This window comes from Girardinichthys multiradiatus, chromosome 9 (genome assembly GCF_021462225.1).
Source record: "Girardinichthys multiradiatus isolate DD_20200921_A chromosome 9, DD_fGirMul_XY1, whole genome shotgun sequence".
Classification (NCBI taxonomy): Eukaryota; Metazoa; Chordata; class Actinopteri; order Cyprinodontiformes; family Goodeidae; genus Girardinichthys; species Girardinichthys multiradiatus.
In genome coordinates this window covers 38,927,220-39,183,854 of record NC_061802.1, presented here as the reverse complement: position 1 = coordinate 39,183,854, position 256,635 = coordinate 38,927,220, and the positions used below count along the sequence as shown (strand labels likewise).

General features: G+C 39.9%; 8 protein-coding genes and 1 long non-coding RNA gene across 27 annotated transcripts; 4 read left to right on the top strand and 5 right to left on the bottom strand.

Annotated features, from left to right (window-relative positions):
- The first annotated feature begins 10,591 nt into the window (after positions 1–10,591).
- LOC124874239 (putative claudin-24) lies at positions 10,592–12,611 on the top strand. Its single transcript, XM_047375519.1, has one exon. It carries the CDS (start codon positions 11,573–11,575, stop codon positions 12,272–12,274), a length of 702 nt encoding a protein of 233 aa, XP_047231475.1. The 5' UTR covers positions 10,592–11,572; the 3' UTR covers positions 12,275–12,611.
- An 11,548-nt stretch (positions 12,612–24,159) lies between these two features.
- cldn34a (claudin 34a) lies at positions 24,160–29,465 on the bottom strand. 3 transcript variants are annotated; one of them, XM_047374483.1, is made up of 2 exons: positions 29,326–29,465; positions 24,160–25,204 (listed from the first exon to the last, which is right to left on the bottom strand). In XM_047374483.1, exon 2 carries the CDS (start codon positions 25,139–25,141, stop codon positions 24,401–24,403), a length of 741 nt encoding a protein of 246 aa, XP_047230439.1. In that variant the 5' UTR covers positions 25,142–25,204; positions 29,326–29,465; the 3' UTR covers positions 24,160–24,400. The 3 variants fall into 3 exon arrangements, with proteins under 3 accessions (XP_047230439.1, XP_047230440.1, XP_047230441.1); XM_047374484.1 differs by having other exon boundaries at positions 24,160–28,195; positions 29,326–29,458; XM_047374485.1 differs by having other exon boundaries at positions 24,160–25,201; positions 29,326–29,454.
- Positions 29,466–29,580: 115 nt separating this feature from the next.
- Positions 29,581–81,042, bottom strand: shroom2a (shroom family member 2a). Of its 4 annotated transcripts, none has more exons than XM_047374480.1 (13): positions 80,714–81,042; positions 79,106–79,310; positions 63,418–63,566; positions 44,597–44,698; positions 44,253–44,270; positions 43,622–43,744; positions 39,995–42,392; positions 38,801–38,886; positions 34,212–34,775; positions 33,139–33,693; positions 31,387–31,555; positions 31,016–31,288; positions 29,581–30,943 (listed from the first exon to the last, which is right to left on the bottom strand). In XM_047374480.1, the coding sequence occupies exons 2-13, from the start codon at positions 79,301–79,303 to the stop codon at positions 30,671–30,673; spliced, it is 4,908 nt and encodes a 1,635-aa protein (XP_047230436.1). In that variant the 5' UTR covers positions 79,304–79,310; positions 80,714–81,042; the 3' UTR covers positions 29,581–30,670. The 4 variants fall into 4 exon arrangements, with proteins under 4 accessions (XP_047230436.1, XP_047230435.1, XP_047230437.1 ...); XM_047374479.1 differs by having other exon boundaries at positions 79,106–79,307; positions 80,714–81,041; XM_047374481.1 differs by lacking the exon at positions 44,253–44,270 and having other exon boundaries at positions 79,106–79,307; positions 80,714–81,041.
- Positions 81,043–86,144: 5,102 nt separating this feature from the next.
- LOC124873908 lies at positions 86,145–93,019 on the top strand. The gene is made up of 5 exons (XR_007039663.1): positions 86,145–86,252; positions 90,331–90,402; positions 90,520–90,689; positions 91,454–91,601; positions 91,689–93,019. It is a non-coding gene; the product is annotated as an uncharacterized LOC124873908 (long non-coding RNA).
- Positions 88,294–121,724, bottom strand: LOC124873907 (AP-1 complex subunit sigma-2). 10 transcript variants are annotated; one of them, XM_047374951.1, is made up of 6 exons: positions 121,546–121,724; positions 119,209–119,317; positions 118,958–119,095; positions 117,343–117,373; positions 102,944–102,952; positions 88,294–88,352 (listed from the first exon to the last, which is right to left on the bottom strand). In XM_047374951.1, the coding sequence occupies exons 1-6, from the start codon at positions 121,722–121,724 to the stop codon at positions 88,309–88,311; spliced, it is 510 nt and encodes a 169-aa protein (XP_047230907.1). In that variant the 3' UTR covers positions 88,294–88,308. The 10 variants fall into 10 exon arrangements, with proteins under 10 accessions (XP_047230907.1, XP_047230903.1, XP_047230902.1 ...); XM_047374947.1 differs by lacking the exon at positions 88,294–88,352 and adding an exon at positions 97,250–100,432; XM_047374950.1 differs by lacking the exons at positions 88,294–88,352; positions 102,944–102,952 and adding exons at positions 104,619–105,963; positions 109,709–109,771.
- A 13,715-nt stretch (positions 121,725–135,439) lies between these two features.
- LOC124874210 (retinoschisin-like) lies at positions 135,440–140,084 on the top strand. Of its 2 annotated transcripts, none has more exons than XM_047375483.1 (6): positions 135,440–135,535; positions 135,897–135,922; positions 136,005–136,209; positions 138,457–138,598; positions 138,692–138,752; positions 139,705–140,084. In XM_047375483.1, the coding sequence occupies exons 1-6, from the start codon at positions 135,481–135,483 to the stop codon at positions 139,855–139,857; spliced, it is 642 nt and encodes a 213-aa protein (XP_047231439.1). In that variant the 5' UTR covers positions 135,440–135,480; the 3' UTR covers positions 139,858–140,084. The 2 variants fall into 2 exon arrangements, with proteins under 2 accessions (XP_047231439.1, XP_047231438.1); XM_047375482.1 differs by having other exon boundaries at positions 138,692–138,887.
- Positions 140,085–140,157: 73 nt separating this feature from the next.
- On the bottom strand, positions 140,158–209,690 carry LOC124874209 (cyclin-dependent kinase-like 5). Of its 3 annotated transcripts, none has more exons than XR_007039721.1 (18): positions 209,539–209,690; positions 203,061–203,282; positions 200,285–200,319; positions 168,618–168,663; positions 168,312–168,448; positions 168,100–168,220; positions 167,509–167,568; positions 165,403–165,493; positions 165,095–165,284; positions 158,552–158,632; positions 157,504–157,670; positions 154,755–155,799; positions 153,791–153,896; positions 151,505–151,628; positions 151,185–151,290; positions 147,728–147,889; positions 143,355–143,786; positions 140,158–140,889 (listed from the first exon to the last, which is right to left on the bottom strand). XR_007039721.1 is itself a non-coding variant. In XM_047375480.1 (18 exons), the coding sequence occupies exons 2-18, from the start codon at positions 203,152–203,154 to the stop codon at positions 143,427–143,429; spliced, it is 3,027 nt and encodes a 1,008-aa protein (XP_047231436.1). In that variant the 5' UTR covers positions 203,155–203,282; positions 209,539–209,690; the 3' UTR covers positions 140,158–143,426. The 3 variants fall into 3 exon arrangements, 2 of the variants coding, with proteins under 2 accessions (XP_047231436.1, XP_047231435.1); XM_047375480.1 differs by adding an exon at positions 154,242–154,343 and having other exon boundaries at positions 140,158–143,786; XM_047375479.1 differs by having other exon boundaries at positions 140,158–143,786.
- Positions 209,691–213,244: 3,554 nt separating this feature from the next.
- Positions 213,245–228,977, top strand: LOC124874447 (sex comb on midleg-like protein 2). Its single transcript, XM_047375799.1, has 15 exons — positions 213,245–213,378; positions 216,643–216,747; positions 218,841–218,915; positions 219,455–219,525; positions 221,201–221,435; positions 221,518–221,606; positions 221,693–221,936; positions 223,243–223,508; positions 223,621–223,714; positions 223,834–224,037; positions 224,127–224,288; positions 224,404–224,532; positions 225,853–226,074; positions 226,184–226,347; positions 226,430–228,977. The coding sequence occupies exons 2-15, from the start codon at positions 216,726–216,728 to the stop codon at positions 226,553–226,555; spliced, it is 2,103 nt and encodes a 700-aa protein (XP_047231755.1). The 5' UTR covers positions 213,245–213,378; positions 216,643–216,725; the 3' UTR covers positions 226,556–228,977.
- Positions 228,978–231,443: 2,466 nt separating this feature from the next.
- Positions 231,444–252,877, bottom strand: zmp:0000001174 (retinoic acid-induced protein 2). Of its 2 annotated transcripts, none has more exons than XM_047374321.1 (2): positions 252,779–252,877; positions 231,444–235,677 (listed from the first exon to the last, which is right to left on the bottom strand). In XM_047374321.1, the coding sequence occupies exon 2, from the start codon at positions 235,667–235,669 to the stop codon at positions 234,047–234,049; it is 1,623 nt and encodes a 540-aa protein (XP_047230277.1). In that variant the 5' UTR covers positions 235,670–235,677; positions 252,779–252,877; the 3' UTR covers positions 231,444–234,046. The 2 variants fall into 2 exon arrangements, with proteins under 2 accessions (XP_047230277.1, XP_047230275.1); XM_047374319.1 differs by lacking the exon at positions 252,779–252,877 and adding an exon at positions 247,759–247,923.
- Positions 252,878–256,635: the final 3,758 nt, after the last annotated feature.

Sequence of the window (256,635 nt, the reverse complement as noted above, 5' to 3'; positions counted from 1 at the left end):
CGCTACCTCCGCCTTTGTGCAAGGAGGAACAGGAGGAGCACTGTCAGAACCCTGCAAAATGACCTCCAGCAGGCCACAAATGTGCATGTGTCTGCACAAACCGTTAGAAACCAACTCCATGAGGATGGTATGAGGGCCCGACGTCCACAAATGGGGGTTGTGCTCACAGCCCAACACCGTGCAGGATGCTTGGCATTTGCCAGAGAACACCAGGATTGGCAAATTCACCACTGGCGCCCTGTGCTCTTCACAGAAGAAAGCAGGTTCACACTGAGCACATGTGACAGACGTGACAGAGTCTGGAGACACCGTGGAGAGCGATCTGCTGCCTGCAACATCTTTCAGCATGACCAGTTTGGCAGTGGGTCAGTAATGGTGTGGGGTGGCATTTCTTTGGAGGTCCGCATGGCCCTCCATTTGCTCGCCAGAGGTAGCCTGACTGCCATTAGGTACCGAGATGAGATCCTCAGACCCCTTGTGAGACCATATGCTGGTGCGGTTGGCCCTGGGTTCCTTCTAATGCAGGACAATGCCAGACCTCATGTGGCTGTAGTGTGTCAGCAGTTCCTGCAAAATGAAGACATTGAAGCTATGGACTGGCCCGCCCGTTTCCCAGACCTGAATCCGATTGAGCACATCTGGGACATCATGTCTCGCTCCATCCACCAACGTCACGTTGCACCACAGACTGTCCAGGAGTTGGCGGATGCTTTAGTCCAGGTCTGGGAGGAGATCCCTCAGGAGACCATCCGCCGTCTCATCAGGAGCATGTCCAGGCGTTGTAGGGAGGTCATACAGACACATGGAGGCCACACACAATACTGAGCCTCATTTTGACTTGTTTTAAGGACATTACATCAAAGTTGGATCAGCCTGTAGTGTGTTTTTCCACTTTAATTTTGTGTGTGACTCTAAATCCAGGCCTCCATTGGTTAATAAATTTGATTTTCATTGATGGTTTTTGTGTGATTTTGTTGTCAGCTCATTCAACTTTGTACAGAAAGTATTCAATGAGAATATTTCATTCATTCAGATCTCAGATGTGTTATTTGAGTGTTCCCTTTATTTTTTTGAGCAGTGTATATTTCACCATATAGTGTTTCCACAGAGTTCTTTAGGTTTAGATAAGACTCCTGACTTCCTAAGGTTTAAGTTTGAGTCCTGTGAGGTTAGTGGATAGCAGACTGGTTAGGTCAATATGCTTGTGTGAGGCAAGCACATGCTGGTGACAGAAGGGCAACAGATCGCCTCCTGGCCTGGCTTGGCCTCTGGGTCCCTCTTTCATCCCACTTCCATCTTTCCTCCCTGGTTCCCCTTGCAGTCTGTGTCTTGCACATTTGAGCAATTCAGCAATCCTCCCTTGCCAGTCTGTTTGGCAGCTGAGGCCACCCTAGGGCACTCCAACACCTCAACAGGTGATTGTCCTTAACCAAATTATTCATGGGCAAAAGGTTCACAGTGGATTAAAACAACCTCATGCAAAAAGCATAAAAAAACCCAGGCAATTTAAAATACCTAAGATAATGCCACAAAAATAAAAAATAAGAAATGGACATAAAAATCAAAAAATGAACTGAGGATAAAAACCTTTATAAAAAAACAATACAAATATCCACTCTGTGGTACAAACTGCAGCTGGAGTTAGTGCTTCAAGAGACATCACACAGAGCTTGGGCTACCACTGTCTCTTTCTATTTGTTAAATCACTCATGAACCTGAGACAATATCTGATGTATCTTAACTATACAAAGGAGGAAATGGACTGAAATGTTGCTCAGTGGTCCAATGTCTTTTTCTCTGGTGTTGGTCCACTGTGCTTTTTTAATGTTAGTACAGCCGTCAGCCAGAAATTTTGTAGCACTTCATGCTTCCTTCTCCTGTCAAGCTTTGTGGAAATGCTGATTTAATTTTCCAGCAGGATTAGGAACCTGGTCACACTGGGAAAAGTACCAACACCTGCTCTAATGATCATGGTATCACTGGGCTGGATTGGGCAGCAAACTGGTCTGACCTAAACCCCATAGAGAATCTATAGAGTATTGTCAAGAGGAAGATGACACAAGATCCAACAACGCAGATGACCTGCAGTTTATTATTAAAGGCAACCTGGGCTTCCATTACACCTCAGCAATGCCACAAGCTGATTGCCTCCATGCAACACCACAATGATGCAATAATTCATGCAAAAGAAACCCTGACCAAGTCCTGAGTGCACATTCTGAGCAGTACATAGACACTTTTAGTAGGTTGACATTTCTGTGTTGAACTTTTGTTAATTGGTCTTATTGTCATGAGGCATGTCTTTGGAGTAGGACCCAGGTGCAGAAAACAACGTGCGATGGGCAAAATCAAATGGAGCAGAAGGAAAACAGGACAAGAAACACAGGGAGAATATCAGGCTGAAATGGTAGCAACTGAATGGCAATGGAATAACAGAAAGATTAACGGGCCTGAAAACTGGGAGGATCCAGCGAGAACAAAGAGAACCAGAGAGCTTTTGTGCTAAGAGAGATATGGAGAATGACATTGGATGCCCATGTGTTAACCAGGAGACACTATGGAGCAACAGGCAGAGGGTAAGCAGGGAAGCTGAGAGAGGGAAACTAGTTAACACAAGTGAAGCTGAACTAACACACAAAGAAATGATCAAACCAAGAGGAAAAGTCTAACAGAGGAAAAACAAAATGTAACGAATTGTACGGAGGAACCTGAAATTTCAGCCAGACACAACAGGTAAGATTCAAAAGATTTACTGAAAGCTCTGGGTGGTAATTGTCAGGAAACCACCAGCGGCAGCCTCAGGAACCTCTAAGGGCAGACAGACAGGTTAGTGGCTGAACAGAGAATAATGATAAACTCAGAATTAAAGCCACTAACCTTTTCAGAATCCGGGGAAGGGTAAGGAAATTGAATTTCAGCTCCTTAGTGTGATGATCTGGCGACAGCAGGACAACGTCACACGGGCTCTCGGGATTGTACACCCAGTGAGTGATTAGAGTGCGGTGGTCAGAGGACAGAACTGGGTCAGAGCCGGGGAAACAGAATCAGGAGACAGGATCCGAGGGTGAGGCTTGAATCGTTAGTTTGGGCACAGAAGTGAGGTCATGAACGGGGAGGCAGATTCAGGCAGACGGATCCAGGGGTTAGGCAAAGAGCGGTAGTCGGTAGGCAGAAGCAAGGTCGATGTCCAGAATTCAGAAGCCAGGAGAATATCCGATGTGCGCAAAGCAGAGCAGAGAAGTCCGGGGGGCATAAATGAGATCAGGATCAGGCACGCAGGAAGGAAACGCTAGACATTTACTCACACAAGGCTTTCGATAATCTGGTGCTGTTTATCTGTCAGCGGGCTGTTTATAAAGACAGGTGAACAGGTGAAGCTGGCAAAGCGTAATTAGGAAGCTGGCTGGGATGGAGCAGGTGAAAGCAATCCTCTTAATAGCTACAGCGCAGAGATGATCAGCATGCAGACAGAGATGGTGCAGACAAAGAGTCCAGGATCATAACACAAAAATATTCCAAAATGTACAAAGAACAAAACCAAAGACTAAACTACAAAACTGAACATAAAGAAATGAATAATAATATATAATATAGTATAATATTAAAGCAAGAACTAGAGTAACTGACACTATTGAACACAGAGAAATGTGTTCCATCTGCATCTGATATCCTCAAGGGGGGATACCAGATGCACTTGATGAGTCAATGAAAACAAAACTTAAGTAAAAAAAACAATCCACACCGGGCAGGCGGAGGCAGCCTTGGAAGAAGGGCAAGAACCAAAAAACAAAACCAGAGATCAGGTGGACAACTCAGAGTTCGCCCTGACAAGTCACAGAGTTTAGGCTGGCGACCCAGACGCCAGTGATACAAGAGGAGGCTGGCAGCGCAGGTGGTGTGTAGACTGGCAGTGATGCATTGAGAAGCCACAGAGAACATTGTCAGGAGATCAAACACGAGGCATGGAGAACCCACAGAGAACCTTGTGTGCAGACCTACCAGGGGGCATGGAGAACTCCCAGTGGAGCTCAGGAGACTGGAAACCACTGAGGGGCTCTGGAGACTACAACCCATTGAGGGGCTTTGGAGACAGGAATCCACGGAGGTCCACTAGTGAGTGGAACCCTCTGGGCAGTTCTGGAGAGTGGTCCACAGGAACCTGGAACCCATGGAGAAGTTCTGGAGACTGATCCATAAGATCCTGGAACCTTCAGAGGAGTTTGGAAGACTGGTCCATGGGAACCTGGAACCCACAATGATGCTTAGAAGACAAGTCCACGAGAGGATCCCTGGAGAGCGGCGCTGGGGCCACCGGAACCCTGGAATACTGGAAAATGGTGCTGGGCTATAGGAACTCCAGAGAGGCACTGGAGACCGGAGTTTGGGATCAGGAGATGGAGGTGAGCCCACCTGTACTCCTTTCATTGGAGAATGCGAGAAAAGGAACACGAGACGGGACCTCAGCCTCTTCAGAAGGTGGAAGTGACTCTGGTCTTTCTTGTACAGGACATTGTTATGGGACCAGTCCAGTTTATTGTTGATGTGAACACCCAGGTACTTAAAACTGTCCACTAGCTCAATGTCCTCCTCCTGGATGTTCACTGGTGAGTGAGGTGGTGTCCCTCTCCTGAACTCGATTTCTATCTTCATCCAATTGGTGTTCAAGCACAGGTGGTTGCGCTCACACTAGTCCACAAAATCCATGATGACTGACTGGTACTCTAGCTTGTTCCCCTCAGATAGGCCCACATTGGCTGAGTTGTCAGAGAACTTCTGAAAATGACAGCTGTCCATGTTGTAGGTGATGTCCATGGTGTGAAGGGTGAAAAGAAATGGTGACAGGACAGTATCCTGCGGAACCCCAGTGCTGCAGAATACCACCTCTGACTCACAGCTGTCCAGCTTCACGTACTGTGGCCGGCTGAGACAGAGAGAAAGCAGAGAAGCTGAGGGGAGGAAACTTATTAACATACAGTACAGACCAAACGTTTGGACACACCTTCTCATTCAAAGAATTTTCTTTATTTTCATGACTATGAATATTGTAGCTTCACACTGAAGGCATCAAAACTATGAATTAACACATGTGGAATTATATACTGAACAAAAAAGTGTGAAACAACTGAAAATATGTCTTATATTCTAGGTTCTTCAAAGTAGCCACCTTTTGCTTTGATTACTGCTTCGCGCACTCTTGGCATTCTGTTGATGAGCTTCAAGAGGTAGTCACCTGAAATGGTTTTCCAACAGTCTTGAAGGAGTTCCCAGAGATGCTTAGCACTTGTTGGCCCTTTTACCTTCACTCTGCGGTCCAGCTCACCCCAAACCATCTCGATTGGGAGGCCAGGTCATCTGGTGCAGCACCCCATCACTCTCCTTCTTGGTCAAATAGCCCTTACACAGCCTGGAGGTGACTTTGGGGTCATTGTCCTGTTGAAAAATAAATGATAGTCCAACTAAACGCAAACCGGATGGAATAGCATGCCGCTGAAAGATGCTGTGGTAGCCATGTTGGTTCAGTATGCCTTCAATTTTGAATAAATCCCCAACAGTGTCACCAGCAAAGCAACCCCACACCATCACACCTCCTCCTCCATGCTTCACGGTGGGAACCAGGCATGTAGAGTCCATCCGTTCACCTCTTCTGCGCCGCACAAAGACACGGTGGTTGGAACCAAAGATCTCAAACTTGGACTCATCAGACCAAAGCACAGATTTCCACTGGTCTAATGTCCATTCCTTGTGTTCTTTAGCCCAAACAAGTCTCTTCTGCTTGTTGCCTGTCCTCAGCAGTGGTTTCCTAGCAGCTATTTTACCATGAAGGCCTGATTCACACAGTCTCCTGTTGGGATTATGAATCTGAGAATATTATTTAATATTTAATATTAATATTTTAATATTTTATCAAATAATATTTCGGTCTGTTAAGGGTTGTCCAGTGAATACCAGCCCAGTAAGGTGATGGTATTAGGACAAAATTGAAAGGTGTGAGACGAGCTCTGACATTATTGAACAGCAAAACTCTGCACATATATGGAATGAATTCACACAATTTCTTAAAATACAAGAATTTATTAACAAAACTAAGTCAACTCAAAGTCAAACATATTTCAATCAACAAACTCTTTACTATGCTAAAACAATCCAACTAAACTACCAAGCAGAATTAAAGAATAACGAAGACTAATGGGTTATGTACAATATAAACAAGTTGATCAAAGATGATTGAGAACCATGACCAAAAGATTGATGCAACATTACCATGCAATGTTTATATTTGAGAACCAAGGATTATCTTGAAGAATCTGGAAATGAAGTTAAGTTAGTCTTGGAACCAACTTAGACAATAATCAGTACACCTTTAGACAACCATTCACAATGCAAGATCAGATAAAATATTATTTTAATAAAATAATGTTTTAAATAATGATCTGCTGAATAAAACAAACCTTCTGGATGACCATTTCTCAATGGTGTCTAATTAGCTGCCTTTATTTATTAAAATAATATTTGAAGAAATATTAGTAAGGGAATATTTTGGAAAGAGCCAAATCTTTCTGGAGAAATGGGGCTTAATGGTGTTTACTTAGTTATCAAATTTAGTAAAATGATGTTAGGGACACATTATTTACTGGATTCAAAACTAAACCTTTCTGGGTAAATATTATTTAGCATCAAACACATGTCCTTAGCTGTTAGCAGTTAAGCTAACAAAGACGTTGCTAGCTTAGCACCAGATTCAAACACACACCTTTAAAAATACCGTTAATAAAAGGGTTAAAATGCATAAGCGCTGACGGCGCGCTATGATAAATCTTCTGTTTAAAATTACCCTTTAATAAAGTTTGTCTTAACTTTAAAAATACACAAAGAACACAACCTGAGCACCTGTGCTGCAGATATTCTGCTAGCACCAAGATAGCTGAGTTCAACACAAACAACAGCAAACTTCATAAAATGAAAAACGTTTAGATCATTTCAATCTAAATCACTTCTATGTTTTTCTGCCCAAACACTTAACCTCATGTACTGTGGTGAGGAACGTTGTCCAAGGCGGAGAAGTTTGAAGAGACGTCCACAGTCTTTAAACAGTTAGCTACAGCTAACCTCCTTAGCTGTGGGGAGTAGCGGCTGTTTTGACGGCCGGTCTGTGAACAAACGGTTAGCTTCTAGCTAACCTCCGTAGCTGTGGATGAAAGACGGCCCGTTCTGTCCGCTAATCACACTGCATGTTACCGTAACCACGGTGATGCCGTCTCTGCTGTCTTCCTTCCAGACTGGGAGACTGCTCCGCTCGGCTTCTCTAGGGAACTTCTCTGGGACAGTTTACTTCTGCAGGCCTCAGAGAGAAAGTAAGCAATTCTTACACCTTAATTTCCCCATTCATGAATGAAATACCGGATACACAGACAGTATTTCATTCGTACTTAACTTTGCATATGATCGATGATCGTATGACATCCTTGGATCCAGTTGAAGAGTTTATGTCTGTTTGCCAGCAAAAAGACATCAGTGCGCTGGCTCTCCGATCCTGGTCCCGCAAATTTCTTTTGAAAGTTCCAGAAGAGTCCGTACCGGAGTTGCAATTTCTGAGGCTGGTGACTCGGATGAACTTATCGTCCGCAGCAGAGGTGACTCTTGGTCTTCCTTTCCTGGGGCGGTCCTCATATGAGCCAGTTTCTTTGTGGCGCTTGATGGTTTTTGCGACTGCACTTGGGGACACTTTCAAAGTTTTCCTAATTGCTCGGACTGACCTTAATTTCTTAAAGTAATGATGGCCACTTGTTTTTCTTTACTTAGCTGCTTTTTTCTTGCCAAAATACAAATTCTAACAGTCTATTCAGTAGGACTATCAGCTGTGTACTGTATCCACCTCCTGCACAACACAACTGATGGTCCCAACCCCATTTATACGGCTTGAAATCCCACTTATTAAACCTGACAGGGCACACCTGTGAAGTGAAAACCTTTTCAGGTGACTACCTCTTGAAGCTCATCAACAGAATGCCAAGAGTGTGCGGAGCAGTAATCAAAGCAAAAGGTGGCTACTTTGAAGAACCTAGAATATAAGACATATTTTCAGTTGTTTCACACTTTTTTGTTCAGTATATAATTCCACATGTGTTAATTCATAGTTTTGATGCCTTCAGTGTGAAGCTACAATATTCATAGTCAAGAAAATAAAGAAAAATCTTTGAATGAGAAGGTGTGTCCAAACATTTGGCCTGTACTGTAAGTGGAGAAGAACACAAGAACACAGCTTGTCTCTTGCTCTCGGTGGAAGACCCACGTGTTTTCTCTCCGTCCCTCCCTGCTGATCCCTGCTTCTGCTTTTTGTCTGTATTTTTCTCAGAGCCTCGCTTTGCATGTTCTCCATACTTGTAAATTATGGATTTGGTCAGCTGGACTCTAATTGATCAAATTTTTTTTCGACGGGAAGACAGGGTAAAGGAGACCCTCTTGTCCAGACGGGACGTTCTTCTCTAGATACACAATGGATTCTTGGCAGCAGTGGAAGATTGTGTACCTGACTACAATGTTGGTCGCGGATGTAGAAAATGTGTACATATTTGGACTTTTGATAACAGGATTTCTGCCTTTTGGAGTTGGTGGTTACGTGGCTTATGGAGTGATTCGCAAAACATGAGCGGCTGTTCAAAGCATTCCAAAGCTGCCTGCGATGTTGGATGGAGTTTGTAGAGCAATCAACACTTAACACTCTTAACAGGTTTTCTTCCAGAATTTCTTGTACTTAGCTCTGTCCATCTTCCCATCAACTCTGACCAGCTTCCCTGTCGCTGCTGAAAAATAACTCTGCCAATAAGTCCCCTCCCCATCCAGCCACCGCCGTGTTTTACTATGGGGATGAGTCTGGGGTAATCTGCCGTTTTTCCACCAGACAGAGCTTTTTGTATTAAGGCGTAAAAATACAGTTTTGGTTTTATCTGACCAGAACACCAGATTAGCTGTGTCCTATACTAAACAAAACTTATGGCTTTCTTTTAAGACTGCATTTCTTCATGCAACTCTTTTGTAAAAGCCAAATTTGTGGAGTCCAGCACTAACATTTGTCCTGTCAGCAAATTCTCCCACCTGAGCTGTGGATCCCTGCAGCTCCTCCAGATCTTTTGGCTGCTTCTCTGATTAAAGCTCTCTTTTCATGGCCTCTCTGTTTAGTTGGTAAACTAAGTCCAGATAGGCCATGTTTTTTCCATGTTCAGGTGGTAGATTGAACATCAGATTTGGTTGTACTGAATTTTATTTAGGGGTATCAGAGGATGCCACCCTTTTCAGATTTTTATTTTGAAAACCATGTTGTTTTTCAAGTCCTCCCATTTTACAATTGTGTTCCAGTTTATGTTGGTGTATGTTTGTTTGGTTGTAATGTGACAAAACATGAAAAGGTTCAAGGGCTATAAAAACTTAAAGCAATAACCCTAACCCTACAATTTCCAGATACCTTAAGGTGCCACCTTCATCTGTTCAAACTAATGTATGCAAATGTAAACGGCAAGATAAGGTCCAGCTAACATACTGTTAAGGTAGAGGACAGATTATGTGTCCAGAGACAATGTTTTGGTGTAAATGTGTGTTTCAACTGCTGAACAAAAGCAAAAGACATTGTAAAGATGCTGACTAAAGCTCGTAAGAGAGTCCCATTATCCACAGCAAACAGGTCCTGTACTGACATGGGCTTGAAAGCTACCAAGAGAAGATAAAGCCATTAATCCAGATTTGCATAATTAGCCAGACTTTAATTTTTGGAGACATGTCATGTGGTCTGAAATAAATAAAATAAATGAAAATAAAACTGAAGTGTTTGACCGTAATGACCATTATTTAATTTGGAGGAAAAAAGTGGATACTTGTGGGCCTGAGACGGTGTGCTAACTGTGGAGTACAGTATTGGGGTGGGAAGTATTATGTTGTTTGGGTGTTTTGCTGCAGCAGGGACTGGTGTGCTTCACAAAATGGATGGCAGCATGAGAATAGAACATGATGTGAAAATATCGAAGCAACATCTCAAGACATCAGCCATCACAAAGCCCTGATCTAACTTCAAAATTTGTTGGCAGAGCTGAAAATTTGTGTGTGAGCAAGGCGGCCTACAAACTTGACTCAGTTAAACAGGTTCTGTCAGAAGGAACAGGCCAAAATTTCAGCGAATTATAATGAGAAGCTTGTGGAAGGAAACCCAAAGTGACTCAGGGCGTATGGTTTAAAAGGCAATACTACTAAATACTGAGAAAAGTAAAAAAAAAAAAATCTTATTATTCTGGCATTTAGAAAATATGATGGTAATTGGTAATCATAACTGTCCTAAAACAGGAAAGGTTTAGTGTTAATATAATGTGACAGTAATAAAAAAGGGTTTTGTGTTTATTTTTGTGTATGAAAATATCTGAATTTTATGTGTATTTAGTCTTCACTGAAAAAAGGAAATTTAAAGTTTGCCGGCCTCGTGTGAGCGACTGCAGGAACTGCAACCACACTGATGCCACCCATTTCCTCATAGTTTTCTACTAGTCTCTGCTATGGCAACAAAAAAAAAAAACATTTAATGAGAAGTCCAGGAGGAATTAACAAAGAAGGGGGTTTCTTCTCTTCCTTCTTTAATTCAAACATTGAGGAACGTTTCTTCTGAAGTTGTCCCGCTCACACTGTTAGAATACAAACAGAAGCTTCCTTTTTCTTCCACCAGGAGATTGATTTTGTCATGTTCTGCCCGAGTCTTCGTCAGGACATCAGAACGCTCAGCTGGGGATTTTATTGCCATTTTGTTAGCGGTTTGAACAATGTTCTTAAGAACGGGAAACATTTTCTTACATCTCGGCTTTGATCTGCAGCCTCCTACGATTGTTTCCCACAGGCTCTGCAGTGTTCGTAAGAGACGAGACAATAAGCTGCTCTGTTGTTTCACATTCAGTCACATGCAGCCTGACTGTAAAAGCAGTTAGCCCAAACTAATGTACACGACAAAATTTGCAACCCAGTTGTGTTGCGCTTGCACCGCATTGATGTTTAAACATGCTAAAGCCGGTGTGTGCGTGTTTCTCTCTCATTCCATGTCAGATTGCATTTTATTGAGTCCATTTCAGAGGGTTTTACATCTGCAACCAGTATCTTCTTACGTGTACAGGACAAACTGTTTAGTTTTCTGTCCTCTGGCATTGATATATCTCAGAATACAACACAAAGGATACAAAAACAGATATGAAAGAAGTAATTTTTCTGCTGTAATATAAATATCCTGTCTACATTTAATGACCTCTCTTGTGGTTTGTAATTTGGGGAAGTGTCTGAAAATGGCTTCATCTAAACAAAGCCATCTCTGCCTCTGCTGCCTATTGGCATGGTGGCGGGATCACAAAGGGGGAGGTCCAAACAATCCCCCTCTCCTTTTTGCATCAGAAGATGTGTGCTCCTCTAAGTGGAAAGTGTTTGTGAACAAGCTCTGAGCCCTGAGCCAGAGCAGTCAGCTCCAATTATCAGGTGCTTTGAGCAGCCTCTGTCCCAACCGGACTCCAAGAGGCCTCTCCATCCCAGGCGCAGCCGGTGAAGGGGAACTCTCATGGATCTCTTGAGTGTGGAGACAAGAGAGGCAGGAAGAAGTATGGAGGCGCCCACCTGCATTTTGGAGCTGTTGGGGATGCTGGTCTATGTTGGGGCATGGCTTTGCGCTTTGGCAAGCACTATCCTACCGCAGTGGCTTACTATGTCCACCTCTCTGCTGCCGATAGAGAGCTACGATCTGGGACTGTGGGAGACCTGTGTTGTTCAGGACATTGGAGGCATTGAGTGTAGGTCCTACGACAGCCTGTTGGGCCTTTCTAATGACCTTAAACTGGCCCGCATCTTGATGTGCACTGCCCTCACTGTGGGTTTGCTGGGAATTCTGGTGGCGATACCTGGGCTTCACCTGATTAAGAGCTGCAAAGACTATGACGGCCATCAAACCAAGAGGACTCTGACAATCACAGGAGGGGTGCTGGGGATGATGTCTGGGGTGCTCTGTCTGGTCCCTGTGTCCTACATCGCCCATATGGCGGTGGTGCATTTCTTTGACGAGAAGGTACCTGATGTGGTGCCTCGGTGGGAGTTTGGAGACGCCTTGTTCTGTGGCTGGGCAGCAGGATTCCTCCTCGTGGTGGCCGGGCTGATCATGGTGACCTCCAGCCGATGCTCCCAGGTGGAACGCCACCCTGTGCCACAGAGGAGGAGCCAAGCGAAGAGCACGGACCGTAACCGCAGAAAACACTCAGAGTATGTTTAATAAACAGAACAGCATGATTATCTGTAGAGCTGCACTTCTCACTGCTTTGCATCAATGATGGAAATGATTTATATATATATATATATATATATATATATATATTAAATGCAAGATAATGTATAATGGCTAATTTAGCCAAAAAATGTGCTTTAATTATATTGTTTTAGCTATTTTAAATGACTCACACACACAATCAGACATTGCATTACAAGATGACCTGCTGTGATTAGTATAAGTGAATATTTTTGTAAAGGGAGGTTTTATAAAATGCATTGTATTATGGGATGGTTATCTTTTACCATTACCAAAATGAAAAATAAACTATTAAAAACTGTTATTAGGCTTGCTGTTATTATTCTTTATACTACACCACAAGTCTTTTCTTAAAATCCGATTTTTTTCCGTGTCCAGTTTGCTTGTCTGCTAATTCAGATAAGGTCTAAGGGTCAGCATTCTGTCCTGGTATACATTTATGCAAGAAATATTCTAAACTCACCTTCTTTACATCTTTTCTTGTGTCCTGGACATTTTTTGTGTTCTCTGAAACTGCTTTTTGTATAATTTTTGCTCTGTTGAAACAAATAGCATTCAATTTAATTGTGTATGTTTGGGTGAATTTTAATCGTTTGTTTTGAATGTTTTTTTCTTTAAGTATTTTATATGCCTTTTAAGCTAAATAGAGCAATATGTGACCCTTTAGCATATTTGTGGAACAAACTCCCAATTAAAATGCAATTTTAACAATAATTTCAATTACTATTTTTATTCCCAGATGCTAAAATCCTTAAAAAAAACTGTTGGGGATTGTCATCTTGCATCTTGCATGGATTCCATTTTTGCCCAGCCTCATTCTTATTGCTGAATCATGAACACTAACATTACCTGAGGCAAGTGAGGTCTGCAGAGTTTTAGTTGTTCTGGGTTCTTTCATAACCTTCTGGATGATTAATCAATGCGTTCTTGCACTGGTTATGATAGGTCAGCCACTGCTGAGAAGGTTCACAGCTGTTCCAGGTTTCCTCCATTTGTCCATGACTATGGTTCTCATTTGTCATTGAAAAACTTTAGATCAGGTGATGTGTTCCTTATTTTTGACCTTGTAGCCTACTTCATGTTGTCAGACAGGTAATATTTAAGTGTTGTTCTTAGTTCTATGGATCTGGCAGTAATCTGGCCTGGATGTGGTAGCACAATTGAACAAAAAATGTGGTAATCACAGTTTGATGGTGATTTAACCAGGAAATCAAATAATTTGAAAACTGCATTTTGTGCTTATTCAGGTTATCTTTGTCTGATATTAAAATTAGCTTGATGATCTGAAACATTTACGTGTAATAAAACAAGAAAAAAAACCCTGAACAAATCTTTAAAAGGCCAAATACTTTCCCCGTAATATTTTTATTGTAAGCTTGGCTAAACCACCATCACCCTCAGACGACGGGCCTAGTGGGGGGCCAAAGGGACTAAAAACAGCCATCAGGTGTGTCTGTGGCGGTGGAAACACAGCTTGAGGCTAATTCCATCAGATTTCCTGGTCACTCGCAGAGCTAAGCTGTGTTTAATGAATACTTTAATGGTTGAAGAATGTAGCACACGTTGACATAATTACACATATTTGCCAAGGGTCAGAGTGTGTCACCCCTCACTACAGTCCGAACTGGTCCTCATCACTCAAATGCACACAGGTACAGTGGACAGAATGCATTATAGTCAGGGAGTCGGACAATGCATGAACCTTTCATTATATCAGCAGTACTTTCTGAGGAGTCAGCTCTTACAGAATTAAGTTAATAAGAGATAATGATGTCACAGAAGTACGTCTCCTGAGGGGCCCTAGGCTTTACTTCTAACCCACTAACACTGGTTCTGTTGAGGCTCCCAGAGCCAGAGGTGCTTAGAGCAGATTGAGAGATTCCTTTATAACATCTGATGCCCCATTTATATATGTCTGTATGTATTTTTGGTTGATGTAGCTTTATTCCTTGTGGCCTAAACTCATATTTTTGTTTTATTTTGGACCAAAACAATAATCCCAATTTATATGTCATTTCATTTTCAGTATTATTTGCCATTTATTCTGTATTATTTCTTTCCGCGTGGTGGGGAAAGCACAAACACCAGATTAAAGAAAGAGCCCATTGAGGCGTATTGAGGGAAGAGTGGAGAATGACATTGGAGGCAAGTGAGTAAATAGGGGGATTAGAAACAGCTGTGGAAGAGATCAAACAGGCAGACTGAGGGACGGTGAATATTGAATACAGAGGGAAATAAATTAGACACAAAGGAAACTACAAACCAAGAGGAAAATACTAACACTGATCTAAGGGAACAGAACACAAGAAATAAACTAGGAAACTAAACACAATGGAATGAACTAATATGGAAACACCTTACTAACAACAATGAACACAGAGAAATGAACTTAATATGGTGAGAGTTAAAAAACATACATAAACAACAAGGAAATGACCAAAGAACAAACACATGAAAACCAAAATAAATGTACCTGTAAAACAGTACGTATTGATTTCTCCAGATTTTTGCATTCCACACACCCACCAATAACAATCATATCTCTTACAGAACATAAAGCTGCTCAGCCGGTCTGGAAGCTGCCTTCACAGTGGAGGGTTCCTGTCGGCAAAGGATTTTTGAAAGTCCTGCAGGTTCTTCACTTTCATTTCCTAATTGGGTAATGTTCTTAGAGGACATTAGTGAAGGCTTAAACACTTATCAGACATGTAAAAAACTAAAAAGAAGTCAACCTAGTGTAGTTTATGATGAAAATAAACATTTGGGCAACCACAGTGCATACAGATTTCTGCAGGTATTCTTGATTCTGACTTGGAATCATTTTTAGTTCTGACTCAGTCTAGTTCGACTACTTTAATGGAGATGTTTCTGGATCTGTCTGTTCCTTTTTTAACACAGAATGGTCTCTCCTTCCTTTTACAAGGGACCAATTAGCCAGTGATGAGTGGATTTTGGTGTAACTATGAGTTGACACAAAATATTACAAAGGCAAAAAGCTTGGGCAAACGCCGAGAGTCAGTTTGAAAACCTTGGTAGTTTTGGTCCTCCATATCATACAGTCTGCTGGGAGGACCTGTTGTCTCTTTGTGTTGAGGCTATTAGCTGCAGAAAGGGTCCAAAATCAACTGCGGTTTATCATATGCTTCCAGGTCCTATGAGGTAGGGCAGTGCTGCAACTAATAGGAAATGGCATGTGTTCTTAATGGCAGATTGTATCTAAATACATCCGAATGCAAACAAACAAATTTACTCGGAGGGCTTGATAAGCAAGCTTCTGAAAACGGGCCAAATGAATTACAACTGGGGAAATGACTGGGTGAGACAGCCTAAGTCATTAAGACGTTAAACATTGTCTTTTATGTTTTTAACTAAGACCTCAGGAAAAACGTATTGCATCTCAGTTGTAAGATGCTTTTTCAGATCCGACGGTTAATTTTTCATTTTGTCATTTTGCATTTAGAAATAAAATCTGTTTTACTATGGGTGTACACAGGTAGCAGCAAATAAAGTGTTTACATCATGTGTTAGGTATAAGAATTAAGACAGTGTCACACAAAGAGGAATTTTTATCAGGTTTAACTGAAGCTACACTAAGTTATGTTTCATAAGATATATATTTCTAACCTCTGGCTTGAGTAGAAGATACGTTTTTAGTATTTTAGCTTTTTAATACTAGACAACTAAAATATTGATGACTCATCCCACTCTCAGATGCCTGTAAATATTTGGCATCTAGTTATTTAATATTTTATGCTTTTAATTTTAACTAAGTTTAATATAGAATAGTAGGTGGTTTTAGCCGAGCAGTGAGAGAGGCTTTGGTTTGTCAGTGTAACAGCACGTCCTAGGTTCTGTTTTTTCATGTGGCCTTCACAAACTCATCCACATAATCCCATGTTACGTACAGTGCCTTGTAAAAGGATGCATACCTTTAGAACTTTCTCACATTTTGTGACATTACAAACACAAACATCTATGTATTGTAAGGGGATTTTCTGTGACCAATACAAAGTAGTGCTCATGAAAGGAAAATGATACAATGTTTTGTCTGACAATTAAACAAACGGTCCAGCTTGGTATGCATTGTACTGTACTCAGGCCTCCTGACTAAATACGTTGTAGAACAATCTTTCACTTCAAATGCAAGTTTTTGTTCTATTTCTGTGCCTGTAAATATTCAGAGGTCTCTGCCTAAGTCTTTAACATATTTACTTCAAAGGTTGCCCTGTATATATGATTTGATTGAAAACATGCCTTAATTGACACCTGCATCGATAGCAGTTACAAAAACCAGCTTTATGATACAGACCTCTGCTCACCTAAAGCCTTAAGGCAAAGGCCCTCAACCCTGGTCCTCAGTGCCTACTGTTCTGCAGAAGGTAGTAACTGTCCTTGCTCCACCACACCTAATTTAATTGACCACACTTCCTCCTACGAGTCATCAAGTTCTTCTTCAGAAGAAGAAATTACCGACCCCTTCATGTCAACAGCTGTGAGGCAACAGGGAAACATCTAAACATGCAGGAAGAAGGGCCTTGAGGACCAGGGTTGGGGATAGCTGTTTTAAAGCATAGGTTGCAAATGAATGATAATCCTAAAAATGAATATTGCTTTATTATTAACCATGGAACAGAGTTTTATGTCCCAGCAAGAAAACAGTTTAAACTGAACAAAGTTTTAAAGATGGTTCCAGACAGGCGCGTAGTTAGATCTGGGCTTCCGGGGCGGAAGCCTCGGATGTTTTCTGAATAGCCCCGGACTTCTTGACAGAAGAAATTTAGAAGTATTAAAAAGATGCAGCCACAAAATGGTATTGGACTTCACATTTATATTTAAAAACAATCAGATTTTTTTCAGTTGTGTTCCATATAATCACTTCCTGCTCCACCTAACTTGACAATGAGTTAAAAGGAGAAGACAAAAAATAGCTATTTGTGCACTGGCAGCACCACGAACGCGCAACTACGCGCACAGCCAGAACAACAGTTCACTCCAGGTCGACCTGCCTCCAACATTACCAGAAAAGTTACACTGAGCACCTTGAACAGGGCTCATTTCAGAGCAACCGCGGAACCAACCGGAAAGTGGGAGTCTGGTGGGTTTGTGTTCAGGAACAGGTGGAAGCAGAGCGGTATAACCCAGACGAAGACAGCAGTAAAACCTGAATGCTGACTCAGAATGGGCTAATTGTAAGTTAAAGCTAATCACTGATTCACCCAGCAAGACATGGTGGAGGTCAGGGGCGTTTGTAGGGTCTCAAAACATTGGGGGCTTTAGCCCAAATCCAAAATATTTTAATTTCAATAAGACAGTTTATAAGTAATTTAAAGTTAAAATAATATAGGACCTATTGTACCAGTTCTCCGTCTTAGCTGGTTTTAGACTGAATGTAAATTATTGTGAATCAAACAAAAAAGGTTTGCAATAATTTTACTTTTTATTTTTGTAAGAAGCTGAATGAAGGACAAGGAGAAACATAGTTTAGGCCTGATAAAAAACCATTTTGCTGAAGCAAATAATGACACATTTTGAGGTATTTAGAAAAGAACTTAATCTGAATTTTTGCTGACAAATGTTTTTCTTAAACTCAGAAATGTTTACTATGGACCAGTTAAATGTGCTTCTTTTGTCATCTACATAAATTACCTTTTTTAAAAGTTACATTCTCATCAAAGTGTTCCACTCCTAAGGCTCCATTGTCTTAATTTCTTATATTTCAAAAAAGGAAAGTCGTATAAAGTTGATTTTCCTAAATCTTAGTCATTTATTTTATTATGCCAAGAGCTTTGGAAATATTTTATTAAAATTGTTCCTTCTTTTATAAACCTGTTCTCTTTTACCGCCATCTTTTCAGTCCTTCATTCCACTTCTGAAGAAATTTGTCCTGCCAAAAAAAAACAAATGAAACATTTTTCAACAGTCTTTTGTTCTGAACTGAGCATGTGAGACATTAGTGCAGTTCTTACTATTAAACTCTTTGAGAGGAAAGGGTGTTAAGTTGTGGTGTTTAAAATATAGCATAGAGCCTCATCCTGGACCTTATCAGTACTAATATTACAGTTATTAATAATGGTATGTATGTCTCACCTTCAGTAAAACTGTATTCTTGTTTAAGTAGTTTAGTTTATATAATATTACATGTGTAATTCAGAAAAATAAAATAGTTAGCTAACCAATGGTCCACCTGTGATTAATTGTTATGATTAATCATAACAATTAATCACAGGTGGTCATTAATTGTTATGATTTATTTTGTAATTATACTGCATCTTTAAAGAGATTGAAAAGATATTTGAAATTATTAAACATATCATAATATAAATTATTAAATATATCAACTCTGGTGAAAAGTAATGGATCAAGAACTTAATGGCAGAAAAAGACTTTCTTAGTATCTGAAATTCTTATAAGGGCAGACTAGTGTTTACTGGAGGTTAAAGCTAAAGCCTGAGCAGAGCAGGGCCAGAACCACAGTGAGTGTTTATTCACAGCTACCATTTAACATAGCTGTGAATAAACAAGGAGATGCTTAGAGATATTCTATGTTCAGTTTCCCTCAAAAGTCAGAACTTGCCTTTAAGAAGGATTTCATTCCTGTCTTCAGTGCATTCTCATTGCAAGTTGGAAAACCAGAGCGGATTTGCTTATTCTTGTGGACCTGTGTGGACCCCACACATCCTGTACATGAAACTCATACCTTCAGGTTCTCCTTTTTGCGTTTGGGTAGTCGGAAACAGCAAGATTAAATGTAAACAATGGACAAAACAAGTATGGTAAAAGTTGTGACTGATGCTTCTTTCAATAATTACATGTTTACAGCTTTGTTTAGCGGTACAGGTTACTTACACTCCATAGAGAATAGCTCTACTTACTAAACACATTGACACGTTACCAGAATCATTCTCCTTCAAAAACAAAAACAAAATCTTATAACAACAGTATTATGAACATTAGAGCAGACATCGTTGATGGAAATAACCAGAATTTTTTTAGCTCCTATTGCACAACTTCAGAACTGATGCACATATGCTGACATGTGCACCATTCATATTTACTTCAGTTACACAGACTGCTGAGTGTGCCATCACATCTGCTTTTTTGCATCTGGGTCAATATAGGGCCATAGACTCTTCACACTGAGGTCTGATGGTAATTGCATTAAAATTATAGCCTGAAGAACCTTGTAATGAAAATCAGATCTCAGCAAAAATATCTAAATGAGAATGTTGAACTTTAAGACTTGCAATGTGAAACATGGAGATTTTTCAACAGCAGGTAGGATATTGCCTTCTTGTGACCTCTTAACAGAACCCAACTTAGAAAAAATAAACAAAATGACTACCTCTTGAAAACATCCTTAGACCCAATTGTAACATCACTTCTATACACACGTCTGACTGGCTCTGTGAAGAACACTAAGCTCCTGGTGCAGTCACAAAGATCTGTAACGAAACACGTGGTTTCGAAAGTCAGGGGGAGTTCCTCTAATAGGAGACATTATTACTCTTACACATGTCAACATGTTTTTTTCTGCTTTTTCTGTTGTGACAGATCTGAAAGATTGGAAACATCTGGCAAATCTTTAGTCATGTCATTTTATGGCAACGTTTAAAGGCTCTAAAGCAGCCATAGTTATTTTCCACCACAGCAGTAAATCATACGTGATCTATATCTCTGTGGGTGAGGGCCCTAATTTATGGAAAAACATAAAAGAAAGGTTTGTGGGAGATGAATTGCTCCTCCGCTCTGACCTGTACCTTCAGTTATCTCTCTTTGATCTTATTCACTGCGGAAAAATGCCAACATCTCAGCAAAACTGTCACACAGTTAGCTGGCCTAAGGGAAAATACCAAACACTGTGCGTTGAACCCCCTATTCAATCATCTCAGTTGCTTGTATTGTTCTGGCAATACTTTACTACTGATGGATTTGATGACTAAGCAAGACAGATCAGATAGCCCAGAACAAACTGTGTGTGTTACGTAAATGTTATCTGCAGAGGGGAGTGAACATTACAGGAAGGTAGCCAAAGGCATAGAGGAGGGATTTGATGGTTAACTTTTAAATAGCTTTCCAAAATAATACTAATACATTTTATTAATAATGCACTTTACATGTAAATCTCAAAGTGCTACAAGGTGTCAATAAAAGCATTAACCGACAAATAAACATATAAAATCTAAAGGTAAGATATCAATCATAAAAAACTGTTTTTAGTTCTTTTTTGAAAGACTTTATAGTCAGCGGTATATAAATATATAATCTACAGGAATTTTCTTGAGCAATTATGCTAATAGGTGAACTTTTTTATTCTGTCATAAAGCACCTCAGAGCATTTTGGTGAGGGTCACATCTGTTCTAAGCATGAATCCCCTTTGTGTTTTTAAATAAGCTGTGTTCGTCTGAAGTGAAGTCAAGAGGAGCTTTTGTTTTTCACCCGTCTGCCTCCTCCAGAGAGGTGCAGCAAGCCACTGGACCAGTGTGTGTGCATGCCTTGCAACAATCACCCCCAGTAAGGCTGACCCCTCTCCATACTCACATGCCTGATCTCGTCCCACGCAGGTCACATGAGTTGGGCCCGGAGTCAACCTGACTTACTGATATCATTTCTCACATGGATGCCATCAGCAACCTACACCTTGGCATGTCATGTTGCCTCCCCCAGGCCTGCGCTGCGATAAGACTGATCAGTCATTGTAGCTGACGAGTGAGGCCACTCCATGAAATAAGGTTTATAACCATCTCAGGATAAGAATGTGTCCATGACCTTCAGTCTTGTCCACCTTAATGAGCAACACACGTCACATGTAACTTTTATTTACACATAAAGACAGCTATCCTGGCTTTGTTTTTATAATGAAACATTTCTTTATTACTTTGAGCCACATAATGGCTTGCAGTGATCATCAGATCCTCCTTTATTCTTTTTTGTTTTACTGTTTCCTGTCCGGCAGAGTAGCTCAGAATTGTTGTCTGAGTGCCAAGAAGAAGCTCAACAGATTTACTTTCACAATTGGAGCATTACAGCTAACGCTTTAAAGCTCTGCTTGATAGTCATAAAAAGAAACGTTATTAGAAACTGCTTTGGGATTATTTCAATTGTTACGGACAGGGAGACAGAAATGAAAATGAAAAAATGGAGTAACGAAAGAGAGAAAGGGAGGCAAAAAGGAAAAGGGAGAGAAGGAGAATAGAATGGAGGAAAGAAAGAAGGATGAAAACAATACAAGATAAAACCCTGCTTGCTTCTTCACCTGCAGAAACGTTCATATTACCAGCTATTTTGACGAAAAGTGCACGGTACCTATCAATGCAAGATGTATTTAGTGGTAAATGCGGCTCAATATAGAACATTTGTGTATCTCTTAACACCTGAATCTAAACACCTTTGGGTCTGAGTGTGGGCGCGCTTGTGTATACAAGGTTTCTCCATAAAATATGCAATATTGAGTGTGAGGAGCCACAGACCTGCCCCCCTGGACCAGGGACACATACGGAGGAGATCCGAGCCACAGACATCCAAAGGCCTCCCAGAGCACAGGAACCCCAGGAAAACCACCGCTGGGACTACCGCAACGCCCCCAGAAAAGAGCAGGTGAGAGTCCCAGGGGAACCACCCAGCAGCCACAGTGCAGAAACCCTAGGGACCTGCAGCGATGAGCCCACACGCCCTGCCGGCAGCCGTCTACGCACGAGCGGATCCAGCCATGGACCCAGAGACCCGAGACCCTGGGACACATCACTCCCCAAGCAGAGGCCCGACTGAGCCCAGGGGTCCAGGCCCCGGCAAACAGCCACCAGGAGTGAGCCAGCACACACCAAAGCACCCAGCCCCGGATACCAGGAACCACAAGTACAGCGGAAGTACAGAAATACCAACCACCAGCAGGTAGTGTGGCGGGGAGGGAATAGGCCCCACATTTGATGGGGGTCCTAAACAGATACAGGAGAGGGAGCTGTCCAAGACCCAACCTGACACAAAAAACAGGCACACACAGTCACAATCACATATTCCCACCCTAATGCGTACACATAAAAACACTCACACCCATGCACCCAATGTAAAGACAAACGACAATGGACGTCGCACATTCACTCACATACATCCTCTATACTCCCAGGTCCAGGTGCTGATACCCCATAGGGACAACCGGACCCTGGATGTGGTCCCCTTCCCTCCAGGGGTGGAGACAGGCAGACCGCCCCAGCACCTGAACCTGGTCTGGGCCTCCTTTTTTCCCAAATGTAAATCTGATGTGTTTCATTGGAATTGTAAGTGATAGATCAACAGAAGTAGTTTATAACTGTGAAGTGGAAGAAAAAGAATAGATGGCTTTCAAAATTTGATACAAAGAAAATGTAATATTTGTATTCTAAGTTGTAAATAATTGTATTTACTGACATATTTATGTTTTATTGTTGTGATGAAAGAACTTTTAAATCTGTTGTTTGAACAAAATATACATTTCCATTTATATCTATTCATTTTGAATATATTTTTAGCTATCTATTTTTTCTTACTTGTTTATTCCTATTTTATTATTTGTGATGTTGGTTTTATCACTCTTGTCTAAACTTTAGAATCTAAACTTCTAATACTTTGTATGTCCACATCTAAGGTCTTATTATCACAACCACAACTGTGTTTCCTCAGTCCATCACCTGTTAACTACCCATTTCTATTTATTCATGCTTACCTTGATTAGCTCATTATTTCTTTTTTGTTTGTTTTTCATAACCTCCTCATATTATCTTGTGGAACGCCTGTTGTGTTGCTCTGGGTTTTGTATGAAAAATACTCAGTGAACAATAGATTAATTGACTGCCTAATTGAGTGAGATGCAGGTGTTTTTTCATTAAACTTTACCAGCTTTGCACATCTAGACAATGACAGTTTTGCTCATTCCTGTTTGCAAAATGTCTCAAGCTCAGTTACACTGAATGGAGAGCATCTGTGAACTTCTGATTCCATGTCTTGCCACAAATTCTGAATTAGATTCTGATTCCTAGTCAAAGTCTGAACTTTGACTTGAACATTCTAAAACGTGATTATGCTATGATCTAAATCATTACATTGTAGATCTGGCTTTATGTTTCAGGTTGTGCCAGATGGTAAACCAGCTTTTAACTATGCTGTATTTAGCTCCATCCATCTTCCCATCCAATATGACCTGCTTCAACGGTTCCTGTTGAAAAAACCATCCCCACAGCATGATGCTGCCATGTTTACAGCCATGTGTTGGTAAGTTTACAGTTAAAAAATATTCTTTCCATTTGCAGATAATGGATTAAACAGTGCTCCATGATGTGTTCAAAGCTCAGAATATTGTTTTTTAACCAAATTCTGTTTTAAACTTCTCCACAGCTTTCTCCCTGGCCTGTCTGCTGTGTTCCTTGGTCTTCATGATGCTGTTTGTTGTCTAATAATCTCTAACAAACTGCTGAGGAATTCACACAACATCTGGATTCACACTATCAGGTAAAATGACAAGAAAATACACAAAAAAACGATAAAGGTTCACAGGGTCTGAATACCTTTGCGAGACATTGTATGTGGGATGTACTTTAGAAATTTATCAGATCCATCAAGGCTTGTTTCTTCCAGGGCTTAAAGAATCTATAATCTTACTAACCAGGCTGGTACTGGACACTAAAGCCGATTGTTACAGGTCTTCAGCAGGCAATATCTGAGTAGATCTGGGTCAGGTGAATAGAAGAAGATTGGACATAAATGCCATTTGTGAAATGTCACGATAAGCAGATCACTGGAATCAAGCCATGGTAACCTTGAAGGAGATAACATTTAAAAAGGTTGCCTCCAGCAAAAATCACATAGAATAATCTAGACTGACTAATGTGGAATAACTTTATTTTGATTCCTTTCACAGAGAATATGCAATACAAAGGCTCACATTCATCAGCGTGTGTGCTGCCATTGTCTTTTTGGAGTTTTGTTTTCCAGACTGAGGTTTTGAGACTTGTAACTGCTTTCTAAAGGAATGTTTGGTCCTTAACATTTATGACTAAGAGTCTTTTTTAGAAATGTTCTTATAATGTAAGTTTTTGTTCACGCAGGAAAAAGATGTGGGACCATCATGAGATTTCTTCACTGTGGAACCCCAGATTATCCATCCCATAGCTGTCTCCATTTCGCAGCTCAGACTTCTTCGGCAGTGTTGTTACTGTCCAGGGACCGTTGAGCGGGTCAGTGGTTTGCTCCAGGGACTGCATTGAATACTTGTAGCAGAGGAAGATTGCCCCACTTACAAGCATTAGGGTAGAAGCCAAGATGCCCATTATGATTGCTGCTCCAACACTCTGCCGGACAGGAGCAACAGGGAGGTTGAACTCAGGAGGAAAGTCTATGGTGCTGTTGTTCAGAACAGAAGCCATGTTCCACAGCAGAGGCACCAAGGAGAACACTGCTGTGACCAAACACAGAGCCCCAGCCAGCACAAAGCTCATCCTCATGTACCTGTGGTCCTCCACAGAGAAGTAGGCCATCCTCATGGCCAGAGCTGCGGTAATGTTGCCCAACAGGCCAAAGATCACTGCCAGCATCATCAGGACCTGTGCCATTTGGATCTCTGTTGGGATGAAGCTGTCTGAGATATTGATGGACTGACAGTTCTCAGTCTCTGGAAGGACATGGCTGTAAAAGCACGCCCTCCAGATACCCACCCAGGCTATGCCTGAGGTGATGATGGACACGTCGTCCACATACCAAAGCCGCCACTCATTGATGCCAGTTGTTGTCATGATGAACAGCCATGCCAGGCACCCAGACAGAAGTCCCAGGAACTGCCAGTGTGCTGTGTGAGCTACGTAAATCATTCCTGCCCTGGGTGGCTGCTGATGCTCACACAGACAAGAGGCTGCAGGGTGCCATTACATCTGCTAAACAGAAAACAAAGTATGCAAGGTTTTAAAATCACACATTCATATCAATACTCTTTTGCCTCACTAAAGTCTTTATACTCCTTGAACTGTTCCACATTTTGTCAGGTTAGAAACACCAGCTTCAGAGTGGTTTTGGGGGATTTTTTGGTGATAGACCAACATAAAGCAGTGCTTACTTGTTAAAGGGGAAGGGTAAGGAGTGAAATGTGAGGTGTGCATTTCAGTCCCCCTGACTCAATACTTTGTAGAACCACCTTTTACTGAAATCACAGTAGCAAGTCTTTGAGGTATGTCTTCACCACCTTTCCAGATGTAGTGATATTTTGGCCCATTCTTTGCACAATAGCTCAAGATCAACCTGACTGCTGTATCTGTGAGCACCAACGTTTCAGTCTTGCCACAATTAGATTTAGGTCTGGACTTTGGCCAGCCATTCTGACACGTTAATGAGGTTTGATCTAAACTATTCCATTGTATTTTGAGGCAGCTGTCCTGCTACAAGATAACCCTCCATCCCAGTCTCAAGTCTTTTGCAGCCTCTAACAGGTTATCCTCAGGAATAACCCTCTATTTAGCTCCATTTATCTTTCAGTTAGCTCTGACCAGCTTCCCTGTATTGGCTGAAAAAGGTTGAGGCAATGGCTTTGTGGGTGCTCCCACCATTGGCATGGGGTGGTCAGGGGGATTTGCAGTGGTTGTTTTCCACCACACATAGCATTTTTATATGAAGATCAAAAGGTTTAACTATAGTCTAATTTGACCCGTGCACCTTCTTCATTATGTTTGCTGTGTCAGCTACATGGCTTGTGGTAAATAGGACTTTTTATGGCTTTCCTCTTACTACTATTCCATAAAGACCAGAACTGTGGAATGCACCACTAAGTTGTCCTGTCGACAGAGTTTTCCACCTGAACTGTGGATCTGTGCAGCTCCTCAGTTACATGAGCTGTTAGTTTAGGTGGATGTCCATCTCTCAGTAGGTTTGCAGTTGTGCCACATCCATATGGATGATGAACTGAACCGTCCTATGTGAGATGTTTAAAGATTAGAATATTGTTTTATAACCTAACTCAAATTTAAACTTCTCCACAACCTTCTCCCTGACCTGTCTGCTGTCTTCCTTGGTCTTCGTGATGCTGTTTGTTCAGTAATGTTCTCTAAGAAACCTCTGAGGCCTTCACAGAGCAGCAGGATTTACACAAATCAAATTACAAACAGGTTATTCAGGGGTATCAGAGTAAAATAGGAATATAAATTTATGCCACACTTTAATGTGTGATTATTGTGCGCTGCTTTACTTTGTGTTGGTCTATAACATACAGTTCTTGGAAAACGTATTTGCTCACTCTTTCTTCAGCTTGGGCTGTTTTTTGATTACATTCAAATCACAAAATACATTTTTATATTATTAAAACATGACATTTTCAAATAAATATTTCTTTTCTTAATGTAAAAGGCTATGCAAACTAACCCACCCCTTATTAAATCAGGAATCAATGTCAATTAACCAGCTAACCACTCTCACACCTTACTGCCAAACTGTAACATCAAGAAATCACTGAAATGGAACCTGTCTGAATACATAAAGTAGGCTAAAATATCCCACAAAGAAATTCAGGAACAGATCAGAGACATCATCCAGATGGTCACAAAAGAAACATTCATAAACATTCATGATAAAAAAAAAAAAAAAAGAAACAGACAGGGCAAACGTGGCTTTAGTGGGACAGTTCAATGAGAAAACCACCGCTGAGCAACAAGAACACAAAGGCCTTTCTCACATTTGCCCAAAAACATTTTGATGATCCCCAAGACCTTTAGGAAAATGTACTTCTTGACCAATCAGACAAAAGTGGAAATTTTTGTAAGGTGGATTGCATGAAACTAACAGCAATTCAAAAAAGTTCAAACTCATAGCATGGTGCTGGTAGGTCTTGAAGTGGTTTAGTCCAGATTCAAATCAAACTGAGGTGTTGTAGCATGACTATAAATAGGCAGTTCATGCTTGAAAATGCAAAAATATGGCTATTTAAAATCAATTATGCAAAGAATAATGGGTCAACATGTCTCCATAGCAATGTTAGAGACTCATTACAGGAGTCACTAGCACTTGATGGCAGTTGTTGCTGTTAAGGGTGGTAAATCTAATGATCAGACCGGGTTAGTGTCGACAGCGTTTCACCTCGAATAAACGTAATCATCATTTGAGAACTGTATTTTAAATTTACTCAGGTTACTGTCATTGTCTGATATTAGAATTTGTTTTATAATTGGAAAAAAAAATGACCAAAAGGGAAACATCTGTGAGGGGGGTGCTAATACTTTTTCGCAGGACTGTAAAATCCTAATAAAATACATTGAAAAGTATGATTAGCACATAAGAAAATGTGAAAAAGTTTAGGGGTATGAATACTTTTGCAAGGAACTGTAAAAATGTTAAACTAATTATGGACATTTACTTTTGGGATGTTTTTAAAAGGGATATTAGCATGTGTGGGTAGTAGTTTGTGTTGTCTCAGTACCTCTTTAAAAGGACAAGTTAGCTACTTCTTAGCTTTTTGAATACATATGCGCACATTTCAGTCTACCATAGTTGAAAAGGTCTTAACAGATGATGATACTGCAAATGTAATTTTTATGAACAAGCCATACAAAACTGTTATATTAGAATGGTGTCAGAATGATGTTCTTTATTTGCTTGTTTTAAACTCTTTAAGCTTCTGAACTGAATGCATCTTTTCTTGTAATGCCTGCTGGTAAACTTGAGTTCAACTTCTGCCTCTAGCCACCGTTATGTAATGTTGTGGAGCTGTCTCCCCTGAAATGTAAAGAAGAAAAGTTTCAAAGAACAGTCCATTCTTCCTCAGCCTTGGTGCAATAATGTTCCATGAACACACTTATCTCCTTTATGATTAGTGCCTGTTGACATCACAACTGGGTGATTTCTGCTGAGTCAGATGACAAAGAGAGGACGACGGGCTGACAGAACTAAACATGAAACCAGCACCAAAGAGAGAGAGAGTTCAGTCAAGTTTTTCCAAGGCTGGACCAACTTGGTTAAAATTTTGTTGCAATATTTTCATTAATAGTAAATTTTTGCTGATTTCCAAAGTTAGAACCATGCCAATCTATTGTCTGTGCTAGATGAAAACACCACGGCCTCCCAGTGATGGGCAACTGTTGTACTGTTAACCTTTATGGTGATTTGTTTTTCTTATATGTCATACAAATGGATTTTTTTGATAGATTGTTTTGGGGTGCATAGTTAGTTAAACTATTTATCTACTGTTGGTGCCATGGGAGGAGCAATAAATGATGGCTTAAAAAAACAATTAAAGGCAGCTATTGTGTTGTTTAGTAATAAAATTACACTAGTTAATGCCACTGGTGTCCCAAAACAGAAAGTTGGTAATTGTTATTTTATTTTTAGTTTTTAGGAGCAGTGTTTGTGATTGTGGGACTTTGAATGCAGTTGTGTGATGTAGCCACTATACAGTATTTCCAAAATAGCCAAAAATAAATTGCAACAGATTTTTAAGTACTTTGTATCATTACTTCTATCATTATTGCAAGAAATTGCTTATCCCTGGTGCCTTCCTAGAGACACGACCTTGAGGCTAGGTCAGAAAAATCTTTTCTGAAAATCAACAAATCCTATTTTTACCTTTTATAACTGAGGTCTTAGATCCATAAAAGAAAATGTCTAAATTTTCCACCTCCGTCATCCAAAAGTGATGTCATGTACTAAGGCCAAAGTACAGTTTTTCTATGGCGTATTTGTATTTATACATTACATCTTATTATGAAGAAACTTTTGTATGGTCAGGCAGTCCTACAACTCTTAATTTGACATCTTTCTTACTTTCACATAAACAATGAGTTACCATAAGGAGTTCACCGCGCATTTCATAAATCATAGTAAGCTTTGTTTTTTTTTTAAGGTTATATTTGTTAACTTTCAATTTCTCATCTACAATAAATTTGAGTATTTCTAAAGTAATTCACCTTTAGGTGCATTACTTCACCTGTTTAAGCCATGTCAAAGACTGTCCGTTTGAATCTATGAAGGTTATACAGCAAAATAAGACGATTGCGTCACATTCCTTCCACGTACTCACCTGGACGATTCTGTAGTTCAAACTCGCTTCCAGTACGTGCTGAATGCTGCCACACATGCTGTATTGGCGAGAGCTCCGTCCTGAGCAACGCTCTACATTTTGCTTCAGTTATGAGCAATATCTGACTTAATAACATCCTTTGTCCCGTCAAAGTCTTCACCTTCAAACATATCAGTGGAGAGAGGGGCGTGGTGGAGTTAATGGTTAACTCTGGAGAGTGAACGGATCACAGAGAAGAAACCGTTTACAAGTGTGTGATTTCAGCAGACTCTTTATTTTATATGAGGGAGCACAACTGATGAAGTGTTTAGTGTCAGGATGCAGCAGCGCATGAAGCGTGTGAAACTGCAGCAGACTCGGTACCTGCGAAACAAACGTCTTCCATCAGGCTTTACACCTGGCAGCTTGATTTAACCCACAAAGCCGAACAGTTTTAACATTTGAACAGTCGAATTGCTTAGTAATGTGTCTCATATTTGGCTGCAAGAAGCTGCACCTAAACAACTTTTATAGAACTATTCAAGTAACAATTGTAAATGTGCATTCAGTTTCTACATTGTGTGTAACAAAGCACACTGAAGTCATAAGACAAATTATATAAAACACTTGGTCAATATATAAGTGGTAATAATCAACAAACAGGTTGGTAATGTGAATAAAAAGAACAGCACTGAGTGAAGGTGTTGAAAGTGATGTTTCTACAATCACTGCAAACAGGAAGTTTATTTCAAGTCAGAATCAGATATGCTTCTTCTGTTGGGTGAAGAAAAAAATTCTTCAGTGAGAAAGGCAAGGCCACAAAACCTCTGTTGAAAAGGCTACTAGTGTCTATGTGTAAGGGCGTTGCAATAATGTAACCTGAAATATTAGGATTTTTATAGATCATGTGATAAAACAAACACAGAACATGATAAATACTGTAACACACATCAGGCAGCATGGCTGCTCAGATTAACGGATGACAAAACACCGTCCTCCTCCTTTTTGCAGATTCAAAAGGCTACAATAAATTACTAGGAAAACAAAGACAAAGTAAAAATGGCGCTTAGACTGTTGGATATAGTGGTTGGTGGATGCAACAAGGAGCACTATCTTTGAAGAAAGCGTTGCTCAGAGATGGATTCGGTCCAAACGGTCCGGTCCAAATCAATACAGCAAAAACGTGAAGTGGTGAAGCAAACAGGAAAGAACAATATTCCTTTGTTCCAGACAGGCTTTTCATCTGCAGGTTCTGATCTCTGTCTCCCTCTGCTGGTGACAGGACTGAACTGAAACCTGACGCCACATGACTAAACTTTTACAGCTGGTCAGTTAATGTGTTTTATGACCATCTTTTATTTATTTTTTACAAGGCCAGTCTTTGCTCTATGGACAGGCTGTCTATCAGACATGTAAGCTGTTCCTCACCAAGTTTGATTTTGTCCTCGAGCTTACGCTGCTCGATGATGAGCGCAGACTTCATCTTCACAAAGTGTTCATAATCTGTAAGGCTGTGCTCTGGCAGGTAGTTAGCCAAGATGTCCTGAACTACACGTTCCCTACGGTCCAGGTTTTCCTTCAGCTCCTTTGCATCCTCATGTTGTCGGATCAAAAGCTTCCTCTTCTCAATCAACGTACGCTGAAGAAGAAATTCAGAAATTTGAATTTTATAGAATCCAGTAAAGAATGATTGTAACGATCCAATGCTCACCCTCTCCTCAGGTGTAGCTTCCTCCTCCAGGTTGTTGAGGGCGTTTTCCACCCTGGCCAGGCGGCCTGAGAGGGACAGCAGCAGGCTCACCACCTTGTCCAAGTCCCCGACAAACATCCTGAACTTTTCCAGCTCATTTGGCCGGCACACCTGCTGTACCTGGGCTTCCACCTCGTCTCCCAGAGCGTTGTTGTCCAGGATGTCCTCAAGAAGGCTCTCTTTAGCTTCTCGCAGCACCTGGAGCTTCTTACTGAGGCTGTCGATCAGCTCTTGCTGTGAGGGGAAACGGAGTGCCAAAAACAAAAATGAAGGAAAATCCAAAATCTTCTACATTATTGTAACAAGCAGGAATCACAAACAAGTCTTTTTACCTTCTTGTTGTTCAAACCAATGTCCAGTTCATCCTCGGAGTCTTCCTCCTCATCCTGATCCTGCATGTCCTTCATTTTGATCAGCAGCTCAGCTTTGGGAGCAGAGGTGCTGTAGTATGTTGAACTGGTCACCATGGTGAGGGCCGCTGCCATGTTTTCCTCTTTTTCCCTGAAATGCAAATCACCTGTTAGTATTGAGCTGCTCTAAAACCAGAATTAGCGATAAATACAGTGCAACCATATGTTTGGCACAGCTGATAAAGATGAGTAAAAACCCTTAAAATAGATTCATCTTCTATTGCAGAATGTAAGAAATTCATTTTTTTCAAATTACGATTTTAAATTATAATTCTTGATAAATATTAATTAATCAATAATCATAATTCTTACACTATTAAAAAGTAGTGTAAAATTATTAAGAAATTTAATGAAATTTCCTAGTTTTTTTTTTTACACATCTTTACCAGGGGTTGCAAACATATTTGGCTGCATGTGTTTCTTGCCATCACTTTAATAAAGGCGATAAATGAAAAAAACAAAACTAATAACATGTAGATGTTAACCTTTACAGCTTGCTGATGTCTTACCCAGTTCTACTCAGTTTAGCTAAAACACCACAAACATGCTTTTTCAAAACTTTGCAATCCTTGTTATAGATTATAATGGTGATAAAATGAGACATTAGAAACAATAAATGTCTGCAGGCAGGCTGGCCTCATTAGATGAGGAACGTGCTAGTTATCTGAGGAAGCAACAACAATCTCCTGGGTCTAATCTGCATAAACCAAAACATTGCTCTGCATGTACAGAGCAGCACAGAACTGGCTGATCTTTTGAGAAGAGTGACCCAGTGCTAGGTTATGATTATATACACCACCGGTAGTGAGAATCTACTGTAGGTGACTAAATGAAAGTCAGGTTGTCACAACGGTCCTGTGAAGACTGGAAAAGGCAACTAGTTTCTATGGAAGCCTGGAAGACTGCCAGTCACACTGGTCACCCAGAACGTCTTAGCAAGAAGATCCCAGGAAACCAAATCTAGCCTCCCAGGAGCCATTCATAGATGCAGCAGCCAGGTAGGCTACACGTCACATACGTCACTTTGTTTACATAAAATCTGGACCTGCGCTGAGCACAAGGAGACATTTCCACTTTGTTTACTGCCACCGGCAGTCAGGAAGGAATGAAACAGAACAAGCAGTTTTCCTGAACCGTGAACCCATTATTTTGCCTGGACTCTGGACTTGTGCACACTGACCATTCTCTTTATTCAACTCAGTTCTCAAAGGGAAATTAAATGTTGTAATTAACGTTATACATGTTTCTACAAATAGTTGCGGTAGACGTTATAAGTGACTAATCATTGATCTATTAAAAATGAACCAATCAGCTTTTCCTGGACGAGCTGTTTTTTTAGTTTTAGTTTTTTCTTATTTGACCTACTGACAAATAAGGTCGCAGCTCTGAATGAAACAAACAAAATGAAGAATTTACAAGATTATCCCCTTCTTGCATCAAAACATGTCTCAAACCTGTATCTAATTTTAAAAATGTAAAAAGATTCCACGCTGTTTTGTTCATGGGGTTTGATCTATTTTAATGAATGAGGAATTTAAAAAAATGCAGATTTTTTGGTGTTTCACCTGGAGGTCACTGATCAGAGCCTATCAGACCAAAATGGTCTGGTTCCTGACTGACTGACTGGTGCATCTCTGTCCTTTAGGTCTTGTTTGAAAGCTGTGTGATGCTCACCTCTCTTCGATGGGCCGAACGTTAGTCTGCTTCGTCTGCACCTTCCTGCGCTGGTGGGCTCCGTCTAACAGCTGCTCCCCCTGAGGGAAGATCCCCTCCATCAAGTCCATTGTGGTCATCATCTTACTCTGATCCAGAATATCAGCAAGTGATTTATCCTTCCCCATGATGTCCCTCGCCAGCTCCTCTCTCTTCTGATCCTCCTTTTCACTCAGTCCTGTGGTTTCTCGCCTGCTGCTGGGCTCCTCGCTGTTGAAGCTTGAATGATCTTCCACGGTGGTCATGTACGGCTCTCTCTGAGCAGCTTGCTGCATCTCAGTATCTGGAGTATTTTCAGGCTCCCTCTGTCGAGTAAAGGCACAGAAAACAGAGTCCTGTCCCAGAGCTGGCGGAGTGCTGAACCTGGCCACACTTTGGTCCTCAGCTTCGCTGTGAGGGAGGGGACTTTGCTGGAGAAATGGAGAGTTTTCCTTCTCCTCTATTCCTTCCGAGTGTACAATCCTAATGGGAACTTTTCTCGCTGCGGTTTTCTGGTTTTGTATCAAATGCTCCACCCTGAAACAGAAACAAATCAAACACAAAGATATGTAAAAACATTTTAATCTGGAAGAAGTCTCTTCTTTCAGCCACTGCAGCAATGCTTTGATTTCAAAGTTTGGCTGCAAGTTGGCAACTGGAATTTTTTCCATGCCCAATGTGCTGGAATATCCAGGACAAGTAGACTCCTCCCACCCTTTTGGTTTCAACTAGCTGTAGTTATAATCTTTCTGCAGAGTCTAAAATTCACAACAGATGATACTGATTTGGCTGGATTAAAAATAAAAGGATAAACAGAAAAGTCTCTTTCTTTCACCAGTTAGAAGAATTATTCCAAACTACTGACAGCCTTAATAAAAATGCAGAAAATCCAAGTTATCCAAAGTTTCCACAGCATGATGGCACTCACATGTTGCAACTACAGAAGCAGTGACCCTCACTACGCTCCTTTGTACATGCAGCATAAAGACCCGACAGCAACTCAAACTGTGACTCTTTAGTAACAAACCCCTGTCCTGATGAAGCCTAAAGGTTACCTGTTTGATTCGTCATCATGAAGATAGACTGGAGGTTTGTCGCTGAGTCTCTGTGGAGAAAACTGTGGAGAGGGAGAGCGCTGCCCCTCCATGCTGAAAAGCCCTAAGGGTCCGTAGGAGGAAGACAGGGGAGAGGAAGAAGCCTGAGGATTGGATGTTGATGGATGATGTACTGCCCCTTGTCCTTTGTCCACCAGTCCTTTGCCCTGCTCAGAATCTGTCTTTGCAGAGGAGGTGGGATTAGGTTCAAAGTTCGAAGAGCACTGGGTGAGGACGTCACTCTGGGAATTGGTGAAGGATATCTGGGAGTTGATTTCTGGATGTTCAGAGGAGGAAGGCTTCTTCCCTGGTCCAGATGGGGGCTCTGTGTGGCTGAGTTCCCCTGGCTGAATGGGACTGGAAGAAGGAGACATAGACTTGTGGTTCCTGGTGGCAGCAGAAGTAGATCTCTGTCTGCAGTCCGGATTGGCTCCTGTCATGAGTAGAGGGGGTGGTGCTGAGTAAATCTCAATCTCTGCTGGCTTTTCTCCCACTTTGCAGTCACCTGAACTGTTGTCAGAGAACCTGAGGAATACAACAGAAAGCTTTTAATTACACAGGCTGGAAGCACAGACTATCATCTGCACCTTATTCAAATAATACACTGTGGAGTAGATCTTGTAGCAGCCACTGTGATTATGCCACCATGAGAAGACACACGTCTCTCTATGCTCAGCAACAGCGCAGCTGGCAGCTTGGAGAGGAATGTTTCAGTTCCCACAAAGTCTGCACAGAGGGATACATATTCCTCCAGAGCAGATCACTTTTTCCTGCCTCAATCACACTCACTTTTAACTCTTTAGAGGAAAAGTTACTCACCATAGGTTAATGGCATTGGAAGTGGATTCAGGCCTGCTGGCGAATTGTAAACAGACTTAAACCTTTAAGTGTTTAATAGCTCAGCACAATTTAACCACCCAGCACAGTTAAAAGCAGTCATTAACTCATCCATCCAGCCTGCTTTATGTGCATAAAAGAAAACCAAACAGACTAATATCATGCTTTCATACAAACAGATTACATTTCCACGCTTCTTCTGATACAAATTCTGCTCTGAGCCATTAACTCATAAATCACACAGCTTTGATTAAAGGCTCAATTGATTCTGCAGTCACAAGATCAAATATGGTGACTTGGAAGCAGACTGACGCCATAACTCAAAGTTCCCGATTCAAAGCCTTACAAGTTCCAACAGGTCGCCCAGAAAGAGGTTTGTTGGTAGAGTGTAGACCGAATGTGGGAACGTTTTATTGTGGAAGTATTGTGGAAACCAGTACCCAACCAACACTAAAAGCAGTCAGAGGCATAACAAGGAAGGTTTCCACAACAGGAACTTTTTTTTTAGGAACCAGGGTAGTTTTTTGGGCAATCATTCAGTGCTTTTGGTTCAACCTTGCATCTACCAGGGTAAAATTCATCCTAGAAAAAGATCCTGGTATAGAGGCAGTATGTTTTGATTTACCCAACTTGTGTTTTCTCACTATTATGTTATGATCACCTCAGATTTAACTACTCTACAGTTCATATTTTCTATTAACTTTGACTGTGATAGGTTTAAAATCACGGACCTCTGCTTTCAGCTGCTGGTGGAAACAGAAAGATTTAATTACAGTGAAAGTCAGATTTTTTTTAAAATCAAAATACTTTTTTAAGCTTTTCTCCTTTAACAACAAAAATGCACAAACGCAAAATCCAATTCCGCCCACCCAAGACGAGAGATCTACATTATCTATAAAAAGAAAAAAAAGAAGAGGAAAAAACGAGAAAAATTGCTAAAAAAAAAACCAAACAAACAAACCAACCAACAAAAGAGAGTTAAAGTAATATTTTTGTGTTTAAACTAATATTCAGAAGCAAGAAAAACAGCCACATCCCCCCTGGTTCGTCAACAGATTCTTTAGGTAAAACAAAATGAGACATGCTGGTTATACTGTGACATCTGTGTAGGATAAATACTCTTGTGGAACATGTCCAGATTAATTTATTAAATATCTATTAATGTTGCATCTGTCCTCTGAGTTCGGCCTTGTTAAAGTATAGACTTCAATCCGACTGAGATGCTGTGGCATATCCCACAACCTGGGTTTGGGTATGTTTTTAATCGGAATGGCAGTAAATTGAGCATTACAGCAAGCTTAAATAAGTCAAATATCCTTACGCACATATTAGATATATTAACCATCTCACCTTACAGTGACAGTTTAATTTCCATCCAGCAGAGAATTAAGGGAGCATCCTGCCTGCCTGTCAGCTCTCTATGACTGAAACCGCCTGCTGGTGTCACTTTCCACCTGTATCAATACAGGGTGGAGCAAGAACATGACCTCGGCTACCAGACCTTATCATAACAATAACATCCTCTGTCTGCACTGTCGTAACACAAATGTGAGTGTTGTATGGTGTGGCTCCAACAATGAAGTTGCTCAATATCAGTTACTTTACACTCCTTTAGTTTCAGAAAATTCTTGAAAAACTGGCTGCTAACGTCACACACCATGATACTAAGCTGAAGAATTAGTCTTTGTAATCACAGAAGGCCTTTTAACCATAAAGGGTATTAAGTACTTCAATGAAAATTAAAATAAACCAAAGTTATGAGCCAATTGTTTTACTCTGTAGCCTTTTGACTAAAATGGCTTTTAATTGTGTAACTTTAATTAGACTCTGCCTGCTACACTCCCCTCCTCAAACCCTGCATGTTTATATCTCCTAAAAAACTGTAGGTTTTATAGCAAAATCAGCTTAACCCTGAAGGTGCTCTAGTTATGGCAAGAACTACTCTAAATTATAGGCATGCAATGTGTTTGGGAGATTTGAACAGTGGATATTTAGTTACAACAACGATAAGCCTGATTGGTCCAACAATGGGTATGCTTGACTTCAACCTCCAATGATGAAATCAAGGAAAAATATCCAATAAATAAGATGCATGTTTCACAGCAGCCGTCCTCAGATTAACATTTTACAGTTTTAGAAGCAAAATATTCAGATACTAAGTACTACGTTTTTTAGGTTTAGTTGTATGTATACTAGGTATGGGCAATGTAGACTAAAAGGTTTATTATAATATTTCTTGGTTTTATTGTGAAAACGATAAAAGTGGCGACATTAGCAACACTGTACTGCAGTGACTGCACACAGCTGTAGTCAACGACCCACGGTCACTGTACTGCTCTTAAAAAGAAAAAACTAAAATCAACAAACAACAACAGGCTACTTCACCACTCCAGTGACATTAAGTAGTGAACATTTTCCACTAAACAGCACATAACTGTGTTTAATCATATTTTTAAAGATTTTGATATGAATCTCTGTTCCCATGGAATCAACAGTGGGAATATAGTCAAAGTAACAATCCCCACACTTCTTTTAGTTTTTGGGGTTTACAACTACCATCATGTAGAGTTTATTGCTGTGAAGATAAATTCAATAATAACTGTAAAAGATATGACAATTGTCCATTCCTGATGTATTCTAGGGCTGAAACTATTAATTTGATTAACTGTTATTAGTCGACTATTGAAATAAGTGTCAACTAATTTAGTAATCGAATCGAATTGTTAACTGGAGCAAACCAACTCTGTAACATGCATTTTGCTGAAAGAACAACCCCCTCAGAGCAGTAATTAAGCTAAACTGTAAAATAAATATATATGTTTAGCATTTTAGATGAAAAACCTTCTTTGTAAATATGCTCCATCCGGACGTTCTCCAGTGGCATAGTTTTAGCTTCATCTAAGCGTTGTTCATGTTCTTACTAATGTTTTGTACAACTGCACCTTGCAATATGCCACAAAATGCATTGCAACTTTCTTCTATTTTTTATTTAAGGACTTAATTATAAAAATTCCATGTTAAATTTTAAAAAGTACTGTATTGTTACCTAATGATGGCATGGGCAAATTCTTTTTACTCGGGCTCACGATTTACATTTGTTGAGATACGTTAGACTGAACCCATGCAGAGCCCCAAACAGCGATGCGTTGTAAGGAACTAAATCACTAACACAGACAACACAATTAGAGCTTACTGGTAAAAATGTCATGCCTTTAGGCTGCCTCTGTGAACTTGGGCCCTCTATTAAATTCCCACAGAGTGCTGAAGAAACACTTCCTCACTGTCACAGACATATTCAGATGCCTCGCCCACACCGAGCCTCTAGTAAACGACACAAAGTTCAGATAGAGAGACGGCTTATGTTGTCACAGCTGCGCAGAGGCACTGCCACCATTACGCCTTTGCACATGATAAACACCCCAGTGTTCCTGTACAGCCTTACTGCCCTCTTTCATTGATACAGGAAAAGAGCAACAACAGTGAGATAAAGCAAGATACAGATCACACAATGCGTACTGATACTATGATAAAGGTGACACAACAAGTAGATGGAAAAAAACCCAAAACTCAGAGTATTTAACCAGTGTTCAACTTTTCCCCTGGGACTCTAAACATTATAAAGAGACATTCCCATGTGTGCAAACAAAGGTAAAAAAAAAAGCAGACGTATATTTTGGCAGATGTATAGTGAAGCTCACACAAGATTTACTCACCTTGTGTCTGCGATGAGGGTTTCAGCAGGGTCACTCTTCGTCTGGGAATATTCTGTGTTAGGCTTTGCTCCAGGAACTGGAATCTTCTGTAAATGAGGTTGAACAAACACAGATGGACTTATGCAAAGACATTCAAACATCCCAAAGACCCAAATGAATGTCTTGAAACAAAGTCATGTTAAAGTATCTCAATTTCCCAAAGCTGAACAAAATTAATTCAACAGGTTGATGCCTAGAAGGCAATCTACTAGGATGAGGGTGTGTCTTTACAAACAGATATAGATTAATATTTAACTTGGCCTGTTTCCTTTGTTGCTTTCTATTCAGTCACTAATCAGAAAAAGATCCACTGTAAGGGCTTGATGAATTTGTAACACTTTAATCAAAAATGATTACAACCAGGTTGTAGGTTACAGAGGCAGAAACGCCCAATTCAGTATGGACGCCATTACTGAGAAGACTTATCAGTTTCAGTGAGGTGGAATTAAACGTCAGAGGACTTACAGAAAGTTAAACGATATTTAAAAGGAAACTATTTGCTATGATTTGTTGAGACATCTCTATGTTTCATTTAGACTATGAGAGAGAGCAAGACTTTCAGTAGATAACAGAAAGGCTAAATGGAGTTCAGCTAAGATGCTCTGTTTTATACTTTTAAACTTTGAACCTCTGTCTTATGGTGAACAGGCTGGGTTTCTGCTCTCTTTCACCCTACAGACATGAAAACTGGCTCAGTGCGTAGCTGTTTAGCTGCGTTTCCGCCCTAGATGAAGCCACTAAAGATGCTGCTACTGCCATTAACTCTTTACTTTCTCTCAGACATAGAAAGCACTCCTGGATCAGTGTTTTTGTATTTGTTTGTGTGTATGCTCCATTTTCTCAAACTTGCACCGCATTTAACTGCACTATATAACTAAACTGAACTTAATTTGGAAATGTTGGGAGTGTTTCAGAATTCTCTGGGTTCAGGCAATGGTCTATGACAACAGTTGGTAAAAATCCCTAAAATTAGATAGTAAGCCAGTTTAAAAATGACCGCTCTTCATGCAGTCATGTTCGTATAGCCTTTTACATTACAGCTCCTAAAGAGAAACCATAACTGTCTGAAACAGTTATTGGCAGGTCAGAGGAGAAGGTTCATTAACATACTCAGGAAACACCTGAAACAACAGACATTGTAACTTTGTGTCTTACCTGTTCATACATGTCTGCTGAGGGCGATGATCTGGATCTCCCATGGAAACACGTCCTCTGGGTTCTGTCCTCTGATGCTGGATCTAGGATGTTATCGGCTGAACGATACCGTCCAGAGGCTTTTTTCTCTGGATGTTTGCTCTGTATTTTCCAACTTGCTTCATATTCTGCGAATGTACCGAGTCGTTGCTTATCTTGAGAGGATGGTGTAGAATAAGAAACCTTAGTGCTCTTGATTCCCTCCTTTGTGTCCTCAGTCCCACAGTTAGAAGCCGGATCTTTGCCTTGGTACTTTAAATGGCTTTTAGGGGGCATGTAATCAGGGAATCCTGGCTTCATAGTTTCATTTAAGAGTTGCTGCTCTAGTGAAGAGTTAGCATTTTCAGTAGGAGGTGGACCTTCATTAACTCCAACTTCATAGATTTTATCTGGTTCAGAATAAGACCGGATCTTCTTTTCTGTAGGGAAACGCTTACGGTAACCAATACGAGTAACGTGACCAGTGGAATAATTTGTTCCCGACTCTATGACTGTTGCCAGAGGGTTGCCATCTTTGCGGGCCTGTGCTGAGGACTGGTAGTTGGGCTGAGCCTCAGCTGCAGAGTGCTCCAGCAAGACAGGTTCCAGATCTCTCCTCCTGAAAGAGGTAGCCTTGAGCACCTTTGCTTGTGCTTCCTTTAAATGATCTTTGTAGAAGTTAGAGAAGGACCCATCTGCAGAGGTTGGGGTGGAATTTTTAGTGGATTTCCATGAATCTTGATCTTCTGCTTCACACTCAGCCCCAGGGAGAGCAGCTGCACTCTTACTTTTCTGCAGCTTTGCTCTTCTCATCTGGATTTCATTTCTCAGCGTAGTGGCAAACCGCTCACTGCACTTTACCTGCTTGCTTTCGAGGGACTCCTCAGAGTTTGGGCCACTGGGTTTCTCCTCTTGACCTTCAACATTCATGGATAGGGAGTGAAGCATTGGGGTTGTCTGAGGGCAGATCTTGTTGCTCATCTGGCTTTGAAGCCTAATGTCTTTTTGAGAGTCTTTGAGCTGAGCAGGCAGAGACCTCCTCTGCTCAGACTGCTTTTTAGGAGGGTCACATGTGTATAAAGGATTTGCCATTTGTGCGCTGTGTCCTCTCTGGCTTTCCCCATCATCAGAGAAGTGTTTAAGAACAGATGTTTCAGGAACAGTGGTCACTGGGTGCTTGCTGTAAGCATTGCTGTCTTTGTTGTGAGAGGAGTTTTGATGTAGTTGAGGCAGATGATACTTGACTTTGGTGGCTGTCTGCTCAGGTCCAGTTTGTGATGGATCTACACCAGTACCGGCCCTCCGTTCATTTGGTATATCTGACCAAGATGAGGTGATGGCCTTATTGGATGTAGTGACACAGTAATATCGGTTCGGTCCGGTGGTCTCTGTGGTTTGGTTAGTAGTTGTAGAAGACAGAGAGGTGCTTAAGCTTCGTCTGTGGTTCTGGCTCGAGTGCTGACTAGCACTATTAGTAGAAGGTTCCTGCGAGCTGCAGTGGTACCCACCAAGATTTTGTGGCTTTGGTACAGATATGGACCAGTTCTGAGGATGGAAAGTGCTTTTGTCATTATGTTGTCTTGGGTGGAAGATCTGGCTAACATGGGGAACTTGTTGTTGCCCAACATCACTGTTGTAGAAAGAATACTGCTTGTTAGAGCTGAACTGGGTGTGACTGCATTTATCAGATGCAAAATAAATATTTTCACTGTCGTTCTTTGGAGAAATGTTGTGGCTGCGGCGAATTTCAAAAGACCCCTTACGGGCCAGAGAGGAATCAGATTCTTCAGAGTGAGTTTTAACCATCCCTTTCTCATGTGCCTTGGTTGCAGCAAAGCTATCACTGCGTGCAGGTGGAAGCGGAGGGGGAGGAGAAACACTCTTCTTTTTCTCAGGGACATTCCACACAGGTCCGAAGCTGGTTCTGCTTGAAGTGGAGTGCCGTGACCCTGGTGAATCCTCAGCCTGTAGACCACTGTGGCCAAAGTTAACTCCTGGCATCTGAAAATATGTGACTCTTTCATCCTGTCTGCCCCCATCAGCAGCCAGGTTCTGGCTGTTTCTGCCATTGCTGTGTTTTGGTCCTGCATCCCACTGACCGACCTTATAGGCCACGTTCTCTGACGAGGCAGCATTGCTTCTTGAGAGTGAATAGTCTGGCGTGCTCGAGGTTGTAGAGAGGGAGCTGTAAGCGGAGTCTCGTTTTCCTCCTCCCAGGTGCTCCATACTGTTGTTCGACTTAGCAGGTGACATCCGACCAGCAGGATATGAGTGTGGGACATGTTCTAGACTATCCATGCTGCCAAGAGAGCTGAACTGGTCAGAGACTCTGCGCAAATTTGTCTGCTCCCAGCCAGAGGATAAATCTGTAGCAGATGAGCTACAGCAGCAAGAAAATAAAGTAAGAAAATATGAGTACAGAGGCTTTTCTATAATAGGAGGTGGCACATCAATACCAAAACTATCAATATATGACTGAATTATGGAATCCAGTCTATTTCAAGCTTATTGTAGTTTTTTTTAGTAAGATCAAGACATGAGCCGGTTATTGGCATCAAGGTAAACCAAGGTTTGACAAACCATAGTTTTAAACCCACAAATATTTACCTTCATACTGTTTTATAGCTTTAAAATCCTGTTAATGTCTCCTTTCCAGAGAATGTGCCGGAGTAACGGACGTTACGCTGTAATTGTAGTTCTGTGAATTTCTGGATGACTGCCTGTCACACTGGTCACTCGGAACCTCTCCCCTGTGAGAAGATCCCAGAGACCGAACGTAGCCTTCCACCTGCTACTTATAGACGCACGCCCAGGTGGGCTACGTGTCACGTGCGTGACTTTGTTTACATTTAATCTCGACCTGCGAGGAGCACGAGGAGACATATCCACTTTGTTTACTCCCACTGACAGTCAGGAAGGAATGAAACAGAACCAGAGTTATCTCCGTCTGCAGCATTAATTAATGCAGTTCTTTCCCGCTGTCCGGTTCCTGCAAACTGCTGGTAGAGCTGGTAGAAAGACCGCAACTACACTTTTCCCTTGTTTATAAAAAGGTTATTTAAAGACAATTTTAGCTGTTTGGAAATATTTTTGGTTGTGATAAACACAGCAAGTCATGATGTGGAAACTAAAGGGACACCACCGCCTTATTAGATCATGTGTTTGTTAAGCTAAGCTGAGCTGAGCTAATATCAGCCATTAAAAAGAGTATAATGATATAAGCATTTAAAAAAACTTCATTCCTTTATTCCTAAATCAAAATAATAAATGTTCCAGATAACATTATTATACCTGTAACAATCAACTGGTTAGAATATTTCAGCAACAGTAGGAATAATTGTTGATTTCTGTTTCACACAAAAACTGTTGCCAGAATCTCATACTGGTCCATGCCAAGTTAGAGTAACTCAAAAAGTCCTATAGACATCAGAATACACCAACATGAATAATACCAACTCAAAACAAGTTTGAGGAAAGATTTGTTTATGTAAAACAATGCAATAAAATGAGAATAAATTAACTTAAAGTTCTGACGACTAAACCATTCAACTGTCTAGTGTAAACATGAAACCTCAGACTCAGCAGCAAAACATTTAAAATCTCCGTTACCTTGCATCATATCTGGGGTGCCACACTGCGGTGGGCGGAGACTGTCTTCTGCCAGTTTCTGATTGGCTTTCATTGAACTTGGTGGAGTGCCAGGAGTGAGGCCTGCTTATGGGCTCATTCCGTCTGCAGAGAGGACAAAAACACAGACTGGATTACAAACCTGGAAAAAGTTTGACTCAGTACATGTTGACTTTATCAAGAAGCTTAAAAGAAAAGAACAGGGTTCAAAAACTAGAGACTGGTTGTTTTCTATTGATAACTTTCAGTTTGCCTTTATTTAGGAAGAGCTCCTATTTGAACAAATAAGTATGTATTAAAAATAAATTTGCTTTAAAATTTCACAAGATTTGTGTTGGTATCTTAAAACCTCGGTATACTCCTACAGGTCCTGGGCAAATCTGGAGGCCTGTGGAGATCTGAAAATGGATATTCCATAAAGACAGAGCCTAGAGTTGAGGTTTCAAGTAACGTTTAAAAACCTGCAAACAAAACAAATTACTCTAGGAGTCAGTGATGTATAATATTTTTGAATCACTCCATCAGTCACAGTGGGAAAACATGGGTGAATTTTGAGATTTGTTTTAGCGATCAGAACTTTTGTGCAGATGACAGTAACCCATAAAACACATACCCTTCAAAGCCGTTCTTTCTGAGGTAGCATGTCACAGGGCAAACACAAGAAAACAAAATAAATATTTACATTTCCTCAAAAAAACTGTCAAAAAGTATTCTATGTCTAACTGGATGAAAAGACGACGCATGCTGCACAAATGGAACGAGCTTTATCTAATGATATGAATCAAAGGAAAATGTGCAAAAGCCAGCAGGTGATGATCTGCCAAAGAAAGAGAAAAGAATGACTAAAAATCACTAAGCAAATGATTTCTATGGTAATGTTCACAAGGCAGGCATGATGAAGGGGAGGTGGACAGGAAATATGAGCTACTTCTTTACAGTAAGGTCACAGAATCATACCTCATGGAACTTCGCAAAATCTTCGTAAGAAAGCTTCTTGCCACATGCACGTCATTCTCTGAAGGCATTTTCTGAGCTACAATATCCACCATTTTCAAATTCCTGGGCAGCGGGGGCAGGAAGACACAAAGAGCTCACCAGCAGGACAAGACAAACACCACTTTACATTTTAAAATATTCATACACTTGTTAACAGTAACCCGGTTGGCCACACAATTTCAATTTTAAAATGCTATACTTTTCCAGACTCAAATGTTTAGATTTTCAAGTCAGTTTTAGGCCATTTTTCCTGTTGTTGCCTTAATTACATATATCTTCCAAAAACAAGAGCTTTGAAAAATAGGGAAATTCTTGAAAAAATAAGTAACTCAGAGCACATCTATAAAAGAAAAACAAAACAAACAATTTAGAACAGAAAAGGTCCTAATCACTGAGAGAAGGCTTCTTCAATGAAACACTGTGTTCATTTTGTAAAATCCTGTTCCCATTTAAAACTCTGCAGGTCAGAGTTCATGTTCGACATGGTAAAGTCATTGTTAAGAACTGCAGACCTGTCACTGCTTTGCTTGTTGATAACTATTGACCTCTATGTAAAGAGAACCAGAATCAGCTTTATTGCCACGTTTTTACAAACAAACAAGAAATTTGACTCCAGTACACTATATATATACAGGTCCTTCTCAAAATATTAGCATATTGTGATAAAGTTCATTATTTTCCATAATGTCATGATGAAAATTTAACATTCATATATTTTAGATTCATTGCACACTAACTGAAATATTTCAGGTCTTTTATTGTCTTAATACGGATGATTTTGGCATACAGCTCATGAAAACCCAAAATTCCTATCTCACAAAATTAGCATATCATTAAAAGGGTCTCTAAACGAGCTATGAACCTAATCATCTGAATCAACGAGTTAACTCTAAACACCTGCAAAAGATTCCTGAGGCCTTTAAAACTCCCAGCCTGGTTCATCACTCAAAACCCCAATCATGGGTAAGACTGCCGACCTGACTGCTGTCCAGAAGGCCACTATTGACACCCTCAAGCAAGAGGGTAAGACACAGAAAGACATTTCTGAACGAATAGGCTGTTCCCAGAGTGCTGTATCAAGGCACCTCAGTGGGAAGTCTGTGGGAAGGAAAAAGTGTGGCAGAAAACGCTGCACAACGAGAAGAGGTCACCGGACCCTGAGGAAGATTGTGGAGAAGGGCCGATTCCAGACCTTGGGGGACCTGCGGAAGCAGTGGACTGAGTCTGGAGTAGAAACATCCAGAGCCACCGTGCACAGGCGTGTGCAGGAAATGGGCTACAGGTGCCGCATTCCCCAGGTCAAGCCACTTTTGAACCAGAAACAGCGGCAGAAGCGCCTGACCTGGGCTACAGAGAAGCAGCACTGGACTGTTGCTCAGTGGTCCAAAGTACTTTTTTCGGATGAAAGCAAATTCTGCATGTCATTCGGAAATCAAGGTGCCAGAGTCTGGAGGAAGACTGGGGAGAAGGAAATGCCAAAATGCCAGAAGTCCAGTGTCAAGTACCCACAGTCAGTGATGGTCTGGGGTGCCGTGTCAGCTGCTGGTGTTGGTCCACTGTGTTTTATCAAGGGCAGGGTCAATGCAGCTAGCTATCAGGAGATTTTGGAGCACTTCATGCTTCCATCTGCTGAAAAGCTTTATGGAGATGAAGATTTCATTTTTCAGCACGACCTGGCACCTGCTCACAGTGCCAAAACCACTGGTAAATGGTTTACTGACCATGGTATCACTGTGCTCAATTGGCCTGCCAACTCTCCTGACCTGAACCCCATAGAGAATCTGTGGGATATTGTGAAGAGAACGTTGAGAGACTCAAGACCCAACACTCTGGATGAGCTAAAGGCCGCTATCGAAGCATCCTGGGCCTCCATAAGACCTCAGCAGTGCCACAGGCTGATTGCCTCCATGCCACGCCGCTTTGAAGCAGTCATTTCTGCCAAAGGATTCCCGACCAAGTATTGAGTCCATAACTGTACATGATTATTTGAAGGTTGACGTTTTTTGTATTAAAAACACTTTTCTTTTATTGGTCGGATGAAATATGCTAATTTTGTGAGATAGGAATTTTGGGTTTTCATGAGCTGTATGCCAAAATCATCCGTATTAAGACAATAAAAGACCTGAAATATTTCAGTTAGTGTGCAATGAATCTAAAATATATGAATGTTAAATTTTCATCATGACATTATGGAAAATAATGAACTTTATCACAATATGCTAATATTTTGAGAAGGACCAGTATATATATATATATATATATATATATATATATATATATATAAATAAATAAATAATAGGACAGCAGTTTAAAGGTTCATGAATCTCTTACGATTACAGACATTGACTTCAAAACCATCTCCGTTCAGACTAGCTGAGAACAATGAATCTATTTTGTTTTCTACTTTCCAATTTATTTCATAGTAAGGATGCCAAGATAGTTATTATCTACATGTAAGATAATGGCTGCTCATAACCACTAAACAGAATCCCAAAAAAAAAAACAACAAAACACTGAAGTATCCCTTTAAAATCTTGACCATCAGAGGGTGTTGAAGACATTATGACTGCAGACGCTTCAGAGTTGACTTTATTCATATGTACTAGTTTCCTATTGTAAACAGGACTTTGAAACCTTGTTTTTTTTTTACTTATCTCAACATTATTTTAATTAAAACTGGAAAAAGAATAACTATATTATTAGTTATTCAGCTTTATGTATTCCAGATAAATGCTTCAAATAGTTTTGATCAAACACTCTAAATGTTTTACAATAACTTTTGTCTTAACACATTTCAAAAACTTTGCATCTTTTACATATAGGCAATGTGAACTGCACCCTGCTTCCTTGAACTGCTTTATATTTGTTTTTATTTAAAATTTTTGAGAAAATGGAGCAGAGAAAATAGTATAGAAAGTCAAAGATTTCCCATACTTATCCAGATCTGGAAAACAGTAGGACCAAATGTCATATTTTTCAATACTGCACAGGAAATATGAATGAACTTCTGCAGAAAGATGTTTGCAACAGAACAAAACCAGGCTAAATAAATCTCCAACTTAATTATAAAATATTTTAATTTAAAAAGGACAATATAGTAATAATTATGAATAATAAAGCACTCAAACTCTATCTTATAACTCCCCCTTCTGGTAAAAATACTCACTGACTAAATACCATATATAGTCAATGGAACTGGAGCGTATGAGAAAGTCCAGGTAAGATGTACAGTATAGTTTAAAAGGAAAATGGCAGCAACCATCTCTTATGAGAAATCAGTAAAGCAGTGGTGAGCTATAATCAAACTCTGCCATATGGTCCATGGGGGACACCGGCCCAGCATGAGCCAGGGGGGCTTAACAGAGTAGAGAATCTCCTTCAAAATCAGATCAGCCACTTCACCGCTTTATTCAAGCTGTTGTCTGGATTCCAGACATCTTTTCTGCCCCCACTCAAGTTCAAAACTGATACAGTTTGGCTGCCACAGAGGAGGTGACTATTTGTAGTTGGCAGGTGATTAGCCACTAACCAAAGAAACAAATAGCTGCTTTTAAAATCATTTGAATTCCTTTGTTTTTCATATACGGCAGGATTATTGGCCAACGGGCTCTGATTTCTATAGGCGAGTTAGTAGTGGTATATTCAGCAAATCAATCTGTTGAATCTATATCAAAACATTATAATACAATGGTATAAAAGTAAAGATTTTCTGGCCTAGACATTCACTGGAAATTTGTACAAAATGTCATAAGGTGACACAGGTCCTGTAATCAGCTTTAACTTAGAACATGACTCCTGCTTTTGGATAAAATTAATACATTTTTGACACACTATGATCTGTTTTCAGACCGACAGATTTGGTAAAGCCTCTATAAAGTGGGACAATTCCACAAAATGAATTGAGGATTAGAGTTAAGACCTATTTAGACGACAAAGACAATCCAACATGGAACCCATGTCTTCCTTGTGCCTTCCATCAGCCGGTTTCTGGGGCGCTCGTAGCTAACCACACATGGCGCATGCTATTGGTATGCAAATCAACCTGATTTTATTAGGCCTATCGTCAGGGCTACAGCTGGGCAGGCACAGATATGTCAGGAAAGTGAATCAGATGGCTGCAATGGGGGCAGGGGAAGAGATTGCTTTCTGAGTGACCAGTTTGAAGTCCAACTTCACACCAAGCATACGCATGAATGACCAGTCAAGATTCAAAAAGATACAATTCTCACAAAACACTTAAACAATGTCAAGTAACTCTGATCACTCGTTGTTTCACGTACAATACTTTACAGATTAAGTTGCTTTTTTCTCTTTTAAAATGCAAATTCCTACTGATCATGGCTTAACCTACATGACTGATGACCTCATACTGAGAGGTAAAACAAAGGACTTTTACAACAATAACAAAGTATTAGGGTCAAAAACTAAAGGAGGCCCCATCATCCACAATTATTCACTGATGCACAAAAAGTGAAAAATCTAAGAGTGGCAGCCTTAAAAAAACAAAACAGATTTCAACTATTTAATGATCAAATGTAACAAAAATAAAAAAAACTGAAGCCAGACTCACCAAACACGTGGATGAAGGAATACAGAAATAACAAAAACAAATGTAAATCCTAAAAGCAGCTCACTAATATCAGGGTTGAATTTACTTTGGGTTGTAAAGTGCGACCAGCTGTATCCATGTGCTGGTCAGGCTTACTAGTCCCAATACTTCAAAGGCAGACTAAGATAAAAAGGACAAACAGCCTCTAAGTTCTGAGCACCAGCATTACCTACAAACACACTTCATCTGTCAACGTCAACATACAGTTCAACACGAAATGGCCAACACTAAAACTAAAACCAGGTTTTCCTGGCAGAAGTAGTTACATTTAGGGCAGGTTTTCTTCAGGATTACTGGGGTTTTTCCCTTGAGAGGGGGTAGAAAAGTGTACCAAAGGGGAGGAGGGCCTTTGTCATAGCCAGTCCCCTTTGAGTATTCCCCCTTCCTTGCGTCATCTCATTGGCTCTAAGGGGCTAATATGCTAATAATGAGATGAAATGCCGGATTCTTGTCTTGCCATCACCCCTGTTGTGAGGTACACATGCATTTCAACAATTACTATGGCAACAGCTTTATCTATAGTGTGTGAGAGTGCTCGGTTTCCTGAAAGAGGAGCTACTGATCGCCAGCAGTGTTACCACTACATGGTAAACACAGAGCAATATCAGAAACTATGGACTGGTCATTTCAGATACTATTGCATTACACTTTTTAGTATAACGACATAGTTTCAAATTACAAACCAATCATGGTGCTGTAACCGATATCAAAGGTTAAAGGTTTTAAACCGTTATGGTTTGAAAACTGATAAAACTTTCTGTCATATCATTCCTGCTGTTTATAATCCTGAAAATGAGACACCTGAGAGAGCGACTGGAGTTTTCTCTGCCTGTTTAGAGCACAGAATAATGTAGCACAACCCCTCTCCCACCTGTTGCTGTATTTTCTGATCCGCAGGATGAAAGGAGGCTACTACATATTGTTGGTCATTAAAAACAAAGACAGGTTGTGAAAAAAAAAAGAAATGGCACCACTCACGCTTATCAAGATAATACCATTTAAACTACAGTTGGTAAGCTATAAGCAACTGATTGCAGACTGGCTACCCTAGCAGATAGTCTGACGAATTAATCAGCTATTATCAGTTTGCAAGACTTGTGTTACTCTACGGACAGCAGAAAGGATAAAATAAGGGCTGTTCAGAATCTAGTTTTTCCTTAAGTCTTAATTCAAAATCAATTGACAGTAAAAAGGATTATGGACAACTAACTATAATAATAAATACCCCCTCCATTTTCTATACCTTCTTAATTCATGTTACATTATTTTTAGTAGCAGCAAGAATACTTGTTGCTTTTCAGTCTCAAAGAAAAGCACTTAAATCATAAACATACAGTTTTGTTTCAATTTTTGTGAAAATTAGACTGGCACAATAACAAGAAAACATGGGCCTGCAATGCTACTGGTGAATACTGCGATGACGAAATCTGTTACCAATAACCCCAAATATACAGTATATTTTTTTTCTGTTCCAGCTCACCTGTCTTTGTGAGCTTCAACATCCCAGCTACTGAAAGCATGCTACAAGTGGGGGCAATGAGGCCAGTAAAAGCCCATTCAACAGGCCAATATATGATTAGAAGGCAAAATTTGCATCCATACTTGAAACATAATGCTACAACAAATACTGCGTTCAAACAGTACCTTGTTATTGCAATTTTGTAAACACTAATACGCCAATGGAAACTACGATTCGATAGATTTCGCAGCTCTAAGCACAAACTTTGTTAATTATACGATTCAGTAAATAAATGCCTTTAGAGTCCTAAATGTTTTTGTTCTCTTTGACAATAAGAGAAGTTTAAACAAAACAGCAGCTTACCTTAGAAAACAACAACCTTTCCATGTTTTATTTTTTTTTGCCATTTGAAAAGGGAAAAACATTCCAGTACTCCTCACTGTTGTTTTTTTATTCATAAGAAATTGTTCTGGCACACAGACCTGAAATCTTGTGACAATGTGACGTAAAATCTAACTTCAAATATCTCCTGAAGAGTTATAGAAAGTCAGAGCCTAATGTTTTACACATTTTCACTCCGAAACCAACCTAGCAGTTTCAGCTGAGATAAGGAATGTTTCAGAAAAATGACAAGACAAGTAATTATCAGCCAGGTTGAAAAGCACGGCGATGTCAGAGAAAAATGCCGCAACATGTACAGTAATGGAAAGCCGAAAAATGCTGAGGCTGAAATTGCACAACCTGCACTTTGCAGGTGAGCTGCTGGATCCCATTTGCTCCCTAAGGAGGCTCACAAAGGCCTTTCTTCAACTAACCCTACAATCAAACCATTCATGTTTCGGGTGAGAGAGGTGAACCGTGAGCACCATGCAATAACCGGCACATTCCTGGGCTGAGTGGCATACCAGCTGCCAAGTCACGAGCTGTCTGTGCTGACCCATGGTCCACAAGCACCTGGAAACCTTCAGATTGAGAACAAGGCTTTAAACTGTATCATGATAAGGATTCCACAACATACGTCTTAAGTGCTGTCTTAAATTGTACTGGGACAACTTGCACACTCAAAGTAAAATAAAATATATTTAATAAGTGTGAGCAATCCTCACAAAACTGTCAAAATAGTAAAAAGGTGTGAAATATTTATGGGATGTCAGCCAGGACTTGGCTCTGATTCTGGCTCCTGGAGGGTTATTTCCCACATTAAGACTTTTCATAGGAGTTACCTGATGACAGAATATTCCTAATGTTAGACTTCAAACGTGAGTCAAATCATGAACAGAGATGGCAATGTAAGTTAAAGACAACTTTGCACCAACCCAGACCATGGCCTATATAATTACCCTCTACAGCTAGTCCTATCATTACCGTTTCTAAAATAGCATTTTACACATTCTAAAAACATTATATTCAACATACTTGTATGTGCCTTTGGCAGATTTTTGTCTTTTTAATGCTCATTATTTTTCTATTTTTAGTATGTATTACCTGTGTTTTGTTTGAGGTTTTGAGAGAAAGGCAATTTCAGTTCTCTGCATGTATGTACGTGTGGCTGAACGTTTTGACCTTTTTTGAATTTGAGTGTATCCAGCATACTATAGACACACCTCATAAAATGTTACCCAGGAACTAGCATTTCAACATGATATATATATAAATGTTACAATAGATGTTAGAGGCACACTAATAAATCGGCCAGAGTTGGACCATTTTGACCTTTATTACCACTGCCAGCTCACCCTTACAACAACTCTTCCAGGTCAAAGCTGTAACAGAGGGTACAAGTGTTAAATTAGTTAACTTCATTATTGGGGAGGTGCTTTAAAGACAGGCAGAAGAAGCAGACAGAGAGACAACCCTCTCACACAGTTGTGTGGTGTTGCCTCTGCTACAAACTTAAATAATGAATGTCTGCTAAAAACAGGAGGGCAAGAAAATGTTCTGAATTGTGTTCTTAACTCTTTGTATATTAACTCTTGAAGATAATCCACTAAAATCAGTAATAAAAGGTCAAAGAATTATAAAAATCCGGAGTTTCTGCCAGATAACTTAATAAATCTTTTGGATTTTGTTAAAAATCAAGACAAAAACTGCTCTTTAATTTCTAATTCTACCTTAAAGAATCAAAATTGTTCCAATGTAGGCAATAGAACAATTCATTGCCTAGTTGAATGCTGCCAAAATGGACAGATTGTCCATATTTCCCTAACTGGCCTGGAGGGGTGGTGGGGAAATAAGAGTAAGAGTAAGACTAGAAAAAAACAAAACTATGATTTCCTCTGTTGAGACACAAACAATTTTAAGAAATCTACTTAAATGAATTTTAGTTATCTGCATTCCAAACATACAACGTAGGCTTAATTAGAAAAATGAGGCTTGCTAAATGTAAGCCACTGCCCAGAACCCCTACTGAGTGCTTACACTGTAACATACCCCTGTAAGCTTTTCCTGCTATAACTGGATTTTGCTCTGAAACTCTGAAGCTTTCGCTAATCTAAAACAGCCATTTGGTGTGTAAGATAGAAGAAGAAAGAAAATGTTTATTTTGTTGCTACAAGGACAACATTAAACAGAACTGTGCAGCAGCAGACGACTTCTCCAGCAGCAAAAACTGATTGAACTTAGAAGTCACTATGGTACTTCTATGAGGACTCCAGAAGGGGAAAAGACAGCAACACAGCAATGTGGCGTTCAATCATTCATGCTGCAGTGAGTTGGGTCACTGGAGAAATCCAGTGCAGAATGCAGCGGTTTTTAGGAAACATAGCCACAATATATGATTATAGCAACCATTTTTAGGAAAAGGTTTGACACTGTATTATTCGCTCTACTGGAATAAAAACATCAGGTACATTTAGCTGAGTTTAGGTTTTAGAGGTCTTAGTGCATCAAGTTACTGATATTAGTTCTAAGAATGTCAACTATGATTCACAGTCAACAGCTCACTCCAAATCCAATAGGATAATTGAAGTGTATTCTGACTGTTTGCTTAGTTCTGGGCTTTAAACCAACTCTGCTGAAAATTGTGCAGTGCGATTAAACTATTCATATTCCTGTTTATGCAGAGATACCTTTAATCTAATTGATTTAAAGGTGGTATATTTACACTGCCTTGCAAAAATATTACCACTACCAATCAAAGGCTTGATTTACCTTCTGATTGAAAGGTTTGTCTTTATTTTTATTCCTACCTCTGTGAACTCCTTCAAGACTGTTGCAAAACCATTTCAGGTGACCACCTCATGAAGCTCATAGAACAAATGCCAAGAATGCAAAGCAGTAATCAAAGAATCTAAAATATAAATGTTCTGAGTTGTATAACAATTTCCTGTTTGCTACATAATTCTATGTCCTTTTGCTTCATAGTTTTGATGACTTCACTCTAAATCTACGATGTAGGAAGTAATAAAAATGAGGAAAAGCCAATGAATGATATAGGTATGTCTAAACTTGTGACTGGTAGTGAAGGTTCGTTGAACCCTTTATATTTTATAACCTAAAGCTTCAATATATTTTATTAGGACTTTCTGTGATAAACAGAGTGAAGGAAGTGCATAATTGTAAAGTGGAAGGAATTCAAAATAGCTCAAGGTCAGTGAGACAGAAAGGAGAGGGCTTTTCATCTTTAAGGCTTACCACAAATTCTCGATTGGATTTAGGTCTGGACTTTGACTGACCCATTCAACCCAAGTTAAACACTAAATCTAGGAATCTTGGCATAAGTACCTCCCTTTGCAACTGGATCATGGACCTTCTGTCCAACAGACCTCAGTATGTTGGGTAAGGCAACGGCCGTTCCACCACCATCACTCTCAACATGGGTGTACCACAGGGCTGTTTCCTGAGCCCGTTCCTCTACTCCCTCCTCACCAGATGCAGATCTATTGATCCAACTCTATCACCAATTTTGCAGATAACTGCATGGTGATTGAACTCAGAGACAACAATGAGTCAGGTTACAGGGCAGAGCTTAAGCGCTTAGCTGCTTGGTGTGCTGACAATAACTTTCTAATTTACACCAGCAAAACTAAGGAGCTCAATGAGGACTTCAACACCTCTAGTTTGGTTAAAAAGGCCAATCAGCAACTCTTCTTCTTGCAAACACTGAAGAATAACCCAATGTTTGCAGACATCCTGGGTAACATCTACGCCTGTGCAATTGAGAGCATCTTAGCCAAATGTATCACAGTCGGGTAGGGGAACTGTTCTGTTGCCAACCGCAAGGCACTGCAGCCGGTGACGAAAACAGCGGATGGTGATTGTAAATCTGCCTGTATGTATGAGGTCATTGTCCTGCTGTCCCCCAGTCTTTCACAGCCTCTGACATATTTTCTTCCAGGACTGCCCTGTATTTAGCTCCATCCAACCTTACATCAACCCTAACCCAGTTTGTATTAAGGTAAAAAAGTTCATTTTAATCTTATCTGACCAGAGAACGTTCTTCCACAAGCTCTGTCTCTTCCATGACAAGTTTTTTAACGAGTTAATGCGCTAACGAGTTTTATTTATACATTTATTTTTTAATTAATGCTCCTTGCCTGACCTGTTAGTTTAGGTGGGCAACCATGCCTTGGTAGGTTTGCAGTTGTGCCATACACTCTTCCTTTTTAGATGATGGATTGGACAGAGCTCTGTAAGATGTTCAAATCTTGGGACATAATTTCATAACCAAATCTAGCTTTAAAATTCTCATGAACTGTGTGCTTTGTTCCATCGTCTTGAAAATGCTCTAATGTTCTCTACCAAACCGCTAAGGCCTTTTTGAAATAGTGTGATTTATACTGAGATCAAAATACATACAGGTGGTATCTTTCAATAATTAGATGACATCTAAAGCCAATCGATTGCAATGGATTTTATTTTGGGTATCAGATCAAAAAGTGACTGAATACAAATGTTTGTCTAAGATGTCCTTTAGTAAATTAGGTCAAAAACTACGATTCTCTTTCAACATTCGTTTTGGTATCTTACTATGGGACACGCCTCCAGCGCCTGTCCCCCAGAAGCTCTATCACATTACGCCAGTCTTGACTGGCAGGCGGAAGTGACGTCCGCTCCCATGGGAGGGACTTCCTCCCAGTATAAAAGCCGACGTCACGTAGGTGATCTTCAGTCTAACACCTCTTCTCGCTCCCAGAAGCACCTCACAGACGGTCATTACAGTAACTTGAGCTAGCTTAACTGTTCACAGAGCGAGCTAACAACTTGGTCACCGAGCGCTTCTCAATAACTGTGCTCAACTGTTCTGAGTCTTTTTCCTCAATTTCCTTTTTTCCTCAATTTGTGACAGCCCCACCCCGTTTCAAGGGCATAGTACAGTCATACGCCCGGGGAGAGTCCACTCGCGTCCTGCAAGAGGAAATAATTTCCCTGCAGCACAAAAGAGCTGTTCGGCTGGTACCGCAGGAGCAAAGCAGAGACGGGTTTTACTCCAGATACTTTCTCGTGCCAAAAAGGGGCGGGGTCTGCGACCGATATTGGATCTGCGGGCTCTGAACACATATCTGAGACGGTATTCGTTCAGGATGCTAACACACGCAGCTCTGATAAAGTTTGTGCGTCAAGGAGACTGGTTTGTCTCCATAGACTTGAAAGACGCATATTTCCATATCCCTATATACCCCCCTCACAGAAAATACCTCAGATTTGCGTTTCAGGGAAAGATATACGAGTACCTGGTTCTTCCTTTTGGCCTCTCACTGAGCCCACGTGTGTTCGTGAAATGCACCGAGGCAGCCATCGCGCCTCTGAGGGAAAGGGGGATGCGTCTGGCGACGTATATAGACGATTGGCTGATTGCAGCTCAGTCTTTAGAGGAGCTCATGATGCATGCTTACTTTACATCTGACAGCTCTGGGATTCACAATAAACTGGGAAAAGAGCATTTTAACCCCAGTACAAACAATCACCTTCATTGGTCTGTCCCTGAATTCAGTCGAGTTCAGAGCGCGGCGCCTCTCAGCGGAACAAGTAAAAGCCTTTCAGGCTTGTCTGGCACTCTTTCGCAGAGGCACACAGGTGAAATTCAGGTTATTCCTCAGACTGCTGGGTCTGATGGCGTCTGCGCTGGTGGTCATCACACTTGGTCGTCTACACATGCGCCCGTTTCAAAGGTGTGTGGCGTCACTCAGCTTGAGCCCCACACGCCATGCTCACCGCAGCGTCCTGGTTTCTCTCATATGTGCACGCGCGCTGAGCGCCCCGGTTTTCTCAACACCGGCGTTACCATGGGAACCATCCTGACGAGGAAGGTAATTACCACAGACGCTTTGCTGACAGGATGGGGAGCCACCCACGAGGGGATGATGGTAAACGGCGTTTGGAGTCCACAAACACAGACAGCTCACATAAATTGTCTGGAACTCCTGGCCGTGATGCTGGCACTGAGACACTTTCTGCCCTTTATCAAAGGGCACCATGTTTTGGTCAGAACGGACAACACAACAGTGGTTGCTTACATCAACAGACAGGGGGGTCTGCGCTCACGTCATTTACACGAGCTGGCATACAGACTGATAATCTGGACCAGCTCACACTTGCTGTCGCTAAGAGCGACTCACGTGCCAGGGGTAATGAACAGGGGTGCGGATCTGCTGTCAAGGGGCAATCCCCGCTACAAAGAGTGGAAACTCCACAGCGAGGTAATGTCCCAGATATGGAAGAGGTACGGCCGAGCGGAGGTCAACCTCTTCGCATCAGGGGAAAACGCTCAGTGTCCGATGTTTTTCTCACTGTCAGAGCGACAGGCTCCGCTTGGACTGGATGCGCTAGCGCACAAATGGCCGCCGGTCCTACTGTACGCCTTTCCCCCGCTGGAACTGATCATTCCTACTCTCGCCAGGGTGCGAGAGGGAAAACACTCACTCATTCTTATAGCTCCCCGCTGGCCAGGGAAACACTGGCTAGCGGAGATTTTTCAGATGCTACACGGCGAGCCATGGCGGCTTCCCCTCCACAGAGATCTCCTGACGCAGGCACGCGGATAAATATTTCATCCGCATCCGGAGCGCATGGCCCTATGAGCCTGGCTTGTGAGGGGTTAAATCTGGCTGCCAGTGGGCTTCCCCAGAACGTTATTGACACAATTCAAAATGCAAGGGCCGTTTCCACGCGTAACGTGTATGAGGGTAAATGGCAGGCATTCGTGGGTTGGTGCGCAAAACCTATGGTGAGCGTAATGCAAAGCCCTGTGTTGGACATTTTAATTTTTCTGCAGGCACTGTTGGATAAAGGCTTGGCTTTTTCCACTGTGAAGATGTACCTGGCTGCTATTTCAGCCTGTCACATTGGCTTTGGTGACAAAACAGTGGGGCAGCACCCCCTGGTGTGTCAATTCATGAAAGGTGCACGACGGCTCCGTCCAGTGTCGAGGAGCCTCACTCCTTCATGGGATTTACCTATGGTACTCGATGCGTTGTCACGTGCACCGTTCGAACCGTTGCAGCAGGTTGAGCTCAAAGTGCTTTCCTTTAAAACGGTCTTATTGATTGCTCTGGTCTCTGCTAAGCGTGTGAGTGACATTCAAGCGCTCTCAGTTAACCCGTCCTGCATGCAGTTTCTGGGTGAGTCAAGGGTTTTACTGAAACCTAATCCTGCCTTTATACCTAAGGTTGCTACGGCTCTGCCATGCCGTGCCCTTGAATTAATGGCTTTCTACCCACCACCATTCTCCTCTCAGGAGCATGAACGACTGCATACGCTCTGCCCAGTACGAGCTCTGCGGTTATATGTGAAAAAAACAGCAGATTTTCGTAAATCAGAGCAGCTGTTTGTGTCATGGGCTTCATCACATAAAGGAAAGCCTCTCACAAAGCAACGTCTTTCGCATTGGGTAGTGGGGGCTATTATTATGGCTTATGAGAGCAGAGGCCTTGCACCCCCTGCAGGTCTGCGGGCTCATTCCACTCGTGGTGTGGCATCATCCTGGGCATTGTTCCAGGGTATACCTGTGGAGGAAATATGTGAGGCTGCCAACTGGGCGACCCCTCACACCTTCACTAGGTTCTATAAACTGGATGTCACCAGGCCCACACTGGCTCACACGGTTCTGGGTGTGGGTTCCACATTGCCATGAATGCAAGATGCAATCTGTTGGTCTTCGAGTGAGCTTATCTGGCAATACGGGAGCAGAAATATCCCATAGTGAGATACCGAAACGAATGTTGAAAGAGAACTTTAGGTTAAGGATTTAACCCCGGTTCTCTGAAACATGAGTGAGGTATCTCACCAGATCACCCTCCTTGCAGGGAGCGAGGAAGAGGTGTGCTTATTAAACTGAAGATCACCTACGTGACGTCGGCTTTTATACTGGGAGGAAGTCGCTCCCTTGGGAGCGGACGTCACTTCCGCCTGCCAGTCAAGACTGGCATAATGTAATAGAGCTTCTGGGGGACAGGCGCTGGAGGCGTGTCCCATAGTGAGATACCTCACTCATGTTTCAGAGAACCGGGGTTAAATCCTTAACCTAAAGTTTTACTTCTACTTCACAGTTATACACTGCATCAATCACATAGAATCCAATAACATAGCTCAAGGTTTGTGGTTATAATGGTAAACATGTGGAAATTAAAAGCATCAGGTAGTATGAAAACTGTTGCAAGGCCTGATAGAAAGATATTTAAATTTACAGCATGGAGGTTAAAAGCAGTTTTGAAAAAATGTATTTGGAGAGCAAGAAGCTTCCCACACATAGCCACACCTATGTGCTCTCCATGTGACGTGACAAGTTTCTTCGCCTCCCCTCTGAAAATGACATTGCAACAACTACCACAGATTAGTCACAATGTGCAAAATGCATAAGTGTGGAAACCAAGCTCTGACCTTATGTTGTGTGTAGAAACCACACCTGTTCAGTGGGCAGGTTCTGACAGCTTGCTGATAACCATCCAACAAATCCTACATCATCCTTCAGATGAATAGGAAAGTGTTTAATAAATAACATTTGACGTGCACAGGCAGAGATGGAGTGCAAAGAAAAACATCAGGGCTCCAAAAGGGTACCGACAGTGATGTGAAATTTAGAAGGGAAAACACTTCTAAACATCCATAGACATGATTCAGACTGTAGCTGAATGACAAGTAGAAGAAACTGGACTTGAAGTGAAGCTTTGAGGTTCAGTAATGACCCACTATCACTTTGCTGTATTCCAAATGTGACACAGACTTGTTATTATGGCCTTGGGAAATGAATGACTTGAGATGCTATTGGAGACTAGCAGAACAAAGGAATTCCTCAACACAGACAAGACAATGCAAACAAACAGAGAGTCCTGTAGGATTCAAAGACTGTAAAATACAATATGAACAATAAAACCTGTCCTTGAAAGGAAGTGTCTCACTCTATTTAGAATTACATGCATATGAAGATAAAAATAACCAGATCCCTCACTCGTGCCTTCTGCTCTTCAGCAGCTTAATCTGTTGTGAATGTAATCCAGCTTCTCCCACAGGTTCAAAAGAAAAATGCTTCAAAAATCATGAGAAAAATGAGACTCCTATGCTGTCTAGAACATTTCTTAGTAAAAACAAGGGTAAAAACAAATTTCTTGACTAAGATCCAGAATAGGGTCAGACAGGAGAGTATTTACTCTTTATTTAAACCACCCTCAGCTAAAACTTTATTAGCCATCCTTTCCTAAAGCTGAGGTAGGAGAACATACCATTCCTCCAATGAAGAGGGATTAAAGCCACTTTACAAATGTTTCATGGAGCATAACATACTACAGTTAGAGGTGCATGTGGCAATGTGCGCCGTGGTGTTATTAACATTACTGTTAATAGCTGTTAAGTTACCAACTTGGGAGCTCATGCTTGCTGACAGTACAATGACCTGCTGGTGCACAGATGAGTGAGTAAAAGAAGATGGCTTTACCAAAAATCCGTAAAGTGGACTATGGGAATCACACAGCTGAAAGATTAATGGACAGAAGCATACGCTTTCATTTTAACTTCCATCAGGTATAAGGCCAGTCTGCATAATATGGTCTTGTGGACTTATAAAGAATGGAAATCTAAAGAGACATTATGAAACCAAACATAAGAACTTAAACCAAAGCTATCCGCCTGGGTCTGACGGTAGGACAAGGAGAATAGATGAACTGAGGGGACAACATGAGCGAGCTAAGTCAGCCTTTCACTGACTGGGAAATTATCAAACAGCGCATGGAAGGTGTGGCAGAAACACTTTCATATGGAGAAGTTAAAGAAAAGGTTAAGCAAATTGTCATGCCTGCCACAAGCACAAGGAGAGCAGAACTGTACCAAGTTACGCAGACCCAGCTAGACTGCGCCATTCAGAGTGTCTGTCTTTAATATTAGTACTTATTGCACTTTTCTGTTCAGCAAATGATTTCATGGGCATATGAATAATTGTTTAGTAGTTAAAAACCATAAATTCTAGTGCTAATTAAATGTAAAAAAAAAAATGAAAGAAAATATATTTGTGAGTTGATTTAAAATGTTTGGACCCCAAAGTGTTTGGAAGATGGAGGTAGTTGACCTCCTGCTATTTTAGTTGGGGACCCCTGGCATAGAGTATCTCATTAAAAACTGAATTTTATGGATGCAAGGACATTAATACTGATGCATATAGATTTAAACCACAAATATACATCTTTTCACAGCTGCTCTAATGCGAATTGATTAATCTTAACATCCCTAGTCACATCACTGGCAAGCGTGGAATCACATACCTACTTAGCTTTATGTAAAATTAGACCCTGCCTCTCTCACACCTTTATCGGCTGTCTCGTCTTGCCTGAATGAGATTGTGACATGGATGTCAAATAACTTCCTCAGGCTTAACAGAACCAAAACTGAAGCTCTTCTCATTAGTATTCCCCATCAATTACATTCAGCCAATAGCTCAATTTCATATTCTGACCATACCATCACCTTCTTCCAGTCTGCAACAGTTCTGGGTGTCACATATGACTCATCTATCATTTAACATTCATGTCCACCACCGCAGTAAAGTTGCATTTCCACCATCTAAAGAACATAGTCAAAGTTTGCCCTCCATGATGCTGAAAAACTGGTCCACGCCTTTGTCTTCCCCAGTCTAGACAACTGACGCGCTCCTTATGATTATCTGTTTCACAAACACCCACCATCTCTGCCCCACCGGGACCAAGGTTCACACGCCTTTTGCTACCCCAAGACTCTGAAACGCTCTGGCCAGAGAGCCTTAGACCAGTGCAGACTGTTGACCGTGTCAAAGAAACGGCTAAAGACTTTTCTGTTTAGGAAAGACTGCTAACAGGAGTATTACTATGTTAACCCAAGTTGTATACTGGTTTTTATCTTTGTTCCGTCTTGTTTTATCTTTTATGCAACACTTTGCCGTAGTTTTAAATGTAAAGGGACTTATAAATAACATATTATTACAAAATCAGAATACTCTAATGTCAGTAAGATGCCCAGAAACTAAATGAGATGCCCATTTTCATTTAATCTGCTCTGATTGGCATATCAAATACAGAAACATTTTATTTATTTTCCCTATTCATTAAATGTCTGAAGGCTAAAAAATACCAGCGTATTCAATCTAAAAAAACACCTCAACCAACAGTCTGTACTTAGATGCAGTATTATGAGTTTAATAAAAATCAGATAAAGATTAGGGATATATGTTTTAGTCTTAAGGGCCAAAAACTGGAATCTGTCAAAAACAGAACTGGCAAATGAGACATTAAAGAAAACTGGAAATTGGTATCAGCTGCGAAAAGCGAGATTGTCTTTCTAGAAACTAAAATGCCGTACCATACACAAGCCTGCAAATCTAAAAACATTCCTTGGTTAAATTTAGATTTTTCTTGTCTTCAACAAAATTAACAGAGACAGTAGCAAACAATACCTCATTCTTGTTTCCTGATCCTACAACAAACGTGTCTCTTGAGGATATAACACAATAAGTGAGATTCCCAACCTCGTCCTTGCACAGGGACAAATGGTGGGTGAGCTTCCTTGTACGGGCAAATTTGTTCAGAGATTTCATTATGATATGATACAATGCAAAAAGAAATGCAGATGGCAAAGAGAGATAATGACCCTAGTGTTTTACACACAAGGCCAGCTGTAAGAAGACTGCTCAGTCGATAAATGCTTCATCAGTTTGAACCAGATATTAAAACTAAAGAATTAGCCATGTGTCAATACACAATGAGATGTATATTTTAATGATAATAGCGGCTGATAATTTTGTATGGATTTGGATTTCTTTGGGAAAAGAGAAACAGTGTTTAGTGAAGGTACTGGTGTCAGACAAAACAACACAAACCTGTATTGCCTGATCATACAGCGCACAAGACTGACAGGGTGTGCTGAACTTAAGAAGAAATCTCGGTGTCACATACTATAACAACTTCCCCTTGTGTGTCCTAACACCTGCCTGTGTGGGATCTAACAGACCCATGATGTCATCCACTCTTGCTTCTTTTGAATACTGCCACAAACCAGGAAGTAACTCTGAGAGCACGCCAGCTCAACCTGGCTAAACAGGAACATCCAGCTACCAAGAACTCGGCAGTGAAAACGTAGAAATCCCAGAATGAACAAACTAAACTACAGACACACAGCACAGACAGCTGCTGGGGTCAGGCCCTCCATCTCCACTTCTCCATCACATTGGTGTGTTGGAGCTGTTGCCATGGTGAACCATTATGCCTATGGGTGGTGACGGCAGTAGATCCAGGAGGAGACTGGGGACTGAGTACCTACCTTTTCACTACCAGACTTAGGGTCTTATGGGAGCCTTTCACGAGGCAGATTGCCTCCTGTCTGTAGCCACTCAGGGGAATCTCGTTGATGTTGATGAGCTCGTCTCCCACTTGGAGACCCACAGCTGCTGCCTTGCTGCTTTCCTCAACCTGGAACAAAAAACACAGAAAATACACTTAAAACTTTAATCAACAACATTTTAACAAGTTTATGTCTGAAAATAACAACTTTACATCCAGAGTCTGGAAGTTAGCAATATTGTGTACATATGTGTTGTAAATCATATGTACACGCTAGTTGACGGACAAAAACAAATGTTTCTCGCTGTCGCGTTTTGTCTGAGTGTGAAAAGTAGAGTCTAGCATATAATGAAATACTCTAAGCCTAAATTAAAAGTGCATTATAGATGAACAGTGACTGTAGACAAACTATACTTTTTACCAAAATTGACAGCAGGCAGGCAAGCATCTAAAGACCAGAATGAAAGGCACCAAACAACACTTCAAAAAGCTGCAGTCCAAACCAATGGCATACTGTAAAAACAAACAGTGGTGTGTTTGTTTGAAGGCAGACACCTGAAATAACACAAGAGGATGTACAGAGAACAGAGCACAGTGCACTGAACTCATAACTTCTGCTGCTGGAATATCTCTGAGGACACGCTGACAAAGGTTGAACCAAGATAGAAACTCCTGAACTGACAGCACAGCTCCACCTTTGTATTTGTAAAGCGTCAGAAGTTCAGATTGCTAAGGTCAGGGCTGTCCTCACACTGACGCAAAAGGTCTAAGACATGCCCCCCCCCAAACAAAAACAAAAAACGAATGGCTCGGCGTGGAAAGAAAAGCTGAGCCGTTGCCTGGCAGCTGCCACATTAGCACACAGGAAGCTCATCTCTGCAGCTGATTAACATGTTTTCTCTTAACCTGTAACATTGGTTTTTTTTTTTTGGGGGGGGGGGGGGGTAATGACTCAACCAGAGAGGTATGTGTAGGTTTACTAACTCTCATATCTTAATAGGCCTTTACCCTCGTTGCAAAAAACTGCAGCAGCAGAGATTGAACCGTGGTTCTAAAATGGAGTGCTACGTGGGGTACGAGAAGGTTTGCATGCTGGCTGGCAGTATTCCTGAGCTAGTCCTGATATGGTAGTGGATTTTGTGGAGAAACAGCCTGATAAATTTACATGGTTACAATGCTGAAAACGGATACAAGACACCTGGCATCACTCAAGATGGAAAACTACTACATTCAAAGCAAAAGTAGGCTCATTTGTTTAGTTTTCATAAATGTTGAGCCTCTACGAATGAGTACACATTAGTGACCAAGACAGGGAAAAATAACTTCTACAAATGCATCCACATACTATGTTACATTTAAATGTTACAACATTTCAGCAGACACATTACATTTTAGGAGAAAACGGGCCACTTCTGCATTATTCCATCTTTATTCATCCTCAGCGATCCATGTCTTGGAAGAAGTACATCACGGTGTATCTTTGTTTTCTGCCCCATCGCAGTTTTATAAATCTATTGGAACTGTTCACTGCAAAACAGTTTTGGACCAATTCTTCCACCTTGTAAATGTCAACGGGCTTCCACATTCACTTTGGTGTCACACTGTTACTATTTGTGTGAGTCTCCTACATTTTTTTTAGTGGGGCCTACTCTCTAGCATAATAAAAAAGGATAATTAAAAGTAATAGTACAAATAGGGGAGCATGTCTCAAACATCAGATTTGGCAAATTACTAGCATGTTAAATACAAAAAAATGTGATTGCATTTAAAGACTTAAAAACTTTCAACTTAAGAATTCCCATCAATTTTGGCCGATAAACATATCAACCAACAGCCTGTTCTTTAATGCGTTCTTAAGATTATTAATATATAATCTGATGCATACAAGTAACTCTTTCGTTTTCTGTTTTTAAACTGCTTCGTCTACCAAAGAACATACAGCACAATTTTTCTATGTGACATTCCTGAGAAAAACAAATAAATATTGGAAGTGGTCAAAATCGTAATCCTGTTGATTCCGATTTTGTCTACAATGAAAACTGGAAATTGTTATCAGCCAATAAAATCCTGGTCGGTTCATCTCAAATTCCTGATCATTTAGATCTTTGTAACTACAAATTTGCTGTTCAAAGGACTCATGCTTACAAAAACAGTAACCGATACATTTACTGTTAGGTTTAGACTAGATATTTAATACAAAAGAAAAAACAAAAAACTATAGTTTGTGGCTAAGCTTTTACAAAAATTAAAAAGTGTAGTGGTTCGGGTTTTTTAGTTGGAAGAACTTTCTCAAAGGTACGTGTTATTCAGTTCTTTTTACCTGAGCAAAATAAGATGAAGCATTGCTTAATATACAAAAAAACAAAAACAAACTGTAAATAATAGCTGGCGATAATACATAAAGCTCAAGTTCATTCAATGTTAACACAGGAGAGAAGCTACTTTTCTAAACAGTTTTCACTAGAGACTCCTGATAAGCACGAGCGTTAGGCATTTCCTTTGTTGTCCGTCTTCCTCCAGCCTGTAATCAGTCCAAAAGCAGCCATCCTGGGTTCCTGGGTATCCTACAAAAATGCCTTGTGTCTCTCTGTGTCAGGAAGGGATGGACGTGGTGGCAATGAGGGTAAGGAATGTGTCTTTTCTGCTGACAGATGTTCTGAGCAGCACGCTGACAGGTCATTAAAGGTCAAGTCTATTCTGCATCCCCAGAATTAGAACCAAACATGGAGAAGCAGCATTCAGTATGCTCCACTAATCTGGAACAAACTTCTAGAAAAATGCTGAATCTCTGATTTGTTTTAAATCAAGGTTAAAAACCTTTGTTTAGAGTTGCTTTTGATTGTTCTATGTAAACTATTAACTGAAACATCTTTTCTTTACTTTCCTTTATCATGTTGCTGCAATGGACTTTTCATCGTGTAAAGCACTTAAACCTATGTGCTATACAAGTAAACTCGACTTGCCTAAACTGTCTGATCATATAGCCTGGAGTATGAAAAGACTATCACTTAAAAAAAACCACTAAGACTTCAGGTTTGTATTTGTTCAGAAGCATTTGTGTATACAAAGCTGTAAGGCGGAAACAAGCTCTTTTAGTTACTTACTTGACAACACTAACCAATAATTAGGTATTGCACATACTCACTTCTTTAAGAAGGGAATCTCACCTCACCTTTCAAAGTTAATCTTTGCTTGGAAGTAAGATTTCTGACTTTTTATTTTTAAAAAGAAAAATACACAACACGCTCCGGCTAAGTCCCATTTCATTTTTAGACCTAATGTAACCTGAGATGACAGGAAGAAAGCTTTTCCAACACTTTCAGATGCACACACCTGAAAATGAAATTGATTTACTCACAAATGTACTGAAATACAAGGAAATACTTTCCTGGTTGATGTATTTTTATTTTATTAGAACAAACAGCGACTATAAAGTCTTCTTTGGAGGGTTGTAATATTTTAAAGGTTAGTAAGACCTTAACAAAACATATGCATGTATTTTGTTTTTTTTTCTTCAAATCTTTGCCAAGGAAAAACAAAATTGTATGTAAAAAATAAAAAAATAATATCACTGTTGTATGTAGTTTGATGAATTTAAATGCCTTATTTTTAGCATATGATTTTATTCTTGGCTAACAAGCATAAAAAAAGGATACTGACCGTTATACAGCACCTACAGGTATGCTACGTTGTGTATGCTTATCGACAAGGAATGAGTGTGAACTGATTACGTGTGAGCTTCCTGAAGGAGTGTCCCATTTCAGAGGACTAATTAAGTGTTTGTCTGTGTGTGTGTGTTTGAGGGGGGGCGGGGGGGAGGGGGGGGGGGTTAAAGGTAACACTAGGAAATCAGATTTGCCCTTAAGCTTTCTAGGTTTTTGATAATACTTGAAGCTTCAGGAAGGTTTAAATTCTAACTTCTCCTCTTGTGCACATTAGTTACTTGAAGTAGCCATGCAAAGCTGCGACAAAAAGCAACACTATTCTCCATAAAATCGAGTAATAAGATGAGAATTAAACAATGCAAGCTGACAATTATCTGTTGGTTTGTCAATCCTTTTACATCTTCTTACTGTATATTACACAATCACTTGATCCTTTGTTCATATAGAAACAAAACTTCCAAAGACGAAGGAGTATTTTGTAAACCAATGTTAAGTGGTGGAAAAACCAGTGTTTCTGTCTATGTAATGCTAAGCTCTCAATGTGTTCCTTCAACCAGAGTAAAGTGTGTCTGCAATAACCAAGTTAAACATATCAAACTCACTGGATCTAAGAACTTAATCTATTTTCTTTAGTCAGTCAGGCTGAAAATATAAAATGTCAGTATTTAAACCCCTAATTTGAACTAGGAACTATGTCCCTAGTTAGAATGAAACTCAAAATACAGTGCATTGCCAAAAGTATTCGCTCACCAGGCTTGTCTAGCATATGAGCTAAAGTGACCTCCCATTCTTAATCCATAGGGTTCAAAGTGACGTTGCTCCACCCTTTGCAGCTATAACAGCATCCATACGTCAGGGAAGGCTGTCCACAAGGTTTAGGAGTGTGTTCCTAGGAATTTTTGACTATTCTTCCAGAAGCACATTTGTGAGGTCATAAGACTGATGTTGGACGAGAAGACCTGGCTCTCAGTCACTAATTCATCCCAAAGGTGTTCTACTGGGTTGAGGTCAGGACTCTGTGGAGACCAGTCAAGCTCATGCACACCAAACTCTCTCATCCATGTCTTTATTGACCTTGCTTTGTGCACTGATGCCCAGTAATGTTGGAAGAGAAAGGGGCCATCACCAAACTGTTCCTGCCAAGTTGAGATGGAATTGTCCAAAATCTCTTAATATGCTGAAGCATTCAGAGTTCCTTTCACTGGAACTAAGGGGCAAAGCCCAGCTCCTGAGAAACAACCACACACAATGATCCCCCTCCACCAAACTTTACACCAGTACCGATCTTCTGGTAATTGCCAAACCTAGAGTCATCCATCAGATTGCCAGAGTGAGAAACATGATTCGTCACTCCAGAGAACACGCCTGGTCTAGATCTAGCACTGCTCTAGAGTCCAGTGGCAGCGTGCTTTACACAACTCCATCTGACGCTTTTATTGGACTTGGTGATGTATGGCTTGAATGCAGCTGCTCTGCTATGGAAACCCATTCTATGAAGCTCTCCACGCACTGTTGTTGAGCTGATCTGAAGACCACAGGAAGTTTAGAGGTCTGTAGCGATTGACTCTGCAGAACGTCGGCGACCATTTGTGATTTTATCTGTATATTTAAATCAAATGAATCCATTAGCGCAGGAAAAGATCAGAGCTGTACGTAAAAACACTACATAGATGTCTGAATGTTAAAAGCTATTAATGAAGGCTAACAGACAGATTTCATTATCAAACATCCACAGAAATCATTTCAATCCACATTGTTATAAAATCATGCGATCTGACCAATTCATTCTGCTAAAAAGGTGGAGCAGAAGGATTTTTAATTCTCAAAGACATTCCTCCTGGACAGACAGAACTGCTGCCTTCCCACCAGTACTGCCTTACAACTCTGAAGATAGAATCTGATTTGTTGCTTCCAACTCAGCATGCTGAAAAGGGGTGTTTTAAGGCTTTTAAAGAATCTCTCTGGTAACCTAATGATTTATATTGACCCTACCAATAAGTCTGGGATGGGTCCTGATAATCAGGTCCATTTAAAAATGATAATAAAGTGTTTCTGCAATATAAAGCTGCAATGCTTTGTTGAAGTATGATGGGCAGGATGACATTAGATCTTGAAGGATTAGAATGTGTTAACTATCTGCAAAGTTAAATGCGTCTTCTTTTCTGTTCAATTCATGATCTAGTGTAGGAAAAACTTACGTTCTATTTATCTATCTAGTGCTGCATTCCATTAACCTTGGAAGTCGGAACTGGGAAGTCATCTCGTCATCTCCGAGTTGTAGCGTTTCAGTTTCCTGCTTGTTTTTGTTTTTTTACCATGTCCTGTCCAGCAGAGTAGCTCAGAATTGTTGTCTGAGTGCCAAGAAGAAGCTCAACAGATTTACTTTCACAATTGGAGCATTACGGCTAATGCTTTAAAGCTCCGCTTGATAGTCATAAAAAGAAACTTTATTAGAAACTGCTTTGGGATTATTTCAATTGTTACGGACAGGGAGACAGAAATGAAAAGGAAAAATAAGAAGCACAAAAGAGAGAAAGGGAGGCAAAAAAGAAAAGAGGAGAGAAGGAGAATAGAATGGAGGAAAGAAAGAAGGATGAAGACAATACAAGATAACACCCTGCTTGCTTCTTCACCTGCAGAAACGTTCATATTACCAGCTTTTTTACCTAAAAGTGCACTGTACCTATCAATGCAAGATGTATTTAGTGGTAAATGCGGCTCAATATAGAACATTTGTGTATCTCTTAACACCTGAATCTAAACACCTTTGGGTCTGAGTGCGAGCGCGCTTGTGTATACAAGGTTTCTCCATAAAAATATGCAATATTGAGTGTGAGGAGCCACAGACCTGCCCCCCTGGACCCAGGACAGATACGGAGGAGATCCGAGTCACAGACATCCAAAGGCCCACCAGAGCACAGGAACCCCAGGAGAACCACCACCGGGACTACGGCAACCCCCCCAGAGAAGAACAGGTGAGAGTCCCAGGGGAACCACCCAACAGCCACAGTGCAGAAACCCCAGGGCGCTGCAGCGACGAGCTCACAGGCCCCGCCGGCAGCTGTCTACGCCTGACCAGATCCAGCCATGGACCCTGAGACCCCAGGACATATCACTCCCCAGGCCTGACAGGGCCCAGGGGTCCAGGCCCCGGAGGCAGCCACTGGGAGTGAGGAGCACACACCAAAGCACCCAGTCCCAGATACCAAGAACCACAAGTACACCGGGGGGCAGAGACACCAACCACCGGCAGGTAGTGTGGCGGGGAGGGAATAGGCTCCCCAATGAATTCCGATCCCAACCCCATGAGCCCCCCATCCCCAATGAACCCCGACTTCAATCTCCCCACAGGGCCACCCCCAACCAGGACAGAGATATTGAACACATGCCCGCGAACCAAAACGCCATGAATCCCCTCCCCACAGCACATGGGCACACGCCCCACAGGTGAGCTTCATCCCCGAAAAGCCGATGAAGCAACACCTACACAGCACAAGCTCCACACACAGCCCCGGTCCTAGCACCCCTGCCGTATCCCGACCCCACCACACAGCACGCCGTGACAGCAAGGCAAGGGCCCCATGCAACACCACCCCAGCCCCCGCTCACAGGTGCAACAGGACAGACACCGTCGAGCACCAAGTTCACAATGGAATCCCCGACCCCACACCTAGGTACAAACAGGTACAAACATTATCCAGTTCAGCTCTACCATCGCCGCTCAGCCGATCCAGATGCCGGTGACCCCACATCCAAGAAGAAGAAACAACCACCCCACATGCTGCAGCCCCCGACACCACCCTCCAGCCCGCTTCCTCAACCCCCCCGGACACAACAGCCAGCAGAGCAGCACACCGCCAAGCCCGCCCATCCATTCGGCCAGCGCCAGCAGCCCCAGCCCATCAGTTCGTGAGAGGGAAACATGCACCAGCCGGGTAACCGGCCGGGCAGGCCAACCGCTCCAGGCCAAGCACATCCCACCAGCCGTCCCTGTGCAGGCACAAGACATGCTCCACCGCCCCACCCAACCGCCAACCGCAGCCCTGCGCCCGGCCAGGGGCAAGAGCCAAAGAAGGAGGAAGGCCACCACAGCACACCAAGGACCGGGCACCCCGTCAACCCCGAAGGTCCCTCGAGATGTCGGACACCCACCCTCCCATACGGCACACCTCGCTGCACCAAGCAGGCTGGCCAGCAACTGCACCAGAGCGAAGCCACATCTCAATCAATACTGCACACAGTGCCCACCCCTTCTGCTGAGCATCCAGCAAACAGTAATCGAGATTTCACTGTATGCATGGTCTGTTTATTATTATTTATTGATATCACTGTGTTTTTGCCCCACGTGTTATTTAAAATCACCTAGAAAGTTCAACAAAGTTCAACTCACAAACTGTTAATTCAGTTTCATTCTAACTCTCATTAATCCAATTATTGCTACCATTGAGCCATTTCTAAAAATGCAGATGAATGAACATGATAACTTCAAGCAGTCAAATAATCAGTCTGTACATGTTTGTCTGTACAAGTCTGAAGTCAGATCTCTTAGCGTTTGAGGTATAGCTCTAAGCAAGAATACACACAGTACAAGTCTTGTTTCTGAGGATGTGCCTGCAGCAACACACACACCTGAAAAAAACCCATCCATTTTGAATCTTAACTGAGCCATCAGCATACATACTATTCCCTCTAAATCATCTCTTCTCTGGAGATTGAGCAGTCCTGCGGCACTTCAAACTAGCCCACAATGCTGCCGCACAAAAGATTCAATAATAGGGAAAACCTGTTTACCTGGGGGTGATTTATCACAGCGTGTAAGAACGGAGATAATTTTCCAGTATGTCTGGTACTGGTTCAGAAAGAGCCAACAGTACTTTTTCCTTATAAAGGCTGTTCCTTACAGAGGAAACACATGTATGAGGTGCGTGCCCAGATGTCTCGTGTAAAACAGGCTTACTTAGGTTTATTGAGACTAAAAACTTTAAGTCCACAAGGACCTTGAGCATAACCTGAGCTATGAGTGGAATCTGGAGAATTTTTATTAGATCCAAGATATTTTTTAACCAATACGGTGAACCTGTCATCAGACTCTTGGCCCATTGTTATTACATTTCTCCTGAAGCAAGCTGGAAAATATGCAAAGAACTGGGAATGCAACATGTAGATTCAGAAACGGCTTCTGTTCATGTATTTAAATGCAGAGATGTTTGAAGCTTTATTTACAAAGTTTTATCTGTTCAGTCAACCTAAAAACAACACTTGCAATTATATAAAGCTGAACTAAAACCCACTGAAATCGTAAAAGGCAAACAAGCAGTATTAAAGTAGAGTGATCCTCTGGTCTTTTTAGATCATCATAAATAAAGTATATCATAGAAAATTAGGCCTCAAAGATGTTTTTTAAATAAATGATTTAATGACAGCATCTCAATTCATACTCATTTTATATAACTCTTATCTGAGAGACACACGAAAACAATGCACCAACTTTCACTTAATTCATCTAATCCTGTCATTCCAACAGGCTCCTGGCTGTCATTGATAATTTATAGGAAACCTAACAAAGCTCCAAACTCCTTCCCTGTTCCTGGTACTGCTCACTACTCCTCAAGCTGACATTTAACCAAGCACTACAGAGACCAAATGTCCAAGAGAGATGGGCTCCAGTAAAACTAAAAAAAACAACAACAAAGTAACAGCAAGGTGGACTCCGGTGTTGTTCAAAACAATCTAAAAAAACATGCCACGACCAACTCTCTTTAGGAATTTAATAAAAAAAAAAAGTTAAATATTGATTCAGGTACCAGCAATTTACGACTATGTCAAAAAAAGTTATGGAGGAATGTAAATTACAACTACAGGTCCTTCTCAAAGTATTAGCATATTGTGATAAAGTTCATTATTTTCCATATTGTCATGATGAAAATTTAACATTCATATATTTTAGATTCATTGCACACTAACTGAAATATTTCAGGTCTTTTATTGTCTTTATACGGATGATTTTGGCATACAGCTCATGAAAACCCAAAATTCCTATCTCACAAAATTAGCATATTTCATCCGACCAATAAAAGAAAAGTGTTTTTAATACAAAAAACGTCAACCTTCAAATAATCATGTACAGTTATGCACTCAATACTTGGTCGGGAATCCTTTTGCAGAAATGACTGCTTCAATGCGGCGTGGCATGGAGGCAATCAGCCTGTGGCACTGCTGAGGTCTTATGGAGGCCCAGGATGCTTCGATAGCGGCCTTTAGCTCATCCAGAGTGTTGGGTCTTGAGTCTCTCAACGTTCTCTTCACAATATCCCACAGATTCTCTATGGGGTTCAGGTCAGGAGAGTTGGCAGGCCAATTGAGCACAGTGATACCATGGTCAGTAAACCATTTACCAGTGGTTTTGGCACTGTGAGCAGGTGCCAGGTCGTGCTGAAAAATGAAATCTTCATCTCCATAAAGCTTTTCAGCAGATGGAAGCATGAAGTGCTCCAAAATCTCCTGATAGCTAGCTGCATTGACCCTGCCCTTGATAAAACACAGTGGACCAACACCAGCAGCTGACACGGCACCCCAGACCATCACTGACTGTGGGTACTTGACACTGGACTTCTGGCATTTTGGCATTTCCTTCTACCCAGTCTTTCTCCAGACTCTGGCACCTTGATTTCCGAATGACATGCAGAATTTGCTTTCATTCGAAGTACTTTGGACCACTGAGCAACAGTCCAGTGCTGCTTCTCTGTAGCCCAGGTCAGGCGCTTCTGCCGCTGTTTCTGGTTCAAAAGTGGCTTGACCTGGGGAATGCGGCACCTGTAGCCCATTTCCTGCACACGCCTGTGCACGGTGGCTCTGGATGTTTCTACTCCAGACTCAGTCCACTGCTTCCACAGGTCCCCCAAGGTCTGGAATCGGCCCTTCTCCACAATCTTCCTCAGGGTCCGGTCACCTCTTCTCGTTGTGCAGCGTTTTCTGCCACACTTTTTCCTTCCCACAGACTTCCCACTGAGGTGCCTTGATACAGCACTCTGGGAACAGCCTATTCGTTCAGAAATGTCTTTCTGTGTCTTACCCTCTTGCTTGAGGGTGTCAATAGTGGCCTTCTGGACAGCAGTCAGGTCAGCAGTCTTACCCATGATTGGGGTTTTGAGTGATGAACCAGGCTGGGAGTTTTAAAGGCCTCAGGAATCTTTTGCAGGTGTTTAGAGTTAACTCTTTGATTCAGATGATTAGGTTCATAGCTCGTTTAGAGACCCTTTTAATGATATGCTAATTTTGTGAGATAGGAATTTTGGGTTTTCATGAGCTGTATGCCAAAATCATCCGTATTAAGACAATAAAAGACCTGAAATATTTCAGTTAGTGTGCAATGAATCTAAAATATATGAATGTTAAATTTTCATCATGATATTATGGAAAATAATGAACTTTATCACAATATGCTAATATTTTGAGAAGGACCTGTATGTACAGTGGAGAAATAACACCTTAGACACACCATCCTAACTGTAAAACACAGTGGTGGCAGCATCCTAGAGATGAGTTTCTTCACTGGGCACTGTAAGGCTGGTCAGAGTTTAAAGGGTAGATGGATGGAGCCAAATACAAAATAATCCTGGAGGAAAACCAGTCAGAGGCGCCAAAAGACCTGAAACAATGACACTGCAAATACCTTTTACATGTTTATTGGTAATAAAAATAAAAACCATGTATCTGTTGCCAACTACTTTACATTTATGCACTAATCTATGTGGGTCTGTCACTTAAGATCTCGACAAAATACACAGAATGCTTGGTTTGTAAAGCAACAACATGTAAATAAGTATAAAAGGTAGAAATATTTTTTTACACAGTACTGTATAAGGATATGAAAAGAAAAACATAAATCTCACCATCTGATGCAAAAAGACCGACTTCTGTCAGTTCTTGGAGTTCAGATGTTGTTTAAACATCAACAGGTATTTGTAGTCTGAATTCAACCACTAAGCTGCAGTCAAGCTAGGCAAAAATGTTTTACCTCCAACCATTACCTGTACCTGCTTCTAATCTTACAGTTTAAAAAGTGAAAAATGTCCAAAATTTAAAAAAAAGTATTTAACCACGTTGCAAGACCAACACAAATCGGATTGTTCTGTATAAATATGAGTATATATCCAGGAGTTTTACTCATCTGCATTAACCTTTGGACCCCTTTTGCAGCAATGCAGCTATGACAAACCAAAAAAAGAAAATCAAGAGAACCAGAAGCTCCTGACCAACAGTTGCTGCTACTTTACTGTGTCAAATTAACAAGCAAGGTCTTTCAGAGTAAATCATTACACAGAAAGCAGAGAAGCGAGGTCACGTGAGATTTCAGAGGAATCTCCCTTCTAGTGAAGCTGCACACATTCTGCCTCCAAGAACAGCTACTTAACAAGGTGACGACATAAAACAGTGACGAGCTGCAGTCTATGCTTTGTTTTATGTTTAGGCTTATGAGGTTTTACTCCACAAATCACACATGACAAGAGTCATCCAGCCCTGTCCCAACAGAAAAGCTACAGGTCTGAATGCATGCATGAATGAAAACGAAGAGTCCACAGACACAGTGAAGGCAGCTTTACGCCAGCTAAGATCATGATGTTCAGCATTTAAATTAAAAGGTTTAATAAAAGCGAATACATGAGATCAAACATCAGGCCATCTGATTATTTTACCCAGTGTGTTGGTTTGTTACATTTAATAAATATTCCGTTCAATACATAAAGACACCAACCGGATAAAATATCTGTATACTCTGTACAACGCCTCCTATGTTACCTCCTACAGCAACCAATGGGTTAGTTGATGAGGTGTGAGAACACATTTCCCTCTGGCCAACCAGCTAACAGGCTGATATTATACTTTACTCCTATGGCCACAAACAACTTGTTCATATCAGAGATCCCACTTAACAAGACAGAGAGCTCTGTGTTCGTCATATTAAAATGAGTTATCTCCTGTTTTCATTCATTGTCCTGTGTTACACAGGAACACACTCAGCAATGTCCTTGTCACATACAGTCTGTTGGAAAGAGATCAGAACATTCAAAGTTTTCTAATAACAGTGCCTCGCAAAAGTATTCACAGCCCTAATTCACATTTTGTCACGTCACAACCACAAACTTCAATGCATCCCCCACTCTATATGCAGAGGATGAACTTTTAGCTAATTTTTCTTTGCAAAATACCTAATGGTCAGTTGAATTGGAGGAAGTGTGTTTAAACGTTCTTTTTCGAGTGTTGCCACAGATTCTCAGTTGTATGTAGGTCAGACTTTGACTGGGCCATTGTAACATATGTACAGGTCCTTCTCAAAATATTTGCATATTGTGATAAAGTTCATTATTTTCCATAATGTCATGATTAAAATTTAACATTCATATATTTTAGATTCATTGCACACTAACTGAAATATTTCAGGTCTTTTATTGTCTTAATACGGATGATTTTGGCATACAGCTCATGAAAACACAAAATTTTTATCTCACAAAATTAGCATATCATTAAAAGGGTCTCTAACGAGCTATGAACCTAATCATCTGAATCAACGAGTTAACTCTAAACACCTGCAAAAGATTCCTGAGGCCTTTAAAACTCCCAGCCTGGTTCATCACTCAAAACCCCAATCATGGGTAAGACTGCCGACCTGACTGCTGTCCAGAAGGCCACTATTGACACCCTCAAGCAAGAGGGTAAGACACAGAAAGAAATTTCTGAACGAATAGGCTGTTCCCAGAGTGCTGTATCAAGGCACCTCAGTGGGAAGTCTGTGGGAAGGAAAAAGTGTGGCAGAAAACGCTGCACAACGAGAAGAGGTGACCGGACCCTGAGGAAGATTGTGGAGAAGGGCCGATTCCAGACCTTGGGGGACCTGCAGAAGCAGTGGACTGAGTCTGGAGTAGAAACATCCAGAGCCACCGTGCACAGGCGTGTGCAGGAAATGGGCTACAGGTGCCGCATTCCCCAGGTCAAGCCACTTTTGAACCAGAAACAGCGGCAGAAGCGCCTGACCTGGGCTACAGAGAAGCAGCACTGGACTGTTGCTCAGTGGTCCAAAGTACTTTTTTCGGATGAAAGCAAATTCTGCATGTCATTTGGAAATCAAGGTGCCAGAGTCTGGAGGAAGACTGGGGAGAAGGAAATGCCAAAATGCCAGAAGTCCAGTGTCAAGTACCCACAGTCAGTGATGGTCTGGGGTGCCGTGTCAGCTGCTGGTGTTGGTCCACTGTGTTTTATCAAGGGCAGGGTCAATGCAGCTAGCTATCAGGAGATTTTGGAGCACTTCATGCTTCCATCTGCTGAAAAGCTTCATGGAGATGAAGATTTCATTTTTCAGCACGACCTGGCACCTGCTCACAGTGCCAAAACCACTGGTAAATGGTTTACTGACCATGGTATCACTGTGCTCAATTGGCCTGCCAACTCTCCTGACCTGAACCCCATAGAGAATCTGTGGGATATTGTGAAGAGAACGTTGAGAGACTCAAGACCCAACACTCTGGATGAGCTAAAGGCCGCTATCGAAGCATCCTGGGCCTCCATAAGACCTCAGCAGTGCCACAGGCTGATTGCCTCCATGCCACGCCGCATTGAAGCAGTCATTTCTGCAAAAGGATTCCCGACCAAGTATTGAGTGCATAACTGTACATGATTATTTGAAGGTTGACGTTTTTTGTATTAAAAACACTTTTCTTTTATTGGTCGTATGAAATATGCTTATTTTGTGAGATAGGAATTTTGGGTTTTCCTGAGCTGTATGCCAAAATCATCCGTATTAAGACAATAAAAGACCTGAAATATTTCAGTTAGTGTGCAATGAATCTAAAATATATGAATATTAAATTTTCATCATGATATTATGGAAAATAATGAACTTTATCACAATATGCTAATATTTTGAGAAGGACCTGTATACCAGCAGCAGTTCCAGTTTATTGCATCCTCTAACAGGTTTTCTTCCAGGATTGTGCTTTTTGGTTGCATCCATCTTCCCATCAAATCTGACCAGTTACCCCGTCACTACTGAAGAAACATCCTCCACAGCATGATGCTGCCACCACCATGTGTCTCATGCAGATGGTGTGTTCAAGGTGATGTGCATAGTTATTTTCCCACTAGACATAGCAATCAATTTGAATGTACACCAAAACAATTTTCATCTCATCTTACTAGAGGAGCTTCTCCCTCATGTATACTCTGTCCCCATACATGGCTTATTAACTTTTTCTGGGTTTCTTTTAGCAATAACCTTCTTCATTACACTCTTCCATAAAAGCCAGATTTGTGGAGCACACAACTAATAGTTACAGTGAGGAAATTGTTTCCACCTGAGCTGTGGAGCTCCTCCAGAGTGCCCTACGTGTCTAGGTTGTTTTTTTTTCTGCCCAGCCTGTCAGTTCCATGGCAGCTTTGCAGTAGTGACATACCTGAACCCATTTTCAGATGACAAATTGAACAGAGCTCCGTGAGATGATCAATGCTTGGTTTTGTCCTCCACAGCTTCTCCCTGACCTGTCTGCTGTGTTCCTTGGTGTTCATGAAGCTGTTTGTTTACTGATGTTTAGTAGCAATCCTCTGAGTGCTTCACAAAACATCTGGATTTATACTGGGATTAAATTACACACAGTTGGACTCTATTTACCAATTAGGTGAGTTCCAAACGCAATTGGTTGAAATGGATTTCATTAGGGGTGTCAGAATAAACTGGCCTACAAAATGTACGCCACACTTTTGTGATTTTTATTTCTAAGAAAGTTTTAAAACAGTGCATCATTTTCCTTCCACTTCATAATTATGCACTACGTCATGTTTCTTTGTCACATAAAAAATCCCAATAAAATACACTGGAGTTTGTGGTTGTAGTTTGACAAAATGTTAAAAAGTTAATTGGAAATGACCACTTTTGCAAGGCACCATAGATGACAGTAAGCTTTAAGGTTAATTGGCTCTGAAATGAATAAGGCGGGTTGTGACGTTTTTTACCTTTGTTATGAGCAGAGGTTCCCGATGCTCCAGACCTCCTCTGAGTGTGAACCCCCAGGGTGCACCTCCCGATAAAAGCACAGGCACCATCCTCCAGCTCTCTCCATCTCTTGCCCTATGATCCAGATCTCCAGATTTCTGCGACACATGCCAAAAACTCTCGGCTTCCGGATAACAAGTGGCTCCCTCGGCATCCATTACTCTGCTTACAAAAGTCGAGAGACAAGAACATTAAAAGAAGTCTACTAAACAGACACAGAACAGATAACTCAAAACAGTTCTCCTACAACTACTACAATTTGTCTGTTTACCATAGAAACAGGGTTTAAGAGGTTTGTTTTCCAACCTAATCTCCAGTTTCTGTTCACTGTGTTCTGTTTCAGCTTCTGTGCTATGTTGATTAAAACCAGCTGAGAAATGTTTAATTGTTTAACTCAACAATCAATATTTTGACCATAAACACAAAGGTCACAGCACTATTTTTAGATGTAGTATTTTATGTTTTTTCGGCAGTGCTTTCTTTATATTCTAATGATTAACTTTCATCTTCTCCCCCATCATATGTAATGATTGCTTTAGGCAAGATTTTGTTATTGTAATTTGTATGCCAACACAATAAATTGGCAAAAGCTGGGTTATGGACTAGATTGTAACTTACCCGAAGTTTTCAAATTACACCAAAACATGTTACGTTTCAGTAAGTTATACAGTATAATTCAGTTATAAATCAAATGGTGATGACGCATTTTAGCAAAATGACACTTTCAGTGCGCATGTCATTATACACAAGCAATATTTAAACATTTATTACATACTAACAAAGCTTTGTGGTGACTGTTTCCATAATGTAACCTTTAACCTCCATCAGTGAATAACAACAGAAAACTGATGACAATTTTGGGTTATACAGTGAGTTTTACTTCAAACCAGGTGTTAAAAAATGAAAAACTATTTATTTTAATTTCTGAGAAATGTTCAAATAAATAAATCATATGAAGTAGAATGTCACTATATTGGACTAACAGCTAAAGAAATAGAATGAAAATTGTATTTTCAGGATCCTAAAAAAAACAAAAAACTGTAAAAATAACATTCTGAAATGAAGCCCTGTAACTAACTAAAGATTTTTATTATAATATATACAATACTTACAAAATTTTGTTAGATAAATGATTATTTTATTTAACCCCATAAAGTTAGAGAGCTCTTAATTTGAAAAGAGCATGAATTAGACACATTAAATGGACGTCAGGCAGCAACTTCCCCAATTGGGAGGGAGAGTATTTTGTTTTTATTTTTTTTATGTATAAAACGCAGTTTTTCAAGACGGATGTAATGTGTAGCTGTAAGTAAAGAGCTGCTGTCATAATCCAGACGGCCTGAGTTAAACTTAATGCTCTTACATGAGACAAAGAATTAAACACATTATCACTGTCGTCGACCAACAATGGAATCGGTTGGACCAATAAATAAAGTTGAACAGACCGACTTGTTTACCGAACTAGGACTGAAAAAAACAAGCTAAACTCCACTAAAAAGTAAACTTTAATTTCCTTAAGTTTTATTTGCAAAAAGATTCCTAAACCCCTGCGGTTCGACTGGACTTACCTGAAAATTCAACTTATGGATAAACCGTGGTGAACAGGAGAGCTTCGTCGGGAGGCAGGCGGCTATATCCCAGCTTTACCTCGTTATACATACTTCATCTTCTCTAATAGTTTGTTGCCAAAGGATTCCTCAGTCTTCTTAGTTAGGTGCCAACCGGTCCTTTAACCGAGAATGTGTCCAGTTTTGGACTGCGACAGTTCAGCCCGTGTCCTGCTTCATACATACAGCCCTACAACGAGAGACTGATCCACGTCTGAAAGTTTAAATGAGCTAAGCTAAACTAGCTCCATCCATGGACAGCGATATCCAGTGTGGCACGAGCGGCACACGCGTGCCATCTACCGTTAGTTGACACCAGCGCTGGATAAATACTGCAGGTGGACCTCTGGACAGGATTTGGACGAGACACCCCCTACTGGACATCCAACGAAACAACACGAATTCTGAAAGCCAAAATCTAGATATAAAAAAATTGTAATCTAGTTTTGTATGTCCTTATAGCTGAACAACATGTATTTAGACTTTAAAATATGTATATCATACATTAATATTATATATTGAATAACAATTATAGAATCGTAATCATATTGTTATTAATCCAATATTTTTTTCCTTTTTCTGATATTGTTCAGTGAAAGGCAACCATTTTATCTTGCCCTTACCCCTCCTTTGCCTCATCTCTGCACATGCTCCCATCCTTGTCTTATTCAGCTCTTGGCTCTTGACTTTTCAGACCGGTGGCTTCCAAACCTTTTGTCATGCAGGTTAAATGTGTCCTGTTAACAATACTCAAAGGCAGCAATACTTAGATTTTTTAATCATTAAAAAGACAGAACTAATTGTATTTATTTTGGGGTTTATTTTCCTGCTCAACAATAAACTAAATATGCAATATTGTTAATTAAATGAGCAAATCAGTCAGATTTTTGTTGAAAAGGGATCTGCAAATCACTGGAAATCAAAATCACAAAAAAGTTTTGCATGTTTGCAGTTGCTGGATGTATGAGATCCGATTTACTCTGAAAATAAAATACAAGAGAAAAGATGTGGTTAACAAAAGGAGATTTTAATTTGCCAGAGAAAATTTCGCCCTGAAAAATTAAAAACCACCATTTAGCTGTACAAAATCATCCCAACGGCCCCAAATGGCACCCAGTTCACACTTTATAGATCACTGCCATGATTGTTCATGGCACTAAACAAAAATCAAAGAAGAATAAATAAATGGGAGAATTTCCTTGCTTTGTAAATAGCATCATTCGTATTTGATTTAGATATTAGCTCCACTACCCTACCTTTAAATATTTCAGACATGTGCTGCATTTCAGCCTATAAAAAACCCTGACTGTAACAATTGAACTAATCTGTGAAAAATATTTTGGTTATAAAAAATTTTAAGACATGTTATAACTAAATATTTTTCAATGCAACAGTTACTCCTTATGAACTATTTTCAAGAACACTATTTTCAGATTTACTGGTGGTTCCAGTAAAAGTAGAATGGGAGGCAGATATTTTAGTTATCATGCTCCTCTATTGTGAATTTGAATTAGTCTGTGAGGCATTCTCCTACTACTCTCCAATTTTACATTTGGCGTGGCGTTCTGTTTAGCTGTGACACCTTCCTGGAGGGAACTTCATGTTCTCCTTCTATAGATGATACACATGATCCTGCAGTGTTTAACCCTGTTTCTCTCCTAGACACATCTATTGGCTGAGTTTTTGCTGCTTCTGAGTTTTTTGTATATATGCTCTGTCTTCCCAAATCCCCGGTCAGTGACTCAATCTGTTGGGTTTCCATAGATAGAAAACCTTTTAACCAATTTGAATAATAAAGTGAACCTGACTGCATTGTTTGAAAACTTGGGTCATTTGAAATCTATGTGCTTAGTTTTTAATCTGTCTGTTTGATTGGAATGAATTTACTTTTGTTTTTTGTAGAGTGCCTGAAGACTATGTGTTGTGAATTGGGACGATATAAATAACCTAAAGTGATTTGAGGGCTGGAGTTCTAAATCCACCTCACCCATCTTTATAAAATGAGAAATGTGTTTTCTTCACAGGATCAGGGAAAAATCCTCTGAAGGCATTGATCCATCAAAACCATAGCAATTTCAAACTGGAAAATTGACATAGCAATAATACAATGGCATGAGGATTCAAAAATCAGTCAGTTTAGAATCATATGATTTAATAGAGCATGACAGTAATTTAAAGCTTATCCAAAGATTAATGAATACACACTCTATCTCTGTATAGGCTTACTCTGATTCTGCAGAGAAATCAAAGTTATTCTGTTGCAGAAACACAATATACTTCATGTGACCTGAGAGAGGGAATAATGTCTTAGGGGACACTTTATGCTGAATATGTTGTGTTGTGGTTTTTTCCATGTATTTTTTAACTTCTAAGTGATTGGATTTTTATGAAGACAAAGCATATAGCCCTTGTAGAACTCATCCATTGCACAGAATAAAATAAAATAGACTAAAATAGACTTTTTTTAGCTGCTAAAAAGCTATTCAGAAATATATCTGCCAGCATGAGACTGCAAACTACACATTCCTCAATATGGCTTTTTTTAAGCAAAAAAGATCAGAAAGGTTATTTATGTTTTTTACATCTTTAACATCTGTTTTAAACAATGTCTTAAAAAGTAGACAATTCAAAAACTGATAGAATCCCCTGGTAGTCTTATTTATTTATTTTCATTTACCCACGATGGGTACAGAAATCTCAACAAGATTAGCTAGGTTTCTCTCTGTAATATACCGATATTACTTTTGTTATCGTAATTGATAGAAGAATAGAAGTGAACTGAGTAAACTTCATAATTAGCTGTGTCACTAACATGACATTTTCTTTGTACATTTACCCAAAGGACTACTGATGTAATGGTGGTGTCCCAGACCATCTAAGTCTTCTTAGTCTGACTCTGTGGAAGAGAACTGGCATGCTCAACCTTCTTATCTTTTTCATCAAAAAGCAAAACCATGTCATCTGTTCGGGCAGCCCTGAAACTGTAATCTAAGATCTCAAGTGTAATTTATTAGATTGTTGTCCTGTTTTTGTTCTGTTTGTCTTTTAATAAAGGTAAAAAATAAATAAAAAAATAGACCACCCTAAAGCTGCCAGAGTTATATCTCCCATTAAAAAGCTTCAACCATAAAGCACAGATTTAATTTTCACTGAGTATATGTTTTGTTCTGTTATGTTTTCATTCCTAAAAAAAACATGAAATAGGTTATACGATCATTACAGGTCCTTCTCAAAATATTAGCATATTGTGATAAAGTTCATTATTTTCCATAATGTCATGATGAAAATTTAACATTCATATATTTTAGATTCATTGCACACTAACTGAAATATTTCAGGTCTTTTATTGTCTTAATACGGATGATTTTGGCATACAGCTCATGAAAACCCAAAATTCCTATCTCACAAAATTAGCATATTTCATCCGACCAAAAAAAGAAAAGTGTTTTTAATACAAAAAACGTCAACCTTCAAATAATCATGTACAGTTATGCACTCAATACTTGGTCGGGAATCCTTTTGCAGAAATGACTGCTTCAGTGCGGCGTGGCATGGAGGCAATCAGCCTGTGGCACTGCTGAGGTCTTATGGAGGCCCGGGATGCTTCGATAGCGGCCTTTAGCTCATCCAGAGTGTTGGGTCTTGAGTCTCTCAACGTTCTCTTCACAATATCCCACAGATTCTCTATGGGGTTCAGGTCAGGAGAGTTGGCAGGCCAATTGAGCACAGTGATACCATGGTCAGTAAACCATTTACCAGTGGTTTTGGCACTGTGAGCAGGTGCCAGGTCGTGCTGAAAAATGAAATCTTCATCTCCATAAAGCTTTTCAGCAGATGGAAGCATGAAGTGCTCCAAAATCTCCTGATAGCTAGCTGCATTGACCCTGCCCTTGATAAAACACAGTGGACCAACACCAGCAGCTGACACAGCACCCCAGACCATCACTGACTGTGGGTAGTTGACACTGGACTTCTGGCATTTTGGCATTTCCTTCTCCCCAGTCTTCCTCCAGACTCTGGCACCTTGATTTCCGAATGACATGCAGAATTTGCTTTCATCCGACAAAAGTACTTTGGACCACTGAGCAACAGTCCAGTGCTGCTTCTCTGTAGCCCAGGTCAGGCGCTTCTGCCGCTGTTTCTGGTTCAAAAGTGGCTTGACCTGGGGAATGCGGCACCTGTAGCCCATTTCCTGCACACGCCTGTGCACGGTGGGTCTGGATGTTTCTACTCCAGACTCAGTCCACTGCTTCCGCAGGTCCCCCAAGGTCTGGAATTGGCCCTTCTCCACAATCTTCCTCAGGGTCCGGTCACCTCTTCTCGTTGTGCAGCGTTTTCTGCCACACTTTTTCCTTCCCACAGACTTCCCACTGAGGTGCCTTGATACAGCACTCTGGGAACAGCCTATTCGTTCAGAAATTTCTTTCTGTGTCTTACCCTCTTGCTTGAGGGTGTCTATAGTGGCCTTCTGGACAGCAGTCAGGTCGGCAATCTTACCCATGATTGGGGTTTTGAGTGATGAACCAGGCTGGGAGTTTTAAAGGCCTCAGGAATCTTTTGCAGGTGTTTAGAGTTAACTCGTTGATTCAGATGATTAGGTTCATAGCTCGTTTAGAGACCCTTTTAATAATATGCTAATTTTGTGAGATAGGAATTTTGGGTTTTCATGAGCTGTATGCCAAAATCATCCGTATTAAGACAATAAAAGACCTGAAATATTTCAGTTAGTGTGCAATGAATCTAAAATATATGAATGTTAAATTTTCATCATGACATTATGGAAAATAATGAACTTTATCACAATATGCTAATATTTTGAGAAGGACCTGTAGAATGAACAAAAACTCTGGACATGCGCAGCTCATTGCCAGTTGTGACTCGCTGCGTAGAACCAATCGGGGGCCCGTTGTAACAAGTTGCTGCACGAGGTAACAGATTTAGCTCATCCATGCAGTGCCTTTCTTCGTCAGAAAGTTGCTGTTACTTTACCAAAAACGTGCTAGATTTCACGCTATGGCCAATTTTAAATAAAAGTCGATTAAGGACTTTCAAAAGGCGCAAAATCTAGTGACAAATAGCCCTTTAAAAAATGACTGACAGCTCTGGTTGGAGTGGGCAAGATGGGGGGGCCAATCAGATTCCAGGGCTAGCCGGTGTCCACCCCCAGCCACCCCTGTGACCACGCCCCTGCCACCGTCCCCATGTTTATTTTCGTATGAATTAAAAAAACTAACTCAGAACTGCCCCTAGTGGCTACATTACCTAAAAACCATGCCAACCTAAAAATGCACTTAAAGCAGAAGGTCAGTGATGCTTGACATTGTTAGAAATTGGCACAGATTTACATGTGTAAAGGAAGCATAAATGGGCCTCAATGCTCTCAGTCCAGAAAGAGCTTGGAATTTTGATTGGTTGTCAGCTAGAACCCACCAATCGAATGTTTGGAGTGCCATGCTCAAAACTCTGTTTTTAAACACTATCGATGTTTTAACATTGTCAGGTATGTATTAAGAAATCCTGCTGTAAATGTGGACTGTAACTTCAGTTTTCCGGCACTGCAGGTACCGATAAGAAGGACTGTAAAATGTTCTCAAACACTTCTTATTGTTTAAAACAGTGAGAATAAATAAAGATGGTGATGTTAGGTCATACTATATGTTTGTAGGGAAACTGGGATGAATAATGTGATTTGTGTAGTTCAACTGTCAACCTTCCACAATAACTAAGAATGAAGGAGAAGAAAGATTGATTATTTACTGGATAAGATGGTGACTTATTGACGTGGCTCCAAATTGTCTCCTGTTTTTTTTTAAAGAACCAGGCTTCAGCACCAGCTCTGGTTCATTCTGGGGTCAGAAAACTTTACAATCCAGAGGGACATTTTTGCTCCTTGTCCTGCTAAACTGAATTTGTCTAAAACTGCAAAGGTTACATGTCTCCTTAAAAAATGAATGGTAGATGAAGTTAATGGTAAATGAAGGCAAACATAGTTTTGCATGTTTTTGTATCATAGTGTATCATTCTATTGGGGAAATTCAATGCAGACATTTTATATAAGCACACAGAACAACTACTAAAACTAATCTTTTTACTAGTTTCTAGTGATGGGACTGATGGCTCTTTCATGATATGTTCACTTCAGAAAGCCATTCAAATGATCTGTTTTGAAAATGTACATATTTCAAAGAACTAGCCATTTTGTTCCTAATATAGTGTTAAATTAACTTGGGGAATCCTGGTGTGTGTGGGTGAAAATCACAAAAAAGATGAATCATCTGTATTAAGATTAATTTTTACTTAAAGGTGTTCATGGAAAAATATTTTTTATACATAAATATTTTCATAAAATTAAGTATAAAGTATCAAAATATATCAAATATCCATGTACCGGTAGTTCTTTACTACCAGTGTTGTGTGCATTAATAACACTTTAGCGCTGTTTGTAATGTAGAAACAAGAGAACCTACTAAAATGTAACAATATAGAAGAGAAAAAGTGCAGACTATTTGTAAACAACCAAATGAAGAATGGCTCTCACTGTCTAAGACTCAAGTCCTATCGCTCCAGGTAAAGAGCTGTTCAAAAGAATTGGGTCGTTCTTGAACTTCCCCTTATTACTAGTTTTTTTAATATTAAAAAACAATGTTTTTTTTTAAATCATTTTTTGACCAGATCATAAAGGGTCATATGTGGCTCCAGAGCCACAGGTTGCAGAACCCTGCCTTAACAAAGTACAGATTCATCAACAATGTACCTAGTTTTAAATTTGCGTTGAAGGTTACTAAATATCAAATCTCAAATAATTAAAATGACTTTTTTTATTATTTTGGATTTGACAGATGTACTAGGTAATCAAACAAAAAAAAAAATCTTCATAGGTTGAACGTCATGTTAAAAGTCAGAATTTATTGGTAGTAGTTTTATTATTCCTGCCTTTTTGTCAAGAAAAATAAATCAGTTTACAATAACTAAATTATTTTCTGCCCTTGCTTGTAAGCACTACCAATTGACCCCTACTTCCTAGCTCTTATGAGCCTGTTTTGTGAAACTGAACACTAAACATGACTGCCAGGCCAAATGAGTAGGTCATAGAAATAAAGTTGTCTCCAAAACTGATTTACTGCTATTAATTAAACCAGGTGATATGTTGAATTTATTGTTAGTTTACTAGTAAACCATGAAACTAAGGGTGTTAAATGCACAGTAAAACACTATTGGTGCTGCAGTGTTTGCTGATGGGTGATGAGCTGAACTGGAAACGGGGCCCAAATCAAACTCCGTTTTGGGCCCCACAAGATTTTGGGCTGGCACTGGATTTTTGGTGCTCAGTTGGACAGGAACATTTAAAAGCTGCTTCATGGATGGCAGTGGGATAGACCTTCATATTTGTCACATAATCTGTTGTAGAAATGACTTTAAGCATGGAATCGTTTTTAAAAATAGTCGGTTTGAACCCAAATTATTCAGAGCACGTAACTTGTTTATTTGAAGGGATAAAAACAACAACAGGAATTTTAGAAGAGAAAAAGCAGCCTGGAAATATGGGTAGATGCATGTCAGCCCGTTCCAAATGTTCTGCTGTTTCCAGGATCCTCTTCATCTACAGGAGGAGGATAAAAATAATCAACTCAGGAAAATTAAACAGCACCCTTTAGGAAGCATGCATACAAATTTTAAAGCCTTCCACCGAGAAAAAAAATACTCAACAAAAGCAACTCTTCAAGAAAAGAAAGGCTAAGTTTAGTTTCATTAAGTCAGTACTGATGACATGACAGCAATTTACTAGCTGAGGACAAAGTGTTGTGGCAAAATTGGTATTTAACAAAGGAAGAGATCGATGATCGTCACTCAATCAGCTTTATTGATAACCTTGCAAGGGAGAACAGTTAACAGCATCAGACATGCTCAGGAGGACTGCAGTATCTGTTCTGCTGGACAAAGGAAGAGAACTCTCTTGTAACAGCTTCAAGGTAATTCCCGCTCATGAGGGCAGAGGTAAGACCCGTTCTTCCCCAGGCATGATGACTCAACCCCTGAACAGAGTGGCATCCTTATCTCGTACTCTCCAGCCCTGGAGCCCTTCCTGAGACTAAACAGAGCCGAGTACACTAAACCAAAACATAAATTAGGCATGAAAAACATAGAGTGATTACTTTTTTCAGGTCATGTAGAGTCGTAACACAAAACATAGGGGCAAAAACTCCAGTTTAAGAGAAGTTTACATGTTCATAGGCCACCATTTCCTAAAGCCTTCCTCACATGTATCGAGCATAAACATAATCTCACATATAAAACTGTAGAGAAATCCAACCTTTATGCACTTTTATTAAGAGGACAGAAAAAAAAACAGTTCCCACACTCATAAATAACAGTTTTGAATGAAATCATTGGTGGTGCAGTTAGTACTTCTCCCTTTCCAATAAATGTAACTGAAGTGATTTACATATATAATTTTATAAGTTGATAAGAGTTTCTAGGAAACTCTAATTAATAATCTGTGACTTTCTGGTTATAAATACATCATGACACAGAGGCCCAGTTGTTGTAGCTACTATGCTGGACAAGGATATGTCTGGTGAGGTTGTCATGGTAAAGGAGGTAAAACCATTTCAACATCTCACTGTTGGAGATCTGTTATTAAGAGAACCATCTAAGGGTCACTATAACAACTATTATTTGATTACATACATGCATCTAATGGATAGAAAAAAGCCTTTTCTGTACTATCACAAACGCAAACGTTTGCAGTTTGTTAAACACTGGTGGGGCAGGTCCTGGAACCGTGTGCAGATGACACCAAGATTGAATTTTTTGAGGCTCTGGTGTAAAAAAAACAACAAAAAAAAGGTGAATGTGTGGGAAAACATCGCATGTCCACTGTTATGTATGGCAGGGGTTCTGTCATACCTTTTTTGATGTTGTTCTTACCCAAAGAAGGCAAGGGGAACCTTGTTAAAGAGCATACATTATTTGAAATACCAGGACATTTTCTATAAAGACAACTGAATATGGATCAGTGAGGCTTTCTACAGGAAATTATTCAAAATATCTGGTAAAATGAACAGAGAAAGACACAAAATCTTCCATGGCCTTCTCTGACCTGACCAGGACTCAAATAATGGTCAAACGTCAGGCGGAGCATGTTATGGCAGTAGAGCAGGCATTTAAGTGGCTGTTAGTGGTCGATGCAGGTGTCCAGTATTCGATTCCTAATCCCAAGACTTTGCTGCATGTCTTCCCCTCTTCTCTCTCTGTTCATCTACTGTGAAAACATGTTCCAGCCTTGTTTAATGTTATAGAGTTCTGTCCTGTTGCCAAAGGGGGGCTGTTCAAACAAATTTCTGAACCTTATTTTTTTTACCCAGTGAATACAAGAACTCAATTGAAACATTAGATTTTTCAAAATTTTTCAGGGTGAACCTATGGAATATCAATAAAAGATGGATTTACTTTAAAGGCTTTTTACGCATCTTTACTGGGGGTGGCAATGAATGTGGCCAGTACTGTACCTTGTAATTTAAAATGACACCTTATAAAGTCTAGATTCATCATCTAATCAACAGTGGTATTATTCCTAGATGCAGCTCTGCCACCATGGGTTGGTTACGATCAAGAGGACATCATGCAGGAGCAAATTCGAGCTCTCTCAGGTGTTAGTACTATCATAAAACACTTGTTTTACATATCGAGACAAACTTCAATAGTATACTGTTGTGAGAAAATTGATAACAACTGTAACCCTGTTATATGATTTCAACTGATGGCAGGACAAAAATTATTTTTTACGGGACCCCTCTGTTGGCGTGCGGTTTTACTTCGACTTTGAGCAAACGTTTTCTGTCGCCTTGGTGATGCTGGAGGAGGATGGGCTCCTCAGGATGATACGCTTCCATCTGGTCCCCAGAGAGTGAGAATGTTTCACTTACGTATTCATCATGTGAGTGTTAATAAAAATAAAAATAAAAAGTAGATGGAATATTTTTTTGATTTTAATCTTTCAAGAGTGCTCAGCTCACAGCTCTTAGCAGCACAGCAGGCTTAAAAAAACTCTGGATCCTGATCAGACAGGTACAGTCCGCTGTCATGTGTACCTTTCAGTTTTATGGGGGATAGAATTTAAGTTTGAACATTGACAGATTAAAATGGTTACCTTTAGGATGTTTTCATAAGTATGCATAACCCAGAAATTTCTTGTTTCTTTTCATGCAAATAAATCTGAAAAGTGTGGTGTGCATTTGTAATCAGCCCCCCTCAGTCAAAACCAGAAGAAACCGACTTTTGTTGCAATTACAGCTGTGAGTCTTATGGGACATGTCTCTACCAGCTTTGTTCATCTAAGGACTAACCTTTTTGCCAATACTTACTTGCAAAATAGTTCAAGCTCAGTCATATTGGAAGGTAAGCATCTGTTAACAATTTTCAAGTCTTGCCACAGATTCACAATTTGGTTTAGGTCTAGACTGTAACTGACCCATTCCAACATGAATATACAGTACTTTGATCTTTCAACTTTGTTCAACTCTGTTAATGGTCACTGTCTTAGAACGTGAACATCCACTCCAGTCTTAAGACATTTGCAGCCTCTGAAAGGTTTTTCTTCCAGAATTGCCCTGCAATGACCTTCAGTCATGAACCGCCCAACGCGGTTAACTAAATATGACTAAATATGACTAATCCCACAATCTGTTTGTGCTGTTGAAGGACGAAGGGAATGTCTCCACCAGTCTGCCTGTTTCTGAATTTGTGAGTGATGCCTTTAAAACATCCACGACAAACGAGGAGGATCTGCAGAGGAGGATCTGCAGAGAGATTTGTGTTAGACAAAGTGGAACATCCACACAGCAGACAGGTTAAATCTTTGGCTTCAACCGGAGTATAACACATTTCAGGACTTTTTTTGTTACTTTGGTTGTTTAATTCCTGCTTTTTTTCCCAGAAGTATTTCCTGAGTGAGAGAGAGCTGCAGGAAGAGCTAGAGGAGAGATTGAAGACATGGTTAATGAGGCCTGTGATAAGATTTAACATTTTGAACAGCAGGAGGATGTTGTCCTCAAAGAAGTCTGAAGGTGTTACCATGTAATGTTATCAACAAGGTTGTGATTATCAGGCAAACCTTCATAAAAGACCTGACCACGTTTGCACATTGAAGCTCATGAAGTTGTTGCACTGACTCTGCTGTGTTTCATACAGAATATCTTCAGATAACAGGATAAACTGAAACTACTTGTATTCTGTTGGAGTACCTGTGACTAAAGCTGGGGAACAAGAACAAGATGTTTTTGCCAGGTTTTGACTCAGAATTCTCAGCTGGGCATGGATGAGTTAGCAGAAAAATTTGTGTGCGTGAAGGGGTAAACTGTGTGACAGAAACAGACACACAACATGTTCTTTTATATAATAAGAAAAGGTAACAGCTTAAATGGCGTAATTTTAAAATTAATTTCCAAACTTTTGATTCATATTAGTCTGATCAAGACAATAGAGCAAAGAAGCAGGTCAAGTAAATGAATAAAAAAATTGCAATAATATAATATCTATGCATTATATTTTTACAATTTCTGTCAGTTTTTGTATTTATTTATTTTTTTTATTTAAGTTTGAAAACAACAGAAAATTATTAATCTATGATAGTATAATTTGTTTTTTTGGCATGTGATTTTATTGATATAGAATTTGACCAAAAGTAATGAATACATTTATAAAGTGCTTATTATTGGTAAATAAGGGGGAGCTGCATGTCGTTCATGTTGGTTAACGTCCTTCTCTTCTACCTTCTTGCTAAAAGTGTAGCAGTTCGTAAACATTACATTGGCTCATTACTGCCACCCGCTGGTGGTTTGTTTTCCTCTTCAAATGTCGTCCTTTAGAGAGTTTGATGTGTTTAGGTGGCTTTAGTCTGTGGCGCAGGTGATCCCAACTCTTTCATACAGAAATCTGCTTAAACCAGTCTGTTAGGTTGAACTCAGTGTTTTCAAAATCTATAAAAACGATTAAATTGTGTAATAAGTCCCCAGTTTAAGATGATTCTCTGCCTGAGCCAAATGTTTGTTTTAAAAAAAATGTTGAATTGCCTTTTTAGTGTGTTTTTCATTTCTATCATATTTTGTATCACTTCTTAAAATGTTTCCCCAGAGTCAAATAAATGGATGACTGAAGATATTTACAGTACAGACACACCTTCTCATTCAAAGAGTTTTCTTTATTTTCATGACTATGAATATTGTAGCTTCACACTGAAGGCATCAAAACTATGAATTAACATGTGGAATTATATACTGAACAAAAAAGTGTGAAACAACTGAAAATGTGTCTTATATTCCAGGTTCTTCAAAGTAGCCACCTTTCGCTTTGATTAATGCTCTGCATTACTATATCAACATTACTGGTAAAAGAAAATGTAAACACTCATCATGGGCATGAATGTTATTACTTCTTAACTTTTAATAAGAATCAGAATCAGCTGTATTGCCAAGTTCGTACATACAAACAAGAAATTTGACTCCGGTACACTTGGCTCTCTGGATTTTTAAATATATTTTAAATATATTTATGCATAAATGATGTACACATTAATGATGTATTTGAACAGTTAATTTCATAGATGCCAAGTTTGGATTTAGTCTTGTTTTTTCCTTAATAGTTGGTTAAATGTCATTTAGCTTGTGACAATGTGAGTACGCATTTTTTGCAGCCATCCTCAAGCTCATTTAAATTGGTTGCTTTCCTAGCTCAGACCCGACTTTAAAGCATGATTAATACATTTTCTATACCAGGGTTCACAACCTACAGCTCTGGAGCTGCAGGTGGCTCTTTGGACCTTCCACAGTAGCTCTCAATAACTTTGGTTAAAAATGATAAAGAACCAACAAATGTTCTCGTACTCGTACTCGTCGTACTCGTCGTCTTCCGCTTATCCGGGACCGGGTCGCGGGTGTAGCAGACTCAGCAGAGACGCCCAGACGTCCCTCTCTCCAGACACCTCCTCCAGCTCCTCCAGGGGGAGCCCAAGGCGTTCCCAGGCCAGCCGAGAGACATAGTCCCTCCAGCGTGTCCTGGGCCGTCCCCTGGGCCTCCTCCCGGTGGGACGTGCCTGGGCCTCCTCCCGAGGAAGGCGTCCAGGAGGCATCCAGTATAGATGCCCGAGCCACCTCAACTGGCTCCTCTCGATGTGGAGGAGTAGCGGCTCTACTCCGAGCCCCTCCCGGATGGCCGAGCTCCTCACCCTATCTCTAAGGGAGTGCCCGGCCACCCTACGGAGGAAGCTCATTTCAGCCGCTTGTATCCGGGATCTCGTTCTTTCGGTCATGACCCAAAGTTCATGGCCATAGGTGAGGGTAGGAACGTAGACCGACCGGTAAATCGAGAGCTTTGCTTTTCGGCTCAGCTCTCTCTTCACCACAACGGACCGGCACAGCGCCCCCATTACTGTGGCAGCCGCACCGATCCGTCTGTCGATCTCCCGCTCCATTCTTCCCTCACTCGTGAACAAGACCCCGAGATACTTAAACTCCTCCACTTGAGGCAGGAACTCCCCTCCAACCCGAAGAGGACAAGCTACCCTTTTCCGGTCGAGTACCATGGCCTCGGACTTGGAGGAGCTGATCCTCATCCCAGCCGCTTCACACTCCTCCAGCGGATCCAACTCACCACCAGGTGATGATCAGTGGACAGCTCAGCCCCTCTCTTCACCCGAGTGTCCAAAACATGCGGCCGAAGGTCTGATGATACGACAACAAAGTCGATCATCGACCTCCTGCCTAGGGTGTCCTGGTGCCAAGTGCACAGATGGACACCCTTATGTTTGAACATGGTGTTCGTTATGGACAATCCGTGACTAGCACAGAAGTCCAATAACAAAACACCACTCGGATTCAGATCGGGGAGGTCATTCCTCCCGATCACGCCTCTCCAGGTGTCACTGTTGTTCCCCACGTGGGCGTTGAAGTCCCCCAGGAGAATAATGGAGTCCCCGGGAGGGGCACAAAGAAGACCGGGTACTCCGCACAACCGCTCGGCCCATAGGCTGAAATGATAGTCAGAGACCTCTCCCCAACCCGAAGGCGCAGGGATACGACCCTCTCATCCACTGGGGTAAACCCCAACATGAGACGGCTGAGCTGGGGGGCAACAAGCAAACCCACACCAGCCCACCGCCTCTCCCCGTGGGCCACTCCAGAGTAGAAGAGAGTCCAACCCCTCTCAAGGAGATGGGTTCCAGAGCCCACGCTGTGCGTGGAGGCGAGCCCTACTATTTCTAGTCGATATCTCTCGACCTCCCGCACAAGTTCAGCCTCCTTCCTCCCCAGCGAGATGACATTCCACGTCCCTAGAGCCAGCCTAAGCATCCGGGGATCGGGCCGCTCAGGTCTCCACCTTTGTCCGCCACCCAATCCTCTTTGCACCGGTCCCTCACGGTTCCCCCTGCAGGTGGTGGGCCCACTGGGGGATGGCCTCGCGTCTCTCGTTCGGGCTTGGCCCGGCCGGGTCCCGCGAGGAGCAACCCGGCCACCAGGCGCTCTCCGACGAGTCCCGACCCCAGGCCTGGCTCCAGGGTGGGACCCCGGCTCTGCCGTACCGGGCGACGTCACGTGCCTCGATATTTTGGTCCTCGTGAGGGATTCTTGAACCACTCTTTGTCTGACCCATCACCTAGAGCCTGTTTGCCATGGGAGACCCTACCAGGGCATTTAGGTCCCAGACAACATAGCCTCTAGGATCATTTGAGCACTCAAACCCCTCCACCACGTTAAGGTGGCGGTTCAAGGAGGGGCCAACAAATGTTTTTAATATAAATATAATAACAAATGCAGGTTTTAGCAGTTTTTCAGTTTTGTGGGAATTCAATGGATTAATTGCATTGAATTTCCACAACAGAATGACACTAAATGTCCCAGGAATATATGATTACATTGATTTTTCTTATCATTAGGTTGAAACTATATGCTTTTTATGTAATGTACCCATCCTCTTTTTGTAAAATTCTATGTTTTTCTATATTTTAAAACCTTAAGATAGAAATAAAATGGCTGTCCTTCGAAATGACAACATATTCCCTATTGAGTCATATTGTATAAAATATATTATTGAATAGTTCATATATTTCAGTAACTCAGGTTACTAAGTGAAACACATTATATATTTATTTACACACTGATGTTTTCAAGCCTTTAATTCTGTTAATTATGATGATTTTCCGCATACAGCTAATGAAAACACGACATTTAAGATTAGAATATTACACTACATCAATAAAATCAACATTTTAATGCAGAAATGTGGTCTTAATGAAAAGTATTTTCATACCTGCTTAAAGATTATTTTCAAAAGATGCTTTTAATCTGACAAACGAGCTTCACCGGAACACATATTCTAATTTATTGTATATGAGTAGATATTTATCAAAAATAAGTTTTCTTTTTTTAAAACGTCTTGTAACATTTGCAGTTTTAACTCTTCTACCTGAGGACAAAAATGTCTCTTTGGATTGTAAAGGTTGCAGACCTTAGGGTTAAGGTTGGGGCCATTCCACAAACTTAAAATATTCCTGCTTTGTCCATTCCAGAACCCGCTTTTTAATGTGGTTTGGGATTATTGTTGTTTTGGATCAACCATGTGTCTCCAAGCTTTAACCATCTAGCAGCTTGAGGTGAAGCTGAGGAAGTTCTCCCTTTCTGCAATGCACCAGTACCACTGGCAGCAAAACAGACCCTCAGTATGACAGTTGTTGCAGTGTTCTTAGATCTGAAAGCCTCACCTTGACTTCTCCAAACATACTTTCATACTATGGCCAAATAGCCATCTATCTTTGTGTCTTTGCTCCTTCAGATTTTTTCCAGAACACATTTTGCTTGTCCATGTGGTCAGCTGAAAATCTTGGATTTTTTTAGCAGTTGCTATTTTCCTGGTTGGCACCCTCGGTCCATGTTGATGTTAAAGCAGCTTTACTGTGGACAGTGACACTGGTTTTCCAGCATCCTCTGGTTTTCAATTGGTTTCAGCCTTGATGGTTTCTGGAATGTTTGAGAATGTTATAGCCAAACTGGTTTTGGATTGAATAAAGCAGGAAAACGTTACATTTTTGGAGTGACAGGGACCTCAACCCTATAGAAAATGGATGGACTTTCCTCATATGCCTGGTCGATGGCAACCAGTTTAAATGAACTACGCCGACTCTGAAGAGAGGAGTGGTCAAACATCCTGACAGAATGAGACCAGAGGCTTGTTGATGATAACCAGAAGTGTGTAGTTTTAATGCAATTTGTTGAGGGACATTTCTCCAGGTATTAGTGAGTTAGTATGTATATATGTGAACCTGTGTGGATTACAGACAAGTTTATCACTCCTGTAAAACTGAGCCATCAATTTAATTAAAAAAACAAGGAACGACTGAGAGGAAACATTTTACGAAAGCATCCTTCTGATCATGACTGATCCTGGGTGCTGACTGACATGATCCAACTTCAAGTCAAGTTTACACTAAAGAGTAAAACACCAGTCTGATCAGGTACGGGTTTTATTTCACTGTAAATACAACACGGCGTGCCATAGATTTTATGTCACACAAACTCTTAGAGAAGAAACTGCTCATCAGGAGTTACAGAAAAAATGTAAACAGCAGAATTTAGGCTTTATCAGCATGTGAATCAAATAGGATATACAGAAGAATGCAAATGTATAACAAGAAATTTGTACAGTCCTGCGTCCAAGGCATTTTATGTGTGCAGCTTTTTTCTGATCAAATGATTAAAAGTGACAGTTTCAATGCATAAAAGCACTTTCCACACTCACTGTGAAGGTTTATGGTTCTATTGCTTCTTAGAACAGAAATGATGACCATTGAAGTTTTTTTTATTATATCTGTGATCACAGTGTGTCATTTAGTCATATGGTAAATCTGCTCTTCATTGTTCTGCATGATTAACATTCATTGTTACTATGAACACCATTTATTTAGAAAGTATGGGTGGTACATATTTTATTTTTATTTTTGACGGCTACTTACAGGAGCATCATAGTAAATAGAAATTTCACTGAAATGCTAATCTATTTCAGTAATTTAGTTCAAAAGTGAAACAATTTATATTTATTTATTACCATCATAGGTGCTATATTGCCAATAAAATATTGTCACTCCTTATTTTTAATCAGTTTATGTTGTTGGTCCAACATTTGCAGCTATAACAGCTTCAAACTTTCTAAGAAGGCTTTGCAGAGTTTAGGAGTTATGGGAATTTTTCACCATTCCTCGAGAAGCGCATTTGTGAGGTCAAACACTGATGTTGGAAAAGGCCTGGCACTCAGTCTCTGTTCTTATTCATCCCAAAGGTGTCTGTGAGGCTGAGGTCAGGACTCTGTGCCCACCAATCAAGTTTTTCCTCACCAAACTGTCATGTTGAAACAGGAAGGGGCCAAACTGTTCCCACAAAGTCTGGAGCAGGAAATTGTCCAAAATGTCTTACTATGCTGAAGCATTAAGAGTCCTTTCCAAAAAGACAGAGCCACCCACAGATTCCCCTATGCAGCAAACTTTGCACTGGACACAATGCAGTCAGGGTAGTGATGTTCTCCTGGAAAGTGCCAAACACAAACGTATCCATTGGAGTGCTATAGAGCAGTGATTCCCAACCAGGGGTACTCGTACCCCTAGTAATACGTGAGCACATAGCAGGTGGTACGTGGAAACATTTAATATTTTATTTCCAAGATGAGGGGTAAATACTGTCAGTTAGTAGGGATAATTCTTGGATGTGTGATGCTTTATTATGACCCAGGTGCAAAATACACCAAGGTTTTATAAACCAGAAGAGCAAAAAAGGCAAAATAAAACAACTACAGATGGGAAAGATTAGAACAGGGGTGTCATTGCTGTTCACCTGCACAACGCTCCGCTAACAAGAGAGGAAAAAGTAACAGCTGTTTCCACTCTGCCTCCAAAGCTATCAAAGCTTATCAAGGACAAGCAAGCTCAGGTGTCTCATTAAATCATTCATGAATGAATGATGAATGAATGAATGATGAAAACAAAGTACAACTAATCTAGTGAGCCTGAACATTATTTTGTTAAGTGTTCTGTTGCTGATTTTTTAGGGTAAAATGTCTGTTTATTGAGGACTTATCCATATGGGCCCCCCCTGCCCCGCCAACAATGTAGTAATAGTACTTTTTAACATTTAATGTCATTGATTTTATCAGATCCCTTTATGAGTCATTTCAGTCCCTGCGTCGTTACTACTCTACTTTCTATGGCCAAACTTGACAAAAGCTGGACGAAAACACACTCCTCAGACTCTGTGTCACCGCTGCTGACACACTGAGTAACGTACGCTCACATGCATGTGAACATCCGCTCCCGACAGTGTGCGCCCAGAAAAACCTGGAAAGCAGGGGACTTGATACAGCGCTATGCAAGTTCAGGCCATTTATCATTTACCGTAAAGAGAGAGACAGAAAGATGGATAAATAAGAAAGATGGAGAGGCAGTTAAAACAGAAATGTTGGGAACCACTGCTATAGAGGGAAGTTTCATTCATCCCCCCAGAGAACACATTTCCACTAGTTGTCCAGTAGTGTCAGGCTTTTCAGCTCTTTGTGTACTGTTGAGCTAATCTGAAGGCCACAAGAAGTCTGTAACTATTGACTTTGCAGAAACACCTGTGGATATGGAAGTGATTAAAATACACCTGACGTTAAGGGTGAGCAAATACTTTTGGCAATATAGTATATTTCAAGTGTTTACTGAAATATGAAGTCTAATTGAACTTTGCTGCATAATCCTCTCACGATCTCAGTTATCCATGCTGCTAGCACACCTTTTCTACCACACTTTTTCCTTCCAATCAACTTTCCATTAACATTCACTTAAATAATGTTTTAGATTTCTTAGACGTTTTTGGGTTTTTGTTAGCTGTATGTTATAATCATCAACATGCTCTGAGTTTTAGTTATACATCACAAAACTAAAAGAAACAACAATCACTGCCGGAGTAAACATTACATGAAAAACAACATTCAGCTTACATCAAGTAAAACCAATCCAGTGAGTTTACCTGCTACATTGCTGCCATACAAAACAAATATATTCTCATATGAAGACTAATCAGTGGTTTAAGGCATTCAACTTTAAATCTGCTGTTTGTAAAGCCAAAGGTTAACCGATCAGAGTGGTGTGAGGTCGTAAACTAAAATAATACATATTTTATTCCAGACTGAACAGTGGTGCATTAGTGAGTAATCACAGTGAGTTTATTTTAATTCACACAGATCCTTAGTTGAAAACTATAGGCTGGTAATGACTTCCCAGTGATGAAGCATTACTCTTTGGTTCTAATGTAATACTTTGACTTCCCTTTGTAAAACATGATATAGTCTGCTATGTTATTTGACAGAAAACAGATAATAATAAATTGCTATTTTCCATTCATATCATCACTCTGACCGCTGAAATAATTCGGTAGAACAAAAATAATAGTGCAACATTTTTAAATGAGAAAGTAGAAAAACTGGCAAACATGACCATCCATATGTGTGATTGTGTTAGTTCAAAGGTGAATCAAAGTGATCCGCTCTGTGAAGAACAGCAGCCTGCACATAACAGGGTCTGAGGGCAGAGCAAGATGAGGATGGAAAAAATGTTTATGTGAGTCCGATTTCCTCCAGCACGCTGCGAGGGGTCTCCGCATCCTGTGGGGGGAGAGGAGAACCACAAGTCGAGTGAAGCACTGCTCATCCATTCAGCTGCGTTCAAGCACGTACTGTTTCACATTTTGTCAGGTTACAACCGTCAACTTCAATCTTTTTTATTGGGAGTTTATGACGTTCTGTGTTTAGACCAACACCGAACATGTGCATAGCTGTGAAGTGGAAGGAAGATAATACATTGTTTCAAAATTCAGAACTAAAAAACTATAGCGTGCAGATATATTCCTGAGTCAATACATTGTAGAACCACCTTTTATTTCAATAACAACTGCGGTCCTGGTGGAGTATTCCTATTCCAGATTTGCACATCTGCAGAGCTTTAGTCTCATCAGGAGTTGTCTCATCACCAAGTCGTTGCAAAATAGTTTAGGTTCAATCAAACTGGATGGAAAGAATCTATGAACACTTATCTTAGAAAATCTTGCTACAAATTATCAGTTTGTTGCAAAACTACTCTAAACTGGACTTTGACTGCGCCATTCAAACTAGACATTGAATCTCTATCTCAGTCTTTTGCAGCCTTTAAGAGGATTCTGTCCAGGAATGTCCTGTATTTAGCTCCATCTATCTTCCCATCAATATTAACCAGCTCCCCTGTACCTGCTGAAGAAAAGCATCCCCATAGCATGATGCTGCCACCACCATTTTCCTCATGGTTGAATTAGGTATCATCTCATCAGAGCAGACGATCTGTTTACTCGTTAACTTTGAGACAAACTGCTGTCAGGACTTCTCCCGGCTTTCTTTCAACAATGGCTTTCTTCCTGCCAATCTTCCATGAATGCCAGACTTGTGGAGTGCACGACCATTAGTTCTCCTGTTGACAGACGCTTCGTTCTTGGCTGTGGATCTCCACAAAAAACTTCTGCAGGATTACCATGGATTTCTTGGCCAATTCCTTGAGTAATGCTCCACTTACCTGGCCTGCCAGTTTACATAGAGAGCCATTTCTTGGTTTGTTTGACGATTTACCTAACTCTTTTGATATTCTGATGATGGACTGAAAAATATTTAAAGGTTGGGATTTTATGAGAACTTAACTTTGCTTAAAACCTATCCACAGCTTTCTCCCTGACCTGTCGGATGTGTCCATCTCTTCGTGATGCTGTTTGTTCTCTAATGTTCTCTAACAAACCTCTGAGGCCTTCAGAGAACAGCTGAATTTAACCAACTATTAGGTGGCTTCTAAAAGCATTTGGTTGCACTAGATTTTTTTCACAGGTAACAGAGTAAAGGGAGATGAATACAAATGAGCACTGTGGCTATAATGTGACAAAACATGCAAAAGTACCAGGAGTAGGAACACCATGGTAAAAGCACAGTAGATGTTGTGGCACAACCAGTTACATGATCTGTCGCTGCTAAAGCCTCATTCCCTGGCCTCAGGGTGTGAGGTTTTGCAAGGTTTTAAAGAAAAATAAATAAATAAAACTGCTTCTAAATTAATGACATTTTTTCAAGATATTGTTACTGGGACATCATCAAGTAAGACAGCTTTAGAAGAAATGGTCCCACCTGAACTGTTTTTGTGCTGTTGCTGTTTGTGTTGTCTCTTCATAAGATTTAATCCCAACCAAACTGTTTCACCGTTGTTTTGGACTAAAGTAATCTCTTATTGGTAAATGCATATCTCTTAACTTTGCAGTAAACACTGGTTATTTAAAAAACCTGCTCTTGATCCAGAAAATACCCAAACTTGCTTAAAAAAATCAAGTCTAGAAAACAGAAATCTTCAATAACTGAGACAAGTTGCATTTTCTCCCCTCATTTTGCATGATTTACTTGTTTGTATCACTATTTTCTTCTTTGAAACTGTGTTGTTGTTGGTAGTCCAGTTTGGATTGTTATAACTCTAAAACATGACACTGTGGAAAGCCTTTGTCGACTGGCAATCATGCAGTAAACTGATTTCTACTAAGGGAATAATGGTACCATCTCTTACTTTCATGTCTCTTACTTCTTTAGCGCTAACATCATCGTTTCCCCACCACCATGCCTAACAGCTGGAATAACAGTTTTGCCCCTTCATTCCTGCCTAGATGCAAACGCTAAGGCACAGATTAGTGGAATTGGAACTTGTTTTGTTCCTTCTGATATACATGAGAACTTCATGTATATCAAAACAAGATCACAAGATGCTGTTCTGCAAGATGCAGAGCAGCAACATCTTGTTTTAATTCTTTTCTCTTTAGCCATCTGACATGCCATTTGTTAAGCTACATTTTCTGGATCTGCCTGTCAACAGTGTGGGTAAATCAAAAGAAATAACCTGCACCCAGACCCATCTTACACGTCGAAACCTGACAAAGTAGGCATAAAAGCAGGAAAAAACATTCCTAGAGTTGGGTCTATCTATTAAAGAAATACTTGGCTTTCTTTTTCATGAGATGAAATATAGACATCAGAAGTTGTTGTTAATCACAGAGCGGTGCTCACTTGTGTTTAGGAAATCATATGGGTTAGTTTGTGGCAAAAGGAAGGAGAGACACTTACTTTGGCATCCTAAACCGTGGTTCAGCACAAAAGTAAAAAGAGGAATTTCATCAGAGCAGAGACACAGAAAATCAGCTTCACACAGAGAGAAAGAAAACCAAACATTTCAACACAGATGCATCTGGAAAGTCATCACATTTGGAGAGCAAAATGCTCAACGCGGAGCTGGAAAGATAGGAGACTGTCCAACGTTCACCATGGAGACACATGTTACACAAGGGCAACAATTTGTTCTAAACATTATGGTAATACTCTTTACTCCTGTAACAGAATATGCAGCCCAAGTAAAATATTCACACCCCTTAAACTTTTTCCACATTTTGGCACTTTACATCTAAAAGCTTCAATATATCTTATTGGGCTTTTATGTGATAGATCAACACAAAGTAGTGAAAGGGAAATAATACAATGTTCAGTTTTTTATTTTTCAAAAAAGAAATGTTAAACGTGTCTAATGCATTTGCATTTAACATTCACTCTGACACTCCTAAATGATCCAGAGCAAATAACTGTGTTCAGAGGTTTCCTAATTTGGAGGTTCTGTGAAGGTCTGTTAGAGAGCTTTAGTGAACAAACAGCATCATGAAGTCCAAGGAACACAGCAGACAGGTCAAGGAGAAGGTTCTGGAGAGGTTTGAAGCAGGGTTGGCTTAGAAAACAATATTCCAAGATGTCTCGCAGAGCTCAGTTTGATCCATCATCTGAAAGTGGAAAGAACATGACACAGGAGCAAACCTACCGAGACATGGACATCTACCTAAACTAACCGTAAGGAGAGCATTGATCCGAGAAGCAGCTAAGAGGCCAATGGTAACTCTGGAGCTGCAGAAGAATCAATCGACTATGAGTGCTGAAGCTTTTAGTAGTACACTTCACAAGTTTGGCATTTTTGGAAGATGGCATAACAAAGCAATTACTAAAAGAAAGCCAGAAGTCCTGCTTGTGGTTTGCAATAAGCAATGCAGGGGACACAGCAAACAGGTGGAAGAAGGTACTCAGCTATGAGTAAAACACAACTGTGTAGCAGAAAACTAGTGTTGCACATCAGCATTTAGACACGAACCCCACAGAGTAACATGGTGGTGGCAGCATTCTGCTGGGGAGATGCTTTCCACAGCAAGGACAGGGAGGTCGGTCAGGGATCACGGGAAGATGGATGGAGGTAAGTACAGGACAATCCTGGAAGCGAGGATGAAAAAGACATGAGACTGAGGAGGAGGGTCACCTTCCAGAAGGACAATAGCTCTAAAAATACACCCAGAGCTACATGGAAGAGGTTCTGATCAAAGCATATTTTTGTTAGAATAGCCCAACCAAAGTTCAAGTTGGTCTTCTACATAAAATCCAAATAAATTAGAAGCTTGTGCTTGAAAACTGATGAAATATAAAATGTATTAGGGGTATGGATATTTTTTTTCATGATGTTTGACACAATTCAGTTTGTTTCTGACACACAAAAAAATAAAATAAAATCCCATTAGTAAACATCTACCTAAATGTTCAGGAACGAGCCACATGGCATGGCATGTCTTCAAAGTTAAAAGGTTATAATAGGCAAAACACAACTGCTTAATAGTCAGAAATATATTAGTTATATATATTTTAAATCAATTAATGCTTCTAATATTTGTTAGCAGGACCCACTTTGGAAATGATACACCACATTGAGAATATGGAGTGCTTAATCTGCATTTATTTATTTAGTGCAAAATACATTTTGCATTATTGTTATTATAATTCATCTAAAAGCACTTACCTTGAGCGTGGATATTTCATATATATTTATATCTGATTAGTGCTCTCTGTTTATTTTTTAAATATAGAAATAAATTTGCATCAAACAAAGATTATAACTATATCATAGTTACTTTTTGCAATAATCTCAACAGATCTATTTAAATTTTACACAACTCCCAGTCGTCACGACAAGGAGAAAAAGTCAGACAGAAGAAAATACAATTAAAAACAACAAATTAAGAATAAATTGTCAAACAGATAACAAAACTTGTTTTACATGGCTAACATAACGTAAAATCTGATCAAAACATCTAAAAATAAAACCCAAAATAATACTGTGTACATCTGTGTAAATAATAACTGTAACATTAAAGTCATGAGGCTACAGTCCGTGTTTAAGTAGCTTTAGAGTTAACATGGCCGTATAATGTGAGGTGGTCTTAAAACTTCTTTATAAATGAAACCCTCCTGATCGGTAGTTCTGTGTTTAAGTCTCTCAGGACTTAAACACAGAACTACCTGTGCTGTGATCTCTGCAAGGGGGGGCAGCAGGCTTTCCCCACAGAAAGAGAGGGAGCAGCACAGGAGGACAGGACAAGTCACAGGGGCCCTCATGAATAAATAACATTGAGCTAATTTGTCCTATTTGACCAAAATTGGAGACTCTTAAACACATCACCCAGATCCAAAAGTGTTGTTGGCTAATTAGCCAAACATAAATTTGATTTGATTTTCACTTACATTCTCATTCAGAGCTTTTTAGGAAAGAAAAAAGATAAAGCAAAATGTCTAATAAAAGGAACTTGATTGGATTTGACTAAAAAAGGGACATAATGCATCAGGACACAGGATGCAGCCTATTGCAATAAAGTGACAAAACCTGAATGTGCTGCATATACAAAACAATTACACACAGTAGCAGACCGAGGACAGACATGCGATAATGCATCAAAACAAACATTGCAACGACTCAGTCAACAGATTAGTTTGAATTAAAAGAAATATTCTCTTGCTCTAATAAGAGGAGCTTCTTATAAAATCTGGTCCATACATCAACACAGAATTTCTCTTGTGGTTTAAATCCTGGACAGGACTTTAACCCCTCATGTGCCGAGGGGAACTGAAACCGAGCCTGATAATACACCCCCAAACATAATGTCAGGTGCTTAGAGGGCAGAAAGAAAGTTGCCAGGCACTGAGAAGCTCAGCATGCAGGATGGACAGCAGCAGCAGCAGATGGCAGCCAGTCAGTACACAGGCACATTAAAGTAGTCATGACGGGGCTGAGGGAGAGAAACGCACACAGCTTAGAAAACATGACTACACTTAGTGGTAGCAGCCACCACCGCATTCACACACTTGAGCAGCAGGACATGCAGGACACAAAGCAACAGGCACAATGCATCACTTAAAAACAAATTACGCTCCACCGTTTCCGTCAAATAAAATAATCTGTTTAGACAAAGAGATGACCACCATGTTCATGTCTACAGGTAATGTTTCAGGTTAAGGATGGGTATGTTAGCTTAGCTTTAAGGAGCTAAACAGAAACCTTCGATAGACTGGCACTAAGTTGTGTATAATTGTGAGGTGGAAGGAAAATCATACATGGTCTTCCGAATCTTTTACTAACCCTCATGAGAGAATAGTTTGTAGAAACAAAACTATAGATTACAGCTGCAGGTCCTGGGGATCTTCTTTACCAACTCTGAACCTCTAGAGACCAGTATTTTTCATCCATTCTTTACAAATAATTCAACCTCAGTCATATTGGATGTGGAGCATCTGGGAACATAGATTTTAAAATTTTTTCAACACATTCTCAACTGGATTTAGATCTAGCCTTTGACTAGGCCCATTCCATTGTAGCTATAGCTGTATGTTTAGGGTTGGTGTTCTGTTGAAAGGTGAAGCTCCATCCTAGTCCCATGTCTTCTCCAGCTTCTAACATGTTTCCTTTTGGGAATTCCCATCTATTTAGCTCCATCCATCTTCCCATCAACTCTGGCCATTACAGTACAACAATAAAACTTCACTCATCCACAATATGTAACTCTCCTATAAAAAAACAAAACAATAACAACATGAAAATGGCTTAGATCACATGTACTTATGAGAAACAAATTAGTTTGTGATCCTATTATTTTCACTTGTGCTCCTCTGCATCAATGGCCTAAAGAGAGGGAATTTTTAAAATCTGTATAGGAAATGATTTTGATTTCCCACAAGGCCTCCGATCTTCTGCTCCACCTACTGCTCACATACAGCACATAGTGAGGTCTCCAGAAGGCCTGGTATTATACTGGCCACGTAGACCACCCTGTTTAACATTCAAGAGTCCTTATTTGTAATGTTCCCAAACCAGTGGTTTGCATCTGTTGAAGTATGCTGCATGATGATTTTACTGTGGTTTTTTGTGTCCCCTACATGGCTTGTGTCAGGGCGTCTTATGGCTTTCTTCCATAAAAGCCAATATTGTAGAGTGTAACAGTAGCAGTTGTTCTGCGGACAACTTCTTCCATCCAAACTGTGGATCTCCGCAGCCCCTCCAGAAGACGTCTTGGCTGCTTCTCTGATTATTGCTCTCCTTGCCCAGCCAACAGTTAAAGTGGAAGCTCATTCCTGGATAAATTTGCTGTTGTACCATACTCATACCCATGGTCAGATGATGGATTCAACAGATGTCCAGCTTCAGAGACAGTTTTATAATCTAAACCTGCTTTAAACTTCTTCACAACTTTCTCCCTGACCTGTCTGCTGTGTTCTTGATCTTTATGATGCTCTTTGTTTACTAATGTTCTCTAACAAAACTCTGAGGTCTTCACAGCACAGCTGGATTCAACATGAGATTAAAGTACACATAAAAGCACATGGTTGCTTGGGTTTTTCATTAGGTGTATCGGAATAAAGAAGACTGAATACAAATTTGCACCACAAGTTTCCAATTTTTATTTAAAGCGTATCTCATTTTCCTTCCCCTTCACAATTATGTACTACGGTCCTTTGACCTATCATATAAAAAACGTAAACGTGAGTAATAGTGTGAAATCAAACAGTATTAACATATACATTTTGCAGTGCTTCACTATCTAAGTCAGTCAGTGAGTAAGTTTTGAGTCAAAAAGTTGTGCAAAGTCAACCTAAAAGTATTCATATACAGGTCCTTCTCAAAATATTAGCATATTGTGATAAAGTTCATTATTTTCCATAATGTCATGATGAAAATTTAACATTCATATATTTTAGATTCATTGCACACTAACTGAAATATTTCAGGTCTTTTATTGTCTTAATACGGATGATTTTGGCATACAGCTCATGAAAACCCAAAATTCCTATCTCACAAAATTAGCATATTTCATCCGACCAATAAAAGAAAAGTGTTTTTAATACAAAAAACGTCAACCTTCAAATAATCATGTACAGTTATGCACTCAATACTTGGTCGGGAATCCTTTTGCAGAAATTACTGCTTCAATGCGGCGTGGCATGGAGGCAATCAGCCTGTGGCACTGCTGAGGTCTTATGGAGGCCCAGGATGCTTCGATAGCGGCCTTTAGCTCATCCAGAGTGTTGGGTCTTGAGTCTCTCAACGTTCTCTTCACAATATCCCACAGATTCTCTATGGGGTTCAGGTCAGGAGAGTTGGCAGGCCAATTGAGCACAGTGATACCATGGTCAGTAAACCATTTACCAGTGGTTTTGGCACTGTGAGCAGGTGCCAGGTCGTGCTGAAAAATGAAATCTTCATCTCCATAAAGCTTTTCAGCAGATGGAAGCATGAAGTGCTCCAAAATCTCCTGATAGTTAGCTGCATTGACCCTGCCCTTGATAAAACACAGTGGACCAACACCAGCAGCTGACACGGCACCCCAGACCATCACTGACTGTGGGTACTTGACACTGGACTTCTGGCATTTTGGCATTTCCTTCTCCCCAGTCTTCCTCCAGACTCTGGCACCTTGATTTCCGAATGACATGCAGAACTTGCTTTCATCTGAAAAAAGTACTTTGGACCACTGAGCAACAGTCCAGTGCTGCTTCTCTGTAGCCCAGGTCAGGCGCTTCTGCCGCTGTTTCTGGTTCAAAAGTGGCTTGACCTGGGGAATGCGGCACCTGCAGCCCATTTCCTGCACACGCCTGTGCATGGTGGCTCTGGATGTTTCTACTCCAGACTCAGTCCACTGCTTCCGCAGGTCCCCCGAGGTCTGGAATCGGCCCTTCTCCACAATCTTCCTCAGGGTCCGGTCACCTCTTCTCGTTGTGCAGCGTTTTCTGCCACACTTTTTCCTTCCCACAGACTTCCCACTGAGGTGCCTTGATACAGCACTCTGGGAACAGCCTATTCGTTCAGAAATGTCTTTCTGTGTCTTACCCTCTTGCTTGAGGGTGTCAATAGTGGCCTTCTGGACAGCAATCAGGTCGGCAGTCTTACCCATGATTGGGGCTTTGAGTGATGAACCAGGCTGGGAGTTTTAAAGGCCTCAGGAATCTTTTGCAGGTGTTTAGAGTTAACTCGTTGATTCAGATGATTAGGTTCATAGCTCGTTTAGAGACCCTTTTAATGATATGCTAATTTTGTGAGATAGGAATTTTGGGTTTTCATGAGCTGTATGCCAAAATCATCCGTATTAAGACAATAAAAGACCTGAAATATTTCAGTTAGTGTGCAATGAATCTAAAATATATGAATGTTAAATTTTCATCATGACATTATGGAAAATAATAAACTTTATCACAATATGCTAATATTTTGAGAAGGACGTGTACTATGAAGAGCAGTGGAATGTGCCACTAAGGATGTTAACATAAACAAAAGTAAACACAAAGACAGATTTCTGTTCAAAACACAACTGTCATCAGTGAAAACACTGCTACCAGGTGACCATGGGTGGCACTAGGAAATCCATTTCAATGAGCAGAAAGCTACAGACAGATTCTGATACTGTACACATAAATATTTAGACATAGAAACTACAGGCTCTAGTGGTACAGATAGCCTATACCCAAAGGACACAAAGTATTCACCTTAGATGGTCTAATTCTGGAAAAGACCAGAGGCTTCTGATGCCATATTTGGGACCATCACACCTGTGAGGCAAACATTTTGAAAAGGACAAAGACTGTTCAATCAAATCTACCAACCTACTCTACAACTCCATGGTCAAGGAAAAGGGGATCAACTATGCTCAATCTATCTCAGGTGTCTCCGGTGCTGAAATGAGTAGAGCTCACAATCTTTAGAGGCTTTATTAATCCTAAAGAAAATCTGCTTACTGGCACCAAAGTGAGGGTCAGGTCTGAAGAAAGATTTCATTATAGCCTTATCAAAATAGCTTACACTAAATCCGCTGTGGTATGTTTTCCGTCTAATTACTGCGCTATGTCCTTACTAACGGATAGAAACACAAGGCAATGGGTCTAAAATAAACCCCAACTGCCCCAGCCCTGTTTTAACCATGCAGGGCTTGGAATCCAGCCATTTATATTCAGATCTGCAGCTGGATTTTATTTGTCTTGTGCAACTCCATCGTAACAGGAGTGCTTTAAAAGCTCCAGCTGTGTACCCTGATTACTACACTGTGCTGATAAGCAGATTGCAAGTTTAATTGTTTTTCTCCTGTTTAATTTGCAACACCTTCACCACAGGAGGTCTTCTTTTAATCCTGTCTGATTGCTGCTTTGATTATAAAACAACAATAACAAGAAGAGGCACCACAATAAAAACAATTTATAGATAAATGAGCTTGGTTCTTTATTGCATAATTGATTTTTTTCTGTCTTTAAAGAGCTTAATTTGTAATGGTGTCGTCTGAGAGAGGTAACTTCATGTTAAGCTTCATCAGTCATGAAGCTGATTCATTTCTTATTAAGGTGTATGATCATAGTACCATAATTGGCTGATATAGTTGTGGGTTTCTAGATTGAACACAGGTAAAAGAACTGCATCCAAAAAAAAAACATTCTGTTAAAAAAATAAAAAATGTTAAAGTGTGGATAGTTGATTTTTACCCTTCTCTACCTATATTAAAAAACTGCTCCATTTGACTTTCAGCAAGAAGAATCTTTTTGATAAATATCAGCAGGAATGATTATTTAGCCACAGATATTATTTAAAGTCAAGCTTCTTCCTGATGACTTCTGAAGATGTGGTCCATCTGTTCATCCTTCTGCTTATCCGAGATCACATCACGGTTGTAGGTTCAAGAGTGAAACCTATACTTCCCTCTCCCCAGTGACACTCTCCATATCATCACATTCTCAGGCTAAAAGAGATAAATGGTCCCTCCATAGAGATCTGGGCTTTAAAAGAAGGTATTCACAGAGAATCTTGATCAGATGCTTAAAACTACACCAACTGACTCCTTTTGATTTGGAGGAGCAGCAGCTCATTTCTTGATTCCTCACATTATCTTCAAGGGGTCAGCTGCTTGTTTTAGTGTAATCGATCTTTTTGGGATAGTCCATATCTCATTACCATAGGTGAGGGTTGGAAGGCAGACGGACCTGCAAATTGAGTGCTTTGCTTTTTGGCTCAGGTCTTTTAATGCCAGACCGCAGCAGCACGCACATTACTGCAGACGGGGCCCCAATTAATCTATCCATTTCCTGACCATTCTTACCATTATCCATGATCAGGATTTCTAGATACTTACATTCCTCTGCTTGAGGCAGAGACTGACCCCAAAATCAGAAGGAGCAATCACCCTTATTCTGGTCGAGATCCATTTCCTCAGACTTAGAGGAGTCGATTGTCATTCAGCAACTATCATAATCGGCTGTGAATTGCTCCAATGCACGCATGTTTTGAAAAGACCAACAAAACCACATCATCTGGAAAAAGCCATGAAGAGACCCTGACGTTCCCAAACCAGACAGTCCTCTCCACCTCTATATCTTGATCATCTTCATGAACACCACAAACAGGACAGAGGACAAGGTGGAGCCCAACTTGCACCGAGAGCAAGCTCAACGCTAAACTGAGGCAGTTAAAGGCATTCCCGAGCACCCCATGCTCCTGTAACACCCATACCCCAATGACCCGTTTAGCAGCTTTACGACAGTAAAGATTTGGTATAGTGTGAAATGGCTAGGACAAATCCAAGATTTGCGGCATTGAAGAGGTTTGTCAACCATGATAGCCCCACAATGTCCAGATGTTTTGGGGCTGTCTCTCATCTACACCTGGCACACTGGGAAGCATTTTTAGTATTTTGGCAGTCTTTGTCACAGTGACGGAATCGCCTTCTTCTGAGTCTTCAGACTCTGGCTCCTTCATGAAGGACATTGTTATGCGTTTGAGGAGATCCTCAAAGTGCACCTTCTACCGCCTGACAATATCCAAAGCCTGGGTCTGAAGCCAACGCCCCAGGCTTGGGAAGGTCCCTGTTTCCCCTTTCTAAGTCGCCAAATACTTTTCCAGAAGTTCCCTGAGATCGACCAAAAGTCTTTCTCTTTCCCTCTTTCTTTTAGGCTGACGGTTTCTATTACCAATGGTGTCCACTAGTGGGTCCTCTGGTTGCCGACATGAAAGGCATGTCCATATCCTCAAACATGTTGTTTGTTATGGGCACAGAAGTCCATTAACAAAACACAGCTCAAAAAGGAACTCAGGCAGGGCGTTTTTCGCCATCACAGCTCTCAAAGTAACACCATTGTTGCCTACATGGGCAATGAAGTCCCCCAGGAGCACCCCAGAATCCCCAGATAGCATCCCTTCCAGGACACCACCCAGAGACCCTAAGAAGGTTGGGTAGTCTGAACTGCAGTTCAATGCATAAAGCACAGACAACAGTCAGAACTTTCCTTGTTGCAAACCAAGGCACAAAGAGGCAACTCTCTCGTTGACTGGAAAATCCAAAACTGAGGCACTCAGCTGGGTGCTGGCGAGTATCCCCACACCCACCAGCCACCCTCCTGGAGTAGCCAAAGCTGTCCATAGAGGGGAGACTAACTATTTCTATCTGGTACTGCTCAGCCTTACACATCAGTTCTAGCTCTTTACCCAGCAGTAAAGTGACATTCCATGTCCTCAAAATCAGATAATGCCACCAGGATTTAGTACACCAAGCCCTTTAACCTCGCCTGCCACCCAGCTTGAATGCACCAAAGTTCATTATTTATGGTTGAAAGTATGACTTTCTGTTTCAGGAATATATTGGTTTAGAAGGTGTAAAAATAGGTGAGAGCCACAGATTCCTTTGAAAGGTCAGCAAGAAATGAGGGACACCGTTAGTTTTGATGTCATCATGAAATTAAAGAAAGTAAAGAAATAGAATGTGGTCACCTTTTTAATTTTACAGCTTAATTAGATAGATTTTGAGGAGCAAAACTAAAATGGTCAATCTGGGTCCAAATCAAAATATCTCATAAAAAAATAAGTAAATATTGTGTCACTGTTCAAAAAATCACTAACCTAAGTCTAGAGTCTAGACACAGGCAGCATAGTCATTTATAATGCTACTGAAATGTGAAAACAACATTTATATTATTTTTTTAACATTCCACTATATCTGATTTTCAAGAGTGTTGGATTATACTACCTGTCAGCAGGATTGCATGTGTACATGGACAAATTAAACATTCATAGCAGGGTTCATGCCAGCTACAACTCCTTCAGTGCTGATGATCTATGTTTCGCTCCGACTTAAGAGATAGCCAGACTGATTGAAACACATGCAGGTGGAGGATCACGCCACGCGGAGCTGCAAAAACCCATGCTGACTGACTGACTTTAACAGTCTAGTTACCAATTAAATGGATGGAGGCACGTATAGACCTTACAAGATCTCCTCATTTGGCAAACTTCCCCAGTCTTCACTCTGGCTCTATAAATACAGAATTGAGCCAATCAATTTTTTCTACTCTTGTGGTGAGTTTAAAATAGACATCTTGTTTTTACTCCACCTTTTCTAATGTCAGACATCATCTTAATGATTTATACACAAAAAGGGAAAAAGCTCACGAAAAACTTACCATAACCCTCTAAGGATCAGAGTGCAGTCTGTGCACAGACAGCCCAGCCGTCAGTAAATACACAGACTGCTTCACATTGTGTGCTCTGGCATTTTGGACTTTGCTGGGCAGCAACTGCCTCGCAGATAATTATGATGGAACTCATTTAGCTTCTCTAACACTGGATCCATGAATACATAACCTAACCATTTCACTTTGGGTTCATGCAGGTTCATAGTTTGGTAACATGAAAGGATTTACACTTTGATGCCCCAAGTTTTCAGCTCAGATTTACAATTTTTTCACAATGAGGCAGAATGGTTAAAAATACTAAACATAGACATCTTTATTTATGAGCAGTCCACCAGGCTGATGTTTAGGATGATCCTTAGATTTTGGGTCTGCATAATTGTTGTTGTATTCTCAGCATATTTTAAACCAGTAACATATTGTTCCCAAGCTGTACACTTTGTCAGCAAAAGCCAAACCTTTGTAGCTCTTGTCACTGTGCACAGAGAAAAAAACAACATCCCAGTGTTCTCTCTACATAACACTACTTTTCTCTGGTAGATATTAATGGGCTTGTCAGCAGTGGCCTGATTTCCCTGCCAAGCACTCATTAGCTGTGGCCTTTTGGAGCACTATCTCACCAAATGTTGAGAAAGGAAATGCAGCAAACCCCTCAGCCTGCTGCCTGACTGATTAGGTTTATGGTAAACTGGGTTTTACCAACCGTTTCTTTGTTGTAACAATGCTTCTTGGCAATAAACCTTATAAAGTTGGAAAGCCTGTTTATTTCACCCTAAATGGCACCACATCAATAACGAAAATGAATTTGTGGGTTGAGCAGCAGAGTTGAGTATGTGGGTTATGAAAAAAGAAACTTGCGAAATCCTTCCTGGCAGTGCCAAACAGCTTATGGTAGAGGCAATGTGATGTTGTGAGATGACATCTCCCTCACTTAAAAAACAAGGCTTGTCATACCAGGAGGCAACCTCAATGCATACAGATATTGACATAAAAATACTGCAACATTAGCAATTCCATATCATCACTGAAAGAACATTTCTGTTTGTAAGCTTGAATCGGTGGTCTCTGGTTGTTTGATGTAACAGGTGCATTGACTGATTAAGTGATTAAGAGCTCCCACAACCAAAGGTGACCAGAGACAAATATCAAGCACTGTTTGATATATTTTTGGCAAATCGTGTCTTGTTTTGTGCATCCATGAGCGCTTCTACTGTTGTGCATAAACATCCACAACTTATTGTCAATTTATTAATCGACTGCCAGCTGGATCTGTCTGACGCAACTGTGCCGCAGCAACAAGGCGTGCAGGATTTAAGGTTGAAGAGGATGGAATGAAATCCCTGCAGTTCTGGCCTTAACCACATTGAACACTGGAGGGATCAATTCTGGCGTGCTCTTCATCTCAGAGTGGCAACCACAACCAAACTGGTTGTCTTTCCACAAATGCTGGTTGAAGAATGGGGTGCCACGCCACAGCAGTGTGTGACCAAGCTGGTGACTAGCATACGGAGGAGATGCCAGGCTTTTGTGGTTGTGTACAGTTCTCCCACATACCACTGAGACTCCTGCTTGTTAAATGAATAAAATGTTAAATTACCAGTATGTCCTATTTATTCAAAGTTCAATTATCCAGTCAACTAAACAAAACTGAACAAAAGTCAAAGCAGAATTAGCTGTTTCAGATCTGGCAAATTTACACTTATAAAACCCGTCCTAAAAATGGATTCAGCTTACGCATGCAGTACCATGTAAAAGGAAATTAACAGACTTTCCAACAGTATTAGGTTCTTTGCCAAGAATTGCTACAACAAAGAAATAATTGACCAAACACAGATTTTCCCATTGTTTTTGCAAAATATACATATCCTTTATTGTGGTGAAGTGGCATTGTTTGGTGGTCAGTAATTAGATCAAACATAACCTGGATGCCTGAGAATCTCCACTTTCAGTTATGGTGTAGTAATTTCTGAAGCTTTCATCCCAGAACTACTATGGATGTTAATCTACTGGCGCCCTCTAAACATGTGAACAAAAGCTGATTCATGCTAGAGTTGACCTTTAAAAAGCATATATCATCATGTTCAAAAGTTTTCCTTTTCAGTTGTGTTCAGGGAAATATGTAGAGAATTGTTTTTTAAACACCGGTCCATGCACCTGTTACACCGTTGTGCTCAGATTTCTCTTTTTTAAAACAGAAACCCAAGCACGACGCAGCAAAGAACTTAGCCAAAACTTGCTGAAGAGTGATGACTTTAGGTACACAACACTGAACTCCACGACCACTGCATAATACCATGGTCGCCAGAGACAAAACTAGTGATCGCAAACTCTCCTGCTCAAACCCATGTTCATAAAGTAAAGATTTATTAGGTGATTTATCTAGTGGGGAACAGAAAGTAGTGCCTGAGAAGCTGTTGCTTGAAACATACTGACAAACCTACCTAAGGATTCAAAAGTGCTCTGAGATGAGCCAAGTCTGTCTGATCAAGAAAATTGTAATTCTGGCAGCATTCAGGAAGACCTCCATTGCTACTCTGTTTCTGACCATCAGGGGTGCAAATAGATCTGCCATTTACCCAAACGACTTCTATTAGCAAGTTATCCCGTGATTGTTTAAAACACACGGCAGTGAATGGAATGAGCTAAACATCTCTTTTTTTTATTTACAACATAATCAGACTGTGTTTTTCTTGTCAGGGTTTAGCTGCACTGCTGTCATGCATCTGTCAGAATGGTATTCCAAGCACAGTCTGTCATGCCATTCATACTCTGTAGGTAGTGGTGTCCGAAAGACAAGTCTAAAAGCTCTGGTCGCTGCTGCAGCTAATCATTGATGGTAGACATGCAGAAGGACTGTTGGGAAACTGAGAAACTTTATGCTTGCAAAAGACACAACCAATAGCCTCAATAGCCTGGGTGCCTACCTACTAGAGTTTTCTGTTAGATACCTAGCATAGATTTTGTGGCGTCATTGTCTCTTAGCCTTAGGCTGTTCCTTCCCTTGAAGCCAAGATTTCATTTTTTTTCAAAATACAGGGACAACAAATGCTTTTAACAGAGAGACCTTTTTTGGCAGGTGAGTAGAAGTCTTTCCTCTCCACTTTCACAAAGTCCACTCAATTTTGCTGCACAGACAATCTATGGGGAAAGTAAGAGCACTCACCCAAAAGCTGTTTGTGTCGGAAACAAGAAGTGACACATCCTTTGCTGTTAGAAAAGTCTTCTTTTCAACATAACAATCTGTTTTCTGTTTAGAAAAATAAGCAGCTGTGCTCTGCAGTTCTAAACAACGCGTCGGCATCCATGTTTACATTTCTGTGTTAAAGGGGCATGGCTCCAAAAGATTTTTTGTGTATAAAAAGGTGTTTTAAAATGAATTAAATCCCTGCTTTGAAAAATCTGCAAAAAGAAATTTTATTTTTTAAATTTGTAGGGTTTTTTTGTGTCTGAAACTATGATGATATTTGCCCTTTAAAAACTGTGGCTCTATTAGACATATGAGCTTTACTATGAGGTCAGTATAAAGCAGAAAACACACCAGAAACTCTCATTTTTATGTCACAATCCAATTCTGAAACATTGCCATTGCTGATGTGTTAATTCTGCTGGATATAGTCTATCTAAAGCTACTCATCTAAGACTACAGGACGGCCTACATGGGGTTTAACAAACTGTACCTGCAAACAGACGCATCTGAAAGTCTATATTCTGCAAATTGCAACAGCAAAGAATACACAAGCAAAGAGAGAAACATGTCAGTTGCAATCAAGCTCAAGAGACCTAAACACACGATACACAAAGTACAATGAAGAGCATGACAAGCAAAATAAAAAAATAAAATCTGAAAATATTCAAGAAACAACAAGCAAAAACCTAACCCAGACCAGGTAGATGATAGTGTCATTCTGGTCTAAAGTTTTAAGATAATTATTCAACAGTTATTCAGTAAAGGTTACACCCAGTTTACTGCAACAAGAAAACATCAAGAGGAGAAAATAAAGGACTGAGAAAAACATTATCGGGTGCACTTTGGGCCAATAAGACCAAAACTGGGGTTTTCAGCAACACATACGTGTTTGAACATAACGTGGTTGAAAATATGTGGAAAGCATGTCATGCCCTTAATTAAGCATGGGGGAGGATCTGTGATGCTGTGGGCCATGTGCTGTTGGAAATACCAGGACATTTTAAAACACAAGTCAACCAGTAAACTGAATATGGGCCGTCAAATCAAGACAGAAATGGCTCAACAAACACAAAAGAGACCTTCTTCCATTGTCATCACTGTTCTAAGACTAAAATGGTCATAATGTTAATTTCCTACTGAAAACCTGTTGGCTGAGAAGAAAGCATACGATAGGAACCCTGGACTCTAGACAATCTAGAGATGGTGCAAACAGGAATGGTCAAATACCCCCCTCTCTCTCTCCCTCTCTCTCTCTGTGTGTGTTCCAACATGTGCCATGCTATTTGGAAAACAAAGTTGTAGAAAATTACAAAAGCAGATGTAGTAATAACCGTGGATCCATGATTTGGTAAAAACAAATGGTGTTCAACCCTGTTTTTTCCCTCCTGAATAAATTAACTGAAATTATTGGAAGGATTTCATAATCTTCAGTATACGATTATGCTACTGCAATGAAAGGTTAATTCATTTTATTTGCTTAATTTCATGGTCTGGAGAAAAACCTGATAAACACAGGGTGGCTTTTATCGACCATTACTTGATGATTTGTACTATTAATCCTGCCATTAATTATTTTTTTTAGACAGAATAAATAATTGAAATGCCAGAACTGCTAACGTACACTGACGTAGGTGCCAACGTAAACTTTGGAAACACACTTTCATCTGCTTACTAGACATTTTTTTCTGTTTGAAAACCTTTCAAGTTCAAATTCTTCCACATTTGTGCTTAAATGCTTTAGATTCACCTGTTAATTTTACTCAAATGACAAACATTCCACATGTAGCTTCAAGTCTAAGCAAAAGCCCAAAAAATTTAAAAGGAGTTTATCTTTATTTAGGTACAAGACCTGTTATTATTCTTTTTCCTAAGACCTAGTAGTACTATGCAGAAATCTATACTGTAACCATTAATAACCAAAGTTATCACCAAATGAACCATTATTAAAATGCAGCAATGGCACACTGATGTAAAAAATGCAGGTTTGCATTTTATTTGTCGCTGATGTGAAAAATGATAAGTGTGTGCTTCTTGGAAGACAGATTCAAAATGAAAAGAAAATGAAATAAAACGTATAATTATTGTGACTGCATTAGAAGTCTTACCTCCTGCAGCAGGTCAGCCTGCTCGATGGCCTTCAGAACATTCTTCTTGGACGTCTCCTGAGCCTCCCCACCCAGCAGGAATTCATCCAGAATGAAGTAGGCCTTCTCAAAGTTGAAAATAATGTCAAGCTCACAAACCTGGAAAAGTAAATATACACAATATATGTTGTAGTAGTTTGAGACTGGGCTCAACAGGTGGTTGGCGGAAAAATGAAACATTAATGGAAACTGAGCTAGAAGTCCGAACCCACACTGCCAAAGTATTTATCGAGCAGCTCCACGTATCTGTGGATGATTTCCAGTGTGATGAGCTCATTGTCCTGGTTCTCTATGGCACAGCAGAAATACAGACTGGCGTATCTGCAACACAACAAGAACACAAAGCGTTCAAATAAGCATATTTTACAATAAAAAGTACAACTACACAACATATTAAATCGCAGTCATCATTGGTATACCAGGGTGTGCAATATTGTAGGGCTGCAACTTACGTTTATCTTGCAATTAATCTGTCGACTATTTTTTCGATTAATCATTTAATAATTGGATAGCAAAAGGTGGATAGTAGGAGCTATTTTACAGAATTTGAACCAGGTGAAACTAAAGCTATGTCACTTGAGGAGTTCTGGATAGAGCGGACAAAGAAGGTTTTTCATCTCAAATGCAATATATATATATATATTTTATCTTAGTGGGTTGTTCTTTCAGCCAATGGCATGTTTTAGCATCTGTATACTCCAGTTAACAATTATTCGAATACTAAATAAGTTGACAATTATTTCAATAACCGATTAATGTGATTAATTGTTTCAGCCTTATAATTTAGCAATTGTAAAGGACTATTTGGATGCAATATTTAGTAAGATATCTTATTTCAAGTGTCAGACCTTCACAGTCTTCATATTGATCATATATTTAGCTAGTTGGATCAACTGTAACTGCAATTAATGTGCATGTCTGATGTACAGCTTTAGTGGCTGAGATGCTGAAGCTTACAGAGGGGTGGGGACCGTGTGTAATGGTAAAAGGTCCCATGTCTACCAGACACAGTGGGAGCCAGGAGAGCTGACTGCATGTGTTACATAGACAGGATCGTTAAGTGATATACAGTATGGTTTCCCTTTTAACCTAAAAGCTGCTGACAGAGGAGTTCTCAGTTATTATTAAAAATGGCTGCTTATCGTGTGCAGTGTTCATTAAAAAGCCAGAAGCCAGAACAGGATGCTGAATCCGTTAAGCCCCTGCTACAGTTCTTTATCCCTGATAATCCCAAAGGCTCTTTAAGCATGTGATGATTGGCTAATAAAGGAGCTGGTCAGCTGATCCCTTGCAGCCGGAGGGGGTTAGGGGACAAATGGTGTGCAGAGTTGGTTTAAAACAAAAATAAAGGTGTTGCCCACTTGTATTGTTATCGGTTCCCAGTTACTGATTCAACTCTTTAGGTTTTTTCCTTGTGAACTTCAGTCTTTCTCTCTTTTGCAAATGATCACAATGCAAATCACGCTAAGCCACATGCATATTAAAAGCAGGATGCTTTTCTAAACAAAACTTATCATTGATGATTATTCTGCATTTCGCAGCGAGGAGTCCGTTAGATGCCCTTAAATGCAAACATAGCATGACAGCTGTGAAGGTTAAAGAAACAGAAGGTATTATGCCTGGTACAGTCCACCTTAGGTACTTTACCACACACATTTATATTAGCTTTATAGAAAATGTATAAATACAGGTAACATGGATAGTTTAACTGTTTTATACTTTCTAGCCTTTTAGGGCAGCTTAAGCCTTACTTAGATGGGGTCAAACCCCTTTCCCCCTTTAATTCACACCATGCATATTCAGGTCCAGATGTAAATCCCATGAGAATCTGAGGCAAGGCTTAAAACCTGGTGTTTATAGACATTCTCCATCCAATGAGACTGAGCTTGAGCTATTTTGGTAAGTAGGGGCAAAAACTGCTGTCTCTGTGCAAAGCTGTAGACATACCCTGAAGGACCTTGCTGTAACCGCAGCAAAAGGTGGTACCACAAATGTTGAAAGCCATGAATTATTTTCCTCCCACATCACAGTTCTGCTCTATTTTGTCTTGGTTGGATCACTTATTATCCCACTTGTTATAATGTCACAAAATGTGATAGAGCCAGAGAGGTATGAATACTTCTGCAGGGTTCTGAACATCTGAAGCATTTTTGATTAGTAAAGTATATAGCTTTAAAACCTTTTTGGTTTTGGTTCAGAGCAACTTTTCACATTATAAATGGCAGAGAATAAAGCTGCATATCATCCTAGATTTCACTGCAGCCTCAAGAGACATAACTGATCCCATTATTTAACTAGAGGTTTTAAATAAACCTACGTCTCGCCAATAGCCTGCCTGCTTTTCTGTTGCCACAGCAACAGGATATATAATGAAGGAAAATTGATGCTCCTCCAACCTGTAGTCTTTTCATGATGGTTTTATCTCATTGCTAACAGTGTTTCCTGATTCCCTGGACCTAATATTTAACTGATAAGTCGATTCATTTTTAGTCTTGGAGGCGTTTCACCAGGAAAGATTTTGCTTATAAAAAAGCCCAATAACAACCCACCTCTTATATACAATCTTTAGGTCTCTCCACTCCAGAAAGCTGCACATTTTGGGCTTCCGAGCCAGGATGGTCTGCACCAGCTCTCTGGTGATCTTCTTCTTCTCCTTATCAGACAGGGGCACGTACCATTTCTGCAGCCGGAGCTTTCCTTGTCGACTGAACAGAAGCATGAACTGCATCTGAAATGAAGCGATGACAAAACAGAGAGGTGAATGAAAAGATGAGAGGAGGAAGTGGGCGGTAAGGAGAGACATTCGAACAATACGAGGATGAAGCCATTCTGGCTCTGACAAGTAATGCCGAATTAAGGACATTGACATGGATGTTGTTAGGTTTTAAATGCTCCTCTATAATTCTAGATTTCATACAAAAATAAATAGTCAATGCAGGCATGCTCTTTACATAAAGTAGCAAGACTATTCATTCAAATAAATAACACCAGATGTAATTAATTCCTAAAAATAAGCAGGTTATGAATTAATTAAAATTGATAACATGCTCATTCAGGCCTTTCTCCTGCAGCACAATGTAGTCGATCTTTCTGCTGCTCACAGCTACATAAATGGCAATATTATAAAAAAGTTCATTTCTTTCACCGATTCGGTTTAATTATATACAATCATTATACACAGAGGGATGCATTTCAACTATATATTTCTGTTAATCTTCATAATTATGGCTAACAGCTGGTCAAAACCCCAAATTCTGTTTTTTAGCAAATCTGAACACATAAATGCTGTATTACTGAAAAGTATGTCCATGTACCATACAGTATGTGTACTCAATATTTGGTGAGGGCTCCTTTTGCATGAATTACTGCACTAGCCCAGGGTGTCATGGAGGTGATCAGCTTGCGGTTCTGCTGAGTTGTTCAGAAAGCCCACATTGCTTTAACAGTGACCTTCAGCTTGTCAGCATTGTTGGGTCTGGTGTGTCTCGTGTTCCTCTTGACAACACCCCATAGATTCTCTGTGAGGGTTCTGTCAGACCTGTTTGTTGCTAATCAAGCACAGTGATAACATATTTATTAAAGCAGATATTGGTACTAATGGCCTTGTGGTCAAAACCCAAGTCCTGCTGGAAAATGAAAACAGCATCTCCATAAAGGCTTGTCAGCAGAAGGAAGCATGGAGGTCTTGATAGAATACAGTGAACCCACACCAGCAGATGACATAGCTCCACAAAACAACACTGACTGAGGAAACGTCATTCTGGACCTCAAGCAACTTGAATTTTGTGCCACTCCACTCCTTCTCCAGACTTTATTTAAATAAAAATGAAAAACTGACTTTGACCTGAAAAGAGGACTTTGGATCCCTGAGCAACAGTCCAGTCATTTTTGTCTTTAGCCTAGGTAAAACATTTCTGAAGTTGTCTCTGGTTCAGGAGTGGATAGTTGTAACTCATGTCCTGGATACGTGTGTGTTTGGTGAAGCACTGAATCCAGCTGCAGTCAACATCTCCTAACTCTTAAATGGGATTTGCCTCCCAATCATTTTAGGGCTGCAGTTATTCCTGTTGCCTATGGATCTTTTGCAACTTTATTTTTTCCTTCCACTTAACTTTCTATTAATATGAATGAAAACAGCACTCTACAAACAGCCAACTTCTATAGCGATGAAAGAAGTTGATTTCTGGCTTCCCCATAATGTCTGCTAGGCAACTGTCAAGTTGCCAGTCCTCCATGTGATTGTGTCAGCCACAACAAATAATTCCTGTATTAAACATAACTGTCAATGCTGTCCTGTATTATTCTACTTTTCTACGAAACAAAATAAATTAAAGAAATGCTAATATTCCAACTTACTGAGAACCTCAGTGCTGTGAAAATTTGCGCCATACAAATTTCTTATTTTTTTTTGCTTTTTGTCACATATACAATGTTTAAGATCATCAAAGAAGCTTTATTATCAGACAAAAATAAGCTGCTTAAGTACAAAATGCAGTTTTCAAGCCATATTTTCACTTTTTAAGGAAAAATAGATAGCCAAACCAACCTGGCACTATGTAAAAATGTAATTACCACTTACCTAATAACTAGTTGTAAGTTTTTTGAAAATCTAATCAGTTGTGTCACCCTTGGCGAAGGCAACTGTCATCAAGCATTTAGGAATCTTGTACAACACTGTAGAGGAATTTCTTTTCACAACTGTATTATTACAGGCATACTGGGGGGCTTTTAAGCATGAACCGCCTGTTTAAGTACATAGCACAGCATCTCAATCAGACTTAGGTTTAGACTTTGACTAAGCCACTCAGCAACCTTTGCTTTGTTCTGATCTTTGTTCTGCTGCATAAATTAAGGGCACATGAGTTTAAGGTCCAAAACAGATGGCCAGGCATTCCCATTTGGTATTTTTTGACAGAGAACAGAATCATGATTCCATCGATTATGGCAAGTGGTCCAGGTTCTGAAGCAACAAAGCAGCTCCAGGCAATCACACTACCGCCGCCATGTTTGATTGTAGGTATAATGTTGGTTCTTTAGCCAGCAGTGGTTGTGGCCTTGGAACTCTACCATGGATGCCAGTTTTTGGCCAGTCTCTTTGTTATTGTTAAATCAAGGTTATTGACATGTATTAAGGTAAGTGAGGCCTGCCGTGTTAAATGTTGTTCTGGTTTCCTTTGTGATCTCCTGGATGGGTTTTTGATGCATTCTTGGGTTAATTTGGATTGGTCGGTCCTACCTGGGAAAGTTCACAATTTTTTTTCCATGCTCTCTCCTTTGGGCATAATGGCTCTCACCTCTAGAGCAGAGCATAACATGTTGCTAACATGAATTTTTATTATACTTCATGTTGTCAGATAGGTTATATTTAAGATATTTCTACAGGTGTTGCAGCAATCAGGCCTGTGAAAAAGTTTTAGGCAATCACAGTTAAGTCGTGATTTAACTGTAGGGGCCAATTATATTTCTAAACAAAGACAAGTCGGTTTGGATAGGTATTTTCCCTTAATGAATGAAATAATCATTTGCAAACTGCATTTTGTATTTACTCAGATTATCTTTGTCTGATATCAAAATGAGTTTCATAATGTGAAACGTTCAAGTTGGAGAAAAAGAGCAAAAACAGAAGAAATCTGTAAGGGACAATTAACCCAGTCCTTGGGGGAAGGCCGCCCCTGTCTTTTAATTCTAGTGACGTCCCTGTACATGCAGGAAGAGCTCAATAAACTATAACCAGTGACAGATATGACTCAAATAAATCAAAGAATTTCGGATTAAAAAAACAAAAACAAAACAATAACCTGCAATAATAAAGTTATAATTAGCCCCACCAGGCTACCGTTTTTGTATACTGTTCGCGTTAAGATTAAAGGCACTCTATTTTACTGTAGGTTTAATTTTTGCCTGAACAGTTAAGACAATAGCGTTATAAAATTCACATAACGCAGTCACAGTGTTTCTATGACAAAGTCTTTCTTGGAGCCAAACTATTTGGTATCTCCAGTTAATTAAACATCATCATACCGTTATGAACACAGCGGAACGGAAGTGCCTTTAACACCGTAATTCTCCGGTTAGCCCTAGCAGGCTTCTACTCCACATACAGCGTCTGAAACACGACATTCCTCCCAGAATTTAAAGCCATTTATTGTAACAACACAGCTTTAAAGCTACTTACCATGAATAACTGCACTGTATTCCCGTCTGAAGAGATGAGCCACCTTCACTTCTACCGTATACCACAGGGAGGTGAAACCTCGCTCATGATTGGCTACTAACAAGCTCGTGATGGCTGTCATTCGCTAATACGCGCTGACAGCTCCCGCCTTTCAAAAGCATTAATTCAATACTCAGAATCTCATTGGTTGCTGCAGACAGCAATCACATCACGATTTGACGGTTCAAAACAAAAAAACAAACACAGCCATACTCTGGCTTTTTTAGACCTTTAAAGAAAACATGAAACATCGTTTATTTAACGTAAATGTAGGACACTGAAAATGATATATTAGCTTAGAATATATTAAGAAATTGGGCTGCTGAAGGACAAATAAGTGCGTGTCCGACCAGTATTTAGGTCAGCACCCCACAGTCTGTGTAAGACAAAATATGGCTGAATCTCTTCTCCAACCTGTCCCACATCTACGAACGAACTGTTGCAAATACTAGTGGAATTACAAAACGATTTAAGAAGAGAAACACTTGGTCCGAAATAGGTCTGGTTTACTGATTTTTTTGGAGGAAGTTATATATTTTATTGCTCAAGACTGCTACTTTTAATCCCTTCAAATTCTGAACATCAGACTGACACCAATAAATGTAAGGTTTATTCTCCTGTCAGATGGATTGTTGCATTTGGCCTCAATAAAGGCTAATAAAAACTGGGCTTAGCATCTTCCAAATCTATATGACTCACTAAAAGTAATTTAAAATCTTATAGGTGTTTTTTACGGTGGCCGGGTGGTGCAAAACACTTTTACAAGTACCGAAACAAATTTACATTTCAGAAAAAAAATTTACATTTCAGAAAACACTTTTACATTTCAGAAAACACTTTTACATTTCAGAAAACACTTTTACATTTCAGAAAATCAACCGGAGAGGGAATATACCAACGCCGAGGCTGACCCGGAAGTCAGGCTCAGCGGCTGCATCCTTCGAAGGCCGAATTTGTAGGCTGATTACGTTACAGCGCGGCGACGAAGGCTGTCCCAATTCATGAATCATTCCGAGCAAATGCTGCCAACAAATGTGTCCTTATTTTGCCCGATTTGAAGGATGGGTCGTGAGTATCCTTCGCGGCCCATCATTTCCCATCATTCATTGCGGGTCGAAGCGGATTGGTCAAGCAGGGGAAGCCATGGTGGACCATAGCAACAAAAGCTGTGAGTAAATTGTGGAAAATTACACTTTCTGTGACACAAATTAACTTCTACAATGTTTTTAGTGCGGGAATATAACTATGTAGACGTGAAATATCTGCTTGATTTATCTAGACATCGCTTCATTTCAAACGTGCTCCGACGTGTTCGGAGTTTTCCGTTCCTGGCGTAGTAACCGGCTCGCCTCGCCAGCCCTACCGGCGGTGAGGTGAGCTAGCCCGGTAGAGATCTGACCGGACTATCGGCACTAAGCTCCCGCTTGCAGTCATCACAGTGAGCGTTTAACACAAGTGATTTCTAACAGTTTATGTTATTATTTTAATTGTTACTGAAAATCGATTTAACATTTCAGGTGATATTAGGTTAACTAGAAAATTTCGGAAGAAATTTAGACGGGGCCTGCCTCTTGGTGCGTGCTTCTCGGACCGGAGCTTGCTATTTTTATTGAAATTCATTGTCTATGCTATTTTCTATGCTATTATCAGCTTAAAATATGACTAGTAACTCTGAAAGACTGAGGCTTTTATTTTGAAATTTTCAGTAAGCCTTATTTTAAAAGGCCAACACTGGGTGAGCTCCAATATTAGTGTGAAGCCCAGTTCTGAAATGATCTATTGTTCAAAATGCAAAGGCTTTTATTTTGTAGACCATGTTTTGTCTTATTTTGAAAGTACAGCATGGTTGTACTGGAAAATAATGAACTTTATCACAATATGCTAATATTTTGAGAAGGACCTGTATAGGGCGCACCGGATTATAAGGCGCATAGAATAGAAGCTACTGCAGTCAATCGTTTGACTGGGGTTGCGTTATGCATCCACTAGATGGAGCTGTGCTAAAGAATGTCAACAAAACAGTCAGATAAGTCAGTCAGTCAAACTTTATTAATACACTACAAACCAGCGTTCTGATAACTCCATTCACTCTCATGGTAAGGTCTCCTCTACATAGAAATCTATTGAATAGAGCCAACCACACGTTAGGAATGCATTAGAGTCTATGAAGATGAAGTTGAAATCAAACGTTAGTTAAAACGTGAAAGGGAACTTTTCCCTGATTCAGTAAACATGTAAAAGAAACAGTTTGATGCACTAAATCAAACGTTCGTACTGTTAACCTTTCCTGTTTCTGTCCCCTGACCGTAGTCTGATGACACAGGGGAGACGCTTTCTCCAGGGCCGAAGTTACTAGTTTCCTCGGGGTTAACTCCCTCACTCATACGTTGCTGAGTTGAGCATGAAGAAACAGCATCAAAACACTGAGTTGTTGACGAGATTCGGGGTTCTTTTTAATGACTTTGCAGCACGTAAAAACACAGGGCTTACAGACTCATACACCGCTGCTCCGGTCGCCGTCTCTACCCACCCCACACACACAATAATACCGACGTCACTCCTTCACTCTTGATTCTCAGCTACGGCAGCACACAGCGCCACCTCTGTCCGGAGGAGTAATGTCAACATCTTCCATACACACACACGAAACATACACCCCACACACTGAGCATCTAATCACATATAGTTCAGGCAATTCCTGCAACAGTACATTCAAACGTTATACACACACAAGTGGTGTTGGACTAGGAGTAAGCACAGTACAGGTGTTTACCGCTATTACTTCGGCGACGCCCCTGACTACGGTAGCCGTAATGCTGCAAGCGGTGCGGCTTTGTAGTTTACCAGTCGTATTGAAACATTTTGACAGAGCGCCGTGTACAACCAGTATGGATCAACCAATTAACCAATTGATCTATATATGAGGCGCTCCGGATTACAAGGCGCACTGTCATTTTTTGAAAAAAATAAAGGTTTTTAAGTGCGCCTTATAGTGCGGAAAATACGGTAATTGTAATATTTTGTGAGCACCATCTTCTAATTCTGCATTTTTCCGATTACCTCTTAGTGATGTGGCAGCCGTCAATTCAGCCAGCCCTTTAAACCCACTTGATGGACGATGACGTGGACAGTGGAGAGAGGCATCACAAACATCTGCAGACCACCTGTGTGAAGCTTTGCTCACCATCCAGAAAGACTAACCACAGATCTCAGTTGCAGCATCCCATCCATATCTCTGACCTTGTGAGAGATTTAGCTACACCACCAGACTTTCTGTTCAGAAAGACATCTGCCTTTTTGTTCTGTTCAAGAGGTTTTTCCAGGAAACGGTCACTCAGGGTGATCCTGCTGTCGCCATTGTAAATACTTGTACATAGTTTTATTTTATGCCTTTTGTCTTGTAATCTTGATCTGTTTGAATGTTTTCTTCCCTCATTCTGTTTAAAGTGCTGTTTGTATTTTTCATAATAAATTCTGTTTATAACTTTAAATGAAGTTGATGTATTGTTAGATCAAATGGAAATAACTAGTGACAAAAACAATTTTGAAATTTATTAGAACACCTTAAAACTTTAAGAAACAATCTGAACAAAACTTAATATTTCTTATGTAGCATCTTATTTTGGTGCCATTCTTTGGAAAACAGTCTGTCCATTCTCTGTGCCTTCTTCCCCTCTGCTTCTCTCTGTACCCTCATGTCCTCCCTGATCAACTCCATCATCTCTGTCCCTCTTTCTTTTCTGACCCCTTCCTGCTGGCTCACTGTCTTCCTTCTCCATCTGGTTGCCCACCGCTCCGCTTGGCCCTGGAGTGTCCTCAGGGATGGAGGCAATTAGGACAGGAGGTGTTGTGGAAGACCTTTGTCCCAACACCTCATCCATAAAGACAAACCAGGGCCAAGTAGCAGCAGTGGGATTTTCACTGACTCCCTCTCCTGACCCTGGATACTTACAATCCTAAAGCTAGATGGAATAAAAAAAAAAAAAAAAAATTCACTAAACAGAGAAACCAACAAGACTTTTAGAAATATTTTTTTATTTGTGTGTGACATGAGAACTTCTGAACATAATCTAAATTCTTTTTTTTTTTTTCAAATTGTCCCACATTGTTTTGTCCTGCAAAGGGGGTGACCTTCCCCTGTTGGTCCATCTTCTCCAGAATTGTCCTGAACCGAAAGAAGTATGTTAATCACTGGATGGATATTTATTAAAGATAGAAAGATAGGAGTTTATGAAACTGGACAGAAACTGACTGCAAAGAATGTTGTTATTGTACCTCCAAGCCACGGTGGCTGAGTTTTTAGCTCCAGTAAAAAGGTGGTGGTTCTCATCCCTGAGCTTAATAAACTGGCCCGTCTGCTGCTTTGTACCTAAAAAAAATATATAAAAATACCAAAAAAAAACATCTTGCTTAATATCAGAGCAAAAATAAAGCCTTTTTTAATTTCACATTTGTCTTAATTTGAAGAAAATATTAAAATATTTCTCTGCAAATGTCTAAAACAAGCTCTTTCAAACTTTTAACTTCTTTACTGAGATTCACTTACATTTGGAGGTGTATTCCTCGTCGGGTGTACCTGGAATCAGAAATTATAATGCTAACTGAATTATAAATAAACTTTTAAAACATATAGCACATTTCTTCATTAAAAATTCATATTGAAAAGCTGATTTATTCTCAATCACACTCTCCAGCGATACAGTTGGATTACATAAAACTGTCCATTTATTCTGGTTAACCTTAATATCACCTGAAATATTAAATCGATTTTCAGTAACAATTAAAATAATAACATAAACTGTTAGAAATCACTTGTGTTAAACGTTCACTGTGATGACTGCCAGCGGGAGCTTAGTGCCGGGAGTCCGGTCAGATCTCTACCGGGCTAGCTCACCTCACCGCCGGTAGGGCTGGCGAGGCGAGCCGGTTACTACGCCGGGAACGGAAAACTCCGAACACGTCGGAGCACATTTGAAATTAAGCGATGTCTAGATAAATCAAGCAGATATTTCATGTCTACATAGTTATATTCCCGCACTAAAAACATTGTAGAAGTTAATTTGTGTCACAGAAAGTGTAATTTTCCACAATTTACTCACAGCTTTTGTTGCTATGGTCCGCCATGGCTTCCCCTGCTTGACCAATCCGCTTCGACCCGCAATGAATGATGGGAAATGATGGACCGCGAAGGATACTCACGACCCATCCTTCAAATCGGACAAAATAAGGACACATTTGTCGGCAGCATTTGAGGGAGTCATGATTCATGAATTGGGACAGCCTTCGTCGCCGCGCTGTAACATAATCGGCCTACAAATACGGCCTTCGAAGGATGCAGCCGCTGAGCCTGACTTCCGGGTCAGCCTCGGCGTTGGTACATTCCCTTTCCGGTTGATTTTCTGAAATGTAAAAGTGTTTTCTGAAATGTAAATTTGTTTTCTGAAATGTAAAAGTGTTTTCTGAAATGTAAATTTGTTTTCTGAAATGTAAATTTGTTTTCTGAAATGTAAATTTGTTTCGGTACTTGTAAAAGTGTTTTGCACCCCCCGGCCACCGTACATCTCACTACCACAAACTTTAATCTGTTATCAGGATTTTATTTGATAGACTGACAAAAAATAGTGAATATGTACAAAGTAAAAGGAAAAAGAAATATTATTTACATTTTTTTTCCAAATTCCAAATGTGTCACGCATATACTCGAACACCCATAAATAAAATGAAATAAAAGCAACTGAAAATATCGCATTTGAGTATTTCAATCTCAGTTTTTCATCCAGCTTTTTCATGAAGGCATCCGAGGTTTGTTAGAAAACACACCGGATCACGAAGAGCAGGGAACACAGCACAGGTCAGGGAGAAAGCTGTGAAATGTTGTAAAGCACAGTTAGATTTTAAAACCAATTTGCCAAACTTTGGGTATCTCACGGAGATCTCACTGTTAGTCAGAAAATCAAAAGAACATGGCATAACTGCAAAACTACCAAGACATGGAAGCAGGCAAGAGGTCCGTGGTAACTCTTGAAAAGCTGCAAAGATCCACAGCTCAGGTGGGAGACTCTGTAGATAGAACAACAATCAGTCACGTATTTCACAAATCTAGCCTGTAAGAAGCAACGGTAAGAAGAAGGCCATTGTTGAAAGAAAGCTATAAGAAGTCATATTTAGAATTACGGCCAGAGATATAAACCAACGGTTTAGATCAAAATACAGGGGTTGGACAATGAAACTGAAACACCTGGTTTTAGACCAAAATAATTTATCAGTATGGTGTAGGGCCTCCTTTTACAGCCAATACAGCGTCAATTGATAAAAAAGGCTGGCTCTGTTCTGGGGACTCCTCTGGAACCTCTGGAGATCATTGTGGAAAGAAGGGTTTTTCATAAAATGAAGAACATTATGGAGAACCCTGAGCATCCTCTTCATGAGACTGTCCTACAACAACAGAGTGTCTTCAGTCAGAGGCTTCTTCAGATCTGCTGTAAGACGGAGCGCTACAGGAGATCCTTCCTGCCCACAGCCATCAGCATCTACAACGGCTCTTTGAGGAAACCTTCATAATATGAGCTATAACAACATTTAATTTCCCTTTGGGATTAATAAAGTATTTTTGAATTGAATTGAAGTGAATTCGTCTTGGGAATGACATATACAAGTCCTGCACAATGGTCAGAGGGATTTTAAGCCATTCTTCTTGCAGGATAGTGGCCAGGTCACTACGTGATACTGGTGGAGGAAAACGTTTCCTGACTCGCTCCTCCAAAACACCCCAAAGTGGCTCAATAATATTTAGATCTGGTGACTGTGCAGGCCATGGGAGATGTTCAACTTCACTTTCATGTTCATCAAACCAATCTTTCACCAGTCTTGCTGTGTGTATTGGTGCATTGTCATCCTGATACACGGCACCGCCTTCAGGATACATGTTTGAACCATTGGATGCACATGGTCCTCAAGAATGGTTCGGTAGTCCTTGGCAGTGACGCGCCCATCTAGCACAAGTATTGAGCCAAGGGAATGCCATGATATGGCAGCCCAAACCATCACTGATCCACCCCCATGCTTCACTCTGGGCATGCAACAGTCTGGGTGGTGCGCTTCTTTGGGGCTTCTCCACACCGTAACTCTCCCGGATGTGGGGAAAACAGTAAAGGTGGACTCATCAGAGAACAATACATGTTTCACATTGTCCACAGCCCAAGATTTGTGCTCCTTGCACTATTGAAACCGACGTTTGGCATTGGCATGAGTGACCAAATGTTTGGCTATAGAAGCCCGGCCGTGTAGATTGACCCTGTGGAGCTCCCGACGCACAGTTCTGGTGGAAACAGGAGACTTGAGGTGCCCATTTAATTCTGCCGTGATTTGGGCAGCCGTGGTTTTATGTTTTTTGGATACAATCCGGGTTAGCACCCGAACATCCCTTTCAGACAACTTCCTTTTGCGTCCACAGTTAATCCTGTTGGATGTGGTTCATCCTTCTTGGTGGTATGCTGACATTACCCTGGATACCGTGGCTCTTGATACATGACAAAGACTTGCTGTCTTGGTCACAGATGCGGCAGCAAGACGTGCACCAACAATGTGTCCTCTTTTGAACTCTGGTATGTCACCCATAATGTTGTGTGGTAAATGGACTGAACTTATATAGCGCTTTTCCAGTCATACAGACCGCTCAAAGCACTTTACACTAGAGCCACATTCACCCAATTGCACTCACTAACGCTCACACATTCATACACCGATACGCAGATCGGTAGGCAACTTGAGGTTAAGTGCCTTGCCCGGAGGCACATCATGGCAGGAGGAAGCTGGAATCGAACCCACATCTTTCTGATTGCAAGACGACTACTCTTCCTACTGAGCCACAGTCGTTGTGCATTTCAATATTTTGAGCAAAACTGTGCTCTTACCCTGCTAATTCAATTCAGTTTTATTTATATAGCGCCAATTCACAAGACATGTCGCCTCAAGGCACTTCACAACAGTCAGGTACATACATTCCAATTAATCCTAATCATTGAACAGTGCAGTCAGATTCAGTCATTTATTCAAATTGGATAAAAAGTTTTTCTATCTAAGGAAACCCAGCAGATTGCATCCAGTCAGTGACTTGAAGCATTCCCTCCTCCCAGATGAGCATGTAGAGACAGTGGACAGTCACTGGCGTTGACTTTGCAGGAATCCCTCATACTGAGCATGCATGTAGCGACAGTGGAGAGGAAAAACTCCCTTTTAACAGGAAGAAACCTCCAGCAGAACCAGGCTCAGTGTGAGCGGCCATCTGCCATGACCGACTGGGGGTTTGAGAGAAAGAACAGAGCAGAGACACAAAGAGAACAAAGAAGCACTGATACAGGAGTCCTTTCTATGGGAAGGAGAAGTAAATGTTAAGGGATGTAGCTCCTTTAGTCGTTTCACCTAGAAAGAAAGAACAGATAAACTGAGCCAGTTTTCAAGGTTAGAGTCTGAAAGAGAGCACACAGTTAGTTACAGTTAAGCTCAGTCAATTGCCATGTCTAGGAGAGAGAAAGGGTTAAACACTAAAAGACAGGGCCATGTGGATCATCAGTAGAGGGTGAGCATTAAATTGTTGCCAGCAAAAGCTCGGACGATGCCCCTCTCCAGAAAGGTGTCACAGGTAGACACAGAGTCAGGCCAGGTGTAGCTTCTAGGAAGAGAAAAGAGAGAACAAAGTTAAAAGCTGAAATAACAGCAAATAATGCAAAATTGGAGAGTAGTGTGAGAATGTAGCGAAGAGGGTGAAAGTGCCCATTATGTCCTCCAGCAGCCTAAGCCTATAGCAGCATAATTACACAGATAGTTTCAGTTCAGATTATTTAGTTAAAAGGCGCCTATTTACAACAATGTAATCACAAGGCACCCCACAAAGGATCCCTCTGATGGTCATTGTTATACTAAAAACCCCAAGGATTGGGATACCTCCCTCTGTCAGACTGATTATAACCATTGGAAAAGAGAAGGGGTCACACAGGTAGCAGAAATGGAGGGTGTGTTTGCACCTCAACCATAACTGAGCCGGTTTAGGCTAAACCTGACTCCCTCTTACTCCATCCAACAGGGAGGGAGGAAGGTTCCCTCCCTGATAAACTAAGCCACTCTAACTATAAGCTTTATCAAAAAGGAAAACTTTAAGCCTAGCCTTAAAAGTAGACAGGGTGTCTGCCTCAAGGACTAAAACTGGGAGCTGGTTCCACAGGAGAGGAGCCTGATAACTAAAGGATCTGCCTCCCATTCTACTTCTAGAGACTCTAGGAACCACCAGTAAACCTGCAGTCTGAGAACGAAGTGCTCTGTTAGGAACATATGGAACAATCAGATCTCTGATGTATGATGGAGCTAGATCATTAAGGGCTTTATATGTGAGGAGGAGAATTTTAAATTCTATTCTAGATTTAACAGGGAGCCAATGAAGGGAAGCTAAAATAGGAGAAATATGATCTCTCTTTTTAATTGTCATCAGAACTCTTGCTGCAGCATTTTGAATCAGCTGAAGGCTGAACCTTCACACTCTGCTTTTACTGGTGCAATGTGCAATCAATGAAGTCTGGCTACCAGGCTGGTCCAATGAAGCCATGAAACCTCCCACATTAAAATGACAGGTGTTTCAGTTTCATTGTCCAACCCCTGTATACTGATGCTAGAATGGACCAGTCAAAGTCCAGGCCAAAACCCAACTGACAAACTGTGGAGAGATTTGAAAATGTATTTTGCATCCAGTCTGACTGAGCTTGAGAAATTATGCCAAGACAAATTGGCTAATGTTTCAGTCAAACACCTTAAAACCTGTGATTCATATATGATATATTGTGAAAATGTTTGGCAGTATGAATTCTTTGCCAGTATACTGTGTGAAAGGACCAAGATTTCTTTTTACTGTTTAACCAGATTTAACTATAGTTTAAACATCTGACAAGTCATCTTTTAATGGTAGCCATTTTCTGAGCAGTTTCTGCTTTTTGGCAGCCAGTGATCAAAGAATACAGACTGGAGATTCTTACCAGCGTTTGCCTAAGCGACATGCTTTACAGGCCAGTGAGGACCACTCATCAAGAGGGTCTTTTTCTCCTGAATGTTGACTTGAAGCTATCCATAGAAGCACAGATACAGTATAATAAACCTGCCCAAGGGAGGTGTCTAAGTGCAACTAAAGAGTATTATGAGGCCATCACAGGCCTGTGGATTATAGTAATCCTGTCCACCAGAGTTGGGTATCACACATGTCATTCCAGCAGAGCTGAAGAAGAAGATGGAGGTCCCTGCTATTTGTGCTGCTGTGCTCTTCCTCTTGCTACTTTCTCAGGGTAAGTCAGTGTGGACTTACATCAGGGATACTATTAGCCGAATTGTAAGATAAAACATTGTCCTGTTAGTGCTTTATATAATTGCAATAATTATTACTTATAGTGTGGGACAGCATTAAGGAACTGACCATGTTTCAATGTGGAAACAAGAGATTGCTTTTTTGTGATAGAGCATAACAGTTTTGCTGTAGACTATTATACTCATTCAGACATATAGACTGAATAATAACAGATACGTGTTTATTTGCAAAATAATGTCTCTAATTGTTAGTTATTTTTCTTTTCTTTTTCTGTGAGATTTGTTTTTCCCGTTTTTATGCAATCTATTCTTTTATCTGCTTTTTTTTTTACATTTGTGCAGCCGTGATCACAGTTACATCACAGGAGGTGAGATTGCATTGCACTAGAAGAGTGAAATCTGATTTAAGGTGAGCGACCTTGGATTGACTCCTCCCTGTATGTTCCTTAGGAAGAGGAGGCCGTTCAACAAGAGCTGAAAGAGGAAGAGCTGCAGGAGGAGCAGCAGGTGATCGAGACATGGACGCGGAATGTCAAAGCCTGCACCTGTGACTGTGAGTCTGTGGATTCTCCCACACGCATCCCTGCTGCCATCTCACCTGCACCGCCAACCTCCCTGCCACCACCTCAGGATTACCCACTGAACTGCATGCCAGGTAAGGACTCAGCAAGACTCTCTTCTGACTCTCTGTTAGAAAGATACAGGCTGTCCTTTATTTATCATTTAGACTTGAAGGACAAAGACATGCTGATGAACAACTCATTGAGACCGATGACTGGTAGTTGTTTCCTGTGGATTTTATTTTGGGCATCTGCAGCACACAGAAGTCTGCAGATGGTGTAATATCTCCAAAGCCATTTACAATATAAGGTCAGTGTCTACAGTGATGAGCAATCATCATCTATCCCACCACTTTCTGTGCAGAATAACAAACGAAAGGGGATCAACATTGACAGTTTGAGATTTTGATATGAACATCAGCGCTGAACAAACCCAGCATGACAAAGGCTGTTTGGATAATCCCATTACCTATGCTGGAATGTAATGAGCAGATTAGAGTGCTCAAAATAAGGCCTGCCCTGTGCGCAATGCATTATAGTGTGGAAGGAAGTGTGCATCAGATAATGCTCCAATCATCTTCTCCTGTCTTATCACGCCATTCCTCCAGTATCAAAGCTCACCGTAAGCTGGATCACTTCAAGCCGTAAATCTGGATCCGGGAACTCTGTCCTGTCTGCTGTGTTATTTCGTCCTGTTTGTTCTCTAATGGTCTCTAACAAACCTCTGAGGCTTTCACAGAACAGCTGGATTTTTTTTAATCCACTTCATAATTATGCTATACTTTAGTCGCTCATATAAAATACATTCAGGTTTGTGGTGGTCAGTCAGTCATTTTCTACCGCTTCTTCCATAGTGGGTCGCTGGGAAGCTGGTGCCTATCTCCAGCAGTCTATGGGAGGGAGGTTTGTGGTGGTAACACGACAAAATGTGAAAAGGTTTATGGGATATGGACAGGCATTGTAAATGTTTGGGCATCTTTAACTTTCTGGTCACTTTAGTCAAGGCTGGGCTTTTTTTATCCTTTAATATCATGCAGTGTAAAAAATTCTATAAAAATTCTTTAGTACTTCCAAAATACTGAAGTGAGAGTTCTGATGGCAGTTAAAAAGAGAGATATTTCTTCAATATTAGTTTCTTTTCACTGATTCCCCATGAAATCCAGAAGAAAATATAAATTCTCACTACCAAGAAATAATCTAGCTCCATCATACATCAGAGATCTGATTGTTCCATATGTTCCTAACAGAACCCTTTGGTCTCATACTGCTATTTTACTGGTGGTTCCAATAGGTTCTAAAAGTAGAAAGAGAGGCACATCTTTTATCAAACTGTGAAACCAGCACCCAGTTTTAGTCAGTGAGGCAAACACCCTGTTTACATTTAAGACTAGGCTTAAAACCTTACAAAAAGCTTATAGTTGGACTGGCTTTTTTATTCTCAGCTATCTCTGTAGTTATGCTGCTATAGGCTTAGGCTGCAGGAGGACATAATGACCACTTTTCCTCACTCTGCGACATTCTCCTACTACTCTCCACTTATGCATAATCTGTAGCCTTTGCTGTCTTTAACTTCTCTGTTTTTCTTTCTCGCCATAGATGATACAGCTCTCCAGGCTGGTTGTGACACCTTCCTTGAGGAGGCCATCAGCTGAGCTAAACCTACCAATAACTTCATGTTCTCTTTCTTTAGATAAAACACTTGGTGGTCTCTCCGTGTTTTACCCCGCCTCCCTCCCAAACAAAGCAATGGAAGGAGCTATTACAGCCACCAATCATATGTGCTCTGATTTTCCACCCAATGTTTTTACTAAAGGCTCAGATCTTATATGTTTATCTGTGTTTTTCTCCATGATAAAGGCACTTGAGGAACTACTGCTGCCATTAACTCTACTTTTTCTTTAACATAAAAAGTACTCCTGGACCAGAGTGTCAGTGCCTTTCCTATCTGTCTGCTCTGTCTTATAAAATCCCTTGTCAGTAGTGATTAATAACTACTAACACTGAGACGGGTTCTGCTGGAGGTTTCTTCCTCTTAAAGGGGTTTTTCTTTCCACTGTCACCACACGCATAACACATGCATGCAGTATGAGGGACTGTTGCTAAGTTAATCAACAGTCTACTATCTTTGCTTGCTCTTTAAGGCCTTCTGCTGGGTTTCCTTAGATAGAAACCATTTTACCAATGGGCATAATTGCTCAAGTTTGACTGCAGTGTTTTATAACTAGGCTCAAACTAATGAATATAATTGGCTTGAATTGATTGACTACATATAACTGCATATAAATTGGATGTTTGTTTTTAAAAGTGTCCTAAGATGACATGTTGTAAATCCTCCTCCATAGAATGCCCATACCATAGAGCCCTGGGTTTTGAATCAGGATCTGTAACCTCAGACCAGATCAGCTGCTCTAACCAGGACCAGCACACTGGCTGGTACTCCTCTTGGACCCCCAACAAGGCTCGTCTTAACAACCAAGGATTTGGGTGAGTGATTGGAACCTGCTCTTGTTTCAAGCTAATGCCTTATACTGCTATTTCTGTAATATAAACATCATCTATTGTTTCTATTTTTGCTAGGTGTGCCTGGCTTTCCAAGTTCAATGACCAGCACCAGTGGATCCAGATCGACTTGAAGGAGGTGGGTGTAGTGTCTGGAATCCTCAGCCAGGGCCGCTGTGATGCTGATGAGTGGGTCACTAAATACAGCATTCAATATCGCACTGTGGAAACTCTCAACTGGATCTATTACAAAGACCAAACAGGAAACAACAGGGTGGGTACCCTATACGTTGGTTAGGCCATGTGAGTGACAACTAAAATTTTATTAAGAGTTACCCTGTTTCATGGTGCTGTAAGTAAAGTGCATAGGTATTGGTTTTGTCATGTTACAACCACAATGAACTGGAAGATAAATTGTGCAAGGATTTGTCACATGTCACATGTTGGAGATGGTGTCTTCACTGTTATTTTCTTCCATGCATGGCCTTTTACATGTAGGCTAAACATGTTGAGTTTTGACCTGGCCATCTGACTAGAACACTTCCTCCAATTGTCTGCCCCGTCACAGCTCATGGAAACCTGCGAACAGGACATCTTAAGGCTTTCAAACGTCTAGTTACTCTTCCATAAAGGGATTGAAGATACGACTAATACCTGTCCTGGCAACATTTTCGCACCTGAGCTGTGGATTTCTGTAGCTACTCTAGAGTTACAATGCGCCTCTTGACTCCTTTTTGCTCTCCATTCCAAGCCTGATGTTTGTTCACTAATGTTCCAACAGACCTCTGAGGCCTTTACAGAATAGCTGCATTTACTAACAATGACTTCTAAGAGCAATCAGGATTGCACTGGATTTTATTCAAGGCGTCTCAGAGTAAATAGAGTCAAATATTTCGTTCTACTTCACATTTAATTGAAGTGGTCTATCAATATGAACTGGTTTATCAAAGTACACTGATGGTTGTAATGTCACAAAATGTTCAAAAGGATATGACAGGATATGAATACTTTTGCAAGGCGCTGTATTTTGCTGTAAGAAAATGTGCTGACAATGACAGTAAAACTATTTATTTTGCTTCTCTTTTCCTTAGGTCTTCTATGGGAACTCTGATCGCTCCTCCACTGTGCAGAACCTGCTGCGCCCCCCTATCGTAGCTCGTTACATCCGCCTGCTGCCTCTGGGCTGGCACACCCGCATCGCCGTCAGGATGGAGCTGCTGATGTGCATGAGCAAGTGTACCTGAAGATTGACGGGGTTGTTCTTTCGTCCCCTATCGACCCGTTCTCTGCCAACTAGCCAACAAAAACAAGGGCATTGTTCCAGCAATGAAACATCCAGTATCTTACAGTTGTCCTTGAACATGCCTGCTGGAAAAATCTACACAAGCAGGGTTGACAAATCATAAAAATTTCAGCACAAAATGTAATCAGAACGCATGTCATTTTCAATAAAATGAAATGTTAAATACAATTAGCATTGGATCAATTGCCTAAAACATGTTCAAACATTGCTTTGCAAGATTAAATACTAGAAAAACTTTGAACTATTTCAATCAAATGAGTTTGTTTTATTGGAGATTTACTGTCACAGATGTAAACATGAATATTCTAAATTTTTACACATTTGTTGATTTATATCTGCATGAAAATTCCCTTTTGGGAACAAAAAGGAAAAATAATAATAAGCAGGTTAACACAGACTATGCTACTAAATCGTGTCTGTAAGAAAACGCACAAACTTAATACTTGATCTCATTTAAACAGCTGAAAAACATTGTTCTGTTATAAATATTACCTAACAACTAGTCACACATCAGTATTAATATAATACACGGTGCTCCTTCAGCAAAACGGCACATTTGAAAGAGAGTGGCGTACCGTGACAAGTACAGTGTGCACAGTCCTTGCAGACGCACAACGCCATGCGGTCATGTCTGACTCAGTGTGTTACTGGTCCTGTCCTCTCTCTCTCTCTCTCACACACACACACACACACACACACACACACACACACACTGTGTACATGATGAACAGGAAGTGAGGAAGAATTTACAGAGTCAGGACAATATTGCTGAGCCGCAAAGACTCTTCAAAGTGCAACATAAAAAAAATGTTTAAGACCTATTTCTGCAGAGCTGCTCTCCTGGCACTCGGGATTCACTCAGTTATCTTAAGAACCCCTGCTAAGTGGTTCCATTATGGATAATCAGTCAGAAATGCAGTAGTGCAGTAGCTCCCAACCAGGTCAAAGGGTACCTGAAAAAACTGCTTTAATGCTGAATGGAGAAAAATGTAACTTAATTAAAAACAGGTGGTATAGGAAAACAAAATAAGATGAGCTAAAATAAAAGTATAAAAGCGCGCTGTGCAGCTCAAGGTGCATGGAACTTAACAAACAGGAGAGCCCTCAAAAATTATTGGCATGCCAAGTAAAGATGTTTACCAAAGCCTTAAAGTAATTATTATTACCTCTCTTAGGATCCTGCTGTCTGCATGTTGGCAAGAGAAATTCCGGTCGTCATCCAGTCTTTTGATTATTGCCCTGACTGTTAATATGGGCAGTTTAGGGAGTAGTACAATTAGCTAATTACCTTCTTCTCTTTCCCATTTTGAAGAGTGACCAAGATACCATGCATTCTAGCAGGTTTTCCTGAGTCTTGACAAGATAAAAAGGGCCCACAGCATTGAAGATCCACAACCATACTATGTATGTATGTATGAGTACTAGGTGCTTATCCTCATATTCATCTTTTGTTTTATACCAATGCTCACTGGAGTGTTCAATCTTAGAATGATCTAAACCAAACAGATAAAGGCCCAGCAGCGATTAGCAAACTCCACCAGTTTAGGTTTGTATTGTTATGACAGAAAATACTTTTTTCTAACATTACTCACACATAACAGCTTTGCGTGTAGATGGCATCTAACGGTTGTCATGGAGACTTGGTGACCCATAATATGATGCCCCTTGTTGCAATTCTCTAACAGTGAACTGTGGAGATTTTTTTTACCTCCCACACCACTGTGTGTGGTGACAGACTAAACCCAGGTCCTTGTCCAGCCTAGTGGTCATGGGTTCAAAAAAGGGGCCTCTATGTTACCCTAGGAAAAAATAAAGATTGCTATTAGAAGATTTTAGAAACTCTAATCAACTTTAAACAGTGTCATTATGTGGAAATTTATTTCCTCTCTGAATAAAGATATTCAATGCTAAGGTTGTATTTTTCTAAAATTTTCAGTGTGAGAATGTACTACTGCAATAACAGACGAATTTATTTGAAGGCTTTTTACACATCTTTACCAGTGGCAGCAAATAATGTGAGGGTGCTATTGCTGAATGACTAGATGAAGCAATTGCTAAAATAATAGAAAAATGATACATGGCAAAGTCATGTGAATAAATAATCAAAACCATTTGCTAAAATTCCTGGAAAAATGGTTGAAAGAGACTGGAAGTGGCACACACATTGCTACTTTTAGCAGAACCTACAGGAAGGTGATAAAACAGATGCAAATGGGGGTAAATGTTCGTCAAAGTGAAATAGCTGAAACTGCTCAGTCCTTAAGAATTACAGGTTCATATTAATTTACAATAAAACATAAAATGCTGGTAGTATCCAAATAAAAAGCATGAAGAGCTAATTTGAGAGACACTGCACCCCTATGAATGGCTTTTATGGTTCTCTAGGTGTATTCAAAATGCTTTCTTACAATAAATTACATTCTTCCTTCACAGCAGCTAAGGGTTACAGAGTTTTGAGTTTGTGCATTTCTAAAACAGGTTGAAGTCGAGCCACTTAGAATGTTCTTTTGTTGCCGAAAAAATGTGTAAGGGATGGAGAGAGGGCTCTACCCTTCATCGTCAGCTTCAGATCTTTTCTACCATTAACTGCATCCCTAAAATTTGCACAAATCACAACATATTTAATGAACCGATTTAGATTGAAACACTTTTATCTGGATGTTTTTATAAAAAACAGTTTTTTTTTAAATTAACGTTAATTATATGTTTGCTCTATTTAAACTGCATAAGACTGATTCATGATTTGAAGCCGGAACATGTGAGTACCTCTGTTAGAAAACAGGTAATGCAATGCTTCATTATGACCCACAGAGGGCAGTGTATGTCAGCGCATAGAGGTTAGTTTATAGTTACATTATTTCTAAAATGGCCGCAGTTCATAAAGACACAATAACCTTAATATCCTACAAATGAGCAATCAGATGTTAGCTTTTAGGCTGTCTCACTGTCAGCCGTGACTTGTAGTTGCACATGTGTGCATCAGCAACAAGAATGACAGAGCACAGCCAAAAGGCGACACACCTGAAAAGAATCACAATCCTGGGTGAGATGACTATCAGTACTGACATTACCAGTCTCTGCTGTAACAACTGCTCAACTTGATTGGTGCAGAAGTACCTTAGGTTAATCTTAAGTTAATACTACACAGTAAAATGTACCATATTTCTATATTTAATAAAAGCAAAAATACTTACACTTAAAATCTACACTTTACCTATATATATATATGTATATATATATATATATAAATATACATATATTACTTATATTACTTTATAATACAAATTTGATTTATAATTACATAAGTAATAATATAAAGTCTGTCAAACACAGAGGCCCAAAAAATTACAACATAAAAAGGCTTTAAGCCTGTTAGCAAGCAGTGTTTACAACAGAAGGTTTGGTGTTTGTGTGTGTTCGGCAAGTGCAGCCATTTACAAGGGAGGTGTAGGAGCAACAGAAGGCAAGCAGGATGCTGAGGTGGGGGTGAGAGCTGCAGGATGACAAGGATTACAGAGCTGTCTCCTTCAGGTCGTTGAGGTTTGGCATGCGCGACCGGGACGGGCGTCCGAAGCCGTGCCCGTTTTGGCCCCCCTTGACGCTCATTTGCTCTGGGTAAGGGTTGCCCTCGGGCCGCCCCAAGGCGGACGAGTGCCAGCCGGACTCCAGTTGGCCAGGCAGGGGGTAGGCTCCCTGTCGGCTCTTAAGCTGGGGCGTGCTGACCCCTGAGTGACCCCGACTGTCAGAAAAACCGCCCTGAGCGGAGGCTGAGTTAGGCAGTGGCTGGTAGCGCATGTCGGAGGATGCCGTCTGGTTAGAGAATGAGGATGAGAGGTGCAGGAGCTTACGCAGTGACTTCAGTGGTTGACTCTGAAAGACAGACAGTCGTGGTGTATTTTTGTTCAGTAAAAAATATACACAGACAGTAAAAACACAGCTGGATAAAGAAGTTTGGATTTCCATTGCAGGATTTTAAAGTTTATATAACATTTTTTAAAAGCTCACTAAACAAAAACTGTTGTGTGTGTTTTTAGGTTGATGACATCACATGAGGCACAAGAAACACACTGATTAGATGGTGTTAGAAAACCTTATGGTGGATGAGCCACTTTTAACAGATTTCCATATAGATCCTGAAGCATTGAAGCTGCATCGGAGTTGCAAGGAGTCCAACCTCATGTGCTTGAACCGGAGTTTGACTCTAAGCTGTTAAGTCATAATGGATACTGCTGTCAAAGTTAACTCTGACGCAAAGGCTGACAAAGTCAATGATCATCTACAGAGCTTTTCCTGATAAAAATCTGTTTATATTCGACTTTGAATTTATCAATCTAGTTGGTTGCTGCGCATTTGCCCCACTAAATGTTGTATTCTACTCATATCACCTCAAATAGCTACACGATTTCCAGGCACAGTGGCAAACTGGTAGGACTCCTCAGATTCTCCTCCTCAGCGAATCTGAGGAGGGGAATTAGAGCTGCAAAATGGGAGTATAAGTGAAAAGGTGGAGAACCACTTGGCTGACAACAACCCCAGACAGGTTTGGAAGGGTCTACAGCATCTGACAAACTATAAAGGCAGAATGTCTGAGGCAGTGAATGCTGATGTCTCAATGGCAGAGGAACTAAATATCTTCTTCACCTGCTTTGAGACAGAGGGATCCCATTCTGCCCTCTCGGCCTTATGCCGCCATGACAACCAATTTCTCGTGTTACAAGAACATCAAGTCAGAAGGGCTTTGAAAACTGTGGACCCCCACAAGGCAGCAGAACCAGATGGGGTACTGGGTAAAGTAATGAAAGCCCTTGCAGATCAACTTTCAGGGGTCCTGACGAGGATAATGAACACCTCCCTGAAGCAGGCAACTGTTCCATACTGCCAGAAAGCATCCACCATCATCCCTGTCCCTACAAAAACAGCGATAAACAGCCTTAACGACTACAGACTGATGGCATTAACCTCTGTGATCATGAAGTGTTTTGAGAGGCTAGTTCTACCCCACCTAAGGTCCTACCTACCCAGGGACTTTGACCGAGACCAATTTGCCTATAAAACAAATAGGTCAACAACTGACACTGTTGCAACTATCCTCCAGGCTGCTGCAAACCTCACTGAGAATCGGGGATGCTATGTCAGGATGCCTTTGTAGATTTTAGCTCAGCTTTTAATACCATCCTGCCAAACATCCTTGCCAAAAAGCTAACTATCCTGGGCTTCCCACCCATCATCTGTGCCTGGATTACTAGCTTCCTCACAGACAGTAAGGGTTGGACCACACACATCCTCCACCCGAACACTCAGCACAGGTTCTCCTTAGAGCTGCGTGCTGAGTCCTTTCCTGTTCACACTTTACACTCATGACCGTGTCCCCCACCACCACTCAAACATCAATGTCAAGTTCGCCACGGCGGTGGGTCTTATTTTCGGCAGCGACGAGTCGGCATACAGGGAAGAAGTTCAGGAACCGGTCTTGTGGTGTTCAGCCAATAATCTTTGGCTGAACACCAAAGGAATAAAACCAAGGAGATGGTGATGGATTGGAGGATAAAGAGAGCTAACTCCGCCCCACTGCGGGGCCCCACTGCAAATAAACAACGTCTGGGTGGAGAGAGTCTCCTCATTCAAGTTTCTGGGTGTCCATGTGGCTGATAACCTCACATGGAACATCAATACAACAGCAGTGGCCCGCAAAGCTCAGCAGAGACAAACCTGCTGACATATGGCATCTTAACATGGTACGCCAGCTGCACAGTTAAGAACAGGAAAGCCCTGCAGAGAATTATTAATTCAGCACAGGACATCATCGGCTGCCCCCTGTCCTCTTTGGGGAACTTTGCAGTGTGTCAGGGGCTAAGCAGAGTAAAGAAGATTCTTACTGATCCATCCTACCCTGGCCACAGCCACTTTACTCCACTGCCCTGCAGCAGGAGGTACAGAAGATTCAGGGTTCTGAAGCATCATATGAACAGGCTCAGAAACACCTTCTACCCCTGGGCGATCAGGCTGCTGAATAACACTACGTGTAATACATGAGGGATGTGTGTGTCAGACTTAGTAGTTAGTTTTTTATTGATTGTTATATTGTTTTTATATCATATTTATAGTGCTTTATTTATGCTATTTATATTTTTTCGCACAAAGGTGAGAGTTTCTCTAACTAATTTCATTGTAACCACAGGGTAGAATGACAATAAAGTAATGAAATGAAATGAAATAAATTACGTCTGTCTGGCTGGTGATTGTTTTCAGCAGAAGGAACAGGTGATGCAGCCGTTCTGCAGGAAACGTCTTTGCAATTCAAAATCATCTTAATGGAACGCATCGATCAGACCATATTGTTTTATATCAACCTGGAATGATCACTGAAGGTTTTTGGTACTGTAATCTGTTCATTCCAGTCCAAGCATGGGGCAGTATAACATTCTGACTGTATAACCTTGAGCAAAAGTACCACGGTTACATGTTTCCACAGTATTACCACAAAAAGGTAAAACAAAAATGCATAACATAATCGAATCACTTTTATTTAAAACAGAAATGCAATAATAATGACCTGTTTCATGAATTCATAATTATATTATAAAACGTTTTTCAGCTAAGTATATAGAAAACTGAAGGATTACATTAGTCACTAATAGAGAGATATATTTAAAGGCAGTCTCAGCTAAAACACTGGATTCTTTTAATTTACTGACCTGTGAATCCAGGCTTAGATAGATGTACTGTTTATTTTTCTTTTGGCAGATTATTCTCAAGTGCAATTTCAGATCACATTAATTAAAGAAACCTATCCATCTTTTAGTAACTTTTCTGGTGCTTGGCTATTCCTTGTATTTTTTCCTTTATATATATTTTGGTTTTAAAGATTTTGTTTTGCTGCACTATTGGCCTTTATTTTTGTCATTTCTTTTAAAGTAGGCAGACAGAAAGTGGGGTGGAGAGAGGGGGAAGACATGCAGCACAGGTCTCCGGGGCCGGGACTCAAACCAGGGACAGCTCCTTTGAGGACTGAAGGCTCTGTATGTGGGTCGCTTGCTCTACCACTGCAACATGGGCTGCACCCCCTATATTGTTTTTTTTTTTTTTACTCCGTGGTGGAACGCTGAAGCAAAATATGAAATAAGTAATCAAACTCTGCATTTAGTTTTGTAGTTAAGTGTGCTTTTTTGCCATTCTGCAAAATGGCAAAAAGTGTAACATCCAACAACCTGACATTAGCTAGTTATTTAGCCTTGGTATTGGCTCTGTTAGCTAGCCTGTACTCCACTGCTTAACACACATTACACTCTAGCCACTTGCATGCCAGCTGTACTTTAAAAAAAGTTTTACCTTAGTGAAAGTAATTGTTGGCGCTCCTTTGGTTTTTATGCTCTGACCCTCTAAACATCTGACCTATCTCATTAACAAGAGTCACTTGTAAAGATCTAAAAAAAACTCCACAACTCTTACTCCCCAGCTTATGCTGGCATTTTATTAGAAAGGGATTTAAAGCCTATTAACAGTACGAAATTTAAGGCTCGAACCATAAAGTAAACAGGTTTCAAGGACGAATTTGACTTAAAAACATGGAAATAAAGATGAGAAAATAACAAGACAGATTTTATCTTGATTAGAAACATATTTTTCAACAAAACAGCAAAACAAAGATAAAAACTGACCATGAAATGCTGTCATATAGGTGGCAAACTTTACCTAAAGGGAGTTTGATTGATTTTATAGAAAAAGTCAAACTAGTAGTTTTAACAAAAGGAAACTAAATAAAACACTTTAAAGCAGAGCATAGAATATTTTCTTGCATGTGTGAGACTCACTGGAGAGTGTGAATCGGACAGTTTCTCCCGTGGCCAGTCCTTGTCCCGGTCTCGTTCTTGGTTCCGGTCCCTGCTCTTGTCACGGCTCCTGTGGCGGCTGCTCTGATGACCAGAGGACCTAGAGGTCTTTTGGATGACTGTGTCAATCCCTTCACTGGTAGCCTGTCATTCAGAGTACAAAGGTTCACTTTGGACCTCCTTTTACAGTATAAGCATATTTAGCATCATTAGTGAAATTATTTCTCACAACTGTTTTGCATTGATAGCCTTTAAAGGGGAGATATCTTGAAAAATACACCTTTTTAGGCCTTAAATGCATTTAATTGTGCACACAGAGTCTGTAGGAGTGCTGGAAAGTTGAATTTAGTCTCTCCAGGTGTTGCGTAGATATCTTTAAATTCTGTTTTTCATATTTTCAATCCGTTTGGTTTTCTCTATCCTCTATTATGTTTTTTGAACTGTTACGTCACAGTATTTGCTAAACAAAGTCATGGAATTCTGGCTAACCAAGTTCACATATCTGCCATTTTTATTTCTTGCTACGATTTTGCACTCTAAGCTTAAGTTTGATGAAGCTGCAAGTCTAAATGTTTGGTTGTTGGATGTATTAACCAACATAATTTATTATACCGTCCCCCAGCATCAGAACCTCTTCGAAGTGCCTGGTTAAAATTTATTTGTCATGAAAATGTTCCCACATCAGTGAGGAAATTCCTATTTGCATGAAGCACTTCCAAGGACAAATGCTTGAGCAACCTCTACCAGTATCAAGAAGGATTTGCAGAAAGACTTCATCTGATGAAGAGGTCAGTTCCTTCTGTCAATGGAAACAACACATAGCAAAGCGGTAAGCTGCAAATAACACAATAAACTGAAACTTTATTTTAGACATAAATTTATTGTGTGTTGATATGAAGTCCTGGCCAATGCTTTGATAGCAGTAGCATCGTGCCTTCTGCTTAGCGCTGTGTGCTGCTTTTAGCTCCTTGAGGACAAAACCGTACTGCGTGTTTTGAATATTATTACAACATAAACAGTTTTGCCGTTTTTGTCTTGTCTCTGCACCGCTAGATAATTGTATCTCTGCTATAAATTACAGAAATGGCTGAACGGGGTGGAGTGGAACGTTCTTTGACCTGGAGGTGGTGGAGTTTGAAGGGCCTCAATAGCATTTAAAGGGACTGCACCAAAATGAGTTGCTCTCAGAAATACCTTAGAACAGTAAAAGAGGAGCCTGTGGAGCTACAATAACCACAACTGAATGATTTAAAAGTGAATAAGAAGGATTTAAAAGCATATGTCCCCTTTATTTGTAAGAAATAAAAAATAAAAAACACGTATCAAAGATATTCGCTTTTCTGAAAAGAAGACAGGCAAATTCCTTGTTTCAGATAAACTGTCTTCTCACAAAGTAGAAATTAGCTGAGTTTAGTATTTCCAAACTATATATTATTTTCCACCAGCTCTAACTGTCTGCTTCCCTGAGGCCAGATTGCGTTTATTTGTGCTCTGTCATCAGCAGAATCTCCTCCCCAACTCACACCCACCCACTGTCAGCATCTGAACAAAGTGTCGATTATAAATAGAAATGTGAATGGAGTCTCAAACATTGGTTCCATGCTGCACCATTAGTGCTGCAGAGGTGGTAGACAGTTTAATACTGTATGTGAAAATATGGTGGCTTAGGAACCATACCTGCAGCTCCTCCCCCACCCCGTCCCTTTCTGATCTTTACTCTGTTATCAAGTCAGTGGTTTGCAAAGCTTGATCTCCTACCTTGGTGTTATTTTGATAAGCAGCAAATCATATGTGCTCATTTCTGTGGGATTTAGATGTCTGTTGACTGTCCATGGAAGAGGGTTGATTTTGTGTCTGATTAACCATTTCTTTTTTATTGATTTGGCCCTTATGGTTTGGATCATTCTGCTACTAAAAGACCCAATGAGGACCCATATTTAGTTTTCTGAAATAGACCACCAGCTTTTAAAAGCTCATGAAGTTTCAAAGAACCCATGATGCCATGCATGTCTCTCTGTGTTCATGTATGCGAGCCATTTGGACCTTGTCAACAAGCACATGCTCCTGTACAGATTGCTTTTAGCTCAATGGAAACACTTTTTTACTTCAGCCTTTTAAGGGCGATAATGTACTGGTTTATGCAGTACATTGTCTGCTCACAGGAGGATAAGATAAAAACCCAAAATAAATAAGACTATTTTTCACTAAATTATATATACAGCTATTTAATCCTTATCGCCCCTGAGCAAAACACTCTCCACAATGCTTAAACAGCAGATCTCTCTTTACTTTATTTTTTAAAACAAGCTTAGTTGTTGTTTTTCTACTTCTGCTCATTATCTGACCTGTCATTCTCTTTATGCTCTGTGTCTGGCAACCCCTTTGACTAGGACTATTATTCTCCAAACGGATGACAGCAGAGACCCCTAGCGGATCTTTGTGGACAGGTACAAATGACAGATTTATTTTACACAGGCTTTGTGGTCCATCGGACAGTAGAGTGGATTGGATGTATAGATTAGGCATAAAATGGTTCCCAGGGCCACAGAATCACAGAATCTCCACCGTACTTAATAGTAAGAGTGACGTTCTGTTCCACATATTCATCTCTTGTTTCATGCCACACCCAACAGGGTGTTTAACATGAGAGTGTGGATTGTTTATTGTTGAAAACCTTGATCTTAGTTTCATCTGCTCAAAGCCCTCAGCTCCAGTTGTCCCGGTGGTGTTTAGCAAAGTCCACACGATAATGTTGGTGATGGTAGGACAGATCCACCATGCTTTCCAAACAGACGGTTGCGAACATTTGAAAGTAGCCATTTTCTTGTAGCTAATTCCTGACTTTTGAAGATCAACACATTTGATTTATTTAAATAATATGTTCTCTTGCCTTTCCTATCTTGAAGACTGGCTCTGGGAAAGGGCCCTTTGTGTCCTGTCATATTTGCTCCCAATAGAAACAGGTAGCCATAGCTTACTAATTAGAAGTTCCCAGACAGCAAATAAAAGTAAAGTACACAATACAAAATATGCTTCCATTTAATTTTGCTCATAGGAAAGGTTATGGATGGCGTTTTATTTTTTCCTTATTTTTTACAACTGCCCAGTTTTACATATTTAAGGTTGCTGAATCTGTGTGGAATTACATATCCTATCAATATCAAAACATTAAAACTAAACAGAAGGAAATAATTTTCTTGATGCCAGGGAACCTTCTATAGGGGCACAAGGCTGGTGCCACATGTAAACATGATACATATAATAAACAATCTTTTGTAATTCTCTTAAAGTGCCACTAGAACAAACAATAAACATCTGGAAAGTAGTGGAGAAGATCCATCATGCAAACAGACAACTAGTTAGAAAAAGTTTTGAGGCTACATGCTTAAAACCTCCAAAAAGAAAATGTCTTTGAAGATTTGCTCAGGAGGAAACTTACCATTTGAGTTTTCTTCTTTTTCTTTTTTATTGCTCTAAAGAAACCCTGCTTCTCCTTTTCTTTGGATGGCTCATTCGCATTCAGGACCACAGTATCTGGGCCAGTCCTGAAAATAAAACAAAGAGCACAGAGGATTAAGTCCCAGCTGAGACATTTTTCAATTAAAAAATGATGCGACAACCTTTGCTAAACCCGCCATGTCATTTAGGGAGAATATAATTGAAAGTGACAGCATTGTTCTTACAATGGTAATAGTAAATTAATTTGTGTTGCTGTCAAACTATCAAGGTTTGGCAAATAAAGAATATATTCAAAATTACCAGGGGTCAAATGCAGGCTGACGCTTAGAGTGATTTGTCAGACTGCTGCCGTCCCCAGACAAGCCAGGGTCCCGGCCCTGGCCCCTGCTGTCGTGAAAAGAGTTGTCTGGCCTGGGAGATGGCACTGTTTGACAAAAAAAAAAGAAACACCACAAACAGATTTAAAAAAACTATTGTACGCAGGCAATGAAGATTTGTGCAAACCTTTAATTATTTAATTATTTAAATCACCAGCAATGCTGATGACTAGGTAAATGATCAATAGGTAAACTATGGAAACAACTGCTGAAACTTGACCACAGCTTAACGGTTCAATAAATAGCATTCACATAAACCACTGTCGTTTTTGAGGCTGCAGTTGTTTTTAATAGTAGAAGTCCACTTTGGTCTTGAGCCACTTTAAGACTAAGTGTTAGTTCCAGCTAATCTTGCTGGATGAAAACACCAACAGAGTTTTCTACTGCAGATAAAATAAGAGCTGCTTTTAATATGTTAACAGAACTATCCTTGCAAGAGAAATAATTGTCCTGTGGTTTATCCTAGAAGATGGAAGGTTCAATTATATTGCTAAGAAATGTGCTTTGTTCCACATTTTAATGAATCTGTTTAAATCTATGCATGGAAAATAAATTTTGCAGCCACATATCGGGGAAGATTCAGAAGATCTCCCTTAAACTTGCAAAAATGTTTAAATCTGTATCAATCCAAACAGTGAACCAATCATTGTCTGGTAATATGTCCCAGCAATCAGAACCATTGATGTTGTGCAGGAAGGTCTGAGATGCAATTTTAATTCACTCACAGAAAAAACTGAGACATCATAGAGCATACAGAAGAAAAAACAATCAAGGGACAAAAAGTGGTGATTCAACTTCCTCTCAGTTATACATCTGAGGCAAATGATCTAACTAGTACTGAGAAAACTATTGGTGCTTTGAGAAACTTTTATCTGTTAATTAGGCCTACATTTTTTTTATTTAAAGTGGCAGTAGATTATCAGACAAAATGATGAAATTACAACTTTCCCATTAACTTCCATGTTACCAGGTTTTTCTTGAAATGGCTACTTTTCAACACGTTAACAAACTGTGGTAATATATACCGATGACTAACTGTTCATTTTTTGCTATCACTCTTTGTCTCTGTGAAAGACATGGACTTGTATTTGGAACAAAGGGCAGATTGAAATAAAATTTGCCATGTAAACGCACCAACTCTGATCTGATCGAAGCTCAATTGTTTTCCGAGAGAGATGGGTGGTTTAAGCTGATCCACAATCCGAACCCCGTCCATGTAAACACTTGTTCCAGTCATCTCATTCTGATTAGGGCTAACTGACCTGACTGTGCCTGTGTGCCCTATGTCAAAGTGACGCATTTCCGCCTTTAGTGGCAAAACTTAGAGGGATGTTAATTTCCTTTCGCTATGTCATCCTGTAGCGCAGGAACAGCAATATCATGTGCTGCTGAGCCTGTAGCTTAACTATGGAAAGCAATGACACCTCAGCTGCTCTCAGAACCTGGTGTGGGTCCACTCTGGGTGCTGAGAACCAAGTCTTCAGCGTTTGTTGTTTTTTTTCAGCACAGGCAGAAGTACAATGGTGGTTTTAGGGAAATCTGACAACTGTGTATGTCAAAGTGCTCCTGTTCAAAAATAAGTGCATGTAAATGCACATCATGATCGGATTATTTGATTTTGAGCCCATATAAACTATGTATTGGGATCTATTTTTTGTGTTCAAGCTGAACTTATTTGAATCTGATCCAAACAATTTGCCATTCTAGACATAGCTACTGAGAGGTAGGATGTTTCTTCCCAAGAGAATATTTCTAACTTTAAAATGTTTCATGTTAGACTGCAGTTGAGTCAATAGCTCAAAAGTGATTATCAATGCTTATGGCCCATAAAGCCTTATTAGGTGACTTCTGAAGGCAACTTCTGAAGAGGGAGGAAAAAAATGCACGACACACTTTTGGCTTTATATTATGAAAGAATTTAGAAAATTATATCTTTTCCTCCTGCTTCACAGTTGTTGGTCTATTACATTCGTAAGATCTTACTAAAATACAAAGAGGTTTGTGGCTTTAATGTGAACAAATATGAAAACTTTTAAGGGGCACTAATACTTTTTGTCTTTTAACACAAATCTTAATAACAAGTCTGAAAGATATAGCAAGGGATGAAATTTGTTTAATTTTATAAATTTGGTCCCGAGTATCCTGATCTGATCTGCCATTTTTGCCCTCATGGTGCAGTGATAGAAATCCACAGCCTGACTAAACAAACCTCTGTAGAAGCTGCCCACCCTCCTTGGCATAGATTCACTGTAGATGTTGCGATTCTCCTTGGAGGAGCCTCCGTCTTCTGCTTGTTGGTCATGATATAGGCCAACCTGAGGGACAGGAGAAACAATAATCATATAAAGTCATAGACTGGCATTGCTGACCATGCTTCTCAACAGAAACTGTACCTCTATTTACCCAAAAGAGTGGAAAAGCATGTGGGGGAGTTTTTACCTACAACCACTGGTAATAACAAAACAGCTGCAGTGACAAACTTGACCGTGTTATCATAAGGAGGCACATTAGATGGAAGCAAAGCACACAGAGAAAAAAAGGCATCTGATGCAGAGAGAGAGAGAGAGAGAACAGTTCATGACAGCAGCATCCACCCACATCCGCTCTCTCAGAAGGCTGGATGTGGGTGGGGAATGGTGGGTGCAGGCAGAATGTCGGACCTCGCTTTTTTGCCGCTGTGTGTGAAAAGATGCGGCGTTGTCCCTTGTGGAGTCCCTTATTGGGGGTCTGCTGTGGGTGACCTCAGAGGGTGCCTGTTCGCTCTGTCAATGGAGACATGATGAAGCATGAAGACAGCTCAGCATCACAGCACATACAAACAAATACACACAAGCGCAAGCTGTTCATGCTGTTTGTGTATATAAATACACAGATAGCATGATTCATCCTACATCCTAACGAGAAAGCCAACATGTAATGTTTTTAGATTTAGTTGTTTTGATGGTATTTCTGTCTCTCCAATTAAGTGAGTCACCAGACCCAGCTTCAGTTCTAAGGACAAATCCTGATATTCTCAGATGCTGCAGGAATACATTCTGGCTGCTTTGTTGGGCAAATGGAGACCGAGTCAGAGTTACCCAACACAATCTGGTGTAGGCATCTAATATGATAAGATTACGTGGGTGCAGGCTATCCTTAGATTGAGAGAGGTTTGGTGTGGGCTGATCACTGACCCTGCTCATGTCATCTTCCCTGGAGGAGCTCCCGGAGTGGCGTGGCAACGTGCGGTGCTGAAGCTGAGGAGACAGGAGCTGGAGGCTGCTGGCCCTGGTGGGGATTCCCTGACCGACCAGCAGGCCCTCGTCTCCCCCGTGCGTCCTCTGGTGATCCCTCCGCACGTACATGGAGTGGCGATGCGGCCGCTGCTGGGAGGAGAAAGGGCTGGTGTATCCCTGACTGTAAGAGAGAGGGTCATGCGGGGCGGAGAGGGAGTGAGCGTGGCTCCTTTCCATGCTACCTTCCCCTGGATCCAGGGAATCGGGTGACTTCGCCTCCTCTGAGGCCTTATGACGGGTGGAGGAGCGTCTGTATGAAGAGTCCAGAGTGTTGCTCTCTCTGTCTGAGCGCATGCCTCCTCGGCCAGCTGAGCCAGGACCCAGCCTTTCTACTCTGCGGGACGCTGGGCTGCTTGGAGCCGTCAGGTCAAGACAGCTAGAAGGGAAGTAGCGTGATGTTGGCTCATCTGTGTACAGATGCACATCATTTAAGTTTCCCACTGACTTGGCATCGCTGAGCGTGCCATAACTCTTAGACAAGTTAAGGTAACCAAACTTAGAGGAGGACGACGTGGAGCTGTGGGACTCCTTGTGGTTGTGTCGACTGTGTTTGTCCCCTGACTGCAGCGTGTTGGTCTTCCCTTCCACAAAAGAGTGGCGGTTCTGTTGTGAGCGGAAGTTGGATTTGAGGTACTTGGCTCCGGGTCCATCCAGTACCTTAGCACCCAAATTCATCTCAAAGTCGCCTTTGTTCTTGGCCTCAGCAGGGCTGAGCAGATGAGGCAGGTTGCTGCTGGCCAGGTCCATGCTGCAGGCGGTGGAGTGGTTGAAGATCTGTGGCTGATAGTTCTTGGGATGCAGAGTGGGGCTGAGCGTGATGGCTGCAGACATGTTGCCGTTGAGAAAGCTGTCATTGCCTGGGAGGACATCTTCCTGTCGGGGTAAGCTGGAGCACTCTCTGGTGCTGGATCGGTGGCTTCCTGAGCTCTTTCCCCCATGGCTCCTAGATAAAAACACAGAGAAAAGGCAAAGTAAGCATCTAAATCTGCCGGCTGAAAGGTTTGGCATGCATTTATATTCTGCATGCTTTACTCCAACACCCTTAAATAAAATCTAGTACAATCAGTTATCTTAATAAGTCTCATAATTAGTAAACAGAGTCCACCGGTGTGCAATGTAATGTCACTATAAATACATCTGTTCTGTAAAAGCCTTAAAAGTATTATAGAGAACATTAGTGAACAAAAAGCAACACAAAGACCAAAAAACACAGCAACAGGCCAGGAAGAAAGATGTAGAGAAATTTAAAGCAGGATTAGGTTGTAAAACAAGACTTGAACATCCCACTGAGCTCTGTTCAATCCATCATTTGAAAATAGAAATGAAAAACCTACAGAATACATGGCTGTTCACCTAAACTGACAGGCTGGGAAGGGAGAGCATTAATCAGAGAAGCAGCTAAGATATCCATGGTAACTCTGGAGAGGTAGCAGAGATCCACAGCTCAGGTGGGGGAATCTGTAGACAGGACAAGTTAGTTGCACTCATACGGTGTACATTTTAAGACATCCTCTGTTCTCAGGAAAACATTATCAGACATCAGACCAAACGGCTTCAGACTTCTGACTAAAGGGTCTCAAAAAAAAGTCATCCCAAAAAAAAAAGTCTCAGACACTTGCGCTTCAGAGAGAAAAGTCTGCTGCAGGTGACGCAATCAACATGCTACGGTGGCCAAACGTAAGGTTAGTGACGTCACCAAAAAACAGTTCAGGCTCGTAACAACACCATGGTAGTGTACAGAGAAAAGGGAGTGCAACTTAAACTCATGGGTGGAGTTTAAGTTGCAAGAAGAAGGTCTACATTGGAAGAAAGCCTCATTTAAATTTTGCCACAAGCCATGTAGGGGACACAGCAAGAGGGTGCTCTGGTTAGATGAGGCCAAAGTTGTACTTTTAGGCCTATATACAAAATGCTATACAGTATGTGGCTGGAAACACAATGAAACATAGTGGTGGCAGCATCATTGTGTGGGGATCCTTTTTTCAAACAGGGAAAAGGGAAGAGTTGATCCTGGAAGAAAACATAATGACCACAAAAGACTTGAGACTTGGAGGAGATTTACCTTCCAGCAGCACAGCTACCCTAAACAAACAGCCAGTGGTACAACTGAATGATTCAGAACAAAGCATATGTATGTGTAGGAGCAGGCACAGTCAAAGTCCAGGCCTAAACCCAAGAGATAATATTTGGCAAAAGTTGAATATTTCTGTTCACAGATGCTCTCCATCCAATCTGACTGATCTTGAGCCAATTTGCAAAGAGGTATAGGCAACAATCTCAGTTTTTAGATGTGTAAAAGTGGTAGAGACATGAGCCAAATGAACGGCAACTGTTAATGCAGAGAAAGGTGGTTCTATAAAGTATAGAGTAGAGGGGGTTGCAAGGCCTTGCAATATATATTATTGATGGTAAAATCATTTAAGTTTGGGACATAAATGTGTGAGTTGTAACAAACTAAATCTAAAATTCGTCATGAGAGTGAAGATAGTCAGCTAAAATACTACATGACACTGACTACTGCAGATAAGGTTGTTGTTCGCAGATCGCAACCCTTCAAAACTGCAAAGAAAATAACATATCAATTAATGCAGCTGAACACCAGGGAGATGGGGACACATCTGAACCAACTACCGTGCCCCCTGCTGACCTGCTGGGGGTGGTGTTGTCGCCGTGGTGAGGCTTTCTCTTGGCCGAGCGTACGGGTGTAGGCGTGGGTGGGCCGGGCCGTTCCACCAGCCGCAGGGTCTGGAAGGCGTGATGGTTCAGGCACTGCTCTGTGAGGAAGCGCTCTGTCGGGTTGAGCAGGAGCAGGTTCTGATGCAGGAACACACAGAGAGACCCAATGAGTCCTTCAAACACTCCGCACACCAAGACCTCACAAACAAGCTGAAACATCCAGTCATGCAGTTATGAGTCATCTTCGTTATCATGCTGCTGCCTCACCTAACTGTGTCTTACAGTCACCAAACAGGCCAGACATTAAACATGATTTATGAAATTTTCTTTTTTCCTATCAGAATTATTGTGTTTAATAACCAATCTCTGTATTCTTTAATAAAACCTGAATCCTGTAGAAGTATCTCAAAATAACACTATGGTTTGTGAACTCGTATGGCTTTGTTTTGTTTTCACATAACTAAAACTTGCTGTGGCAGCAACTTTTCTCACCAAAGACTCACAGAGAAGTCAACTCTTTGCGAGCCATGCAGCAGCTAGGTAGCAGGAATTAGCAAAGATAGTTTGTCAAATAAATGTTTGATCACGTCTCCAAAGGTCGATTATTAATGAGGGTGATGTGCGTCCTCTGTGAAGTCAGTCCTATGGTGACATTGTGTTAGCAGTGAGTCACTATCTGCTGAAAAAAGCACAAGTGCAAAATCACAGCCCACACTCTTGACATGGAGCTCCTGTTTACAGTGCAGACGCAGCAATAACAGCAGGGCCAGCACCAGGATATGAGCCGAGAGATGCCGAAGCAGTGAGGAGGCATCATGCAGTCACGATGTAAACACCAGCACAAGGATCTGGTTATTAGATGCCGTATTAATGAAATTTGGGATTTTTTCTTTTGCTTTTTGATATGTTTGTAAGGAGAAATTGACTGAAACTGGCAAAGAAGGGAATACAAAAAAGCTAAAAATAAACCTAACAGCTCAGCAAGGCAGAATTGATTTTGCCAGCCCTTTGATTCTTACCTTCAGCAGATCCAGCAGGCCTCCACCGATGATCCCCAGGTACCTTCGCTCCAAGGTTTGGGGGTGGTTTACCGCAGGAAACTAAGATATTGGCAGAAAATTTTATTTTCAGACTGTTATTTGTAACTACTGACTGAAAGCTTTAAAGACAAGTAATCTAATTAGTAAGTAACAAAACAACACCATGGACCATTGATTTACTAACAATTGGACTCAATACTTTGGTAAATTTCTCTCCTTTTTGGATATTTAGGAAAGTGTAGGCTTATACAGAAAAAAAAAACATTGTATTTGTAGGATACAAATATCACACTCTGACCAAAAAAGTTGAAAATGCCTTTATTATGACATTAGACCTGAACAAATGTTTTATTCCACAGACTGTTCTCCTGTGATTGTCTTCAGTGACTGTGAAGCTGCTATGATAAACAGTTCATTTACATGCATGTTACTACATGTCAAATAATGTTCTTTAAAGTAATGATATTTTCTTATTAGCCAAAAACTATGGGGTAAGAACGCTGTCAAAAACAATGAGTATGTAAAGACGGAAATGTGTGCATATTAGTCAATAATTGTGCATAAGTAAAATCCAAAAGAGGTATATTTTATCTGTAAGAATACAAAATAAAATGTTACAGCTTCAAGAAATTACAAACACAACGTTCAAGTTTACAGTTGTGGTTTATTCTTTATGAATACAATATGCTGTAACAGTTTGTGAATACGATTTATTTTCTATGAGAATACAAATTTACATCAGCGACTTGGCGTCACGTGATCTCAGGCTCAGAATATAGTGGGTGGAGTTATACAATGATGTACAGTAGGTGGCAGTATGGACCTCTGAATTTGTTGCGAACCGCCAGCAGAAGAAGAGAAGAAGAAGCAGCAGCACTAGCGCCAAAAGAACGGACCAAGAGCATTAACGACATTAAGACATATATAAACTTTTTAACATTACCTGGCTTTGTACCGTAGTTTCTTGGTCCGTTCTTTTGGCGCTAGTGCTGCTGCTTCTTCTTCTCTTCTTCTGCTGGCGGTTCGCAACAAATTCAGAGGTCCATACTGCCACCTACTGTACATCATTGTATAACTCCACCCACTATATTCTATAATTTAGTTTTGTATTTCATAAAAATAGGAACAATGCTTTATTTATAATACTCTTGATTTCTTCCCTATCTCCCCTCTGTTCCTAATATTCCTTTTAGACTGAATTACCTCCCATTCCGGCACTACGTTTAATGGCGGTGAGGAGTGTGACAGCGCATGCGCAACGCGAATCGAACTACGCTCCACTAACCAGCCTGAGATCACGTGACACTGTGGAAGCAAATCGTTACCATATTTCAAATGAAGAAGCATTTTCAGAAATGCTTTTTCATTTTAAGAATGTGGCTGCATTGTTTGACTCATAAATGAAATTAGTTTTCAATCATCCTATTTGCATTTTAATTTTCTTCTTCAAGACTGCTCATTCTTTCACTTAATTAAAATGAAAAAGAAAAAGACATCTGAGATTTATTTTTGAAAATGTACCCCAGCAAATAGATACCAAAATTCAATTTGAAATGTAAAATTTGAAAATGAAAAAGCATTTCCAGAAATGCTTTTTCATTTTAAGAATGTGGCTGCATTATTTGACCCATAAATAAAATTAGTAATCAATCATCCTATTTGCATTTGCATTTTCTTCTTCACGACTGCACATTTTATGCCATAATCAAAAAGAAAACAAAGCAGACATTGCTTTTTCGTTTTCGTGGTCTGCCCGCAAAGTACTGCCCAGAATTCGAAAACGAAAAAGCATTCCGAGCTGCGGGCGCAGCAGAGTGACGTCAGCAGCCGCTCTTCCTCAGCTCCCTGCTGACCGAGCTACCCATCTTGTTCAGTAGGGGGCGCTGTGCACGTCTGCATTGCATTACATTGCAAACGTGCCGAGAAATTGATTGAATTGCAGCAGGGCCGAGCTCAATTTGTGGCAGTGGCAGGCAGAACTGGTAGTTCCGGTGGCAGGCTGTGGCAGTTCCGCCACAGCCTGCCACCGAAGCTGCCACCGGAACTGCCACAGCCTGCAGCAGGGTGGCACGGAATTCCGCGAGGATGCCAGAAGGTGCCAGACCGGCCGTAAAAGCTTGCCAATGCGGTTGCCGCTGTTTTTGTGGAAGCTGTTGCTGATTATTGGCAAATGGGACGTCATTATTGTTATAGCCTGTTACCTTTACATAATGATTTCATTATTGATTATTATTTAATAAACAGCTTTGGACCCATAACATAAGGTGATTGTATTTACTTGACATGGAAAATAAATAGCACTATGTTTATGTGTGACGTGTTGAAAGGATGACGATTTATTGCACAAACAGCCGGTTTATTATAGAGCACGAGCGGCTATTCTGAATCGTCACTCACAGAAAAATATAAATAAATGCTTAAAAACACGCTGGATGTCCCGGGCCATGAGGATGCCACCGGAACTACCAGTTCTGCCTGCCACTGCCACAAATTGAGCTCGGCCCTGCTGCAATTCAATCAATTTCTCGGCACGTTTGCAATGTAATGCAATGCAGACTTGCACAGCGCCCCCTACTGAACAAGATGGGTAGCTCGGTCAGCAGGGAGCTGAGGAAGAGCGGCTGGTGACGTCACTCTTCTGCGCCCGCCGCTCGGAATGCTTTTTCATTTTCGAGTTCTGGGCAGTACTTTGCGGGCAGACCACAAAAACGAAAAAGCAATGTCTGCTTTGTTTTCTTTTTGATTATGGCATAAAATGTGCAGTCGTGAAGAAGAAAATGCAAATGCAAATAGGATGATTGATTACTAATTATATTTATGGGTCAAATAATGCAGCCACATTCTTAAAATGAAAAAGCATTTCTGGAAATGCTTTTTCATTTTCAAATTTTACATTTCAAATGGAATTTTGGGATCTATTTGCTGGGGTACATTTTCAAAAATAAATCTCAGATGTCTTTTTCTTTTTCATTTTAATTAAGTGAAAGAATGAGCAGTCTTGAAGAAGAAAATGCAAATGCAAATAGGATTATTGATAACTAATTTCATTTATGAGTCAAACAATGCAGCCACATTCTTAAAATGAAAAAGCATTTCTGAAAATGCTTCTTCATTTGAAATATGGTAACGATTTGCTTCCATAGACACCAAGTCGCTGATGTAAATTCGTATTCTCATGGAAAAGAAATCGTATTCACAAACTGTTATAGCATATTGTATTTATAAAGAATAAACCACAACTGTAAACTTGAACTTTGTGTTTTTGTAATTTCTTGAAGCTGTAACATTTTATTTTGTATTCTTACAGAGAAAATATACAACACCTCTTTTGGATTTTACTTATGCACAACTATTGACTAATATGCACACATTTCCTTCTTTACATACACATTGTTTTTGACAGCGTTCTTACCCCATACAAAACCCAGTAAGCTGAAGACAGCCCTGTTATTTTCCCTTACTAAGAATATCTTAGAGATAACCTGAGATGACCAGACTGTGCCACAGAAACCACAACCTTCCAGCTTCAGAAAAACGTTCTCAGGCAAATAGAGCAGAGTGAGAGAAAGAGAGAGAGATAGAGAGAGAGACAGGACTCGGAGCAAAAGCCAAGCTGGTTCCATGAAGTAAACAACGTCTGACCCAACTGGAGGTACTCCTGTTCTGTTCTATCCAAGTACTTTCTGGCATCAGGACCTGCCGAAAAAGGCCTTCCTCTGTTTGAATCCTTTTCCATCCTTTCCAAATTTTCCCTCAGCCTTAAGTCAGGTATTGACAATCCAAGTTATACATGAGAACCTCAAGTTCACCTTTCTGAAGGAGAGAAATGTTGATAGATTCTTTCGGTAAAGTTAAACCTTCAATAAGCTCATGATAATTAGAAACACTCATTCTCAATTCCCCTCACGGCCTCTCTTAAATTAGTTAGCTCTCATACTTGTTTCTCTTCTATACTAATTTTATCTTTGGAATAGATTACTGTGATTAATAAGTTAATAATTATTGATTATATAACTGATTAGATCCAATATAACCATTAAATTTACAACTGAAGTGTTAATGTAATTCTGAGAAAAAATATATTTCCATAATATATTCCTCCCATTTCTTTATATGAATTATGCACTTCTGACTCCTTGACAAGGAGAATTTACTCCTTCACAGTTCAGGTGAGACTGATCTGAATTTTAATGGAAAATATAACAAAATAACTGCTCAATTGCTACAGTTAATGATTCACCTTTTATGAGGCATTATTCTTTCAATACATATTAAAGATCAATCTGGCAAGATAAAAATTAATATGTAAACACCTCTTCAAGTTACTGTGCTGTTTTGGCTGTGTGTGTTTTTTAAAGTATTTTGTCACTTGTGGCTGATCAACAGCTGTCTGAGCAGAGGATTCATGCCCCTTGTGTTAGGCTCAGTGCAGCGTAGGACCCCGGAATGCAGACTAGCAGGCAGCATGACGGTAAGTGAAAAAGATTTAATGAATAAAAAACAAAAACTCACTCATGGAGGAGTCAGGAACCAAAACAATAAACAGGCAGGCAAGACAGGCTTGGCGTGAACAAACGGACACAGGTGACATGATCTGAACAACAAGATATGAGCATGATATGAAAAATGTTTCCACGAGGAATAAACAGGACAGGTGTGTATATATGGAGTGTGTCCAGGTGAAACAAGAAGACAGATTAACTAGGTGCAGGTGAACCGAATAAAGATAATTAACAGACAGAACACAACGTGACAGAACTTCAAGGATACAAACAAATAGAAATCTAACTAGAAAATCATGAAACCAAAGCATAACCACAAGCTCAATCCAAGAACACAACTTAGCAAAACATGAATACAAAAACTAAAGCATGACCAGGAAAAGAAACAGAAACATGATTCAAAAACTGTGAGAAGCATATTTGAAAAAAAAAAAAACAGAAACCAAACAACCCCAAATCATAACACCTTGAAGATTTTCAAATTATGCCATGGCAGGAACAAATTTTAATGAATGTTATTAGGATTTCACATAAGCCAGCAGAAACATACCTGGAAAGCGGATGAAAAGGGATATATATTATGTTTTCAGACCCCATGTTTTCACTGTAATGACAGATGAAAGACTTTACCAGCTTTACAGGTAGAAACATTTTGCCAATTCTTTTTTGCAACACAGCTCCACTTCTGTCTCTGTCTGAAAACATTTGCAGGTTTTCTTCCAGGTTTGCCTGTATTTAGCTCCATCCACCATCTCTGAGCAGCTTCCATGTTCTTGCTGATGAAAACCATCTATGATGCTGCCAGCTGCATGTTTCACTATGGGGACAATGTGTCCATGTCGATGTGCAGTGTTTTATTCTTATTACTCTTCCATCAAGTCAGATTTATTCATTTGCATGACTATTAGATGTCGTGTCAATAGATGCTCCCACCTGAGCTGTGCATTTCTGCAGCTCCTCCAGAGTCATTATGTTCTGTTAAGTTTACTGGCATCTGAATTTATTACTATGTATAAATCTTCTCTGTGTACATTTTAGAGGTACGTCATGCAAGCCGATGAATGCTGCTAAAAATGTTTTTAAACACAATCATAGAAAACGTCACAACTGTGAGTGCGTCCCACATCCAGAAGCTGTTCTTTTCAAATCACATATTTCTACAGAAAGCACCAGCAGATGGCCAGAACATCCATCAAACATCCTGTGTTTCTGGCTACTTTTTCTCATTTTACAAACACTTTGAATGTTTGAATTAAAAGCAATTCCCTTTTTGCATTTTCTTAATCTTATCCTGATGTTAAGATAATTGGAATGCAGGAAAGGGGCTTAAGAGCAAATGTCCACCGATAAGTTAGGCTAACAGACTAAATGTGTGGGCATATATTCAAATGACAAACAAGCACAGAAATGTTTTGGAGGGAGGGACTTGTTTTCATTCAGCCAGCACTAATAATGCTGGATCTCAACGTCAAACACATGCTTGAGTTACCGGAATGAAGCAGAAAAGCAACATATGTATTTATGAGCTGAAATTAAAACTAAATACAGAATCCACATGATAAAAATATTCTGCATCCATGCGTTTAAAGTAAAATATGACTTTATTTTTGTAGATTGCTTTTAGGAAAAACATCACTTTTTTAGAGGAGCAGTTTGAAAATTAATAGAAACAAACTCTGTTGCAGGCAGAAAAGGGAAGAGAAGGAAAGGACGACAGAGGTTTGATGAACCACCATCCTGCCACATAAGACTTATCACAATCTTTCTTCACAGTGCATACAGGATACATGATACACGATGAGTCATTGTGATCCAATCAGTCACGGCACAGAAAACTCAGCCAGAAAAAAAGGAGAGAGCATAGAGACATCGCAGAGAAGGAAAATAAAAAAAATGAGGAAGCAAAAAGAAGATGGTGGGAGACAACGAAGTTGAAAGTGTCAAACTAAAAGCAACAACAAAAGCAACCTGACAAAAAAGCTCGGCAGGTTTAGGGTTGGAGTAAAGAGTGTGATGTTACCCTCAGTCCGTGGAAGCGAGGGTTGTTATAGAAGAGCTTCATCTGCTCTGGAGGCAGAGGTCCCAACACTTTCTGGATGGTGAAGAGCTGATCGATCTCACTCTCTCCTGGGAACAGGGGCTGCCCGTCACTCAGCTCTCCTAAGATGCACCCCACTGACCACATGTCAACTGCCTTCCCATAAGGAGCCCTGCCACCATGGATTTAAAGGGTTGGTAATGAAGATAGGGCATAACAATGACTAATCAAACGAGATGTCAGTTCAGTGACTAGATTGCTGAACAAAGCTAATGAGACAGCGGGTGTACCCGAGCAGGAGTTCTGGAGAGCGGTACCATCTAGTAGCCACATACTCCGTGTAATTGGCGTCAGTCCCTTCAGAGAGATTACGTGCAAAACCTGCAAAGTGAAGACATAGTGAGCAATGTCATATGAAAAATTTGATATGCTCTACGCACAGATAAGTCACAAAAAAGGACACAAGATCAGGTTCTCCTTCAGTGCTAATAAGTGAGGAAGTGAGATATAAAGTAAATGACAAAAATAAAACCTGCACTGATATTAAAGATAGGATTGCCTAAATTGGGATTGCATTTCAATTGCATGTACATTTCGACCCACAAGGGTTAAGAACATTTACAAGATCAGATGTTGAGAGTTATGGTTCATATTTTACATTTTGGTGGATTACAATCATAAACTTTATCGGGGTTTAATGTGATAGACCAACACAAAGTAGTGTATAACTGTGAAGTGGCCGTAAAACGATACATGGTTTCAAAATTGTATTAAGAGGTAATGGATTCATTTGTATACAACCCCCTTGACTCTGATATCCTTAAATAAAGTCTGGTGGAACCAAAGATTTTCAGAGGAGAAGGAGCCAAGAGGCCAATGGTAACTCTGGAGGATCTGCAGAGATCTACAGCCCAGGTGGGAGAGTCTTCTGTCATTTTGCAAAGACAAATTGGAAATTTCTTCAGTATCTAGAGCTGCAAAACTTGTATAGCCATAAAACCAAAAGCCCATAGCTTTAACTGCATGAAAACGTGGTTCTATAAATTATTGACTCTTTTTGGATTTTTATTAGTAAAAAAATACTGAAATCCATGTATCAATTTCCTTCCAAGTCACAATTATGCACTGCTTTGTGTTGGTCTATCACATCATATTCCAATAAAGTAAATTACAGATTGTGGCCTTAACATGACAAAATGTCAAAACATTCAAAGGTTATGAATAGTTTTGAATGGCACCATAGGAAAAGAGATTGAAACCGCTCTAAGTTCTGCATTTACAAAACAAATACAGTAAAATTATTTGGGCACAAATACTGAAGATCACTAATGAACACGCTTTCTCTCATCCGTTTCACTTTGAATGAGCAACAGAGAACCCCTACCACCTGAGCCACCGTCGCCCAAAAGGTAACCAAAAGTTGCCAACCGATCTGCATATGGGTGTATGAATGTGTGTGCATTAGTGAGCGCAACTGGCTGAATGTGGCGCTGGTCTAAAGAGCTTTGAGTGATCGGTGTGACTAGAAAAGGTCTATATGAATTCACTCTATTTGCCATTTTTAAAATTATCTTTAAAAATAAAAGGTTAAAAACCCAAAGCAGACTAGAAAACAAAAGAAGAAGAAAAAAACTAAATAACTGACATTTTTGCTGGTCCAAAGCAAGGGTAAAGGAGGATGTTAAGAGTTGTGGCATTAAAAACAAAACTCAACAGAATTCATTTATAGTTCCAAATATATTGAGGGTGTTTGTTGTGTCTCTCCTACAGCGTTAGGATTACCTGCCGAAGGCCAATCATGCATATTCCATGATGATGGCATCTAGCGACCTATAGAAACCTTTAGGACAATGAAAAGCTATTTTCTTCACTGAAGAATTGGTAAGAATTGGTATTCTGGAAGCTTGCTGGTCTCAACACACATTAAAAATGACACTGAAGGAGAACAGGGGCACAAACATGAAACATGAGCAGCGGAGACTGATTGCCCTATGTCTGTTCTCTCAATCCCTTTGGCTGACACAGAGCAAACAGCAGACCTTCAGTCTTTCACTCCAGATTGCCTGCATCATGTTAGCTTCGCTATGTTTTACATCCCCCCCCCCGCTTGTTGTGGTGCCACAAGACTGAATCAAAGCTTGGTTAAGTTCCTGTTTCCCCAACATGTTTCATTAATTGAGATGAGAGAAGAAAGCACTGGAGCAGTGTGAGAAGCAGTGGAGAGGGTTGCATGCAGAGCTTTAGATAACAAGATGAAGCTCGCCTGGTCTCCTCAAGTATTGATACAAGCCAAATATAGTTTCTGTTGAAAATACTCTTTTTTACATCACAGCTCTTACTGTTTGGCAATGTTTTCTGCAGCTGTACCAACATGAGGACTAAACAGAGGGTCTCACCAAAGTCACACAGCTTGAGGATGTCATCAGAACTGATGAGGAGATTTTCAGGCTTTATGTCTGAAGAAAAAGAAAACAGACCGGGAATAAGCTGACCGGGGCATTCACATTACTTCACTGCTTGCATCAACTTCTGCCACCACAGATTTATCTCATTCAAAAGAAAAAATTGCATTGTTTGTCTTCATAGAAAAAAAAACAGCAGTAAAAATGCACAGATTGCAGCCGGCTAAACTACAGCCTTTGGATGCCTGCTCTGTTGCTTCTGTGCCAAAGGCTCACATGGGCCATCTGGTTTCCTGATCTGCTGCCAGCAATTGACCAAAAGCTTAATTTGTGAACAATATAAAACACTGTCATATTCCATCAGCTAACCTTTTCAAACTAGAATGCAATGAAGAACTACAATGCATTCTGAAATTTACACAGTTCAGTTGTACAGTTTTACAGATTGTGGTCTACTCTCTGGATGCTTCATGAGCATCTTTCAGCCTGGAGGGGCTTTTCGCTGCCTCATTACCAGTGCCACCCTGTGTGCTTCTATTATGTGTCCGGATTAAGTTTAAAACATAAGGTGAATGTAGGTATTACCTCTGTGAACAATGTCATGCTTATGGCACCAGTGAATAGCTTTGATTAACTGGAAGATGTAGCTGCGCACTTTGTCGGTCGGGACACCAGTGGGTAACTCCTCAAGCAGCTCAAGCATATTCTAAAAAAGAGCAAAGTAATCAAAAACAGCATCAGAACAGATCCAGTGGACCTATACATATAAAGGGCTTGTGTCATTTTTAGAAACCTACCTTCTCCACATACTCGAAAACAAGATAGAGCTTCCCTCTTCTCCGGAAGGCCTCTTTGAGCTCAACAATATTCTCCTGCTTGAGGGTACGGAGCATCTTAAGCTCCCGTAGTGTTGTTTCCTTAACCTCCTCATTTTCTGCATGAGGATGAGACAGAGGAAACAAATCCATTGCATAGCAGAGTTTCCATGTCAGGGATAAATATTCAATGTGAGCCAAATCAAACAAAGTAATGGACTGTTTTACAATAACAATGAAAAATGCTCTCTTATGAAGACTCTTTACTGGAAATGAGAACCTTCTTACCTTCACTGTCCTTGAATTTCTTAATAGCCACAATTTCATTGGTTTCCTGCATTAAAAAGAAAATACAGTCTGTCAGAAATCTATGCTGTTTTTCCCTGCAAATGCCATATATAGTTACAAGGATGTTGAAATAAATACAAACAGCGCAACATACTTAGCAACTGTTTTTTTACTAGCATTCATTCTAGTAGATCTAATGATTACATTGAAATGCAACCACTACACATTCTGAAAATAATTAGTGAAGTCCAATCCAATTCTTTGCATTGGCCTAGGGTTCCAATCAAAAATTGCTATTGAAGACCCTGACAAAACTGAATTATCGATACTGGATTTTGGTCTAGCACTTTATGTCACCTGCACCCTTAACGAGCAATAAAAAAAGACTGTATTGGCTGTAGTAGCCTTTTTGCCTGTTTTTGTCATGGGACCTGCTCTGCACACACTGCTTAGACAACAGCCAGCGCAAAGGGCAAGCTGCACAGAGGTCAGCTGAAACAGTGTTCATTAAGTTTTATGACGTTCAAAGCATAACATGACTCATGTGCCTTTGAAGGAGCAGCCCAGCAAATGGTTTATTGCATGGCAGACGTCTACATTTGCCACCAAGATTACACATAGTATGACCCAGAATTTCATGTTCCGCTCCAGAGTGCATGTACAGTGAAAAAAACAAACAAACAGCTGTCTGGTTTAATGTTTCCTTTTAAAATGTTCTTTAAAATCTTTTCAGGCCGTTTCTTTTTCAAAAACACCTGATGCACAGATTAAAACGGTTAAACAGATGTTGCTTTACATAAAAAGATCACTTGCATGCATGAAATTGGTGCCACTGGTGCAGTTTAATGACTCGCAGAAGAAATGTGGCACAGAAACAGAATCAGTACACTGGGAGCTAATGGCACAGTTATGTATGAATAATTCCTGTTATAGGTATGCCAGACATAAGGTACTAATCAGCAGTATGCCACTCTCATCTAAAGTCACTTCTTGTTATCAGTTCATAAAATTCTGTGCCCAACCGACAGCAGCCCCGTTTCTCGACATGTCCTACTTAGAAATGGTATTTCTGCCTATTGCTGTGAGCTGTGCTCCAGTTCAACACTCCACCCCTCCAACCCCCCTCCAAAGGAAGCCAAAGGCAGCATTGCACCGCTCCAACTCGGATCATGGAGAACAGAGTGCCCTCCTATCGGCTCTGAGAGATATAAGACGACGCACTGCAGGGTCAGAGCTTCATATGCATCACTCTACTGTCTTTATGCAAGCCAGACTGAGTGAAGAAATGAGGAACAGCACTGACTAAATAACCCGTGTTTTCTCAAAACGTTGCTCACTAACAGAGAAAAAATAGACTTCCTCAGTAGGTAACAAGCAATTAAGATTTATGTATACTCTTGCAGCACAACATGGCTGAAAGGAAATCTTTACTTGGACCATATTATGAACTGTGTTATAAGGGTACAGCACACAATTTATTAAAAAAGAAAATAACACATCCCAATTTAATAAAGTACCTCAGAGAGCATTTTCTAGCTTTATTAATCTCCAAAACCTTCCATCAATAAACACATTAAATGTGACTAAAGCCAAAGCTAATAATGATGAAGGTGATATATATATAAAGTGAATTAATCGTTGCAATTTCAGTAAGAGAGAGGACTGAACACTTGTTGAGATCTGAGATATGAGAGGGAAAACTGAAAGTTTGTGTTCATACAGTATAAAAGTGCTGGCTGATTTATTTAGTACAAATGTTGGGTTAATGCTGCCAAGAGAAAAGTTGGGTAATTTTAACCAGATTTTTGGCAAATATTTGTGATCCAGTTTGTTGGGATGGAAAAGAAACCAGAAGGAGCCTCATTATTCTAAACAGATGACTATTTTGAAACAAGACCTCATCTGACTTCACCGAACATGTTCCACAGGATCAAATAAGACAATGGAAGATGGTTAAATAATGATGTGTAATACTGTGTTAATGATTTTAGTTTACACTAAAGAAGCCGTTTGTTCATTTAAAGCCTGAAATAGATTGTCTCAAACCATTCTTGCAGCCGAATAGCATTAGAAAGTTCTGACACAGATGTTGGTACAACATTAAATTGGCAGGAACTGGAGTGTTAATGTCATTGATATGTATTACTGGATTATACATCACTCCACTACCGCATAACACACGTTCGCCATTGCTATGCATTGAGGCAGGACTGCTGCAGAAGCAGCGTTTGAAGTACACAAAACTGGTTCTTTTTAAAAGCCAAAAAAGTTATATACAATGGCAAATTGCTTTGACAGTTTGACTTGAATTCAATTGAGATATAATTAACATGAAATTTAATAATTCTAGAACAGATAAGCGACATACACGGGTATGCCATGAAAAGTAGTACAGTGTATGAAATACTAAAACAAAACATTTTACATGATAAAATAAAGATTAAATGAAATAATATAATACAGCGATTTCATTAATTAACATACAGTAATTTCTTAGTGGAGTTTATGAAGGGTACACAGAATTTGAATTCCAGGACATTTTAGCATTAAACAAATATTTTTTTTCAGATTCTGTTTGTCGACATGGAACAGAGCCTTTGGTCCTGCCCCTCACCGACAGCAGAGCGAGCCAGGCCAGCGGGCCTAGGTGACTGGACTCATGAACTCTTTTAATATATCAACTTAGAAATTCTAGCATCAAGGCCAGAAATCAACAAACTGATACAATGGTAACAACTATGCAGCTTGAGCTGTTAAAAATCAATTGACAGCATGGTGATCTTTATAGCACAGTAGGTATACCTGTCAACGCTATAATGCACAGTTTCCACGCTGTTTATAAATTTATGTTAAGGGAGAATACATATTTTCCAAACAAATGGATAAGAAATAAGGGCGCGATGATCATTTTTGTGATAGACGCATGATCATCCTGCATCGGAATGTTCTTTTCATGTCGAAACATTTTGCCTAGTACAAGCTAGAGCTAGCTATATACAACATTCACACTTTGACGACAACATTGGTCATAAAGCCAGTCTTACGTTTAGCTTCAGACCATCATCAGCAGGTAAGGTGGGTGAAGTGTCTTGCCTAAGGACACAACGACTGAGATGGACGAAGCGGGGGTTCAAACCAGCAACCCACCAGCAACAGGATGAACCCCTACCACCGTCACCTTTTTGATTTGAATGGATATCAAAGCCTGCTGATGGTAGTCAGAGGGCTCAGTGGCATCGACTGTATGGCAGCCCGGCTTCTGTGAGTCTGCCCCAGTGCAGCTGTGGCTACATTGTAGCTTACCACGGCCAGTGTGTGATTGTGTGTATGAATAGGTGGATGACTGATTGTAGCGTAAAGCGCTTTGGGGTCCTCGAACCTAAATGTCCTGCGCTATACAAGTGCAGGCCATTTACCATTTATATCAAAGTAGAATTAGACTTTCTACATTGCAATAATATAATAATTGTACACAGAATCAATTCTGCTGTAGTTTTTGATGACTGCCTAAGCTTTTAGTGTGGAGATTAGCTTGATAATCAGATGTCTTCGTTTGTTCATGGCTACTTTTTTGTAAGAGTAACCATGTAGTATTGCTAAGCTCCTCAAATTATTAAAGATGGCCAAAACCCTTTTTTAGAAAAAGCCCTCTGTTGAGGTCACCAAAAACACAAAATTCCTTTGATTCATGGTCAAAAACTGTGTCGGTACATTTCTGTTTTTATTGGATCATTAAAGGGAAGATAATCAGTATGACACAACCTTAATGTCTCAGGTTTGACTCCTCACATAAAGAACCAAGGCTCACCTTTACAGAATACCAACTAAACCACACAGCTGGTGATAACAAATGTTCAGAGACCCCATGAAACCAGTTTCTTTGCTTCAGTTCACAGCACATTACATCATCCATGTATAATAGTTTATGCATCAAGTGCAACATGTAGAATGAGCTGCAGTCAGAAAGCAGATCCTACAGAACTTCTGTTTGTTAATCTCAATGCAAGAGCATTTCAGGCCAGACAAACAGATTTTCTAGCTTATTATTAATTCACACATACATTGAGGGATCAGTGTAGACGCTCTGACCCTTTTGTATAACAATTTATTCTAAGATCTCAGGGAATTCCCATGTGGGGAGAGCGTGTGGCTAATTTATGAGGGAGCAAAATCAAATAGGTTAGATTATTATTTAATATAAAAACTCTCTCACTCTTCCATGACCTGAATAGTAAAGATTCAACCCCTTGAGTCAAACTAAATTGTCTGCTAGATATTTCCTCATGGCCTGCAAGACAATCTACACTTGCAAGTACTCATTCTCCTTGAATTACATTCATCTCTCTTGTAGTCCACACAAAGATAGACCATATTTTCTAATCAATGACAACTAACCAAACCAAACCAAACCACAATAAACTAAACTAAACTAAACTAAACTAAACTAAACTAAACTAAACTAAACTAAACTAAACAGACACCGTGGAAATGTGTTCGGGTCAGAAACATTAAATGGTCTCTCCTACATGCTAAATACTATGTGGGGTGGAAAACTAACACTGTTAATCAGCATGAACAAACCCTTTACAGGATGAAACATGGTGGTGGCATTATAATGCTGTGGGAAGATTTTCTTTAGCACAAACAGGGAAACAGGTCATAGTTAAATGGAAAATGGGTGGAGTTACACAGATGGTCATGAGGGAGCTGGTAAAGTAAAATGCAAGTTCATAACAAGTGATATACAGTATTAGCCAACAGTTATGGCACACCAAACAGTCCTTTGTGATTTGGATATTTCACACACTGATACTGATATTGATATACTAAATTCTAGAATTGCACTGCTCAAGGTGGCAGCAGGTTGGAGAAGCTCTGTTACTTTCATTCTAATATATTCTTTTTAAGAACTCAAAATCCTCTTGTGGTGGATTAAATAAATTTTTTGGACGATTATTGTCTCCGGTATCAGATGCTGTGCAGGTGGAAGGATTTTTGCTGATGATATTATGACGCATCACCATGGCAACAGGATTGTTTTTTTTTTTTACAACCGGGAGCAGCTGATTAATATCTCAAAACCTCAAATAAAACTACAAACCCAAATCTCTGATTAATTGAAAAGGAGGCGCCGTGGATGCAGAGCAGGAGTAAAGAGAAGAGAGAGAAGGAGGAAGTTCAAACCATCTCTTCCATCGATTCTGATGGGCAATGTGAGATCATGGACAAATGATGAACTCCAAGCCCTACAAAGGACCCAACCAGAGTATTGGGAATGCAGCATTATGTGTTTCACTGAGACATGGCTGCAGGATCATATCCCTGACTCCAACGTCTCTCTGCCAGACTTTCTGAGCATATGAGCAGACAGAGATTTAAAGAGGAGCAGAAAACGCAAAGGAGGTGGACTGGCAGTACTTGTAAACAACAGATGGTGTCATCCAGGACATGTTACTGTGAAGTGTCATCTCTACAGTCCAGATATTGAATTGTTAGCAGTAAATTTTCATCTACATTATTTACCCAGAGAGTTTACCAGTGTTATTTTGGCAACAGTTTACATTCCACCTTTAGCTGTTGCCGACACTGCATGTGATGACATCAGCTCAGTTGTTGCTTAGCTACAGACAAAACACCCCAATGTTTGTGGCAATATCTGGTGATTTTAACCATGCTTCACTCTGCTACATTTCCAACGTTTCAACAGTTTGTCAGCTGCTCTACCAGAGAAAACAAAACGTTGGATTTGTTTTATGCAATTGTCAAGGACTCATACATCTCTACAGCAAGACCTCCTCTAGGCAAATCAAATCACAATCTTGTTTTTCTCTGCTCAAAATATAAGCCCCTTGTTCAGAGACAACCTGTAATAAAGAGAACTCTGAGAAGATGGTCACAGGAAGCTGATGAAGCCCTGCAAGGTTGTTTGAGGCTACAGACTGGGACGCACTGTGCCAGCCACATGGAGAGGACATCAATGCCCTGACTGAGTGTGTCGCCGACTATATAAACTTTTGTTTGGATAACACCATCCCCACCAGAACTGGGAGATGCTTCCCTAACAACAAACCCTGGATCACCAGTGACCTGAAGGACCTGCTTTCAAGACAATTAGAGCCTTCAGAGAGGGAGACAGAGAATTATTGATGAGTATACAGAATCAACTTAAAGTCAAGATAAGAGACTGGAAGGAGGCTTACAAGAAGAAGCTGGAGAGCGAGCTCCAGCAAAACAATATCAGAGATGTGTGGTCAGGGATGAAGATCACAGGCTTCAAGCAGAAGGTTGATCGGACTGATGGATCTCTGAACAGAGCCACTGAACTAAACACATTCTTCAAAAGGTTAAGTTTAGAAACGAGCTCAGCATCCTTCTCTCCTGCTCACAGCCAATCAGGCATCCCACCCTCCTTTGACCCACAGCTTTCCTGTCACGCCTCAAATGTTTTATCTTCCACCTCAGCCATGGACGCTTCTGCTTCTACCTGTTTCCCTTCAACCAAATCAAAAGGTACTGATGCTATATTTTCCTCCCCCTTCCACATGTGTGTCTCAAGAAGTCAGGTGGAGAGACAACTGGAAAAACTGGACTGGAACAAGGCTGCAGGTCCAGATTGTGCCAGCCCTGGAGTCCTGAAGGCCTGTGCAGAGTAGCTCTGTGGGATTCTGCAGCACCTCTTCAATCTTAGCCTGGCCCAGATGAAGGTTTCAGTGTTATGGAAGATCTCCTATCTTGTTCCGGTACCAAAAAAAATCACTTATCAGCCCTCAATGACTACAGACCTGTTGCCCTGACATCTCACATCATGAGGGTCCTAGAGAGACTCCTGTTGGCCCACCTGAGTAAGCAGACAACATCTATCAGGAACCCCTTCAGTTTGCATGCCCCACTTTTCAGTTTTTTATTTGTTAAAAAAGTTTGACACATCCAATAAATTTCATTCCACTTCACAATTGTGTCTTGTTGTTGATTCTTCACAAAAAAATTGAATTTTATATCTTTATGTTTAAAGCCTGAAATATGGCAAGAGGTTGACCAGTTCAAGGGGGCCGAATACTTTCGCAAGGCACTGTACATATGTAGCTATTTTCAGTATCGGTGAGGTTCCTAAACAACAGTCAGGAAGCCATTTAAAAGGAAAATGTATTTTCTGAGGCATGTCGAGTCCCTTCTTAGGTCCATCCGGGTTCTGGGAGAGCGAGAGAGAGCATGACCTAAGCAGATAACAGGAAGTCTCAACAGAGTACAGCACAGTTATTCTACTTTTTCTTTCTGAGCTTTCAGCCTCTATGGATTACCTTGGATCTGAAAATGTTGGCAGGCCTTTGCAAATCTCAGAGGTATGATGAGAATCTCTATTCTCTATGGATACTAAGCTTGTGAGAAAGCTACAATTTCAAACTCTTTACCAATATTAAGGAAAATACTCGATATTCAATTAGCTAAAAACAGATATTTTTACAATGTAAACAAGGATCTGGTCTATACAAAAACTTTGCTGTGTTTCTGAGTTCATATTGTATGTTCCTTTAATGAACAGATACAGTCAGCAAGGTAGGTTTCTAAGGTTTTTCTCCAAGACTACATTCACACTGCAGACCCAAATCTAACTTTTTTACTCCTACGTGACACATGTCCGACTTTTTTACGGCAGTCACAATGGCACAATTCCAATGTTTTCCTCTCCAAAAACATCTGAATTGTGCCACTATCATATGTGATACTAAATCGGATTTGTATCCAATTGTTTTCAAAGCGCCCGCGGTCTGAACGGTCATCTCATATTTACTTTGACTATTACATCGTTTTCCTGGATCCAACTATACATCCACACAGACTTCTCTACAGAAGTAGCAGTCACTGCTCCATAAAAGGCCATTGTTTATACTTGTACTTTTTTCTTACTTTCTTCATCTTGTTATGATGTGGTCCTAATACTATTGGCTCCCATTACTCAACAACTTAATAATAACACAGACAACATCCATTATTACTTTCATAAACAGTGTGCTGCAGTGTGACTTCTACATTCTACTTCTGCGCACGCAGGTCACTTTGAGGTCGTGAACGTTTTTATATTTTTAGTAATGCGTACATCGGAATGTTATTTTCACAATACTAATGGGCACAGTTGCTTTAGTAATGTTATCCACCCTAATTGCAAAAATAAGAAGCTAAAATGTGAATTCTGTAATTATTTGGTCTTTGCTTTGAAATACTAAAACTGTTTTACAATGTTTTGCTCTTTCTTTCCTCATATAAATATTTAGTGACTGCTCATAGCAAGAAAGACTGAAAAAAATGAATAGTCTAAATAGTTACTTAATCAAACTACACATTATGAGGTGCCTAAATGCATGGTAACAGCATTATAAAGCATTTCTTGACATTCGTCACAACACAGCTGTTTGCCAGAAAAACCTTATCAAAAAGTTCTAATCCAGACTCACACATGGCTGCCTCAACAAGTGGGCTACGCTCAACAGCACTTTAGTTTAAGACTTTAAATAGCCCACTTCTCTCAGGGGACAAGCATAACTTCAAGACACAGATGGCAAACATGAGCCCTCTTGCCATGTTTTTGGATGTTTCACAGGCTCCTGATAGGACCTCGCCTGAGTGTTCCACTCAAGGTGACCCATTTAAGGCTAGATGTGAAAGTCCTTATTCGTCTTCTGTCCTAGTTTCTGTTCACAGGGTACAAAAATAACTGTTCCCTTCAAAGGACAGTCTTTCTTTTTTTTTTCTTTTTCAACCAAATAAATTGAGCTATTGGCTTAATGGTGAAAAAAAAAAAAAAACATCTAAGTCAATTAAACCAGCTCTTTATTTCCAACAAAAGGGACATTGATTATGTAATAAAAATAGTGTTAAATGATGCTAAAAAAATAGTCATTTTTGATCAAGACAGGACAAACAACAGTTGACCACAGATGGAAGGTGACTCACTGGATCTTACATGGAACCTTCTGGGCTTAAAGGATCCAGTCAGTTAATCATCACTCATTGTGGACTATTGTGTGTTTGTTTTTATCGCAGAGTAAACCCGCTGACAAAAACAATGCAAACTGGAGGAACCATAAGACTTCTTTCTGACTGGGGAAAGTGTAACAATATGACAGGAAACATGAAACTCTGGAAATAACTCTCGTACAGCTTAGTTACAGTGTACATACCATATGTAGGACCTGAGGCCATAGCATACAGTAACTAAAAATCATTCACAGTACTTTTATTTACAGACTGAAGAACAATTTGCACATAACTAAATGTTATAATTAATTTGTTTAAGTGAACAAAAGACCAAACAACAGCTGTTAGATCTGCAGATTTTAATAAGCATATGCTATCATTGTTCTTTAGTAGTATGATTCCATGTTGAAAAATATTTACCCGTCAGACCAATATTACGTACAAAATAAAGTTTTCAAAGGAAGGAAACAAAGCTATCCAAACAAACACAGCCGTGTGTGAAAATATAGTTATCATCTTTGTTAAATCGTGAATAAAGTGGGATTGACAACATTTTTGGTTTAGTTTCCTGTAGAATCAAGAAATTACTTAATTAAAACCTCTTAGACAACACGAATTAGGCTAAAGTTTTCACACAAAAAAACACACATCATGCCCCAGTCTATTGAAATTCAAGATGAGGAAAGACAACAAAATCAATGACTATAAGCCTAGAAAAGGTGTCAAAGCCATATGTAAGGCTTAAATGACTTCATTGAAAAACAGTGAGAGCCATTATTGACAAATGAAGAAAAAATGGAACAGTGGTGAACCTTCCCAGGAGTGGCCAGCCTACCAGAAATACTCCAAGATGCATCCGTGACTCAGGAGGTCACCGAAGAACGTAAAACATTGAAAGTATTAAAGACTTCACTTGCTTTAATTAAGGTTCATGTTTCAAAAAAAGGAAAGAGACTGGGCAAACTTTGCAACCACGGGAGAATCCCCATCTCACATTGCCAAGAAATGTTGTGATGATCCCCAAAACTTTGGGAAAATATTTAGTGGACTGACTGGACAAAAGTAGAGCATTTTGGAGTGTGTACATCTAGGTTCATATCGCATGAAACTTACAGCATTTTAGCAAAATAACATTATAAACCTAGAGGTGGTAGTGCAATGGTCTTGCGATATTTTGCTGCCTCAGGACCTGGACAACTTGCAATAATTGATGGAACCATTTTTACATGAAAGTCCTGAAGAATATTTTATGGCTCAAGTGGACTTGGGTTATTCAGCATGACAATGATCCAAAGCACACCAGCAAGTTCCTTCCAACATCTAAAAGGCTCAAAGAAGCTCAAAACTGATGTTCTGGAGTGGTCTAGTCAAAGTTCAGACTCCCACTGAGTTGCTGTTGTAGGACCTTAAAATGGTCATTCATGCTCCAAAATCCTCCAATGTGGCTGCATTAATACAGATTCTGCAAAGATGAGTTGGCTGGAATTCCTCCACAGCGTGGTAAAAGATTCACTGCCAGTTTTACATGAAGGAGGAGACATTAAATTAACAAGAATTTTAGCAGAAGTCATCCTGGACCAGAGATTTTAGCTCTGCACCATCACGACTGCTGGGGTTTTATGAAAGCTACTGCTTGGCTGATGCTGCTTAACCATGTGAAAAGGCTTGTAGTGTGTTCCCAATGCTGCAGTTGTTTTACCTTGATTTTTAGGTTTATGTATACATATGACTTATGCTGGCTTAATACTGGTTATTTAAGGAAGTTCCAAGTCACATTGTACAGTATTTACTTTAAACCTAAATAATAGTGTTTTATTGCTTTCTTTAACAAAACATAGCATATGTCTATAGGCTGCTGTTCCAATGTTAGTGTGCTACTGTGTCAGTGCTTGGCTTGGCTTGAATCTGCGCTGTAATGCTGTGTTGTAATTTTGTTTTTTTGTTTAGCCGTTGTTTATTTATAGCTTTTAATCCAATATTTGTGCTGCTGGGAGTCAGGGTTCATTTGGAGCCGTCCTTTTATTACACAGGTTTTCAGTCAAATTGTGCTGTATGTATTTAAACATGAAACAATAGCTTGCAGTGCTTTCTCCAACAAAATCTCTCATGTGTTTAAAAAGCTGCTCTTCAAGTCACTGATCCCTGAACACTGGTCTAATGTTTTAGTGCTTGACTCCGATGTGCGCTATCACATTTCTCAACTTCTGTTATTAAGTTTGTGTGTTGATTTGATCACTGTTTAGCATCTGTGTGGTCTAAGTATTGGTCAAAGATACATATTTTGATATATATAGCGTGTATCGCTATAAATCCATACTTTTTCTTGAAAACATTTTTAGGCCATGTATGTCCAACCCTCAATGAAAACAGTTTTTCAAATGATAATTTCAAAACTCCACTTTGCATTTACTTTAGGGCTGAAACGATTCCTTGAATGATTGGAGTAGCTCAATTACTAAAATTCCTCAAAGTAAATTATTGGCCACATGGCTTCGTTAAATTCTCTTCAACTATTCAGCACACCGTGTTTGTGTTGCACAACAATCTCACTTCAGCTAAGGATAGCCTGTGCTGCTGATACATGGAAGCCAAGTGTGGTTATCAGTTATGGAGGGAGACGGCAACGGCCAAAAAGAAGTGCAAAGAAAACGACTGAAAGTGTCAGTGTGGGATCAGTTTAAATGTAACATAAAGAAAATAGCACAGTGGATGTTCTGCAAAACTAAATTAGGATTCCATAATGGCACGTCCTCGATGTTGCAGCACCTGAGCAGGATAATTGTAATTGTAATATTTTTTTTCTCAGTTTTTTACACAAAAAAATAGGAAGAGCGTAACTTGGCACTAAGGTATATTACAAGCTTTCTATTTTATCAAGATAATATTACGCTTTTTGATATTAAATGCATATATTTAAAAATCCAGAATAAGTAAGAGACACTTTATGCACTCTTTTGTTTTGGATCATTTTCATTACAGAGGCAGTTTATTGATGTTAAGTCAACCAGAAAGGGTTGATGTTAGAACTTTTTGTTGTAGCTGCAGATGCATCTATTGCTATAAATGTTCGAGTGTACACTAAAGGCATGCTGTTTTATTGCATTTTAAACAATAAAATGTTGATTTGTTTTAAAAGGAATCTAATTATTTCTTTACTTGAATTTCTTTTATGTATTTATGTTACTCAGCAAATAAGGTTATAAGTAGGTAAATGAAAAACCTGCAGAATGTGCCAATTTTATTTTATTTGATAACGTGATTAATCGTCAAAGTAATTGATAAAACTAAAACAATCATTAGCTGCAGCCCTAATTTACTCTGGTTATCTTTGTCTAAGTAATTATAACTTGTTTAATGATTTGAAACATTTAAGTGTGACAACAAGCACAGATAAAAGGAATCTGTAAGGGGACAAATACAGGACTTTGCCATGCCACGCTCTCAATCTCCTCCTTCCTCCAAAAGCCAGGAGCATGTTGACATTTTTAATAAACATAACAAAATGTACCCAAACACCAATGGCTGCTGGCAGAACTGACAGTAGCTTCTTACAAGAGCATATTCTCATGCAACACTGCATGATAAACTAAACTATCTATGAAAGTCTTTGGAATGATAGAACTGTCCTGTTTTGCATGGATCCAACAAACATCAAACTTGTAATTCATTTCTAAATTTTGTGTTTTTTAGATTTTCTTTTTTTTTGCAAAGCCATTCATCACACCAGATAAAGCATATTTTATGGTCTCCAAGATCTCCTAACACCATCCAAACATTACTAGATTACGGCACATTTGTAAAACTTAATTTCAATGTGAGGAGAGGCATGACACCACTGCACTCTTAGAGCTTGGCACATACTGTAGCTTTTTTTTTTGCAGTGCTACCATGCATCACCGTGTTTACATCTTCAATAGAATACTTCTCACAAGCTGCAGAATTTTCCCGTATATTTGGCCAGTTTTTGCACTATCACCACAATCTTCATTCTAACTGTGGAGCATGAGACGCCATCAGTGTTTTCATCAAATTACCAACAGAATGAGATGATGCAGACAATGACCTTCTCTGCATATAGAGGTGCACCACCTAGCATGCCATTTTGTGCTATACTTCTATCCTGTTTAAGGGCTCTGTTTGCTTTTCTCAGCAAGTGCAGTCAGGAGAAATCATGCAGACAAAATCCAAAATTAGCCAATAACACTGAAGCTTTGAAAACAGATTTTTTATGTGTCACATTACCACAATTATTATAATAAAAATTATATCATGAAACCCATGAGGTGCTGCTGCCTCTTTTTCACCTCCATGTTCATCAGTGGTTATGATGTCAGGGGTTTCTTTTATACATTTTGCATTTGAAGTGCACCAACAAACTTACAAACTTCCCTAGGTCTCCCAGCAGCCTACCTATAGATGCAACTTGGAGTTGTATGTGCTACTCCCAGCTAGGAGCCCTTTGCCTTTGGGTACAAGGCTTGGTTCAATGCTGCATACCAGTGTACGTTTTTAGAGCAATGTAAACAACAGTTCTCTGTTATACTGCTACATTTTGAGCTTTATTAAAGGAACACAAATTGTATTTTTGTTGAAATGCACACTTTGTATTTTGATATGACATTAAGTGACATTATTGCCACCTACTGGCAATAATGTCACTTAAAATCATTTTAGTGTTAAAATTCTTCTAATTGTGTGCATAAATAAATTTCTTTTGATTCAAATGTTAAACAATACACTTATTTAAAAAAAATATACAGACTGCTGTAGTCAGGGTCTGAGTCTCAAATAAAAACTGATATCATCAAGCTGCTCCTTGATGTTTTGGCACTACGTGCACCTGCAAATTTACATAGAAAGTAATGCTGTGGGCATTTTTGTCTGAAAATCTTTAATTTAAAAGTAATTTCAAATTTCAAAACTTCTGCTTAGAGGCTTCTAAAAGCAGAGAGATCTCTAAAGTGGTACAAGTTAATTTACCTTTGGGGTTAATAAAGTATTTCTGAATTGTATGTTCCAATTTGAATTTGAACATACAAAAATTATTTGTATGTGCTCCATTCATCAACTTCAATGACAGCATGACAGCAAAAGTTCTTGCAGTACCAAGCTACCATGCACATTATTCATTCACCTTTGACTGAAAGCTATTTAGAACAAGTTAAAATGATGCAAACAGTAGATGCATCTTATTACAAATACTCTTCAAAATCACACCATTATGCCATTTCCTGCATAAACAGTCAGTAATATTTTGATAATATGATTCATAGCTTGTAATGTGGTATATTTTGTATTGACTGTATCATTCTGACAAAAAAGCTCTGACTAGATCATACCCAATGCTTCGTCACTGGGTCAACATGTTCATATAGAATGCCTTCATGCTGCCATGTGTCCTCAGCCCTCAGGGTTTCTGTGAACCTGAACTGTGCCAGGAAAATACCACCCCACGCCAAGTTGGGGTTGCCAGGAGCATTCACCATGAGAAGCAAGCAATGCCTGTAGACTCATTTTGGCATGCACCACATATGTTTTTGCTCACTTCCTAATAATGTGACATGTGATCATGTGATGCTCTCTGCAGCTCACGCTTGATGTGTCTCTAAACTCATAAGATGACTTGTTTACATGTAAGAGCATCATTGCTTTGGCAATGAATACCATAAACAGTTTGTGTTATTGTCTGTCATGTTTTCCTGTAGACCAATAAATTAAACTGCCAACCTTCTGAAGGAGCAAAATTGATTATCTTGTTTACTTATCTGTCACTTTCTTTTTGCGTGTCATGTAAGTCAGGGACATCGTTGTCAAAATGTATTTCTGTCCAACTTGAACAACGTCCTTTCTTTTTAATTTTCATGCCAACAAATTATCAGCCTGACTCCTCATAGTGCAGTCTCTTGGGGTAATTTTAAACCCAGTATAGGATAAGGTTGTTGAAGACTTTTATGCTTGCACATACCGGTAAGCCCACAATTATTCATACTCCAGGTGGATTTAGATTTATTTTCTTTTTTCTTCAACCAAAAAATCTGTTTTGATGGGAGACATGGATTAATTTCAAGAGAATAAAACAATGTAAAAAGAGTATTTGTACAACTTGTTTAAAAACGGCATTTAAAAAAATATTTCAACTCTTCCCAGTCAAACCTTTATGCTGACAGGTATTTTGCATATTTCCACTGGTATTTTGATGATTTATCTTTCATGTTGAGTTCCAAGTCTTTAGGGTTGAAAGGCCTCATAGCCATGACCCCAATCTTTAGTGCCCCTCACACATTCAACACGGGACTCTGGCTGGGCCGCTCTAAAACATTATTTTTACTTTCAATCAGAAGAAACATGTTAGTAAAACATCATTAAACCTCAGGGCATAACTGCACTAACCTCTAATGTTGTCTTGTAAATTTACAGCACCTTCCACAATTGTTGGCACCCTGCCCCACAAAAGCCTTAAAATAAGTGGCTGTTCTGAACACTTGGTGACCCTGGGATGATGTTTCAGTTCTCTAACAGTGAACCTCTGAGATGATTTTCTGCCTTATTAGTTTGCATGGTGACAAGATAAATGTGGGTCCTCTTCCAGGAATGTCTGTCACAGTTTTAGTTGTTATAAACTTTTATGTTTTCAAGCTAATTAAGCATTCTAAGGCAGTCTGATCAACTTGAAAGTAAAGAATAAATTACAAAAATGCTTCGCTTACATTTTATCCTACAGGAGCAAGTGTTACTATTGTGGTTTGTCATGGGTTGGTCAGTGGTATCAAGGAATAACACGGTTTTTAAAAGCGATGGTTTCAAATCTGCTAACATTTTCTGTCACACTGTTCCAACTGCCTGAAGTGCTTTTAATGGCAGGTCAGAGAAGATGCTGGAGTGACTGGAGTGTTTTTTCCATTTGTTTGGAGTATAGAGTAATGCAGTGCTGGCCCTCCCCCACTTGTGGCTGCGCACTGCATGTCAGCTGGCTGAAAAATTGCTACAACACTTTTCCTCCCTTGCAAGAAAAACAAATTTACAGTTTGGAAATATTTCTAGTCAAGATTATGCGTGGAAACTAGCCGATTACAAGGTGACTACCCATGCAAATAGCCTATTTAAATAACCAGCTGAAGTCTTACTCCATAAAGAGCAGAACATCAAAGATAATAGTTATAATAGTCTGTGCAATAAGTACTTTAACACTGTAACTTAGTAGATGTTTATTTAATATTATAGTTTAAGTCTATGCATCAAAATCTAAATGACACTGAATAAATATTATAAATAACATCCTAATAAATATTTCATCTGAACAGCAGTAGGATTAATTGTTATTTTTCAACAGTATTTAAAATAAAATTAAAACCGTTTAACTTTCTCGTGCTGTAAAAGTCTAATATTTTTTACTTATACCTTGAGAATTTCATGCTAGCCCATGCTTTTCCTATAACAATAATTTTTAAATATGGCATTCCCGGTCTGACTTCCTCTCACACTCCAACAACACGACTCTTTAGTCAAGTGGTTTCTCTAAATTGCCCTACGTTGTGCGTGGTTATCTTTCCTGTGTCCCTGTGTTGCCCTGTGATGGCATGGCAACCTGTCCACGGTGAACCCTGCCTTTTTCCCAACGTCAAAGCAGGCAAAGACAATTGGTGGATGGATGGATTTAAATGAATTTAATATACATGAAAAGTGTCTTGACATTTTCTCAGTGAGAAATTATGCTACTGAAATAAATTATTTTTTATTTTTTATTAATTTTTTATTAGGTATTTTACACCTCTTTAACTAGGGTACCTATAAATGTCGAAATCACGGTAAAACGTGAAGCACATGAAGTCACTTATTTCAGAAGGTTTATGGATGTCATGGTGTTATGGTTTTTAGGCTCATTTGTTTTTTCTTCCTTTATTATGAGTACTTTTGATGATTCTGTCTTGTATATGTCGGAGAGATGGTTTCCTGCTTCTTGTGCCACCCATTCATCAGTAACTTGCACACCTTTTCCTCATTCAGCAATCCATTCTCCCTGCGTTTAGGTCCTTCCTCATTATCACTATATTAAAGGAAATAAAGGTTAACTGGTGGTGGACAATGAACTAACCAGCTACGAAAATAACCAGGTAATGACATTAATTGCAGCCAGATTCAAAATTCCAGTGTAACCATGTGGGACATATTAGAGGTTTAGTCACTGTATGCTACTTTCAAAAAACAGCAATTATATCTAACATGTATACCAATATTATCAAGAGGCGGAGCAAACACTGGACAGGTTGACACTCTGTCACAGGGATAATACTAACACTTCCAACTATTCATGCTCATACATGCAATTTAGAATCACCAGAGAGGAGCACACAGCAAGACACAAGACTTGAGACCATGACAGCTAAAATGCACACTCCAGACCGAGAGGATCCAGCCGAGCAACAAACCAGGATTCTCCTCTCTGACAATAATGTCTTTGTTAAGAATACATTGTCTACTATAATTTATATCATAAACTATCTATCTATCTATCTATCTATCTATCTATCTATCTATCTATCTATCTATCTATCTATCTATCTATCTATCTATCTATCTATCTATCTATCTACCTATCTATCTATCTACCTATCTATCTATCTATCTATCTATCTATCTATCTATCTATCTATCTATCTATCTATCTATCTATCTATCTATCTATCTATCTATCTATCTATCTATCTATCTATCTATCTATCTATCTATCTATCTATCTATCTATCTATCTATCTATCTATCTATCTATCTATCTATCTATCTATCTATCTATCTATCTATCTATCTATCTATCTATCTATCTATCTATCTATCTATCTATCTATCTATCTATCTATCTATCTATCTATCTATCTATCTATCTATCTATCTATCTATCTATCTATCTATCTATCTATCTATCTATCTATCTATCTATCTATATACAACTATGTACTGTAAATACCAATCAGGTCCAGATTCAATTTAAAACAATCACAAGTCATTCCAAATACAATTCGACCAGTCAGATTCAGGTTCTAATTGCATGCAGTCCTAATTAATTCAATCCTAATTATAATACAGTGCAGTCAAACTCAATTTCTCACATACAAAAACAAACATAACAAGTATTACTTCAACCAAAGTAATGTTATTATAAACGCTAGACGTTTGTAAAATTAGAAATATCCAAGCTCCTCATGGAAATGTATTGATATATAGTATATTAATCTGCAGGGGTTATGTTTTGGACCGTTGGCAGACAGCTTTTCAGGGATGGACATATTTAGATGGTGCATTTAAACACTCCCGATTCTGCCGGATGTCCCAGCTTAAATCAGCCAACCAACATCTTTGCAGCTATGCTCATGTCCTTTCATATGCAGCTCAGTTTGATACATTTATTCTGACTAATAAAATGGTCTTCCAAAAGGAATGCACATGAGGAACAGGGTGGCGGTGCAGTTACTGTTTTACCTCAGCGTATACAAAGTGGGTTTGGAAACAAGTTAATAATAGGCCAAACTGCTGTGTGCATTCCTAAGAAATGCCCCACGCTTACACAAATACTCATGCCAGCTATGTTTACCCACTCATTTAAACAGCTCACATACAGCCACATGCTTCAAACCCACCAGTAACCATGTTGAAGACTTATCCAGGATTTAGATTAGCTGCTACAAAGAAGCATTTGTATTCCAACAAAAGGGTTAATTTTGTTCGGTCAAATTTACCAGACTTGGGTTGGATAGCTTTAAGTGCAAATATACCACATAATGGCAGTTGACAATTGTGCCACATACTTTCAGTCAATGAAAAAATGTTTGCAAAGTACTCCTTTGCTGAGATGAAGCTAGTCGTGTGACGTATATAGAGTAAACAGGCCTTCTAACATGAGTCATTGAACCCAAGGTGAGACTAACGCAAGCAAAAAGGTGAGGTCACTTTTGGGACTGATATTTAATCACAACGAAACTCATGTTCTCAAAATAATCGACTTTGTCATTTTGAAGTTAAAACATAATAAACGAAATCAATCACAGGAGCGAGTACAGAAGATTTTATTTAAATCTATTTATATCAGTCCCCACATTACAGAAAGAAAAAGAGAAAGCAAGGGTCTACAATCAGCAAGATCCAAAAATGATCCACCACAATCAAGTTTTACTAAAGTGTATCATGAATACATATTTGTTTTAATGATCACCAACCTAAATGTATATGTCGTATAAACAACCAAAAACCATGGGACTTTCTGAATACAAGAAAGGTACCAAGATTTTAACTGGTGACTGGAATAATCCAATTTTCGAAGTTTATTTCTTTCTTCAGTGGACTCTCCATACACATGCACAAATACACAAATAATGAAATTAGAAGAAGCACAAAAGCTTTGAGACAATATTTCAAAGGTAACTCTATTTCCTTTAGAGGCATGCTAGCTGTTCATTTAGGCTGCTACAATAAAGGGAGATTTCAGTGGGTGCTGGTCGATTTACTCTTTCACCATTTTATTTTTTTTGCAGCTTTGGTCTTTTGTGCCTGACTGGTACAAAAAGGAGCAGTTTGCTACAGGACGTCATTTCAGACCTGTCTTGGGTACAAATTCATCAAACTGGCGAAGGAGGAAACTGACCCAAAGCCGACTTCAGCAGATGACAAGAAGTCTCAATGTAGTTTCATCATTTTGAGCTTTCAGCCTTTCTGCTATGGGATGCATTGTATTTGAAAATGTTGGGAGCCTTTTTGAAATCAGAGTTAAACTAACAGCACTTTCACACCAAACCTTTGGAACGCTTGGTACTGTGCCAGAATCAGGTTTCTTGAGCGGATCACGCCGGTGTGAACCCACCTGAAACGGACCAGAGAAACATACCAGTGTGAATGCGGCCTAAGAGTGTGCATTCCACAGGGGATATACACTTTCTGATGTTTACAGCCCACATGCGAACTGTGCTAATAGTGCTCATCGAGAATACAAGTTAATAAAGAGGCCTTAAGGCTGCACTATGTTAGGAAAACATATGACATGCAATAATGTTGTTGGTCACAATGATGATGCCACTTTAACTGTGTTAAGTTTTGGCTTTGGGATCTTGTAAAATGTAGACCCCAGATAGCGAGTAGTCTATTTAGCTACTGGAAAAAAGTCATTTGTTATTTCCATGACCACAAAAGGATTTTATTGAGAGAAAATGCATCTGTCTAACTTTTCGGTACTGGAAAGGAAACAAGTGCAGTTTCCTAAGGACTAAAGGCCTTTTAAAAAGTTTTGGTGCATTAAACAAGCAACACCAAACATGCTCTATTACTGCCCTAGAGTGCCTGGATGAACAGTACTTTATATGAATAGCTAACCTTTATAGCAGGTTAAACTGTTCTTTGCAATGTTGATATTGTGCACTGTGTTATATCTACAATATATTGGCTGTGTTAATTAATTACTGCAGAAAGACCTTCGAATAAAATGCTGATAATTATAAAAGAAACATCAAAACCAGCTAATATTTGCAAGTCAAACTGTTACAAAAAACAGTAATGGAAATCATCAAAAAATCTGTGATTGGTGTATCTCTAGAGTATACAAATAGCTTGACATAGAAAGCAATTTTATACCAGTTTTTTCTGATTATTGCTTCCTGACAGCTTTTTTACATTCATGTTGGTAAAAAATTATTGTTGTTGTGTCAAACCACAATACATTAAGTAAACCTTTGAGTACAGAAGCAAAATGAAGGGGCTATGAATGACTTCTGCTAATTGCTCACTTTGAAAAGCTTTATAAAGCCTCAAACAGACAAAAGCTTTTGTTGCTTATTTGTATTTCTATTGGTAACCATATTTAGCAATAGTATCCTGACTGAATCTAGCAGCACCTCATTTGCTGTCATCACATCACTATAAAACACTGTGTGCACAACATTTTGTGTCAGAAACGAATTACTGAATCCTCTTTTTGGATATCTATAATTTACATGGACAAAAACATTAAATAAAGATGAGCCCAAAGAGTAAAACAAAAGTTTCTTTGTGTTCCAGTGTGCTCGACCCGATCTGACACACTCTAACAGCATGTTGTAATTTTAATCTGGGTACCTTTTGTACCAAAAAGTTGTGATAAAATTTGCTCTGGTGAAGAAAGAGTAGGTCTCATCAGTGTACGACGTAACACTTTAACACCATCGCATGAAGAATTTAACTCCATATTTAAGTGCATTCTGCAATAGAACAGTTGAAATGACCGAGGAGCTAAAATGGTCAAAAACTGAAGTCACTAAGGCAGCGACCTAAAAAAGTATTCATACCAAAGCTTTCTTGCATTTTTGTCATTTTAAAAGTACAAACCTCATAAACAAACATGTCAGGGATCAAGCTGTGAAGATGCTTATGGCAGGTTTATGTTATAAAACAATATCCCAAGCTTTTAACATCAATCTATCATGTAAAAATGGAAAGAATATGGCACAACTGCAAACCAACCAAGGCATGTACCACCCAATCTGAAGGATATCTGTTGACAGGAAAACTATTAGTTGTGCTCTAGGGTAGGGCAAAATAATGTTTTTTTCAAAACTGACAGTCAGTCCAACAAAAAGTGATTCGCAATATATTCAAGCAGGCACCATTATGTAGAAGTGCTTATCATTTCTTACCAGATATAGCAAACATGTGGAAGAAGGTGCCATGGTCACATGAGACCCAACTGGACATTTCTGGCCTACGTGCAAAACAGTATGTGTGCTGGAAAACTAACACAGCACATCACCCTGAACACACCATCATGCAGTGAAACATGTTAGTGGCAGCATCATGCAGTTGGGACAGTTTTCTTCAGCAGGAAGATGGGAAATCTAGTTAGAATTGATGTAGAGATGGATGGAGCTAAATACAGGGCAAGCATGGAAAAACCAGGTAGATGCTTTAAACTTGAGGCTGGGGCAGAGGCTCACATACCTGAAGTACAATGACCCTAAACATACAGCCAGAGCTGCAATGGAATGGTTTAGATCAAAGCATATTCATGTGTTAGAATGGCCCAGTCAAAGTCCAGACCTAAATCCAGTTAACAATCGAAAATAATGCTCACAAATATTCTCTACCTATTCGATCGGAATTCGTCCTCTAACTGGTGGGTTGCCACTTCGAACCCTCGTCTGTCCGTCTCAATCACTGTGTCCTTGGGCAAGACACCTCACCTGTCTTGATGGTGGTCAGAGGGCCCAGTGGTGATTAAAATACAACCGAGTTTTGACAAAATGTGAAAATGATTAAAGGGTATAAATACTTTTGCAAGGCACTCTGCATGTAGAGACAAAAGCAGGTATCCTAAGAGTGGCTTAGAAATAATATTTTATTCAATGTAAATCATTTTATATTCCGATCAACTCTGAGTCTGACAAGATTCAAAATTTTTTGACCCCAAAACTTATTACAATGTATAACAAACAAGTTCTACTTTAACTACTTCTTTCCTTACTATTGTGACAAAAGTATACAAACCTCAGTGATTAGAAACTATGGAATGGTCATCAGGTGTGAGTGGGCACCCTATTTCATTTATGAAAAAAAGACCTACCAAAGTCTGACATCTACATCCTTTGTTTGTGGGTGTGAGTCATCATCACACAACAGAGGGGAGTCCAAAAACCTCAGAAAAAAAAACTTGGTAATATTGAGCAGGCGTGCAAAGGTTATACAACCATTCCTGAAGTATTCCAAGATATATACAGGTCCTTCTCAAAATATTAGCATATTGTGATGAAGTTAATTATTTTCCATAATGTCATGATGAAAATTTAACATTCATATATTTTAGATTCATTGCACACTAACTGAAATATTTCAGGTCTTTTATTGTCTTAATACGGATGATTTTGGCATACAGCTCATGAAAACCCAAAATTCCTATCTCACAAAATTAGCATATCATTAAAAGGGTCTCTAAACGAGCTATGAACCTAATCATCTGAATCAACGAGTTAACTCTAAACACCTGCAAAAGATTCCTGAGGCCTTTAAAACTCCCAGCCTGGTTCATCACTCAAAACCCCAATCATGGGTAAGACTGCCGACCTGACTGCTGTCCAGAAGGCCACTATTGACACCCTCAAGCAAGAGGGTAAGACACAGAAAGACATTTCTGAACGAATAGGCTGTTCCCAGAGTGCTGTATCAAGGCACCTCAGTGGGAAGTCTGTGGGAAGGAAAAAGTGTGGCAGAAAACGCTGCACAACGAGAAGAGGTGACCGGACCCTGAGGAAGATTGTGGAGAAGGGCCGATTCCAGACCTTGGGGGACCTGCGGAAGCAGTGGACTGAGTCTGGAGTAGAAACATCCAGAGCCACCGTGCACAGGCGTGTGCAGGAAATGGGCTACAGGTGCCGCATTCCCCAGGTCAAGCCACTTTTGAACCAGAAACAGCGGCAGAAGCACCTGACCTGGGCTACAGAGAAGCAGCACTGGACTGTTGCTCAGTGGTCCAAAGTACTTATTTCGGATTAAAGCAAATTCTGCATGTCATTCGGAAATCAAGGTGCCAGAGTCTGGAGGAAGACTGGGGAGAAGGAAATGCCAAAATGCCAGAAGTCCAGTGTCAAGTACCCACAGTCAGTGATGGTCTGGGGTGCCGTGTCAGCTGCTGGTGTTGGTCCACTGTGTTTTATCAAGGGCAGGGTCAATGCAGCTAGCTATCAGGAGATTTTGGAGCACTTCAGGCTTCCATCTGCTGAAAAGCTTTATGGAGATGAAGATTTCATTTTTCAGCACGACCTGGCACCTGCTCACAGTGCCAAAACCACTGGTAAATGGTTTACTGACCATGGTATCACTGTGCTCAATTGGCCTGCCAACTCTCCTGACCCGAACCCCACAGAGAATCTGTGGGATATTGTGAAGAGAACGTTGAGAGACTCAAGACCCAACACTCTGGATGAGCTAAAGGCCGCTATCGAAGCATCCTGGGCCTCCATAAGACCTCAGCAGTGCCACAGGCTGATTGCCTCCATGCCACGCCGCATTGAAGCAGTCATTTCTGCAAAAGGATTCCCGACCAAGTATTGAGTGCATAACTGTACATGATTATTTGAAGGTTGACGTTTTTTGTATTAAAAACACTTTTCTTTTATTGGTCGGATGAAATATGCTAATTTTGTGAGATAGGAATTTTGGGTTTTCATGAGCTGTATGCCAAAATCATCCGTATTAAGACAATAAAAGACCTGAAATATTTCAGTTAGTGTGCAATGAATCTAAAATATATGAATGTTAAATTTTCATCATGACATTATGGAAAATAATTAACTTTATCACAATATGCTAATATTTTGAAAAGGACCTGTAAAGCAAAAAATCCATGTTATGCATATTATGTAAATTCAAGAGCATAGGACCAACAACACAGGGCACTCCAAGAATAGTCTGTAAAGCCACAATGGTAACCAAGGATCATTTCTGTGCAAATAAAATCCTCTGCCCTTTATATTGGCTAATGCTATGGGTCCATCATGGGATAAGACTTGAGTAAATGTCTTGGTAGCACTGAAAAACATGATATTTTGAGAACGTTTCTTTTTACTGCATATAAACCAGAGGAATTTATCATTAATTAAGGACTGGTAGAATCTGAAATCTCCCAGTACATTCATTCTAAAGGAACATGGGTAGTTGAACTGAATCTCAACAAGTGGGTCAAGCACCAAGACAAAAGTATCGAAGTTATCCTGCCAAAAATCCATTCCTTAAAGCCAAGCTTTATACATTTTTGGCCCTTACTAGTATAAGATGATGAAATAATCAAATGTCGAGGCACGGAGATGCACAGAAAAAGCCCATGTTCAGCTTGATTGCTAGAAACTCAAAAACAGATCTTTAGTGTATGCGCCATACCTAAGCAATACCAGGTCAGGTAACAGCAACACTCTTCAGAGTGAAAGCTGGTACTAAGTGAAGAAGATTGAAGACTAAACGTTAGGTATATTCAGTATCATTTAGATGTGTAAAAATAAAGTCAGAGGAGGCACACAGATGTAAGAAGATTTTTTTTAAATTGTGTGGCACTAGTAGCCTTTATTTCACTGTATATAGACAGGGAATGTTCAGAGAAAAAAGGGGGAAGACATGCAGCAAAGGTCACACAGTTGATAATTGAACCTTGAATGCCTGCTTTGAGGACTCATAGCCTCTGTATGTGGTGCTCATGCTCCATCTCTACATCACACGCCGGCCTTAAGAAACTTCTTTAAAAGAAATTGGGTTTTTTTGTTTTTTTCCCCAGCAGCGGTGGTCCTCCCAGGGTTTTCATGCTCTGGGGGGGCCTTCGGATGTCTCTGGCTTGGATCTCCTGTCTCGGGTCCAGGGGGGCAGATCTGTGGCTCCTCACACTCGCTATTGCATATAGAGAAACCTTGTATACACAAGCGCACTCACACTTACACCCACAGATGTTTAGATTCTGGTGTTAACAGATACACAGATGTTCTATATTGAGCCACACTTACAACTAAATACATCTTGCATTCATTAGTACCATGCACTTTTTGGTAACAATGCTGTTGTTTTATATGTTTCTGCAGGTGTAGAAGCAGTCTTCTAGGATGTTGTCTTGAATTATTTTCACTCCTCTTTCTCTCCTCTATTCTTTTCTCCTTCTCTCCCTTACTCCTTTTTGCCTGACCTCTTGCTCCTTCTAGCTTCTTTTTTTTCCTTTTCATTTCCATCTTTGTTTCCATTGAAACTGAAATAATCCCAAAGCAGTTTCTTATAAAATTTTTATACAAACTGCTCAAAAAAATAAAGGGAACACTCAAATAACACACCCTAGATCTGAATGAATGAAATATTCTCATTAAATACTTTGTTCTGTACAAAGTTGAATGTGCTGATAACAAAATCACAGTATGGGTGGGCCAATCCATAGCTTCAATGTCTTCATCTTGCAGGAACTGCTGACACACTCCAGCCACATGAGGTCTGGCATTGTCCTGCATTAGAAGGAACCCAGGGCCAACCGCACCAACATATGGTCTCACAAGGGGTCTGAGGATCTCATCTCGGTACCTAATGGCAGTCAGGCTACCTTTGGCGAACACATGGAGGGCCATGTGGCCCTCCAAAGAAATGCCACCCCACACCATTACTGACCCACTGCCAAACCAGTCATGCTGAAGGATGTTGCAGGCAGCAGATCGCTCTCCACGGTGTCTCCAGACTCGTTCACGTTGGTCACATGTGCTCAGTGTGAACCTGCTTTCATCTGTGAAGAGCACAGGGCGCCAGTGGTGAATTTGCCAATCCTGGTGTTCTCTGGCAAATGCCAAGCGTCCTGCACGGTGTTGGGCTGTGAGCACAACCCCCATTTGTGGACGTCGGGCCCTCATACCATCCTTATGTAGTCGGTTTCTAACGGTTTGTGCAGACACATGCACATTTGTGGCCTGCTGGAGGTAATTTTGCAGGGCTCTGGCAGTGCTCCTCCTGTTCCTCCTTGCACAAAGGTGGAGGTAGCGGTCCTGCTGCTGGGTTGTTGTATGGCCTCCTCCACGTCTCCTGGTGTACTGGCCTGTCTCCTGGTAGCACCTCCAGGCTCTGGACACTACGCTGACAGACACAGCAAACCTTCTTGCCACAGCTTGCATTGATGTGCCATCCTGGATGAGCTGCACTACCTGAGCCACTTGTGTGGGTTGTAGAGTCCGTCTCATGCTACCATGAGTGTGAAAGCACCACCAACATTCAAAAGTGACCAAAACATCAGCCAGAAAGCAGAGGTACTGAGAAGTAGTCTGTGATCCCCACCTGCAGAACCACTCCTTTATTGAGTGTGTCTTGCTAATCGCCAAAGATTTCCCCCTTTGCACAAAAACATGTGAAATTTACAATCAGTTTTACTTCCTAAGTGGACAGTTTGATTTCACAGAGGTTTTATTTACTAGGAGTTATATTGTGTTGTTTAAGTGTTCCCTTTATTTTTTTGAGCAGTCTATATATATATATATATATATATATATAGACTGCTCATTACAGCTCCACTTATGAAAGTAAATCTATTGGGCTTTTTCTTGGCACTCAGACAACAATTCTGAGTGTTACTCAGGACATGGTTAAAAAAAACTAAATTGTATTTTCTTCAACATGTCAAGACATGTTGCTGTGAGAGAGCTAGAAAGTGAGACTTCAATAGATAACAGGAGAGCTAAACATATTATAGCACATATGCTCTGTTTTATCATTTAAAGCTTCCAGCCTGTTTGTCAAAAAGTTAAAAATGCTTGACAGGCTAAACCATGCTGGAAAGGACAGTAGAAAAGGTGAACTTTACAATAATTTTGTCTTTGTTTTAAAATCACAACATCAATTGTTAAAGCCACTACTCTCTCACTCACAGTTTGATATTGGCTCTGATTCTAACGTACCTAATTTAAATTTTACAACAGCAGGAAGATCATAATTTTTTTAATGCTGTTCTTAGATCTTCTTTTATTTTACTGCTTAAAGAAAAATAGGCCAAATGTATCGAAAGGTCAAAATTACAAAGTTACAAATTTATCTCAAAAATCTGATCAGTACACCTCTGCGCATACAATTTTTGTTGGGGCCTCACAATAAATTGCAAATATATCATCAAATAGAATGTGTGCACAACATTAAGATTAAAAAGGATAGTTAGGAATGAAATAATTCTTGAGTATTATATATAGTTATTAGCTCCCACAGTGCATGCCCATATCATTCCACCCTGCTAGATGGAGTCTAACAGCAGTATATGCCCCCACCTGACACAGATAACCATTCCTAAAATGCAGAAGGTCAACGAGACCGCTGGAAGCACAGACAAAGAAGCAAGGAGGGAGTCATTTCTTTGTTTTTATATTTTGCAACAGATATTGTCAGCGCAATATTTAACTATAATTTCACGATTACATAATATTTCTATAATATGAAGCAGCACTAAGTTTTGTCAAATCTTTAGCTTCTTGTGTGGAAATCTGATTAAGTTTTTGGACATTTTCCGCATCCCGAAATTTCTGAGCATCATTTCAGGCTATCATGCAGACAATAAAAGGATGACACCTGAACCCTCCACATTTTGACATCAGCCGTCTCATTCTGTCCCATCTTCATGCCATAATCATCCCAGCTGCCTCCTCTCTTTATGCACGCATCCTGTACAACAGATGCGGCGTCCGCACACTATAATCTCCCATCTCTTCAAACGGATTTAGATTATTGGGAGGAAACCAATGAAAGTAAGTTTGAGTATTTCTGTCCTTTCTATACTGTATATAAATCCACACAGTCTTTTCATCTGATCATTATGATTAAGACTTTATAGAAAAGCTAAAATCCAAAGGAGGTGAAGTTGTTGAAATTAACATCTTCCATAAGAATCAGCAGCTGCAGATTCATACAGAAACTAACGCCTCTGGCCATAGCACTTCCCAGTCCACAGTCGGAGCATCATGAACCTTCTGTGGGCTTATGTGTTATTAGGCAGTGTAAGTATCAGGTGATTGTAAGTGTTTTTCATGTGTGAAAGCATGCGTTTGACTGCATGCTATTTCTGTTGTATTTGTGTGCACAGATAATTATGCAGCCTGGATCTGGGAGTTAGCTATCAGAAAAAAAACATGGAGGTTCATTCACACAAACAATGCAAAAACATTTCCAGATGGCAGTGCTCCATATTGATCAGCTGCCAGAGAATTCATCCACACATTATTCACACACCATGTATATGAGTGAGTATATTTTGAAATTTCCATCATGCCCCAAAAAACCTGTAAAACGTGACACAGAAGGTCAGGATTTAGCGGAAGAATTATCTATCTATCAAGTAGATGTGGTCTTTAGTTATTTAAAGAAAATTGGTACATTTTGAATAACTTCATTACAACTGTTGATGATGGATTTTTTGCACAAGTAAACATAACAAAGGAAGCGTGACAGAAAGCAGACTCCATCTGCTGTGTGAACCAAAAAGGTCTATTGATGTGCGTTGTTTAAAATAGAGACATTGGCATTTGCAGCTGCCAAGCTGTGTGATCAATCAGTTTGTACAATAAAGCCCAGTAATTACAGGCTGTGCTTCCAGCTTACCCTGCCACTGTCCTTTTTTTGTCACCCCCCATCATTTCACAATGCTTTCTGAAAAACAAGTGTTACACTTTTTAGGTTTAAGCTAACTCCCTGGCATTCAAAATGTGGCGACACTTAGTAATATCGTTGATGCGACAATGTAATGAGGGCAGATGCACAGCTTGCAGAGCGAGAACAAAACCATCAAGAACTTTGATTAAGGAGGTTGAGAAAATGTTTTGTCTCCTTTTTGCAGATTTCTGTAAGTAGGAGGCAATTTCTCTCACTCATATTGGATTGCTGTCAATTTCTGCCACAGTATCTTCCTTTAAAAGAGCTAAGATGACAAGGCTGTTACTGCAGTGTGGGTTGTCTACTTTTCATGGGTTCCCTATTTTCTTTTATGCTGCAGTGGATGGGTCCCCGCTTTTCAGCTAAAACAAAGTAAACGGCAATAAGACAAACTAGGAGCCATTTTGACATAAATGAAAACAAAAGTCGCAGTTTAAGAGCACAGATCTTTCTCTTACAAAATGATTACGACTAGTATTCAAGCATTCCAGTGTTCAGAAGCACATCTGTACTTCATAGAAAGAGATTAATGTGGCAGATAACAGAACCATCTACATGCCGCACTCAAAATATAAGTTCCTGCTTTACAAAACTTTGCTAATCTTACAAAACCACACAATGTGGCTTCCTGGCATCCCGATTTTAAAAGCAAGTTGTAAACATTTCAGTCAATGCAGTTGGGTACCATGACCTTCAGCAACTGTTATTTTTATAGAAGCAAAATGTTTTTCTATAGAGTATTTACATCAGGTTTGTAAACACAAGATTTATTACGTAAGCATGGATTTAGTGATCCGATCCCTGGTTCACGACTACAGCTTTTCTGGATAATCAGTTAGGGAGTCCCTGACTAAGATGAATTCCTAATACAGTACCTGTTGCTGTCTGTAATTTTGTCAGCCGCATCCCAAGGAGCAGTGCAGCTGCACTTTTATGAGGCCGACATTTAAAAATCGCACCTTATTTATGTATGCGAGGGTCAAAAACCTGAACTTCAAGTGGTGTACATTATTTTGTTGATCCAACTAGCCTGCATTTTCTAAATATAATGACACTGCAACCTTTTTTTTCAAAAAAGCGACTAGCGACAAATGTATTGACTTCTTCTAGTGTTACTGAAGACTTGTGAACGCACGCAGCATTCTTATTGTTCTCACCTAGTAGTGTCGAAAAGAATAAGTAACTAAAAGTAGCAGTGAGACCCTTCCCTGTCACAAAGCATTCACAGGCCATCTAGTCCTCTCACAACAATACATCACAGCTGTAGTAAGAGCTTCTTCCATATCCATACTGGAAATGAACCATGTATGGTGAGCTAGTTGCTGACTGATCCTCTTACAGTCAAAGCAGGATGTAAATGTAAAACACATTTTTTCTCCTCTTTCTTAAATCACTACATTTTTAATTCTCCTTTTGGTCCACTTAGATTATTATTATTATTATTATTCACCACATGTCACAGCATGTCTACTGTAAGCAGAGAGCTCACAGATTCCAAAAAATAAATTTTGTCACAATCCACCCAGGTTTTACTCAACCAGCAGCAAAGGAAGGCCAAAATTATCACTCCCATTTGAAAAACACAATTATGAACATAATGATTGTTTATCTAGAATATGTCAATTCTCAGAACAAATCTGTTAGATTTGTTCATGTTATTTTGAGCTCAAACTTCACAAAACCCTTTTGGACTGAAAACAAAAGAATTATGTACATAAAAAAATACAAAAGATAATTGACTAGCAGGACGTTAATTTGTAGATCAAAGGGTGATTTTACTCCCCTATTATCAATAATATTCATCTGTCCCACAGCTACCATTACAATTTCATGGAGACTGCAGATTATGCAAATTAGGTGATTATGTCATCTAGCAAATTCTGGCGACTTCTAGGCCAGTCAGCAGCTACTTTTCTTAGTAAGGAGTTGGCAATAGTGGAGGTGCCCCAGGAGAACTGCACAGAGAGCATCTGAAAAACTATTCATAAAATTCATGACGTTCAATAAAACGTCTGAAGAATCGCTGTTGCGATGATTCCCTTTCAACCAATCAAAAAACTAAAATTGGGTATGATGAAATGTTGAAGGTTCTAAATGACCCCACAAAATGTGAACCCCATGTGAGTTTATACATATTAAGCCACATTCAAGAATGTAGCCTAATTATGTTGAGTCAGATATACCTTCAGAAAGAAATGATTATGGTATCAACATTTCAGGTGACCCACTATGACCTCGTCTTGGTATATTTTATTAGGCCTAATAGGAGGACATATCTAGAAATATCTGTAAGGAAAAAGATCTGCAATATCAGGAATCTAATAAGTAAAGGGTGGGGGGCATCATCACATCACTAATGTAGACCATGTCATGCAATGAAATGTGGTGTGTTATTTAGCAGCATGTAAAAAGTATTTGGCTGGAACTCAGATTAGAGTCAAGGACAAAAAACGGATTGGGACGTCCCCCCATGTAAATAATCTTTCTGAAACTGTCATCATATGGAAAATATATGACAGGAATACAATCAAGGTTTTGACCTTTGACCTTACCTTGTGTCTACACTTCAGAACAACACCATAAGCACCTAAAATGGAAGAAAACACGTGAAAAACAACTTATCACAGATATTTCTACTAACACCCAATCATTTATTCAAATTAAATGATCAGGCAGAGACAACCTTAAGAACATTAGAACAAAGTGTAAATATGTAAATTATCTTAAGACATAAAATGCATTGGTCAGACTGGCAAAGCTAGAGTTAAAGCGTCTAAAAGCAGTAAACTATTTTAAATCATTGCTGTCATGCTTCTTACATCTTAACATGAATTAAGAACATGTTCAACCTATAAAAGCACAGGTTGTTCAGTAAGTAGGACACAAGTGTTGGAAAGCTGGTGTGGTTCTGATGTTATCGACCCTGGCAGTCACACACACGTGTCCCCTGAGGGTTCAGGAGAAAGTCTTTGACTGAGCAGGCACATGACAAACTGCTCTGTGCTCCTTCTGGAGTATGTCAGGACTGCAGGAAGTTATCCGTTTCAACAGGACACTGCTCTGATATAAAGGAAATGCATCCAGACTAACACAGTTTACACATCAGATCTAAAATGGTGTAATGCAACTTTAACATAAAAAACATAAAACATGCTGCTAAGACCTGTGTAGTTTTTTTATTATTCTTATACTAGAATCAATCATCTCAAACTCCTAGTAAGAATGCATAAGTATTTATACCCCTATTGGTTTACAGTTTAAGCTGTTTAGCATTACAACCACAAACTTAAATGTAACTTATTCAGGTCTTAGATTATAGACCAACACAGAGTAGTGCATTATTTGAAGTAAAATGTAAATGATGCATAGTTTTAAAAATGTTTTACAAATATAAGTCTAAGAAAGTAAGGTGAGCATTTTTAGTGGGGCATGTCTCTAAAATATCTGCACATATAAAGATTTTACATATATAAACAAACATTTTTATACTACTAGAAGATGAACCTCTGCTCCAGTCTGAAGTCTCTACCAGGTTTTCTATAAGAATTATCCTGTAATAAGCTCCATCAATCTTCACATCATTTATGACCAATCCAATCTTCAATAAAGGTTGGACATATTGGAGTGCCAGACTATTAGTTGTCCAGTCAACAGATTCTCCCACCTGAGCTGCTGATCTCTGCAGCTCTTCCAGAGTTACCATGGGCATCTTGGCTTCTTCTCTGATTAGTGCTCAACTTGCCTGCCTGTCAGTTTAGGTGGATGGCTTTATCTAGCTAGTTTAGCAGCTGTGCCATACTCATTCCATATCTGAATAAATTGAACAGATATGTGAGATGTTCAAAGCTTGGGATTTTGTATCACAACCTAACTCGCGGATTCTGATAATTAATTAGTTGGCTTCCAAAGCCAATTGGATTTTATTTGGGGGTACCATAGGAAAGGGGATTGAATGCAACTGCATGACAAACACATTTCAGATTAGTATTTTTAACATAAAGTACTTTGTGTCTACATGTAAAAAAACTAAGTATATTTTGAAATATTTGAAACCACCATTTTAATTTCCCCAACAACCACCCTCTTCTTTAAAAAAAAGATGCTGCAGATACTTACATAACAGAGCATTTAATTGCAGGGGTGAACCTACGTAAAGCACTTAGCCCTAAATCATTAACAAAATTGACTGAACTCACGATCAATGGGGCAAAAAATCAATAACACTGAATCAAGAGGACCACCCTGGGACCATGAGTGCGAAGGCAGAGGCTGATGTTAGACCGATAAACTTGTGCAGCTTTATATTTTAATGTGGCACTAAAAGCACTGAGCTCCTTCCAGAGCAACTCATCACTGGAGAGGCACTTAGCTTTTAAATTTCTAACTCAAAATTTCCCTGTGTCCTCCAGTGGCACATTATACACACATTCTAAATGTCAGTGTAGGAGCGTGAAAACTGGGACAAGTGGGTGGCCTCACTTCAAGGATACTGCAACTTTATACTAACAGAGCTGCTCAAGGCAAAAGACGAGTCAGAGGGAGCTGAACAGAAGGACTGAACTTTCAGACGACAACATTTCCACAACACGTTGGATGTTGTATACATATTTTATGTGAAACTCACTGTAATGTATACAAACCAAGTAAAGCTGTATTTAACTGAAAATAGAACCAAGACTAATGTCTAATGTTAAATTGGGGAAGTACAACTTCTTTGTGGACATTTAGTTAAATAATTTAAGAATGGCATAACTGTAATTAGTTTCCATTTAACATTTAACATTTTTTCACGTTATAAACACAAAATCTATGTGTTTTATTAAGATTTTATATTGCAGACCAACACAAAGTGGCGCATTATTGTGAAGTAGAAGGAAGGTTAAATGTCTCAATAATCAATAATAGATTACTCCCACCATTTTCAGCCTGTAAGCACAAAATAAAAATAAAAGATATCAGCTAAAGGTTTGGACATATTTAATGTATAAATAAATTGTAAAAGAAAAAGTTAAATAATGCAAAAACATAAATAATACAAATAATTAAAAAAACATAAATAGTGTTTTAATGTATAAATAGGGATAATCTTAATATCTATTCATTTTTGAGGCTACCACCTCTATCATAGAACCTGCGGCAATTTTTCCACTTTATGTGTTAAAGTCCTTACTTAGAAAAAAATGTAAATTGGTCAAAATCAAAATTAACAGGTTAGACCTCAAAGGAAATCAGAAATTGGCATCGGCCAAAAAAACAAGCCTGATTGGTGTATCTCTAGTTCTTATTCTTTGTTTTTACTTTACAATAAAAATAAATAAGCATCCTTACCTTCACCCACAATCCCAAGGACTTCAAATTTATTCATTACATCACCGATGTTAAGGATCTTCATGAAGTCAAAGGTATGATGTGTGAGGTGCATGGAGCTCAGCCACAGAGGCCCTGGCTACAGAATGGCATAAGGCAGCCAGCTGGCGGTCCCAGAGATGGGTACATCTGCTGTAATCCATGATATGTTCCTCATGTCCTTTTTTAGCTGCTCTTCTTCACCTGCATAAAAGCAGTGCACCAAATTAAAACAGTATAACAGTATAGATTATCTCTTCAACATTGTGGGAAGGCTGTCTATAAGGTTTAGGAGGTTGATTGTGAGAACATCCGGCCATTCCTCCAGGATAGAGTTTGAGAAGTCTGTTGTTGGACGAGAGGGCCTGGCTAGCAGTCTCTGCTCTGAATCCTCCCAAAGGATTGAAGTCAAGACTCTGCAGGCCAGTCAAGTTCCGCCGCACCATGCAGCCGCTTGCCCATGGAAACAAACATCTCTACAAAATGTTCTTGAGCTTATCTGAAGGACAAAAGAGGTTTTGAAGTCTGCAGCTGTTGACTCCTCAAACATTGAGGTCAAAAGCTCACCATCCCCTGACCTCCCTCTGTGTGTTTATGTAGCCTTCCCAATAGCTTACAATTTGCTATTAAACCTTTAACAGCTCATTGTGGAATATTCAGAAATAGAAAGTATTAAGAGAAAATTTCACGCATGGACTTAATGCTCAGGTGGGATTCGACCACAGTGCCACACTGGAAGTGACTTAGCTCTAGAGAGTGACCCATTCTTTCATAAATGTTTGTAGAGACAGTCTACATGCCTAGTTGCATGCAAATTGCAAGATATTCTCTTCGAATCTATTGTTTTGTGACCCTATGAAGAGCCGAATGGCAAAAAAAGAGATATGACTGCACGATAGGCACTTGTAGACTACTGCTAATCTAGCGTCTCACTTTGTGTATCAAAATCAAAAAAACTAAAATGTCAGAGATAACATTATGTAGTTTGAAGAAACACCCAAAAACCCAACCTTGAAGATCATTTTTATACTAAGATTTTAATACTTGGCAATTCTGACTTACACCATTAAAAAATACCTTTAGATGACATTAGACTGAACTAAATAATCTTTGTATTCCACAGACTTTCCTCTTGAAACTGTCAAAATGCAATTACTATGAAGATGTTCTGATAAAATGTAAATGCATGGGAGTGCATGTCAGAATAATTGTCTTTAAGTTTTCTGCTTAGGTTAAACCTAAAAAAAATAGTTAAAAACTGCTTCCAGCTACAGATGTTCTTCTGTAGGCATGTTCTGAAAGTTTCTCTCTCTCTGAAGGTGGAAACAAGCAGGTTGAAAGATTAGTCATTGTGTTTTTGGCTTTGGCATGATAAAGTGTTCCAAGGTAGATGTGACAAAAACACTTTGAGTTGTGAGTGGTGGGTTAGAGCAAATGAAGAAAAAACAAGAATGAAGCGAGACAGAGATGGACAATAATGATGTAACCAAGAAGCTGTGCCCAATCCAATCAACAAACAAAATTGATCAACTCGTTTAAGATTTGGTTGTGCTGTTTCAATTCACTATAATATTCTTTAAGTTTTCAGCTAGATATTACTTTCGTTTCTGGATTCCAAGGAGAGGAAATTGTCGTAAAAACATCCAACAGCCTTCCAGCCTCAGAGTAAACTCCTCCTAAGAGTCCCTCGTTTGAGTCACATTTGTTGCAATTACTCAATAAATTAATTAATAAATTAATTAAAAGCAGATTTGCATGCACCAAAGTCTGTTTTTGAGTAAAAGTCACAGGATACATGTGGTTCTATTAACTATTAAATTAAAGTGCAAAAACTGGGTTTATTGAAAGACAAATATTGTTTGTTATACCTAACATGCTCCCTTGTAAGAAGATTTTAATTGGTTGGTAATAATGTTGGCCTAATTAAAAATAAAATGTCCTTATCTGCATCAACCACCTGTGCAAACAGGCCACACAACATCAGTCCAGGGGCTGCAAATGGCCCCTGGGCTGCACTTTACCCATGGACAAGATGCAATAATTCAATTCATAACTGATGTGTTAATATTGTGATATTCAGAGACAAACTAGATTTTCATAAATAATTACTCTCATGCCTATTAATGGTGCCCCTAATAAAGAGAAGTTACACTTCCATCAGCTTGATTTGAATAATATATCTTATTCAATGAGACAGATAAAGTTTAGAATAAATACTGCTGTCAAAAGATGGTGTGTAAGCTGTAATGAGAAATGATCCATTCAAACCATGGTGTTTTTACTCCTGTTTTATACTGTGAGAACAATATACCGGTCCAAGTCTAATATTAACTTAAATAACTATGCTAACAGTTAATTTATGGACCCGCTTCAAACTGAAGACTGGTGAAAGATGGACATGAACAGGATTTATGAAGGTTTTAGACACAGTCCCAAAACCAGTGGATCTCATCATTTATAATCCTCTTTTAACAGACCTCCCTCGCCTGTAAAATGCCCTAATTATTCAATTTCCTTGCAGCCAGATTTTAACACGAGCGTTCTGCCTCATAACGAAAGTCTTAAGCATTACATAGAATAACTGATTATAGTATTAGGAATATTAGCTTAAATAACACTGCTTCAAAGCCAAGACATTATACAACACAGTCCAAACAGACTGTGGGGAACTCTAAATATTGTGTAACATAACTGACAAGACATTTATATATAAAATATGAACATTTAAAGAGTTACATGTATACAATAATATTTGAAAATGGGACTTCTGCCAGTATTTCTACCTTTTCAGGGGAATGGAACAGAAACACACACATCCTTAATGTGATCAAAGCACCTGCTCTGGTATTTATGCACTCTTTTGCATTTATTGAATCAGATCAGACTCCAGATACCACTTTTCCCATTTCATCTTCCCCTTGCTGGAGAGCTCAAGGACTTAACCATTGCCTACTCACACTCCCAGTCTCTTACAGTGCTGTGGGCACTGGGACCGCTCATCACTATGCAAAACCTCAGCACCAAAAATAAACTCTGTCTCCCTGATCGCTAAATATTGCTGTGTGGTCTTATCTTACTCAGCCAGCGAAGCATCGATGAGGGTAAACTGACAGCAACTGTTGACGATTCTAAAGAGGAGGATTAAAAAAATAAACGCAAACACCTTTCATTTAGTCAACTGCAATCATGTGTGATCGCATCACTCGGCACGCAGCCTTTTCTTTTCAGGGCAGATTAAAGCCATCTCCTCACAGGGCTCACATCTGGAAGGCTTATAGGATCAGGAAAGGACTGGGCATCACCTTGGATTATATATTTCTGTCTGTATAAACAGAATGACTCATGCGTGGTAATGGAGGGAATGTGTGGAATTCACTGCAAAACGTCTTCATGTGGTCTGTATTGGTTGCCAAGAATGCCACAATAATAATAAAATAGATCAGCAAATGATTATTTATATGCATCATCACTGACATGCAATTGGAAATAATCACATTTACTAATTAAAAAATGTATCCATTAATAAATACTTGAAAATATTAATAAATTAATTAAAAGTACAATTTTAATTCAGATTTTAAAATCATAGAAAATTATTTCAGCTTTTCGGAATTATTTAATTGTACCCATTCTGGCTGATTGTGGCTCATCAATTATAACCTCTGATTGGTTACCCTGCACAGTATGTCAAGTTTAGACCAATTATATTGACAAGAGCAAGAGACAAGCTTTTACTCCACCCACAAATTTTCATTTTTAAGGCTAAAATGTGAAAATAAAGACCAGGAACGTTTTATTAAAAATCATGAATTATTTCAGTATTATTAGAGCTAATTAGCTAATTATACAGTAAATGTTTTTATGTATTTGTTTTCAGTCTTACGTAAATAATGACCAGGGCGTTACGGTCCTAGAATACGTACCTGCAATTGCACCCAACAAACACAGTGTTGTTTTAAAGATGAACACGTGCTGAATGTTTATGTGCAGAACTACAGTCCGGTGTGCAACTTTAAAACACGACACCAAAATGAAACAGTGTGAACTCCTAGCTGTCACTAAAGTTTGCTATTTATGGAAAGTTAGGGTTCCTTATTCAGCTACAGTGACGATGGAGAAACAAAGAAGGACCGAAGCAAAGGTTTTTCAGCATTTTACAGCACTTAACTGAACTAGTCACCTGCAACAACTTCAAGTCGAATGTGAACAACACCGGTACTGGAGAAAAATTAGCTAAGGTCCACATTCTGCTGTCTCTAGTAGCATTTCACCTTAACAGCTTAACTTTTAAAGTGCATTCAGGGACAACTTGTACACTGGGTTGTTTGTATATCAAAACAACTCCAAAGAGATGTAAACATTTTTTCTTCTCAAATATCAGCTCGGTCTTATTTAAAACTTACTACATGACCACCGTGACCATTTTCAGGTGGTTTTATTGTTTTTATAATCAATCTATACAAGAACTGGCTGTATTTGTTTATCCTCAATTCATTGAAAAGAATCAAACCAAATCTCCAATCAGTTATTTAGCAGCTACTCGTTGAAGTTCTTAAACATAAGAAAATCAATCTATTTTCACAAATTTGAAATATTATTAGTTCAATGCTAAATAAAGCAAACAAATTTATATCAGCATTTCTTGATCGAAGCGTGCCAAAACCGTATCAAACTGTGACTTTAACACCGAGGTACGTGCTGAATGGGGATTTTACTGTACCTTTACACCCCTTTTAATAACACATTTACAGTGCCTTACAAACACCTTGAACTTTCCCATATCATAACCAAAAACCTATTGAGATTTTTGTGACAGCCCCAGCTAGTGAAAAGCATCCCCACAGCATGAGGCTGCCAACAACATGCTTCACTGTGGTGTTTTCCTGGTGTTTCCTTCATTCGTTAATTTCTGAAGTTGACACCAAACACATAAACATTTAGAGCCTAAGCTAAGTTGCAGTGTTTGTCTTTTGGTTACATAAAAACAAGCAATATTATACAAAGTTTAAAATACCTGACCAGAGCACCTTACATATTTTTGCAGTGTCCTCTAAATGGTTTCTCTTCAAATGAGACTTCTTTGGGCTTTCTTTAAACAACTATTTTCCTCTTGCCGTTCTTCCATAAAGGCCAAATATGGAGTGCATGACTAGTACCAGCCAACAGATTCTCTCACCAGAGCTGTGTGTTATTGCAGCTCTTCCAGAGTAACCATGAGCTTGGTTGCTGACTACTGCTCTTCTTGCCCAGCCTCTGAGTTTATGTGGACAGTCATGCCATGTCAGTTTGCAGTGTGCAATCCTATCTTCCAATCAGTTTTGGATGATGGACTCAACAGTGTTCTTGGGGATGTTAAAATCTTGGAATGTTGTTTAAATCCTAACACTGCCTTCAATTTCTCTGCGTTCTCCCTCACCTGTCTGCCGTGTTCTTTGGTTCTCATGATGCTGTTTGTTCACTAATGTTGTCTAACAAACATCTGAGGCCTTTAGAGAACTGTTGAGTTTATTAACTTGCACACAGGGGAACACTGTTTAATATTTAATATTTTTGAAGGCAAATGGATTTTATTGAGGTGTATTTTAAAGGAAACTGAAAACAAATGCATGCCACACTCTTCAGATTTATATCTATACATTGTGAAAACTAAGTAAATTCCTCACTTTTAACATTGATGTGTTACTTTGTGTTGCTCTATCATATTGACTCAATAAAGGACAACACGGTTTGTAATTGTTAAATAATATTTCAGAGATCAAGGGGTGAGAATACTTCTGCAAAGGCACTGTAAATAAGTGTTTAATGAGTTATTTACTGGTTGGATGTTGGCACTATTAGCACATCCGTAGCATCATCGCACTATTAAAGACGTTGAAATGCATCTGAAATCATTAAAATTAGACAAACCGATGAGTATTTTTTTACTGTATAACAATGCCACAGCAAATGTTTGGTAGCTTCGCAAAAGTAAAACCAAAATAATTAGGATGTAATAATTAAGATGCAGTTACACTGTTAGATATATAAAAGACAGAAATATATATCTCACCTGCACTCGTCCTGGCGCCTGTCTGTCATTCTCAACATGCACTAAACATCAGGGTAAATTGTGTGTGGGAGCGTGTTATGTATGTGTGTTAGCAGCGACTGCCCACAGGATAAATGTAGCAGTCTCCTTTTTAATGCAGATCAATAAATCCAACAAGTCAAACAGGCAATACACTAAAGACAACTTAATTCCTCATTAGCAGGTTTCTAAACTGGTCTCTCTCTAATTACGTTCCTACAGAGCCACTTGTGTCTATTCTGATTCACTAAAACATACATGACAACAAATTAGCCAAAAACAAACCGCAAGCTTTGCTATTATTATTTTTTTTTTCTTTTTGGTATCTGAGATATTCACATTCCACAAAGAGCTGACAAGTCTCGTCTCAATAAGGTAATAGAAATTACTCACTTAGTCAGTGTTTTTAGGGGTAAAGAAATGATGGAACCGGGCCCCTACATATATCCACCCACCAACGACGATGTTTTCATTGCAGCAAGCGGCCACAGTAACTGGATCGTGCGGTTGACAAGCGGCAAGCGCGTCGCCCAGGCAACAGCTTTGAGGGGCGCCGCCGTCGACCAATGAGAGCCACTCAAAACTCACTTGTACGCACGGCCCCTCTGCGAGGACCAATCAGAAAGCGCTACGGCTTCAGTAACGGGAGAGAGGGGAAAGAACTGTGTTGCGGTCTGTGAGGGTGTTCCGTGTGAAGTGGGAAATGATTGTTCCAAATTGTTTATTACATAATTCACAAAATCACACCCGGCGTCCACTATGATAACACATTTCATCCAGGGGTCATTACAGACGACTTGCAGCTGCAAAAGGGATATATTTAAAAAATGTGGGGGCCACAAAAATCATTCAGAGTGAAATAAAAAACAAACAGAAAGGACAGGAGCAGGTGTGTCCCAAAGCGTATTAACTATTTACCCTTTCCCCTATCTACACCCTGCTCTGTGAAGGGTGTATTGATTGTATAATAACCTTCTTTTGACTGATATTCACACTGAATGCTGAACTAAACACTAGTAGATCTAATTGTGCATAATAATTGTGTATATAGATAGAACTTCTTGCAGTTATTATTACTCTGCAGCATCTGTGTTTATCTTTAAGCCTCATCCCAAACTTTAGCATTCTGTTAAACTTTCTCAGCATTTCTCCTAACCTATGCTGCCACCCTTAGGATTTACCCTATAACTGGAAAATCAAATAAGCAAGCTGGGTGCTTCAGTTGTCTGGGATTTCCTCACCTACAGCCTTTTATGTTTAATATGGATACATAAAAGGATGACTTTGAGTAAAATGAACTCATCACAGACTGGTTTCACTTCAAGATAAGCATTATAGTAGTGTTGATTCCTAATAATATCTAAATAATTAGTATATGTACATGATATTAAATGTGATCCTCACAGTAAAAGCTCGGGACATTCCTTGTTGTTCGTTTATGTTGAACCTGTTAGGGAAAGTGCAATGCTGCTTATAAATGTATAAATGAATAAGCTGGTAATAGTAAAATAATAACAGTAATAACAAACAAATAACACATTTACACAGTATTTGGGTAGTTATGTAAATAACCAAATTGTTAATATTCTATGTCTGTTAAACTACTAATTATGTTAAGCTGAACTGTTCTTTATATTATTCAGTTGTAACTCAGCAATATCCTGTATTGAATCAAAGCGAGATGAGGTACAGCAAAAGCCAGTGGTCTGCAGGTTTTACAGATTTTATTTCCAGACCTTACACCTTTTGCAGAAAACAACTACAACAAAAACCGTAGCACAATATATGTATTATAACTATGCTAAACAGGAAAAAATGTGAGCAAAAGTAATAGTTTAGTTGTGGATTAGAAGAAGTTTTATTGATTTTTCTTTGAAATCAATGATTTTAAGTACAAAACAACCTCTGTTGTAAATTTAGGAAAAAAACGCAATAAAGCCTTATTGATGTGTTAGTAATCTTCATTAAATGTTATGGCAGACCATTATTTTCTGCTTGAAGTACTGAAATGCTGTTATTTCATCTGATAGAAAACATTACACTAAGAAATAATCACATACTTTTAAAGACTAAATCTGATGCTTAAACAATTCATTTCAGGGGTGCTTTTGTCAACTCTACAAATGACACATTCTCAAGCTTTGTTGTTTTCATTGTGATTCTGTTTTATGGAAAGCATAATGGAAACATTCTGTCTCTGTCAAGCTCCAGTTTCACCAATGATAAACTGAAACCAAAACTCCAATGAATGTATTACAGGACATTTTTTCCCCATACCTGATGTATTGCAAAAGTATCAATACCTCTTGAACTTTTTCCCATTTTAACATGTTACAACCACAATGTTCAGTCTATTTTATTGAGATTTATTTTATAGAGAAACACAAGAGATGTAGATTGAAAACAAATTTTTCTACAAGTTTACATATTCCAGCATCACCTCTCACATTTTAAAACGTAAATTTTGTATGATGACTTTCCTAAATTCATACCGTTTTATTACTTATGATGCAGAGTTGTACAACAGCTTGCTTCAGGCATGGTATTCTGTTATAAATGCAACCAGATGAAAATGCAAAAAGTCTAGGGAAATAAGTCCAGCAAATAGAACTATCTGTCAGGTATTTTAAATGTAGAGAACTAAAACACAAACACAACAGAATTACATAAAATACAACAAACTAAATATATTGTATGTTTAAAAAAAAATCTGATTTTGTCCTTATTTGTAGTAAATATAAAACTAATGATAAAAATATCTATTTTTCTTCATTTCAAATTAAAAAGTAAAACAAATAATAATGTAGGTGTTAATGCCTTTTTAAATGTTAACCACTATATTGTACATTTTTTGAGGTTGAATGTGTTTACCTATTGAATCTCAATATGGTACTCCAGCTGCAATGAGGTAGACAAGGTTGTCCTGCAGAAGATGGTGAGGGGAGCTGAAAAGGCTGGGGTGTCCCCACCCCTCTTTTCAGGATTTGTTTTAGTGCCACTGCAGGAACAAGGCTCTGAACATTGTCCGTAAACTTTATAAACTGCTGCCATCAGGCAAACAGCACCACAATATCAAAACCAGAACCACCAGACTGCCACGCAGCTTTCTGCCTCAAGCTGTTAAACGGTCGAACTGTTCGACTGTTTGCATGACTGCAGGTATAAAACATTAAACTTATAGTAGTGTAGGTGTTTTTTTGCTTGTTTTTGTGTAGTTTGTGTTGTTATAAGTTTGTTTTCAATTAAATTCTTTTTCGCATTGTAATAGATCTCAAAGATGCTTTTCGTTTTGTTGAAAGCTATTTATTATAATAAAATGACGTTAGCATATTTGAATTTAGTTGGAATTTCAATTGGATTACACCACATTTTTAACGTGTCGCTACTTCTGTGGTTTATCGTTTTGATTAATAGGGTATAATGATGCAAACCTCTGTGGAAAAAAGGTAGGCGGGGGAAACACGCAAGTTCGAAAGGAAACAGGACTGAGATCGTGAATCATTTGCTGCTTGTTTATTGTGATGAGGCACTTTTAGCTCTTATAATGAAAGTTCGCATTGTAACCTTTGGACACTTTGCCAAACATTCACTGATAATATATGTGTTCTTATATAGACTAAGATGGTCTAAGCACACGTTTTCCATAAGTGTAATGTTTAATGTTTTCTAAAGAAACCAAACTATCTCTTGTTTTATTCGAATACACTGTTGGAAGTTTATGTTTATTTTTATATTTAGACACGCTTGTGCAGGTTATGTAATTACCACCCTGTCACGTAACGTTATTCTGTTTTTGTTTTGTTTTTTCATTCACGAAGATTTGGTTTCCAAAATGTAATTTACATCCATGTATCCAATTTGTTTCCTGTTTTGAACCACAACAGGAGAATTCATAAAAAAAGATCCTCTATATTAAAAATCGAAGAAAGATGGATAACGCCTATGGATTTATCTGACCCCAAAATTTCTTTCAGCAAGGTCCAGAGGCTGATTGGATAACTTAAGTAAACCTTTCGCTGATTGGATACTCAAGTGAACAGCGCACGTTGTCTATTGGTTTACAGTAACCCTTTATTATGTGCGGCTTGGTCCAGTTCTTCTTGTTGTGACTCCTCCGCGGTACAACACTATCTTCGGCATACATTACATGCGTGTAAGCATACACTACATTTGCGAAAAATGGCAGCTGACGAATAGAAAAAGTGGATCTTCAGTCGAAAAAAGACGGCACTTGTAAGTTCGTTCGTTAAAGTAAATGATACGTATTTTAGGAAAATCTAAACCTGGAGCTAGTCGAGCCCAGTGATGTGTACTTCTGCTTTATGATGTGGAAGAAACTGTTGTAAGAAGGTTAAGGCTAAGGTTAGCCTCCCCAGTTATTAGCCAGCAGCCGTGGCTAGCCGACCAAACGCTACCAGTTGTCAACATTGGGCCCAGACTATCACCTGCATGTGGTTTATGTTAACATCGTCTACGTGTTCTGAGAGCTAAAATGCAAAGTAGAAATTAATGTTAGCGCAATTATTAATTAGAAGTGAACCTGTCTAAGCTTTTACCACCGTTAGCTGGTACAAAGTAAACATTAGAAGTTGCTGACGGGTGACACACAGCGAAGGTGGACCAGGAGCTAAGAAGTTTGAGTTAAATATTGTAAAATAAATAACCCAAAAGAGTGGTTTTCTATATGTTGAATTAGTTTTGGATAAGTTGAAACTTTAGCTACTAATATCAGTAATAACTGCGTACCTAGATATCATTAACAGAAATGTGACTAAAGAAACTCTCAATATATTATCTGATTACCATCAACGTGAAATATTAGAAGGTAAGTCTATTTATATAGCGGTTATATATTTATAAGGTTTATTTTAATTCAAACGGTATAAATCAGAAACTGTTTGTTTGTTTTTCTTAACAGACACATTAATTGTGAAAATTTTGGACGTGGAGGACAGTTGATTTGCACTGACTAACATGGAAAAGTTGAGGGAATGTACACAGAGTTAACTGGGCTGTCCCAGCACAGCCCACAGGCCTGGCTTTGGAGCTCATGAAAAACCCCCTGCCCGCTTCAGGCTTCCTGTCTCAGTGGGAGTCGATTACTGAAAAACCACTCTACTGTAGCTGTAAAAATGCCCCCCATCTTTTTATCGTTAATAATAGCTGCTATTTTTTGTTGGATAATTTGATTTCATTTGGTATATGGTGTAAACAAAAGATTCTCAGTCTTGTGTTTAAATGCCAAGTCTCTGTAGTATTTCAGAGCTATGTGGTTGCATAAATGCGTACATTTTTAATTAATTACATTTTTTGACTTTTTTTTTAACAGCATCCAATCTTTTTGGATTGAACTCTGTCTGCACGCAGCTTAACATGTCAATATTTGCCCATTCACAGATATTCCATCTGATTCAGGTCTGGGATCTGCCTGGTACTTTCTAAAACTTTATTATAAGTTTACAGTGTTACTCCTCAGATTTTGGTCTCTGGGGAGTACTGACTAAATAATGGGATCAATAACAGCAACTAATCAATATCACATAGAAGTCAATATAAACACAAAATAATTTCAATTCAAAAATACTATATTAACCCCAAAGGGAAATTAAATGTTGTAGCTCATTATGAGGGTTTCTTCAAAGAGCCGTTGTAGATGCTGATGGCTGTGGGCAGGAAGGATCTCCTGTAGCGCTCCGTCTTACAGCAGATCTGAAGAAGCCTCTGACTGAAGACACTCTGTTGTTGTAGGACAGTCTCATGAAGAGGATGCTCAGGGTTCTCCATAATGTTCTTCAATTTAACAAACAACCATTGTAAAATGATCTCCAGAGGTTCTAGAGGAGTCCCCAAAACAGAGCCAGCCTTCTTTATCAGGTTGTTGAGCTTTTTAAGTCCCTGGCTCTGATGCTGCTTCCCCAGCATCCCCAACAGACTTATAGAAGATATGCAGCATCTTGCTGCAAACACCAAAGGACCTAAGCTTCCTCAAGAAGTACAGTCTGCTCTGTCCCTTCTTGTAGATGGCTTCAAAGTTGCATCTCCACTCCAGTCTGTTGTCCAGGTGACCACTGGGGTATTTATACTCCTCCACCACCTCCACCTCTTCTCCCATGATAGAAATAGTGTCTGACATATTCCTGTTTCTCTTAAAATCTACAATCATCTCCTTCGTTTTATTCACGTTCAAGATGAGATGATTGTTTCCACACCATGCTACAAACCAAATAACATTTGGTTTGCAAACAAATACAAATATGTTACTGTTTGAAAGATGTTCAGATGTTTAAATAAACAACCACAGCAAATGATTGAAGGACAATATCTGAGCATTGAGATACTTTAAAGCCTCAGATATTCAGTTTGAGTTCATTTGTTCACTTTGCTGGATTTTATTCTGAAGTCTTGCCATCCTCTTGTCAGCACCATTTAAAAGACTGGCTCCTTTGCATAACCCCCCCCCAATGTGCTGATTTTGGCCATAACACTCAACATTGCTTTCATCAGGCCATAACATATTTTCCCACAGGCTTTAAGGAGACTCCAAATTTAGCCCAGCTTGGATGTTTTTCTTTCTAAAAAGGCTTCAGTCTCACTGCCTCAAACCAGAGCCCAGAGATAAGAAGAATACAGAAGATTATTGTCGCTTGTAGACCACCTGGTATTTGACATTCCAGACATTCCTGCAGCTCATTTAATCTTGCTGTAGGCTTCTTGGCATTCTTTCTGACAGTTTTGAAAAGATGTCCAGTTCTTGCTGATGCCACTGTTGCATCATATTTTCTCTTTGACATCATCTGTCTTCACTGTGTTACATGGTATATCTAATTGCTTGGAAACTGTTTTGTGCTCTTCTCCTGACTGATACCTTTAGACAATGAGATCTGTGGTTTGTGCAGTAAGATGTGATCAGGGAAATGTGAGAAAACAGTTGAACCTTATTTTAGGTAGTTCAGTGGCCCTGTAAATGATGCCACTGATGTATTCCGTATAAGTTTGAATGTAGCGGTTCATTCTTAAACATCCCCAGGTAGATGAGAATGTCCAAACCCATCATTTTGCCCCATTAACATGCAGTTGCGATGTTATTTCCAAATTATTTTAAGAAAGAAATAAGCAGTTCTTAAGGGGGTCGGGTCCAACCTGGTAAAAAGCAGCAGTTGAGTGTATATGGTCCTTTTAAACACAATCCTGTGTAAACTTTTATCTGGCTTTTTCTGACTGGTTGTGATTAAGCAAGATTTTCCTCACTCTTCCCTTTTCTTTTCCATCATTACAATGACCCTATCCTCTAGCTTTAGCATGTCAGATGTGGGTGTCAAGGGCAGCAAAACTCCATCCATCTGATCAAGTATATTTTTGGCATGTAAACCTAGTATTCTACAAAACATTGTGTCTACGCAAACCCATGCACCTGCAATATTGCACACCTTGAAGTGTGGATGATGAATGCGATTTGATATGTTGTGCATGTCTAATTTTAAACCGTTGTGTTTTTAGATTTTTGCAAACAGCCAAACTGGGTGAAGATTCTGCAACCTCGTTTCTCATCCTAACAGCATCATCATTGCTCATCTGTCAACATGGGAAAAACCCCACTAAAAGGCAAGAATTTGGCTTTTTTGCTTTGTTTGATGTAATCGGTGTGCTGGAAGTTTTACAGTTCCAGATTTGAGCCTTAAAATCTTTTGGAAGTTTTGGGTGCTGATTGCTGCTGCGAAACCTTCCGTCTGGCTCCTTAAATTATATTTAAAGTGTGTGTGGAATAATTCATAAGTCATGTAGTTTCAACATGGCTGTTTTGTTTCATTGTGTTGCATCCATCTCATTTCTTACACTTAGAATAAAAGCTTTTTTAAATAAACAAAATCTTCAAGCTTAGGCTCATATTTAGCAACTCATGTAAATGTATAAACAATTTTTGCAGTCAAAATGATATATTCCTTTAACATATACAGTACAGACCAAAAGTTTGGACACACCTTCTCATTCAAAAAGTTTTCTTTATTTTCATGACTATGAATATTGTAGCTTCACACTGAAGGCATCAAAACTTATGAATTAATACATGTGTAATTATATACTGAACAAAAAAGTGTGAAACAACTGAAAATATGTCTTATATTCTAGGTTCTTCAAAGTAGCCACCTTTTGCTTTGATTACTGCTCCACACACTCTTGGCATTCTGTTGATGAGCTTCAAGAGGTAGTCACCTGAAATGGTTTTCCAACAGTCTTGAAGGAGTTCCCAGAGATGCTTAGCACTTGTTGGCCCTTTTGCCTTCACTCTGCGGTCCAGCTCACCCCAAAACATCTCGATTGGGTTCAGGTTCGGTGACTTTGGAGGCCAGGTCATCTGGCGCAGCACCCTATCACTCTCCTTCTTGGTCAAATAGCCCTTACACAGCCTGGAGGTGTGTTTGGGGTCATTGTCCTGTTGAAAAAGAAATGATGGTCCAACTAAACGCAAACCGGATGGAATAACATGCTGCTGCAAGATGCTGTGGTAGCCATGCTGATTCAGTATGCCTTCAGTTTTGAATAAATTCCCAACAGTGTCACCAGCAAAGCACCCCCACACCATCATACCACCTCCTCCATGCTTCACGGTGGGAACCAGGCATGTAGAGTCCATCCGTTCACCTCTTCTGCGCCGCACAAAGACACGGTGGTTGGAACCAAAGATCTCAAACTTGGACTCATCAGACCAAAGCACAGATTTCCACTGGTCTAATGTCCATTCCTTGTGTTCTTTAGCCCAAACAAGTCTCTTCTGCTTGTTGCCTGTCCTCAGCAGTGGTTTCCTAGCAGCTATTTTACCATGAAGGCCTGATTCATACAGTCTCCTCTTAACAGTTGTTCTAGAGATGTGTCTGCTGCTAGAACTCTGTGTGGCATTGACCTGTTCTCTAATCTGAGCTGCTGTTAACCTGCGATTTCTGAGGCTGGTGACTCGGATGAACTTATCGTCTGCAGCAGAGGTGACTCTTGGTCTTCCTTTCCTGGGGCGGTCCTCATGTGAGACAGTTTCTTTGTAGCGCTTGATGGTTTTTGCGACTGCACTTGGGGACACTTTCAAAGTTTTCCCAATTGTTCGGACTGACTGACCTTCATTTCTTAAAGTAATGATGGCCACTAGTTTGTCTTTACTACGCTGCTTTTTTCTTGGCATAATACAAATTCTAACAGTCTATTTAGTAGGACTATCAGCTGTGTACTGTATCCACCTCCTGCACAACACAACTGATGGTCCCAATCCCATTTATAAGGCTTGAAATCCCACTTATTAAACCTGACAGGGCACACCTGTGAAGTGAAAACCATTTCAGGTGACTACCTCTTGAAGCTCATCAACAGAATGCCAAGAGTGTGTGGAGCAGTAATCAAAGCAAAAGGTGGCTACTTTGAAGAACCTAGAATATAAGACATATTTTCAGTTGTTTCACACTTTTTTGTTCAGTATCTAATTCCACATGTGTTGATTCATAGTTTTGATGCCTTCAGTGTGAAGCTACAATATTCATAGTTATGAAAATAAAGAAAACTCTTTGAATGAGAAGGTGTGTCCAAGCTTTTGGTCTGTACTGTATATCAGACTGTCTTCATCCAGGGGAATTGATATTTTATGGATTATATTCTGACTTTCATCATTCAGATAAAAGCATAATTTTTCTCCTATTTCCCCTTTTTCTGTTTAGATCAGAAAGATGGCAAAAAAGAGAAACTGGGAAAGCCACTTTCACTACCAGGAACAACCCCTGCAACAACTAAAGGTAAATATTTATGTTTCCATAGTTGATTATGGGATTTTATCTCTGTCTCTGCCTTATTTCTATACATAATTTTGATTAATGTAAAGGTGTTTATTTATTCATTAGTCAGTAGAAGACTTAGAGATAGTTTACATATGATTTGGTAAAAATCTGCCATTTCAATTGAAATTTGACTTGTGTTTACTTGCACCAGTTTGAAAATAGATGATAGATGAGGTGGTCGCCTATAATCCTGTTCTAAAAAAAGCAACCCCTGTCATTAAACTGATGCTTAATACAGGGCAAAGCATAAAATTGCATAATAAATTTTTTTTTTCATAATTAAGATAGGGACAGGGAAATATAATCGTGTCATTTATCCAAAGGGGTTTAATGTTTGAACGCGTCTAACCTTATAACTTTAAAATGCAGTTAAAACAGAAAATATTATTGTAGCATTCTGCTAAAGGTCATGAACCGGGATATTTTCTTAGTGAGGAATGTTTTGTTTGGGTTGTTTCAGCTGTTATTACAGTCAGCACTTTGACTCTTTCATCCAGATGCTTTCAGCTGGGAAGAATACCTGAAAGAAACATCGTCCACACCAGCTCCAGCAAGCTGTTTTCGTCAGGTAAGCTTTAATGAAGCTGAATTTTGTTGTCTGTAAATGAGCTGCTTTAAAAAGCTACAGATGTGATTGGCTCCGGGTCTGTTTGACCATTAATCAAACCAGAATAACTCGTGAGTGACCTGCTGCTGGTAGATGTTACTTATTGGAATCGTATTGCCACATTTCCTTACAACACACTATGAGCAGATTATAAAAAATTGCCTTAAACAGTCATTTGTCAAAGTCACCACCAAGTCAGGTGTAAAAAAACACATGGTTGTTTCATGACGACTCACAGAAACGTCAGAAGTACGAAGAGGTGAAATAAGTGGAACCCAAATGATTCAGGCTGAAATGAGATATTTTGTGTGTTGGAACAATTTCCATTTGGATATTTGTTATGTTTTAATGTCTCTACAATTATTAAGTCTAATCTACAAATCACGTTGATGACTTAAATGTCATAAAAAGTCTTAAATTTAATAATATAAATGTTAGTTCTTAAAATCTTAATATGTCCAAGTCTTAATTTAGCCTTTTTTTCTTTTTATGGTTTCTACACGTTTTTAAATTGAGAAACATGCCTGCAGCAATAATTCATTGTGCGTGTTGGCTTCCACTACTGTGCCACAACAATTCAAAGCTCATGATTGATTTAAATAAATCTGCTCCTTGAGGGTGCAGATTGTTTCGTACCCTTAAACGGCACCAGAAATGGTGGGGACATTTTTTAACAGCCATACGTTTGTATTCGTACCAGCCAGAGGAATGTTATATATGGACAACAGTTGATTTTCAAGTACCGTTCTATATTCCACTTATCGTTTATTGTAAGGAAATAGCATTATAAGCATCTAACAACTTTGCACAAGCAAGAGGTCATTTGAACTTTGATCTCCATATTAAAAACTTTACCACGATGAAAAATAAACTCATATGCCAGGGTTTACGTACATGAGCATGAAATGGTTTGTTTTCAGGTATAAATTGCAAATAGGAAGGGACTAGATAGAAATGCTGAGGTATGAAATCTGGGTGTGAGTTGGCGAAGGGGCAAATTGACCCGCTACAGCTGGCCTATTGTTGTTTTTTAAAGGAATTGTACTGAAAACAATTTTTTTTTATCTTCTCCACTACCAGCTCCTTCAGGGGAGTGTAAGCAGGGTTCCTACAGAGCCTTGAAATACTACTGCTACTTCACTACCTAAACTGGACCTCTGGTCCTTAACCTAAGTGATTAAAAGACTAAACAATGCAATCAAAGTACTATTTTGGGGATTTTTTACTAACTAAACAAAGTTACCAAAGAGTTGGTTTCAGTTGGTCCAGATGCCACTAAAGCAGTGAAATGGTCCCATTCCACTCTGTCGATCGCAGCCTAGTGTCTTTCAGGATTCACGGAACCTACAGACAGGAGCTCTATATGAGCAGCTCAGTGTGGATATTTTGGACCCAGATGCCCAGAATGTTATTAAAACTCCAGACAGGAAACGTATGTAATGTTGAAATAAAAGAAATGTGTTGGAACCCTGTGCATATATACCCAGGTCTGTCTTGGAAAGCACTAAGATAAGTTAAAGTTATATTTAACTTATTTAAGATATAAGTTAAATAAGTGAGTTAGATATGAGATATTTGTCTGAGGTACAAGTAGCCAAAACCTAAAATACCAGAGCATTTTTATTTGTGTCTGCAGGCTAGAGTCCCACCCTCCAATGAGTTTAAGGTGGGCATGAAGCTTGAGGCTCATGACCCTCGCAATTCCACCTCAGTTTGCATCGCCACGGTGATGGGTTTAACTGGGGTCCGTCTACGACTCCGTCTGGATGGGAGTGACAACAGCAACGACTTCTGGAGGCTGGTTGACTCCTCCGATATCCAGCCTATAGGCACCTGTGAAAAGAACGGAGATATGCTGCAGCCTCCACTGGGTAAGACTGGCAGAGCGACACATCCCTGATGCATCCTGAAGCTTTTCATGTGGAAGTTCTAAGTTATTCTTCTCTGCTGCAGGATTTCGTATGAATGCCTCTTCTTGGCCCATGTTCCTGTTAAGAACCTTGAATGGAGCAGAGATGGCACCAGTAACAGCCTTCAAAAAGGTTTCTACTGGCTTTGAAAACATCTTAAAAATCTCTGAAATCACATTGGTATGCCAACATTTTAGGATGTAAATTTTGTTCTTTAGGAACCTCCGAGACCACCTCAAAATAGTTTCAAACCAGGTATGAAGCTTGAGGCGGTGGACAAGAAGAATCCGTACCTCATCTGCCCTGCCACCATCGGAGAAGTGAGGGGCGATGAGGTGTTTATCATGTTCGACGGCTGGAGGGGGGCCTTCGATTACTGGTGCAAGTACGACTCCCGGGACATCTTCCCGGTGGGCTGGTGCTCTCTCACTAAGCACAGCCTTCAACCGCCAGGCAACAGTGGTAAGTGTCCGCCTCTAGGTGGCAGCAGATATTTGCATGTGGCACTGCATCAAACGAGGCTGTATGAAGAAACTGTTTAGCTACAGTATAAATACTCAGAGTTCTTTAACAGGCTTTAAATATCTGGAAAGGTATGGAAAATAGAGTATGGAAATATGTCTGATTTTCTATTATTTATTTGTCTCATTTTGAGATTTCAAAAATTTAAGTATGCTTATAAAATGCTGTCGTTTTTTACATTGATTTACATTTAAATGAATACTTTAGCTTTGTTTTGACACATTAAACCTTGATTTTTAACAGCTTTCCCATCACTATTTAGTTTTTTTTTACATACTGAGTACAAACTCTTTCAAAAAGTTAAAAAAGGCAATTATAGATAGAGGATTCTCTTTTGCTGAATAACTGACTTTATTCAATTAAAGGAATCACAACCATCTCTGAATCTGGTCAGAGTTGATGGGAAGATGGTTGGAGCAGATTGCACCACGGCCACGCTTTAAGTGATCTTTATGTTGGACATTTTCACACACTATCTGTTTGCTCTGGAAGGGTTTTCTTTGTATAAATATATTTTCCTGTTGGTCGCTGCCTACAGTTTTAAGTACACTTGTAGAGGTTTAAGGTCCAGATTTCAGTGTGGAGCTCTTGAAAGGCTGTAGATACATCCAGACAGATGTGTCGTCATCACCGAGCTAAGAGAAACAAGGTGCAGTCCTGCTGTCAGTGTGTTAGTGTGGCTGTCTGGGTGGGATGGAGCAGAAGGAGAATTTATGCTGTTCACATCTTGCCTGTTTACATTAAAGCAGGTCTGTCCTGTATCTATTACACTATGTCTCAGACTGAGTGGCGAGAGAGAACAGAAGTTTCACCTACAAACACATCAAGATTTACAATCCTTACTTTAGTTCTTTAAATATATCCGTTTCATTTTTCTGCTCAGGAATAAGCCACAGGTTTGAAGTGGACAACAAAAGCACAGATATGTTCCCTACAGCTCATTTCTTTCAACTCACTCCTATAGTTGGTGTAATGTCACAGTTAAGCATTCATTTTCACATTTTTGACCTTTTCTGCTACTTAAAAGAAAATCAAGTTTTGGTCCACAGTGTTAATGGTTTCGTAGAAAAACATAAATTAGTAAAATACTGGCCTATTAATCTATTTCTGAAGAAATTGATCAATTAGAACAAATAGACCAATAGCAATATATTTAATTAAACTGCCAAAGACTGCTGTTGATAATTGGGAGTGTACAAGAGAATTTCTTTTACTAATGTTTATCCACGCTATGCTGTTGTTTCAGTTACTCTTCCAAAGAACCTGCAGATTCTCCCATCGTCCCCCTCCAAACCCAGCAGGCGTTCCATGCAGTCTCCCTACAGACTCCTTAACCCTCTGCCCGTTCTGCCTGTGAGGAAGGGGGTAAGAGGCCGTCGGCCCAAGAGCGAGACCCTCGCTTTGCTCAAAGCTGTGGCAGAGGCTGCAGCTTCCCACAACAGAGCTGTTCCTGAAAACACTCAGCTAGTGCCCCGGGTTCACAAGAAACGAGGACCCAAACCTGGAAGCAAGGTGAGGCTTAGCTGAGCAAACCCAGACTCGAACATCTCATCTGATTATATGTTGCTTCCACATTTCCACCATTTATCTGCCTGCTAATGAATTTGTACTTTTTTTTTTATAGAGAAAGTCCAAGATTTTGCAAAGCGCAACACAACTTCCAAGCATCCAGGTTCCACAAGAAAATCCTCCCAGCCTCAACTCGGTGGTTTCAACAGGTACGGATGAACTTTCTTTTGCCGGCCAGTGAGCTTCTGGATGTAGAACTTGGATTTAATGATTCCACTCAGGTGGCTAATATGTTCAATGCGCCTCTTGTGTTTGTGTTCGGCCTCAGTGTGTGTGTACGTGAATAAGCATGGAAACTGTGGTCCCCACTTGGACAGGAAGCAGATGCAGCACTTGCCAGACCACTTTGGCCCGGGGCCAGTGAACACTGTGCTCCGGCAAGTGGTCCAGTCATGTATAGACTCTGCTTACCAGCCAAAGGTCCTCCTCAGTGCTCTGCAGAGTGATTCAGGGGGAGGTGAAGCTGTCAAAGGTAAAAACACAGATATGGTCTTATATCATGGGAACTGAGAAAAAAAGTTATTTGACTTTCACATGAAAATGTGTTGCTTGTCTTCAAAGTGAGAACAGATGGTGGTGTTCGTGTGATCAAACTACCGTCTGCCTCCAGTGCTTCCTTTGTCTTACGATTCCTAGAGAGCATGTGTCGTCATCTTCAGTGTGACAACCTGTTCAGCAGCCAGCCGTTCAGCCACTACACAGCTTATGACAGGAACAAGTCTGGTAAAATTAAATATCCACTTTCTGTTAGAACTATGAAAAAGAATAAGCATGGTCTCATTATCACATCACATGAGTTGTGTGTAGCAATTTAATCTTTATTCTTTTTCACTTCTAGTGAAAGAAGAGGCGCTTGATGTTCCCTCTCTGGCCCGGGGCAGTAAACGCAGTCTCTCAGGGCTCTCTCCTCCGTACGCTGCCCCTCTTTCTCCTAAACATTTACGGGCCGAGGCTCACCCATCTGAAGGTACCGCTCATATTTTAAATGTTTTATTTCCGTGTGCTGACAATGCAATTCCTACTAAAGAAGACAAGAGGGAGTCAACGAAGCTCCCATTTTTGCATGTGCTGTTTGTTTCATTTCTGCACTGGATTCACAAAGCAGTTTGCAGTAAGTATAAGCAGGTGCAAGCAATCGGCACCTGTTTTTGCATCATGTCACACTTGAAACTCTGAAAAATATTTCAGTTTTTTTCTATTATTTTAATTAACAAAGAACTCCATGTCCTGACTTGCAGAGGCACTTGTTTTACCATAAAGTAAAACCTCCGACTGTATCGCTGAGGATTATCAATGGTGTAAAAAATTATTGTTCATTGAATTAAAGCATGACTAAATAAAAAAAATACATTGATTAAAGTTTAAAAATGTATCATATAAAGTAAAATTATTACATGTAATTCGCTTTGCACTGATCAAAAATTTTATAACTTCAGTTTTTGTAAAACTTTGACTAGTACATGTTGGGTTAACATTTTAAACTGGCTTCAACACCGTATGTTAGCATTATGTTTTGCTAGTATTTCTGAAACAGCAGTCTGTGTGCATTCTTTAGAGAATGTCCATCCTTATCTTAATTCAGAGATTTTTCAAAAGCTTAACATTTCACCATGTTTCATGACAGACAGGCGTTGGAAGCTCAAATAGATCAAACGGCAACCTTGCTGGAATATGTTCAGCCTTCCTGTTATCTGCTGAAAATCTCACTCTCTGCCAGCTTGTATGAACCACAGACATGCCTTAACATGTCGTAGAAAATAGTTTCCCTTCAAATTGCTTCTTACATCTCTGCAACTTCCTTTTTAAACACCTCATTGAGACTGAAAATGACTGACTGAGGTTTTCCTTTGTAACAACCTCTACACAGAAGAGTGTTCTTATTGTGACCTGGTAGTGTTTTAGTTACAGTGGGTTAAAGAGTGTCTTTGAGTTTCCCACCAGTCAGCCACTTATATGGACAAATCTGGTGGAAAATCTGCCTTTTCCTTCTCCGGCACCAAAATTCCCCTCAGCTTTTTCTCTGTGTATAATATACATAAATGTAGCAACACATGGTCAGATTTCCCCCTGAATCCATGCGTAATACCTTGTCTTAATATTGGCAAACTGTCAATGCAGTAAGATTCTATTTTGCTCGGTAGAGCTATCTCAGGAGCAGATCAGAATTAGAAGGACAAACAGACTTGGGTTTGCACTCATTTAACACCTGCAGATAGCTTTTGAAATTCAAAATAAAGTGCATTTAAATAATGATCATTTCAAATCATTTATGTTTTGCTCCTTTCAGCAGAGACTCTGCCACATGAAGAGAACGGCCTCATCAAAGAGCAGCGATACATGGACTCGGCTTCCAACTCCATGACCCCTCGGCCCCAATCAGTGCGGAGTTCCTCTGAGTACCACCCCCAGGCCAGCAGCCTCTACCATCACAGCAGCAGCACAGTGATGCGGCTTCACTCGTCTAACCCTGCAGAGCTCTCCTCAACACAGCTGCTCAGACGAGTCGAAGGTACAGAACAAGTCTGCCTGAGAGCAATGTTACTGCTTTACACTTTATACCTAACTGACGCATTGTTCTGCAAGAATACTGCATTTATTTGGTCTGTGTGCTCTGGCAGCAGCTAGCTCCACCACCGGTCCTGAATCTATTGGTTCTGATCGAGAAAATCTGCAGCTGCCCAGTAAAAACCCTTCCTCATGGTCCATTGAAGAGGTCATGCAGTTTGTCAGAGATGCAGACCCCACAGCGTTGGCGCCTCATGCAGAACTATTCAGAAAACATGTAAGTTAACAGAAAGAAATCCACTTTGGTCTGTGGGAAGCTGGTTTTCTTCAGTAATGTGTCTTCCTTCTTATTTCTGTAGGAGATTGATGGAAAGGCTTTGATGCTTCTACGGAGCGACATGATAATGAAGTACATGGGTCTGAAACTGGGGCCGGCTCTGAAGCTTTGCCATCACATAGAGCGGTTGAAACAAGGCAAACTGTGAGAAGTCAGGGCAGCCAGGACCCTCTCAGACCTGTGAGCAATAAGCCCAGAAAGAGCCAGCGTTTGGATCTTGACTCCTGGGCCACGCAGGGGTTACATGTTACACTAGACTCCTCCTGGAGGGACTAATTCGGTGTTACAACTTCATCCTGACTTCCAGAACGGAGAAAAAGTGTGCTGTGCATAGCTAACACATTACCTCATCCCCTCACCAGTGAACAAAAAGCTGTTCAAGTCTAATAAACAACACAGACTTCTAAGAGATCCCAAAGCAGAATGATCCCTGTAGTGTTTACATTGCATCACACACGTGCACACAAGAACGATGTTTCCTTCTTTTTTTTTTACGGAGCTGAAACGTTTTGATCCTGATGTTGGATCCCCAAAGATGGAGAATGTTTTTATTACTGTTGAATTTCTACCTAATAAGAAAGGATTAGTATACTGAGAAAAAGGCAAACATGAAATGTCGTCATACTCTAGAAGACAATTTAATGCTCTTATCCGTGCTGTTGTATAGTTATTTTCATTCCCTGTTTGTCTGCATAAAGGATTCCACACTGTCTAGACCGACATTTTCACAGACTTGTCAGTGTGTTTGTCAGGAACCATGTTATCTATTTTTTTTTTTTACTGAATTTGATGATTTTCATGAGTGTCCTGCTTAATCATTAACTGTGTAAGTCTCTGTGAATTATTGTGTCTTAGCGGATTCAAAGTTGCCTCCCACTGGTATAGATGCTCCGATCTGAATTCAGTGGCCAACGTCTGATCTCCAGTTTTTGTAAAACAGTTTTTGTATCCCAGTCTTTGATGAGCGGAAGATGGATGGAGAGTGGCATAGTAACACCATTCAGAATTTTCTTTTCTACAATCCCTGCTACGAGTGGTCCTAAATTATTTAGATTAGGAGCAGAGGTGACATCACACCAGATTTCAAAACGACGGCAACATTATTGTATTGAGTTGACATTTTAAACTGCCTTTAGCATCTTGTATTAGTGATCGGGTTGGTTAGCATGACTGAAACATTGTTATCCGTTTGTATTCCCTGGAGAAGGAAGTTCCTTTTCTTCTGAGATTTCCAAAATGCCATTTCCAAATCCGGTTTATTCCCTCACAGACAGGTTGAAGGCTGAAAAGGATAAGGTTGCTTTCACATTGGACGAGGCATGCACTGTTCTCGCAGCAGGGTGCATGAAGGACGCAGGAAAGACCATGGTATTAGCTAACAGTTTTGTAATAGAAAAACGTGTCATTTCCAACTTATTGTACTTTTTGCTGCTTTTTTGCGGATGGCGCAGCCACGGCCTGCTATTGAGCAACACACACACGTTGTGTTTTGATGTGGAGCGTAGCGTCCACCGCCACCTATTTGAAAGCATCCTTGAATCGTGTCCTGAAAGTCTTGCTCTCTCTCGCTCCACCGCAGCCCGAATGAACGTGACCTGTCTCGACATGTAGAAAATAGTTTGGTTCTTACATCTCTGTGCAGGCTCTGACTCGATTTTAAACACGTCATTGTCCGACTTTGTCTTCTCCTCTCAGTAACGACGTGCACACCGGAGTGTTGTTTTTAGGACAACTCGGCTACTCTTAGTGGTGGTGTGTTCACTGATTGAAAAAAGATCAGGTTGTTGAGTTTCCAGTCATCATGTTTTCTCGGAGCATCTCCACCTGGTTTTCCGTGCATTTCTTTTTAAGTCACAAGTTAGTTTATCTGTTTTAATAAGCAGAATGTTTTAAGGATGCAGAAGAGACATTTCTAAGGGCTTCTTATGTTAAGGTTTGCTCTTTTTTAAACCGCCATGTATCATGTAAGCTTGTTGGTCTGCCTGAAACCTCAGCGTTTTTACTCTCGACCATAACAATCACTGTTAGCTATGTATACAGATCTGTACAGTTTTATGGGTTTAACCATGAATATCAGCAACAGAATGTACATTTTGTAGAAACTTAATATTTTAAGGAAATCATATGCATAAGATAGAAATGTGAAGCTAAAAAAGGGGAAGGGTTGAGTATGTAACAGTGGTTTCCACTCTTTTTTGTTTTTTAATACTTAACGCAGTGCTTTTAGTTCACTTTCTTCCAGTTCTAGATCCTGCCTTGCTTTACCTACATTTCTCAGGTTCATGTGGTCTTTGTTAGTAGAAGCTTTTGTAGCATAATGTTTATACTGTACCTATAAAAAACGGTTTGCTCCTGTTACCCATGCTCCCTTCATCCACTTTTAAACTTGTGCCATATTATATTCAACACAGGATGGAAGTGCCGTTGATTTCCCTCTCGCATCTTCTTTAAAGTACTTGAAAACATGTTTTGCAAAACATCACTAGTCTATTACATCACAGCAGATAAAGGATTTGTTTACGATGTGTATTTTATTTTTTTTTCTCCCATAAAGATACGACAACCAAGAAGGTTCATGTGCTTTTACTGTCTACAAGGGATCGCTTTGATTAATAAGAGATGTTCAGAAACGGGAAAACTTTGATTTACTGTTGGTTTACTTTTATTCACTCATCTCAGGGTGGTTTCTTATTGATTTGGGCTTTTAATGATTTACCTAAACCATTTTCTTTACTCTGTGGAATAATGATTCTTTTTTTAAAGCAATGATTCATTTCCTTTTATTCACACATACATTATTCATACAAGCTGAAATATGTACATACAGGCCCTGATACTTTGTTAAATGTTCCTTAGCACGCACTTTAACAAGGGACTGGCTCAGTTCTGGCTGGATTTTGGACATCTCTTTAATTTAAACTGGTTGCTTTACTGTCGTGGACCAACTTTTAAGCATGATCCAGAAATTTTCAACAGGGTTCAGTTCGAGGCTTAATGTTAGCCTGCAATATGTATTTCACCATCAGTTTTGATGCATTAATAAATAAAACCCCAAATTAATATGACATTGCTGAAGATGAGGAGTGTCTGTAAACCTCTGACCAGCGCTGCAAAAAAATACAAGCATGAAAACCGGAGATAGCGCCAGAAATTTGCACTGTAAATGATAAATAGACATAGGAAATTCCCCATTAATCAAAGTATGTCATCCACCATTAAACTAAATGTAAATACTTGTTTGAAGATAAACTCATCTGTAGCATCGGGAGAAGTAAGTTCATTAAATCAGTCACTGTTGCATCCTGATCTCTTCATCATAGAATTAAACAAGTGTCAAAACAATTTGACAACAAATCAGAAACCTTTAAGGACGATTTAAATTGATCACATTTATTTTGACACAAGCTCTTAAAGAAACTGAAAAGTTCCCGGCCATTGTAACTATTATGTTCAGATAGTCTATCATGCTGAGAAACATATCACCAAATGCTGGAGTCTGGAATGTTGCAAGAGGTTCTTCCTAGAGGATGTTTTGATTCCAGTTCTAATTCATGGGTGGCTCCCTGGGCTGAATTGTGAGACAGACTGCATCAGGATGCCTCACCTGACTCGTGGCAGCAATTCTTGGACAAGTTGTCTTCCAAATGTCCCTCTAACAGTCAGAAGGAGGGTTTATTGAGGAAAATTACTTTGCAGAGTTCATCTACTGCCCATCCTAGTGCTTCCTGCATTTTGTTAGTCTGGCCTTAATGGATAGACTAACAATTTTTGGACTACTAACATTTTTGGACACAGATGGCTTCTGCTGCTATTGTTGATCAAGCTCTACTCTAGTTGCAACATGATTCTGTAGCTCATTCCTTAATAGTGAAGCATACTTAAGTCTTCTCTGCAATGGCACCTCTCAGCTTGATGATCTTAATAAATTAGAAATGTGGGCCAAAATGGTCAAGTTGGGGTGGGGTTATTTTTTTAAAATTAAAACACAGAAATTATTGTAGTGATTTTATCTCCTTAACAAAAGGCTATACCTTCAATATTGAAATTAACTGGGAGAATTAATCTGACTTTTACAGAAAGACGTTCAGTAAATCCCAATGGATCCAAAACATAAAGTTATCTTGTATGTTTGCCTTATTAAAAGTAAGGTTTTGAGTCCCAGTTGTTCTATTGGTCAAAACAAAGTTTCAGACTGCTCAAACTTTCTTGGGAAATGCTTGATGTATTTTGTCAAGTTTGGGTGCACCAAAGTCTGCCTTTGTATAAACGTCACTGAATGTTTGGAGTTAAAATGAAAGCAAAATGATGGTTAATAAAACATGTATACTTTTGTTAATTTTTTATTATTTTAACTAACATTTTCCATGTTCAGAAACTTTGAATTTGTCGGTAAGAATCTTGCAGTTTGGACACCCCTGATCTAAAGCTTATCACTCTACTTAAATGAACTGAGCATAATTTTGTGCCAGCACTGAATATACAATGAAATAAATTTTTTTTTTTTCAATTTTAAGTCAATAAACCTCTTTGCAATAGGTTATTATATATATGATCACCCTTAACAATAATCTAAAGAAAATTGAACTCACATGAAAATACTGAAGCTGGAAAGTTTGTGAAACATCGTCACAACTAAAACTTCTGACCATGGCTGCAGAGCAGCCTGGCAGCTGACATCAGCAACATTAAACCATATAGGCAACTATTTAATGCAAACCTTGATGCTCCACATGTTTAAATAAACATTTACTGACTGGCTTATTTTACTGCATATGACATTTTTATCATGTTGAATTCTTCCAATATTGTTATATAGTTTAATCTATCTGTGTATCATCCATCCATCCATCTGATGGATGGATGGATGGATTCTACCACTGTAAAAAAAATCAGTCATGAACCCAAAGTAAACATTTGGATTAATTATTAAAATGGGACAAGAATGAACTCAGGAAATTTAGGTTGGGAAAAATATGGTATTTTGATATGGAAAAATGTGTAAAAATCCTGCAGAAAGAATCAAGCTGACACACAGATTTGGACTTGAAAAATGTAGTTAACTCCCATATAAAAAAAGCACACATACATGACACTTAGCAAACAATTAAATACACATTTCCACATGTGATTCTTCACCCTTATTATTTTAAACTGCCATCAGAAGCAGAGAGAGACTGACACATAAAATGTTTTGATATTCCCTCACTTCTGGTTTCCTGACTGACCATCTGGAACATAAACACATTTGCATAAATAAAAGGTGCACAACAAATAAATTACAGGGAGATCCAGTCCATGTTAAGGGATCATTCGAATTGTCTCTCTCCTGAAAGGAATGCAGGCGTCAGAGAATTTTGAGAATACTAAAGAACACACATAAATAAAAGAAATGGAAAAACATGGAGCTTCAAGGTATTTTCCATCTCAGTTCATCCAGGCAGTCTGCATGTGGCTGCTGTTAGTTCTTGGCCTGCTGCTCGCGGACTTACACAACTCTTGAGATCATAAATGGTGCAGTGGCATTTTAGCAGAGTGGGCCGGACGGACACCCTGGGAGCTTTTAATCTAAACTATTACAAAGTGCACTCAAATCAACAACACATTCCACATTCACAACTCTGGTCCAGAAACTTTTATGCAACATGTTGATAAAAGTAAGCAGGATGGTGTCAGATCTATACTCATAATGGACTAATCACATACAAAACAAACACATACAGCTTCTTTTCCCACTGATGTAAAGAAAACAGCTTCTTTACTGTGGAGGTTAAATAAATGTTAATAAGTTAACAAACAGTAAGGAGTTACAGGCTTTTACATGTTTTCTGTGAGGCATTTTATCAGCTTTGGCTACAGTCCCTGCAAAGTATTCAAACTCCTTGAAGTGCTCCGAAGTTTGTCAAGTTTAAACCACAATCTTTAATTTGTTTTATTGGGATGTTATGTGATAGACCAACACAAAGTAACACATAACTGTGATGTGGAAGAAAATTGATGTGATTGTCTATTATTTTACTTTTACTGTGAAATCCCTACATGAAATCCAGTAGAAGTAAACATGCAAATGTGCATAAAGGAAGCAGTTCTGTGAATGCCTCAGGGCAGAGATCAAGTTGTGGAGATGTTTACAGCATATTTACATTTTACAACTAAATCCCAAGCTTTGAACATCACACAGAGCTCTGTTCAATCCATCATCTGAAAATGGAGAGAGGATGATACAACCACAAACTTACTAACATATGACTAGGAAGGACACCAATCATCAGACAAGCAGCAAAGATGCCCATGGTAACTCTGGAGGAGCTGCAGAGATCCACAGCTCAGGTGGAAGAATCTGTTGACAGGACTATTAGTCTTGCGCTTTCCAAATAGAAGAGTTGCAAGAAAGCTGCTTAGAATGGAATAAATAGGAAGCCCTGTCAAGCTGTGTAGGGGACACAAGACATGTAGAGGAAGGTGCTCTAGTCAAATGACACTAAAATGTAATCTGTAAAATGCTTTGTTTAGGGAAACTAATTATGATATCACCCTAAACACCCATTCCCAAGTATAAAACATGGTGGTGGCAGCATCATGCTGTGGGGATGCTTTTTTTCATCAGACGGGGAAGCTGTTCAGAGATAATGGAGAGACACAATGAGCTAAATACCGGCCAGTCCTGGAAAAAAGACTTTAAAAGAGTTGAGACTGGAGTAAACTTTTACACATTTTCAGATTTTTTTTGTCAAAAATGGCACAAAAAAAAAATGCATAATTTTCCTGTCACTTCACAGTTTTGTGCTGTTTTGTGTTGCTCAATCACATAAAATACCAATAACATAGATTTAGGTTTGTGGTTGTAAAGTGACAACATGCGGAAAGATTTAAGGGATGTAAACACATTTGCAGGACATCAAACAACAAAAGCAGCTCTTTTTCCGGCATTAGTTTTCCCTCTGCTCCGTTCGGCTCATGGAAGGCTCCATTTAAATCTGAAAACTATTACAAAACCCTTTCCCTTTAAGCTAAGTAAGAACGCATTTTGTTTTGCAACTGTCAGCTGTTGGCAACATTAGTTTGATGAACGGTCTTTGCCAAGTCAACATTAGCATGTCGTGCTAAACCTCAACCAATCAGGAAGGAACGGTTCGTTCCAGTGAGCTTCGATGCCAGTGGGAATTTCCAGTGACATGTTTTTAACCGTCTTGGTCACGTCACCCCAGTATACACATTTTCAGATTTTCAGTGCACTTGCATAAAAAGTGGAAAGAAAAGCGGGATGGAGCAATGGGAGCCATGCATCTCTGCTGTAACAGAAAAGTCAAACATGGGATTGTTTGAGTTCATATGACGTGTTTAAAATCAACGTCTCCCATTTGTTGAGACACACACAAAAAGTGAATGAAGCTGCCATACACAACACATTTTAGTATAATAAAACGATGTTACAAAAAACACAGCAGTTCATAGAAAAACAAAACCTTTTCTCTGTTTGATATCTCACAATGAATGTCACTTTTAGAGCCAATGATGCTCTCTGATTGGACAGATGTTTGATTCTCAGTCCAGAATGCCCCACATGTGAGTATTATGTTATACTCTCTGGGGAGATAGCGGACAGCCATGCTGCCATTATTCCCTCCTCTGGGGAGCCCTCTCACTTCCTGGGCAGTAATGCTGCGAGTCTCTGCTTCTTAATTGGAAGGAAGTGGATCTCCTGGGAGCTGACCTTCTTTAGCTTGATGGCTCTGTTTTTAGTGACCTTTTTATGTGGATGGTTGAGGTCTTGCTCCCCATGAGACGATGACGGCATCCCATAGAGCTGCTGCAGAGAGGCCGCCTGGCTGCCGTCCCGTTTGATGGAGAAGTTCTTGGTGGAGACTCCTGAAAGGCCTTTAATTTTCCCACAGAGGATAGCGGGAATGGCGTCTTTCACAGAGACAATGACCTTGGCCGTCTGTGATGTGCTTACTATCTCAAGGTTTCCAGCTCCGTTGAGAGAAGCCTCTTGACCTAGACAGTTGGATCCAGCAACACCAGTGTCAACCAGCCACTTGTGCTGCCGGCTGAACTCCAGTGAGGTTAGGCTGCCCAGGAGTTTGGAATCTAAAGTCGGGGAGCATTCAACACCCAGGGACAGTGCCGTGCTAGTCGAACCTTGGCCCGACTCTAAAGCTACTTTTCTTTCTGACTGAATACACTTCTTCCTAACGCCAGGCACAGACAGGTCGAGCACGTTGTCCTGGTGAGGACTGGGGTATTCCTGTTTTGGTTCAATCGGACATGCCCTGACAGAGAGGTCCAGAACCTGTCCCTCCTCTAAAGGCAAGGACAGGGAACCGCTCTGTGGATGGGAATGAGGCATGCACTTCCTTGAAGACAAGGAGGGAGAGGTAGTTTCTCTTGGTGATGTCTGAGTGCTTTTACTCACAGTGCAAACTGGTTTTGGCATGCTCCCTTTCGAGTCCTCGCTTTGAGCAATGGGAATTGGGATGGGTAGAGGGACAGGCAGAGGCACTGGCAGGGGAATGATCACAGGATAGGGGACTAAGAGTGTGGCAGGAGGAACCAGGGGAGCCAAGGGGGAGGTGTAGGGAGGTGTGAGGGGAGGAAGGGAAAAAAAGGCTGAGCCTGGGGACTGACAGGCAGAAGATCCTGTCTGGGCAGGAAAGAGATCCTGCAGGATAGCAGCAAACGCCGGATTCTGCAGAAGGGACAGCAGGTTGGCTTCCTGCGTCGGCCCGGCAACCTTCGGGTCGATAGCTGGAGTTAAACCAAATGTCAGAGGATTCTGACACAGGACGTTGTTCTGGAGGGGCAACTGTGCACAGGCTGTGGTCTGAGGGATGACAGAGGGACTCATGTGCTGGAGGACCTGCTGGTCCAGAACCAGGGGGAGTGAAACCGGGCTTTGGCTCGCTATCAAGTATGGTGCTGCTCCTATTTGTCCGAGCTGAGGTGCAGCTGCTCCAGCCATCTGGAGGTGGATGGGCAGCATCAGTGGACTCTCTCCCAGACACACTGGGTGGAGGACAGTGGTAGCCACTTTCAGGGCCACTCCTCCAGGAGGCTCAGCGGCGGTACTAACCACCGATGGCGAAGGATTGTCTACATGGTTAGAGATCCCTCCTTTGGTCACGCTGCCATCACACAAGTCAGCAGTGAGGGGGTTTTCTCCACCTTCCACTTTACCAATGACTTCCCCAGCTCCCGCCTCAGCGCTGCACACGTCATTCTGCGGCTGTGCTGCGTTTAGACACACGTCATCGTTGCCTTCCATGATTCAATCTGAAAAGTTGATAAAGATCATACAGTCAGTTTCATGTATAATTGTTCTCTTCCTGCTAGTTCAGAACAGAATGTTTGATGGTAAGCAGCATGTGGAAACTTACTCAGTACACAGGCTAAATCAGAAACACCAGCCATGTTGTGTCTAATTCAGCTTAAACACAACTACCGGTAAACAGCTGACCCTTGTTGTAAACGTTAAAATGATCAGTGGATTTAATGTTCTCTAACTGTAGAAAAAATATTCAATATGCAGAAGACTGAGGTAACTCCATCATGATATGGAGGCAGGTAAGGGAAGAAAAAAGCTGCAGAGGCTCACAGTTCATGTCAGGAGTTTTGATTCACTGTTCATCTGTATCAGTGTTGTAATAATTTTGGTACAACAATTTTAATGAATTAAAAAAAAAAAAAGCAAGAAATTGATGCCCAAGTCTGAATTTATTGTGTATTCTCTCTTATTCACACCAGACCAAAATAATACATCAGGGTTTAAATATGTACATTTACTCAGTAATATTTGGAAGAATGTCCCTTAGAAAATTGCCCCTCAACCAGTAGACATTGTAGACAATAACAAGGCTTAGAAATAATCTAAATGGATATTCAACCCCATTTCTTTTCAGAAAAAGCACAGATAATTCACATTGGCTGGGTTATTTCAATTTCAGTCTGTCTCCTCTGATCATATTTTTCTCCAGTAGGTATTCTGCTTGACCACGTGGACAGCTGCAAATTTTATTGAGCATGGCTTCATTTCTTGGCCTCAACTATGGGCACAATTCCAGTCCTAAATATGCTGAGCTTGTAAAACAGATAGTGTAGTTGTGAATAAAGTTCAAAGACATGCCTGTTAGGATAATTGGTAACTCTAAATTGCCCTTAGGTGTATGAATGAGTGTGTGCATGGTTGTTTGTGTGTTGCCCTGCGATGGACTGGCAACCTGTCCAGGGTGTACCCCGCCTCTCGCCCATAGACTGCTGGAGATGGGCACCAGCTCCCCCGTGACCCACTATGGAATAAGCGGTAGAAAATGACTGACTGACTGACTAAAAAAATTCTGGGAATTTCAGCTTTGTGCATGTGTAGATAGGAATGTGTGTGTGTAAAACAGATATGTAATTGTAAAAAATAATTACACAAGTTGCATTTTTTCTTTGGTAAGGTCTGTTAACAGATATAAAGTTAAAACCTACGTGTAAAACTGTGCTCAAGTGAGTTTCAACTTGCAAGAACGAATTTTGCCAAGAACTTTCTTTCTCTTAGTCAATTGGTCAGTGTCCTGTCAATCACAAATTTAACAATCCAATCAGAGAACAGATGGGTTATCTGTAGTGGAAAACTGTTGGGGGTCTTTCTGCATGGAGATTGCATGTTCTCCCCGTGCATGCGTGGGTTCTCACCGGGTACCCCGGCTTCCTCCCACAGTCTAAAGACTGTTAGGTTAATTGGTCACTCTAAATTGCTCTTGGTTGTTTGTGTGTTGCCTGCGATGGACTGGTGACCTCTCCAGGGTGTACCCTGCCTCCTGCCCATAGACTGCTGGAGATAGGCATCAGCTTCCCCACGACCCACTATGGAAGAAGCAGTATAGAAAATGACTGACTGATCATTAAATTATGAAACTCTAGATTTATTTACTAAACAAAAAGAGTAAAATAATTTTCTGCATTTTTATGGACTCGCCAGGTCACCAATAGGGGGTCGCCAGTCTCTGGTACTGTTATTTTGGGGGTCACAGGCTAAAAGGTTTGGGAACCCCTGGTTTAGCAGAACAACAACAAGTTCATTGTCCAGATAGATATTTTCAAAATTCATGTACTGTTAATATACTCTGTCATTAAGTGATCAGAAAAGATCAGAAAAGCTACTTCCATTTAAAGCGGAGTTGTGTTTACAGCCTGAATAAAAGCTAGCTTAAACAGGGATCGCAACATCACTCCCCACGTTAGATATGTCCAAATATTCCCCTTTGTGGTTACTTCAGTCTGGTTAAAAATCACCTCCGTGGAAAATAATGTCTTCTGATATAACATTAATCTTGATAAGATGTCGTGTTCGTAACATTTAGAAATAAACTGCTCTGACATTACGTCAATCCTGACACTTTAAAGAGTGACACTAAGGAGTACTCTGTCATACCATTATACTCCTATAGGAACTGGAATACAGTAAGCAGTATGTAGATATTTTGTTTACCATATGTCAAATGTCTTTTGGGACTTCTTAGTTAAGTTAATTCTGCATTATAGTATTTATCTTAAAGTATGCTATGCTAAAATTGTGGATCATGTGTGTTGTCATGGGAACATTCAAGCAGTTGAAAATTAGCCACAGTCCTAATCATCATTTTAATATTTATAAAGCACTTCACAAATCAAGGTGTCATACAGGTGAACAACAGATAAAATAGAAATTAAAAACAACAATTTTATAAAAAACTATAAGCAATAAAAAGGTTAACAATATAAGCAATAAAATCAGCAATAAAAGGCATAAAAGACAACAAAGACTGGCCTAATGCTTGTGCTCTCTGGAATTAAAAGCTAGGTTAAAAAAGATGAGTTTTGAAAAGAGATTTAAGATCATTTAAAGTTCCATCAGATCTAACAGAAAGAGGCACACTGTTCCAGAACCTAGAAGCTGCAGCTGAAAAAGCTCTGTCTCCCCTGGTCTTGAGCCGAGTCCAGGGAACATCTAAGAGCTGTTGGTCTTGAGACCTTAGAGTCCTAGTGGAGATGTTTGATGGAAAAGCTTGTTGAGGTAAAGAGGTGCCAGACCATTCTGATATTTAAAAACTAAAAGCTAACGTCTTAAAAACCACTCTAAAAGAAACACACCTTTCCTAAATAGGATAGTGTGTGATACAGCCTTAGGGAAATCTGCAGATAATTAAAAAATGTGTTTGTTTTACTTAACAGGAAACTGTGAATCAAGAGGACCTTGGTCTCTTTCCCTCCAACATGGAAAACTTGGTAATTCCTGTGACTCTTTGGAAAGTTCCTTTTTTTTAATCTGCACCTGACTAAATGACAGCGTACAGTAACCGTACGTGAATTTCAAAAATATCTACCTGGACAAAGAAATTGTTGCTGGTCCACTAAACCATGAAGTAAAGCCTACCTCAGCCGCAGATGAGCTGGCACAGTTCTCCACTACAGATAACCCATCTGTTCTCGGATTGGATTGTTAAATGTGTGATTTACAGGACACATGACCAATCGGCTGAGAGAAAGAAAGTTCTGATCAAAATTCATACTTGCAAGTTGAAACTGACACGCAAGTTAGGAAACTTGAGCACAGAGTTTTACACGTAGGTTTTAGCTTTGTATCTGTAAACAGAGCTTAACAAAGAAAATATGCAAGTACAAATCTCTTTTACACAAACATTCTTATCTACACATGCACAAAGCTGAAATTCCAAGCGCTTTTTTACAAAACCTGATTAACAGCTAATTAATGCAGTCTGATTTACAAGCACAAAATATTTATGCATGGAGTTTGCGCCCATTTACAACTCCATGGCAATGGTAAATTTACTTCACTCTGAACCATAATGCTGGTGCTCCAGTGGTTTTTACTAAACACAAGGCTTCACCCTTGATGGTTCCTGCAGAACTTTCTGACAGAAGAGGGCAGTTTAGGTCAATCAGTTCAAACCTGAGAACATTTTTGTGTTCTAACGGGAGAACGATGACAAAACACACCTCAAAACTGATTTTACAACACATAAAGCATCCAAGCATTAGTGGGGATTAGAGCTTCACAATATACAGGGTTGCAACCCTGATCGCAATAACAATGTCTGCAATGACTGTTTGGATGCAATATTTGCTAGGAAATTGTATTCTAATGTCACTGATGGAAATTCTGCATCCCAGTAACATATTTCCCCTTTAAGATGGACGTTAACTGCCCTTGATGCCAAAATGGTATGTTTACTTTGCATTGTGACGTAGAGAAAGAAAAAGAAGAGCCAGGAAAATATGGGTTAGGGGTTAATGATTTCGTTATCACAATATTCAGTAACAATTAATAGTTTTTTGTGATATCACGCCACCCTTGAAGGGCTGGATCTATATATTGAAGCCCGTATACTGAACCCTGAGAAACTCCACACTAAATTTAAACTTGCACACCCAATTGTTCTCATTTAAGTTTTGAAGAATCATTCTAATTTAAGACAATAAAGCTCCCCAGATATTTTCGAGTGGAACAATATATGTCCTCAACATTAATACAGTGGCCACTCTGAACACTACAGTTTAAAAGTGAAACATGTAACAACGATACTTGAACATGTTTCACCTAATTAAAGATTGCTGCAAACCAGGCGCACCCCATATGATTTAATATTTTATGACTGTATCAATGGATTTTCTTTCCTCAGTGACCTCTCCCATATAGTTAAATAAATACATAAAAATGACAAAAAATTATTCCTAACTAACCAACAATACGTTTGCAGTAATGATACATAATAGAACTCATGATGGTTCTAAGATGGTGAGCTGACTAGGTTCTGCTGCAGCAAAGCATACCCATACCATGACACGTCCACCCCATGCTTCAGAGTTGGTATGAGACTCATTTCCAAGAATCCTATATTTGGTTTGTGTTTTTTTAGAGAGCATAGGTTCTCCTCTCACAAAGCTCATATGGAAATTACATTTCAGGCTTTTTGTTGACTTTTTTTACCCTCTTGCGGTCTGCTTTCAGGGATTACCTGTTCGGATGAATATACCCTGGCATAAAGGCAGTTGTTCCTCCACTTGTAGTGCAATGGCTGATTTCAAATTCTTGTTTAAACCTGTTAAAATCCCTTACCAGACAATTAAGCTGGAACAATCTTCTGTCAGAAGGCTGCAGACATGTTTATGATCTCATCAAGATGTTCACTGTAACTTCAACGGTCAGGAGAACACCAAACTAGTCAGTCATTTTCTATACCGCTTATTCCATAGTGGGTCGCGGGGGTGCTGGTGCCTATCTCCAGCAGTCTATGGGCTAGAGATGGGGTTCACCCTGGACAGGTCGCCAGTCCATCACAGGGCAACACACATACAACCATGCACACACTCATTCATACACCTAAGGGCAATTTAGAGTTACCAATTAACTAACCTAACAGACATGTCTTTGGACTGTGGGAGGAAGCCGGAGTACCCGGTGAGAACCCACGCATGCACGGGGAGAACATGCAGACAGAATCGAACCCAGGACCTTCTTGCTGCAAGGCAACAATGCTACCAACTGTGCCACCGTGCAGCCAACACCAAACTAAATGTCCTTAAAAATGCTGAGTAACGATGCTCTAATCATGTGCAACTAATGTGATACATGAGTCATTTTGGCCTTTTTAACAAATGTGGGGAGTGTCCTAATTTATTCCTCATTAGAAAACTAGTTTGTCCAGAAAAACAGACTTTCTTTGATATAATGCCCTAATTTTTACATGATTGTTTGAACCCAGAGGATTTAATAGAAGCATCTTTTAGCAGACAAGAAAGGTGCCTAACAGGGGTCCTGAGCTTATGATCTAAATAGTTTTGTGCGAATATACCTTTAGGAGGGTTTTTTTAAACTTAAAGCTGATGAGTGTGTATTAAAAACAGTGGTTTCTAATTAGTGTTCATTAATTACGGATTTACTACGTCTGTAATCTACCAAGCTAGTCTCACTTCGCCCTTATGACACAATCTCATACTAAACATAAATCCTCTCAGTTGAAGTCAAAACCAAATTTGTGGAGGAATCCTTTATTAAAAGAAGTTTCTAATCTAAATAACACCAAACAAAAACAACTTAAGGATAACTTATAAAACATTTTGTTCTATGTTCTGGTGTTTTTTAAACCAAATCAGCATTTAAATGATTAAGAAAGCTGACTATTAAAAATAATAATAGGAAACTATTTTTAGTATAACCACTAAACTTGAACACAAAACCTTCTTTAGAGGAATTGGTACCAGTCCGCATACAGTAACTTCTTATCAGTTAGGAACCTGTCTCCCAGGGTTAAAACAATTACCAAGAAAAGGTCACAAAGGAAAACCTGACCCAGTTTCGATCTATAGTTTTATCTATCAGTCTGAGCCAACATCTCAGTAGTTGCTGGGCTTTACCACTCTGAGTGTGTTTTTCCTCCTCAATACATGACACCGCTCTACAACACATGTCCTGCCTGCACTGACGCTCATCCACCATCCCCCAGTAATAATAAAACGTCCCCTGGGTGCTCGGAGAGATAATCCCTCCAATATCAGCAGAGTCAATTATTCATACAGATGGGTGCAAACAGGATAATGATCAGCTCTGGAAAGAGGGGGTTGGAAAGTTTGATGTTTCCGAAACACACCAACATCGGTGGTAGATTTTTGTTGAATAACTCAAATACAGCCATGCAGTTTCAGTTTTCGAATAAAACCGTGACATTTTTCTTCCTCCAAGCAACTTTTATGTAGTGTCGTGTTGCCTCAGTGAACAGAGAGGAGTAAACATGTTTCCCTCAGGCTGGCTTTATATTGTTCTGTAGCACAGATGAGACATTGTAATAAGGCTCTGACGGATTACACTGAAAGCGGACGGTTGCTCGGTCAGCTTGTCCTGCATTCGTGCATCAAAACATCCCTGAGCATGCCCAATAAAACCCAATAAAAGCCCTTTTGCAGACATTTAAATGTTTTCACATTAATTGTAGCTACAACAGCAAACCTCAATGGATTTACTGCTGAACTGTGTGGGAAAAAATATTCATAACATCTAAAAAGTGCCCCCTTTACTCTGATATTCCCGAATTAAACCCAACTGTCATCAAAATAGAAAATACTTTCCACCTATTTGTACTTTAATCCTACTACTAATTAATAGAGATTTCTCTAGTTTTCCAAATTTTGACCTGCTAATAGCAAACAAGTTTTTTTTAATATAAATGATAGCACAGATGGAGTTTGGCATCTTATACCATTGATTGGCACAGATAGCATAACTAGGACAGCAGTCTCTGTGTGGAATCTCCAGAGGATGTAGATCAACCTCACTATAAAAAGGCAGCTAACATCTCCAAATGCAGCACCTTGCAGAACAAACAGAGGACTGAAAGCTCAAAAAGCTAAAAACAAGCAACTGTGCTGTTCAGCCTTCCTGCTGTGTGCTTCCTCTTCTCTCGCAGGCTGATTAACTGCAGACAGGTCTAGACGTGACGTTCAAAAACATATTTTAATAGCTTTTTCCATCTCTGATTCATTTTAAACATCTCACTTATACTGAAAGAAGCTAACTTTGGGTGTTCTTCAAAGTCAACACTGAATAATGTTGTAATTCCTGCGACCCAGAAGTCCCGGGGTATGGAGGTTTCTACGTTTCGATCCAGCTGGCCACAGATCAGGGTTGGTCGAGCTGAAAAGCCGATTTTAGTCAACAGGTGAATAATCTGAGCAGCTCTAGAATAAATGCAGCTGTTCGGTTAAGGCTTCAGAGCATTGATCAATCCATCATCTAGAAATGTAAAAATATTCATGGGGGTATGAATACTTTTGCAAAGCACTGGGTTTTTTAAGGTCTTTTTAAACACTGTCAAGACAAGACTTGTATCTGAAGGGTAAAATAAACTGTTGTATGAATGATGAGCCACCCTGTCATGGCAGGACACATGCAACTAACAGACTTATGTGCCACACTCTCTGCTTTGTCCTCATAATGTCCTCGCTTATTGTGCAAGTCACGGGATCTCAGCATGGGCCAAAAGGACAGACTGTTGACTCAAGGAACAACACATTTGCTGCATAAAATCAATGAGCAAGACTCTTTCATCATACTCTGTCCGCTATTCACTCCACACTTTCCTTTAGGAGCCCTTGTCATCAAAGGCACAAAACAAACAAAAAAAAGGATCTAATTTAAGAATATGAATCGGAAACTCTGGGCTTTTTTTCTCCACTATTTTAGATGTTGCGGTCTCACTTGGATTCCAGGAAATTTCAGGCAACATATTTCCTGCTTGATAAGGCAGTCATGAGGTCTCTGACACGATAATGCCTCCCTGAACCATATGAAAGAAGCCTTTCTTAGTTGGGACTTTCATACTGTCCTAAACTCCAGTGTGCAGAAAGTGAGGAAAAAACATCTTAAGTGCTGAGGGTGAGGAAAGCCAGTTGTATGACAGAACTCAAAAGCTGCATTAGCAAGCGTTGCTCCAGATCAGGTGACCTGATGCTAAAAAGTAATCCCTCCTCGGTTGACATGTTGTTTCACCCCACCCTTCTGGTCTGTTCACAGGTCACTGCTTCACCTCCAGTTCACTCGAATCATGTGAGAACAATTTCTAAACTCAAAGTAGGAAGTTTAACCAGTTCGCTCGAGTGATCGAAAGTACACAGAGAGGTTGTGCTCATTGCGTTCTTCCCTGTAACATTATCCAACTCACTGCCTTTTGTGTCTGCCACAGATGGGGAAGATCAAAGATGTTACGTTAGCATCATGTACAGCGCCTTGCAAAGTACTAACACCCACTGAATGTTTTTCACATTTTGTCAGGTTACAGCCACAAACTTTATTGTATTTTATGTGACAGACCAAGACAAAGTAGTGCAGATAATTATAGAAAGGAGCAAAATGACACATGGAGAGCGCTAATAATGAGCAAACATTTTTAGAAAATGCAGACATTGCTCTTTCTTTTTCACAAAATAGTTCAAACTCAGATTGGATAGTGTGTCTGTGAAGAACAATTTTCAAGTCTTGCCACAGATTTTAAATTTAATTTAGGTGTGGACTTTGACTAGCTCAACACCTGAATATGCTTTCATCTAAATGGTAGGTCTGGCTAAAGGTTTAGGGTTGTCTGCTTTTCCTAGCCTTAGGATTTTGGCAGCCTCATCCAGGTTTTCTTCCTGAACCTGCTCCATCCATCTTGTTCCTACTGAATAAAAGCAAGCCCCCAGCATGATGCTGCACCAACACATTCGATTTTGGGAGGGGGTGTTCAGGAGGATGAGCAGTGCTCGTTTTCTGCCACCTAACCCTGCTTGTTTAATAAGGGTTTTACCAAACCCCTGACGTCTTCACAGAGAAGCTGGGTTTATAATGGGATTCCTTGATTTTAATTGTGTTTGATTTCAAAAAGATGTATAGATTTTTCTTCTACTTGACGTTGCAGTTTTTGGTTGTAACATGAAACATGTATGAAAATGTAGATGTATGAATTATTTTGCAAGGCCTTGAAATACACATTGTCTCCTGTGATCTGGCACAGTTGTTCAAATAAACATGCATGGTCCATGTCCTTGTTGTTAATGAGCAAATTTGACCATATGCGTCCCACCGAGAGTTTAACCTAACTTTATTTCCCTGAATGGCTTCAAGTTAGGTTCCTCCTCTTCCTAAATCCAATGTGTTGTTGTCTACGACTGATATCAGTTTGTGGATCGGGCTGTTTGAAACAGTCCAAGCGTAATGCAGTTTTAATTAAAATGTGAGCTAATGGCGCAAACATGCAACGCAGACAAACCTGGAGTCAAACGTTTGAGCGATTGTGGAGCATTCCTTTAGCACGGAGTAAATCAGCGGCACATTTTGTTCGTAAACCTCACACATCATCTGCAGGCGGTCTGTGTTCCTACGCCAGAAGCAGCCTAATGACTAAATAGGCCAGAAGAAACCAAACGGAGAGCAAAACGAGATCCCTCCCCTGTCCCCTTTACTGTAATCATTTCCACATTTGCTCTTTTTCTCCTTTCTCCTCGCCTCATTGATGAAACATACGCCATGGTAAGTAAAGAGCAGGGAGAAAACAACAAACCCTCGTTTCAGCTTCAGCTGCATTAAGCTACACTGCAGTCTAAAAGCTTTTGCAAGCACTGCTTCTTCCCTGACAGACATCTCCGTGGCTTTGTGTTTGAGCTCAGCCAGAGAAAAACAAAAGCAGTGGGGATGGCTGGAGCATGGCAGATGATCTAAAGGTCACCTCCATCAACACCCCTCCGCTCCACTAGCCAATTATATCTCATTAGAAAGACACACGGGCTCCCATAATGATGCACAGTCCTTTCACATCAGCCCAGATTATGTTTTATTCAGAAGCTTGTCCTCTGAATGATCCTGTAAATGCCACCGTGACTTCGGTTTTATGATAACTACTTAACACCTCTGTTTAAAACAACTGAAACAGCCATCATTATGATCAACATGTAACTGCTGGTTGCTGTTTTCGACCACATAAAATTACTTTCAGACCTACAACCTGCACACATTTTCCTTTTTAAATGGATAAGCAACCTTTATATGTTAGGGGCTGTACTATAATGGAGGCTCTGGTATGGTTTTCTACTATCTCATCCAGGAGCCAGTTTTACATCGCTTACTGTGCCTTATAAAATATTCATAACCCTTGAACCTTTTTTAACAATTTGTCACATTCCAACCACAAACTTTAATGTCTTATTAGAATTTTATGTGACAGACCAGCATACTGTAATGCATAATTTGGGAAGGGGATTGAAGGAGATACATGATTTTGAAGATATTTTTACAAATAAATATAAATGCGGAGAGTGCGTTTTTATTCAGCTCCCCTGGGTGGATACTTTGTGGAACCACCTTTTGCTGTAAAAAGAGGTGTAAGTCTTTTTAGGGTATGACTCTAATACATTGGATAGACTGGTCCATTCAAACACATGAGTTTGCTTTGATCAAAACTATTCCATTGTAGTTCTGACTTTATGTTTCGGGTCGTTGCCATTCTGGAAGGTGAACCAAACAGGTTCCTTCCAGAATACGCCTGAATTTAGCTCCATCCGTCGTCCCCTAATCTCTGCCCAGCTTCTCTGTCCCTGCTGTAGAACCACCATCATGTTGAAAGGCCAGCTGTGTAGAGGGCACAACCTATTTATTCTGGGGTGTCCAGTCCTTAAGTCCTTTATGTGGATGTGTTTGAATAGGGATATATCTTAAAGTTTAAGGTCTGGACTGGGATAATCCTGGTTTAGGTGGAAGGCCATCTCATCGTGGGTTTCCAATTGTGCCATACTCTTGATAATGTTTCTATTTTCACGTTGAGCATTGCTCTATGAGATGTTAAAAGCTTGGCACATTGTTTAACAACCTAAGCCTTAAATAAACGCCACGGCCTGTATTTTCTAACACACCTTAGGCCTTAACAGAACAGCTTTATCTATACTGAGAATAAATTACTCACAGGTGAACTCTGTTTACAAACGAAGAGGTTTCTTAAGGCAACTTGGCTGCACTGTGATGTATTTTGTGGTATCAGTGTAAATGGGACAGAACCCAACATGAAACAAACATGTACATCAATTTTACAATTATGCACTACTTATACTTCCGTCGCATTATATCGCCCTATGGATGTCAGCGGCATGTAGAAATAAATGTAGGCACTATAGCCTACATGTGATGTTTTCTCTCCAGCCTTATCAGTGCAATTTGTCAGAACACAAACACAGCAAATCCCAAGGCTGGCTGTTGCGACAGACCCTGACTGTGTCACTGTCGGGTTCATCCGAGGAGATTTCCTTCACTGCGCGGCCAATGCTCCATTTTCCCCGGGGAGACACAGACAACCCCGAACCCGTCCCTGGTGCGTCTGAACCCGGTCCCTCACGTGTCTGGTCCTTAAGCCGACGGCTTGTAAGGCGAAGCGGGGAGACGGAGCGCCGCGTCTGCGCACTTCTCCGCACGCCGCTCCCCCGACTTTAAACATTATATCAAAGGCAGGAATGTCTTCGTCCTGAATAATAATAACCCTGTTATTTCGGGAAGCCTCCCTCCTCACCCGCCCCGCCGTCAAACACTGTACGCCTTATTTACCGCACAAGCTAACTGTCTCCACCGTCTCAAATAATAAAATAAACGGAGTTGCTTTAGCGTTTAAAAACCGAGAATACAGCATTAGCTTACTAACTATTGTTCAATAAAATGCAAATGTCAGTTTATATTACAGCCTGCCAGAGACATTAAACCGTAAAAGCCTTAGCTCGCCTCGTTTTATCGAATACTCCGTCCCTTTAATGTCATTCTGCCGTCAAATGACAGTTTTCCTCCAAACGCCAAGGTTAACTCACCCTTTAAACGGAAGAGTACATTAGTGCCTTTCGCCTCGGACCGCTACTCTTCAATTAACAGAGAAATTAGAGCCGGATACTCCAAAATAAATAGATATGCTCGCTATTTATCTCTTCATTGCGGTTCCGTCGTAGCGACTCTGGACTGAAGTTGCGCACGCAGCATCGTCAGCGGCTCCCCTCCTCCTCCTCCTCCTCCTCCTCTCGGTCCTCCTCCACAAAGAAGAGGAGAATAATGAAGGAAGGGCGGAAAAGACATGAACAAAATACTTTTATTTCTAAAAATAACGACAACCAATTAATGAACAATAACTAATTGTAAATACTGTAACTGCTGCTGTTCCCCTTTTCTGAAGTATTTGCATCATCTTTAGGGGTTTAAAAAATAACATTCGTTTTAAAAATTTGTCGTTTTTAAGCATTTTTTCACGTGTCCAATCAAGTTGACATTATATATATCTTTAGACGAAAAACAAATATAAGTGATGAACACAAAATGGTTCTCACTGCCTCCCCCATTATATTGTGGATTTCAACAGTAAACATTTCTACAAAATTAAAACTATTGTTACCAAACAAAAACTCTCAAAAAAATCTGTTAGTCGAACGCAAATACAAGACTCCCACTCAGGTTACTTTTTTCCAGATATCTAAATCCGGTTTCCTTGAGCTATATACAGTGGACAACCTCAGCTTCCATAGTAGCTTCAGCTACATCCTCAGCTCCACTATTATATACCAATCTTACCTTTATTTATCTACAGGCACTGTCACTAGCAAGAAAATACAGTTTTGGTTAAATAGAAACTGTACGTTACAGTTTAATAAGATTTTGCGCTTTACTGTCAAAATGTTCACCACTGTTGAAATGTTTTCAAGACCAATGTCGTCTCAATAATGGTCAGACATTTAGGTAAAATATTGCCAGTAATACACCATATACTCTAATGAACAGATAATAAATTGTAGTTTCCTCCCATCTTAAAATAGATGCGGAGAAAAAAAAGAAGAAATATAATTAAGATGAAACTAATGAAAGTCCTACAAATAGAAAACATTTGATGCTAAGTGGATCCCAAGTGGATCCCAAGGCTAGGCCGAAAGGGAAATGTAGTCCATTCATTGAGTCCTGGGTCTGCCTTGGTTTCTTCTCAAAAGTGAAATATGCACAAGAATTGTCAGAAGGAGCCATCCTGGAGGCATCTTAATCAGCTGCTAAAACACCTTAGCTGACTCCTTTCGATGCAGAGCAGCAGAGACTATACTTCGAGCTCCCCCAGATGACCCTAAGAGAGAGACCGGCCACCCCACAGAAGAAGCTTGTCTCAGCTGCTTGTATCTGTCATCTCTTTCGGTCATTATACATTTATCATCTCAGCAGCTGAGGGTTGGAACAAATGTAGTTTGGGCCAATTAATGTTTTTTCTGGACTCCCTTTTGGGAGGTTTTTTAATGACAAATGAAGCAGGGTACCTCGCCCAGAAAAGAAGAACTGGGCCAGCCTTTTGAAGCCAGGCCTGGGGTTGAGTGCTTGAGGGTTGAACGTTGACTTCTTAGAATCAGCCAGACTCAACCTCAGGTCCAAGAAATTGAGGAAGTCCAGCCCAGATGCAGCCATCACATTTGCAACGTGGTACATTGCTGTTGGGTGTGATGTGAGTCAAGTGGCAGGTTTAGGTGTGCCAGTTAACTGCATCATAATCTGTTACATAACTGTCAAAACTGTTAAACTGTTGCTTCCAAAAAATAGCGGTAAGCATCCTATATAAACAGGTTTGGAATTTGAGAAATTTATGGAAATTAAGGTATTTCCTCCCGGCCCACTCCCAATAAAGACAATCTACTTTCCCAGTCACCAGCCTCCAGGACATTTAGCACATTTAGCATTTAGTAATCAGGTTTACATTGAGGCTCAATGGATGGTACCTGTTTGTCAGCCACATCCAAGGATGTTTGACTGAGCTGAGCTATTGTCCTGTTGAAAGAGGCCACAGCCATTTGGCGGAACCAGTTCCACTTTGACTGGTCTGCAGCTGTGCAGCTTCATACTCAACATCCTGTATATTCTGGTACTTTCTATTTCGAAGTCTATCAGAAACTCCATCCAACAGATGAGCGACAACAGCTCATCTGTTGCCTTCACTCCCCATTTCCATCAACAATCCTTGGTCGCCCAGGACCCAGTTGCCGGTTCACCACTCCTCCTTCCTAGGATCACTTTGTTAGAAACTGACCACTGCAGAGCAGGAACACCCAGCAGGAGCTGTAGCTTTGGAGATGTTCTGATCCAGTTGTTTATAGCCTTCCCAATCTGGCCACTGTTGAACTTGACCAAATTTTTCAGAGTTCTAATACATCAACTTATAGGAAAAAAAAATTCCCTTGTTGCCTAATATATCCCACCAACTAACATGTTGCGTGATAAACAGATAATCAGTTTTATTCTCTTGGCTTGTCAGTCGACATAATATTTGATCGGTGTATGATAAATGTAATTTTCTACTTCACATTGTTTAGTAATAAACTTGTTTGTCAGTGGTTAACTCCTTTTCAATGGTTAATAACCACAGTCTGACGTATTCCCAACAATAACCTCCAAAAACTGCCACAGTGAAACAATTATGACATGACAACAAATATATGGGACAGACTGTGATGTGAATCAGCTAAATAACTCCACTGTGTTTTAATGAAAATAAGTTGCAGCCGGGAACCCATGCTGGATTAGTTAGTCATTTGAAGCACATTAAGTTAACAGCATGTCTGCTCAAAGTGCAGAAAGGCCTCAGTTTAGTTCTGATCCCTTCATTTTTCTACAGGCCATGTTGGTCTGACTGGCTGATGACAGAGGCGGAGGAGAATGGGGTTTGGCAGCTGAAGATGGGAGTCTGGTGGTGACAAGGCAGAGTGAGCAGGATCCCCTGGGTTTCCATATCGGTTCCAGACAGCCTCAGGCTGTGCCTCGGGCCCGGGGGCCTCTCGTTGTTCCGCAGGGACGCTGTTTAATGTGTTATAATGAACCGCACACTATACCCTGGTGGCATCATGATGACTTTGGTCTGGTTACCTCTTCAGGACGCCTCCCCCAATCCCTCTATGTAGTCAGCATAACTAAGCTGAACACACACGCCTCAGCTATGCACTGAATGTGTTGTTCACATTTTTTACCCTTTAATGTTGTCCTTAACCATAAAAGGGGGGTTCTGGGAATGTAAGAACATCCAGGCTTTTTATTGTCAGGATGATCTATCAGCTGCATATGTAGTGCTGTAAAAAAGTATTTACAGATTTTTGTATGTTTTCAAATGGTGATTTAATGTATTGAGGTTGGGAAAGCTATCCACAACAACCTGGGCCAAGGTGTAAAAGTAATTACCCCCTAAACATAGTAAGTGGTTGTGCCACACTTGGCTACAGCAGCTACCATCAAAGCATTTTGTAATTACTGGGAATGATTCTTCTACTTTGCTCTGGGTGAATTTTGGGCCAGTTTCTTTGGATAATTATTTTGAATCAGATGAATGTAAGGATTTTCAAGTATAAATTGTCTGCTTAAGGTTACACCATAGCATCTCAACAAGATTCAAATCTGGACTTTTACTAGGCCCTCCAAAACCACATGCTTCTGATCATCAAGCTGCATTATCCCAAGGCTGCTTGAGCTTAAGGTCACACACAGATGGTCAGACATTCCCCTCCAGAATTTTCTGACAAAGAGCAGAGTTTATGGTTCCATCACATATAGCAAGTCATCCAGATCCTAAAGAAGCAAAGGAGACCCGGACCATAACACTACCGCAACCATGTTTGACTTTAGTAAAGATGTTCTTTTGCTGAAACATTGTGTTTGATGTCATATGTAACATGACACACACACTCTTGAAATAATTTTGGTAGACTGATTGTTATATTGTTTGCATTTGACAAAGCTGACTGCTATTGAATCTCCAATCTAAGTCTAGCATTCAAGAATTTACACCAAGCCAATGACCTTCCCTTCTGTTATCTCAAAGTGGAATTTCAGGGACAACTGTGTGGAGGTCTGGCTTTGAGTAATGAACAATAATTACTGCTGGAAAACATGTGAACTACAGCTCTGTTGGTGCTGAAGGCCTTGAATACTACAGTCTTTAAACTACAAATGACAAAAAAAATAATTAAGATCTCATTATGATCTTTTGAGGCTTATTTTGGGTTACTAACTAAATTAAAAAAACAAAATAAAAAAACAACTATCATGAGAAATTGTTACTAATGGATAGGAAGGAAATTATGGCATAGTTTACCCTTCAGAATTTAGATAAAGTTTATGCTTTTTCTATTTTGCTTGTTGATCAAACTGAAAGTTGAATAGAAAACCCATTTTAGAATCAGTGATCACTTACGTTTATACCAATAAATAACAGGTTATTTCTTCTTTTGTTCGATTACAGTAAAGGAATGTATGTCCCTCTTCAAACTATTGGCATAGAAAGCAAAAGGATACTTGTTTGTGTGTGCACAGTTCCAATGTCCTTAATGGAAAATGTATGCAAATCCTGGACCTTTATGAATATTTAAAGATAAGGAAAAAACAGGGCATGCAACAATCTTCTACATTTGTAATATGCTAGTTTCACTGGTTATGTGGTCAAAGTTATACACAGCATTCATACTGTATTCATACAGTGTATTTTGTTCAGATTTTATGTGATAGACCAACAGGAAATAGTGCATAATTGTGGAGTGAAAGGAATATGGGACAAGATTTTAAAAATCTTTTACAAACAATTTTTTTTGGAATAGTAGCATGAAATAGTTAAAATCCCAATACCCCTAAAAAAAACGAATATTAACCAATAGCCTTGAGAAGTCATCTGATTAACATAGGTAAATCACTATGCACACCATGCTAAGCACAACATTCACATGATGAAACACGGTGGTGGCTTTGTCATACTGTGTGGATGCTTTTCTTCATCAGTGTGATGTTTCCACAGGGCTCTGTGCACGATGTGTGTGTGTGTGTGTGTGTGCCTACCTCTCTGCAGGGTGGCTGGCAGGCAGGCGTGTCCATGCAGGTGAATCCCATCAAGACCTTTAGAAGGAGCTCATACAGGAGTGGGATTCCATGAGGGAGATGCCAGATAATTCTCACTCACAGTTTGGTAATCAGGCTTCTTCCTTTGCTTATTTCTCATCTTTGTCCTCTCGACTTGTTGTAAAGAATAAATATTTGTAAAAAAAAAAAAAAAATATATATATATATATATATATATATATATTTTATTTATTTTTTTTTTTTTTTTGAGTTAAGGAGCAGACTAAAGTTATGAAAAACTTCCAAATCCTCCCAATGCCCAGCAGATTTTGGTGGAGCCAGTATGATGGTGAGGGTTAGCATCTCTCTCACTGAAAAAATAAGACTTTTCATCATTGATGCAATCTTAATGCAGATAGATATCAGGATGAGATTCTGCCCCCATTGTCAGTCCCATAGCTCCACTCTTAGGGACTAAAATCTAATCTCCAAGGTGTCAAAGGTCCTGATGATATGTTTGTGCCAGAGTGATTAACGCAACCATGTTGGCCATCTTGCCGCAAATGCTGGTTGAAGAAGAGGATATTATCCTACAACAGTGTGTGACCAAGCTGTTGACCAGCATGACGAGGAGGTGCCATGCTGTTGCGGTTGTTTTCGCTTCTCTCACGCACAACTGAGAGCCTTGTCTTATTTTTTCAAACTTCAGTCATGCAGTCCAATGATCAAAGCCAAACAGGAGTCAGTTGCAGAATAAGCTGCTTAGCACTGAAAGAGAGAATCTGGCAACTTTTTCATTGACCCAATTTACATCCACAGCTCTGCTGCTCAACCAACAAATGTCTAAAGGGACAAACATCAAAACTTCCCAACAGTCTCAGATTTATTACTAAAAGGTATTGTTAAAAGAAAGAAAGAATTTGCCAAGCACACCTGACCTATTTTTTGTACTAGGTATAGATTCTTATAAGTGAAAAATTGAGGAAATCTGACCTCTCATTTAGTCGTCTGCAAACATCCCCCTAGTCATTCACTATTCTACATCCAGTGAATGACTACAACCCTGATGATGAAACACATAAACAACTAGGCTGGTCATTTTGTCACTGGGTTATCAAAGACACATCTGATGAGCCAGAGGGTTAGATTACATACAGCTTATCCAGTGGAACATGATGAACAGCAGCATATCTCTGTAGTCAACCACCATGAAGATGTCCGATACAGTGAGAAGCTGCTGTAGAGTCAACCTTTAAATGTTAGATTATTTCCCTCATCTGAGCAAAACATTGATTGCATTAGTGATACTTTCTCAAGAGAACCAATGAAAACCGTTGATTCTTCCACCCTCCACCACTCTGGCCTGTCTCATCCCCGCCCCTGATCTTAGCTCAGCTGACATACAAGGGCCCATTGAACAAGGCGTTTTTGTCCAGGGCCTCTGACATCAGCCAGAACAACAAAGGGAATTTATGCACTGACTGTGGAGCAGGAACAAGAGCGGGAACATACCAAAACATGCGTAGAAAGAAACGGAGGGCGTTCACAGAGAGGAACATGTTTAGATGTGTTCAGATGTTAAAGATTCAACCGGCTGTACACAATGAGACCAACCTAACCCCTGTTAAATTTGCATTCAATTACAGCTGGAAAACAATGCTGAGTGGTTTCAGCTAAATCATGCCCTCTAGTGTTTTTCTCAAGTCACAGGCTCTACATCGGTTCCAAAAAACCTTAAATGTGTTATAATGAAAAATATGAGAAATTAACAACTGCAATAGCCTGGTTGAAGAAGTGTGTACACCCTTTAAACTAATACTTCATTGAAGCACCTGTTGATTCAACTTCAGCATTGAGTCTTCTTGACTTGGCAATATTTGTCCACTTAATCTCGCAAAAGTTCTACAAATCAATCTGAATTTGAAGACGCTTCTTGTCCTCAGTCTTCTTTAGGTGACATGTTATTTTTGCTGTCAGACCTGGTTCTGGACTCTGGCTAGAACCAGAGTCCACACTGATGCTAAAAAATAAAATCCCTCTTTGTCTCTAACTTTCAAGCAAACATGTGACTATCTGGGTTCAAAACCGCCTGGTTCTCATGATTTTTTCCACCTTGACAAAAACATCATGACATGACCCACTGTTGCCAAAAGCATTCATACCAGTTTCTTTCAAAACCAGTCTTCTTTTTATCACATGTGGAGGAACATCTACCTCTAGTAATGTCATATAATATACAATGGATTTTTTTCTGTACTCTTAACCTATGTAACCTCTCTGCAAACTATGGCTTTACCCAATGGTTTAAATGAGCAAAGGTCAAATAGCAGTTGAACAAAGCATTAGTTAAGGGTGTGGACATTTTACTTTTTCAATTTTCTTTTTACTATTTTTCCTACGACAAAATTATTTCACAGCATCGATGTTTTAATACAGGTGAAAATTGTCTATGATTTTTCAAGTATTTTGCGTATGTCTCTATCAACTTTGAACATTGAGAGACTGACATTCGTGCCCATTCCTCTTTGGGAAATATCTCAAGCTCAGTCAGATTGAATGAAGGGCGTCTGAACATCAATCAATTTACAGGTCTTGCTACAGATTTTTTGATTAAACTTAGGTCTGGACTTTGACTTGGCTATTCTAATACATCTAGTAATTATGCTTCGCTCATTCCTGCAGCTCCAGTTGAATGTTTCCCTGCTGGAAGGCGAACCAACATTTCCATCTCCATATCCATCAGTCACACACATAGTACTGCACAAGATCCTATCATGAAATTGTTGCTAATGAAACACAAGGAAACACATTATTGGCTTGTTGTGCTGATAGTAGACACTAAAGATAAAAATTAGCATATCCAATAGATTTTATGACCTGTGGCTGGACCGTGGTTTTGTTAAGGGATCCATGTTCCAACTTCTGGGGAAGAATGGAACCTGGTGTTACAGCGGGGACATGGGCATAAATAAACTGTCCGATCTTTGAAAAGCTCAGTGTTACCAGTAACTAAGAGCTAAAATAATAACTTTACAGCTGTGGGATAGTGGAAGCATTTCCCTTAGAAAAGCAAATAAAACTTGCACAAAAACTAGTCCTAGACAAATAAATAAACACACACAAAACCTAGATGCCTTAAAAAGGGTTCTTTTACCATTTTGGATGTTTTTCTCATAATCGGTCATATTTCATGAGAATTAACAGGGATCAAAATCAAAATAAATAGAGATAATATACAAATAAATGCCATTGTCTGTGAGAATTTTATAACTTTCTATCTAAATAAAAAGTTACTAACAGAAAACAATAAGTGTAGATAGATCACAAAACCTCTGATGTAGCTTATAATAATGTACTGTAGGTGTGCACCAAGGTTCAAATTAAGGCCTCTTGTTATTTAGTCTGTATATAAATGACCTGCTAGATGTCTGTCCTTTCCTCCTGATGTCACATGCCAGCTATATGCAAATGACACAGTCATTTATTTGCATGCAAAACCAAGCAACAGGCTGCAGAGAAGCTGTCATCAGTCATTGGCTAGAAAATTCAAGTCTACGTCTTAATTTGAGTAAAACGGTGTGCATGTTCTTTTGTGCAAGTAGACAGTCAGATCCTATCATTACAGTTACTGGGCAGACATTAACACCAGTACAGGGGTATAAAACTTTAGGTATTGTAATGAACTCTCATTTTATATTTAAAACTCATGTCGAAACCCACTCAAGACTGTGGAAATGGTGGTGGACTTTCGTAGAACACCACCCCCATACACCCCCCTCACCATCCTCAACAACATTGTATCGGCCATGGACCACTTCAGGTTCTTAAGAACCACCATCTCTGAGGACCTGAGATGG

What these genes read in the sequence shown, in the direction of transcription:
- LOC124874239 (XM_047375519.1), top strand. Translation starts at nt 11,573, where the DNA reads ATGGATCTCTTGAGTGTGGAGACAAGAGAGGCAGGAAGAAGTATGGAG.
- cldn34a (XM_047374483.1), bottom strand. Translation starts at nt 25,141, where the DNA reads ATGATTTACGTAGCTCACACAGCACACTGGCAGTTCCTGGGACTTCTG.
- shroom2a (XM_047374480.1), bottom strand. Translation starts at nt 79,303, where the DNA reads ATGGATGCCGAGGGAGCCACTTGTTATCCGGAAGCCGAGAGTTTTTGG. An exon ending in CTAAGTCTGGTAGTGAAAAG is followed by an intron (nt 44,699 to 63,417) that starts GTAGGTACTCAG and finishes CCCGCTGCCCAG; the next exon opens with GAATTTGAAAATGGTGGATA. An exon ending in CATGATGACGAATCAAACAG is followed by an intron (nt 33,694 to 34,211) that starts GTAACCTTTAGG and finishes TTTCTGTTTCAG; the next exon opens with GGTGGAGCATTTGATACAAA.
- LOC124873907 (XM_047374945.1), bottom strand. Translation starts at nt 121,724, where the DNA reads ATGCAGTTCATGCTTCTGTTCAGTCGACAAGGAAAGCTCCGGCTGCAG. An exon ending in TCGATAAATACTTTGGCAGT is followed by an intron (nt 119,096 to 119,208) that starts GTGGGTTCGGAC and finishes TTACTTTTCCAG; the next exon opens with GTTTGTGAGCTTGACATTAT. An exon ending in CCACCATGTTACTCTGTGGG is followed by an intron (nt 103,766 to 104,006) that starts GTTCGTGTCTAA and finishes ATTCTTCTGCAG; the next exon opens with CTCCAGAGTTACCATTGGCC.
- LOC124874210 (XM_047375482.1), top strand. Translation starts at nt 135,481, where the DNA reads ATGGAGGTCCCTGCTATTTGTGCTGCTGTGCTCTTCCTCTTGCTACTT. An exon ending in CCTCTTGCTACTTTCTCAGG is followed by an intron (nt 135,536 to 135,896) that starts GTAAGTCAGTGT and finishes ACATTTGTGCAG; the next exon opens with CCGTGATCACAGTTACATCA. An exon ending in ACCAAACAGGAAACAACAGG is followed by an intron (nt 138,888 to 139,704) that starts GTGGGTACCCTA and finishes TCTTTTCCTTAG; the next exon opens with GTCTTCTATGGGAACTCTGA.
- LOC124874209 (XM_047375480.1), bottom strand. Translation starts at nt 203,154, where the DNA reads ATGCACCTCACACATCATACCTTTGACTTCATGAAGATCCTTAACATC. An exon ending in GGGAAGATGACATGAGCAGG is followed by an intron (nt 154,344 to 154,754) that starts GTCAGTGATCAG and finishes CTCCATTGACAG; the next exon opens with AGCGAACAGGCACCCTCTGA. An exon ending in AAAAGAAGAAAACTCAAATG is followed by an intron (nt 147,890 to 151,184) that starts GTAAGTTTCCTC and finishes TCTGAATGACAG; the next exon opens with GCTACCAGTGAAGGGATTGA.
- LOC124874447 (XM_047375799.1), top strand. Translation starts at nt 216,726, where the DNA reads ATGGGAAAAACCCCACTAAAAG. An exon ending in CAGTAACAGCCTTCAAAAAG is followed by an intron (nt 221,607 to 221,692) that starts GTTTCTACTGGC and finishes TTTGTTCTTTAG; the next exon opens with GAACCTCCGAGACCACCTCA. An exon ending in TTATGACAGGAACAAGTCTG is followed by an intron (nt 224,289 to 224,403) that starts GTAAAATTAAAT and finishes TTTCACTTCTAG; the next exon opens with TGAAAGAAGAGGCGCTTGAT.
- zmp:0000001174 (XM_047374321.1), bottom strand. Translation starts at nt 235,669, where the DNA reads ATGGAAGGCAACGATGACGTGTGTCTAAACGCAGCACAGCCGCAGAAT.